This window comes from Opisthocomus hoazin, chromosome 6 (genome assembly GCF_030867145.1).
Source record: "Opisthocomus hoazin isolate bOpiHoa1 chromosome 6, bOpiHoa1.hap1, whole genome shotgun sequence".
Classification (NCBI taxonomy): Eukaryota; Metazoa; Chordata; class Aves; order Opisthocomiformes; family Opisthocomidae; genus Opisthocomus; species Opisthocomus hoazin.
In genome coordinates this window covers 20,583,355-20,871,712 of record NC_134419.1, presented here as the reverse complement: position 1 = coordinate 20,871,712, position 288,358 = coordinate 20,583,355, and the positions used below count along the sequence as shown (strand labels likewise).

Genomic DNA, 288,358 nt, shown 5'->3' with positions numbered 1-288,358 from the left:
GTGTAGAATATAAAATAGTTTTTTTCAAGTCCTAGAGCTGGTTCATGAGCATACAAAACAGATTGTATTCAGAGCTGTAATATAGAAATTCTTCAGTGAAGAAGACACTAGAGCTGAATATCTGACAGCAGAACAAAACAGAGAACAGCATTAAAGCCGTGTAGCTGAGGTGCTGCATGCAAATACAGGAAGACCTGAATTAGTAATGTTGCAGGTCTAGCTAAAGTAGACAGTAGATAGTGGCTGTGTCAATGAATGTTTTAATGACATCTTACTAGTTTAAGGACTAACTACTGCATACAAGCAGCCTCATGGAATTCTGGAAGTGCAGTGACTACGTGGTCTAAAATCTCTTTGGGTTTACAAAAACAAGCAAATATTTGAATATCCTCCTTCTCTGCAACTTCACAAAATGGCCTGTGAAAATCACACATGTGGTTTGAGGTGCATGTTCTTGTTTTCAGCATTAATCATAATCACAAACAACAAACCCCCCCTTGTCTATCATTTATTCTTTTTCAAAATTTACATGACTATTCATTTAAACCGTGGCTACAGGGCACCAAACGGTGATCATGCTGTAAGAGGAACAATTTAGTGAAAAATAAAAGTTAGAAAATGCTTTAGTTACTTTGCACTTTAATGCTATGACTTAAAATGTACCTCTTTGTCACTATACTTCTTGTTCTCTTAATTTTGAGATGACCTTTAAAACTTTCTAACACAGGACAAGGGTAACAGGTAGGCTGGCAGCACCAAGCCGGGGTGAGACTTGGGCTGTCGCTCAGGCTGTGCATGGCTCTGCATAGAAGGGTGTTTCTGACCTGCCCTGCCCTGCCCATTCACAGATTATGATGGTTAAAAAAATAAATACACCAATAATCTGGAGTGAGGGGTTTCATACTTGCCCTTGCTCTCTATTGTAGCTTTTTCGCTTCCAGCCCTTAGCGCAGACTACACCAGGCCTGGAAGTGCAATTACACACTCAGAATGAGTGTGTACCAGCCTGACAAAACACTGAAAAAACAGCTTTTGAGCTCAGCCCTATTCTATAGCCATGGCCCAGCTGGACCCACACTCCCGTCCATCCTCTTCCACAGGAGCAGATTACACCAGCTGGGGGCAAGGAAGCCCCCTTCTTTACATGAGAAAGCCTAGGATGCTGAAACGGCCAAAATATGCTCTGCCTCACCCTCCATAGCCCTCCTCCTCGAAGCACTGCGGTGCAGAAGACTGGGCAGGAAAAGCAGCTCTCTCATAGGGTTTGAGATTTAACAGACAGACACCTTTCTCCCCTCATCCTAACTGGTCTCACTGCTTGACATTAGATGCAAAATATTTGACAATGAAAATGTGCTGAATATTTCAGAATTAGCTATCCTAAAGAAACTGGTCCCTAGGTTGCACTTACTTGATGTTAAAAGGATAATTACACCAGGTAATGATTTCAGAAAGCCCCTGGAGAAATATGCTTGCTTTCTTACCCCAGCCACAATTTATGCATCCCCCAGCCACAAGTCTCACTTTATGAAGAGGAAGACAAAACGGGTGGGATTAACTGAAAAATTCAGGCTAGATGTTCTCTTAGGATCTTACAGTTGCTGTATTTTTAAATGCTTGCTTTGTCAGCACTTGATATCTGCACATTTTCACAATCTTTTTTATTTACACTGAAGTAGCTGGATTATGCCATCAGCCAGCGTGAACTCGATGCAAAACACTGCTATTGTCTGCGTGCTCCTGGTGTGCAAGACAGTAGAGGGAAGCACACATACACCTGGATGAAAAGAGCCATATTTCAACATCTTTCTGCTTAGAGAGACTGCAGATTGGAGTCCCACCATGTGCCTATATGACTACAGGGCCAGATCCAAGAGACTGGATGTCTAAAACTGGGTTCCTAAATCAATGCTTGAGATGCCTAAAAAATAACCATCTCGTGAAATTTAGACTGTTGAGGAAGGTTTTTTGAGGCCAGTCCAAAATTCAATGCATTCATTATTTTTCGATACACTTCAGTACCTAACTCCATATTCCCGTTTGTATAAACCCTGGACTGGAACCAAACCCATCTTGATATTTAAATGGACTACGAAGCAGAAGGTGGAATGCTGCATAAATGGGCAGGCTGCAGCTGAGCAGGAGTGGCCATCCCACCCCGCTGACTTACTGTTGCGGAAGGAGCTTCACTACTGAGGACAAAGATGTGCAAAGCACAAGAAATATGCAGCTTTTTATACACACAAACCAGAAGGATTAAAAACACCATATAGAATAAAGATTTACAGTGGGTCAGCCACGTATCTCTATGGAAGGAACAAAGGTTTGATAAAAGAACAAATGAAAAAATATATGTATTTCCTGAGACTACAGGCAGCCCTACAGACTTCTAAGGATTATTAGTCAGACCAAAGGCTGCCAGATGCTGCCAGATGCTGCCAGAGTCCTGGCTGCTCACCAGGGAGCCTGAGACTTGCAAGGGAGAAAGGTAGGGCAGCTGGAGCCTAAAGGGTACAGAGCTGCCCAGAGAAAGACGTTTTTGTTGTTTTCTTTGGTTTTGAGCATGTTTCCTTCACAAGACTTGGTCTGAGGCTCCATTACATTTTCCACTTAGAGATTTTGTTACAGGGAAATTAGTGATATTCTTCTTTCTTTTGATTTGAAGAGTTTTGCAAAAACCTGATGTTCAGTTAACCATGGCTAGACCTGTGTTAGCAAACAACACTCTACAAATTTTGTCTTTAACAAACTAACTCTGGCCATCAGCTGGAAGAGCTTTTATTCCCATCCTCCATAAATTCTTTCTTTCACCACATTCATTTTCCAAAGGGAAGGAAACCAACAGCTAAATTGCTCTTTTTTCACCTTTCCTCTAAATACTTTCTAGCTTAGATTTTCCAGTCTGAAGATCAAAGCTTACTCCCTGTTCCCATATGAAAGTACAGTGAGGTGGAGCTTTTGTAGATTAGATGTCTGTTGACAAGAAACAATTTACCATCAATAAATGCCTTTACCAAGACGTCTCCTTCCTCACCTCAAGTGCAGTCCCCTTCCCAGCCCCAAAAAGTATCTAAGCAATGTGGCACCTGCTCTTCTCATCCACATGATACTGCTGCAGCCATGTGAGCTGAGCTGGTCTCAGGAAGAAACACTTTAAGCACATTATATGATTTTATGTCTCTATGTTTTTCAGTCTCTCACTAAGTGATAACAGACAAAATATCCCCAAATAATAAATAATCAATAAAAATTTGGAGTCAAATTCTCATACTTACTTATTTTGGTCTGCTCGTTTGAAGCTATGGGAAAGGTCACATGGGCAGCACATGGACTCAAGTGTCAGATGCCATATGCACCCAGAAACAGTTCACTTTGATGACCATCTATTCTCCACAGAGCACTAGTAGTAGATGACAGAGGCCTGTGGAAAATAGAAGCTCATTATTTCAAAGCCTAAGAAAAAACCTCATCTGGGAACACGTAAAGAAATTCAAAGCCAGAAGCTAAGGCTGCTTTTCATTTCAAAAAGAGACAACCCACCACTGTAAAAACACCCCTTCTCTTCATGGGAATGCAGCCATGAGGTGCTTTGCTATGACTCCCACCGAGGTTCAGAGCTTCCTGTTGGAGGCAGCGCTACCAGAAGCAACAGTCAATTCCCCATGGTTATTAAATTCAGCAAAAACATATTACTTTTTTCAGTACTCCATTTGTTCTTTAAAGTGATATAAACCTCCACAGATTAGTGCAAAAGTTAGTTAAAATATTATATAAAATGCTCGTCTTTGGAAAAGGGAGTATCTGGCCTCACAGAAGACCTGAGTGAGAAACAACAAAAACACACATCTACCAGACTTGCACACAGCTTGATTTAAAGAACTATCTAAATAACTGTAAGAATCCACTTTATATTACTGTTAAATAGTGCAGAATTGCTTGTATTCTAAAATAACTATTTTTCATTTTATTAAACAGTAACACTATAATAATCTGAATAATTCTTACCCTTCTAAGTGTAACTGATGAGAAGACAATGTATAATTTATTCTTAAGAATGAAAAATGTTGGTTTTACAAGCTCCAGTTATTCAGTTAATCCCAGGACCTCCGTTCAGGATACCGTAGTCTTCATTCATTTCATTTCATCTCATATGAAGACAAAACAGCCATTAGGAGAGATGTAACATGGTGAATTGCAACATGCTTGTTATAGTTAAAGTCTTGTTGTGATAGAAAAGTTCTTCATAGTGGTATCTATTAGCACACATATTTCGTTCATTTTTCTGGAAAGGGATGGAGATACAAACATATATACATATATATGTATAAACATATACTTTATATATTAAAAAATATTAAAGAGAAGAGCTCCATTAAGGGCAATGATTCATTTACTCCCTGAGAGTCTAACAAGCATCTCACTACAACTCGGGACAGGGCACAGAATGAAAATGACAGATGAATGATTTACCAGAACTGAAGAATGCCTTAATAAGAGGTAGATGATTCTCACCTTTTATCAAAGACACGTGCTTCTCTTTTCATACCACTGACTCAGAATAGGTGACTTCAGGTATCTGGTTAAACATAGAAGAGAAAAATAAATTGTACATTGTTGACAGTTGCAGCTATGGTTTAGATACAAAATACTGTATCTGATTCAATCAGATAATAGCCTAAACAGGGTAAATTACCACAAGGAGTTATTTTCCCATAATTTATAGAAGCTCTATTGTTTCTTGCTAAATTTTCCATGGAATAGGCAGGCACATATATACAAATATGAACGCATATGCCAACGCTGTCTGAAATGAGCAGTTCCATCCGCTTTCCCTACGGCCTCCTCCGCACCTCTCACTGCAGTATGTCCTTGTACCTTCCCTCTCCTGAGGGCACCTATCACTTCCCAGCCATGCTGTGAAAGCGGAGGCTCCATGCATGGGTCCAAGGATGGCTCCTGGACACAGGGATAAGCCCAGGCTGGGACGGGTGTTGCCAGCCGCTCCAGAGTGCCACAAGCCACCATGTTCCACCCACCCAGAGCCAGCAGTGCTCATGCAGATGTTTGCTTTTTTCCTCCGCACTATGAGAGTATACAGCAGGGTTCAGACTGGATGACCTGATGTTTGCAGCTGCTTGTTAATATTCCAAGAATAATTTACGGCATGTGAATAAATAAAACCATATGTTATCGGTCCTATGTGCAGATCCTGATCACGCGTGTGCATACTCTGTGGTACCAAATGACAAGGAGTCAGGGTTTACTTTCAGTTCTAAGACGAAGTTCTGACTTTGCTGAGCACAGTTAAATGCAACGGCTCTGAGACAGAAGACAGATGGGATAGAGAGAGATCTGAAGTGCTACAAATAAAATCTAAAACTGAACTTTTAAATATTCATTCTGAACTATAAAGAGAGCTGTGGCTTTTGTGTGCTACAGATGGCTTGGAAATTCAGTGCAAACAAAGGACCAATTTTTGAATACTCATAGCTGCTCTACCATAATAGCTGGAGGCCCAAAACTCCAGGGGTTTGAGATGATTCAACTAGATCCTCTTACCTGCCAAATTTCATCAAAGCAACATTGCTTTTACCATCTTATAGGGATGAAAGAAATATGAATAGACTGGGTTCTTTTAATGAAATGTAGACTGCTTAAGCTTGAACAAAAAATTACAATATGAATGGAAAGTGCAAGGTAAAGGGAAAACTCTTTTTATCATACATACTAAAGCATCACATACAACGAAATCTGTACTTTTTACAGATTGAAAGATTAAACTGAAATGTTTGGTAGATTTAGATAAATGAAGGAAATAGAATGAAAAATAAGCATAATAAAAATACCTGCCAGTCATAATCAATCAGGAACTGCTAACTGCTTGCCAAGTATGGCCTTAGGTTTAAACCTAGGAGAGACATATGTGTTTCTTTGTAAGGTAGCAGGGCATGACCTCATCAATCAGAGATTATCCTCTGCATAATAGTTTATGGAAAGAAACCACTAACGCCAACTCCTCATCTGCCTTCCAGACAGAGGCAAGCTGATACAAATACAGCTGGAAAGTGACTAAGCCCAAGTAACACTGCTTCTAAGGCCGTACACTGTGGCATTTACATAGCAGTACAATGAGAGTTTTCTGACGCTATTAGCTACTAGCAGTCTAGTCTAGAGTCTAAAGTCTTTGGCTTTGGAGAGGATACTCTCCCACCTTTTGTATATATTTAAGCTTCTGCAAGAACCGAACAGGACACCAAAATCCAGAAGAGAGGTGGAGTGTCTGCAGGCAAGCAGAGACCACCCGAGAAGCAGAGAGGAGACCTGAACTGGCAATAGCCCTCCAAATGTACAAGCCACGGAGACAAACATGCAGTGCTGAATCACAGCTAAAAGTCACGCTTATGGATATTTATGAGGCACCGCTGCTAACCAAAGGGAGAGAAAGCGCAGGAACAGGAGGAGAAGGCATGAAGAGCTTGATAGAAAATCTAACCATGCTGTAGTGACAGTGAGTGCCAAGACACAGTCGCAGGCTGATACCGAGTGATGGGTGAAGAGGCCTGATGACAGGCGCGTTACACTATCTGCGAAATCAAGGGAATTAGCAGGGAGGAATGCATCCGTAGAGGCAGCCTGGTGAACATGAGCTGTTAGGGAAGGGGTGGTCGCCACGACGCTCCGGATGGGTAGCAGTAATTAGTGCTGCCTTTGTCAAGATTAGAGAAAAGGATGTTGTGAAAAATCAAGAGAAGATGATGGGAGTTGGGGCAAGCATTTTAACAGCTTCCAGCCAAGACAGGAATAGTGGTAGCTTATGGCAGGGAACCAGCCTGCTGTTTTGGGGAATAGCCCAGGTAAGAGATATGGACTGAAAAGCAGACCTACCACCTTGCTGGAGAGAGGCTGGATCCTGCACCGCCGGCAGGGAGCAAGGAAGGAGGACTCAGCAAGGCCTGAGGAAGCAAGAAGGAGGACCAATGGCTCCCTTTCAGCAGTGTTTGGCTGCCAGTGTCAGATGTGGATCCATCAGAGGGCAAGCAGGGATTGGAGTCTGAAAGTCCAACTTGGCCTCTGTTTACAGCTAAGGCAAAAGAGTGAGACATGAGCAGAGGGAAAAGAGCAGATCCTGCAGCACTCCAGCAGAAGGGAAAGCTTTCCCAATGACCTTGCTGTCCTTTTGAGAGTAACTGCTTTCCAGGACAGAGTGTCCCAGCAGGATACTTAAATGCCTTCAGTGTAGTATAATATTCAGAGATAAAACTGAACAAGTTTTCATGAAACCTGCCTCCAATAAAAACATTTTTACTGCCCTGGGCTACTGTATAAGTTAGTGAGAGATTATGGTTCATCTTCTACAGTCATTTTACGTAATATGAAAAAAAATCCATAGGGACCTCGTCTGTTAGTCCTCTAAAATATAAAATGTAGTTTTAAGCTACACTTCATCATGCTAATAGGCTATCAGCTATTTTCCTAAACCCTCAGACTCACTGCTGTCAGTCTAGGCAGAGCCAGACAACCTGACTCTATCACCTCCTTGTGACTCGCTGCACTGTGCCCCTTCCTTTTGAACATATATAAAGCCTCATTATTTTTAATCCCCTACTAGAACACCGGGCAAAATGACTGCTACCCTCGCAGCACAGAGATGTGGACGTTTATGGGCACAGGAGCCGCAGTGCTACGGGGCCTTCCCCAGGGGCTGCGCATCGCCAGCTGGGCTGGGCAGAGGGTACCACCACCTCTCCAGGAGCAGGCCTCTCCTAGCTGCTCCTGCTCCCCTTCTGGAGGAGCAGCAAGCGTTACAGCAAGGTTATATTCTCATGTTATAAAGGCTACAGTGGCTGGTGTTATAATAGCTTAAACCTAGCCCTGAGGTGAGTTCGGTCGTCTGTACAAACACATGCATTTGAACCTTTACCTGAACTGCCAGCCCCTCTCCAGGACACTGTTTCCTCAGGGACACCCTGATCTGTCCCCCTGCCACTCCATGCCCTCTTCTGGGCTGCCTCTGCCCTTCTCACCTAATGGAAATGGGGTTTCCCTGTGACTCCCTTCCCTCCAGGGTACTGCCACCCTAAGCTTAAACATGTATCCCCAGGTTTGTCTGTGCTTTGCATTACTAAAAGAAAAATCACCAAAATCAGACGACTAGCTTTGAAACGATGAGCTGATGTCAGTGATCACAAATACCATTCAGACTGCAGTTTCAGCTCTCTTCTCTGCTGTGGAGAGTGAAAGCCTAGCTCTGCATAAAACACAAAGTGTTCAGCGAGAACCACGGTGACGGAGGAGTTATTTTTGTTGGTCTGTTGCCTTCCCTAAAATCTGTAATATAACAATTCATGCATTCACATCACAAGAGGCAACAGGGCTGTCACCAGTCTGCTGCCTGATGCCTCATGTTCGCAGAAACAAAGATCAATCCCCCCAGCTCTGGCAGAGAGGCAGACTGGGACCAGGGCTCCCACAGGGACAGGTGCTGTCTCGTGTCTCCGTATCTTCATCTGGAGACAGAGAAGGAACACGCACCTTGCACTGCTGTGGCTTCAGAAGCACTGCCTGTGCCTCAGTCTCTTAGCTTCTGTTGATAAACTAAGAACTGTCGCGTCATGTCACAAGCGGCAGGGCAGATACACACACACACGCTGAGGATAGTTCATCCTAACTATGGTGGAGCACCCTGTATTTCCAAAGGAAAGGACAGTTCAGTTCCTAGAGTTCTCCTAATGTGGGTGACTGAGCAGGACCCATGTTTATAAAGAGCTTTGGGGCTCTCTGGAAGTCAAATCACTACATAAAGTGCAAACTCGGGCATTATTATTCCTTTACACTCCCATCCACAGGCTGGGACCAGCAGTATCTCACTGCTCTTCCTTCCCAGCTCTGCTCCATATGCAGTCTCCATTTCTGTCACGAAAACAAAAATAAAAAAAACAGAGGCAACTTGTGCTGCCTACTTTAATGTCCCAATTCCCTAGCCTATGAAAGACCATCTACATTGCAGTATATTTCTGTCCAAGCCTTAACAGTTAACTCTCCCCCAGGAATCGCGTATTATTGGGGAAAGAAGCACTACAAAACAGGTCCTTTGCAGCAGTCATTTGTAGACCAGATGATCGATTCTGGGAGACCAATGGGATAAATATGGCCCAAGTAGTTTCCTATATTATCATAGTAAACATTAAAAAAAAACACCCTTATAAAATGTACTTTAATCAGAGCAACTTACTTTTTAATTTGCAATTTTAAATGGGAGCATGTTCTAACTTGTAGCTGAACGCTTCTATAAAGATAATTACATATGCTAAGACAGAAAAACTTTTTTAAACATTTTCTCTTGAATGTGTTCCTGAATTCATTTACAACTGTTGCTGCTTTAAACACTTCAGGCAGAATAAGTGGATGGCACTAAACAGCTTAGCTGCAATTATTACGGAATGTCTGAGGTATAATTTCCCCTGCGGTTTTGTTAGGCGTACAAAATTCATAATTCTGATTTGTGGCAGGTACTTATTACCCATCGCAGGTGGAGATATGCAAATATTATTCTAGTAGGGGTGAACAGCCTTTATTTCAGTATTCAGCTATTAACGAGATTTGTGAGTCTGGTACTCTGGGGCCATTTAATTAATTAGATGGTACAGATAAAATATAAATTGTTTTGTAGGCTACACAATTCCAGTTCTAGAAGATGTAAAATATGGCTAAGTGAACTTAGTATGGACTGATCTGTTGTTTCACATACAGCACAGGGTACAGGCATATTCTGCTTTTTATTTTTGCCTATAATAACCCTGCACAGAATCCTTGCATTGTCAAGCATTGTGGGAAAGAGATGTTATTTATTTGTCATTAAGAATTTCTATCAGTTATCCTCTTCATAAAATTGTTGGCATGCATCAAACAAGGAAAAAATCAAGTATGTTCTTTTATGAAAGTCAATATGTGCATGTTTCAGAATACTCGCATGTTTTGAAGACACGCAGATCTGGAAGGATACTATTGTCTCAAGGTCTAAGACTTATTTTAAATAAACAATTTCCATGGGACAGATAAGCTGAACTTGCTAGGCAGAAATGGAAAGAGAACCTACTGCAGCATGCTAATATCTAGATTTTCTATTGATTCTATTAATTGGTTCATTTATGTAACTCTTTTCCTAAGTATGATCTCTCTACTCCTCCAGAAGATCTCTGGAAAGCCTTGAGTATAGGAGTATAGGAATTGAGGTGAAAAAACCCCAACATATCTTTATTCCCCAATGCGGTAACTATAATGGTCACAATAAAACATTCAGCATTTACCAGGAGTTACAGCAAACTACATGGTGAGACATTCACCCTACCCTTACATGGAGGAAATAAAATGCATAAGGCACGAGACTGGAAATTGTTAGCAAACTGCCAGCATTTAAAGGCAGGCATTGACCATTGTATTGGATTTAAATTGCGGGTAAAATACTACACTACAAAATTATAGTACTCTAAACACTGAATGAAAACCAGTTTCTTTTACTAAAGTAGGAGTATAATCAGCAGTCACTCTTATTGGTTTATTGAACATATTTTGGGGTCCGTTCCAGCTGTCTTTATTAGCTCTAATGCAAATGATTTTTACACTGCTATTTTGCCAAGCCCTGGTAGTTGTAGTGCTGCAAACACACCCCACTGCTTTGTGTCTGCTGGGGATTTACTGACAAATACGATAAAGGGTACATAAAATGAATAACAATACAGAAAGAGCACCATACCTAGAAAGTGAAAACTAACAGGGGGAAGCTATACTGTAAGTGTTAGGAACTATTGTATGGCTTCATACAGTGTAACTCAAAAGCATACAAGTTCAAAACTAGATACATACCAGGAGTCGCTCTGGCCACTTCTCCCCAGGGTTGGCAAAGCCGAGCAGGGAGCCATGTTGCTGCAGGCACAGGCCCACACCCTGACACCTGCCCTCCTGCCTGCACAGGCCAGGAGGAGATTCGGGGATGACAGAGCCCACCAAGGGCTGGGGCTCAGCAAGAATGGAAACAGTCTGATGGAGATGGGAACAGGCTGGATGAAGACAAGAGTGTCTGAGTGGGGCGAGCTTCTAGCATGGGAAAGGGGCTGCAAAAATATAAGGACTGAATTTTATTCAAAGAAAATGCTTCTGACTTCAGAGACATCCTGCACGGGAGAGGTGCAAACCTGCTGTCTTTGAATAGGATGAGGAATGACCTGGTAATCTGACTGTATACATTAATAAGTGTAAGGTAGAATGTAGAAGTGAGAAGGCACTGACTGGGGTCTGAGGAAAAGGGACGGTCATATTTTGCGGTTGAAGAGAATTGATCGTCTAAGGAATTTGCTGTGGCTTAATTTCAGTAAGAAAAGTCAATCATGTTTGTGGTGAGAGATTCCCTGAAGCAGAGGAGGCTGCAAAATGGTGATGATGTGTGTGGGAAAAAGCTGGGAGTAACCAAGTCTGACAAGGGGATTTCCAGCACAGGAAATCGGTGGGTGTTTTTGTCACAGCGCCAGCACAGGTAACTTCATGGTGTGGAGGAATTGTCAGCCGCATTTTGCACACTGAGAAACTTGGGGAATCTGAGTGCTGGTGCAATGACAGTGCAAGAGGTGTCCCCTCACATTGCACTTGTGGCAACACTTGCGAACATAACAATATTCAATTCATATGCAAACCCTGCAAGCAAGAAAGCAAGCAATAGAAATTGAGTGAACAGCTTGTATGGACAAACCAAATAAAAGTACAGTGACAAGAACTGGAGAAAATCTCAAGGAGAAAAACATGTTTGGTTAAATACAAAGTAAGATAAATGACAGTGATATGTATGGAAGTGTTTTAATGGAACTGTAAGAAACGCTTATGATGTTCAGACACAGCAAGGCCAAGTTACCTGCAGGCTTTCGTCAAAATGCAGAAGAGAGTCAAACTCACTTCAATCTCATCTCTTGTTGCAGTTGCAGGATGTGGACTGCATCTGTTCCACATAACAGAAAACTGCTTGGGAAAAAAACCTAAGTCTAGATTGCCACAGAGCAAATACACTGCAATAATATTCTGCATTTAAATACCTTAAATTGGATAAACAATACCCCATGGGTAGGACCTATAAAAGGCTGTTCCTATAGCATATGAAATCTAGAAAACAGTTTTAATTAAATCTTCCCAAGGACTTCATAAAAATCCAGGCGCAGCAGCAGTACTACATGCAGTACCTCCATGACAGCCCTGAGCTATGCAGTCCAAAACAGAGAAGGAATTCAGCAAGTAATACTCTTTTTTGCCCTGGGTATGCACGCACAAACACATCATTAGTTCAAAATCAATGCACAAATGAAAGACGTGATCAGAGAATTACATTTATTCACGGCAGCACAGAGAGCACGGCCATGGACCTAAGGCACTTCCTGAGCCGTCAAGGAGAGCAGCGCTGCAGTGGGCAATTGATGCCTCTGAACACAGAGGGAACCGCTGCCTGCTGCTAGGTGATAATTACCAGCATTTTTTCAGAATAATGTAAGCAAGCAACATTTTAGGTAGTGCTGTAATATCCACCAGGCACAGTATTTGCAAAGATATAACAGAGCAAAATGCATATCTGAGGAACCTCTGCACCACCCGAGGACAATGCCGGGCAGACATCGCTCCCCTCCACAGCGAGGGCTCCTCAGAGCCAGGCGCCCGCTGGGTGAGCCCAAAGCCATGCACGGGGAGACAGATGGCCAGCTGGGAGGAGTCGCAGGCGCTGGAGGCCGTGTCCTCACGCTGGGCAGTGTGGCAGGGGCAGGAGGCAGCCAGGACCTGCCAGGTGCCGGCCAGGTCAGAGCCACTGAGTGCCTCAGCCACGGCAGTGCTGCTGCACCAAAGCACCCAGGGTGAGCAGCAATGCTTGTTCCAGGTTGAGCCGAAAACGTACCCTGCCAGAACATTAGCATGGCATTTCTGCACCCCTGTCATTTACAGGAAGCACTGGCAATCACACAAAACTGGGTAAGGGCTGACCGGCCTTTTGGGGAGCGCTGGAAATCACCATAAATGTCTGCACTGTATGTATAGATGAGGAGCTAAACCAAAAGCAGAGGGTGTATTTGAGAAGAAAACAAACAACAACAAAAAACACATTATCCTGGGTAAAAAATCCAATCCAATGAGCAGCCTAAACCAAAACAGTGCCCAGCCCCATCAAACCACCAGTCTGTCGATGTTTCCCTCTCCTCCCTGCCGTCTGTTATAACAGCAATGTTTATTCACATATAGTGCCTTATAAGCCATACATTCAGCCAGCACAGCTCAGTGCAGCTCCCCTGCCAACAACATGCGGCAGGGCTGCAAAGAGGACTTCAGCAAGGTAAGATCAATTTACACACACTATGCAAGTATTCAAAAATTAATGCAACTAATCTTCTGGCTTCACCTGACAGGAGGTAAATTATTGATCTTTGCAAATATGAAAGTGCCAAAACGACCAAAATCAGAACCACCCACTTTTATGTGCACTCTCACCTCTCCCTGTCAAACTTAAAACACAGTCATATCCAAAGGGCTGCAGGGAGATTTGAGAAACACACGTTCTCCCTGTACGATTTAATCATGCTGCAAGCAAAAGGCAGACGCTCCAAGAAGCCGATGGTTGTGTTGATCAAGAAACAGCATCACCTGAACCCGTGGCACAAGCTGATGCTCATGGGAACACATGCAGGAAGACTGGCAGCTTGGGCTATCAGAGTCTTTCCTTAATCTCTAACACACTACTGAGAATGTGCAGCCCTACAGCCAAACCTAGAGTACCTGAAATCCTGGTACAGTCAGTGGTACATCACCTATGCTCCTCATTCAAGAGGTGAGCCTACTTTATAAACTAAACCTCGTTTTCCTCCATTTGCCCCCCTCTCCTGGCAGCTCCCTCCACTGCGACATAAAGCAGAGCTCCTGTAAAGCTGCTGCAGAGGCTGACATTCTATGGGATAAAAGCCATACTGTACAGCAGCCGCTACCCCTTTCAATCCTGCCTGCTTCTCTCCAAATACCACCACAGAAGTGCAGCATGGGGACTTCCATACCCCCAACAGGCAATATACGAGAGAAACAGAAACAACCCTACCAATAGTGACCGATATTTTTCCTAACTTCTTCACTGTCTTCATTGTGTAAAAAAGAGCAATTCCTGCAGGACAGTTCCTTGTTCCATGCTCCTAAACAGAGAGCATTACATCAGGTTACAGAAAGTCACATGATGTGGGTCAGCATCTGCTGATATTAGCTAAAAAAATGGGGTTTTTTATTCTTAGATGACTCTTCCACTCTGCACACCACACGCACGACCACTACTGTATTGTATGAATGAAACAGCTTAAATGATCTTAGCCGGGGAAGGATTTCTCTGAAGACACTGAAACTAACAGGTTAGAAGGAAAAGAAAGAAGGATTATATTTCACTGTCTACTTATTTTGCATATCTTTTAAGCCTATGAATTCCAGCTATGCTTAACATTTTCGTCTAGCACAGCACCGTGTCTTTCCAGTGCATTTCAGTAGAAGTCTCACAACCTCCACCGCGTGCATCACACCATCCAAAAAGCCCATCACCGCAGAAGGAGTGTTCCCCAAACCCTGCATAGCAAACATGTAATTCCAAGCTTGAGCTGTGTATTTAATATGCCATATCCTACTACATGTCCCAGAAATGATCCCGCTCTTCACTGGAAAGGGATAAGCTTTCCTCTCTACACTGTAAGGAGAAATGTTATCCCACAGAAACATCTCCAAGCAGAGTTTGAGCACAGGACAATTGAGCACCTCAGTACATTGCTTGTGATGTGATCTTTTTTAAAAACGCATTCAAGAGTGAATTTTGCATTTTATCTAAACATTGCACAGCAACAATTTCAGGACCACACTATTGAGAGCTTTGCTTAATATTTATCCTAAATTTTTTCTGCAGGTGCCTTGGGCCCTCTTTCTTGTCTCCACCTCAGATGGTGATAATTCCTTTGTCTTTTACACTGATTGTATCCTGAAGATGTTATTGATTAGGAATAGGCCCTTTAGGTCTTTTCAGGTTCTATACATCTCTTGGTATCATTTTCATCAAGTAATTTTTTCTGTTGTTTTCTGTAGTACTGCTTTCTCCTCCTGCTCTTCTACCTTCCTTCCAAAAGCTGGGAACAGGGGAGGTGAAACTGCAAATGCTCCTCAGGTTACCCTGGTATTTCTGCTAGCACTCAGACTGAATATTGGCAGTAGTTCACCTCTAACCATTACACCACGATTGCTTATTCTGCCTTCAACATGCTCACGTTAACCTGCAATGCTTGTTGTAAAACAACAGTTGTGCTCAAACTTCCTTAGTAACATCATGCTAGAAAAATTCCTCTTGAAAAACAAAAAAATCCTCTTTGTTTTAGGAGAATTCATAGCAACAGTCTTTGTTATTACTCTGGCAGCTCATCCCTTAGCAACAGCCTTGCTGCAGTCCCACTGGAAAGACTAATACATTTTATTTATTTCATATTTATATTGTATGCATATAATTCCAGGAGGAACACCACAGACTAACAATTATTTGTTCTTCTCTTGTTTTGCAGCATACCAAGTTCTTCTCCTTTAAGCTTTATATAAAGTATTCTTTCTTCTTTAATCTTGATTATTATCTTACTTGATCATATTCCCTGTTCTCAGTATAATCACAATCCTTCCCACCTCAATCCCCCTTTACCCTCTGCCTCTCGCTCTTTACAGCATTCACTTCTGTGAACTACAGAAATGAAAACAGATGAAAGATAGGCTTGTGTTTTCATCTCGTTTTCGTATTATTTTATCAGAAGCTTATCATTCTCTCCAAGAATTGAAGTGGCACAGAATATTGTCAAAGGCTAAGAGTAGTTTATCACGTTTTCACCTCAACACATCACAATTCACTTGCACGCTGTTTACTTTTAGCACATTTTAAATAATATTTTCTATGCCCTGAACGACGTCCTGGAATGACAGCATCATCTTCAGCGACAAATCTACCTCAGCACCCAGTGGTTTGTACTGTCTGTGCAACACTATATCGGTAATATCCTGTGCAGTACATCCCATTGCTACTCAAACATGCCTCACTGACAGCTTCAGCACAGCATTTCTCCCAGAGCAACTCTCACAAAAGGGACTTGGATTGCATTAAGTCCTAGAGAAGGGTATTTCCTTCTAAATAACCTCACCCTTGTTTCACTGCAATCAACGGGGTGCAGCACCTCAAGGGTGCAGCTTCTCAGCCACTGGGCACCCCTGTCACAGAAATCACAGAAATCGTATCTTGTAACTCCCAGAAACAAAAAAAAAGTGTCTTTTTTGCCTTTGGTGCTATGTAGGATTTGCCAACACGTTACCTGGATGGGGAGTAAAAGTAAGCAAATCCTGAGGCTATTAGGAAGCTGGAGTTTCCTCTGCTTACTCTGGCCAAATATATCCTCATTTGCACAGCTCCATCAACCCACGTGTGTTTTGAGATTTTGGGATGTCTATGTTCATAAGTAAAACAAGGACTGCCTTTACCCTTGCCCTTTAAATGACAAAGACTGGTACAAAAGACTTGACTTCTGTAAAAGTCACTATCCTGCATGTTAATGCATAATATTTTACTACCTTTAGCATCCCAAATAGCTACAATAATATTGATATGCACCATAAGGTGTCTTTTTGACCATCAGACTATAAAATGCCTTTGTGCCTATTCATGCACGTTTTAAGTGGCCTGAGTTGGCAGGAGCTAATAATTGTACATGGATTAACGTGGTACCTTTGGCAGTTATCACATTATACCTAGAATATTCCACCAGAGTTGCTAACAGTACAACCATGATTTTGCACTGTTTAAAATTAAAATGGGAGCCCTTCATCACTTTCCTCTACGTTCTCATTGTGATCCCCGCTAACCTGTGTTGCTAATTAATTATTAATTGCACCAAGATATCACAAAGAACATTGCAAAAAAATTGTTCTAAAAAATCCTTCTTGCCACTGGCTCTCCAGAAATAAAGCACAGTAAAAAAGTTTGAAAACAGAAATTTTACATGTGAGCTGGAGAAAAATGCATAACATCTTGCCTACGCTAAAAATACATTTGATGGATAACTCAAGTATTTGTTTTTCCGTAGAGATATAAAGACAGATAGAATTGTTTTTGCAATTACAATACTAAGTGCTGAGGACACAAGGCTTCACCGTTATTCAATGTATGCTTAGCTGCAGCTGAATTAAATCTGTCAAAAATTCCAGCTAGGACTTACAGCAAGTCTGTAACTGTGTATGGGGTCAGATGTGTCAGTCCAGCATCCCTAAAGTGCTCATTGTGAGTTCAAACATGCTATTCCTTATAGAAGTGGTATAATGGAAAGAAGTTTCTGTTTGTAATCTTAAGGAACAGGAAGATCCTCACACTTTCAGTTACACATGTGCTGTCTCAGCAGGAGGCACTGTATTCGGTATACGTTGCTAAGGTTTCTGTCTGCTTTAAACCAAAACATAAGGGAAATGGAGAATAAAATGGCTATTTAAAAGAAATATTTTTTCCACAGTCAGACTCACAAATCAAACCACACCAGGGGATGGTGTAAAAGCAATGGAGAAACCTGATCTTGTGGCTGCCCGCAGGGTGATGGCCACAGGGTGGGTGGCCCCCCAGGACTGCCCAGCCCCACACAGTGCCATCCACCCACCACAATGCCATTCTACCCAACGCTGGTCTGCCAAAGTATTTAACGTGACTTTCTTATAGTCTTCAGATAAATTATTTACTCTTTCCTCATCTTAAAACTGTACTGACTATCTTGTAGCAATATATGCCAGTCCATGAGCTACTAGAGGTCAGTAAGAGGCACTGCAGAAAGCTGTAAAGCCCATATTACCCTACTACAGCCTGTAAACATGTCTGCTTTGTTGTGTTCATCCCAGCTGCCTGGAGTGGCACACAGAGTCTGGTTACCAAACAGGTCCCTTCTCTCTCTGCCTGGATTCATCAGGTCATTTGAACACCACACTGCTGCATTCACACCACCAATGGTGTTAAGTGTGGCTTTGGTGCATTGCACTCCACTGCAAGCACAGGATGGGAAAATGCACCTCGACCAAGTGCCCAGCAGCGATTTATCTGATTAATATTTTTAGCAGAAAGCAACGATTTGTTTCAGCACCTGGCTGCATAGCATGGTCGCATCATATACAAACTATTTCTTACCCAGAGGTGCTGTATCCTTGTCAAAACTTTCTGAAAGGGAAATGGCTCCACTCATGGCATTGTCCTGCTGCCTCCTGTACGTTTCATTTTAGCTGAAGTGTAATCTTCTGTTGGCAAGTACCACTGTGGAAAGAATTAACAACAAGATCCTATGAGTTTGTCTAATGATTTGGGGTTGATATTAAAACCTCAGTAGTCTTAAAATCACTGTAGCTTTTGCAGTACATGTATGCATGTAGGTTAGAACAAGACATTCATTAACAGTAGCTCTACCTAATGCATGACAGTTTTCTGTTAGTCTTAATTTAGGTGATTTCACCTTAAAGAACTCAGAACTTCCTTTATAGGAATTTCATGAAAACTCAAGTAACCCAGTCACAGACCTACAAAATAATTCAGCGCTAAATGGAAGATTTTACAACTCCGTAAGAGCTACCAGCAGATGAGAGAACTATGGGGAAGGCTTTCCACGTGCTTCCATTAGAGACCTCAGACAAATTCATTTTGATGCCAGTGGTGGAGTGTTTGGCTTTAGAGGCCTTCTATGTGGAAACATAGGTTTTGCTCTCTGCACCACTAGAGAGAGGTAGAAAATTAATAAAGTAAATACATAAGTGCTATTAGGCAAAACAGTTTCCTTTAGTGCCTTCTGCATGGTAAAAGGAAACCCTTCCAAATACTTGTTGTTTGCTGACCAGACAATAAAAGGAAACCTTTTGTGGTTGACTGGGAGTTACTAGCAGCAAAAAAGGAGAACAGGCATGCCCAGGCAGGCAGCTGCTCACAGGGAGGTGCTATGTCCTGCACATGGCAACACCTGCTGCAGGGCTCCCTCTCATGGAAACCCTAACGGCATGTGTTTAAAACCTTCACACAGAAAGGCAAGTAGACAATAGGTGTAGCTTAGCTGCTTAGTTTACACGCAAAGATTACTGTTTCTGTTTGGTGGTTGGAATATCCGTATGAAAGCAGGTCAACTGGCAGTTAGAGCACAGCTTGATGAATTACAGAAGATTTTAGGACATATTTTTAATTTGATTTTTACTTCGAAAGAACTTTCTGGTGTGACAAATACAAGCCAAATATTATCTATTAAATAAAAGGGGGAATATTTTGGCTAACAGTCTTTTACTATCTTTTTGAATGTCAGCACATGTCCTCCTGGCAGATTCCATAAATTCAAGAGCTACCAGATGGTTGTGTAACAGCGATGCCCAAAATACACTCTAGAAGTTAAAGTATTGCCACAGAAGACAATGAGTGGGTAGCTAATAGACGTGAACAACATCTACTCTCAAGTCATCACTTCCATTAAGTGGACAGAGCAATTTAAAACAGTATCAAGAAGAAAGCAGAGAACAGCCCACCCTGGTATGATGTGACACTATGCATGGCAGCACACTGCAGATACTGCTTGAAATGTATATACTTTTGAAGAGCTTGTTTTAAAATCAAGGTAATGGAAATGAATAGAAAATACCAAGAATAGTTTTCTATCAGCATTTGCCTTTGGGAATGCTTTATCTCCACATACAATGCTCATTTGGGTTTTGAAACTTAAACACAGGCTTTGTCTTTATTCTAAATTAGGCATTTCCATTATCCCCTCTTCCAAATCTGTGCTCAACTTCATAAGTTTTTTTTTGGGGGGGGGGTTGCTATATTCAGTAAGTTTCCCACTCAAAGCAGTGTTACAAGAAGTGTTCTCAGTTACAGGTGTGCAATTCAGTCATCAGGGATATGTAGATAACCAATTAGCCACAGTTTCAAATTTTTCCCCATCTAGTTCATAGCTGCTGTACGAAACCTTGCCTGACAATGGTATTTTTATGAAAGCTTAACTCCCATCAACAGTCAATTATTGATTTAGGAGATGTGCTACAAGAGAATATTTATATTCTGAATTTCTGAGAAAAGAACACATTATCCAGGAAAATCATATACAATAACACGAAGCATTCTTTGGGAGAGGGCAGCAGTACACGAGTTACAGTCAGACACCACAGCTTTTACATAAAAATATGGAATTTACTTTAAGAGGTGCGAACAGCAGGGCACTGAGTGCTGAGAGAGGCAAGGATATAGTACTGGTGTTTGTGAATAGGACAGTGCTAAATGCTGAAGCCGTTCAAGGGCACGGTGCAGAAGCGCGTGTTTACAAGAGGATCTTAGGCTTGTAAACAGCAGGGTTTTAAGCACGCAGAGAAAAGTTCACGTTCCCAAGAAGGGAACGCAGCACAAAATGTCCTGCTTCTTTGCAGAGAGTCACCCCTCTTGTGGCTGTCAAAAATTGGAGACACAGCCATTGTTCCAATGGATGATCAGGGCTAAGAGATTTTTTAGGGCATCTCTTGACAGCATGAGAGCTGTTACAATTTGGCACGTCAGTTTAACTGCACTGAAAATCTAAAAATGCCAAACTACAGTTTTATTTTTCTCTATATTTCATTACAAAGATACTAACAGTATCAACAGGATTAATTTGGTGATGGGATTAGAGACGTGTTAATGTCTTTTAATGAGATCAATCACATTCTGAAGAAAATGTGAAACTTTATGAGGAGGGAGTCAGGAGAGTGATTTGAGAACAGGTTTAATGCAAGTGCAGAATTTGGTGTACGTAAAAGAATTCGTGCAGAGTGTTTTAATTCACTTTAGTCTCCACATGGTAGAGTCTGGAAGTCCATTAAGGAGAAAACTGTAGTATTCCATTTTTGAAATTAGAAGGCACCACAGTAATTAACGTTCCTGCATCAGTGTCTGAGGGCAGAGCTTTCAGTCGCCCCGCATTTCCAAGGAAATGGGATGCTGATAGAGCAATGGCAGAAATGAGCTCACTGAAGTAAAGCCCCTGATAACGACAGGTACTTGCTGAAGTCCTTGAAATGGGCCCGGCACTGCTACACAGCACGGTTTCGGTTTGCTTGAATTCACTACAAACGGCTGTGCTTCCACTTCGCTACCCAAGACACTGTCTACAGCAAGTAAAATGTATGATCAAGTAGGAAACACCACAGTAAAGCAGTTGCAAACTAATATGTAATCTGTAACATACAGGATGTGGTAACAATAAACATCACATGAAGAATAACACAGAAATCCCAAAGAACCAAAATTATGTAACCCAGGATCAACAAATAATAAAGAGGGAAAATACTAGCTGGCAAGCATGCCTGAGAAACTGTAAATTAATCACCAAATATTATAAGCTATTCATAATTTTCTGTATTTTATTACATAAAGTCTTCCTACAAAAATCCATGCCTTTGCAGTCCAAATTTGAATACGATATGAGCAAAGCATTCTATTAATGCAGCAACTAACCAAAGAATTACATTAGTGCAAAAAATGTAACTATAAAGCAGAGACGTTTTTGTGCTGTAGAGCATGAATTTTTCCTTTCTCAGCGCAGTATGGGGTTTGCTATCTATGTTATCATGAACACATCGATACGAAGTTTCACAAATGTTGATTCAAACTTCAAGCAAGCATCCTGTTCCCTGCAACTTCAGAGGATTATAACATTCAGAGTTCATTACTCCCCAAATTCACCATCTATCCCCTCCACTTTGAGGAAGCTCAGAGGACTCCGTAATTGAGATAACAGGTCACCCCGTCCCCCTCTCCTTCTGCAAACGGATGAGCAGGATTATGCAGACTGCTCTTTTTTATTGCTATGACAAGTTTAGTTTTTTGCACATTGACTTCTAAATTTGCAGTTCAACTGAGAATTGCCATTTTGAGTAGGAGCCTACACCATACGCTATTGCATATCCCGCTCACCAAGCATATGCTTGCGTGTCCTACAGATAACTGAGCCTGGTGCAAGAACATGTTCCAGATACACTGTCCGAATACGCTGACTCAACTGCCCTGCAGCCACCCTACTTTTACTGGCAATCACCATCTCTAAAAGAAGTACGATTGCTATTAACAAATGCCATGGGACATCCTGCAGCAACTTCTTTCTCTGCTTGCAACAGCAGGAGTAAGTCCAAGGAAACTGCATAGCTAAACGTGAACGCACCCGGTGCAGTTTTCTGAACAGCACCACCAGAGCCAGCGTAGCTCCTCACTCCTCGGGTCCCTGCTTGCTGCACCCTCCTGGTCTGCTCACCACTTTCTACTAGTTATCACAGTAACCAGAAATATACACAGCGCTCAAGAAGCACTGATGCCACAGCGCGGTTAGTCACATTTCTTCCTTTCTACACGATCACAGAATGCCTGTGCACATGGAAAGGAATAGACATTTACCCCTTTAAGTCCCAGGGTGGGGAGGAGACATTATTCCGTGGGCACAGCTCTCCATCCTGCAGCTACTTCAAATTATACTCTTTTAGACGGTCTCCTCCATTTCTACCAAACCAAACCCATTCCACTTTTTTCAACCCATGCTCCTCTTTTCTCCAGTCCCATAGAATTCCCTGACCTAGCTGCATCTGTACCTCTCAGATCCTTTGCATTGTTTTAATGCCATATTCCTTTCTAACTTTCTTGGGTGACACCTTCTTGCTGATTAGGACTGCTCCAGCCTGATCAAGTCAAACAGGATTATTCAAGATAATTAACATTTCTATAGGGCACTGACAATTACACACAGATTTGAAACCCAGAATACAAAAGAGCAACACCAATTACAATTCTAGGAGGATTCTCATTCATTATCATGTTTACTTGCAAACACAAAATTAGCGATGGCTGGATTAAGATTAGAAACAACATGAGCTGCTATCACATATAAAATCCTTTCAAGTGTCTGTCTTTCACACAGTAGATGCAGTATCTCTTAAAATATGAAAAATGATAGTATCAAAAATACAGTAATGGAGGGCATTTTTTCTGTAGAGTAGCAATACAGCTATATAGAACAGAGAAAATGGTTTATGATAATTTATTTAGACTTGTTAGCAATATACTTATAAAAAGAGGCATAACAAGCTGTAAAACAAGGTGTAATTTTTCAATTAGACTTCAAAGTTAAACTGTATAAATCAGAATCTTTTTTTTTGCAAACAAAAAAAGTGACAAAAGAGTTGTAAGCAGAGTCCATCTTGTTTCATAAAACTGTATTTGAATGATAAAATTTACCTTAACTGCTAGAAGTCAATTTAAAAGATCATTTTGCTGTACGCCATAGGTTACAGGAAGAACCCAGTATATCAAAGACATCAAAGCTGTACTTCACTCCTATACAGACAGTACTTTTTCCCTGGTCAAAATCAAGTGATTTCCTGGTGATTATAAGTAAGAGGAAAAAAACTAGCAATAATTAGCAGCATTTAGTAACTCAGAAACAACAAACAGGAGCCAAGTGAAGCAGGGGTTTCCAAAAGGAGCATATGGCATGCTTTCCTCTGACAAAAGGCCCCACAAGCAGAAGACAGTAACTGTGAGCAGTTAAAAATTCACCACCCTCAGCATTACAACCTGACAGTGGAACAGATCGCAGAGGCCTAATTAATACACATGGTAGGAAATACATTTGAAAATACGGGTTTTAATTGAAATCTGTTCATTCAACCCCTTGGAACATAGCATGTATTTTTCTTTAAACACAGTTCAACAGCCTTCTAAGTCACGACCACCCAACTCAAAGACCCCAGGAGGACTCACTCACACGTTCCAAAATGGCTCTCACATCCTGGATGAATTCCTGACTGCTGCAGACTTCTGTCCTGCCTGGCTTGGCTTTACCTATGACCAAGCCTGAAAACAAACACATCCATTTTTACCTTTCTTCAAAGTTTTCTTCATTTCATAAAGTTGATCCAAGGTACAGGATACAGCTCTTTTGAGGGCTGGGACTGTGATGTCTTTGGGTTTCCAGTAGCGAAAAAAGAAAGAAGGAAAAAAAAAAGACATTATTTCCTTTTTACCAGGCCTGTTTTTTTGTCTCTGCAGATGGTTCAGACGGAAAGGTGCTTGCCTCTCGCTCTAAGGCCCTGCAGCAAAACCAATCACTGGGTCTCAAGCCTCTACTAGAGGTCTTTGATTTTCCTGTTGTCATCACACTAGTAAGAATTCTTACTTTGCTGTATTACACCAAATGTCATAATAGTGTGACAGACACAGGAAAGGCAATAAATACAAGCAGACCAGTAAAGGGCCTCTGCACATAAACTGGACTTTGGTTTGTCAGGCTCACAGGGACCTTGCCAGAACCCAGAGAGAGCTGCTGTCCTAGGACTGCAGCACCCCGAATGCTAGCAAGGAGGCTGTAGAAGACTTTGGGAGGTCTGGGTTTTAGACTATGATTTTAAATTGATTTCTCTCCCCATTTTAGGACAGGTATGGAAGACTAACAGAAGCCATACGGCAGACTCATTTTTTAAGAGGAAGTGAAAAAAACAACTTAATATTTTAATTCCAGACCTAAATTTAGACCGTAACAATTTTTAAGTGAATTCTCAAAGTAACAAACTGAGTTCTTTCTCACCTCTTCTTGTTTACAGTCGCATAAACTGGGATCCCACACTACCAGTGTCACATAGGATGTCATTTTTTCTCTTGGCAAGTAAACACATGTGAAAGAAAAGGCATTGCTTTTATGATAGCAGCAGAACTTACCAGGTTTCAAAGGGACAACTTCAGTTTTCTGATGTACAGTACATTTGTTAGATTCACATGTATTTTTTTCCACCCTGCTGAGCACAGTTTAAAAAGCAGAAGCAGCATAATTCAATATTAGACTATTTCGCAGTACCACACGAGTTCAAAACAGAATAAATAATATTAAAAGCAGTGAAATCAATCAAATGAATTAAATGGAAATAAAATTAGAGCATAAATAAAACCAAAGTAGTCCCAGGAATAGACAAACTGTCTCCTCTTTTCCTCTCAGGACAGATTTCTTTTAGTATGGCTTCAGCCAGTCACCCTGACATTTCCTCGGACTCCCCAGAGCTCTTCACCAGCCTGGGTCACGACTGAGCACTGAAGGTAGAAGATGCTTCTCAGCATTTACTTAGCAGGAAACAAGGGAAAACAGCCACAGTCTTCCAGCACAGGATACTTGTGCATTTTGTGAGGATTTTCTTAATCTTTGCTTTAACATGTAATTAATTTTGAAGCACTTTTTTTGTTTGATATTTTTTAATCTCACAAACTCATTCCATCAGACTTTTATATATTAGCTCTCACCCTTGATTCTCCCAGACTTTAGTCTCTCTCCTCCCCAGCACCTGCTAGCACCAGACTGCTGCTCGCCTCCTCTTCCTAACTCAGTTCCCTTGGTTTGAAATAATTTCTCCCTGTCTCCTCAGATATTATCTATAGTGATTGATGGTCAGTAGCTGCTCTGCTCCTGCGGCAGCTGGCAGCAGGCAGGGAGAGGTAGGGCTGCTGCAGAGTGCCTGGTCTGCAGTTTCACTTGAAACCCAGCACCAGGAACAGTTAAAACCAGACCTTGAAGACAAGCAGCCAGGGGTGTCAGTCGGCAGATCTCCGTGTTTCAAAGCAAGAGCCCACAGCGTGAGTTCAGCAAGCTGCTTCTGGCACAGAAAGGAAGTTTGGGGGTTTCTGCCCTTCGCTGGGGTGCGCACCCTGGTTTGATGGGGAATGGATCAGGAATACATTAGCAAAATGCAATAGCAAAAGACAGAGTTTGTCAAAAAAGAGAAAAATGAGAAAAGGAATTATGCTTAAAAGCAGCACTAAAGTGAGCAAATTTCTGTTTCTTGTGAGAGGAATGAAAGGTTATTGCTCTTACATGACAAGAATACCATTTTTAACATTACCCTTTTCAATAATAGCAGCTAAATTCTCACAGGACTCAATGTTTACGCTCACAAAAATCAATTTTTCCCTTTTATTAAAAAATTATGTACAGTAAATTGCCGCTACAACACAATCTACATTGTTTAACATACCCTGCTTTGATTTACTGTTCCATTCATAATCTGATGATGATTAAGCTCCTCAAAAACAATCCACTAGCCTTTCTAAGTGATATCAAGTTGTTTGGTTTTAATCTGCTGAAAATCATCCTGTAGACAGATGCATTATTGAAGAATTACATTTTAATTTATTTTCATGCAGTGCCTGTGATGGGCATTTGGATTAACAGCGTACGATAGTGCTTCTTTATGCCTGTATCTATTCAAATCAGAAATTACCTGCATACACTGTCTCTGATGGTGGTCAAAAATTGTACAAAGAACTGAGAATAGTGCTTCTTAATATCAGACAGCCCTGCTGCTCATCAATGAGTCTTTTTCTGTTCTAATGCTTTTGTCATGTATATGAAAGTCATTATGTAGTTTAGAAAACAGGAGATGAAGTGAAAGACGAAGATCAGGGACCTGGGATGCATTAATATTCTACCAACGTCAAAGATATTTCCCTCGAGGGGCTCCTACAGGCCACACTGTTATTACAGTGCCTATCCATTATCTTGTGCTGTACTTGGTATTAAGACAATAATGGAGAGAATAGGATTATGTGCAGATGATAGGAAATGCGAAGGCAATTCAGCAAGATAGGAAATGAATGGAGACATGATTCTTTCATCGAAGCTGGGGATGGTTTAGCATAGGGTAAGGGAGAAGATAAATGAAGCAAAATGAAATCTTTACAGGTTAGCTGGGGTAAAATGAGTGTTTACATAGAATCCAATGAGTTTAACCTATTTGATATAGACTATCGCAGCATCTTTCTTTAATGCACTGGTGTATATCCCTCCAGAGTTCTGGTTTGATCTGAAAACTTACTCAACACACATGGCAAAAATGACCTATGTTAATTTCATAGAGGTGGCCTTATGTAGCAGATAACTGTTTAATTCATTCCAAGAAAGGCAAAATTCTGATTGCCACTCCAGATTTCTGCATTTCAAACACATGCTAGAGAAACTGTGTCCTGCCTGCTAAACAAACAGACAGAAAATGAATCAAAAAAGGCAATAAAGAAGGATTGAGCATAACTAAGTGAAATGCTGATCCAACATTGAAATGCTCACATTTTGTTTTACTATTGCACACCTTTTAACTCCATGAGCATGAGTCTGTGGCTGATAGCAAGTAACAAAGGCTAATAAATTTAGGAGGCCAGCAATGCATTATTATAGTGATAAAGACAGGACCAGATTGTGTCATTTACAGACATTTCTCTGGCTTATGTCTGTCATATTTTTTTAATTAGGATAAATCACACACACACGTTTGCGATAACAGCGCAATGCCAAAAGAGATCATTTTCGTTCCCTAAAGTACAACTATAATTTCTTTCTAGGCAGTGCTTGAAGGCTTTCCTTCAATTAGGTTAAAACCCTACAAAGTAGATCAGCTTCCAAAAAGCAGACATCAAAGAGGCATGAGGGTAACACTGTCACAAATCTTGCAGCACACACGCTGCCCTTGCACTGGATGGTAGGAACAGCAATGGTTTGCAGTACAGCAATTAAAGCACACTTCACAGCACCAAAATGCCACCTTGCACGCTCCCAGTCACACCTGGCAACCTCACGAACTTACTGCCAAGTGATGAAACGTGCCCCATACATAAAGCAGAGCTCCCAGCACACAAAAGCTGTACAGCGATCGCTGTTGCCCGTAGCATGCTCTTCCTCGCAGGCCTGGCCACAGGCGCCGCGCCAGCGCAGCTCCATGCTGCTCTCTGCTGCTGTCTCCCACTCACCGCCCCCCTGCCCACGCTTTCCTACTCCTCCCATTGTCTCAGGCCCGGCTGTTTGTCCATCATGGCTTAAATATTGGCTTGTCTTGGCTGGTGCTGCTGGCTAAGCCACATGATGTATTGATCCCGGCTGCTGTTTCTGCTCCATGCCTGATCTCCCTCCCAGCTCTGTGGCTGTCCCTGCTAGCAACTGCTGCCTGCAACCATTGGCTTTTGCACCCAGCCTGATCTCACAGCAAGGTTTTCCTCAGCTCCCCGCAAACACCCCCACCCATCTGGGAACACTGTCATGATGAGGTCTTTCTTCATCTGAGAGGTTTCCTATATTTCCTGTTTGCAGGCCACGCCCTGAGGAGATGAAAATTAGCATTACACCCCAGAAAGCGCATGCCTCTGTGGCACTGCCTGCACTACATTAGCCACTGTCTGGGTGACAGCAGAACACTTAGCTTTAAAAAAGCTGATTTCTGAGCTTTTAATCACTTCTTGCAGTACTTTGTAGCACATCCTGTGAGGGTGCAAATCCATCCGTACAGCGATGGTTGGACTGGATGCTGTGACAGCCCCTGCGCAGGCAGTGGCAGGGCTCAGGGAGAAGAGCAATGTGCGTCTTGGAGCAGAAGCAGAAACTCCAGCAGCCCAGTAAACTTAGAACACACCTGAGCAAGGCCCTGCTCCCCCAGTTCAGCAAGGCTGGGACAGGGGCCTGGCTGTGTCCTTTTGCCTCTGCCAGGTGCACCTAGACCTGGCACTGAACCTGCTCAAACCTCCTAGCCCCAGCTATGCAGTACCTCCCTGGGCAGCGAGCTGCTGTGAAGACCCCAGGAGCGCGAAGGCTGGAAAGTGTCAACCTCCAATACTGATATGCAGAGGACTGGTAGCCCAGATGCATCCCACAAACACCAAATAGCTCAGGGCCCCATAGCAAGGGGTTGAGACAGCAAAACTGCCCACCTCTGAGCTCATCTTGCATCAATGACACCTTCCTTTACATTTTTTTCTCTTTCCCTATGATTAATAGGTGTGAAATTCAGCCCCTCCATACCCATGTTTAACCCCACAGTTCAGCGGGGCCAGCATGAGCAAAGACATGCAGCACCAGCTGAATGCAGGGCATCCTTGGTGCAGCTGGGACTGAGGATGGGATTTCCCCAGTGCCCTAAGTCAACTTTTCTCATCAGCTTCAGGTGACAAGAAGCATTCCTGTGAGAAGCGCAAATCAGCAAATTTGGGGAATTAGGAACATACTCCTGAATTTTACGCAACAGACATAAATATGGGGAGATGTTAAATAGCAACAGCAGTGCTAGGTGTCAGGATTGCCCCTTGCACAGGGAGGTAGGGACTGTGCTGCACTGCTGCGGACTGTCTGCTCAGCCCCTTGCATTGGGTAACACCACATGCTCCAAAGATATTGCTAGAAAACCCAGAAAGAAAACCATCCACTGAAGAGTAACTGTCCAAACTACATTGTGTGGCTCACTGGTGACTTGAGGAATTGTGTTTTTAAACATGTTTTAATGCTTCTTAACATCATAGACACTTCTATATGTGTCTAATTATGTTTTGAATTAACTAAGTATGAGTCTAGACTGTCCTGTAACAACACATGGGGGCAATGAGAGATAATGACGCATTATATCCTTCTGTCTTGCTGCCTTTTACTCTTATGCAATGTTACTAGCTATTATATTACCAGAAAGAGTTAACAAGAACAGCCAATTTAATTAATCTGCTCTACTGACTACTTACTTAGAATGCTGCAGTTTCTTCCTCAGCTGAGTGCAGGCTGACTTAATCATTTGCATTAGAAATTACAAGTGAGTGAAGCAAGTACCTCCATGAGTCATAAACTTTACCAATTTCTTACATCAACACTTCTTGTCAGAAGTTAAAGGCAACCAGTTCATGAAGCCACTTCCAAAAAATATGGATGGATTAAGCCATTTCCAAACCTCTGCTTTCAGTATGATGAAGTCTGACTGCTTTGAATGACCCAGAAGGTTGCCCTAGCGTGGGGTCAGACCCACTGATTTATTTTGCTGCATCATTTTTTATTGTCTGGTTTAAGAAACAGCTCAGGTATTTTTCACCTGACAAGGCTGACTAGCTAGAAATAGTGAATGCAACCTATGTGAGGGCGAAACTGCCACAAGTATTTCCACCCAAAGGCCAAGAGCTGTGCAAACGATACCATATCAAACTTCCCATGAGCAAATCAAGTCCACAAACACAGATATGGTGGATGCCCCATGCCCCATAAATACAAAAACATGTGTGTAAAGGCAAAGCCACACTTCTCATAAATGGTGACCTCAGGGACAGCCACAGGCATGGCCCTGCCCTGATCCTCTCTGCCTCCATCTCCCTGCAGATGACACGCTGGGGTAAGGGCTGCGCACCAGCACTGCACGAATTGTCCCCTTCCCCCTGTCTGCCTCTGCCCTCTCCGTGGCATCGCTGGCACTGCCACGATGGGACTCATGCCCCAGCTGGTGTTGGGGTTCCTGCCTCTGAACAGGACTCTTATGCCCCTCGTAGTCTCCCATTAAAACACAGTCAAAGCTTTCAAGTCCTTCCCTGATGGGACTTCTGGATGCGCAGGCAGGACAGGGTCATTCGAACCAACATCAGACTGGAAAATCTTGGGAATCCTCCTGCTTCCATTCTCAAATCCAATGCATACTCCAGTGGGGTGGAATGGGGTCAGAGAAGTAATTTAATGCTTAAATTTATATTTCAATGGCTACAATTTGCTGCTATAAGGAAACTCCAGGCTTGAGGAAGTTGCTTTCTTGCTTGCTGCCCCTAAGGAACACATATGTGAGCTAGAAAGCCAAGGTTTATGTAGAGAGGTAATATCTTTTACGAGACGAACTATTAGGGTTGGGGAAAAAATACACAAGCAAATAAGCCATTCCTTAGGTCTGAAATAGAGGTTGCAAACTGCAGTAAAAGCATGTTGGGAAGATATGCTCTGGGATGGAGTTATTATATTATCAATTAGATTATATGAGAGGAAAGGACAACTGGCACCTCTGGAGCATCAAGTGGCCCCAGCACGGGGACCCACGCAGAGGTCACACATTCCTGTGGGACAGCAATAGCTGAAACAAAGACAGCTGGACAGAACTGAAAAGTTAGCAGGAGGGGAATAAAGACTACAAACTGTCATAAACTAACCCCTCTCTGTTGGGTCCCTACTCTTTCGGACCTCCTAGAACAAGGAATTTTCATTTGCAGGTTTTCTCTTCAGTTTGTTTTGTAAATCTGCTTTGAAAAACAGAGTGTCAGAACAGACAGTTTTTCTGAAAAAAAAAAAAATGTTCTTTCTGTGATAATGGTGTTTCTATACCTCCTTGATTGCCTGAAGGAATTCCTTTTGGTGCATAGGGTTCATTGATTCTCAGTCACACCATTTCCACAGACCCATCTGGTGCACTAGGTAAAGCCTAGCACAGTACCAGTACCTATGTGCAGGATGCCCATGCTGTGGAAAAGTAAACTAGACTACCAAAAGACTATGCAGCAACACTACGTAAATTAAAATTGCCCGCTTATCACAAAAAAAATCAAAATAATTAAGAGAAAAATCTTTCCTTTTTTTTTGGCTTAGCATTCATGGGTTGAATTAGTGAAAAATAATTTACTTATGATCTGCAGATTAGCTTTTTTATCTTTTCTGCTTTGCCTAATACATTCAGTATCATTGTGGACACCATCGTAAAGAAGTCCAAAATATCTTTAAGTCTGTAATCCTGTTTATGGAAGATGAATATCCCATTTTACTCTCCTCCATTCCAAAGCAGAAATACATTAAGTACATGCCTTGACATTTCTAAACAGAAAGAGCCAAGAACACCTTTGTGAATTTGAAATAATTGCTAAAATACCGACTACTATTTATTTCAGCAGACTGCACCTAGCCTGGCTACCACCTTTCTGCATCTTGACCTCTGGAAGAAGAATAAAAATGTTTGAAAACACATGGAACAGGCAAGAAAGTTATCTTGGATTACATAGACTTTACCAAGTCTAGGCTAAGGTAAGGATTCAATCTTGTTTCGTGTGATCCCGTGAACATTAAATGCCACCTTTCCGCTGACCGCAGTGACTTCCAGCTCAGACTTGTCACCTCATTAAGACAATTCCAGCATTTCCATACATCCAGCTGCTATGGGGAGAGCTGTCCATTAAGAATGACCACTACTTGTACCCAACGCCTTTAACTACACGATACATTCAAAGAGGATTACAGACTGCTTTTATTAAAACAGCTAACCAGGACAACAAAGAAAGCACAAAATCAAGACAGAGCACACTTTACCAGAAATATTTTGCCTCTGGTAACATGCAACTAGCTCACAGATAGCAAACTATTCATCTGATACACCTGAAGTGACACTCCCCCTTGTTTTAATTTATCCTCTAATTGTAAGGATTTGGTGGGTGCAGTGTGCCGCATCCAGCTGCACCCTGAGAGCCTCTTTCAATGAAAGCAATCTCCTTTCACAACAAGCACCAAGGATGCTGGTGGCTCTCAGACCTGCACAGGCTCTGTCCCAGAGATAGTCAGGGCCCTAGTACCTCTGTTCTCCACCCTCTTAATCGCTTAAAGTCCAGTCACCTCTGCCCATCAAAAGACTTTAAAGGGAATATTATTGAAGATCTAAAATCAGTCTGTATTCTAGTTGACATCACTTACTCTCCTCCAAAAGACAATACTTTCCTTCGCAGGTGATAAACACCACCTCCCACATTCTACCATAGATGCTGTTAATTAAACCACAATGAAATTCAGATAATTAGCAATCTTTCCTACCACAGCAGGTTACTTATTCCAAACCTTTTTCCAGATGAAATGGTATTTAAGACTTTTTAAAAATCTACTATTTTCCATGCTCTCAAAATTATTTTCTGTTCTAATAGGAAAAAGAAGAAAACAAACCAGAACAAATCATACAGGATCCTGAAATCAGAGTAAGCATTCATCACCAGTGTTTGCTAGCATTTGCATTATTTGACCACATCAATACTGCAAAGAGTATGTTCAATCTCTCCAGCAAAGGCAGTCCCTCAGATTATAATGATATGGAGTTTTTATTCCATTTTAAAAAAAAAAAAAAGTAGATTTGTAAAACTAGTTTAATGCCTGTATACCTTTGGTGGTTGCTCTTTTTAGCTTTCAACAATGTATTACATTACCAACATTTAGTATGCAATGAATTATCTAACACTTAAGCACACATTGCTGATGTTTCTGTAAAAGGAGATTTGGTTATATTTAGGATTAATATAAGGGTGGCGTAATTACTGGGATGGAGGCTTACCTATCCCATACGAAATACTGCACATCCACCAAATCCCTCCCTCCTTCTGCTGGCTGAAACCTCTGCGCGTACACACATGTAAGGGGACTGCCCCACCTGCCCTCTCACTCCAACATATTTATGCTATTGTTCAAAACACTGGCCACAGAGAATACAAAAACCTCCATTACTTTTTTCTCCTGACTTGCAGCCACAACTGTCCTCTCCATTCCCTTCCCATCACTCTCTGCCATGTTCAATAAGGTTACTGAAAAGGACGCGAGTAGGGCAGGGTTGCCAAAGCTGCTCTGCTGAGGGACCACAGCTGACCCTCACTCATTACACTGCAATTTATCTAGGAAACTGGGGGGCATGGTTGCAACTTTTGCTCTCTGCTACCTACAGCTTTGAGCATCCCTGATTACTATTAGTCAGCAGTTATCCCCCTTCTTCCTCCCTTACACAGCTCTAATCACACTTTTCCCTCATCAAGCTGGCAGCTCTGCAGGGGTTAACCCTGAAAAATTTTACAGTAAAGGTAGCTTTTGTTGTAGTGGCAATTACAGAAAGAGAAAAAACAATTTAGTTTTTTATGTGGCTCACAGTTTCATTAATTCTGTACACTTTTAGCCGACTTGAGTTGTTATGCATTAACTCAGAAAGGCATGGTACACAAACACTGCTAAAATCAAAAACAACAGAAGACAGGGCAAATTTGAACTCCTCAAATACAGGCTGAATTCCTCAAATACCAATAATGCTTTTATATAACAGCTTTATTAGCATCCTCAGCTTCAGGCCAAAGTCACTACGAAGTAAACCGCTCAGACAAGTCTGCAGAAACAAGAAAGAAAGGTTTAAACAATATACAAAGAATTCCATACTCCTCTTGTGGTGTAATGTATACTGTTAAGGTGTACTGGCGAACTTTGCTCTTAGTGTTTGCTGTACCTCCTGTCGTGTGACGACAAGAGGAACTTAGATAAAAGGCAACGTGCTACAGCAGTAGTGGTTACATTGCAGTATAAATATTTCAATGCTACCTACACAGCTGGTGCTTCCTCTCTGCTGCAAACAGCAACCAGGAAAACAGCAGCCACTTCAGCACTTCTCATGCACCTACTATGTTTCTGAATATCGGCCTCCTCCTTCCCAGCTTTCTACTAGTGGATTTCTTTAGCCACAGAGAGGAAGAGCCCACTGTACTCAGCCTTTCTGGAGTATCCTGCACTAACAGCCCATGGAGATTCACCGGCCTAACATCGTCTAAGCATAACACTGCTTTCTTTCACTGAACACTAGGACCTGTTACGAAAGGCCAAGATGTGACTGTGGGGCTTCTTCATGACAGCAGCTTCACAAAGCTATCAATGGTGTCCGGAGACAGCTGGTACTTACCATCCAGGAGGCAAGCATCATGCTGATAAAATCTTCCATTCCATTTGCCTTATGGCCAATTGAATGAGCTGAGCAGCAGCAAGGACTCTTATTACCGTGGGACACACCTGGTGGTCAATGGTACTCTAATCTGCTCAGAAGTAGACCTCCATAATCTTGGTTTCTGTTGACATGGTGCTGGAGCCACGCAATACTGCACAATCTTGTCCTGTTGCTCATTACCATTTGTCTGGCATTAAAAATGTCACTCTCTCAAGGTAAACTGTTCCAAAGACAGGCTGGAGAAACGTCTAGTCAGTGTTTCTGCTTGCTTTCCTTCCCATCAGGTATGGATCGAAGCTTTCCACACAAGGTCAGAGAAGCTTCTGGCATTCTGCTGACATCATAACCATGTTAGGCAAAGTTCCTCCAAAACGATTAGTACTAAAAAAGTATGCAAAAAAGCACAGAGGATAGACTGAACTAAGAGTGATCACATGAATTATTTTTGTTGAACCTCAGGCCCAAATTTGGAATTTGGAATTGTGTGTGAAGAATTGCTGGCATTGAAGTACACAGCCTGCAAAGAGATGCCAAGCACTTATACTGAGGCTTTCCAAATATTTCTGGGCAGTATAGTCACAAATAAAGAATTAACTTTGTTACCCTGTGGGATCAGAATATAGATTAAAAATTTACAAGCAGTTCTTGCCTATCACTTAATGTAGTTACATAAAACCCATATCTGATTAAGGGCATGACTACATGACTATGCTTTACATAAAGCTTGTACCATATATCTATGTATATGGGTTGTTCTATAAAAGACCATTCAAGAAAGTTAAGATATACCAACTAAACCCATGATGATAGTGCATGTAGGTTAAAACGCACTAAATTCTTGAGTGAATATTCTTACTGAGAGGTAGAATGGTCTGACTTTACTGTAAAAGAGGATTAAGTTACCATGAACTAAGGCCATTTTCCTTTTGAATTAGATCATCCACAGAGGAGCTTAAAGTACTCTATATCTGGTGCACTTACTTCACACGTTTCCTTCATTTGTCTGAACTTCTGTACAATTGGAACAAACCTTGGTTAAACAAAAATCTCCCCTCCTGTACGTATGGCTGATAATAAACCACATTACCAGTTTACTTAGCTTACAAATGTCCTGTAAAAATCATCTAAAGCTGAAAATAGCAGAACCAGAGCCATTGCTTTGTACTGCAGAGGAAAATGACAGCAACAGGCACAGCACATGGGACACCCGACAGGATCACCAATTTCAGTGCTCGTACTAAGCTGTTGCTAGCCTGAAAAGCAAACAAATAAACAAAACTTGAATTCAGTGTTACATCCCATCTGAAAACATTTCCTTAGACATGAAAAGACAGACAAACAAGGCAGTCTCGTGGCACAAGGTTGTGATGGAAAGCATCTGGCAACTTCATCCTCTAGAAGCCTGAGCTGGGCAGGCACAGCCCTGCGGCACCCCTGTCACTGAATAGAGGATGTGTTTTTAGAGGTCAAATGAGATGCACTCTGAAATTTACCCATCCTAGGCTCACAGATGAAATGCTAAGTAATGAACAAGGAAAGAGCAAACACTTACTAGGTCTGATACTGACTCAAGTGTTAGTTGATCTGAATGATAAATTTTACACCTGACTAAAAGGAAATTGATACAATTCCTGTTCATGAGTATTAGCAGGTAATTGAGATGTGGCAAACAGAAATGCCAAAAAAAAAAAAAACAGCAAACAAACATATATTAAACATAATTCCTCTTGACTGCTAAAAAGCAGCTTGGCTTCAAATGTGTCAGAGAACAGAGAGCACTAACTATGATACAAAAAAAAGCAACTCATTTTTTAAACATTGTGTTTATCCAGTTTTCTTCACAGCAGATACAGGCATATATCTGTAATACAGATTTTGCACTATTATTGCTATTCCCCACAGATCTGAGCTGCTAACACGTACAGTGGGAAAGTTTAAGAGAAATCTAACATAGACAGATGTTGAGCTTCTGTTCTTCATTTTTCATATTTTCTTCATTATTCCTCAACCTTCCCAAACAGAATGAGAAAGGATCTGACTACCCAAACAGGGCGGTAGCTGCCAGGCCTGCTGCTGGCTTCACACTTGCAATCCAGATGTCAGCTACAGCAACAGCTCTGAGGGCTTGGTGCAGAGGTGGCAGCTCTGCTGCCAGTGGTCCCGCAGGAGAGCTCTAAGAAACTGCTGTTGCTTTGACTACAGGTGGGTTACAATTGCCTCCTTCATGCATCTCCAAATAACCAGTGTCAAGACCAGGTTTATGTAGACTACACTTTTACGCCACTTCATCGATGAAAACTTGGGATAGTTTCTCTGATATCTGTGGTGGTACAGTGATCTATATCAGGTTAAGTAAGAGCCAGATCTGAGAGTCTGGCATGAATTCAGCAAAAAGAATTAAACTGGAAGCAAAAGACTGTGTATTGTTCATGAACTGGGGAATATGCTACACTCACATGGGCTAGGAGAATGTTTTAAAGTTCTAGGAGAATGTTTTAAAATTGATCAGTCATCCCCTATATGAAAACAAGAAATTCAGATCATTTGTCTTACAAATCTCTCCTTCATCAATGCACAAGCCACTCCAGAAAGAGCACCCTTACATCTCGCACAAACGTAAGAGCTTTCATACTAGCTTATAACATAGATTTTTACTTGCTTTCGACACCCAGTGTGCTGGAATTGTAGTTTGCACTGCTTTGTGCTAAATTATTACTTTATTATTTATAACATAAAGATTTATTTAATCCCTAGCTGAATAATTCCCCATACAAGGAGTTCGGAGAGCAACCTCTGTCAGCCTGAAACTCCCAGCCCTGCCACCCTGTGCCTCTATCTGACCTGGATTGAATCTCCTTCCATGCCCACAGAGCCCCTCTGTGTCCCACCACCCTGCAGTCAGTTATCATAGAATCATTAAGGTTGGAAAATACCTCTAAGATCATCAAGTCCAACCATCAACCCATCACCACCATGCCTACTAAAGGGACGATGCAAGAGCTCTGCCCATAAGAGGATGGCTCCTCCTCCAGGCTGTCCCTGCTGCTAGGGACACTGCAAGGGTTCCCATCACCTCGATCCATCTCTCTCACTGCTTGCTGGGATGTGCTATCAATGGGGCTTGAAAAGGGGCCAAGCTAAGATATGCAGTCTGAACCACCAAATGTACACGTCAGGTACTTCTGTCTGTCACAGTCCGAATCTTCCACAGTGCAGAGAACCATTACTTGAGGGCATGTGTGGCTGCGCCAGTCATTCAATGCATATTTCTCCTGCAAAACTTTCTTCGGCATCTGCACTGCTCTGATTACCAGAATGGCATTCAATCTACCTCTAACTCGAGTTGCCTATTTGCATGTATATTGTAAGTATTATACTAAATGTGATGGGACTGCCTATGTAACCATGTCATGACTTTCCCTTAGGGAAACCAGGTAAAATTATGTTCCATTACATGGCCAAAATACTGCTCATTAAAAGCAGGAATAAAACTTTTATATTTGTGTGAAACAAAGCGTAAAAGATTCTCCACCCTTTAACTTGTATAAATTTTGATAGGAAAGAAGCATTTTCCAGACAAGCAGGGATTCTGAATTTGACTTCTGTATGATGCACTTTCGGCTTTGATTGTTTGACAGTTAAACCTCTTTCCAAAATTCTCTTTTTTTCTCAATATAACATTATGAAACAACACAGAACAAAACCAGTTCGTCTGCCATCAAGAGGACAGACAGCAGCTTTGGAAAAATGTTTCTTGGTGAATTTTTCTTAATTATTATTGTCCATGCCATGAAAGAGAAAAACTGTTTCTACTGTACTGTTCAGTGTCTTTACTCTTACTGCTGGTGAATTCATTGTTTTAATTCCTTGATGCCCTGGCAAACTTTCAAGTATGTCATGGGAGAAGTTTAAAAATGAAGCATTCATTTAGAAGTCACACAGTGGTGACATATATACAGAGCTTCAATTTAAACCATTATTGCATACCATCCTTTTCCTTTTATAATAATCCATTAAATGCTTTCAAGTATGGAGAAGGAATAGCAACCTGTAGATCTGAATGGAGCCCAGATGACCTATAAAATACGTCCTGCCTCACTGCCTGACTAGTTCCAGCTCTCATCTCTAATGGTTGCTATTGTTACTCTACCATCCAGACAACCACATACATCAATTATACATTCTTCTGGGTCACAAATCCATTTTCTTAGGCAACATTTTTGTCTTAATACATGATGCTTTTTCTTAAACCTGTGAACAAATTTGAAGGTCTCGGTATTAAAAAAATACTACTTCTTCTTAAACTGTATTGATAATTGGTAAACAGCTTCACAAAAATCAGAAGATACAGCTTTTTGAACTATTTACAAGTGTGTGTTTAGACCAGATATTGTCTTTATTACACCAAATAGATTAGGTAGCACTTTGTATTGTAGGTGAACATTTTTTCTTTTGTTCTGTTGGTGCCTGGCAGCACATCTATAATTAAATGTCCTTTGCCTTCTCTATTTTATGACACTTGCAATCCAGTGATCTTAATTGGACTTTCCTTAGCGTATAAATGGCTGGCTCAGAAGCAAAACTTTCTTTCTGTGAAACAAACTCAAAACCTACATTACAGACTGCCTCAGTGACTTTCAGAGTCTTTGACTTACGTTTGCCTTTTTTTAAACAATGATGATGATAAAAGCTTCAGATAATTCTATCTGAAGTAAGTTTAAGACAGGTCTCCAAATAAATTTTTTGGCAGATACTATTCACATAAACAAACGCTCATTATTACATTTCCAAAAGGGTAAAGTCATTTCACTTTCCTGGATGACAAAATCAGTTCAACAGTCTGGGAAAGGTACCATATCACTTTCAAGGGATTCTCACATGATGATATTCTTAAAATATTTCTGTGGTTGAAAAGTGAAAGTGCATTTTTTAAAACTCAAGAAAGTGAGAAAATTCAGGGTAACACTCCTGAAGCCTCCTCAGCAGTACATGATGCCCAGGCCTCAGCTTTACCCAGCCACAGAAGGTCACAGTGCCCCAGCAGCAGCCAGCGTCATCATCAGGGCCTCGCCAGTACTCCTGGGGGCTGTGGGAACATACCCAACCTAGGACCACTCACCAGAGTGCAGACAACCTGCCTCGAGGAGATTGTTTCCAGCCATAGGATGCTTACACCAGAGATGCCATCTGAACAGCCCAACACCAGGTTCAAAACCAAGTCAGTGGAACAACCCCCTGCAGCAAAATTTGTATTTTCAGCATTTGCAGGCTCTAGTCTCAGCATTCTTCCCAGCGCAGGGGCAGTTTTGCTGGCTACAAGATTAGGCTTCTTTCCTACAGGCACGTAGGCCACCGCAACAAAATCATGGCATATTTAAGTGATGCAAGATGACCTACTGAAATGGATATTTGAAACTATCAGTGAATCTTGTAGCTGGTTGAGTAACTCCAAAACCAAGAGCACTGCGAAAACATCCATTTACTGGCAGACATGTGCAGCTGCCAAGCTGGAAGAAATCCACAGATGATTACAGAGAACCAGAAATTGCTTTGTGTGTGTATACGCATGAACATTCACATTCATGCAAATACACATTGAAATACACACACACCAGCAGGCACAAACCTGGACAGAGACCTACTGGCTTTTCTCTCACCATTTCCTCCATCCATAGGCAGCTTTCTCAGGATGGTGTTGTGGTCAAAGACTTGTGCACACTCATCAGGGCAGGCTGTGCTCCGGCCCAGGCATACGCTCCTCCTATGCCTAGCCCCTGCTGCCATCCTTATCTTGCAGGCCCAGCTGAACTGCCATGCAGAAAGCAGATCTTACTTTTTGAGACCCATGACCAGGGGTGCGGCATCATCAGGCAAATGCTTTAAAAAATATTTTCATGTTCTCTCCTTTCAGGGGACAACACAAAACATTTCTGAAGATGGCTTAGAAAACCATGTCTTTTTTTAAAGCCAACATAGGCACAGGAGGCATTATCTCAACTCGCTTGTCTTCTTGTCCTTGTTCCTTCTTCCCCAATAGGGTCAGCCAAAGTAGCCACTTCTCTCTAAGGACATCAATGTAAAGAGTTTGTAAAGTGTTTTACACAATGTTCGAACACCTACAGTGTTCAGTACAAGCCAATTCTCAGCTTTCAGCACGTGCATTTTCCATGCTGCAAACATTCAAGTGAGGGTCTTCATGTGTTACGGGAGACAAGAGAGGATGGTGGCAGAGCTGATTTCATGAACGGTTTAGGTTGGAAGGGACCTTTAAAGGTCATCTAGTCCAAACTCCCTGCAATGAGCAGGGACATCTTCGACTAGATCGGGTTGCTCAGAGCACCATCCAACTTGTCCTTGAAGGTTTCCAGGGATGGGGCATCTACCACATCTCTGGGCAACCAGTTCCAGTGTTTCATCACCCTCACTGTAAAAAATTTCTTCCTTATATTCAGTCTAAATTCTATCCTCCTTTAGTTTAAAGCCATTTCTCCTCATCCTGTCACAACAGGCTTTTCCAAAAAGATTGTCCCCATCTTTCCTGTAGGCCTCCTTTAAGTACTGAAAGGCCGGAATACGGTCTCCCCGCAGCCTTCTCTTCTCCAGGCTGAACAGCCCCAATCTCAGGCACTTCATCACCATGCCATGAGGACCACCTTAATTCCCAGTCTTCCACCCAATCTGTGCCTTCACACACTCCTCATCAAGCACATTTTTAAAGAAACCTCTGGTTTTATCCACGTAAGGACAGAGGTAGCCTTACAGGAGATCTGACATTGGAGCGGCGGCCATAGGTCCACATTCTGCATTTCACCTGGTCACTGCTTTCAGGCCTTTAAAGCAGACGGTGGGAACTATTTAGCTGAATCCTATTCATACCTATGAAAACTGAGGGATAAATATTATTTTAACATTGAAGTTTCTGGTTGGCTGGTCGGTTTGTTTGTTTGCAGAGGCAAGGGGGTGGGTTAGGTTTAACTTTATTATAACTAAGCCTATATAAATGCAAATACTGTTTCTGTAGATATTATTTCGTAAAGCAAAACTACCCACAATCTTTAGCAGCGAAATTCAAGTGGCAACTGTGACAAGCAAAGAAAAATGAATGTAGTTAACTTCAGCCATCCCTGCTCATCTGAAAGCTTGTGTCAGTTCCTAAATAAGCTTTTCATTTTCCTATTCAGTCTGTCGATCTTTGTTGATTTACAGCATGAATGAGCATGGCACATTGCAACTTGTAGAGTATATTTTTCCTAAATAATAAAACATTTATTGCAGACCTATCAAGCCTGCTAGTAGCTTTGAATTATTATTGCAATGAAGTACATGTTAACAACTCATTTACATTGTTGCAGAATACTTTGAGTTCACATTATATGTAATTTAATCCCATTCAGGAGAGAGGACTCCCCAAAATATATCTACAGCTGATAAATTACAACTTGATACTATTTTTCTAATCAACTGTTTCCCAAGACAGGGCTGCCTTCATGAAGTCCATCCCACCCCTCACCTTCCACTGCCTGCCAATGGCAACTGAGCAAACCGCTTCCACATGGTCTTCTCCTCAGCCAGCCCCAGGTTCTTCTTCTCATGAAACAAGAAGGAGAAAGTACATTTAGCAGAAAGCTGCAAAGATCTTGTTGCTCTGGGAAGAATTTGTTGGGCAGAGAGTGAAGTTTGTATTTTTGTGGCTGTTTGAGGGGTCCAACCTACAGCTTCATGGTCGTCCTGGAGCGGGTAACAGCCACTCAGTTGAGGCAGCACAAGACGAACAAGCTGCCTGCAGAAACATCAGTGTTGGGACTCAGGGGCTTTGGCAGCTGCTGTACTTGGAAGGAGCCCCCGACAGCAGTGCAGTACCGAATGTTGCCATGCACTCCTGCTGCATGGTCCCAGAAGGAAGGGTAATATCACAGGAAGATGCTTCTGCTGGGGCACTCACATGTTTTGGGTGAAAAAAATATAATAATAAAATGAGGGAAAAAAATCCTCTAGGAAACACATAATTCTGCAAGTACTAATCAGAAGTTATGTTGTCCTTGCTTGCTTTCTAACAGGATCACCTTGGCATGGACAATACACTGCAAAGCCCACCCTTGCATGAGGATCCTGCACTTTGCAGGAATTGTCCCAAGGCTGCAGTGAGGACAGAGTCAATGCAGCAGAGGGAAGGAGAGGCTGACAAGCACAGAGGGTACGTGCTGTGATTGCCTGCGGAGACAGTGGTATGGAGTCAGAGCAGGCACGAGACACACCGCCTCCGTGACAAGCAGTAGGGCTGCTGCCACGCTACCCTGTTGCTCTTCTGCTAGCTGTGTATAAGTGATGCTGGCACAACCACAGTGCCATGCCAAGACTACAACCGTGCCCTCAAACAGGCTTAGCCACCCCAAATATGATGTGTATGCACACCTGGGGACATGCTAATGTACATAGGATACCCAAGTTATGACTAGTTTTGTATTGTTATAACCAGGTTTTGCTAGACACCCAGAAGCCAAAGCACAAGTTGTTGCTCCTGGAGGCTTGTTCTTTATTTATATAAGACCAGAAAAAAAAAATATTTGAGCAGTATCGTTTCTAGCTCATAACATTTAGTTCTGCTATTCATGAGAAAAACATCCATTCCTGAACGTCATGTGATTTAAATTGTGTCCAGTAAGTCCAGATTCTTCCTGCATAATCTTCCATTTCTAAGAAGCTGTGAGAGGCAGCATGTTGCTAAATTCTTAAGCTCTCATAAGTACTGTCAGTTCTCCAAACTTCAAGTAAGTCTTGCCTAACAAATGCTTTGTACTACATCATCAAGCACTTGCTCATTTGCAGAGACTGTTCATTAATATTTTGATCTCCTCAGTCCATTTTTAAGACATTCCAAGATAGGTGAACTTCTCAGCATGCCAAACTGTTACTGTCATTTTCTGAGTCACTGAGACTGCTTATAGGAGAAGGCAGAATTTTATTTCTTATCTACTAGCTTCACTTTCAGAAACATTGGATTTTGTTAGGGTTTTTTTTCCCCTGAAGAGAAAATGTTAGTTTCCTCTGTAGTGCTCCAGGATGAATACTGACTTTATTCACTTGAGAAGCCTCCTACTTCAACTCCATTTCAATATCTTCCAGGGGCTGATTCTAAACCATCAATATGCACATTTTCATCTTAAACTAAACAAGCCAGAGCCTCTCTCCTACTACCCCTTGCCTCATTCAGTCCAGCGACAAGAGCCAGATGTCGCAGGCAGGCACACCACTTCAAACATGCACTTACCAGGTCTCCTAACAAGCATTGGTGAGAGAGAACAGAGGCCATAAGAAAGCAGTAGCCATGCAGTAAGAACTGCTGAATCTGTCCTATTAGTTAGAGAAATATTCCTGTATACAAAATCATATCACTGTCATTCAGCCAAAGTTGCATGGCTGAAAAATACAACCAAAAAAAAGCCCTATCTTACCAATAAATAGCATTTAATCTGTTCATGTAACAATTTAAATGTTCCTTCCACATGAATACACTTATTCTGCTTTATTTCAAATAAATTACCTAGTTAGAAAAATTATTTGAACAGTAAGGCACATATAAGTGAGCATTATTGTTTCCTGGTTGACTAGATAAGGAGTTAAACATCTAGAGGTGAAGTGGAGGACGATCAATGTACTAGCCTGCTCAATTATCATACAATGCCCACTTCTCAGGGAATTAGAGCTATTATGAACTACTCCTATGAATAAATGTGAATTTCAGCTCTCAGAGGGTAATGTAATAGTTTTGAAAATAATCTTTTTATGAGATTGTGGCTTTATCAGTTTTGTTTTAGAGTCAGTATAAACACTTGTGTATCATAGGATAAGAACTTCAGACAGGCTTGCAATTTTAATTTTTGTTCTCATATTGTTTTAGTTCACTTTTCCTATGCTCTGATTCTAGAAACCAAAGGAAAAATTACTTTGCTTTTTCAAGTCTTCTCCATTCAAAAAACACTACCAGAAAAGTAATATCCAAATAAAAATACAAATAATGATTTCAGTAATACAAATTCGTCATAAATTGCTTTCCAATGCAACTGAACACCCACTGAAAGTAGTCCTGATGATACTCAATGGTATTAAAACACTGGACAGTAACTCAATCACAGCTTCAAAGGCAAGTAATGACAAAAGGACATTTCATTTAAAAATTCACATGATCTACTAAGGCATTTATTTATATTCAATTTTATAGAAAAATAGTCTTAGACATTTTGACCAAAATTCTTTGACTGTTTTTCAAAAGAATTGCTGATTTTCTCTACAGCTGCCAAGTTTCAGAGAGTCATAGTGATCTTCCCAGCAGACAGAACAAACCTAAATATATGAGAGTTTTAAAGCAGCCTTACAACAAAAGAAAGCTTTAGGAGACCCAAATAGTGGACCATATGTGATATCAAATGGGCAAGCCATTAGCATCAGCTGTGAACATATTGTACCAACAGGGAATGAAAATAAAACATTCAACTACCAACTGTTATAATCTGTAAATAGTCAAACCAATTCCTCTGGGTTCCAAAAATATATGAATAGGGCGAGTCATCAGGACCCCGTTGTCCTGTTCATAGCTAATGCAGCAGATTTGCGCCTAGGAAAAAAAGAAAACCCGAAAGTGTGTTTCGTGAGATCTGATATCAGAGACAGTCCTTGTGTGTTAAAAGACTCCTGGGCTTTCTATATCTAAATATTGCACATTGAGGATAACGAAATAGAGAATTCTTTTGAATCTACTTTTCTCTGTACAATGTGCAGCAACAAAAACAAAACAAAAAATCCCCATTGCAATTTATGTTGGAAGACTGGCAGAATACTACAAAATTTACAGAGGGCAACAAACTGCTGAGAATTCATTGTACAGCTGGCAAGTGCACTCCTACCTACTAGTTGCTTCACATTTAATAATGCATGTTATGAACAGATGGATAGAATGTCAATAAGGCTCTCCATATCATCAGTGGTAATGAAATACTGGACTTTGAATGCTTAATAGCATAGAAAACAAAAAGCCTGGAGGAAATTTGTCAGTCATGTATGGAATACTTTAGCAGCTCTTTAACACTGTTGGTGTGAGGCCATATGTTTCTTCTAACAGGATCTACTGTAGCTGGGTGCCAGAAAAAGTTTGACACTTTTTTTAACTCTTACAACATGTTAAGAGCCAATACCCTGTGAATCAGTTGAGCAGAGTAGTCAGCAGAAGTGCAATACCATTACTCTTTTTATTCAATTTCTCAATGAAAAGAAGCTAAGGGAAACCTGCCAGTAAATATTGTTCTTTATACCTGTTTTAGAAATACAGTTGAAAGTAATCTCTTCAAGATTAAATATAGAAATAAAAGCACTGAATTGTCTGTATTAAGCAGTAAATCTCATTGTCAAGAGCTGTGGAAGATGCAAATCTGGAAAATATTTCAAGCATAAGTAAACCAGAAAGTATGCATAACAGTGTCTAGAAATTAGACACATGAAAAGTAATAAAATAAAAATTCTTAGGCAAATTATTTTAGGCAACTGTCAGTTAAAAGATCTCGGGGAAAATGCTTTGGAATAGTCAAAAGGAAGAGGATAGCAGACCACTGCCGTTTTGGGAGATGCAGACCTTGGAATAAGCACACCAGGTACAGGCTTTCCCTGTGAAACGGATGGAGAAACAGCAGCCTGGCTACAAGGGCACCCAAAGTGGTGTTTCCACCCTGCATGCTTCTCGGGGAAACTCTGTCCTCAAAACTTCAGAAGGTGGCAGATGGCTGTGGCAGGTAAGCCTCTGTGAAACATGGTAATCTCAAGTTCCGCAATACAGCTGGAATCCTAAGCATTGCATATCAACAGAAATCAACGCGAGTTTAACTGTTGATTCTGGGAGAACAATTAGATAAGCGCTGGGTATCTGACAGTCTGAAAAATCCTAGGAAAGACTTAGGTTCTTTGAGCAGAAAAATGCTACTTTTTGCCTTGTGACTCAACAAGTGCCCAAACTCACTACCATGCCCTCCTTCCCCGCACTGTCTCTCCAAAACCTTCCTGGGCTGCTCCAGTGCCACCCAGCCATGATGCCCTCAGATGTACACCATGCTTGCCAGCCAGGACACCCACCAGTGACCCAGCCGATATCAAAGCCACCACACAGGGCCACTGTGGGATGGTGGTATCTTTGGGACATCTACCACCACCAGACTCAGCTGTGGAAGTGTCCATTGTGTTCAAAAGTAATTAAAGAAGGCTGATAGACAGCATTTCCTTAGAAAACCAAGCTAGAAACGGCAGTCGAATACCATGTAAGCCATTTCAGTTTCTTTCCCTTTTCTGCAAGCCGGAACTAAAACTGGAAAATTTTTCCAGCTGCCTACAGTAGATGCACCATATAGCACAAGTATCCATCAGCACGCAGCAGGAGATTGCTACTGCTTCCCTGCTGTGTCAGGGGAAAGATGTGTAGAGAAGCAGAGCCTGTCATCTCTCAGTGCCAGTAGAGTACCAGCTTGTCAGCCCTAGGAGCTGGCACAGGCTGGCTCCCCTTCTGCAACCCTGAACCATGCAAACACAGGACACATCCACGCTAGTAAGACTACCTGTGAACTTGTTACAGCTCTCTGCATTTGCCTGTGTGGACATGTTTTAGTTTCTCTTAAAGAAGGAGCTAAAATTCAGCCCAAGACTTGCAAACCAGACTTTGGGCTAGAGTAGAGCATCCCCCTTCTCTTGCCTTCTGTTTCCCTGGAAATAACCTGAACCCTCACCACAGAAGTTGTACTTAACAAGAACGAAGTTAATTTTGTGTGAGCTGCAGAAGTGCAAAGACTAAGCAGGACATAGGCTTTCTGTGAAGCAGAGCACCAAGAGATGGGAGATTAAGAACCAAGTAGCAGCCGAGGGTCCACCTTCACAACAGCCAGAAGAGCTGTGCATCAAGAAGCAGAAAGAAAGCAAAGGCACCTTTCTGAAATCACTGATGAAAATATTCTACTCATCAGATTTCTCTTAGCTAGAATTTCCTATGTTCATTGGACCCTAAGAAAAAGGACCTGATGAAAATGCTGTGGTGAGCATCGAAGTGTACTATGGCTTGATAGTAAATGTAGGTTTTGGCCTAGAAGGTCTTAGGTGGGTATTTCAAAACTAAAAAGATACTGATAAACTGAAGAAAGTTTCAAGAACAGCTTCTTAAGGGAAAAAATAAAATAATATATAAATATTGGAAGTGTATAAAGCCATCAAGGGAAAGGGATAACTAGAAATAATGGAAAGAAAAAGCTTAAGCTCAATAGAGTATCGGGAAAATCTTCCTGACAGTGAGAGGTATTAGCCTGTGAAATAGTCTCCCAAGGAGCAATATGGAAGCTTTCACTTGGGATTTTACAAACTAAAGTTGACATAACACTAAAAAATGTTCTCTATGAAATAATCCTACATTGGCAGAAAAATGGACTGAATGATCTATTATATCTTTTCTCTTTCTAAGTTTCTTCAACCTTTGATGCTCTGGGAACACATCCTGAGTAGCCAAAGGTAATCATAAAGGAGCTTCTTCAATCAATATGGTGAACAACAAGATTACAGAGGTGATCATTGTGAAAGCCTATTACAAAGCATCTCTTTAAATGTTGAAAAGCAGGTGATTTTCAGACAATGAAAATTTTTCTGAAGACCTGCCATATATGACCTCTATCCACCAGTTTTCAAGTACATGCTTAAAGTATGCCCTGATTTCCTATTAAAGACAATCCAAACCTATGGTCTGAAATAAACTTATAAGCAAAAGGCTTCCCAAGAATCGTTGAAAATTTCCATACTCTCAACACAAACCTGGCAAATGTCATGGGTAATCAAATTTAAACAAACATTAATGTTTGTTACACATGTATTAGCACCTTTCAAATCTCCACTCACAAGGACAGGCTACATTAGTTCAGAGCTACTATCTTGATCACTGGTTGAAACTACACATCTTCCTGCACTAGTTCCTATTTAGTTTAACCCACCTGACACTGAACAGTGTTAATGAATATAAGTCTGTCATATTGACTTGTACACAATAAAAACAAGATGCTGAACTTACTTTGGGAAGTATATTCTGAATTATTTTCTAGACATCCATCTTGAAATCGTCCTGTCTTATCATACATTTATGTCACTACCAATATTACTATTTAGCACGTACTGTATTTCATTCACTGGTCCAGATCACTGACGGATAGCTAAATATTAGAGCCATGGAAATAATTAATTTGTTGGATCAGCGGCTGAGAATGAAAATTTTGTAAAAAAATAAAGATAATCAGTAACTATCACCTACAATAAAATTTTCCCCAAACCTTTTCTTGCTGAAGCAAAAGTTCAGGAACACTCCATTTTGGATCAGAAAGGGTTGTTTCTCATTTTTTTCTGTGACTTCTGAAGGGCTGCTCCAACAGCAGCAGATATAAAAGGTATGGCAAGCGTGTCTCTTAATCCAGCAGCCTGAGCCTCCTTCATAGGGTTTGCCTTTAGAGCAGCAGCAAGGCATTAAGGAAGGCTGGATGGTCCTGCACTGTTCGCTGCAGCTGTTGTCCTGCATGTGAGGGGAGATTCCCACTGCAGAGAAGCCATCAGTGTGCAGCCCAATGCTGTCCAGCAGCACTGGTGGAAGGAACAGACCACGTGCCATGTAGATGTGCTACATCAACACAGCACCACGGCCATGCTGGCTTCTCTAGGGACATGGTCCCTGAGTGGGCAGTACTGGCACCTGCCATACAGCCCATGAGTGAATGGAAAGCCAGGGCTTTGCATCCCTTGTGAAAAGGCCTGAGGAACTTAGCAAGAATAAATCAATAGGGATGAACAGACAGTACTCCAAGCACTTGTAGACTGCATTAGAAAATGTTAGCCCATCAAAAGCTTGAAGGAATACTATTAGTTCTACAGCAGAAATACAACTTCTTATTAAATACTTTGACACTAATAATCTGTAAGTGATTTCCTCTAGGAACATTACTGGGGGTAAATCAAGGCTGGTTTAGAATGAACTCTCCATTAGTGTGCTTTAAATAACAATGCGGTATCTGTACATTTCTAAGAAATACAGCCTGTACATCCATGGACAATATATAAATTGAGGATGAAAATATCAAATATCTTGTTGTCCAAAGTAGTGTTTGCAAAGATTAAGTAACTCTAGAGCACGTGCCCCTCACTCCCTTAGTTCTCTTTTAAAACCTCCAGCCCCTGCCACCCAGATTTTACCCCAAAATAACTCTCCAGTTTGGTAGCAACACAAAACCTCAGCACACTGAGGTGGTGCTGCCCTGCCCTGTCAGTCACAGGAGTTTCTTGTAAGCAGTGAGAGTGGGGAGGAGGAGGAGTGGAAGCATTTGCTCCTGGGCTGCTCTCCCACTTGTCCTGCTGCCTCTTGGACAGCCAGGTACTCCACCATCCACCAGGGACCTCTGCTCCCATTCCTCCCACTACCTAGCCCCTTCCTACCTTCCTTTCCTCCCCACCCTCTTTATTTTTCCCTCTTATTATAAGACTTTTCATAGGGGGTTTTTATTATTATTGTTTTTGTCCAAGTTTTACAGCTGGCACATCATCCCCTGCTGCACTAAATCAACACTTGTGAAAGCAGCAGCCTTTGAGTGAGTGACTAGAGCCACTGCTCACAGAAGTGTCAATTTGGTACAGCAGGGGATGGGGTCGCAGCTACGGAAGGAGAAGAGAGGCCCTATTTTAGGCTTTAAAATTATAAAAACATCAGAGAGGAAGGAAATCTAGACAACATATAAAACGGGTGTAGAACAAAGAAAAGAAAGAAGAGAAAGAGGGGGAAAAGGGGACGGAAAAAAGGAAGAAAGAAGAATATTACACTCCAGAATAGAACAAACTCACTACTGAATAAAACACAGGATTTTTTGTAAGTAGGCACATTCAAGTTCAAAACAAGTCATGTGCATATCATATAAAACACAGACCTGGTAGTAGAGAAGAAGCTACTTCTGCTTTTGGTGGGGGCGAAGTCTGGCTCATTAAACGGAAATTATCTTAACTACATCTCTGATAGGTTGGGATGTGCTTCTAAGCAAAAATAGCATAAATTCTGGGCATAAAAAGCCAATTATTTTACAGAGGACTTGATTTTAAGAGGAGATATCAAGCATTGTACTGAGAATCCTGCGTTCATCAATTCAAATCATCAAAAGTGAACAGAAATTCCCTGCTCTGGAGTGAGTTTGGACGCCCCCAATTTCAACACTGTTTAGAGGCCCCCTTTTGAAAGTATTATTTTGAACGTTAAAAAGAAAACAAACCAAAAGAAAGTACAGACCCAAAACAAGAAGTCACAAAAACCTCTTTGTTTTTCCACGAGATAAGTATGTAAACTCATCTAATGCATATTTCAAAGACTATTAGCATTAACCTTTTGCTTTAAAGCAGGCCCTTTTTTTCCTTCTAATCTTTTTCTGGAAGCTGCTGCTTTGCTTGCTCTCTATTAATTTTCGAAAGTGTACTTGCAGTAAGGGAAAATGAATGGGCTATATAGCTCTAACATATATTCACACAGCCAATGTATTGCTAAGAAAAAATTATTAAATAAGTAAACCATTATTTATCTATTTCCACTGAAAGTGAAACCACCTCCCCTGCACTGCTGTTATGCTACGGTAGTCCATGGCATCCCAGGTAGAGCACAGAGAGGTTCCCCAAAAAAGCAGCCCTCTCCTGCCCAACTGCCTTCCTCACATTTCTCCACAGCCCTCTCAGCTGCACATGTGCTGAACTTTTTCCACCCATGAATTTTAGTGAAACTATAGAAAGCTGCTGGCAGGTCAGCTCTGGGTGCAGAAAACGCCTGGGAGAGCAGAGGTCCCACCTTTTCCTCAGCAATTTATCAAGAACGATGAACAGCTTGGCTTAGTCAAAACCCTGTGCTCAGGAATCCATCCTGTTCCCTTTCAAGCCAAGAGCAAAGCTCTCACTGTGTGATATGGGATATTTAAGCAATATTCCAGGAATACAGGTGTCCAAAATTTGCCTCTCTAGGTCACTTTATACAGGCCTAAGCAATCTCATTTTCTGTCTCAACTGCTTTTCCTTGCCAATATCACCAAACCAGATATTAGATGAAAAGAATAACAAAAATCAATTAACAAGTAGACAGAACTAAAAATCAGAAGCTATATAAAAAGACTTTGAAAGGAAAATATTCAGGCTAGATATGTCCTAAAAAGACAATTTAAAACATTTACTGAGAATTCATCAATTCGTCCTGCCCAACATTTAACCCACTTTGATAACAGCAGGACTTGGTTTATGAGTCTCACAGTCGCTGCTTATGGCGCAGATTGTACGTACCAGCAGGGCTGCAATCCCTCCTTGCATTTCAGTTTTCGGTAAGGTGGATCATGGCTGTCCTGCTGCCCATTACCTGCTCCGCTGGGGTGAATACCTAACCACGACATGTCTTTCTCCATGCTCGGAGCTCCTGGTCCCTAACTATCAGGAAACAATGAATTTGTGCCTGGCCAGATCCAGGGGACCCAGCCAGCAGAATCACAGAATGGTAGGGGTTGGAAGGGACCTCTGTGGGTCATGTAGTCTAACCTCCCTGCCGAAGCAGGGTCACCTACAATAGGTGGTAGAGGACCTTGTCCAGGTAGGTCTTGAATATCTGCAGAGAAGGAGACTCCACAACCTCCCTGGGCAGCCTGTTCCAGTGCTCCATCAGCCTCAGAGTGAAGAAATTCTTCCTCATATTCAGAGGGAACTTCCTGTGCCTCAGTTTGTGCCCATTGCCCCTTGTCCTGTCGCTGGGCACCACTGAAAAGAGCTTGGCCCCATCCTCCTGACACCCATCCTTGAGATATTTGCAAGCATTTATTAGGTCCCCTTGCAGCCTTCTCTTCTTCAGGCTGAACAAGCCCAGCTCCCTCAGCCTCTCCTCGTAGGAGAGATGTTCCAGTCCCCTCACCATCCTTGTAGCAGGTGACACCCAGCAAAGCCTTCTCCCCCAAGCTCTCCTCCCACAAGCAGCTCCAGCAGGACTGACCTAGGTGCATCCTGCATGGCATACGTGCATCCCACAAGCTTCACTTGCCTACACCAGCAGACAAGCAATAAGTCCCCATGCTCCTCAGGAGAACTTAAATACAGCTGTGTGTCCTTGAGAGACCTGGATGCCTGGCCCCTGTTCAGACTCCCAGTATTTACAACACCTGTGGTTTCAGTGGTTCCCCTGGGTGCTCCATCAGCCCCTCTTCAAGCAGGTGGCCTTTAAGCAGCTGAAATTCTTCAGACTCACTGTGAGGCTTTTAAGACACCTCCACATGACCAGCAATGCACATGGCGGGTGTCAGGTGTGCTGAAGGGGCACACTTTGGGGCTCACAGGAGGGTGGGGCAGAGGCTCCCCTGGCTCTCCCAGCCCAAATCACTGTGTGACCCAGGTGCATCTGGATGCGATAACCCACAGAGGCCCTTCCACAGGATTACGCTCCTACATTTTAGGGCTTATTTTCTTTTTTCGTGTGTTGTGCGGCTTGATTCAATACACACCCTACTGTAATAACTGCCTTCTCCTTTTCTGACATTATCCAGCCCCTACACTATTCATAATGTGATCTTTCAGCATACTCCATCAAAAGGTAGATAAGGAAAAAGACACAGATTCTGCCCTAACAAAAAATCTGGCATGAGTACATGTAAAGACCAAAGAGAGTGTGGTCTGACAGCAACTGGTCTAGGAATAGAACATTAGTCATTTTTCAAAGACTTTTTGGAAGGAGCATATTTGCAGGACAGATTTTAAATGTAGTCTCAAAACTCAAATACTTTGCCACAAGAATTCATTACTACCCTTTTGTCTGCTTCATTTTGCAAAGTAAATTGTACTGCCTTTCAGCTCGCATCACTATTCTGTTGCCCATCCAGCACTCCGCACTCTTTATTGATACTCCCGTTTGACTCCACGCTTCATGTTTGTAAAAAGTCTTGAAAGGATATAAACATTCTTTTCTTCATAATTTGTTAAATTAAAACACAAATATAAAGAAAGACCACAAAAAATCCATCCTCCAACTACATGTGTATTGAAGTCAATATTCAACAACGTGTACCAGCTTAGGTATGTGACCTTGTCTCTCTCTAGCGGTTAGACTAGCAATAATACAAATAGTAGGCTAATTATTTAATAAAGAACTTCTTTGTTCACTTGATAGACCCATCGGGTGTTAAAGAAGCCATATTTAGGTTCTAGAAATATTAATATTATAACATCCCTATATATTATATCAACATACTGATCTACCAGTCTAATAGTATAGCATTGTTTAGGCTTGTTCTAACCACATACAAAAAAAAAAAAAAAATCCCTCGACTCAAGAAAAGTTTTTATATTTGTTCCAGGCTCAGTCTGTATAAAATATATGATACATAGAAACAAGAGCAAAAGATGGCCCCCATGCATGTTATAGGCAGTTTATCAATTCAAATATGTCTTCTCTGATCCTAGTTCTTGCAGCAATCCTAATGTAATTGAAAAATTCTCGATGAACAAATTTAAAAGCACCAGACTGACACTAAGCAAATTAATCATTATCAAATTGATCTGTGCCCTTTTCATTCACTTTCCTCGGTTAGTCAGTATTCACTTACCTCACTGTTTATATCAAATTACAAGAGTGTCTCAGACCATCTTCAGAAAGTATTTGCATAGTATGAACAACGTGACTCCTGAAGACGAAGACCTTTTCGTTTGATCTTTACATAAATCACCTACTGAACATAAACACACATAGCCTGTAGAGCCTCACTTCTTTAAAACTGGCTTATTTTTTAACTGTCAGTAATTCTTTCTCTAGTTTACACGTTTTTCTTTCCTTAAACCAGTGGTCAAATACTACTGCCTGTCTAGCAGCAAGAGTCACCTCAACAGTTCTGGTCTCTTAAGGCTAAAGTTTTGATCTAGTACTGTGTCACTCCAGATTAACAGCTGATAGATAAGAGACTTTTCATGATGCTGAAAGATGAACTATGGCTAAACAAGGACTCAAACACTTCAGTAACCCCTGCTTTGAATGGGATGCAGTAACAACTGCAATGGCACTCAGCTCAGTCAAAAGGTCTTGTGTTGGCAATTGTGCTGTGTTTGATCCTTTATTTGCATTAGTGACAAACTTCAGTTTCACTTATCGTGACAAATGACAGATGCTAGTCATGGTGTTTATGCCACACAGATACCATACCAGTGGGCATAATATAAAAGAATCCAAACAGAGCAGGAAAACACATTCTGGCTTTGAGTGACATCAGTGTCTCTTGCTAGCAGACCAGATCAAGATAAGAAAATAGAGCCAAGCTAATAATACTCTGCTTGACAGTAGTTACCAGAGTTGCTAATGCTTCCGTGGCTGAACTTCTGGCCTGCTTTATGTAAGTCTTTATTCACACAGCCTTACACCTGAGATAGAAAACCAGTAGCCAAAAATTTCCTCCCACAAGAAATCTTTCCTGTACTAAAAAACTAATCACATACACTCCAGAAAGATTCATAAATCTGAATGATTGTATCACTGGTTGAATTTCAGGAATTTTGAAGAAATTGATGTCTAAAACTTTAGAATTCACAGTCTTTAGATACTCAGATGAGCAGGTACTACAAGAAATATTAAGAAATAACCATTCTTTATACATTTCTCCATGATTACCCATTCCAAAATAACCCAAAATTACAAAACTATACCCAAGTGTCCACTCGCTGTTACAGGACTATCACAATACATTTCCCACTCTTGGGATTTAATTTGTGAGGATTGACATGGGTCACTACACTATTTGGGATGGCAGTTAGCATTTGGAGGATGCCTGAGAGCCAGGCTTAGTGGCAGAGGATTTCAGCAAAGAGCCATATGAAGCTGCACCCATCCCACAGCCGCCTCCTGCCTCGCTCTTCCACTGGCCGTACCCCTCACTGCTCTCAGACCCATCAACATGGCTGTTCCCCAGACTGCTCTGCATAGCAGATCAGAACTTGATTTGCCTTTTAACCAAAACCAGAGAGCTTTTTATCGCTCCTGCTCCTCACCAGCCCAAATCCATGGTAGGGCACAGCCAGCTTCTATGGTCTCAGATGCTGCATTGTCCCATAAACACTTCTGGGTTATTTCTAAAATGCTGTCAAACACAAAAAGCAGAAAAACATTAATATCAATTAATTCTTAGCAAAATGGCAAGTGTGAAAGTAGAGCAAATATTTATTTTCTAGCAAGTGTGTTGCTATGGAAACAGCTGCAAGACGCTGTTTGCTCCATGCCAAGGCTTAGGTGCAGCAAGGCACCCCGTGCCCCGGCAGCACAGCCCTTGAGCTGGGCAGCCCTCGGCAACCAGCAAGAGCAGCACCCAACAGGAGGTGTGCCCGGGCTGAAGCAGGTTGTTGGTGAAGCGAATGGGGAAAGCAGCACTAATTCCCAGAAAGCTACTGCAGTTTACGCTAGAGCAATTCTGACCTACTTTCTTTGTAAGTAGCATGTTATCTTGATAATTTGCTCAAAATAGCAGATCATTCTGTATGAAGAGATGAAAAACAAAATCCATCATTTCCACTGAGGGGAGAAACACCCAAAATGAGACAATTCAGTGCTTGTCACTGCAGCTGTATTTTCCTCTCCTAGGCAATAAACAGATGACAACTAGATATTTAGTTACACATGCAAGTAATGATAATAAGCAAAGCCAACATCCCTCTGCAAGTAGCATGCAGGAGAGGCTGGTGTCTGCAAAGACCCCCATCCTGTCCAACAACTGCTGAAGCTGAGGTGAGTGGTTCTTGTCCCACACATGGCCACAGGATCCTCCCTCAGTGGAGGCCTGAATAGCAATATTTGGTGACTTAACTGGGAGGAGTGGTGGATACACCAGAAGGCTGTGCTGCCATTCAGCAAGACCTGGACAGGCTGGAGAGGTGGGCAGAGAGGAACCTGATGAAATTCAGCAAGAGCAAGTGCAGGGTCCTGGACCTGGGGAGGAACAACCCCATGCACCAGTACAGGCTTGGGGCGGACCTGCTGGAGAGCAGCTCTGCGGAGAGGGACCTGGGTGTCCTGGTGGACGACAGGTTGACCATGAGCCAGCAGTGTGCCCTGGCTGCCAAGAAGGCCAATGGCATTCTGGGGTGCATTAAGAAGAGTGTGGCCAGCCGGACGAGCGAGGTTCTCCTTCCCCTCTATTCTGCCCTAGTGAGGCCCCATCTGGAGTACTGTGTCCAGTCCTGGGCTCCCCACTTCAAGAAAGATGAAGAGCTACTGGAGAGAGTCCAGCGGAGGGCTGCGAGGATGATGAGGGGACTGGAGCATCTGTCCTATGAGGAAAGGCTGAGGGGAGCTGGGCTTGTTCAGCCTGAAGAAGAGAAGGCTGAGAGGGGACCTTATAAATGCCTACAAATATCTGAAGGGTGGGTGTCAGGAGGATGGGACCAAACTCTTTTCAGTGGTGCCCAGCGACAGGACAAGGGGCAACGGGCACAAACTGAGGCATAGGAAGTTCCGTCTGAACACGAGGAAGAACTTCTTCCCTCTGAGGGTGACAGAGCACTGGAACAGGCTGCCCAGGGAGGTTGTGGAGTCTCCTCCTCTGGAGGTATTCAAGACCCACCTGGACGCAGTCCTGTGCACCCTGCTGTGGGTGACCCTGCTTCAGCAGGGGAATTGGACTAGATGACCCACAGAGGTCCCTTCTAACCCCTAACATTCCGTGATTCTGTGATTCTGTGTAACTAATTGGTCTACAAGCATTTTTCCCCTCAAACCTTATTTGTCCGTATAAAACTTAAACAGACCTGGTAAAAAGCAAACATGGAAATCCAATAAACTCTAACCATATAACTTCCTCATTTTAGCTCATAGAAAATCAGTTCCTTGATTTCTGTATGATAAAATAATTTTTCTGCCTCTGTAATTGCAATTAATTTTGTTTTCAGGTTTTTATCATTACTGTATCCATATATTAAATTAAACACACAGTGCATACATACAACATGTTCAGCTAGTGTTCAGATGGAGGAGTGGGAGAATTCCTTTCCAAAAAAATATAAAATAATCAATATTTCATTCCAATTATAAAAGAAACCAAATCTTCAAACATTGGAGTACAATGTAGCTACCTTAGAGAATAGATATTTGGTTTTCTGACCAGCAGTAACAATTCATAATTGAACAGCTGCAGAAAAGAGAGGAAACAAACATACCAACAAATTAGTTTTCAAACCTATGTTCAGAATGAATTGCTAATCTATTGTGTTTTGGATCACAACGTGATAAACAGAGTTCCTCACTTACTTCTGTGATCCTCTACAAAACCAATTAGAATGGCCCAGAGAAGTTTAATCTATTATATTGTATATTCCCTCACCCATAGGAGCAAATTATGCACATAATCCAAGTATTTCAAGAACTGGTCTAGCCACAAGAGTTAGGCATGCTAGAGCCCATGTATCCTTACTGAAAAATTTCTACTATGTTCTATTTAAAGAACAGTACCTTTTTTCTGTTTTTTTTTTTTTAATAACTGCCTTGGTTATTTTTATTAGTGTTGTAAACAAGATATCAGCCAAAAGGACAAGGCAAAAATTTAATTGTATCTCTCTTAAAAGTTGAAACCGTATTTCTATATTTTCAGAGAGAGTGGAGGAATATATCATACAATACAAATTTAATTTTTATATATGTATGTTCTCCTATGTACATACATATAGTCTTCTACTCCTGAAGTCATAAATGTTTTAATGCATCGCCTGTGTTTGTTCGTTTCACATTTTCAGGGAAGGAAGAAAAAGAAGGTTCTTTACTGCAGTACAAAGAAAGATGTTCTAATACCAAAAGATCCAATTAAAATAATAGGGCCATTTATTTCAGTAGGATTTCACATGTACAAGAGAAATGCTAACCCTTGGGAGAATGTTCTCAGCTCATTTAACAATATATGTTTCCTCCAATATGAAAACTTTAGCTTTTGCATTACAACATCATTGCTAACAAGGCACACATATATATCTCATAAGTAGACGGAAATGCGAATGTGGGAAGAATGATAATAGTTCTTTAACCATTATGCACTCATCTCAGGATATACATGCATCTGTTTTGTACTCATGCTGGGTAGCTTTTTCCTCTCCACACATTTAATACACACACTCATGAAAGGCTGTGTATTCTGAAAGACAATAGAAAGATTAGTAAAGAACTAAGAGAGACCAGTCAGGAAAAAAACTCTGAAGGGAAATGAAAAGAAAGAATTTGTATTCCAGATCCATGACTGCCGAAACATTTTAAAGGGTAGCTGGCATTACAGTTTTTGTCCGCCAGCCAAAAAAACTTGATCCACTCCCTGAACAAAGCATAGCCTGGGCCACCTTTGGGGACCAGGGAAAGTGAGCAGCAGTAGGGAGGTGGATCAGGGCTGTCCAGGTGCCAGTAGGCTCCCTGGTCTGTCACCAGCGCAAGGCGTGATACCACTGCTGAGATCTGTAACTCAGGAGATGCTGTCTTCGTGATGGGCATCTGGGCAGAAGAGTCTGGATAGCTGTAAAATAGAAAGGCTAAAACTACTGGGTCATTCAAAGTGTGCTTCACATTTTTGAGTACCTGAAAAAAATTCTAAATCAGAGATGAGCTTTTCAGGGTATGACCAGTTTACTGTTTGGTTAAAGATATTCAGGACTGGGATCTGATGTCAGCGAATAATTTCTAACACCTGGGCATTTTAATGCTACAATTAACTTACATTATAAATTTCCCTGTTTATATTAGCATTTAATTTTCTCCATTTGTAACAGAAAGTTCAGAACCAACCAGTCAATATTTTTGTAGATCCTTTTCCACTGACTGCCAGCACACAAATATTTCTACCTGAACATGAGGACAAACGTAACACTAAGATCTGAAAGATCAAATTGCTAAATGAATTAAGGCAATAATCTCAAATTATGGATACAGTCCTACAGTCAAAACACCAAAATTATGTCCTTCCAATTCAGGATGGAAACATGAATGATGTGATTAGGCATTTCGTAAAGCATACATAAGGGACAGACCTCTAGGATAAAGTTGGTCTCTGAATAATTTTTTTCTGCAATACAGTACTTGTAAGCCTAGAACTAAAAAACTTGCACATGCCTTGTGTATTTGATTGACTCCATAAGATTTTCATATAAATTCAAAGTATAACTGTGTTTAGATATATTTGAACATTTTATTGCATTTAGTTACGAAATACGAATTTTTCCTGAGAGAACCTGGGGCACACAACATTGCCAGATCATTCCAAACAAGTTAATTCTGAAATGGGCTTGAATCAATAACACAAAAGAGGCAGTAAAGCCAATTTTTCCAGTAGTCACAGCTGCATAAAATAATATCAAGACAGTCAGATTGAAAACTCCCTGCATCACAAATATAATTTGCAACTAACTCAAAGCACAAAGAGGAAATAGATAGATAGGTGGAAGATACAGATAAAAACAAATGATAGATACATAGGACAAAAAGAACTGCTGATAAAGAAAGAATGAAGAGTAATTACCAGCCAATACAGTGTGAAAAACACAAACAAGTACACCATGTAAGTAATTCAAGGTAAATAGAATGCTTTTCTTTCATTTAGGCTTTAGAACTGTTTGAAAAGGCTCTCTTTTCACTCTATCTGGAAGGCATAGACAGGCAGGGGATGAATGTATAAATAAGTATGTCACTGCAATACACGGCTTTTAATGAAAATGGATTTTTAATGATCCAAAAAGCTACATTTCTCTCTGACTTGCTCATTTCCAGACTATGAGTGGGAAGGAGGTACAGCAAATGCACTTGTTTTCCACGTCCTTCGCTAAATCCTAGGACAACTGAGCGTCCAAGCCCTGTAAAAACCAGTCACCATTATGCAGAGCAGATACAGAGAAGCTGCACGTCTTTCATTGTTTTTATTGAACTTTCAGAGCTCCGTGACACCACTGTGCCTTCTCCCACAACAGACCCCAATGCAGGTTACGCACTCCATATGCATAAATAAAGGAGGATGCGCGGCAATGTGCCTTCCTGTTGTTCTCTGCCTCAAGGACGCTTGTTCAAAGTGCGCCATTCCTCCCACTCCCTAAAGCAGGCACACTGTGTTGAAGTGCTCTATGTGAAACTGAGCACACAAATACCAGAGGATTTAGTCCACAAACAAAGAAAAGTTGCAAGGGGGAAAGAGGCTGGTGCAATCCGTATCCTTCTTGCTGTCTGGCCACAAAGAGTTCTTCTTTCCAATGTCAAAGTTCCTATTTCAGTCAGTAGTGAACAAAAATCACACTCAAAATTGTGTAATAATGTACCAGCTAGTACAAAATAATATTATTTCTGTTTGTTCATGAAGGCAATACTATTTTTTTAGACTTCAGCATTGTCAGAGAATAAAGGGGCGTTTTTCTTACTTTACCTCCGTCCATGAAATTTCATCTACAAATATTTCTTGCAAGGTAGGTCTATAGGCCGGGAAACTGTAATATAGTTGTCACCAAACCAAGGTAGCATTTAAAGCGGTCTGGGACTCCTGTATCCACTTCATGTTCAATACTTCTCAGGTACGCTTCGTGTATGTTACTTGGAGAAAAAAAAAACCTGCATGCGTATTTCTTGTGTTAGGATTTTTACTACTTCTTTCAAATATTAGAAGACATAGAAGGGATCAAAAGCAAGAACAACGTTGATGAAAAAGATAATGACTGTCAGGCGCCACAGAATGAGTTAACAAATGCCCCCGTTCAGTTAATGAGTCAAAAGGATATAGCCTTATGCAGGGCTCCACAGAAATAGAATGAAATTACATCTGCATCCCCTTTCCTCTTTCCTTAAAAAATGTAAATAAATAAATAAATAAAAAAGAAATCTCATTTGTGAGGTACTCCCAAACTTGTGTTTTTTCCCTTTTGTCTGCTGTCCTTGCTCAGGATGCCTGCCAATTAATATTTACCAAATGTCTCTCCCTTCTTCATTTAAATCAGTTCAAAAACTGCACCTGTTTCATGAGACCTATGTGTGTTTCTGACAGCTGCTATTTGAGAAAAAACGAGTCAAAGTACTTAAAAATCCTGACTAACTGCATTAAACTGGAATCAAGAAGGACAGCGCTAAGATCAGCTCTGCTAGTTCAGGACACCAGCAAAGCACGTGGGGGTATCCCGGGGGACCCAGGAGACGGACGCATGGTGTGCAGCCTGGGAAGGGTACCACGTGTACAGACGGGAGCACAGAAGTGTGCCAGATAAATGAGAAGTTTCCAGACGCTGTACAGCCCTAGGGCCAGGCCAGGGCATGCCGCAGAGCAGCGAGTGCCATCTCCTCAGCTGCATTTGGGAAGGACACACAGCGTGAGCGCTACCTGCTGCCCGAGGCACCAGCCCACAGCGCGGACGATGCAGGAGACCGCAGCAGCGGGGGGAGGCAGGCGAGGGGCACCAGCCTGACCCGCAGCTGGGCCGAGGGTGAGCAGCGGTGGCATGGGGCGTCTGGCTGTTCCTCAGCAGCACTGCTGACAGCTGGGCTGCCTGCGGCCTCCACTCTGAGTTTTTCTGGTGTCTTAAGATTTCCCCATCCAGCATGTGTAGCATCTCTCTAATGTTCAGTTAAAGGTGAGCAATTATGCAGTATTCATGTAGCTGTACTCCAAGAAACTCTGTATCTTTGAAGCTCTGTCTGCATCATCACATGTGGCTGAAATGCAGCAATGCATTCAACAGGCGGTGAGAGTACATTGGAGACACTAGCACCGGGCAAACAGGGTGGCCGTATCCGCCTCGTTCCTCTAGAAAACCAGGCAAAAAAACCTGCAAGAGTGCCACAAAAGATCAAGCTTCAGAAAGCTACACGATTCAAAGCCAGATTTCCTTTTAAACAGCAGAATGTAACAGGCCAGGTAAGAAATGAGCTTCACCACCCAGCGACAGGCACTGCGGACAGCGTGCAGAGGGTGCAGCCAAAGCCAAGGCACAGGCAGCCAGAGCCACTTGCTTCACTTCAAGCTTCACGTGAAATAAAGTTATCAGTGCTTCTGTATGGTACAGGGGAACAGCCAGATTTGCCCTAAAAGGCTGAACCAGTGTCTTTTACATTCATTTGATAATACACAACCTAAAGTATTTTATACAGCACTTCTGGTGTTCCATTTTATATAGCAGTTCTTCCAGATTACCTAGATAAGAGACAATTGCACAAGGGCAGGTAAGTCTTGTTAGAAAGCATCCCAAATAAGCAAGAAGATAGCATCCAACTTGTCTCTAAAATACACAGAAAACTTCACAAGTCTGTGAGTTGTGTACACTGATGTACTCTGCCTGGGATTCATTAAACAGAATCTGTGGAGAAAGAGACTGAAGCTTTTCCAGTTCTTTGAAGTAGGTTCCTTCAGTACTGCCATTCCCATATTTCCAATTACATTTATTTTTCCTGGCCGCACATGATCTGCAGAACCACAATCAAGAATCCTGCACTCTGTAGGCATTAAGAAACTGGGGTTACTGGAGCAGATAAACAGCCGTAAGGCTGTCCTCTATGGCAGCCAGCAGAGACCCACACCCACAGGTGCTTGGTGGATGTGACCAGCTTCTGGTCCAAACCCAGGGGCTGTGACATGACCCTGAACGTCAGGGGTTCATATTCATTTCTGCATTACTGCAAAGATCCCTCCACCCCACAGTACCCTGAAATAGGGCCCAGGACATTTCTGTATCATAGCTCATACAAACTAACTTGTCACATACTGCTATTGAGCCAACAGACACAATTCAAAGAATTTATAACATTAACAGTATTTTAATGTGTTGTTTTCAAGTGCCTTATTTAAATTGTATAATTTCTCTAAAGAAATACCTCTTATCCTCGAGTCATATTTGTTCATTCTACATTAAAATGCACCCCTTTCTCACTAATACAGTGTTTTAATAGTTATGCCCACACATTTTTAAATCCCTATTCAGTATTAATTAAAAACATAATTTCATCAAAAACTAAAATGTGGGGTTAATCGCAGATGTAGAGAGTTGACATATTCTATATGTTTTATACATATTTCAGAGAATGCAAGTTAAAACAGTGTTTAATCAATCTAAGTTTAAAGTTTATTTTCTCTGACCTAAACTACTTTTGAATGTGAAAGACAAGTCAACCAAACTAAGAGAAACAAGAGCAAGCATCTATCATGGACAACACTGTCTAACTATACCCAATAACCATCAAAAGTCTAAAAATGCTCTTCATCCACCATTCATGACAAGGAACCACCTGCGGTAAGGAACGTTACTGTTTCTGCCTGCATTGCACATACCTTTTTCCCTGCTTTCTCTTTACTCTTTCAATCTGCCCATCTTTCCCACTCTTCACATTCCCCCTGATGAATGCAGCAGCCGGTCACCCAGCTAGCTGCGTGTTCATCCCTGCAAAACCAGGGTAAACCCAGGACCTCTCATGCGTCACCATAGTCAAAACTCATTGTTGTTCTAGTTTTGAAGAACATACATATAATTTTCAGCCCAAAACTCAGCTTTTTTTTCCACCCACAGAAATTATTCTTCCTAAACTTTTAAATGAGTTTCTGAAATGAATTTGTCAGCTGAGAGTGATTTTTTTCCACTTTATTTTTCAGTATGTGGATTGTTGGAGAGAGAATTATCTTCAAATACCTGCAGTTTCTAGTCCTCATCAATTAGCTCAGTGGTGACTAGTTCAGTCATTTTGCAGTCTTTTCTCTGATTATATTAAGCACAGGCAGATATGCTACTGACACCCACATGCACAAATGTAAAGGAATGCCAGCAATTTGAAATGAAATTAGTTTTCTTTTTTACTAGTCAGATGTTATTAACAGTGTTAACGCAGCTCCTCAGTGCCTGATCCCACTTTTAAAATTCTACAGTCTCCTTTTTATTTTCAAAATGCTTCTTACTCCCCTGTTGCTGTGAAAACTTGACTGTGTATATAAACTCCCTTATTAAACGAAATATTAAAGAAAATATTTCCTGCTACCTTCCATCTATAATTGTCTTTGAAATTACATGGATATATTGAGCATTTTTGAAAAAGAATATTAAGATAGCAATATGACTTCAAATTTTTTGCAAGTTTTAAAACACTGCTCTCATAAACACCTGTAAAACCATCTTCATTTAAGTCCTGAAAACACAACTCAGTACAACACACCGAAATAACACTTTCGGGAAAGTACAGAAGAAGTTCTGGATTTCCATCTGCAGCAAGACAAAAGACCTCATAATCATAATCATCATCCAAAGAGTCCTTACAAGGATTTTTTTTTTTAATACTTCTTTAAGAGGTTGACATAGTAGTAGTTATATCCAAAAACAAGATGTTTTTATTATAATCTAACAAAATCAAGACTGTAGCAGTGATTAAGTTTTTTTAATAACCTCGGTGCTTCAAGACTTCCGATCCTCATGGGACAATCATGCATCACTGTTGTGTTCCAATAGAACTATTAGTCTCTGTGCTCTGTTAGTGTAATTGTAGTCTAATGGTTTACACTATCATAATAGCACTAAATATTTTACTAAATGAGTACAGTATCTAGAAAGCAGTTTAAATTGTTCCAGGCTTTAAGATTGTACATTCAAAGATGAAGAAATCTGTTCCTTTTTCTCTGAATTGAGAGTAACAAAGCTGTCAAAATTAGTTTCTTGTCTGTCGTCTTAATAAATTGGGTAAAATGTAATATTAGAAGCAGAGATTAAAAATTACTGCATAAAAGGACCTAGTAAAATATGAAAAACATTTTGTGATGCTTTGATGCTTTGATTTAGCAGGCTGGCATGATTCAGATTGTCAGATTATCAAAGGATATAGAATGACTCTAATCAGAATCTAATTCATTTTTTAATCATTTCAGAATTTCTGATTAGTTACTTTAATAAAACTTTAAATAAAAAAACCACACCATGCAAGTGTAGCATATCATAAACAAATATCTAAGCAGCTCTACATTTGTGATAAACAACATCAGCAAAGCTGCTGAGATACCAGCAAGCCACAGCAGCACATCCTTCCCAAGAAGGCACTGCCTAGCTTGGCCAGACTTTGCGATGACCACGAATAGTGAGGTTACATGCCAATAACCTGTTGAGGACCTAAGTCCGTAGATCCTTTACATGTTCAGAACATTCTTACTCACAAAAATAACTCAATGAACAAAAAGCCAGACTACTTACATAAGTAAGAACTATGAATCCAGGTAAGGATTTGCTAAATCTTGTCATTAACATACGACAGTCGCCCTAACTGTACCCCATAATGCATGCTGCTTTTCTCCCTTGGACAAAGCCAAAAACTTTTGCAACTCCGGAAGGGGCCCTGAAGTTAACACCAGATGTGCCCACATCTCCTAAGTCTGCCTACAGAAATCCTGAAATTTCTTTTAAAAAATCCACTTTGACTAAAGCTAACTTAGACTTCATTCCACTTATAGTTTTGATACAACAATCCTATTTTTCTAATTTCTAGCTGAAGCATTAACTGACAGTGCTTTCCAAACACAATTTTCTTGGAAAATAAACCTTTTTTTCTACTAATAAATCAGCACATTTTGTTCAGAAAAGGTCTTTTGAATTTGCACTGGAACACTTCTTTTTTTCCAAAATTTTGTTTACTACTAGTATTTTCTATAATATTGATCTGCTTAAGAAAAAAATCAAAAATATAGGGGGGAAAAATTCTGTCTACACCTTTTAGAGAACATTTTGCATAGCTCAGAACTCCTTGATTTAGGGACTGCAAAGTTCTAGGGTCACTTCTCATCTGGAGACTAAATTTATTCTTTTAAAACAATAAAGCAAAGCTTGTCTTTTAACTCCTACAAGAACAACTTTAAAATCTCAGATTTAAAATATATAAAATAATTAAGTAAGTAATTTGGTAGTAAATAGTCTGAGTATGCACAACGGTGCCAGCAACAAGAACAGTTTATTGCTCACACAGCAAGTGAGAAGCTGTAAAGAGGCACTGTCTCCTAACATTGAACAGATCCGTGACCAAGCCCTGCTCAGGCATACATACATCTCTGATCTTTGGGCCCCTCATTACAAGGCAGACATTGAGGTGCTAGAATGTATACAGAGAAGGGTAGCGAGGCTGGTGAGGGGTTTAGAGAACAAATCTTATGCGCAGCAGCTGAGGGAGCTGCTCTTACAACTACCTGAAAGGAGGTTGTAGTGAGGCAGGTGTTGGTCTCTTCTCCCAGCTAACTAGCCATAGAATGAGAGGCAATGGCCTCAAGTTGCGTCAGGGGAGGTTTAGATTGGATATTAGGAAAAATTTCTTTTGTGAAAGCGTGGTCAGACATTGGAACAGGCTGCCCAGGGAGGTGGTGGAGTCACCATCCCTGGAGGTGTTTAAAAAATGTGTAGATGTGGCACTTCAGGACATGGTTTAGCAGGCATGGTGGTGTTGGGTTGACGGTTGGACTTGACGATCTTAGAGGTTTTTTCCAACCTATGATTCTATGATTCTTTCTAGCACCAAACACTCCCACAGCGTTCAATAGATCTACTACATTAAAAAGAAAAAAAAAACAACCAAACAAACAAAAAAACCAAAACCCAAACCACCAAACCCACAAAACAGAAGAATTTGCTAAAGGAAAATGTTATCTAAACCAAACTTGTCCCATAAAACCTCAATTTTGCCAAAGAACATTAAAAATGTGCTTTGGGCTTTTGTTCCCATTTGAATTAGGAGATATTTAATAAAAACCACAGACACAAACCAACAGGATAGAAAATCTGTTTTCTAGGGATCTCTGAAAAATTCGTTGATGCAGTATACAGACCTAACCTATTACTCTTAGATAATTACCTTACATAATATTCTGATTTCATGGAGAAGTTTGATTTTAATTTACAGTTTAATTGTCCTACTTAAGGTAAGCCTGTCACTTGTGTCACTTTGTGGCTCATAACTGTAATCCTCATTTAATTATTTACTTCAAGGGAGCATTTTAATTATGGATATTACTCTGTGTCTAAAGTAACTTCTACTTGAGGGCAGTGAAAATTTATACAGTAGAGTGCTCACCTAAATTTCTATTAGCTGTAACTCTCTGTGCATGTGTGTCTGCTGCAGAAGCTACTTTTAAGACTGTAGAGTAATGTCATTTATCCTGTCTGGAGGGGGACCGTATCCGGGATGCCTGAAAATGAGCAGGACCCCCAGCACACACTTGGCTTGGATTAACATTAGCAATAACTGCAAGGCTCCCAGCTGAAACATAAATGAGAAGATAATAACTTCTCATCTCTACATTTGACCCTCCAAATAATCTTTGGACACAGGAGTAGACATACAACACTGGATCCAGGGTGAGGCCAACACTGTGTCCTGTCTCTGTGGTGGTCAGTAATGGAGGTCCAGGGACCAGGAAAGAAGTACAGAGCATGAGCCTTCCTCTGGTTTATTTCTCCAAATTTGAGCAACCAGTGATTTACAGGTTTCCTGAGATGAGGGCTGCATGTCAACTGTCATTTGTAATAGCCATCAGTCGAACAATCTTCCAGGAATTTATCTAATATCTGCAATCTGTTTACATTTTTAGCTTCCCAAGTATCAAATGTCAATGAGCTCCACCATTTAATCTACTGCACAGAAAAACCCATAAAAATATATTGCTTTTTGTTTGCTTTAAATCTGCCAAATTTGTGGGTTTGTCTGCTATCACTGGGTCATCTTTCCAGTAATCCTAACTTCCAAAGCAGACATTTCGTCATCACATGAGCAGTACTACACAACTTTCTTACACCACAGCAAGCAATTTTTTTCATTGTCTAGAGTCCTGATTAGCAACTCTAAAAAGCTGAAAGTATTTTAACTTTTAACATACTGGGCACGACAGGAACCATTTCTATGCAGACATGCCCAGCCAGAAGGGAGAGTAAGGGATGCCTTGTCCCCAGGCTAGCCAGCAGGTGAGTAGGGCTCTCTGCCTGGGGTGGATGTGGCCAAGGGGCTCCTGTTCAAAACAGAGAAAAATATGTGCTAGAAAGAGTGAAAATCAGAAACCTGAGTCCTGCAGAAATCCTTTCTTCATCATTAAAACACTCCCAGTATCTGCTACCCACCTGATTTACTGTTCAATACTCCTGACTCGCATGCCTTGTTTAATGTCCAGAGAGTTGAGCAGCCCCATGGGCAGTTGGTGGGGGTTTCAAGTTGGGATCCTTCACCAAGCCCTCTTGAGAAGCTGGTTCTGCAAACTCCCTTCTACACAGGAGGAGTCACCTGAGCACTGCCTCCCCACCAGCAGACAAGATGAGTGGTGGTGGGATTTCTCACTAGGGATAAGCCCAGGCATGGCATGCCAGTGTCAGGGGTGAGAATGACAGCCCAGCTCAAGTGCATCTACACCAATGCACATAGCATGGGCAATAAACAGGAGGAGCTGGAAGTCATTGTACAGCAGGACAGCTACGACTTGGTCACCATCACAGAAACGTGGTGGGACAGCTCGCATGACTGGCATGCTGTCATGGATGGCTACAGACTCTTTAGGAAAGACAGGCCAACAAGGAGAGGTGGTAGAGCTGCTCTGTATGTGAGGGAGCAACTGGAATGTATTGATCTTTGCCTGGGGGTGGATGAAGAAGGAGTCGAGAGCTTATGGGTTAGAATTAAGGGACAGCCTTACTGTGGGTGTGTACTGCAAGCCACCTGACCAAGAGGAGGAAGTTTATGGGGATCTCTACAGGCAGCTGCAAGCAGCCTCACAGTCACAGGCCCTGGTTGTCATGAGGGACTTCAACCACCCTGACATCAGCTGGGAAGACCACACAGCTAGGCACGTGCAATCCAGGAGGTTCCTGCAGAGCATCGATCATAACTTTCTGATGCAAGTGGTGGAGGAACCAACAAGGAAAGGTGCTCTGCTGAACCTTGTACTAACAAACAAGGAGGGACTGGCTGAGGATGTGAAGGTTGGAGGTAGACTCGGCTGCAGCGACCATGAAATGGTGGAGTTCAGGATCCTGGGTGGAGGAAGCAGAGCCATAAGTAAGATCAAAACCCTGGATTTCAGGAGAGCTAACTCTAGCCTCCTCAAGGAGCTACTTGGAGGAATCCCATGGGTCAGGGCTCTCTAAGGCAGGGGCCTCCAAGAGTGCTGGTCGCTGTTTAAACATCACTTCCTCCATGCTCAGGAGTGGTGCATCCCCCTGAGAAAGAAATCTAGAAAAGGAGGCAGGAGACACACATGGATGAGCAAGGAGCTTCTAGCGGAGCTCAGGTGGAGGAGAAAGGTCCATGGAATGTGGAAAGAGGGACAGGCCACTTGGGAAGAGTACAGAAATGTTGTCAAAGCATGCAGGGATGCAATGAGGAAGGCCACGGCCCACCTGGAATTGAATCTGGCAAGGGATGTCAAAAACAGTAAGAAGGGCTTCTTCAACTACATCAGCAGCAAACAGAAGACTAGGGATAATGTGGGGCCACTGCTGAACGAGGTGGGTGTCCTGGTGACAGAGGATGCAGAGAAGGCAGAGTTACTGAATGCTTTCTTTGCTTCAGTCTTTAGTGCCAAGGCCGGCCCTCAGGAATCCCAGGCCCCGGAGGTAAGAGAGGAAGCCTACAGAGAGGATGACCTTCCCTTGGTCGAGGAGGACTGCGTGAGGGATCGCTTAAGCGATCTGGATGTCCACAAATCCATGGGCCCCAATGGAATGCACCCACGAGTGCTGAGGGAGCTGGCGGATGTCATTGCTGAGCCACTCTCCATCATCTTTGAAAGTTCCTGGAGGACAGGAGAGGTGCCCGAGGACTGGAGAAAGGCCAATGTCACTCCAATCTTCAAAAAGGGCAAGAAGCAGGACCCAGGGAACTACAGGCTGGTCAGCCTCACCTCCATCCCTGGAAAGATGATGGAGCAACTCATTCTAGAGGTCATCATCAAGCAAGTGGAGGAAAAGAAGGTTATCAGGAGTAGTCAGCATGGATTCACCAAGGGGAATCCTCCTTGACCAATCTGATAGCTTTCTCCAATGGTGTGACTGGCTAGGTAGATGAGGGGAGAGCCGTAAATGTTGTCTACCTCCACTTCAGCAAGGCTTTTGACACTGTATCCCATAACATCCTCCTAGGGAACCTCAGGAAGTGTGGCCTGCATGAGTGGTCAATGAGGTGGATTGAGAACTGGCTGAATGGCAGAACTCAGAGCATTGTCATCAGCGGCTCTGAGTCTAGTTGGAGGCTGGTAAATAGTGGTGTCCCCCAGGGGTCAGTACTGGGCCCAGTCTTGTTCAACTTCTTCATCAATGACCTGGATGAAGAGTTAGAATGTACCCTCAGCAAGTGTGCTGATGACACCAAACTGGGAGGAGTGGTGGATACACCGACAGGCTGTGCTGCCATTCAGCGAGACCTGGACAGGCTGGAGAGGTGGGCAGAGAGGAACCTGATGAAATTTAACAAGGGCAAGTGCAGGGTCCTGGACCTGGGGAGGAACAACCCCATGCACCAGTACAGGCTTGGGGCGGACCTGCTGGAGAGCAGCTCTGCGGAGAGGGACCTGGGTGTCCTGGTGGACGACAGGTTAACCATGAGCCAGCAGTGTGCCCTGGCTGCCAAGAAGGCCAATGGCATTCTGGGGTGCATTAAGAAGAGTGTGGCCAGCCGGTCGAGCGAGGTTCTCCTTCCCCTCTACTCTGCCCTAGTGAGGCCCCATCTGGAGTACTGTGTCCAGTTCTGGGCTCCCCACTTCAAGAAAGATGAAGAGCTACTGGAGAGAGTCCAGCGGAGGGCTGCGAGGATGATGAGGGGACTGGAGCATCTCTCCTACGAGGAGAGGCTGAGGGAGCTGGGCTTGTTCAGCCTGAAGAAGAGAAGGCTGAGAGGACACCTTGCAAATGCTTATAAATATCTTAAGGGTGGGTATCAGGAGGATGGGACCAAGTGGTGCCCAGCGACAGGACAAGGGGCAATGGGCACAAACTGAGGCACAGGAAGTTCCGTCTGAACACGAGGAAGAACTTCTTCCCTCTGAGGGTGACGGAGCACTGGAACAGGCTGCCCAGGGAGGTTGTGGAGTCTCCTTCTCTGGAGATATTCAAGACTCGCCTGGACGCAATCCTGTGCACCCTGCTGTAGGTGACCCTTCTTCGGCAGGGGGATTGGACTAGATGACCCACAGAGGTCTCTTCCAACCCCTAACATACTGTGATTCTGTGACACAGCTCTCCAGCACGTTCGGCAGTGCAGGAAGGGGAACATCAGGCACACAGGAACTTCAGGCCACCTGCTTCTGAGGTAAGCACGTCTCACACTCGCCACTTCGTTATTTACAACTTCCAGATCTTTATAAGATCCTTATCTTTTTTAATAAACAGAAACAGTTACTGAAGTTGTTTTTTTGCCTTTTTGTTGTTTTTTTTTCAGAAGTCATCTTTAGTACATATCTTTCTGCAGTGATGTATGTTTGTTCAGGAAATGTGTCATTACATCAAACAGATTGTTCCTAGTAACCTAGGATTGTTGCTAGTAACCTAGCAAAAACCTCCTTTTTCTCTCCCACCTTCTGAAAGAAGTGGCCGTGGTAGCCTGCAACATACTATTTGTCTGTTGCCTCTCAGAGCATCCTGAGTACAGCCATGGCCCCTTACAACTGAGGGCATTCAGTACCTTCCAGCACTGAGGATATCTTGTTTCCCTTCTGAAACTGCTTACCTCATCAATCACTAAGGGCCCAGTCTGCAAGTCATTAAAAATAACGAGAATGGCTGGCACTTCTCCCAGCAATAATGGCATTGGATTCTGTGTTACTTTTCTACTTTAAGACATTTGTATAAATCTACAAATCACTGAAATCTTATCTTCGTACTAGCTTTAAAGAAACTAATGGCTGCTGAAACTGTGGGCTCTTTTTTCTACTTTTTGTTTAAACAAGCTTCTGCCCATTCCATCATAAAATGACACAAACACTTACACAGCATATTGCATCACGAAGGCCCCGAAGTGTTTACCAGGATCACCATATCCATCACTGAAATGCAAGCACTCCTCAGTCAGTAAACACTTCAGCCAACAATAAAGTTGCAAGACAGTTTTCAGAAGGAAGACTGAAGAGCAAAAAATCTAATATGTCCAAAACAAATTTAGAACCAGTACGGCATGCAGAGTCTCACAAGGTCCTGCATTTTCCTCTCCGCTTGTATCTACTGCAGCATTTTTTCTCCTAGCACCATGCAAAAAGACTTAGCTCCATATTAACTCACTGAGTAACAACATCACTCCTACAGGATCTGTATTTTACCAGCTTTGACAAGATAATGAGCCCTCAGTAATAAGCTGCAGGCCATCACAAAACACAGATTTTAATCCCCTCAAAAGAGAAAATACTCATTGTTGGGAAATGCATATTAGAAACTTTAAAATCCTCACACTTAATTTTCAAGGTCTAGTTTGGGACTAAAGTAAAATTTCTCATTGCTACACATTTCCTGATAAGAACATGTATGACTCACATGCTTTGAAATAAGTAACAGTAACATAAATCTAGAAAAAATTTCTTCTTTAGATATACATGTTTAATTACTCTAGGCAAACATTTGAACTGTACGTTAAAAATATTGAGTCTGTTCATGTGGACATGACTCAAAAGTCACAAATTCAGCCCTTCTGCACAGCAAGTGTAATATTTCAGGCTCCTAGAAATTAATCACAGTATATAACATGACACATACATTTTGACATTGTCTGCTCGCAGATGACATATGTCTAAGAAACAAAGGACTCGCACTCCAGGAATCCTGGAAGTCCATCCACACAGGGAGAAGTCCAGAAACCCTAGACTGCTACTGAAAGCTGTATCCTCTTGCCAAAAATCAGTAGAGTTTAGTATTACTAAACTGACAGATATACCTAGATGAAAACATAAAACTAAAAAGCCAATACAAATCAAATAGTAATTCAACTGATAATAAAACTACAAGTACCAGATTTAATAAAAAAGATCCCCTAATGCTTCATAAGGTGAATTTTAAAGGTTCTTTGAGTTATTCTCAGCACATGTGAAAATATGAAGAGGAATATTACCACTGTATAAAAATTAGCATCTTCTAAAAATTAATCCAAAAGCCTATTTGAGCCATTCAGTTATTAAAAATATATTTTTAAGGATGTTAAATATTTAATACCTTCGCAAAGTATTTTCTTTGCATTTATTTTTCAAGTGGTGGATAAGGTCTGTTTTAGGAACACATATTGCTTAATGTTCCCATTAGTTGGTGTAGCACCTTTTCTCTCCAAATTTTTTAGGCCATGTGACAAATGGTTTACAAAGCCACAAAAAAAGAAATCACTCATCTGTCTCTAGCAGTGAACAGATTATCATGAATTCGACTTATCTCATCTATTAGATCAAGGTATAAAATGGCAGCAAACAAGTTTCATGATTAACCTTTAAAATATCTACCAAACAGCCACAGAACTACTGGTGCAAGCTACACAACTTAAGAAATAGGTGCGAACGTTCAGGCATCATGAGTGGTCTCACCATTTGAAGACAGAGAAAGTCCTTACATGGTTCAAGTAAAAAGTGAAGAACAACGTAAAAACTGATTTGAGGATAACATAGAACAGCAAGGACAAATAAAGTTATGGCAATTTTAGTTTATGAAAATAGACATACGTTTTCAGAACATTTGGGGAAATGTTATATTTTATTTTCCTTTGCAGTAAATTATGAAATGAGCATAAAAGTTGTGAGATACCTAAAGCTTGCCTGTGGCTCATTATGCAATTAATTGATATGTGTAAATTGGCTAAATCAAGCTAAATTACAGCTAGTCGCTCCACAAAATGTAGAAGTATATCAGAATAAGAAGCTTTTAGATAACTACATCAGTGCAGAGGTCTTTCCTTTTGAACCTTAGAAACACATTAAAAGACATTTATATTTGCATCCGCTCTTGCCACAGCACGTGCTGCACCAATTTGAAAGCATCCTACATTCCATGGTGCTTCTTTTTACACTGAGGCAGGAATGACACACAGGAGAGCTCAAGAAAGCTTGTTAGTCTCTTAAAAAAAATACATAACTACTTTTAAGGTCTTCTAAGAATCCTGTTTTGGCTTTGTGCAAATGTAGGATAACACAGGTGAAGGCACAGGACTGTTCAAATTAACAGTTAAACAAGCCAGGGAGAACTGAATCCGGATTCATTACATTGGATGTAAGGTTAGAAATTTGGTGTCAGGTAACGCAGGAAAAGATATAAACAAACTCCCTTCTGTTTTGATATAAGCATTAATGCTGACTAAACTGTAGGTCTAAAATCTGCTCCTAGGAACAACAATCACATAAAAGCTCTAACTACACACCTAAACCTGAACCCTGCTGCAATGAGGAATATATGCTCAGGCTGCACAGAAGCTTCAGCTACATGAAAAAAAAACCCACAACTTTTCTTAACATTGAGGTACTTCACACCCGTTTTCATTTTAGTGGTGGCTTGCTTTCCATCCTCCTCCTTCCTGATACCTCACACAGCGGCAGCCCAAGTGGACAATACAAACACATGGGATGTTGCTATTCATTTCACTCCTCTCTCTCTTTCATTTTGTTTGTTTGGGTTTTCTGTGTTTTACAGGCATCAGAATGAGAATTCTGCCCAATACGCTGCCTGTGTCAAACAGTCCATGTCACTCAGTGAACGTGAGCATTGGGTGTTCACTGACGGCTTTCATCAAGCTAATCCTGAACTGTGGCAGCCAAGAAGGTACAGCTAACAGCCAGTGTTGACACAAGGACATTTTCTTCCTTATCTCTGTTCCCAGGACAGCCTTTGCATCCATGCAGGTGAAAGGAGAAGGCAAATGTTTGCTAGTGGGGGGGCTACAGGAGAGGCTTCTATGAGAAGACACTAGAAGCTTCCCCCATGTCCAGTAAAGCCAGTGCCAGCTGACTCCAAGAGGAACCCGCTGCTGGCCAAGGGAGACCCCATCAGTGACAGTGCCTTTGTGATAACACATCTAAGGAACACACAGTTACCTTTCAGGATGAAGAAATCTGATTTGGAGTATAAAATCGTAATAAAATCTTTATAGTTATGTAGATACATGTGTACTTTAAAACACTATAACAATGTAAATTTATTGGGTTTCTGGCAAATGCCTTCATGGCCTCAAAAACATACAAGGTATCATGGTGATCAAATTCATATTCAGGCCTACATTAGCTAAAAGACAAAAATCAGTATTTAAACTCAAAACAGATCCTTCCTCTCTCCTGTCAAATTCTTCCAAAAACTTCATGTATACAAATTAAATTTCTAGTCACTAAAAACTTCTAAAAACATAGATACTCAAGCACAGCAATGATGTTATTCTTCTATTTCCCACAGCCACCCATTCACCCAGGTCAAGCTACCTTCCCAAAATATTGCACACCAGTAGAAAAGCCAAGCCTTTGATTTTCACATCAAATGTTGGCTAAGAAAGTGCTCAACCCTGAAGACAATTTCAGACAATTAGTTCAGAGGCTTTGCACAATTTAATCAGAAATTTTAAACTCTGATTGTGCAATTAGACACAGCATACTCATGCAGTCGCAATTTATCATACTGTTACCATGTCAAGTAATCTGGCCAACAAAACTGTCTGGTACCTAGGAGTGAAGAAATGAGAAGGATAATGTTCTTTGGGAAAGCAGATCTATCTAACATTTTACAGTGCTAAAAATACCCTTGGGACTTGTTCTGATATCTTGTAATTATGGACACATATCCTGATTTATGGTGCATGTCTCCCAGCTCAAAGAAGTATGCACTCTGCTTCATATCTTTGCACTATCTTTGTGTAAAATACTTGAGTCCGTAATGTCATAAAAGAGAGGACAGGCTCATTGCACATGTTACTATCGATTTCATATGAGCATGGGGCATAATCTAATGATCCTTTTCGGCTAAGGATAAATATGCACAATTTAGCCTTAAACAGAGTCAGTGTCAGATCATTTCAGCTGCTGCTTTTGAGAAATATGCCTGTGATGCTAAAGATCTCTGCTGTCCAGCCTCCTTCTTAAGGCTGTGGAGAGCGTGGCAGAGGAGGCAAAGACAATCAAGCTGGGAAAGGGCCAAGAAACATTAGCACTTGTTGTCATGGTTTAACCTGGCAGCGGGCAACTAGGACCAGACAGCCACTTGCTTACTCCTCCCCTTCCCCACAGTGGGATGGGGAGGAGAATGAACAAAAGGTAAAACTTGTGGGTTGAGATTAAGACAGTTTAATAAGACAACAAAGGAAATAATACTAATAATAATGATGAATATGCAAAGCAAGCTATACACAACACGATTTTTCTTACTGCCTGACAACCAATTGCACAGCCAGTTCCCGAGCAGTGATCGCAGAAACTGCAGGTTTCCCAGACCGTTTCCCACGATTTTCATGGATTTTGCTGAACTCAGCAATTTTACAGCTCACAGAAGCAGACCAAACTCATGGAAAACTCCAAACTCCCAGTGCAAAGAGGATTCCTGCCCCCTGGCCAACCCCCATTTATAAACTGAGCATGACATATATGGTATGAAATATTTCCAACACCAGCATGACTAACATTCTGCTCCTACTAAATCCAAAACACAGCGGATACTGGGAGGAAAATTTATCCCAGTCGAAACAGGTATGTATTGTAATCATGAAGAATACTGAAAGCATCTTAACTAATAGGTATATACAGCTCCTTTTCATTTGTAGACCATTTCAGAAGAAGAAAGGATGACCTGGCTTAGACCAAGAAGCTTCATCCCCAATTCCCCAAAGTCTGCTCTGCAGTCCTCACACAACCCTGGGCATGTGGCTGAAATCCCCTCTTTGAAGATGGAAAGCAAAAGAGTGACCAAACATTCATCAGTTTTTGTGGGTTGTTTGGTTTTTTAAACGTTTTCTACCAGTTTCCAAATAATACAGCACGTGTAGATCTAGCATTATAACATGTTTCTTTCTACCTATTACATGCTAATTATTAAAAGAGGAAATGTGGTAAGTGGAACTGGGGTGGCCTTCGCTGCTGCCTGTACAAGGAAGAGCTGAAATTTGCATGTGCTAGCAAAGGATGCAAAGACTATACTTTGGGGGAATGGCCTTCAAATTATTTCAGCTATGATGATGCCAAATACTGGGGTCACTAAATATTTGACTTTTTTTTTTTTTACCTACATGCATCCTCAATTTGTTTTACAGTTGTTTACATATTTACTCACACAGCACAAAAGAAAAAGTTACTGCAGAGTTTGAAAAATACTTTTGAAAGGGAACCTATAAAAGTAAGCTCTCATTTATCCATTAAATATGTCCGTGTTTTGACTGACTACCATACTACTTTTTCAAAAGCAATTTTGTTTGTAAGCTGAATCCAAGCCTTATTTCATAGAATCATAGAATCATTAAGGTTGGAAAAGACCTGTAAGATCATCATCTCCAACGATCACCCCAACACCACCATGTGTACTAAACCATGTCCTGAGGTGCCACATCTACATGTTTTTTTAAAAACCTCCAGGGATGGTGACCCTACCACTTCCCTGGGCAAACTGTTCCAATGCTTCACAACTCTTTCAGTAAAGAAAATTTTCCTAATATACCATTTAAACCTCCCCTGACGCAACTTGAGGCCATTGCCTCTCATTCTATGGCTAGTTTATTAGAAGAAGAGACCAACACCTGTCTTACTACAACCTCCTTTCAGGCAGTTGTAGAGAGCGATAAAGTGTCCCCTCAGTCTCCTCTTCTCCAGACTAAACAGCCCCAGCTTCCTCAGCCACTCCTCATAAGTTTTGCTGTCTAGACCCTTCACCAGCTTCGTTGCCCTTCTCTGGACACACTCCAACAACTCAACGTCCTTCTTGCACGGAGAGGCCCAAAATTGCACACAGTATTTTGTATTCCAGGTGTGGCCTCACCAGTGCCAAGTAAAGGGGCACGATCCCCTCCCTTTAAGATCTGCCCTTCATTCTACAACACAGCTTCAAGTTTCTGTTCTCCAGCTCTAACATCTCTGTACTTCTATTCTTATTGTTCAGATACAAATTAAAATGTACTAATAAAAAACTCACAATATTACCAATCACTGCAACACAATTTTGAGTTCATAGAAAAGGCCACAACCAACACGTAAGAGGTACATAATAACATTATTTCCATTTATTTACTTTTGTATTTACCTACAGCCATTACGCATCACTTCTACGTGCCTCTGCTCTTTCTAGTGGTGTTTACACTGATTTTTCCTGCGCTATGACAGCTACTATTTTCTATTCAGATACAAGTAATTTTTTCTTCTTCATTCTGGAACTCCTGTATGAAGTAAGATGTGGCTCTAATGAATATTTTCCCCCACATATGCAGAAGCCACAATATTTATGGAAAAGCAGCAACCTAGGGAAGAATTTATACAGTTCTTATGCTTTTTCAGCAAAGTTCATAGAGATACATATGCAGCCAATTTTATGAATAACCTAACCAAATGAGAACAGATGACACCTGTATTTAATAACCTCTTCTGGGAACAATCTAATTCACGTACTTCTCACTTTTCATATTTTAAACATTTTTGAGAAAACGAAATTAGCAGGTTTGCTTATCCTGACCTCTTTTTATGAATAGTACCAGCATCCATGTTTGTTAGCTTTTAGCTTTTTTTTTTTACCTGCATTCCTGCCAAAATAAGATCATTTTTCTTGGCACCCGTCTAATTTTTTTAATATTCTCTATTTCAGAGGGTTTATTTATTTAAACAGTCAAGGGCTCTGTTAAACCCTCACGCACCAGATGTAGCCTAGAAACATTTTTATTCATCCAAAATCAGTTAGGTTCTGTAACAGTGAGAAGCAAAACCTAGACTTCTTAAGACACAATCCAGCTTTTTAATTACTAACAATACCTTCCTCCCTCCATAAGTGAGCTCTCTGATTATTATCGACCTTCATGAACGGGAAGCTGCACACCGGACAGGATGAAGGACTGGACTGTGCTTCTGCTGCCAGTGCAATGCTGAACTGAACTCAGAAATGCAGGAGTGGACATTTTTGGATTTAGTTATCTCAGTGTGACTAGGGCATGAAAATGAAGTTCTCATTGACATACTGTTGACACAAATTTATAACACTGGCACAGAATAATTTTTTTTTTTAAATAAATTAATTTTTAGAAGACAGAAATAGAGACAACATTCACAAAAGCAGAGAATAAGGTTTAATTCTTTGGTTTTGGTGCAATTGTCTTGCAAGATTCCCATCAGAAAATGAGACATGAAAAAAAAATCTTTAATTACATGCTTATGTGGAAGCAAGGAGATACCACAGAAATGATTGTTTATGCAGATTACTTAGGAACTGCCCTTTGTGCATCTGAAAAACCACGTACTGAAAAAGAAAGATAGAAGGAATCTTAAGCAATCTGAAGTTATAGCACATATATTAACAACTTAAAAATACGTGATGAAAGCTTCTACAGCAAATCAAAGACACAAAATAAGCTATCAACATGTTAGGAACTATTATTTCTGTAGTGATATTTCATAGGCAAAGTCAAAAATACAAAAGCCCTGATTCAGAAAATAGATAATATAATGGCGTTACTGCTTTCTAGCCATCTGGATCCACAGCGATATTTAACACTGCAAAGAACTAGGGCCTAACACAGAAACCATACGGACAAATGAGAGAAGCGTGGACATGAGAGAGTCATTTAGCCTCAACAGCCCAAAACTGTCAGGAGCCTACCATTTTTAGCTTGCAAGATACAGCACATATTTAGCATCTGAAAACTCTGGATTTTCTAATAAGCACCAGACTCAAACTTAATGTGCAGAGGATATAGTCTCTTTGCAACACACTCAATAACATGGTACTTGACCGAATAAGAAGAGCCATTTAGACTTTATATATTGAGAAATGGCTCATCTACATAATGTCAGTGTATAGAAAAAGCAAAAGAACTTGTTACGAAAGGATGGCCAGTCCCTCAGATAAGATTTAAAAGCAATATATAATATATTCCGGATTAATGACATATTAATAGCTGTGGCAAACTCATACCATTCCCATTTCAATAGCCTGATCCAAATAGGGACTGCATCTGAATTTATCTTTTCAGTAATTCTACTTTTTTAACAGTTACATTGAATCAGGTCAAGCAGAACCCAAGATACTTCATTTCAAGCCTATTTCAATCCTTAGAGCAGTAATTTGAATAAAAAGTGAGAGTGGTACTGTTCTCTGTATTTTAAACTATTTTAATAGTTTAAATAAATGAAAGTTATTGAAACTGATTTCCAGAAATGAACTTGAATCATGCACAGATGTGCTGTTTCGATCAAGAATAAGATCAGCAGTGCAGAAACAAATTATATTAAAAAGCAAAAATATGCCAGATCAGACAGATTTAAAACTCCAACACATCACAGATGATTCTCCAGTAGCATGTGTTTCCACTCAGAGTACACCTATTGCACATAGAAAGTAGGAAATTAAAAGAAATACTAATCCATGCAACAATGCAGCTTTATGGAAGCAGTGAAGTGGCACAAGGGCTTCTGTCAGGTACTTAAAAGTAGGCATTGGCCCAAAACAAGGTATAGCAGGACACAAAAGGACTAGGTGAATGACTCAGACAGAGAAGGGCTTCCACCTCCCTCTCTACCGTGCTGTCAGTGCTCCTTGAAGCAGCCGCCTGCAGCACTGCTGGACTGCATGTAGGAAAAATATCTTTGAGAAATTCAGGCACCAGAGGTTACATGGTGGTGCTTCAAAGCATGAAGTTTCTAAGATCATCCTCTCATTATGTTTCTTTTTATAGATGCAGACCCATGAAGGAAAGACCTTGCTGACTGAAGCAGTTTCTCTGCTGAGATCTGCTACTAGCACAGAGCTGGCAAAATTATATTAAATATAAATAGAAAGCTTAGCAGTTATCTTTGCTTAAATACAAAAGCATACACATACTCTGCTGTCAGTGAAAGAGCAAATAAACAGAAAATAAAACTCTACACAACAGCAAAGAAAGAGCTGACTAAATCAAGTACCCTTCTGCCATGCTGACCCACCGCTTGCTCAGAGCCAGCCTAAGGACCTGCAGCATCCCTGAGCAGTGCCCACCACCCAGCACCATGCAGCAGAGCCACGCTGGCAGGAGCTGCTTCAAAAATCACTGGAGGGCACATGTCCACAGTAAACCCCAGACAGATTCACAACAGATTTAGGTATTGAGTACCCATTCTCTGTATTTCAAACCAGAACTGTAATCCTCAAAACCCACATCCACTGACCTTGGAGATGCTAAGATTTTCATCAGAAAACCTGGGTAGGCCCCAAACTTTCCACATTCAGCAGGTATGCCCAGAAACACCTCAATCCCAGCAGGCCTGAGAAATTCACATCTTTGAGACCTGAGCTTCATTAGGAACTGCAAACAGAGGTTCTCCCCCCAACATCTTTCCTGAGGATGTCAGTCCCACAGACAGGCAGTATTTTTATCTAGACAGGTTCCACACAAAAATGCAGCAGTAAAGGCTCTCCTCAAAATCAATTGTGATCGTCATTGTGACAGAGTTGGTGTATCTTGCACTCCTGCAAACAACTCTTCTCAGCTACTGTGTACAGAAATCAGTTGCCTATTTCAGAAAAGCAGAATAAACCTATAAGGTGGGGCAAGAACCCAACAACCAGACATTGCAATTGCTCACATTCTGGCTGTAAAGTCCCCTTACAAACCTACGTCTAACTTGACTGGCAGCTCATTCTGTGTCTGGAGTGAAGGGGAACAGAAAGGGGAACAATTATACTTCAAATCATCCTTACTGTTTCAGTGATTCCATTAGCATTCTCCAAGCATAAACGGTCCACAAAACATTCAAGGCAGACATCTAATGATGGATTTTCCCAACAGAGAAAGCAATTCCTCTAAGCAATAAAACAGTCTGTGAAAAATCCTGCAGTCATAAATCTAGTATTTCTCATTACAAAATTTACATCAGCCACGAAGTGATTACTTCTAAAATTACAAACCCTTGTGGGCAGCAATATTAGTGGGTACCAATTGCCATTCTCTTGAGTCATGAGAAAAGTCCAATTCATAATATCTTGTAAAAAAAATATATTAAAAAAATTAATTGCCTTATTAGAGACAGAAATTTTAGGGCATCCACATAACAGGCATCTAGGCATCAAAGTACAAAGACCAGCAGTAAGTCCTTATATAAACTCTGAAACATTACACAGGAAAATCCAAACAATGCAGCTTTGTCACATCTTTTCAATATGCCCTCCACAAAAGCGGTGCCCAGATCCCTGGGTGTTTCCCACATGGGGGAAAGGGGCATGCAGGAAGGAAAGAGAGGGAAGAGAGAGAAGAGCGTGCATCCATGGTCTCCCACACCTGCAGAAATGGGCAGTGACTTCAGTCCCCAAGGGGAAGAGCAGCAGCTAACCCACCTGGCCCCCACCCTGTGTGAGGTGCTGGAGGGGCGCAGGGTGTTTGGCACCTGGGTAGGCAGGTCCCATCCAAAGGCAGTGAAGAGGGGGGAGGGGGTACTTGGGGCCACACATACACAAGTTTTGTCCAGCTAGCTTGATGCTGGAACAGGCTTATCCCAGGATTTGTCAGGGAGCAGGCACGTCCCTCAGTCTGAAGATCGCTGTCGCACAAAGCCAGTTCAGCTCATCTGTTTCTTCTTGCAGGCTTCTCTTCCCCAGACACTGCAACCTAGCAGCAACCTGACACACAAGGGATTAAACCAAACACATTTCAGTAGGAAAAGCATGTCCTCCAACACCTCGCTCGGGAAGAGATGAGTGTTACTGGTTCCTTGGAGAAAGCTAAGAAATTACAACAAGCATCTTAAACACAGAATTGATCACACGGTGAATATAATCAGAAATAAAACAAAATCTGTTTAACTTATCTAGATTCACGTTTCACATACATTAAGAAACTTTTCTGATCTAACTGCAGAGAAGGCAGAGGAGGAGAGCCCTTTGCAAGTGGATATACTCCACTGTGAAATTAATTTCTGCACAACTAGTTAAACACAGTGTGTTACCTTGGTTTTGACTGCTCATGGAAATGGAGGTCCACTCAGAAAAAAAAACACAAATTAAAGGCAAGGTAAGAAGATGTAAGACTTTTTTATGATCACAAGGTATATTCTTCATGCATAAATTTACCTCACTGTGGCTTGCTCCCTCCAAATTGTGGTCTCATCAATCCTGTTGAGTGCAACACTCAAGATCCCACAGTTGAATCGTGAGTCAGATCTGTTTGCTTATCTTACAGAACGTGCATCTAAGCTCTGATCAGCTTTCCACCAGACCAATGTACTAAATTCAACTTGCCCTGAAGGTGGCCTTTTGCAAGATCACAACCCGTACTGGTAAAAGTAAACAACAGAGGACCTAGGAAATGGGGCTTCCCCCTCACCTGCACCCCACAGGGAGGCTGGAGTCAGGACAACGCATGTACATACACACATGCTGCACGTAGCTGCTCCATATACGCAGAAGGCAGGAGCCTACATCTGCTGGCACTCTCCCTGCTTCCTAACAGGAAAATGATCCACCAAACCTGTGAACACACCACCACCAGTACAGGCAGCAATTCAACACCAGCTCTGGCTCCTTGACTAACTTAAATTTTAAGTACTATAGAAGGCACCTCCCAAAAAGACAATGACTGCTCTAAGTGTTTTAATAGGTAGGAAAAGAAGGTGGTTTCATATTTTCTGCTGCAAACAGATGGAAATATTGATGTAGAAAGAAACAGGAACCAACTGAATCCGAACACTTCATTAAACTGAGAGACACTGAGACAGCGTTTTTCCTCCCCTCACAAAGGCAACTGCTCCAGTGACAAACATGTAGGCAGAAGACTAACCTTGACTAAGTACCATGGCAGATGGAACTTTGCTGTGGAGCACTGGCACTGTCCATTGCTGTGAAGCTCTGCTTTTCAGTTGGTAAGAGGCAACTTGGGAATGAGTAAAGAAGCCATGTCACTTCTTGAGCAGCAGCAGCAGTGCGGTGATGCTGATTCATGGGCAAGGGCAAGGAACAGGGAGGCAGGGTAGGATGCTCAGTTGGAGGCAAGTCAGGTCCCAGGCACTGCGCAAGCCACTTTCAACCAACCTGAGAAGGTGGTTCAGCGTGCTGAATAACCAGGTTTTGGAACTAGTTGCTCTGCCTGGAGCCTCTCGGAGCTTGGTTGAAATCGGTCTGAACACAGTCAGGGGTAGCCCTGTCTCACCGCAGTCATATGAAAACTTATTAGTATTTTATTTTTACTGCAAATCTGATCACTGGCTGTTGTATTGCTTGTTTTGCATGGCATGGTGCTAAATTTATTACAAGCAAGGTAACAGTAGCAAAATAACCTGTAAATACATGCTTGCAAAAGAAATGAAGTTTTATTGCATACAAAAATATACTAAAAGAATACATTCCCATAATTTATTACCTCATCTTTTCCATACCCTGTGTATTTCATTTTAACTGTTCAGGGAGTAGCCTGGTCACATACTCCATCTTTATGAGAAAACTATTTCTCAGCTATTTCTGTTCCCTACCATTGAATGAAAAAATATTCAACTTGCTTATGCTTTCTGCCCCTAATAATATATTTGAAATTTATAGGGTGGTAAAATGATATCCCAGCATGGTATTAGTTATTTCAATCTTTGATCTGTCAGTGCCATTTGAGTAGATGATAATCGTTTACCAGCTCAAAATACTGTCCCTGTAAAAAACACTTCACTGCTCTCATAATACATTTTACAGCTAGAGGGTAAATATTTATTTCCTGTGGGTAAATTTTCTATTTGAATAGATGTTCACATGCTGTATTGCTCTTGTGTATCTGGTTCTACATCCGCCACAACCCATGGTGTCACTTGCTCACAATTTATTACAAAAAACATTTTGAGAAAGAGAGCTCAGAACAGCTTAACTTGGAGATGGATAAAAATTAATAGGCATATTGTGCATAAGTCAGCTTCAGGTCTCTTATTTGAAAACCATCAGCAGGCAGATTTGCTCTAATCTGGGGCTGTCTGAGATTTGCTGACGAGCACAGACTGAGGGGCAAGTCCTCCCACGACTCCTGCTGGCAGGGATGCTCTGATCCTTATGTGGTCAGCAACATGCAGGACAGTTAATCCGGATACTGTTGAACTCTGTATAAAGTTTTTCCTGTCATCTCCATACTACTATTGGGTGATTATGAAAAATATTTCATTACAGCCAAAAACCAGAAGTTTTCTATTTTTGTATAGAGCAAATATATCTTCAGCAGTAGCCAAATTACTTTCCGGGCACTGATAATCCAACAGGACATCACCCATGGTCAAGACCAATCATCTCCACAAGAGTTTGCTTTTTGCCTCTTTTAAAAAGATGCTTCAAGTTGAAAAATTGGCTTTGATATGAAAGTTAAAACACTTCATCTTGAAACTGTCAGAATGAAGACTTCCAATTTCCCAGATTGTTTATTACAATCTCAAAATAACGTCAGTATTTTTCAAACCCTGCCCCAGCAGGGAAAGAATAGACGAGAACTGTTCGCTACATCAGACCATAGTTCTGGTACATTCCTACTCCTTCCCCACTCTGATGAAAAAAAAATTATTTTCCTCAGCATATGTATTATGCAGCAAAAAACACCTTCCCCCTTTATTGGGAACATACTTGTGAACATGTGGCCAAAATATCACTCTTCACTCCAAATCTTTCAAAAATCCTCTTGAAATAATTTCACTACAGTTTCTAATAAAGAATTAAGATTGATATTAAACTATTAAAATTAATTAGGGCAATTAATTAGGATAGGGAAATTTAAATTAGCATATTTTTTTTCAGAGCAGAAAGATCTAGTTTCACACAATGAATTCCTAAAGTAATAGAGGCTGAACTAACACCAAGAGCATCTGGGCCAGAGTAAGACTGGTCACATTTCAGACTGTAGTCATGAGATCAAGTCATGAAATTAATCTCTTACACCTGATTAAACCATGTCCTTCAGCTGAGAGACATCTTGCGTTACTGCCAGAGCATGAATCCTATACCTACAGTGTCTTTCAGTGTAGGAATTGTCCTCCAGCTGTCTTCCTGCAGGGTCCTGTCCTCACACTGCAGGGCGTAATTTACGCCTGATGTCCCAGTGCATCTTACACACATGCTTTCCCCAAATTCTGCAAATATTGCAAACGACTTGATTTACAAGCCAGCTTTTTAGGAGGCACGTGACAAAGGTGAATAAGCAGATGTTGCTACTTTCATTTCAGACATGAAGTACAACTTACAGGTAGATCTCCAGTGACGTTTTACGGGGATGTGTGCTCAAGCTTGTGAAACACAAAATTTGCATAAACAGTGTGGAAAGAGCATGAACAGGAATATGAACGTGTTTGCTGGAAATGTTCCTTTCCTTAAAACCGCAAATAACTTAGAAACAATGAAACACTGCAAAAGAAACTTATGATACAAATTGACTGGGTGCAAGATACAAAATTAGATTAAATTCAAATTAAGACAAACATGAAGTGATGCTTATGAGGCAGGAGGAGTAGGAGGAGGGAAAGAACTTTCAATACATAGTGATGGAATCTGAACTGACCATCAACAATCAGGACTGAGACTTTGGGATTACACTGAATAACACTTTCACAATTTCAAGACTATTCCAAAATTTCCGTAGCAGGGAAAAAGTGATGTTAGAAGTTATTAGGAAAGTAATGGAGAAGAGAAAAGAGAATATCTTAGCACAGCTGTATAAAAATATAATGCTGATGCTACTTGAATACTTTTGTATAGTTCCAGTTTACCGTGTACTTCAGCTAGAAGGGGTAGAAGGAAAGGAAAAAGGTGTGAAACACATTCTGTCTGCGAGATGCTGAGACAGATCACAATGCTTCAGCCTGGGTGAAGACAACTGAGGTTGTGTAGACATGTATACAATGACAGGTGACAGACACAGGAAGAGGGAAATCACTGTTAACCATCCCTTCCAACAGAACAACCAGGGTCAAAAAGTGAAACTGGTAATATCAAGAGAGACATCACTTCATTCATTGAATAATTAAACTGAGGGAACCGATTGCTATGGGAATTAGGTTATAAAGATTTATCTAGGCTAAGAAATGTCTGGATAAAATTTATCAAAAGTTGTTACATGTAAAGACATACTTCTGGCTGAGGAAATCCTGAGCTACAAATCTTAGAGGGGGGTAACGTGTACCAGGAAAGTACTACTATAGTCTTGAACCATTCTTTGCTGTTTCTTAGGTATCATCCACTCCCAGGCAGAGAGCTGATACAAGGCCAGATAGACTTTTATTGGTTATGACAGTATTTTGGGCTTTTTGATATATACACTTTTATGTCATCAGAAAAAAAAATTTCAAAACCATTCAGTCTAGATCACTTTTCCTCTGCATACAAGAACAAAAACTAGTCTTCATTAGAAAATCCACTGCTACCAGGCTAAAGGTATGACTTTGGAAAGTTCGGCCTACTTTGGAAAGCGAAGGCAAAGACATCAGCAAACAGAAAAGACAGCGAATCAGGAATGGAGCTGACAGGTTGGCAGAGTGCTGATATTGCTCAGCAGTCATAAGCTGCAGATAAGGAAGCCTCAGATCATCACAGCATGGTGCTTCAACACAGCTGTTGGGGTGGCTCTATAGAAGTAGGTTGTTTAGAAGTTATTCTTCACAGGTACCTTTTGAGCAAAGTTTTGGAGGGCTAATTTTGATAGTAACATCCACCAGCAGAGAGCTAGAAGTAGCCTAGCTGGGTTTTTTTCTGAAAGGAAGAGATAGGATATGAAATGGGCTGTTTGAGAACCATCTGTGTATGAAATATCTACAGCATCACTTGAACGGTGTTTGTTTTGTTTTATTTTTACTCAGATACACTTTTTCCTACTCTTTTTGAGTGTCCTGCACACTAAAAATGAGGTACAGATATAAATTTGTCTGACAATGAAAGCTTGAAATGTAACTTCCCCTTTTGGATCATGAGGTTATTTATAGCTAGTTCGATTTCTTTGAAGAATTTTAGACTATATTGGCTAAAGACTGTGACAAAATAGATACAATAGTTGAAAACAACTCTTATTCTTTCCAGATAAGACTACCTTTACAAAATTTTCCCAGTAAGAAATTTCAAAAACTGACGTGAGGTTGTTGGTTGGATTTCATTGCTAGTGAAATATATGTTGTTGTGTCATGTCCTAAACAGAAAACTGAAGGACTCTTTTTAAATTCTCAGCATTGCTGACATTCCAACAAGTACTTCAGTACTGGTTTTGGTCTTATCTGTTTCTAACAGACAACCTCATGCCTTGGAAATCTGACCTGAAAGAAAAATTCAACCCCAAGTATCTGCTGTCAGTTGTGCAGAAAATAAGAGATGACAGCAAAGTCACTTCTACATGCTGAATTAGATCTCTTTCCAACATCTTCTAATGTCATTATTAGCACTCAAATACACTGTGTCAAAATGTGTCTGTATAGGGAGATGGATCAGGAAACATCAAACCTATCTCTTAGTCAATATGACAAGCTGCTTTTGATTCAGACTTTTGTATATGGAGACACTCTTAAGAAAAAGTATCTACTCCATCATGAAGGTTTGTTTATGAATGTGGATATTATATAGGTGGAAGCAGTAGGAAAAAAATCTATCATGCAGTTTCATTGAATTCCTGGAATCAATAGTGTAATACGAGTTCCTAAAATTATCAGTATAAGCCTTAGTGCCCATACTCCAAATAATCAATAGTGCAATGTGAAGAGTTCCAACAAGAAGATCATCTGCAGGAAGACTACTCTCAGCTTCAGAGCTCGCTTTAACAGCAAATACTAATTCTAAAACAACAACACAAGCATGAATTTAAGTGTATCAGGTGCTTTTAGAATAATATTCAAAAGATGGGAGAAGGGAATCACATCTGCAAAGATTAAATTCAAGTAATTTGTTCACAGTTTTCTTTCTGACAAAATGTATTCAAATAAAACTGAATAACCAGACACAAAAGACACTTAACTACTGACAGAAAGCAATTCCCGGAAAGTCAGCAAGGTCTAGCCCTGTAGCACTGAGAAGAAAAAGAGTGTATCATCTTAACACAGTGTCAGGTGCCCAATAAATAGCAAAAAAAGTAGTCGTCAGAGTTTTACACTCTGCATCTGTGTGGCAAAGTTCAGAAGGTAAAAAGAAGAAATGAAATAAACTACAATGAAAAAGGTTTGGATTCTCATACATATGGGACTATTAACTAACCTGAAGAGAAGAAACGGACATCAATAAATGGACACCAGTAAAATTCTCCTAAGTAGCCACAGTCTTCCTGTTATTTCACCCTTTTATAGTCTTTTGATATCCATTTCAGTCAACTAAAGGCCAGGTATTTATTATTTGGTAGTGACAACAGAGCTTTGTCGCATCTCATTAAAATCAGATGACTACCCAAAAAACATTTATGAATGTTCATATGTTTTGTGTTTAGTTCTTACTGAGCGTGTGAAGGGGTTATAAGCCATTTACACTAATTATCCCCAATGGAGGTGGTCCTACTCTGCCTTCTGTTCTGGGTTCACAGATTTGTAACTAGCACATGCTGTGTCCTGAAAATGCTTAGAAAAAAAAACAATAATAATCAAAGTAGTACAAACTCTTCCACTCCTTAATGTGATTTAATCCTGCGCATCAACAGAAAGTTTGTGCAAATCTTAACATCCTAATTTGTTAACTTCTAATAGCACAGAAAGTTAAGTATGATCAGTGCACATTTTAATGAAAAAACTAAGTATCTCACTATCTTACCTAAAGTGAGTTTTACTTTTTCCCATGATAATTGTAAATATTTTTAAGTGGACTTCAGTATACAACTTTAACACAGATTTTAATCATCAATTATCTCAAAACCTTTCCCTCTTTCTATTCCTTTTCTCAATGGCCTGCATATAAACAGCAGTTTACTTGCATCTTACTTCCAATGTTTAAAGTTTTGTCTGTTTGCCCATTTCTATGAAAAGAGCAAATCCCTTGTCAGTTTATATGAAGGTACAGGAAGAGAGAGGCACAGTCCATCTCCCTTGCTTCCCCATCTCCCCTCTAACGCCAGGCTGGGAAAGTTGGCACTATTTTTAATCTCATCACAGAAGTACAAATCCAACCAAGGCTGCCTCAACTCCAGTAGCCTAAAAATGATAAGTCTTAATCTCAAACATAATTTGGGAGAGGGAGCAACAGCAGAAGGCACAGGGGCAAACATTGGCTACAGTTACTGTCACTCAGCTAAGCCTTTCCAGATTGTAGGCTCTTCAGTTCATCAATTAACCCTGAGTTAGAAGAACAAGCTAGCAGTAGTCATGCTCCATATCTTCATCTGTCAATTGATGTACCTTACAAGATGTGAATCTGCAGACTGACATTCCTCAACAAATGCACCAAAGAAGATCAAAGATTTTGAAAATAAACTGTAAGAAGATGGGTGTATAAGCAAGGTCACTGCTATAGTGAGAGAGGAATGCAACAAACAGTTATGGTTTTTAAAGCTGCTCTTTTCAAAGACTGAGCAAGGGCCAGGCATTATTCACAACTACAATGGCACGGGACCATTGGTCAAACAGAAGCAATAAATTACTTCTTGACGTGCATCCTTGCATTTGGGAAGGAGAAATGGCAGAAATTACTGAGCAGATGTGTAAGTCACAGTGTTTCTTGTAAGCACCTGTGCCTCTCTCCTGGTAGGGAGAACTCCAGCACCTTCTTGCCTAGGTCAGCAGCTGCCTCCCTGTGATCACAGCAGAGCAGAGCTGGGGTTTGGATTGCTCTACTTTGGTCTCCTGTCAAGAGGTGGAAGAGGTTTTTATACCAGATGGGCAAGTACAGAGGAATTGATGGTGGTGAAATACGTGGGAATTCAGCTCTAACAGGGATGGCGTAACAGGAGCCTGTGTCCAGCAAAAGTCATCATTCGGTAGAGCCCCTACCCCGAAAAACCCAACCTGCAAAAAGATACAGGTGAAAGCTTTAACAAGTACTTCTCAAATGCACTAATAAAGGGGCAGCCACATTAATCTATATTCCTAACTTTGTTTTATATATTCCCCAAAGACAGGCAGGAATTAGAAAAACCTGAAAGTCTAAACCACATGATTTTAAGGAAATTAATAATTTGCTGAAAGGGATATGCAGTTGTCAGGGCCACACAGTTAACCCAAGAAATCAGCTGTGTATGTTTTTTGTTTCTCAAGATGAATTTCTGAGTGACAAAGTAGATGAAACAGTCACCTTCCCCCCATCCCTGCCAAGAAAATGGCAATAGCAGTAGGAACCAGGGAAAAAATGTGAAAGCAAAGAATCAGGTAACTAAAATTGATTTCACTTTTCAGACCAATAAGTTTAATTTATGAAGACAATCATAAACACACAGTAATTTCTGAACCTGTAGATATTAATAATTTTCTTGCAGAACCTATTACCTATTCTGATGACTGTAAAGCTATTGCAAACCTCGGAAAATGGCCACACTAACTCTCAGTACACTCTACTCTCTGTTCTACAAAGTGTCTTGCAAAGAGCCTCAAAGGTACTAGACACATCTAATGGCAATGCAACCATCATACGCAACACCTCAGCACTACCTGCCCCCAGTGGTCCTGGACTACATATGCTTTTGGCCTCTTGCCAACCATGATCAAAGCGCAATTTCAGTTATGTTTTGCATCAGTTACCTGGAATGGCAGAGATAATGTAACGGCCGTATAAGCATTCAGAATCTATCTAGCCTAATTTTCCATATATTGAGCCTTTTTACACAAACTTTTAAGAGAAAGACAATTAACATGCTTTTAAGGAAAGCTTTCTTCTTTTGAAACATTCCAGATGAAGCTGTGTTTGGTTTTTGTACATTTTTTTAAAATCAAACTTGAGTTTGACTTTAGTAGAGCCAAGATTTTGACTTGTACCTCATGGTAGGAAGACCTCATGCAACACAAAAAGAATTATATAGCCCTAGTCATAAAGAAACCAGCTCCTCAGGTATCCTTGCATTGCAAAATCAGGTGAATCAGCCAGACCCAGGCTCTGAAAAAAATATACTTATATTTATTTTGCCAGAGAAAAGACGTGTCACGTCGGGATCAAGGACTTGTCATACGATCAATATGATCAGACAAAGCCAGTTTATTGCGCTACAAACCCATGTTTACATAGACAAATTACTTCCTTGCCACGCGATAGCTCTAATGTGATTGGATGCATACACTGTCCATGCGCTGTTCACTCGTACTTCTCAGTCTCTGATTTGTGTGACGCTATCAGCCACACGCATCAAACTCCTCCTCAAGATCCTGTCTGTCTTGCTTCTTGCGGTTAATGCAGGCCTTTTAGTTCCTCATTTCTTCATATTGTAACAGGCTTCAGACGCGGTTGTCCTTCCCTGTGACCTTGAGGCCTGCTCCTTTACAGGCTATGAAGAGTCAGGCTCAGAGTATCTGGAGGGCTCATCACATGGCCGTGGTTCTCCAGATATCCCACAAAGACCTATTCTAATAGCCAGGGAAGATTATAGACGTACTATTGGTGATTTGCCTAGGAGCTTTACAGACACTCACCCTACTAAAAGAAACAGCATTCTCTGTACTGAACTTCTAATAAATGTAAATTTTGCTTTAACTGTTTGATCTCTCGTATGGTTTTGGGACTCACACATAATGTTATAAACAAACCACGTCACTGCCTAAGGGAGAAAAGGGCAGAAAATTACTTCAACAAAAGAAGTGAAAGCACTCATTCTAGCTAGAAACTTATATATTTGTGGTCAATATTTAATGGTACTTGTGTAGCAATATTTCTGCAATTAAGTTTCTGCATCCTGTGCACCATAATCCCAATGAAACAACACGAATAGCTACTTTCATTTGCAACCATTTGATTTCTGAAAAGAACGTAAAATTAACTACAATAAAGATTTTTTTAAAATACCTTGGTGCTTGAGAATTCATTCTAGGAAGAAACCAGCAGGAAGCATACTTCTCTCATAAGTTTGCAGGTACAGTAGTACAAATTTGTTTTTTGTTTCTCCATTTGTTTGTTGATTAACATATGCACAGAGGACAAACAGACAAACTAGAGACCTACTTCAATATTCCCATTCCCACTTTTTCTTTCGACAAACATGGTCGCTTCAACTGAGGGACAAGATACTCTGTCTTCATCCTGAACTTCAAAAGCCTCAAAAAGAAATGGTGACAATGGCACTGTGGTGTTTGCAGCTAAAATCCTCTGGGGACCTCCTTGGTACAGACAGGTTTGCCGCTCAAGGGCAAGGGCTACAACATTCAGGGAAAATTTCATAGCATGCCTCTGTGGTGCAGAGGAAAGGAAGCTTAGAGCAGAGACTTCCTTATGTTCCTGTAAGAAAGCAAGTTAACAGGAAATGGAGGAATTTGAGGAAAAGCATAGTCCTCAACTGTGCTAAGTGAAAGCAAACGAAATAAAATTAGCCAAGGCTCAAGCAGTTGTGTGAAGGAACTGTACTTCACAAACAGAAAGGTCATAGACAAAGGACAGATATTTGCGAATTCTAAGACCAACTCTTTTCTGGATTCAGGTGGTACACAGAAGGCAGCAAAGGCCAGGTAAGAGGAAGCTATGATAAATCTCTTCCTTGCATAAAGATTTTGGTAGTATTGTGTTTGAGAAACAAACTTCTGGGTCAGATTGCTACAAACACTAGGAAAAAAGCTATTCCTTACTTCCCTCTCAGCACTACTGACAAGATAGTCAAACAGCACAGTAAGTACAAGAACTTTCTGCACTGCACCAGAAAGACCTTCCCCAGTAACACTGCTGACAAAATGCTGGAGTTCAAATATACGATCAAAGTCACCAAGTGACTGTGCATCAGCTGAGCCCTGGTGACTGTCTGAGAGTGCATTCTCAGCCTACAGCAAAAGCTCCATGATTCGGCTTTGCTCAGCCTGCAGTCTGAGCAGGCTAAGTTATGCTGCAGAAGGCTAAAGTTACCCTGAATTCTGCACCCTGCACAGTGTAGAAACATGCACTTTTAGTTTGATAACCAAAGGCACCCTGATGAACAAACATCTAAAATGCTCTGATGGATCAGAGCAGAGGTACACCTAGCCCAGCACTCAGTCTCTGAGTGGAGGTGTTAGTCAGGGGGAGCGCAGGAGCCCCAAGTGCTCCCTCAGCAGCCACAATTGCTGTACTAGTGATGGCAGCAGACACATTCCTGACTAGTCCTTTAGTAGCTATTTATGGACACGTTGTCCAAGAATCTACACAAACTGTCTTCAAAACTGCCTGCCTCTGCAACAGCAAGTTCCAGTAGTTCACCGCCTTACAAAGCAATAGTTACTTTCTCCTGCTTTGATGTGTTCCTGTCTCCTACTTTCATCAAGAGCCCTCTTGTAGCAGTGCTGCAGGATTTGGTCTAAACAGTTCTACATTCAGCTTTTCTACTATCCACTTATCCTGTGCTAACTTTATTTCTTTAATAACCTTTGAAGTGGAAGCCTCTCACTGGCTTTTTGACAATGCAATAAGCTATGTGCACTGTATCTCCCGTATCCACACATCCATCACAGCAGGGCATTGTGGTTGGACTTACCTTCTCCACAGTGGCACTGGCTTTTCCCCAACAGATGATAGAATGCTTTGCGTTGAAAGGGACCTTTAGAGGTCATCTAGCCAAATACCCCCGCAGTGAGCAGGGACATCTTCAACTAGACCAGTTTGCTCAGAGCACCCTCCAACCTGGCCTTGAAGGTTTCCTGGGATGGGGCATCTACCACCTCTCTCAATGTTTCACCACTCCCATTGTAAAAAATGTGTGCCTTCTATCCAGTCTAATCTACCCTCTTTTAGTTTAAAGCCATTACCCCTTGTCCTGTCACAACAGGCCTCACAAAACTGACTGTCCCCATCTTTCCTATAGGCCCCCTAGAAGCACTGAAAGGCTGCAATAAGGTCCCCCTGCAGCCTTCTCTTCTCCAGGCTGAACAGCCCCAACTCCCTCAGCCTTTCCTCGTAGGAGAGGTACTCCAGCCCTCAGATCATCTTTGCCACCCTCCTCTGAACCTGCTCCAACAGCTCCACGTCCTTCTTGTGCTAAGGGCTCCAGAGCTGGACGCAGGACTCCAGGTGGGCTCTCACCAAAGCAGAGTAGAGATGCAGAATCACCTCCCTCACCTGTTGGCCACACTGCTTTAATGCAGCCCAGGATATGGTTGGCCTTCTGGGCTGCAAGCGCACATTGGTGGTTCATGTCCAGCTTTTCATCCACCAGTACCCTCAAGGCCTTTTGGGCAGGGCTGCTCTCAATTCCTTCATCCCCCAGCCTGTATGGGTACCAGGGGCTGCCCCGACCTGGGAGCAGGACCTCGTACTTATGTTTAGTCATGCATTGAACAGTGTTATTCTTTAAAATGGATGCTACTTTCTCACCAAGGATGGAAGTCAGACACACTGGTGTGTAGTTCCCAGGTTACCCTCTAGAGCATTTTTTATGGACAGGACTCAAACAGGCAACCTACCAGTTTCCTGACTTGCAGCCCCTGACAATACATTGGTGGGGCAGCAACAGCACAGCTCCTAGATAGTCACTTCAAACTGATTTAGCTCCTTAGACCTATGCATTACCAAAAAAAAAGAAAATCGCAAAATAAAAACAAATCATAAAAAAACCCACAAATAAAAACCCTAAAAAAGCCCCACCACAACACCACATACACAACAACAAACTCAAGCAAAAGATCTTGCCAGCATCTTCAGCCATAAAGACCAACACAGAGAATTCAGCAAGCATCTCTGCCCCAGCCTTTTCTCTGAGTGCCCCCAGTTATGCTGTTGCTGTCAAGTGGTCCCACTGATTTCCTGGAACTGATACAGTTAGGAACTTTCTGCAAACAACTTGAGCATCCTTTGTAAGGCACTTTCCTAATTCTTTATGAGAATTATAATTTCCTGTTTTTGTTTGGCCTGCCATGTTTTAAGAACTTTCTTCTTCTGCTCATTCAAGCAGGCTTTCCTTTTTCCAGCAGCTGGTCATTTTGTTACAGTACCCCTCCCTGACATTTCTGTCAAGTGAAGTAGGGTCCTGGGGATGATTTTGTTTTCTCTCTTTGTCATCAAACGTATTTGGGGGCTTCTAATAACTTTATTAGAATAATTGTATTTTTATTAGCCTGCAGGCTGCTTACAGGCTTTTTGGACTACTTCTTTAAGGTTTATTGTCAAATTGCCTCATTGTTCTGCAGACCTATACTTGAAATCAAATGACCACATGCTGCATGTATTCTGCTCTCTAACCTAATCTTCTGATCATTATCTTATGGTCACTAATTATCAAGCAGCTCCAGTGCACCACTCCAGACCACATCCAGAACAGCATCTTTCTGGATGCACCAGGTGTTCTGGGAAGCAGCCACTTTGCACATCTGGATACATCCTCTCCGTCTCCCATCCTGATGAGGAACCGTTCCAGTCTCTACGGGCCCACTGCTGAAACCTCCCATTGTTACTGCCTGTCCTGAACTTGCAGCTGCTCTACTCTTATTTCACTTTTCCTGAGCACTATTATGGATCTGGGCAGGGGGCTGGTAACACAATCTTAGCACTAGGTTTTTACCAGAGCACAAGATTTCTGCCCACGGGGTTCCACAGGCCTGTTCTTCTCCCATAATATTTTCATGCTGTTGTACTTTACAAAATGCTTCATGTACAGTGCCACTCCCCTGACCGTATGCCCCCCTTATCTTTCTCATAAAGCTGATATAGCCTGGCAGCATTGCTTATCCTCCTTCTACCAGGCCTGTTTTTTCAAGGTTGTCATTTCACACTAAACAGTTCAATTCCCTCATCTTATATTTTAGGCCTTAAAGCTGGTGGGGCAGCACTTACAAGTTTTTCCTTTCCTCCATCTCTTCATACTGCTTGTTAACTGTCATTGCAGATGTTCTAAGAGGACTCCCTTTCTTCTTACACTGTGCTCTTCTTTGCCCCTTACAGCCTTGTTCAGTGTACCTCTGAAAATCAGCCATGCTCCCACTGCAGCCCCTGATTTTCCTATCCCTGAAGACACTCCTTCAGGGTGCAAGAAGACGCTATGGCGTCAGCTGACAACAGTGGCATCTGAGAGATCAGGTCCCTCCTTTCTAACTGCTGCTTCCTTACCCAAAACTTGCATCCTCCTCAGTAGCCCAGGGGCTGCTGCCACTGTGGAGGTGGGACTCTTTCACCACATCTGTGGAGTCTTCATCTGCAGCCTTGCGAGAGTCCTGCTGCCTTGCTCACAGCTAATTGGAAGACATGCACACAGAGCAGCTCTGTGGGACTCTATCACTTGTGGGTGAAAAAGGGGGCTTGAAATGAAGCGTCCAGAAGAACAAAGAAGAGAAAGCACTGAATGGGCAAGATCAGGCTATAGGAAACCAGTTCTGATCACACTACTTCAATTTAACTAATATTCATCACCCCATCAGCACAACGCTGCCTGCATTCTGCACTCCTTCCTCAGCAACATCCATCTGTCAAATTATGCACTCCTTGCTGAGACCAGAATATTTTGGCTGCAAGAAAGCTTTTAGCCCATCATGGTTGCTACTGCAATGTAATAAATAACACTTCGGGGGAAAAAAAATGTGGGGGATTTTTTTAATTGCATTTGACTGGGTTGATGGCCTTCACCTCTTAATGCTATGTTATTATTGCTACAGTAGGAAGACATTTAGCTTCTAATCATGTTTGAGACATCTGTGAATGACTCATTATTTCTTTCTCTTCTTACAAAAGATTGGCTTCTGGCTCAACTCAAGAACAAAAACCCACCAAAACACCTGGGCACCAGAACCATGCTGTTCTGATTGCTGATCTACCTGCAGAACAAGCTGGCTACCTGCTTGATCTAGGATAGATCAACAGGGAGAAATTCTTTATGCTTCTCCATAGCTATGCAGGCCCCACTCAGAGACAGGAGGCAATTTGTTTGTTAGCTGCTCACTAGGTCTGTTTGTTTCTATCAAAGAATTTTAGAAATCAACTAACTCATAAGAGTTGTCACCAGTGTGAGCCATGTGTTGCAATGTATCAGAAGAGGAACTAGAAACACAGGTTTTAGCAAATGAACAAGTATTTGGCAGTAGCAACTTTGTTTCAGTGGGAGAGATTTGCTTCTCTGTTTGGCTTATCGGTTCATTTCACTACTTTGTGAACTCTGATTGCAAGAACTGTACCTGGACTACTTTAAAATATTTTTTTTGATTGTTCTGTATGACATAATTGATATCCATCATTTTTCTAGAATGAAAAATTGCCTTTTGATTGGCTGTCTGCCTTAATAATTACAACCTGAATAATCAAATCCTTTCAAAATAGCTTTCTCTTGTCAAAAAATAAAAATACAGAATGAAAACAGACATTACATGTAGATTCTAATGTTTTTCTCTTTTTCTTCTTGTAATTAAAGGGCTTCATATTCCAATAGCTGTTTTGCTATTGCTGTTACTAAAATGGTCTGGAATTATTCTAAAGTCTCTCTCCATGTGTATGCATGTATTTCCATACTATATCACTTCCATTAAAAAAAAAAAAAACCTCGCACTTACTAAGGTCAGTAATTATTTTTTTTCTTCTCACAGTGGAACAAAGATCTTTCACACTGGCGTTATCTTATTCCCCCCAACTCAGAGCAATTAATGCCACAAGTATTTTTCTGTAAAAAGAAGAATTTATAGGAAATACTTCCTTTGGATTGAAAAGTAGTCTTCTGCTCTGCTTGCATTAATAGTCTTCAGTTAAACATTTTAAACATCTTCGTTATTTCTAACTTCTAAAGCAAAATAGGTCATGGCTTGAGAACCTCCCCTCTGAGGTACTGAATTCAAGGACTAGATTCAGAAGTTCAGCTTACTGAGTTAATAGGGAAATCCCAGTTCTTAGTCCTACATGTAGTCAGAAGTACAGAAAAAAATAAATAAGAAAAAAAAATGCTATTAATTGGCCATACCCCTAACTGTTAGACAATCAGTACAAGCCAACTGTACACCTGACTCAAGTTAAATTCTGCACTTTGCAATGATGTGTTTGAAGTGATAATGGGAAGAGGGAAAGGATTATTATGAGCACAAAGTGCTAATCTGCTGTCTAGGTCTTACTGAACCTCTCCCCTAACATTTAATCTAAAATGCTTTCAGCTCTTAAATTCACCTTCCAAAACCAGTAGGAGGTTAAAGCAGGACCCAATGGGAGGTTACATTTATTTAATATTCAGTCCTTTCTCAGATGAAATATTGCAGTCTATCCTCACAGGTATTTGTCAAACCATTAGAGTAATGGTTTATAGCTATTACATGAAATTGTAGTTCTATTTGTAACTACCATTGACAAAGGATAAGCAAAGTGCATACATTTTCTTTGAAAAATACCCAAAACCTTTGCCATAGAGCACTGAGGGAATGTGCCCCATTAACCAGTTCAGAGCCGAAAGCTGAGGCGATGCTAGTAGCCATTGTTTAGCAAACAGGAAGCTGCATCTCTCCAACACCTGCTCCAGCACTATCGTTCACACCTTACAGCTCTATAGGTCACTGCAGACGCATCCAAAGAGCCCTGTGGCACAACTCCAGTTCCTGTACCTTCACATACTAACAGCACCTCTAAAATATTATTCATAACTAGATCTAGAAATCAGTTGTTTTTATAACAGCCAGTACATTTGGCACATATTACTGTACCTACATTTTTCTAGTATCCATTAGAAAAAAAAGATCATCAGAAAGAAGCAGTAATAACATAGTGAAATACACAGAGCCATCAAACTGAACCTGTGACAGAAATCTCTCATGTGCAATTTACTTGAAGTGCAATGTGCACAGCTTCCAATGACTCTGTGGACCTCAATTTCAAATTTGCTCTATGCACTGAGATTTATTTCTAGGAGCTTAATTTTTACTTTTCTCTCTGTATTTTGCTAAAATGTATGAAAAATTTTGAGAAGGAAATATAAAACAATCTATTAGTTCTCTTAGAAAAAAAAGGCCAAAAACAAATTCAACATTCCTTGCAGAGATAAAACTCCACTAACTCAGCAGCCCAGAACAAGATAAACTTGAGTTTAGATGACTATGTAAAGTGGCTGTACAAAAAAGTGTGATTACCATGTTTGTGGCTCTAACAGAACACTGATCATCACTACAGAAATAAAAATTTTTTTCAAATTTTTTCTTTATCTTCAAACAGAATCTGAAGTGTGATTGAGGCAACTAATTTTGACAGTTTAATACCTTGGTATGGATGGGCAGTTTTGACTTGCGTTAAAAATATTTCTTTTACATGTCATTCTTAGTAACAGTGCATAAAAGAGCAATGAGCAGTACTTGTTGCTACCACGCTGAAAGCTATCTTTTATTTAAAAGGGAATCTTATGTGAAACACTGCCTTTCATTGAGAACACCCAGTTCATGAGAGAATTCATTTTTTTTTCAATCCTGTTAAAAAAAGTCCACAAATCCAGCATCATTCTGCTTTTTAGAAATGGTTTCATTTCTTATTTTACTTTCAATTTTTGTAATTTTGCAGTCAAGATATAACTACTAGCAGAATCAAAATAAAGTGACAAAGAAAACCGGTTTGCTCTAATTGTGGATTTTGTTTTAAAAAATAAAAAAATGTTTAAAGTCTGAAACCGGTAGTGTCCCTTCACTGTCACAATGAACACACCACATGCCACCCTCGTGGGACAGTGCCTTCAAAACACCCACAGCTGCAGTCCATGTGCAAAGGACAGACAGAAAATTCTCGGGTTCCTGAACAAGACATACCTTCCTTTGCTCCCATCCACTGCTGGGGTGAAGCTACACTGCTGACAATTACATTATTTTCTTTCTCAGATTAGTCCCTCTTAAAAAACCCTTCCTGTTATTGCAGCCCCTGTTCTACTCACAATGAACATCTGTATATCCAGCTGCTACTTTTATTATTTCCTCAATTCCAGGATTCTCAACATAAAGGTTTTTTCTCTTTTTTTTTTTTAATAAAAAGCTAGCTTCAGGTATGAAACACCTATAATTATGTTTTACCCATAGTCAGTTAATAATGACAGTTAATCATGGCTTTCTCAGAAGGAAGATGCTATTGAAGACCACAGCCGAGTTACATCATCACAAATGCAGAGACATGCAGCAAGGCAGACAAACAGACCCTCATCCACTGCTTCCCACATAACCTTTAAAGTTTTTTTTTTCACATCTCCCAAAACTATGAAATCAATGGCTCTAAAATGCTGTAGGCATAAATACAACATTTGTGCCAAATCCAGACATGTTCATTTTCACTAGCTACCAGGGACATTCCACACAGGTTTACAATGCTATGTGAATAAAAGCAATAACTGATGACTCCCCTGCTCCTGTTCCAGCACCAGGCAGCCGGAGAAGCCACTGACAGCAGACAGACACCACAGCAAAGCCTGAGAGACCTTGAAGCAAGGACATCACCGCCAAGTGCCTGGCACTAGCCTGAACCATGCTGCTCTGCCTCCAGCGGCTTGGCAGGTCCTAGATGTCACCTCTTGCTCCTAATGTGTTTTTTTTTTCAGCAAAACTCAAGTGGGAAACACTAATACTGAGGAACAGGGCCTGAAGCTTCACCAAGGATGCCAAAAGCCACCCAAAACCACAGCAGCTTGTTCAGCTGGGGAATGGCCACCCAGTCAAGCACAGGGTCCTGGAAGCACAGCCAAAACTGGAGCTCCTCGGAGACGCAGGGCAGGCTGGCAACATAAGGGTTATAAATATTGAGCATTCAATTGCTAGTTTGCTTCTTGCCCTTTGATAACAAGAAACCAAATTGCTTTTCTGTTGCATAAAGTATCTTTCAAATTCAATTGCTTATCTCCTCATTCATTCAAGAAAGAGAGACCTCAGATTTACAGGAATGAGAGCCCACAACACAAATATACTATACTAAGTATATAACAGACATCTGAAAAATAACCAAAACACACTCTATTGATTTTAACCTTCAATATCAAGGTATCCTCCAGCGGTCTTAACTGGATCCAGGCTATAAGAATTTCCAATTATTTGGATTCCTATATATGGGATAAGCATTTAGTTATCAACATCCACCATAAAACATATTTTCAGTTGTTATTAGGGCACTATTACTACGTGGAATTGAATACGTTGCTACTGCACACCGCTCTGCCGCTGAAGCGAGAGGCCACGTGCCCGCGGGCAGCCCGCCAACACCATGGCAGGCAGGCGCAGCGAGGCAGGATTGCCACCAGTGGGTCCAGGACGGAGCGGGGCACAGAGCCCAGTGCTTACAGTGAGCTGCTTGAATAGTGTTTATCATGTTAATTGCACTATACACGGATTTAGTTACAGTCCTGAGGAATTCTGTGTCTACTTGGTGAAAGGTATTCTTGAAGTAAAACGCATAAACGTACTTTATGTTCCTCATGTACCTACAGTACCAGCAAGAGGTCTTCCGATTCTTAACTTCCAAGCTCCGTGATTTTTCAAAACCATTACAAGTGAAGAAGGGAACAAGGGGGCTGAGGCAGGCCCAGACTGAACAAAAGGCCAACATGGCTGCTGCGGGGCCCCACCGAGCCAGGAGGCCCCACCCTGGCCAGGCCGCTCCCTGGGGCTGGGCCTGCCGGGAGCTAGAGCAGCAGAGGGACCCCAGGGCACAGGTGCTCTCCGCTCCCACCCGAAAGTCCCCCTTACCGGAAAACAAAGGAGAGGGCAGGTTTTTCTCCGCAAGAACTACAGGCATTAGAAATCCTTCTGCACAGAAATCCTGAGGTCTGTCACAAACAACAAGGAGCGAACATCAGGGTCTGCGTGAATCTGGCGAGTGCACGGCGGCCCTCTAACGCAGGCGCAGGCCTGGAGCCGGCCGCAGCCTGGGGCAGCAGGCCCACCTCACAGGGCTGTCCCGGGTTTCGGGGGCAGGACCGGACCTCTTCAGGCTCTCCATCCTGCTGTGGGCACAGAGGAATCCCAGAGAGCAGCGAGCAAGCGATGGCTTCATCATGGCGTTCGAGCATTTTGTGGGAGCCCGGCCACCCTGGGGCAGGGAGCTGACCCGTGCACCTCAGGCAGGAGATCTGGGTTACTGACCTGCGTAGCCCTCTGAAGAGGAGCAGCCATAACGGTGTTGCGCAGTTTTACTAAGCCATCCAAATCACACTGCGCTCTGTTACAGCAAGATCTTGAGGAACGCAGGGTACAGCAGTCTCTAGTCTGGCTGCTGCTTGACAGTTCTCTCCTGCACCCTGCCCTGAGTCACCTCGACAGTGACCCTGTGGTTATCGACATTAACACTTAGCTTTGGTGCCAGCTGATCCATCCCAGGATGGCACAGAGCAGGCAAATACTTCATTCACAGAAGAAGGCTGTTCAGCACTCAAAAAATGCAAGTGAAGCAAAATCATCTTTCTCCTTCTGAGGAGCTGGGTAGGAACATTCTTTGTTATGCATCTGACTTCAACATGATCAGCAGTGAGGACTATTAGTACAATCTACTCTTCTTTGATCAGTCGGGACAGTCAGCCTTGATTTCACAAAACCAAAAATAAAATTTAACACAGCATTATGGTTAAGGGCTTTATCACAGACTTCCATGGCTCATGTGTGCACCATGCCGCTGTAGAGCCGTACCACAATGAGTACAACTACAGATGTATTCAGTGATTTTTTTAATAAAAAAATCTTGTCTTAATCCATCCTTGTTTCCCCAGCATTTTCACAAACCCCAATCCAGAGTTTTACAGACATACTGTAAAAGGGAATAAACTGTTCATTAAAATAGCACCTTTCATTGTATTAAAAAAAAAGTTAATTTAAAAGTAGATTCTGTTCCTGATGAAAGGACAGTCATCACATCTGAAAGCAAAATAAAAGCCTCTAATTTGTATCTAAGCTCTCAGTCTGCTGACTAACAAACTAAACTTTAAAGATAATATGTAGGTCCTCAAAGTAAGCTCCTGGCGTGTTTCATCACCTTACTTCAACTTTCCCAACCTCACCATGAGAGGTACTATCCTTCGCTTATGAGGAGAATCCTTAAGACTCCCTCCAAGCTTTTTGATGTATTTTTTTTTCCCCATATCTACTCAAATTTTACTTCTCTAATTGTAACTTCAGTGACCAAGCAAGGGAAATGAGCACCAGGGCAGGTGTCTGGAAAGGACTATCCCACCTTTGCAAGCTCAGGCCACAGAGAAAGCTCCTTCTGCGCAGAGGGCTTGCTCTGACTTTCTTGCAAGGATTCTTATGAGGGTTATCTTCGAAATGAACATCTTCTGACATGAGGCAGCAATCTTGTTTGAAAATAGGTACACTTTTATGCTTACTCCACTTTCCGTGGATCTTCTAATCAAGGTTTGGAACAGAATTGTTGACAACCAGACACTAAACAGATTCAAAACCATAGCTGTAGAGCCTCGTCAGACTGCAGTCCCAGACAACTACAGCACCTGAAGCAGCTCTCCAAAACTCAGAGTAGTTTTGATACGTTGCTGTATATGTCACCTGAACACCTACTTCCAAGATGCATTAGCCTGTTTGGATAAAGACTGATACAGCACTTTGTGTCACAGACCTTTACAGCTCACTGTGACGGCAGGTAGAAGAGTCTAAAAGGGTGATTAAAATCAACCTTCTCAAGGTAAAGGTAATGATATAACTTTTAAGGGTTTTATAGCTGCGTCTTTGTAGAAAAAAAATGAAGGTACAGTGCCTTGCATTTGTAAATTTGGCTAATTTTAAACCCTCAAAGTAGCTTCTAATCAGTGTCATTATGGAGAAGCCGACGCAAATTTCTGTGGGTTCACTTTTTCTTTTTAGAATGAAAGATAAGCCTTTGAATTTGCTAACATCTCTTATTTCCCATGCTGAACCTATAGAGTAGAAAAATGTTTCTTATACACTTATTTTTAAAGTTGTAAGAGGAGCTTGATTGCTTTGCATGCCAGCTTACACTCAAAGAGAATTTAGAAAACAGTTTAGAGTTTAGATCTTAATGCACTGGTAAATACAGCAGTTTGAAGAATATCCTTCTAACTACAGCAGAAAGAACCATGTTTTATAGCATCCCTATGACACTGCCAAGCAGTAGCAGCAATAATCCTTCACCACATTGTATAATGAAAAACCACTACAACTTAAAAACAAAAAGACATTTTGCTGCAATTTTCCTTTAGAGTGCTGTAAAATGCAGCCACATTCACATGACAGTATGTGTGTGTATATGGGTCTCTTAATAAAGCTTCTCTGAAGGGCAATACAGCACGTACCATGGAAACAGGGGTTGCCATGGAAAGAATGCTTTTTAGTAGATAGCAAAAGAAATGAGGGCTTGATTCCCCCTCCAATTTGTCTTAAAAAAAAAAAAAAAAGCATAACTTGACATCAGCAGAGTTATTCCTGAAAAATATCAGTATGAATGAACAATCAGACCTGATACATGCATAGCAGAGAATTTTTGGCAGTAAGGTTGTAGTGATCTGTACAGCCCCATTATTTTCAGAGCAGCTCTCCAGCTATCCCTCACGCCACACAGCTCCACTGCCAGCCCCCCTCGGGCAGGCTCGTGACGTGTCCTTCAAAACACAGCAGGGGCCAGAGCCACACAATCCGCAGGAGAGAAGATTCACAAAGTCGTTGTTTCTCACTTGCTCAATCCTCATGCAGAAAGTGCCAGAATCTTCTACCTGCCAGATCTTTTCTTTCGTAAGTATGAAACGTTTCTGTTAAAATGCACATGGTGTTACAAACGAATGAAAAGCATGAATCAAATTAACTTAAAGCATATTGGTTTCCAGACATGCTTAAAATGAAGTCCAAATTGATGTGTTTCATCTACCTTATTCATTAAAATGGCATTCTTGATGTCCTCGTGTTACCGTAATCTCCAAAGCACTGGACAAACAAGTACATTTGTTTATCTTTATCACTCTTTCCTTACTAAAGCACTGTGTTTTATTAAAGAGATCAATCACCTGTGTACAGTTTAATAGCCTGAGCTGTGCATGTAAGACAGAACTTGCTTCAATGGCCCACAACTTCCTAAGTATAGAGGGGCACGTAAAACCATTTGTTGTTTTAATAAAACTAAATTTTTCTCAGAGCTAGCAAGTACTCTATTAGAATTAGTAATCTGAGACAGAAAAGCAGTGCTTAAAAGAAACCAATTCTAATAAAAGGAGCAGAATCAATCCTGTTTGCTTGCCTTCATGAGAGCCCTATGCTTCTAACCAGAGACACAAAAACACCTTACATGCTTAAATGCACAGCCTTTCTCTTATTGAATCCCACTTATTGTGGAAGCAGTCTTTTGAGGCTTCTAGCTGTGTTGAAGTAATTGGCGGATTGCTGCTTCTAATGAATGGCCTCCTTATAATGGAGGCCAAAGTGTTAAAAACTTAAAGTCAGAGGCAGAATGTACAAAGGAAAGCTTTTTGGAAATGCTGACGAACAATCTGAAATACATTGTGTTACCAAAAGATTATGCTTCTTACCAGGCTACTGCTATAGTGTAATGAAGCTGCATCAGCAGAGGAAATAATGTGATGCACTAACACTGCTGGATGTTACTACAAACTGCAACAGCCACCTCTTATGATGAAAGACTGAAAAAAACTATCTAACATTAATTAAGATCACACCTTTGAAGACTTTTCACTTTTTCACAATCAAAAGAGTTGATAAACAGCTCAGCCCCAAAATTGTCCTTCTACCTGTTACAGAGAAGAACAGAAACTTTCTCATTAGGTGAAAACTTGCAGTTCATTGGCTGTCAAGCTTTTGAGAGTGCTTATTCATTTTTTAACTACTTAGCTTTATAAAAAAATTATCTGTTTAATTTGGGGAAAAAATTCCCTTTAACTGTCTTCTTTGATTTAGTAGTGGGTTTAGCAAATGGACACTATGCAAAGCAACAGCTAGCAGCTGTAACATGAAAGATAAAAGTTATTGAAATAACATTTTAGAAGAAAATAAGCCCACTATAAGTAGCAGCAACCAAAAAAACACTAAGGTGATCAGGAAGTGCTTCACAGATTTTGGAAGTAAAGCTGTAAAAGCAGAGAACCAGTCCTACATCTCCTATCAGTGCCAGTGATTATGGCAATGTTTCACAAAGAACATATGGCAATGTTTATAGCCATCAGGCAGTATTTCACAGAAGCTGCGACACCATGTGTCCACCAACTAGCCTTTCTGATTGCAATTAATTAGAGAAGAAGCAGGAGACACTTTTTAAATAACATTAAGTCATCTCAGAGATTCCTGAAGTTCCATGGCCCATGTACAAGACTAAGTGACAGAAAAGTCTATTAAAATTGCAACAAGCCTAGGGTGAGTCTGTCCTTGAGGAACAAGACCGAATAAAAAACAATACACTCTTTTAGGAATATAAGAAAGAGCGGAAATATAATAAGCCATTCAGGGTGGTACCTTGGCAGTCTGCAACAATAAGGAAATATTTGAAGATCTTTAACGGGCCATTTTATGAAACAAATTCTTCAGAAAAGCTGCTGCAGTGAAAGCTTTAGCAGTTGTTTTATAGTTGCCAGACCCAAGAGGATGTGTATCAAAATTACACAGGGATCTATTAAGGAGCCAAGACTTATGAAATACACTGTGGTAGTCATTTCATGAATGCTATTTTAATAAAAGCAAGCAAGAGAGGAAAATTAAGGATAATAAACTACCTGATAGGTTTTCATACAGAAGTGGAAAGCTGAACTTTCCCAGCCAGCACCTGTGGTTGAATCTGGCCCTTTCAGGTAGCATCACTCAGGGATGAAGCAGTGGCTGGGGTGGGCAGCACAGCCCCGCACCCCAGCACCTTCAGCAGCACTGCAGAGAGCACTGCAGACTAGAGCACAACAATTCCCATTAAAAAAAAACAAAACCTCTTTCCATCGCAGAGATGTTTTTCCAACCCAGTCTAATCTGACCCACTGGGTATGAGCCAGGAGAACCATACAAGCTCCAAATCGTACCAAAACTGATGCAATAGGCAAGGCATTAGTCAAAACCGATGCTAAAAAGTCTAAAAAGTTCAGCATCACGTTCCTGAATTTGGGTTTGGCTCATAGCATCCTCTCCCCCTTACTGGACACCTTTGCCCCACACAACCTGCTTCCCTGCTGCTCCTTGTTTCAGGTTGGGATATTCCCTGGAGACACAAAATAAGAGGACAAGAGCAGGGGAAAACTTCTCCAGCTGTAGTCTTAGCAGGCCTCCTTTCTGCCAGTTCTCAAGCCCTAACCATATAACTGAGCTCACCCTGCAGCTCTTCCTACAGCTGGAGTACAAATGTATCTCTCTCTTTTCTCTCCAGACTCTTATTTTTGCAAAACTTCTAGAAATTCCACACTTTTGAGATCTCTCTTTACCTGTCAAATTTTGCTAAGTCAGCCAGCTCAGAATTTATTAGAACATGCTAACAGTGCAGTCATACAAGCCTCATTTCCTTAAGAAAGAAGGCTTTTAAACTCCTCTACCATTATATTGTTGTTATTTTAGCATTTCCTTAATTTCCCCAAACCTCTAACCTTTAATTTTTATTACAGTATTCTTATCTTGAGACTTTTTGAGACACAGAAAATGCAAATGGTGTTGGTAATAATGGAAGCATTGGGTTTCATTAGTCTTAAGAGCAAAATTAGACATTAAACCCATGGTAGATCTCAAAAAGGTAAGCTAACGGCCCCAACACACCTGTCTAATTGTGATACAATAACGTAGGATCTGTTCTCACAGATGTGACATGACAGAAAATACAAGCCATGTTTAAAAGTATGTCAGATTGTTGTGATGGGTAAAAATATTTCCACCAGCACCAGGCAGACTATTTTAAAACTCCAGATGCAGCCCTGACACAAATCAGCACCTAAAAATGAGCCACCATTACACCCACTGCTACACTTACTTGATGACAATAGGGTAACTTTATAAATAAATAAATACATAAATAGCAAAATAAAATGACAGCTGGCAACTTCACCATCCTTGTCTACACTTTCCTAGGAGCAGAGTTAATATTTTGAGCTGTGCACACAGAATGCTTTCAAGGTTTGTACTCCATCAAAAAAGTTCCCAAACTGTGAGGCTGACAGCTGCCACCAACTTAACAGCTATACTAAAGTTCCCAGCACAATTTACAGTGGCTTCTCAAGAATTTAAGAGGATCTTCAATGCTGAAAGAAAATTGCAATATATTCCTTAATAAAGCACATTTCAATGAAAAGATGAATAATAGAGTTCAGAGAGAAACTCCTGTCCAATATGCTACCCACCAGCTGTAGTGCCATCGCTACAGCACCATCCTATTACTCGTTATTTTTTGCACAGCAGCACAATGGCCACTGATAATCAAGAGCTGTAGCAGGGATCACCCTCCTCAATTAAGTCCCTATTTCTGCCCTTTCAAAAGGCTCCCGCAGGTGCGCTGCTTCCCATATGGGCTAGGAGTCGACAGAGAGGCACCCAACCCATGCCCCGGGGAATGGTAGGAGGTGCCCACACCTGCAGGCTCTCCCTTCTGTGATGAAATTCAAAGGCACTACAAGGAGCAGCTTACAGCCAGGGGCTGATCCGACCCAGCAATCCCAACAGATGCAGCCTGAAGCCAGGGAAGGCATGGGCCATGATGGAGCCTGGGAAGCTTGAGGGCAGCAGGACAGGGGCCTGGCTACAAGGCAGGGGCACCACTCTGCCTCAGTCTTTTCCCACATTGGCACAGCCTTGGATATGACCCACTGCATAGAGCTATGGTCTTTTAAAAAAAAAAAAAAAAAAGCTTAAAAACATTGAGGATTTCAGCCACACTGGCTGCGTTGGGAAGCTAAACTGATGAAAAGTACAAGAATCATTTGTACTAGCTAAAGTAGTAAAACTATAATTTGTCCCTAAAACACCAGGACTTAACAGTACAGTTTTCTTTTGGTCAGAAAAACAAACTCTTGACTCAACTATATGCATAGTCATCCACTTAGCAGTCATGTCAGCGGAAAGAGTCACAGCAATGAAAAAAACAAATATATCGGTTATTTTTGAAAAAGCCACAATCTGAGCAGAGCTCATCTGAATCCCAGCACACTGCACTAGCCAGCCTCCTCACACCAGAGACCCATCCTTCAGACCAGACACACGATTCTTTCACTTGCGATTTTTTCTATTTAAATCTACGCTTCTCTCTGAAAAATAAAAACACTGAACACTGAGGTGTACAACCTGGCAACCCCCCTGGTGGGGCATTATTTATTCCAGTCCATCACTTGATACACTGTCAGACCACTGAGTGCTCAAATAACTACATGACAATGAAACAGAAAAAACAATGTGGTTCTGGTAGCCAGACCTCACACCTCCCTAAGAAACTGAAACTGCCCCAGGGAGCTAACAGAGCAGCTGACAATCAGTGCCCTAACACCTGGCTCACCCATACTCTATTGCAGAGCCTGGGCTCTGTCACTAGTTCACATTGGTGTAAATGAAAAATAATTAAGAGATGTAAAGGGTCATTTTAATTAATGAATTACTTTTATCATAAATATTAGAGCTCTGTATAACATAGGCACTCTACAAAGCATTCACTGATCGCTCCAGAATTTATTTGTACCAAGTACAAGTACCGCAGCACCAAGACTTAATTTCATTTTCTTTTAGGCTAACACAGGACCCATAGTTATAGCTGTGCTGAAATAAAGTTTTCCTCATTTCACAGCGAAGACATGAAAAACTGAACTTGATATGCTCTTCCTATGCACACCTTGAAAGAGTCAAGTTGAGAATGGACAAGTCTGAATTTCCAGTTCTTATTTTACAAGGCAAGTTATGCTTAAATATTTCATGTAATACCTGTGCAGCTCTTCTACTAGTTGCAACTGAAAGAACGCACGAGTCACTCTGAATCCACAGAAGACTTTATCTTGAACATAGTTCACTTAAAGACATACATGCATACTAGCATAACATGCTATTATCTGGATTACCTTTAATATGAATAAATGGATAACAGGAAATCTATCTTGATAAATATACCCTGTTTATTCCTATGGAATTTTACAATAATTAATGGCTAACGCAGACAGTGGTAGTGAATGGAGTTAAATCCAGCTGGTGGTTGGTCACAAGTGGTGTTCCCCAGGGCTCAATTTTGGGTCCGGTCTTGTTTAAAATCTTTATCAATGATCTGGATGAGAGGATTGAGTGCTCCCTCAGGAAGTTTGCAGATGACACCAAGCTGGGCGGGAGTGTCGATCTGCTTGAGGGTAGGAAGGCTCTGCAGAGGGATCTGGACAGGCCGGATCGATGGGCCGAGTTTCAACTGTATGAGTTTCAACAAGGCCAAGTGCTGAGGCCTGCACTTGGGCCACAACAACCCCATGCAATGCTACAGGCTTGGGGAGGAGTGGCTGGAAAACTGCCTGGCGGAAAAGGATCTTGGAGTGTTGGTCGACAGCCAACTAAGCATGAGCCAGCAGCGTGCCCAGGTGGCCAAGAAGGTCAACGGCATCCTGGCTTGTGTCAGGAATAGTGTGGCCAGCAGGAGTAGGGAGGTGATCGTGCCCCTGTATTCGGCACTCGTGAGGCTGCACCCCGAGTACAGTGTTCTGTTTTGGACCCCTCACTGCAAGGACACCATTGAGTTGCTGGAGTGTGTCCAAAGAAGGGCAACGAGGCTGATGAGGGGTCGGGAGAACAAGTCTTCTGAGCAGCGGCTGAGGGAACTGTTTAGTCTGGAGAAGAGGAGGTGGAGGGGGGATGTTATTGCTCTCTACAACTACCTGAAAGGAGGTTGTAGTGAGGCAGGTGTTGGTCTCTTCTCCCAGCTAACTAGCGATAGGACGAGAGGAAATGGCCTCAAGCTGCATCAGGGGAGGTTTAGATTGGATATTGGGAAAAATTTCTTCACAGAAAGAGTGGTCAGACATTGGAACAGGCTGCCCAGGCAGGTGGTGGAGTCACCATCCCTGGAGATGTTTAAAAAACATGTAGATATGGCACTTCAGGACACGGTTTAGGAGGCATGGTGGTGTTGGGTTGACGGTTGGACTTGATGATCTTAGAGGTCTTTTCCAACCTATGATTCTATGATTCTATTACTATTATAATTTCCTTGCACAGGCTGTTTAGAAGAGAGTGCTATTATCATATGTCACAGGCTGCTGTCTCACCTTTGCACATATCACACAAAGGAGTGACTGAGGGCATTAGAAATCTTAGCTGGAGCCATCCTGAAAATGACACTCCAAACTCTTTTTACCAGAACACTGATATGACAAAAAAAAAAAAAAAAAAAAAAAATAAATCTAAGGTAGATTGAAAGCAGCTTTTCCTGTAAGATCAGTTACAGAAATCACATTGGAAATACTTCATTCTTCAGTTGCTTTTTAATGCATTAGTTCTAGCAGCCACGTAGTATGCTATTACTAAAGGCAATAGTATCTTCTAGGTCAAACTGTCTCCTGGTTGCGTTACACCAGAGGAGTTTATGATTTATATGAGATTGTTACGTTAAAAATCTAGTGTAGAAATAAAAAGTACAGCAGTCTAAAGCATTTGAATATGAGGAACAGCAGTCTTAAGCATTTGAATATGAGGAAAACACAGAATATTGCTAGTGCGAGAAGATTCTAATTGAATAACATGCAAAAAGAAAAATAAGAATCAAAATGAAATTTACTATCTTTACTAATAAAGAATTTTAATTTGATATTGTTTCCTAAGGAAATGGTTATTTAAATAGCATTTCTAAGGAAATTATTTCTCCCTTTTCAATAGTTGCTTCAGTTAAAACTATCTTAATTAAGTCTTCTTGTTCTAACCCTAAAGACACTTTGGTCAAGACTGACACAGAATCAAGATCACTAATTATTGCAGAAATGCAGCATTAAGAAAAAATGAAGGAAAAACCCACCTTTCAATAAAGAATCACTAAGAGGAAGAAATATGCATTCTAAAATAATTTGGCTTAACCAAGTTTAAAAGCTTATCTAATACTACAAACAATACTATTAAACTTCTCTTATTAACTTCTTGTTCAGGGTCAACTGTATCTTCATTGTCTATTTCAAAGCTACATTTTTCTTCAACCGACAGCCAAAAATTACATTAGATTACAGTTCAGGACTTCTAAAAAAAAAAACCAAACACAACATTGTCTTGAGTTTTCAAGAGAAACCTTTCTTCAAAGGAATGTTTAAGACCAGTATACACCTTTTACAAAACAGTATTTACTTAAATTTTGGGACGCAATAAATGGGACACTTACAACCTTTTGCTGAACTATCTGAAAAGTAACAGATTGTCAAGCATTTTGAGGACAGATCTTTCACAATTATATGCAGGCTGCAATGGCCAGACCAAAATGTTGAAATTTCTGATTTTGGCAGTTCAGAGACCTGCAGGGTCATGCTTGTACTGTATCCAAGGAAAGGGCACAAGTGACTCTCTAAGGCACTTCTGAAAGAGCAGCGGGGTTATGCTGGACTCCTGAGCTGTAAAACAAGCACAAAAGAGTTAGAGGAGAAGGTGAAGGTCTGTTTTGATTTGGTTTTTCTCCACCATACATTATTTGACGAAAGAAGGATCCCTACACTTGTCTGCACACTGTGTGCCCAGGGCATTCCAAGGGCTTCAACCCTGAAATCCCACAATCCCAAAGCTACACACCAAGGAGCATCCTGATAGTGGGTGCTTATCCTGTTTAGGAGGGGTTAAGCAAGGATGGCTCGTTGGATGAGATCTGTGGCTTCCTTTTAGACGGAAAGAGATGAGTTGAGCATCTTTAAAAGAAGCGTTAGAAGCACGCAACTTTGGGAAAGCCTTTTTGTTTGACGCTGGTGTTCAGATCATATTCTCCTACTGAAAAAATAAAACACATGCTTGTATTGTGGCCATGATACCAACAGAGAGGAAGACTAAGTTCTTCATTAGGATGGTTTGGCTTTACCAGAGGGCACATCACACGGCAAATTAGCCTAAGCTGATGTACTACTAGAACAGTACAGCATAACTTTCACATACTTGTGCTTCCAGTGGTTGTCTTTTTTAAATCTACTATTTCCCATAAGATCAGAATTCACAAGGCATCATTTGTGTTGGGAAGAATGCTAACAATTGGTGTATTTATACTTTGTTCACTTTTTCTTCTATTGAAAATTACTGATGTTATAACAATGTTTGCAAACTATTTTCTATTCATATTTCACACTTTGAAGGCAATGATAATTCTCCAGGAATGCAGAATTCTCCCTATCATTTTGTTCTGAGGAAATATAACAATAAACTAGTAACTCTCGGCTTTTGATTACACTCCAACATAGCTGCAAGTCTCAAAAGGTGGGGGGGCGGGGGAGCAAATAGCCACACACCCACAGGGGATCCACACTTGTAGTCTATACAGCAGTGCGAAAAATGAATCACTAAACCTTTAGGGCTGTCAAAGACTTTGAAAGCTCACCTAGATTACATTTGTTCATTACCATTGGATTTATCTGTTCTGGACATCAGACCCACTTCATTGGCATGGACTTGCCTGCCAGTCACTGTTGTGTAATTGTAATTTATTTTGTGTCCATAATCTCTCCAAAGATTACAATACCATTGCCACTTCCTTCAGCACAACATGTTTTCAAACCCCGCTGATCTGAGCACACTCCGATTTTCAGCGTATGCTTTGAGATGGCCCTTCCTACCTTCTCATCTCCCCTTCTCATTGATTTATTGCATAAACAGCCTGTAACTATTATCTGCTTTAGTAAAAATTGAAGCACAGTAACAATTAAGCATTTCATCATTTTCCTTGTCAAGCATTATTTGTTCTTTTTCCCATCAGGTAGAAGAATTGAACTTTTTTTTTTAGCCATTTTCTCATTTTCTATGTACTGGTAAACCTTTACCTTGTTCCCTTTTACACCTGTTACTTGTAGCACCACTGTGTCATTCTTTAGTTGATGCCCAGATAGTCTTATACTTACCCTTTCTGGTATTTTTCACTCTTTCCAATATCGTATTTCCAATATCCTAAAAATTTCTGCTCCTTCACAACTTTTCTTACCAAAGCAAACTGTAGGAAACATTAGAAATGACAGCCAGCTGTATCACTAGTAAACTGGTCTTTGGAAAAAAAGAATCTATCCCAGTTTTGAGAAACAAGCTTTCTCATGAACCTTAAGGGAAAGTGAGAACAAAGCCATCTCTAAAAATTGAAATTTGAAAAGAAATCAGCCACAGTGCTCTGTAAGTGTCCCCTCTCAAACATGGCAGAGACCCACCGCTGCCCTGGCCTCTAGCCAGAGGAGACCACGAGCACTTACCTAGGCTGGTTCCCCACACTACCCACCCAGGCAGCCTGCATGCTGGAGGGCAGACAGGGTGGCACTGCAAAGTGTGGATCTGCAGCTGGGAACCACAGCAAGCAAGGGAACAGCTCAGGAGCTCTGAGCACGTCTTTATAGCAGTAGACCACAAGAGCAACCTGTCATACACAGGAGCAAAGCACAAGGGGAGTACACATCATTCTGAGCCTGAAAGTGGGACTGCTGTTGTGTCTTTAAAGTGAGCACAAAGTCAGCTCCCACTGCCACTCTGGGCAATAAACTACAACCACATGGCTCTAAAGAAAGAGAAAATGCAGAATTTTTAGCAAGTCTGATCAGAAGTCTACAAACTATCCCACCTCCAGCCTGTCCAATCTGGCCCTGCCTTCTGGCTTGCTCTTAGGCCCAGAAGCTTCCAATTGCTTCCCAGTTTGCAGCAAGTTCTGCCCAGTTCCCATTCAAGCCCTAGGAAAAGTCTGATTCACGTTATGCACCACAACCTCAGACAACCTCCTGGATTCTCTTTAGGATTGCCTCTGCTGCCCTCCTGCCCCACACTTGTCCCCCCATCCCACCCCATCGCCCCAGGAGCTACTTCCAGCCCTCCCCACTAGCTAGCCTCAGGAAAGGGCCTCTCCTCCAGCAATATCCAAGAATTTCCCCTTTTTCAGGGCTCCATCCAAGACCAAATGGACTCTGTATGGATACGGATCCGAGCCTCAAAAAAGTCACTAACCCCAAAGTCATGTGGGATGACCAAGTTAGACAGAAACAACACATAAGTCCCCAAACACCAGCCAGCAGACCCTAATTCCCGATTCCAGACCTAATTTCCTCTGGCCAGACCCTAATTTCAATCTTCTCTGATCTCTTCAACCATTTTCTGACTTGGCAGTCAGTCGGTACATGGAACTGAGCAGGTCAACACTGCTCTTCTGAGAACAAATCCAAGAGGTTCTCAAAGCAAATAAATGAACACAAATTTTTAAAGGGTAGCCGCTTCTCCAGTGAATAATAAATTTAATGGTGATGGAGCAAATCAATTCAAACACAGCTGAATTGAAGGACAGAACACGATATGAACATATGTATCCTAATAGTTGTCTATTTCTTGGTCCTCTAGTTGAAAGCAGGCTCTTCTTTTCAGTTTCACAATGTAATGTCAGATTATCCTTCCTTTTTACCCATTTTTCTCTTTGCATGTATTTCATAGTTTTGTTTTTAATAAAAGTGGAGGTGTTCTTGGCATTTCTGCTACAACAGCAGGGCTTGAACTTAAGGTCAAACGAAAGGAACAGTGTGTTCAGTTACCATGGCGACCATACCAGGCTAATATCAGGTACTAAGATACCAAGAATGAAGTGATAAAATCACCACATTAGTTTAATAAACAAGTTCCATTGTCATCATTTTACTATATATATGGTTCTTTGAAAAATTTTCAGATTTCAGAATTTGCTCTGCTTGGCCTATTACTCATTATCTAACAAAAATGAAAAATTATTTCCTTTCTCAAGAGCTTCAGAAATACAGGTATATTGAGAATTCATTAAGGCTGCTATACATTTTAAAGCTATATTCTAGGTACACCAAATTTTGCAGACCCTAAATCAAACTCTAATTTGACTTTTAATTTAAATTCTTATTTTAAGTTTTCACACTCTGCCTCAACCTTTTAATAAATGTATAATTAAATCTTAAACATAAATCTTAATGTATCAAAGTAGAAAATCAAGAGAACACCTTAAAAATACTTCATACCAAGAGGATAAATGTGAATGAAAGCCCCTCCCAGCCCACATCAAAAGCCAATGCAGAGAGCTACTACTTGGGAACATCTCCCACATCCCTTACCTGACACCCCAGCCCAAAGCCAGTTCCCGAGCCAGCAAGATTAAATACCAACAGAGCTTGTTGGAGCTGGCTCCAGATACCCTTGCAGCTGGTGAAGAGGCCAGAATGTGCCAGGCCTAGATGCGAAGTAATTAATGCCATATGGTTTGAGGCAAGCACCTTGAGAAATCTCTGGAAGCCCAGGCAGATGCCAGTCAGCAAGAGCATGTGACTGCATCTAAGACTGGAGCGAGACTATCCCACCCAGCTCTGCCTTCCCACTGACCTTCTGCACAGCCTGGAGTAAGACGGTCAGTGAAGGTGCCAGAGACACAGATCACAGCACCGTGGTGAACGAGTGGCTCTATCAGAATTGCTAATAAGACCCAAATTCAAAATGTCAGTTTTGGCAAGTGATGACAATAGTAGCTAGAGAAATAATTAACACTGATTTCCATGCTACAGATAATTCTGCAGATGAAAACAAATGGGGCCAAATGGTTCTGATAAGTCAAGATAACTCCAGAAAGTCAGGAAACCTAACAGAGTCTGAGAAATATATTTGCAAAATAATTTGGAATTACTTTGCATAGTAATAGGATTCTGGATCTATGTTGTTAGCCATGCAGAACAGCCACATTGATTGAGAGCTGCAGACGAGGAAAATAAAACTTTCTTCCACAACAGGGGACTGCGAGACAGCTTTGTGCCCTCTTTGACCAGATAAAAACCAAAAGTCACCCCAACTCTCCACCATAAATCACCAGCACAGCACCACTCAAAAGACAGAGATAGTTCACCGGGTGCCACCAAGAGAGACACTGCTTACTTTTGTTAGTCAAACCAAAGCAGCAAAACCAGTCAAAATTTCTGTAGCAAGTGCTGGTTTTCCTTGTGTGCCCCTCAGACATATTTATATCAAGTCACCTTATCACTGCAAAAAAATAATCTTTTCATGGTATATGAGTTTTTTAGAAAACATGTTAATAACTTGGTCTTATTTACCTTTTAATAAATATATACAGCTAATATTTACCTTCCAAAAAAATTCAGACCAAAAATTCATTGCTGAGTTACAGAAACATGCTCATAAGCTGCTATCAAAGTGCTGCTGAAACACTTCCAACTCATGCATTCATCTGCTTCTCAGAACATGCCGTTTTCTGTTGATTTTATGCAATTGTGTCAGCCTGACATCGGTGAAGTAAAGACTACACGAGTAGCCTATGGTCTTCCAGTCACATATCTATACACGCCCTTGAGTACTGTAAGGATTATAGCTGTAACTGCCAGTTTCTGCTAAAAAAATCTCAGGGCAGAAGGACAAGCTGACCTGATCGGCGGGTTGTTTGAATAGGTTTTGCAGTGGGGGCACAGCTAATCCTTGGCTGACAGTCCAGCCTAGAGATTTTTATTTTTTATCCGTGATTAATGGACTTGACATCCATGTTCCCACAGCTTCTGCTAAACATGCAGTTCAGACCTTATTGTTAAATACCACTGAGATCAGAGAAAACTAAACTCTTCTGACAGTGGAATGACTGTGCCAGAGGGCAGACTTTTCTGAGACAAGTATTGGATTACACCAGAAATATAACACAGAATAATAGGGCACTACAAAAAGGTTCATGATCTTGGGCCCCTGAATACCTTGCATCCTTAAAACTAGACTGACCTTTTTGAATGGAAAATATATTGTGTGAGTTGAGAGATCTAACAAGATAACACATTACTCAAAATTACACTGGGAGATCACATGTGTGACACAATGTGTTTATCCTATTTAAGTCAGAAGCACGTGCAATCAGCTTGACCTTTCATTTTGTATTTACTCACTAATCAAAATCCTCAAGCAGTTTGACTGAAGCACTGAAGCCCTGATGGAGATGTCTCTCCTCCAGAACTTGCAGGTTTGGATGTGAGCCAAGATGCAAGTTTTGGATATAAATATTAAACCCTCAAAGTCTGAGGATGTTTGGATCCAATTAACATCAACAGAACCACATGTTCACAGGCAGAAAAGAACAAAACCTCCAGACAGATAACCTTTTTTCCCAACTACTCTGAGGTACAAAATTTAACTTTCTACTTTCTGTACTACCTCCACTAAGAATGTTCTGGCTATTCCCTATAACTGTTTTCTAGCTTCTTGGCTTCTATAAAAAGTGTTGGTGACTATTATCTAATTTCTGGTTTTCTGTACATTTTGCACAGAAGCCAATATAAAAACAAAAAGTTAAAACATGTCAGTCTGAAATAGAAGAGCAATGTCAGTTCATGAGGGACGTTGTTTAAACAGATAGTTCTGTCTGAACATGTTTCAGACCAGGAAGTATATTAAAACTTAATTAATGCAGTCTTCAAGACTGTGACAGGTCTATCTTTTTCTTATGGGCATTTTGCCAAGATGAAACATGAGTTCTTCTTTTAAGACGACCATACTTAATTAGTGCATTAGCTGACTTTATGGTGCTTGTATGATGCAATAGACTACTTCTGGCTCTGGTAAGTACATCTGTCTGCTGCAGTTTGGGGGCTTCTAGGGTCAAAGCTATTTTGCACGCATTTTCACAATTTGTCATTATGTCTATGCATCCCGATAGATTTTGATTTCTAAATGTAAAGTACAGAGAATAGAAAACTGAAATTTCCAAACTTGATAAAAAAAAAACTTACTCTGAATATTCCTTACTATATCGATATTCACTGCTTGATTGCTGCTTCAGTATGTTATTATAGAGTTCAGATATGTATTTACAGCAACAGTTCCATATGGGAAGAGAAATAATAGAGATATAAGAGCTGAACTCAACAAGGATGAAAACATAAACACATTATCCATTTTGACACCAACCCTAAGCCAGTATTTCATCTAGAGCTGCTATCCAGTGCAGGCCTGTTGCATGCTGCTTCTGCTGAGAGAAAACCTAAAGCCTGTATTTCATCGCTGCAGCTGGTTTTCCACGAGCACAGACGTTGCCCTGTTTTCTGAGCACAGAAGGCATCAGATAGAGCCTGTTTCTTTCCTTGTCATTCTGCGACTTTCCTAAGCCCACTTCCCACCACCAGCCGTTCTTTCGCTTGACACTCAAGTGAAAGTTACTCTGCCTATTTCTAGTCTTGTGGTCTTTCTCTCAGTTATTGAATACAGACATGGGTATCTAAAGTAACTCTCCAATTTCCCACGTTTGCATTCAGCCCCGACACTGCACAGGTCAACAGCTGGGTAGCCTTTCGGGTGGCTGGTGCTTCACCTGGGGATTCCCCGAAGCAGCAGACTTGTCTTTTACACTTAAGCATTATGCAAGGTAGTTATTATCTCCACCGTCACACCCACAACCTTCAATGAGGTTTAACTCCAGTGTTAACTATATAAAACATGTTTCAGCTCTGCCATCAGCTCAGGGTCTAAAAGGACATCATCCCTAAGAGAAATCCCACTCAGAATTTTCAGTTGTCAAACAATACAGGTGTAAATATATATATGTATATATTTGCATAATCTTTTCTTTCTCAGAACATTTTCACATCTTCTATCCAAACTGAATTTCTTCCCACTCAAACATCAATTCCCACCATGTATTCCCTTGCTCAAGTCCTCTCTGGCAGTTCTGTAACATTGGCAGCTCTCGAGGAATATCTATTGTTTCAGTGAAATCTGGTATATATGACCTTCTATTCCATGCTGTTATAACAGTCAGCTCACTGTAGTGAGACTGTAGCCTCAGCTCTTGAGGACAGTCACCCATAGTCCTGCCCAATTCATCCCCACAGTGCGTTCCTTAGCACAAACCTTCAGCTTAGCCCCTACTGCTAGCCACATTTCTCACCCATCCTTTCCCCAGGAAACAAGTTCCCCTGAGCTACTGCTGCTCTGTGTTGCTTCAGAAGCACAAGTCCCAGCTCTTACCCAGACACTACCCTGGGTTTCTGCTCTTCCTCTCATCATTTACACCTGCTTAGGTAACTCACTGCAAACCAAATCTGACTGCCACTTGCTCAAGTCACTGAAGACTCAAGGACTGTCCCTCAGCTGTATTTGTAGCATGGCTTTCATTGCCAGTGAAATCTGAAACAACAAGCTCATCCTTTACTGTTACTCTCTAGGCTCCTTAAAATCCCAGAGTCCTGGTGTGGCAAGGGGCACATGCTTCTTGCTAGCATTGTTCAGGCAATGGGAGAAACCAGCAGCAGTATTTGGCACCCACTGGAGCTTCTGCAGGGATACAAGGAATTGTAGCAACTCAAAGTGAAAAGGACAATATATGGGTCATTCTGGCCATACCTTGGCCTCAGGACGTGTTGGCCTACAAGATGGGAAGTACAGCCTAGTACACTGGAGCTGAATGAACTTTTGTACCAGAACAATCCGAGCTGGTCAAGCTTCACCGTGAACAGAGGAGTACCAAAGTTTGTCACAGCCCTTAGATAAACAGGACCTTTGTGCCTTATGCAAAAGGACAGAGGCAGAGAGGATGCTGGCAGGGCTAGGTTTTCAGAGTAAATCCTCCTGCCAGTTCCTGTCTAGATGTGAATTTCCCAAGGGGTCCCCTGTTTCAGGCTGTATGGCCCATTAGCTGTTGCTGTGCCAACATAGGTGGAGAACAAGACACAAAAGAGTTGCCAGCGAAGTGTTTACAGCCTCCTCAAGGTGCCAGGAGAGGGCACAGACAGCAGCCCTTCAAGGAGGAGCAACCATAGATGCTGCTACAAAGTGGTGTAAACTATCTACTTCTAACTACTTACTATTTACATCTGACGCTCCTCCTCCTCTTTCACTCCCTGATCTAACTGCTCCTTTGCCAGCTCGATCCCAGGGGTCAGTTTTCAGGAAGGAGGAGCAGCTGCCCATCTGCATACCCTCAATGCTCCCGGGAAGAAAGCTTTGCAGTACTTACCAATTTATCCCTATGAGCTCCGGGGGCCAAGAGGACCCTGTGCTCTGTGAAGTTCGCCTAAGAACCCAAGCAGTGTTGGAGTGCTGTGTCCATGACTAAGTGCCAGCTACATTTTATGACATTGGGTCAATGTCTTTTTTCCTTTTTATTTTTTTTCTCTTCTACTATTTCTGCTACTGCTTTGGCCTTGGACACCTTGGTGAAATAAGCATGGCATCTTACACGTTTCTGTAAAAATAAAATTGAATTTACATAAAAAGAAATCAAGTAACACTGATTTAATCTGTCCTTCTCCTAGCAAAGAGGGTACATTGTTCATGACACCAAGCCAGGCAGCAGCACCCTGCCTTCAGGGATCAAGTTCTGCCTAACGGCACAATGGCACACATAACATTCAACATCTAACATCACCACTGTAAGTTTGCCATCTTCAGCAAATATTTTCACATTTTTCACATTTATTTTTGGTGAAGAGAAGTAATCCAACAAGATACCTGACAACATTTTCTACGGTGGGACGGGTGTATAACCTCTGTAGCCCACATCTTGTCCAGGAGACAGTTCCAGCTACTGAAAAAGCACAGTCAGGATGCAAGAATGATTCTGTATTAAAAACACAGGAGAAGGCATGGATCATCGGGAAAAAACAGTCTTACTTTAGCACTAGCTATCACCTCTTGGACCACATCTCGGCTGTGAAACACCCCCAGCACCATGCTATGGCACTGCCTCTGCACACTGGAGCCTGTGAGCATCGGGGAGGCCACCCTGCTCTGGCCCAGCCACCACCCCGTGCCGCCCCTCAGCTGCACCGCCTGCACCATTCCAGCCTCTCTGCTGACTGTGCCGGACAGGGGTGATGACTGATTAAAGTGACAGACAGGGTTTCAATCGAGAGAGAAGCTTGTTTTAGCGCAGCCCTGTCTAGTTCAGTAAATCTCTGGTTTTATCAGCTCTGTGCAACTGGCTCATTTAGACCCGATCGGTGGCAGTCCATCTCCTCGCAGCCCCTTGTCAGCGACAGCCCCCAGGTGCCTAAGCATGCCAGGCTTGATACGAGTCAAATGCTGCTGCAAACAGAGATTAACCTGCAGAATTGTGCAGCATTCTTTTTAAGTGTATTCTAGCCAGGCACAAGGAAGACTCCATCAGACTTGATAAAATTTCCTTAGCTTCTCTGTGTCCCAGATCTCATTTGCATTCACTCTAGAGGCTGAATAAAAATAACCAATGACCCAGGCAGCCTGACTACTGTGCAGGAACCACGTGAGCAAAAATATTTCTAAATAGTCTTTGTATAACCGAGTAGTTTGTCAGAAAACACTGGAATAGCTTTCAAAAATCTGCATAACCTTGTAGAAGATGAAATATTAATAGATCTAATATTAAAATATTTGATTAAATTAATATTAATTCACCATTAAATTTTAAATAGTTTCATATTTCATAAAAAAACCACAGTGAAACTACCAATAGGGATTTAACGCATGAAACCAATTATACAAGATCATTAAGCAATGCCTCGAAAAGCAATCCGAAGTTTTCAGCAATAAAGATATATTAAGTGAATTCTGTTTACAAATAGCACTGTTTGTGCAAGTTCTCACTGCAAAGAAAATGTACCCTCACTCAAAAATGTTTCATGTATGTTATTAGAACATTAACATGTTAGTTGGCTTCAGTTCTTTAATTTACATACCGCACATACAGTCCCTCTTATTTCTGCGCCCCCTCCCCCCCCCCTTTACATATACTTTCTGGTATCAAAACTATTCATTAAGTTTGGGTTAGTTTCCTTTTGCAAAAAAAAAAAGAAAAAGAAAAAGGAAAAAATACACCAACAAAGGAGAGTAAACCCTCTGAATTCTTTCCGTGATTATTGGATAAAGCTCTCAGAGAAGCTGACTTACTGACAGCTGAAGACAAAAGCTTTGATTGCACTCTATTATCTTCTAACAAAGCAATGGGCAGAGTGGCAGAGTTTTTTCCAGTGGGTCTACTCAATTTTTCCTACTAATTCCAAGCCAGAAAGTTAACTTCTTCTTGAGGATCCAATTTTCCTTTCCATAACTACATCTGTATTTCTTTTAGCAATATTATTTTTGAGAGATCATTTTGATAACATCAGACTCATTCAGAGCATAAGCAATAGAATTTGTTCAGTTATTCCATCTCCTTTCTATGTTCTTATAAGACATTTCTCTCTTTTGTCCTTTCTCAGGTATTCATAGTGCCCAGCAAACCACAACCAGAACATTATAGTCAGTTCACTTCCAATGTGAGATACCAGTCTATGAAGTTATGCTGCAGAATATCTTTCACTGTAATACATTGTACCCAGACTTAAATTAATTTTTCAATACCGTCAAAATCTTGTTTGTATAACCAACAACACTGGACTAAAATGATGCATGGGGTTTCATAATTAGATAAAGCCATTTTTTAGAGTCAGACAGTGCCCGTTAACAGTTCAATAAACAACTTGTCACAGTTGCGTGGTCAGAGCAGACCTGGATGTCAATGGAAACAGTTAGCACCGAGGCAGCGAAATAAATTGGTCTCCTGAGTAAATAAATTGAGCAGCAATGTGAATATGCCTCATCAGTAAAGACTGTAATTTATAAAGGCTTTGTAAATAGTGTTTAATATACTCTGACATTTTAGAAAATGCCTTACCTTCTCTTATGTTTAAAAACAAAACGTTTAACAATGGTCTTTGGTCCATAAGTTTTATATGTATTAGTGTGGACAATACAAAATAATGCCAGCATTTACAGCAAAATAGTATTTTTAAGATCTTTCTCAATAAATAAGTACAAACAATACACTAGATTATGGTGCATTTACATTTCTTACGTTGGTTTTGCCATTTGGAAGCACCCAAGAGAATCAGACAGAAGCACACTGAACGCTAACATGCTTCTAGCCAAGATACAGTATAATTTCTCAACTCTACCAGCACCACCAGTATGCATCCACCTGTGAAATCTAGTGTGTGTGCACACAACACTGGAGAAATAGAACACAAATTTTAATTTTTGAGTGTGATACCACTTTATCCTTAACTCTTCAGATGTTTAAATTTATTTAGAGTTTTTCTTGTGAATAATCTCAAGAAAGTCCTTGGTGTTTATATAAGACCATACACATTTATATAGTCAGCGCTTCTTACTTTTTACTTGAGTGGAACTAGATAAATGGCTAAGACTAGAAATGATGCTGAGCAGTTTGCAGACTTAAAGCTGTTCAAAGGAAATTTCAGGCTTTATGAACATCTACTGCCTTTTAAGAAAAACTAAAGTGGTAAAAAAAAAAACAAACTGAATTTTAAGAAAATTGTATCCATATGTGTGCATATATAGATATACACATGCACACACACCCCATGAACAGCAGCTGCTCAAAATCATGAGAATCCAAGTACAAAGGTTCTTATTAATACTGCACTCATTTGCAAAACTCATCATTATTTCTGGCCTGTGTCTAGGTGAAAAATTGATGGATTGCATTTTCTAGAACACTTCCCAAACCAAAGGACATCAACAATGTTATTATTTCCATGGAAATAGTTCGCTTAGCCCTAGATTAAATTTCCATTTTAGCACATAAATCCATGTACATCTATAAAAAGAGGGGTGGGCGAGTGGCGAACGATAACATTAGTAAAATTATACATAGTTCTGGAAAGAATCAGAGAAACACAGTCTGTCTTGCTATTTCCTTTGTTGTTCATAGTACGTCTCCCTTTGACATTTCTAAAGGAAGAAAAAAATATCTATTAGTTTTCAAGTCCAAAGCAATTAATCATATGAAAACTACTGAACTACTTAAAAAGTTACCTCTTCAAAATGCATAACATGCTTGTTCCTAAAATAGCAGTATTTTATTTCAATGCTATTTATAAATGACTTATTGAACCAAAATGTCTTTTACTCTCAACTCTCTCGTATACATTCTCATGCGTCTGAACTCAATATGCATTACTAACCACCACCTTTTTCTGTTATTTGCAAAAGAAACTTAAACCACTCCCTTTCATATGAACTGCAATACTTCTGTTTACCAGCCCAGAGAAACACCAACTTAGTTTGCTTCTGTTTCTTCAGAGTTAAGTCTAACATCCTCTATTGTGGCATTTGTTTTTTTTTTCTAAAATCTCTACATAGTCCTACTATGGACTTTTATTCTTATTCATCCCCTTCTGTGATCAAATATCAAGTTCATTTTACTTGAGAACAGCTAGTTCTATTTTTCTTTCCAAAGTGAATCTCAGAAACCAACTTAGGTCCAACTAATTACAAGCAGGTTTATTAGAACAGAATAGATAAGGATAATTTCAATAGAAATCTCTGCAGGAAGGGAAGAACCGCACATTACCATGGAATACAAGCGACAATATCATTACAAGCTCCCTGTGCCTCCCTTAGCACCTCAGTACTCTTCTCCCTCAATTTCTGTGTCCTTTCTAAATTCAAAGACAAATGTCATAGTTTCAGTTCCTCTCTCATTTTCCATCCCTACTATGTTAGAAAATGAATTCTTTACTGTATCTGAAGGCTGGTTTTAATGACCCTGATACATGCTGCCCAAGACAACTTTGATTGGCTCATCTGTATTTCTTCACAGCCCTCGATCTGACACGATCATTTCAGGGCAACTTGACTTTACTTGCCCAGTGGCATATTTCTATTAAATTGTTGCTCCTTTTGTCCATGTAAATGCCTAATAAATTATTTTTACTAAAATTTCTTAGATCATTTCTCTAGCTGCTATCCCACTTTGTTGTATTGGAACACAAGTAGAAATTCCCTACACTGAAATTATGTAAAATTTGAAAATTCAGGGCAAAATTACAAGTCGTTTTTCCAGACATAGCCATTTCTCCCTCTCTTTTTTTTTTTTCTTTTCTCCTCAAGTACACACAGAGAGATACACAACTCATCAGCACTGTGCTGTCTGTACTCAGTCCAAAGAAAACCCCCTGCAAGGGGCAGCCAAGCTACAGTTCTGGTGTTCAGGTAACAGAGGAAGAGGAAACAGCAAAGTCAACAGTCAGGGAATCTGTAAGCATACGGCCTCTTCTGAAAATGCGGTCTTCTATTTATGTGTATAATCAAGACTTTGACACCCAGTCATAGATATGGTTTTAGTGCGATTGTTTCAGTGAGTTAATAAAAAAAGAACAATAACATTGTTGCCACAACAATAAAATCATAATTTAACTCTATAAAACTCAGAGACATCCTCAGCCTAAAATCACCAAATAAGATATGAAGGACGATTCAAACTAAAGGAGCTCACGTAAAGGTCAATCAGTTTGTTGCTCTTTTTCTATGTTGGACAATAATGCCATGCAATTATTTAATTTCTTTCCTGATTTTTTATTGTTTTACAGTGGGGGATCTGCCATGAAGTGACCTCATTCCCAGTTTTAAGTTCTTATCTTTAGGAGGTAAATAATGTCATATCATCAAAAAACCCACCCTCGTCTTCCAAATGAATACCACCCTGTTGTCTTCCCTCAATCAGTCCGTCCTCTCTGGTTTCGGAAATACAAAAATGAGAGTTCTGTCTTTAGTATCCGCTGAAAGACCTACCTTTCTCACCGTTGAAAACCATTTCAAACTGAAATAACATTATTAGAATTACTGTACAACTGAAATAATATGCAAATTATAACAAAAGGCAATATCTTCATGCATGAGTATAAAAGTCCTAAATCACACGGCACTGACCATGTTCATCCTGGAATCTCCTCCCTGAACTAAAAGCATGCCTTTGCAGACTTCACAATCCCTTAACATAGCTTTATTTTAACATAGCAAATAAAGGAAAACTCTTTTCCTTCTTCCTTTGGGCTGTTTTTCCTTCAGGTACATGAACACTGAAATGGAGAGAAATTGTCAATGTCACACACTGCCTGAATGAAGTCACTATGCCTCTTACCACAGAGCAGAACCAAGAAATACATCAATAAAGATGTATTATTCTAGCCTGTCATTTTGGGTATTAGGTTAATGTATTGCAGAAGCAAGGGAGGAAGAATAGAGTGCTCTTCCAGTAAGTATGTGGTTCTGCAGGTATTAACAGAAATACCGTAGCAGAGCTCCAATTTGCAGGAGCCTGCAGCAAGGTTGCATTCACAATAAGGTCAGTAAAAAACGGCAAACACATTAGCAAGTAAGCTACTCCCATAAGTGTATAACACTTTTTCCATCAATATTTTGTGGGAATTTCAACCACAATGATTTTATTATTTTATAAATCTAGGTTAGCATGTGTATAATGACATGTCAGTTCATGTGCAGTGTCAATATAAAATGCCAGTTTTGAATTCAACAAGGCACGTTATTAAAATGAAAAGTTCTGACTGACATTTCCAAGGAACATTAGTTCTTCCATAAGTAACTCAGACCTCAGAGTAACCCATAAATAGAGTGAAGTATGTCCATTTCAGTGTCCAGCAAGTCAAGTATAAAGCAGCAAGTCATTTCCCTGCAGACCAAGGATTTAATCTAATACGATTTTGTCCTTTTCAACATAAGGGTACACAGCACTGCAGAGGTATTGGCTACCACCAGCGGAAAGGTCCAGCAACAGTTTTGACTGTGAAACACATAGCAGCCAATCACAGCTGTGGAGTAACAGCTTTACCAAGCTGGCCTAAGTAGCATAAAGATTTAGCAACATGTGGAAGAGTAATGAGCAAATGATCTGATCATTTTACTGCTATGTTTTATCTGATTTGTAAGCTAGTGATTGAATCTTGGTCAACCAGATTTGTGACACTGACTTCAATGGACTGAGTATTTCCCACTGCAGAGACCTTTCTTGAAACAGTATTCAATAGAAACGTTTTTAACTGTAGAAAAGATGCATTATAACATCCATTAGTCATTACATAATACAACAAATCATACTTCACTCAATTCCTGTAATTAAAAAGAAGGATAGATACTTCTTTGAATAGCTGGAACATTTAATACAGTGAGGCAGCATTCCCTTCCACACCGCACAAGCACTGAGTGGCTAAAGGACCTGAAAACAGACCATTACCTGCTGCAGCCATGACAATCGCAAAGTTGAGAACAAGAGATCAAAGCAAGTGGAAGTGGTTAAAAGGCTGTCGAGGCATGGCTGGGCTCCACCAAGTTCCTATGGACTAACTCTGAGCCAGCTCAAGGCTTTTCAGCAGGGAACAGAAAATCTGATTTTGCTGGGTCTGCAGAATAGATTGAGAGCAGCAGGCAGGGACAACAGAGGATTATAAGGGGTCAGTGGGAAGTCAGATGTAAGTGCAGCTGAAAGGAGCTTAGGAAATCTTGGAGGCTATGAGCGGGGAAGGGATGACAGGTAATAGGTTCTCAGGGGGAGAGGTTGGATGGGAACTAAAAGAGGCCAGTGTAGTTCCAAAGACCACGATCACGGCTCTTGTTCCAGGTCTCCTCTTAAGCCATAAATTCAATTAAAATATTTCTTAAAAATATTTTTCTTAATTATTTTTGGCTAGCTCTTGTCTAAAGCCATAACCAGATGTCTCCAGTTCCTTCTCTGGGCATTTATAAAAATACAAAGGCAAGATCTTCTGGCATGATTAAGAAGATACTCGTCTTCCATACACATACCTTTCCCAAAGGCAAACAGGCTTGAAATCCAGCTATCACCTGCATGGTTCTTTGTAGAGCTGAAAAGACATTTACATAAAAAAGTATTGACACAAGTACTTGAACCAATCCATCAAGAACTGTCAAAACAAGGCAGTGGTTAGCAATGCTAAAGTGTACTTTAACCAATTAATATTATGCGCAGTAGAGTGCTCCAGCAATTTCAGCTTTCAGGTAGAGTTTAGGGCAATGCTAAGTAGAAGAAGGTGCAAAATACATGTCTCAAGTTTACAAGAAATGTGACTCTATCAGTATCACAGAATCACACAGAATCACAGAATGGTAGGGGTGGAAGGGACCTCTGTGGGTCATCTAGTCCAACCCTCCTGCCGAAGCAGGGTCACCTACAGCAAGCTGCACAGGACCTTGTCCAGGCAGGTCTTGAATATCTCCAGAGAAGGAGACTCCACAACCTCCCTGGGCAACCTGTTCCAGGGCTCCGTCACCCTCAGAGGGAAGAAGTTCTTCCTCGTGTTCAGACGGAACTTCCTATGCCTCAGCTAGTGCCCGTTGCCCCTTGTCCTGTCGCTGGGCACCACTGAAAAGAGTTTGGTCCCATCCTCCTCATACCCACGCTTAAGATATTTATAAGCATTTATAAGGTCCCCTCGCAGCCTTCTCTTCTTCATGCTCAACAAGCCCAGCTCCCTCAGCCTCTCCTCGTAGGAGAGATGCTCCAGTCCCCTCACCATCCTCGTAGCCCTCCGCTGGACTCTCTCCAGTAGCTCCTCATCTTTCTTGAAGTGGGGAGCCCAGAACTGGACACAGTACTCCAGATGGGGCCTCACTAGGGCAGAGTAGAGGGGAAGGAGAACCTCCCTCGACCTGCTGGCCACACTCCTCCTAATGCATCCCAGGATCCCATTAGCCTTCTTGGCAACCAGGGCACACTGCTGGCTCATGGTTAACCTGTCGTCCACCAGGACACCCAGGTCCCTCTCCACACAGCTGCTTTCCAGCAGGTCCGCCCCAAGCCTGTACTGGTGCATGGGGTTGTTCCTCCCCAGGTGCAGGACCCTGCACTTGCCCTTGTTGAAGTTTATCAGGTTCCTCTCTGCCCAGCTTTCCAGCCTGTCCAGGTCACGCTGAATGGCAGCACAGCCTTCTGGTGTACCTACCACTTGTCCCAGTTTTGTGTCATCAGTAAACTTGCTGAGGGTACATTCTAACTCTTCATGCAGGTCGTCGATGAAGAAGTTAAACAAGACTGGGCCCAGTACTGACCCCCTGGGGACACCACTAGTTACAGGCCTCCAACTAGACTCAGCGCCGCTGATGACAGCCCTCTGAGCTCTGCCATTCAGCCAGTTCTCAATCCATCTCACCGACCACTCATCCAGCCCACACTTCCTGAGCTTCCCTAGGAGGATGTTATGGGATACAGAGTCAAAAGCCTTGCTGAAGTCTAGGTAGACAACATCCACTGCTCTCCCCTCATCTACTCAGCCAGTCACACCATCATAGAAAGCTATCAGATCGGTCGGGCATGATTTCACCTTGGTGAATCCATGCTGACTACTCCTGATAACCTTCTTTTCCTCCACATCAGTAGCTGTGACAAGAAGAAAAATGAATACTGTCTTTTAACAGCCAGAGTTGGAAAGTAGCATTTGTGGTGGTGCATCTCTGGTTCTGTATACAGAACAAGTGGCAACAGAATGGGGAGGTGGTGTGCACCAAAGCAAAGATGTCCTTAACCAATGGGGAAGGTAACCAGCTGCCGACCCCTAAGTGCTTTCCACTGTTGACCAACGGTAGATCTGGTTTTACAGAGTGAGCCACGTATTTTTCAGCCAGCTCCCATTTCATGCAATCATATCAGTTTTGCCTGCATTTATCGCACCTATTCCCCTGAAAGCACAGCTGTGCATTTCGGGGGACAGGAGCTTTCTTCCTCGTAACTGGGCTGTTAGTGTTATGCATATGACTTCAGAAATCAGATCTCTATTTAGAAGTTCCTACAGAGGCTGCCTCCCCACCTCACCTTCAGTTTATTGTGCCCTCAGAATGCATTCCGCCTCTCACCTCAACGCTCTCGTCACACCCAGGTCTCAGGTTTCCTTGTTTGATCTTGTCTCCATTCATTACACTTCTAGGAATTTCTAAAGCTTTATGTGAGGCACGGCTCTGTCCTGCCACAGGACACAGAGGAGCACAAACTGCCTTAGCTGCTTTACAGTCCAACTTGAGACACTGCAAGGGTAGAGGGATTTTTACAGGCTTATAATTAGATAATGATTGCTACTAAGTGATTAAACAGATGTTTTGATCTGGGCTGTGTAGATTTTTTGGGTGTGTTTTTGATGAAAAGGACTATCTTTACCAGCAAACAATTATCCATTGAAAATCTAAGATGTAGATGTAAAAACTTTAAGTTACTTTTACTGCAGTTGGAAATTACTGATCAGTAGTGTTGACTACCACTGCAGTTTTTTCAAAAAGCTTTAAGATTAAGAGACATTCACTGCTCTTCTTCTGTCAGGTGCCTCAAAGGAGACCATGAGAAGAGACACACAATGAAAAACAGCAGGTAATACCATATGAGACTCCTTATTAAAAACGTAAAATGCTGTTCACTCTTGCTTTTATTAAGTCTACTTTTCAAGCCAAATGAAAGTTAGGTGAGCCAATTATAACACAAGTCACGTCTAACTATTTCATTATCCGCGTCCGGCAGCATGATAGCCCACAGAATACCTTTCGAAAGCTCCGGAGTGACGGCAGCAGGTTGAATATAATGAACAGTGTTACTAATGGGGACACAAGACGACAGGTCTGGTGAAGAAGGAGTCTCCTGGAAACTGTACAGCTGTAATTACTGAGTGCTGGTGCTGTCTCAGTAGGCTTCAAACAAAGGTAACCGCCTTCAGCAAGTTATATTTCCTCAGCCAGCTAAAATGAAACCAGTTTGAGACACAAATATTTATGATACACAATACATAACCAAAGTCATTGTCTGCTTTTATTACCTTATTTTTGTTGTAGCTTTGAATTCTCCCAGATCAACAGCACAAGAGAATTAAACACTAAAGCACTGAATTGTTTTTAAATTAGACTCCCAAAACTAGAAATGTTGAAATCATATTTATAGGAAGATAAAATGCTCTTCTTTGGGGCACTTTGCTTGCATGTCACTATTGTTTGTCAATAATTCATTCAGTTTGTTGATCAAGAATCTGTCAAGCATAAGTCAGTGAGGGATGAGACCTCTGCCTCCTTGCATGGGAGCTCCCCTCAACAAACACCAAGCAGGAATACTTTTGGTGATAGTGTCACGTGCAGACCATGTGGTGCTGTAGGAGACAGCAAGACTTAGAAGAAAGCTCTGGCTAATCCAAGTTTTCTTATCTGTGACATGCTAAATCTCAGAAATGGGCTCACTTGGACTTGTATTAGTCATACAACAAAAAAAACCATAGGGAACAGCAGACAAAGATGTCAATTAGATAAAAAGATATCAAGGTGAGAAGGAATACCATCTCTTTTGAAGTCATTCCTCTGCTAGAATCTGCATGCCCCAGCTCCTGCTTCCTTTTCTCTTACCTTTTTTTCCTGGAGAAATCATGAATTGTGAAGATGCATTTCCTAACCTTAGTGATAACCATTAGGTTGTATAAGAGAGAAGATTAGAGCTATTATATCGCTAGTCCTCATCTTAATACCATACTCGTTCATGGTCAATTATTCAAGGAAAAAAAAACACAAAGCAAAAATAGAATAGGTTCACAGAGGTGCAACAAAAATGTACTACAAGTTTGGAAAAAATCTCATTATAACGAGTAATTAAAAAGGAGGGAAAAGTTGACTAGTGAAGAGATGAATAATGACACAATAGAACATGAAATATAATGAACAGAATCAGAGAGGTCAGCCAGGTGCTCCTGTGCAGCTGTCTTTTCAATCTTTTCAAAGATTTTGTCACACAGTGCTGCCAATGATACAAGAAGGCAAAACATTTTAAAGTGGACAGTGACATACAAAACAAGATTGCAGAAGTTACTACAATAGCATTCAGGTTGTATCTGGAAAATCCAGAATTTCATTTTATTTGCTGATTACCAGTTGTGGTTTACCTTTCACTGTGGAGAACCAGATAATAACCCACAGCACCGTACTTGATGAACCCTCTGGCAGTTGTGGCTCTGTTGCTGTCATAGTACAAACACATCAGGAGATGGTACGTGAAAATTGCCCTGCAGAATTGAAGCAGCAAAGAATGAAACAGGAATTGGTTTACATGCACACTTTTTGAAAGAGAAGCCATTTTACCACTATTATCACAACAGGAGAGCTGGAAGAAATGCACCAAACTAAGGACTCACAAGCAGGTCAAAACAGAGTAGGGCTCACACTCTCAATCACATTTCCACAAACCTGCAAGTCCCTCATTCTCATCTAAGCTTTGTGAATGAGAAATTCATTTGATAAAGGGGTTTTCTGTCCTTTATTGCTCTGTTCTTCGTGAAGAGGTGTAACCAAAGCTATAAGGCAAGCATGCCTTTGTCAGATCAAGCAGCAAACCTGGGGAGAGTCAAGGACTATTTTGGGAGTCAAAGTGATAGACTTGCCAACTCCTATCCTAAAAGAGTGGCTGCTGTGGAGCCCTTCTTGGGAAACCCCAAATCATGATAAGTGGCTACTGGATCTCAAGGTCTTGTGAGATACGGAAACCAGAGCCAATCTGAAGAGCAAAGTGTTTCAAACAGAAGGCAGGACCAGAACTGGCCAGATGCTGATGAGGTCACATGTCAGAAGCCAAACATGTAAGTGAGGGTCAAGTTCATAGGAACAAGAGTATCACCCAACCGTGGAATAAACTGTTACTCTAACCATAGACAACACAAGACAAAAGTTGGTGGATCGTGTGTGCAGCTCCTGGATTGTAAGCAGCCGTTGTATGGAGCCACACGCACAAAAAAAAGCAACCAAAATACCCTGTCCCAAAAAGCACTCACACTTCTACCCTGCCTACCACCCAACCAAAGTACTGCAGGACAGAAAACTAAAACCTTGAAATAAGGCAAAGAAAACAGTGACTGTTAGTAAAACTTAACATACATACATAAAAGCAGAGAAAAGCAAGTTTAACTGTCAGTACATATTCTCTACTTCTTCCCTAGAGGCTCACATCATACCATTACTGCAACTACTGTGCGCTAAAGGCCTCTGTACCACAACCACAATTCTGCCTTTTTTAACCGGGGCCTGCCCTCTATCACACCTACTACCACATTACATCCTCCCACTGCTACTTTGAACTCTTTCTGTTCGTGGTATTGAGAACGGGCCATTTCGCAAGGAGGGCAAAAGTAAGGCAGCCACGCTCACTCTGGAACACACAAATTAACTGTACTGTAAACTATGTTTATGCTATCAGTACTACTAGTGCTAGACTTTCCACTGAAGTGTTTGGCACTGCTGGTGGCCTAAGATGCTGAAAACCAAGCCTGATCGAGACCTGAATTTCCAGTTTCCTTTCCCTCCTGTACAAGCTGTCAGCATCCTGGAGGTTACAAAAGGTAAATACAGCTGAAATACCAACCCATGAATTTTTTTTTTTTTTTGTAAGCTCCCAAATGCTGCATCTTAGCTAGCTGGTATCATGCATTAGGAATCCATGAGACGCGCTTCAACATTTGACATGGAAAGAAGCACATGCCCCAAGTCACACAATGTGTTGGAACAGAGACCTGTGGAGCTGCTACCCAGCCCAGACACCCTTTCAGCAAAGGCCACCTTGCTATGAGCTGCGTTGCTTGGCCAGATGTAATTTACCCCAAACCTCAGTGTACTGGGAAGGTACGATGGGCAAGGGCTGCCTGGGTCACCGAGCCTACTCTCCTGGCATCAGGCAGCCATATCATATATGCCTTTTTCCAAAACCTATCAACCTCTCGAACTATATCTTAAAGCTAGTTGAGGAGGAGTTGAAGAAGTATATGAAGGCAAGGTAAGGAACTGCTATTAGACTGAAATTATTGCATCTACAACTGAGAAATGTTTTTAACCTATGCTACTAACAGGACACCCAAATTTGTTTTTGAGGAAAAAAAAAGAAGAATATCTATGTTTCTGCAGAGGTTGTTCAGCTCAACTACAGATAAGCTGTAAGGTGTAGCACAGCTTCACTCCAAATGGAGAAACACCAGCTGATTTCAATCACTGACTCCCAGATAAAATATTCAAATAAGTGAAGTGACAAAAAAGATTGAAAATATCTTGCAGTCTTATAACAGTGTGTGTCACGCACAGTTACTGAGGGCATTATTAACACACACATAATCCTCCAGTGATAAAGACTGGAGGGTTTGCTATATATGATATGCAAGTTTGTAATCGCTTTCATAAGTCATTACAGGCATTTGCTATGGATTTTTGCTGACTACAGTACTTTATATGACTGCCTTATGTAGATGGTGAAGGGTTTCTGTCAAATTGGTGCCTCATACCTCATCAAATACAACAAAATAATCTATCAGTGAAATGATGTCTGCTACCATGTGACTTTCATTACACAAATCATTTTATGTCAGACTTATGGAAATTTTGACTGAAAAATTCAGGTTCCTGCTCTGGGGCTTCTGGGTTTGTCCTACATGTAAGAAGGCACTGAAAGAACTAAACATATAGGGAAACCTCAGCCTGCAACATGTTTTTACTGAAATTGAAAGCCTTCAGAATGGTGTTCATCACAAAAAAGGAACAGGGTTCAGAAGCACTGCCTAAACTTGTTAAAGAATGCCTGCACTGTACTACTAGTGGTAAATATCCAGTGGCTGACATTTAAGAGCCCTGGATGACCAAGAGAGATTGTTCTTAAAATAATGTCTCCAAATTCACTCAGATAAAAGTTTATATCTCTATATTTCTGACCAAAAACTTAGGATGCAATTGGGAATATATGACACAGTAGATTTGTCCTACAAAAACTTCTACCAGCAAAGCAATTGCAATCATATTTTAAGCAGAGATTTTGAAAGAGGAAAAACAAAGAGCAAAAATATAGACAATAATTGTTAATGTCAGTCCATTCAGGCAGTATTATCTTTTATCTGCAGACTGCCTGTAACGTTCACAGTGATGACTCGGTAGGCAAGGCAACAAGCAATATCCTTTCCAACTTGGTTCTTAGTTAAAGAGTATCCCTTCTTATATGCTACATCACTTACATTGTTCATGCTTCTGTTGATATCAAGTGTGCTATGCTGCCAAGTATGCTAAAGAATTCAGCATCTGTTACGTATCTTTTCCCTATTTAGGGTAAACAGTATGTATTTATCAAGAACCCCATCTCTGTTGATTAACCGCACTGTTTCTCCCTCCCATCCCCGTTTGCAATGCTCTTCCTTAAAATTTGTGCCTGGACTAGATCTCTGCCTGCACACACACCAAATGGCACAACGATGTAAATGAGATAAGACTAAGTTAATTGGTCATATTAGATCCCATAAAACAGATTTTAAGTTCAGTTATGAGCATTTTTGCACCTATGCAGAACACAGAGGTGTTGCTCGAGCTGTGGAGCAGAAAGGTCTTGTACATGTAAGTTATTTGTGCACAAAAAAGAGGAATTCTTCCTTTGTGAGTTCCCCCATCCAACCTATCAGTTCCCTTCATAAACTGGAGATGAAAGAGAACAGCAGACTTTACTTACCTGTTTGCTTTATGAAAACATATTTATATCACTGGAGTGTGCACACCTACAGACACTGCCACATCTGGAGCGCAAAAGATACACAAAGGCCATTCCCAAGCAAAGCAATGTAAATTTTGAGAGCCCAGCAATTGCATTGCAGTAATTTTACTTGCAGAGACATTAGAACCAGGTTGAGAGAGACTGCAAACAAGTGCCTTTCTCTGCTTTTCCTGCTGTTTTTTTGAATCACTTGAGCATTATGATGGAGAGATACATACAAGCCCCACGACCATCACTCATGCAGTTTTACTGTCTGTTAAGTCAACCCCCTTGCCTAAACTCAGTTGAGCATTGCCTGTAACAAAATCCAAGGAAAAAGAAATCTGTCGCTTTAATACAGCTTCCAAATCACAGCAGTGATAACAAGGTATTTTAGAAGAGAAGATTTCATATCTATTCCAAGAAAAGACCAAATATGAAATACTTTTCTAGACAAAGAAAAAAAAATCTTAACAAGAACCCTAACAATACAGTACTAAATAAGAGAAATACAAGGCTGCTTTTGAGCATGGACATAAACCAGATGCTGGTGTGCTCCCTGCTGCTTATGTGTGGTGTTGCTCATCACTGCCATAATTTATACTTAAAAAAAAATTCCCTTTTAAAAAAATTATGCTATAATTGATTTCAGTGCAAACTGTTAAAGTTGAAAGATGCTAATCTTTTTCCACTGAGGTCAATGAGCAACTGTGAATTCTCAGAGAACATGACCAAATCCACTACATGGGAAAACATCAGTTTCATGATTTGTTAACTTCTGATAATTCATTCAGTAGGCACATGACTTTTCAGTTGCTGTTTATAGAATACAAAGTATATTACCTGTACAGTTCTTTTTGTATGGTTTTAATTCTCATAATATGAAGAATTTCAGATGGAACTGTCTTTCCCAAATATTTCTGGAGTCACTTGTACGAAACCTTGCAAAGTAGTTCATCCTCAATCATTTTGCCTTTCCCCTCACCTCACCACTAGCAGAGGAACCACAAGAGATATGGGTTGCAACTCGAAAGCAGAAGTCAGCTCCATACCACTGAGTTACCTGCTCCATGTGAGTACAAGCTGCTCGTGGCTTCACTGGCTGGCTCTAGCCCTGGAAGGTCTCAGGGGACCCAGTCCCAGAGCCATGGGTCGTCCCAGGGACAGTCTTCCCCAGACCGACTGGGGCATCTGTCCCCTTTAAAAGGCAAATGAGCTTTTCAATATGGGTTTTCCTAAGTGAAGCGGAGAACATCCACACAATGCTCCAGAGAAACGTGGTCTGCTGTTGGCTCAGATTTTTTTTTTGGCAAGAAGGGTTAAGACTCCTCCAGCTAGAAAACCAGAACAAGTAACATAAGACTGCTGTAAATGGAGGGGGCAAAAAATTCAAAACAAAAGAAATAAACATAGTTGGCCATGTGAAGTCATTCACAAGGGAAAGATTTTGGGGTAAAGTGCTGCCTGAACAGGCAAGCTTGGGTCTGCAAGGCAAGATAGTGTCTCCTTACCGGGTGTGGGGAGAGAAGCTCCACATGCGCCCTGGGTAAAAACAGAGCATCACATCAAAGACGCACCTGACTCCACCAGCCATTTTTCCGCCTAATGGGAATAACCTGGAGGACCCCAAATACTGCCTAACAGCCTGGATCAAAGAGGACAAAGAAATATTTGCTGTACTCCAGCTGAATTGTAGTTTGCACTACAACAAAGATAAAAGAATATTTGTTTTTCCTCATTATATGAAGCTTTTTCAACAAAATAATTAACTGTAGCATAACAGAAAGCTTCACTGGATAAGAATTTTTAAAGCATGTGTCGCAATCCGACTGTTCCATTGAAAATGAATTTGAAAGGCCATGTAGGAATACAGGGAAAAAAAAAGATGTGAGGCTTTTTATAGAACTTTATTTTTTTAATATTTTCTGCCCTCTTAAAAGCATAGCCATCAAAGCAAATAAAAGTCTAATAAGTAAAAAAACATTTTAAATTAAAAACCATGATTAACTTATTAAGACCCATTAAGTGTATAATTACAAGGATTCTATTACATTAAGATACCATTTTCTTTAAAGCCAGAAATAATACCTGCTGAAACTTTAATTATTTAAATGAGAAGAGAAAGACTCATGTTATCTTCTCTGACAAAGATTAAAATCAATTTAATTGCTTCTCTGCTGCATTGACAAGATTCTTGCTGTGAGTCAAGCAACCAAAAAGGGAAATTAATACTGCAGCTGTTAATCAAGTGATATTTGTGTGCTCCGTCTTATTATATCAGGGGAAAGAATAACTGCTACTTTGGAGAGTTTGTCCACACTATATTTCATTGAATTTTTTTGCTTCAAAGAGCACCTTTACTTAATTTGAGTTGCAGGCATGCAGGTGACATGCAGCCTGAGAAAATTGTATGTTACATTGTTTGATCCCCTCGTAAAAATTGTTCTGCCGAGAGTGAGGTTTGTTTCAAATTAAATTCACCCTTGGGTATCTGACTTGCTAGTATGAAATTACAAAGTCACACCAAAAAGGGATAAAAATACAGCTGGAGGAGGGGGTTGCCTATGAATCATAATATATTATCAAGGAAGAAAGCAAGTCAAAAAATCAACAATTTCAGTAAAATTAGAACATGCATTTGAAAACATGTAACAGCTGAGCACGCAGCACAACCCATGGCTTCTGTCTGCTGATTTAAAAATGTTTATCCTTGCAGTGCCTTTGTTAAACCTCTGCACCAAGTGAATATTCAGCAACATCTACAGTCGACAAATTAATGTATCTGATTGTAAGAAAAATGGTATTGTGAAATATTTATGAGTTCTGAAATACAAACCCGTGTGGTGCCTCATCATCTCTTATCAGCCCTTGTTAACTTTACAGATGATGAGAAGCACCAGAATAACTGAGGTTGTCAAAACTAATAGATCTCAGAGGCTCAGTACCGGCACAGTTCAGTTCCATCTACAGTCCATCTTTGAGAAGTTTTAACTCCTTCCCTCCCCTTCTTTGAGCAGGAATCAATTCCATCACCCGGGCTGTTATTCACTGCTTGCAGCACCAGGTGGCCCAGGCACTGCCCTAGAAACTTCCAGATGCACAGACCGCACTTTTGGGGAAGAACTTGTGTTAATAAAGTGACAGACAAATATCAAGTAGCTTGTTTTAAACAAGACCTAAATTACTGTCTGGATCTTACTGGAAACTCTAGGATCTGGAAAGAGCAAAATAATTGTAAAAATCTTGGAGAAGGGGCTTTCTTCGTTCAACACGTGTATTCGCTAGCAGAGAATCACTTGTAACATGATTTGTGCACTTCATGCACTAGCAAGCATTAAATGACTAGGTACAGAGTTCAATGAGTGTTTTTAAACTGCAGAACAGTTTTGAGTTGGGTTTATTTCAAAGAATCAGTAAACGCAAGAAGTCAAATGTCTTTTTCCTCTAAATTATTTAAGCAGTTTCATTTTATCTAGTGTTTTAAACTGGATACCTTCTCACTCCACAGTCCCTTCTGCAGCCGACAGTGCTGCTATTCAGACCACCAGCGCATCTTCAGTTTGGCCAAAAGTGGCTGTGACAGATCCCAAAGGCAGGTTTTTAAGAAAGGAAAGCTTCAGTGAGTTTTGATATCAGACTGCAGCAACCAGCCCAGGTTTGTGTTGTGACAGAGTCCCAGAGCTCAGATGTTCTTTAAAATGGAAGCCAGGGAGCCCTGTTTAGAAGGGATTTTGGCTCCATTTTAAGATCTTGTACGTAAGCTTTCGAAAGCAGACCTAGTCCTGAGCCTACCTTTTGGTTCACTGGGGAACAAAACAAGACACTGTCTGTAAGACAAACCAGTTAACCAGCCATCATTACTGCCTCACTTTTATTTTATCTCCCTTTCCTTGTCACTCTGTGATAACCTTGGGGAAAATGCCCCGACAAGACCCACAGACAGAGAATTTCACCAAGTAAATACCACACGTTTGCTTCACCCGTGTGTGTCCTGCCACCTCCCAGGATGGGGCCAGGCAAGACCCATTCCGGAGAAAGACTGGAAACATTTTGAACACAACAACAGGGAAGAAAGACATCAGACAAGCCACTAAGACTGCACGTGAGCACAGCAGCATTTCATGGCATATTTACCTACTTTCTCATAAATACACATATCATAAATACACGGGAAACTGAACTTGCAGGTCTCCTGGAGGCCTTGCAAGTCACACAGCTCCCCAAGGAGCTGTGGGGAGCAGAGGACTGGCAGACCAAGGTGTACAAGGCACCCACAGGCTGGGTGACACACCGATGTCTGTAGGAGATGCTGCAACTCAGACAACAAGGCTGGCATGCTCTGGAGCAGCAAAGTGGGGCCTTGCAGAAGAGGTTAAGAAATTTGAGCTGCTATTCAGCAGGGGAGCAAAGCCAAGGAATTCAACATCAGCCTCTGACCAGCATCAAAGAAGATTTTCCTGGCCCGTTTTGTAACCCAACGAGCAGGGTATCACCTACATTAGACCAGAGGGGGAGGTTAGTGTCACCCAGAAGGACAGAACATGAGCAAGAGGCACTGTAACCGTGCAGAGGAAAAGAAATCTGTCATGGAGATGAGGCAGGAATAACAGTGAGCTTTCACTGTGCCTGGCAACCAGGGGCAGTTTCTGCACGCGTGCACACACACACCCACGGGCTCAGAAGGAAGCCTCGGCTGAATGCAACGCAACACTACCAGGGGGTGAAACAAGCCACAGCATCAGAGTAAAATTTTTCACTCAAATGAAATGGCACACAAATATATCCCGTAACAATCACGTCCTCTGGAGTGTGCAGCAGAAAATAAACCAAAGAGGGTTAGAGAAGGAGATTGATAGAACGAGTCCAAGTTTATTTTCCACAAAGTGTGACATAGCAAGCTTCACTTCCTTTGATACCTGTCAGATGGTCTTTGTCACTAAGAGACAGTCTGTCCATTTTCTAGGCAAAAGTGGGATTGACTTTAGCGGTTGCTTCTCAGAAGAGTCCTAAATGTAATAATACATATCTCTAGGAATAAACAGAAGTGCTCCATCTTGTTCAACAAGGATAATGTTATGTTCCCTCTCTTCTTTCCCTTGTCTATCCTACCTCTAGCTGTTGGACGTCACAGGAGTAAAAGAGCTCTGTGCACTTGCTGCGAAAGCCACATGTTTGGCAGCAACATTTTTCTGTCTACATGGTTACACCTCAGTCAGTCAGGCTACCATTACCAATTATATTGACCAGTATGTAAGCATTTTGTGGCCAACCACCTTGCCAGACTGAGCAACTGACTAGGAATACAAGAAAAAAGAAGTGAAAAAAAAATAAGAAAAAGAGCCAAGAGCCACAAAATAATTTTAGATAATTCAGTAATATCTTTTGTCCTGAAACATTAAAGCAAAGTGCCCAGAATTGTTGGATGTACACAATTCAGCACTTTCCAGTCAGTCTGGTACTCACCTTTGGAAGAGCTGCATTGCCAGAAGCTGTGTCCCATGCTCCACGAGGGACCAGGGCTCAGCTCTGCAGAAGCAGAGGATGGAGGCAAAAGTGGAAGATCCTTATGGGGCACAAAAAGCTTGTGGGAGAATATGATAAAAGCCTCCTGGCTCTAGGGTACCCATTTAAATCTATCACTGGAGAACAGCATCCAAGCATCTTGTGTGCATCTTCAGCAGCTTGCACAAAATGGGCTTGAAATCATGATCCAGTTCACAGCACTGCCTTCCCAAAAAGCTGCTCACATGGACCCTAGAGATCAATGCATTTGGAGTACCTGAGCTTCCCTTCACCAGCTGTAACATGAGCTCACAGCCAAGAGACACAACCAAAGCAGGATTGAATGATGCTGTGGCCCACCCAACACTACCTGTAAGTCATAGATCCCTTGAAAACCCTAAGCAGAGTGCTCCATGCTGCTTGGGTCCAATGCACACCCAAATGTATTTCAAGGGTCTGGAGAAAGAGAGATGAGAAAAATACTTCTGGAGTTTCAAAGGATGGCAGTACTCCTCTTCCACAGGAACCTGCCAAGCAAAACCAGTATTTGTTATTGATTTCAAATAAAAGAAAGCACAAAGTTGATTCAGGCCACTCTTCCCGACATAAAAATGTTTTCAGCATGTATTTTGACACATTATTGTGGAAACTCTTCCAATGGCCGTCTATCTTTTCCGAGCACTTCACTTTCAGACATAGCAGATGAACATAGCTTGCTGTTATTGACTGTAAGTCTTAAACACTTCCACTTCTCTCAACAATGGCACTAATTCCAACTGGATTTTTGTACTTCTTTCCTCTCTTTGTAGAGATGGAGAGAAATGTTCTCTAACCACTCAGCGTGGTACCAAGCTGAACCTTGCTAACACTTGCTCCATAGCCAAGATCCCACTCCTGCTAGAAGTTGTGGTTTTTGCAGTAGGTGCAGGGAAGCATTATAAAGGGAAGTAAAACCTGATTTGATCTTTCTTGTGAGCATAATTTCATTGAAGGAAAATGGGTCAGAACCTAAGGTCAACAATACCTATTTTTCCTGAACCAGGCAGATTTAGTGAAGGTTTCTTCATGTTCTTTCCTACCACGTATTAGTTCTGACACGGAAAACATTTCTAGAGAGCACATCAGTCTTCTGGTATGGAGAGGGCCTGATCTGTGACAGCAAGTGAGAGATTTCCTGCTTGCCTTGCTGGTGTGCTGAGAATGGAGTCGCATTTCTCTGTAATTCTGCACTGAACACCAAGGATCCATGTGAGACAGTCACTTTTTCTGGATACTGCAGGCCAGAACAAAAATAGAGATAAGGCATATTTTTTAACCAATATTTTGGCCTCAACAGGCTTTTTCTCAGCCAACAGCATTCATAAAATTAGAAACAGCGTGTTCAAAACAGGTTTCTGGTCCTGTACAGCCTGCCAGGAAGCAAAAGGACATTAGAGGCTTATCAGGTTTCCAGCATCTGAAGTTTTCTTCACTCATGCGTTCTCTCTTCTTTTCTCATGACTTCTTTCAACATTGATAATTTGCAACTAGGCTAGAAGAAACCGGAAGGAGGGGGGAGCAAAAGGTGTCCCCACATCTTTCAGCATGAGTAGTTTTATATTCGGACAGTATGGGAACATAACTAACAGCTTAGCATACATCACTCCTGAAGAACAGTCATCATCAGGGACACAGGAAGAACACAGAGGGAAAGATGTGAAGATTAGTGGCACAACTTAGAGATCTGTGAGCTGGGAAGACCCACACGTCAGATACCTAACAGGATTCTGCAGTAGTGGTTCTACAAGGATACTTGCCACGATTAATTCATGCTTTACTGCTATATTAATGACATCTGCAGCAAGTTAACCTCTCTGCCTCAATTTTAACTTCCGTAAATTACAGATTATAGTTACCTACAAATGATGAGCTAGGGATTAGTTAATATTTTAAAGGGACCTAAGCCTTGAAAATGCACAGAATTGCCACCAACTATTGGGTGGGGGGTGGGGGGAGTTTTGTTTGATGCGCATGGATGTGTAATTCAATACTGTATGAAAAGAATGCACCCTAGTTTGTATGTAAGACATGCTGAATATAAAAGAAGAAAGAAAAGAAACAGAAGCCTTTAAAGATAGATAGCAATTGTGAAAAAAGTATATGGCCAGCTCAGAGCCCTACAAATGCTGTGGTTTTATGAAAAGAACAACTATAACTAGTATTATTTTAACTCCTGACAATCCTTAGATATGGCTTCACAAACAGGTTCCACCTGGGAGGTTAAGTGTGGATTTACAGCACATTTACTACTCTACAGTATCTACTCACATGTATGCTTTTACTGTCCAGTAAATGCAAGGCAGCTTATATCACATTCATTGTCCAGTTTATGTAAATTCAACTATATCTGAATCTCAGAACACTATCATTAAAAACACATGCATCTGTGGTGATAACAACAGCAGGTCCTGTATGACACCAGCAAACAAAACCTGAAATGAAATTCAATACAACATAATGTAAGCCAAATCAAGATGATGTGAAAATGGCCTTATTGCAGGTCTATGCATTGAGCAGGCATTTAAATCTTATTATGCCTGATTATACGGCACTATTTGGGCGCATTTCTAGATAGCTATAAAGCAACATTATGCCTGGTACTGCTAATTCCCCACACGTAGCAGATGGTTTCCCTGTAGTGAAAATGTGTGTTTCAGTCAGACCCTATGTAAGGAAGGCAATGATGGAAACCATGGCATCCTTTTTCAAAGACACAGAGCTCAGAGGTTAAAAAAAAAGTCAAATGCAACACAAGCAGAGAATATAGCACTGATTATTGGAACTTTTGCAACAAATACAGGAGCCAGAAGCGAGATACTGGTGCTTTCTTTAAGTTTGTCATATAGGAGAGCAGCTGCAAAAAGCACAGCTAAGACATGAGTATCCAAACACCTAACAGTTATTTTACATGCCTGGGGTATCAGGAAAGTGAAACTGCCAGCTCCAGTCCTAAAGGAAAGCTCAGCAAGCATGAAAAGCAGCAACGTCACCTTCATAATCCAGTGAAGGAAAATTACCTTTCTGAATGCCTCGGGCAGCTCAACCACATCAAGTTCTGGGTCCACTGGACCCCATTGCAGAAACACTCTGTCTTGGAGAATACAGGGCAAGTTTATTTCTAAGAAATTTCTCCATAGGGAAAGAACTTACCAGCTTTTTGTGTTAGAAAATTAAGAGGGTAAATATATGCACTCAAGCAAATTAGACCATTTCTGTCACTAACTCCCTGCACGCACAAGCTTGCTTTACTTGATGCAGACTTGCATCTTGGCTTATGAGCACCCTTGTGAGTCTGCCCCACCCTGAATGCAACCCTTCCTTGGGACCTGCCAGCAATCAGCAGAGGCAACTGCCTTTTACAGATCATGAACTGAGGAGCCAACAAAGATGTTTAACTACCCCTGTATGCTATAACCCTTTAGGTAAAGAAGTAGGCTTGGCAAACTTCTCACCAGCTTCTGTGAATTTATGCTCTTTGAGACCAGTGTGAATGAGGACAACAAGGCTTGGCATTTTATGTTTGATATCCGAAGTTCAAAAGGAATAAAATGAGCGTGAGGTTTTGGGGGGAGGAGGGGCTTTTCCCCCAGGTATCTTCAAAGAGACTGGAAAAAGCTGGCATTGTTTATTCCACCCCTGACTCCTGGCCCGCTGGAAGGCCTCTCATACAGAATTACCCCGGTACCGTCCTGGCAGGGAGGAGGTCCGTACGGAGGCTGGGTCTGGTTTCCAAAGTGCGGCTGATCTGCAGGGGAGCCAGGACCTCCCTGTGCATTCAGAGACAGGTTGCAAATGTTCGCACTGCCCATGAGCTCTGTGCACAGTACTCGGTGCCAGCTATTCCACAAAACTAGCAATGGTTCAACCAGGGATTTTACTACTGACAGAAGTTTAATAAATTTTTGCTGTGATTAGACCCACATGGGATCTGTTTGATAAGATTTCTGCATTCCCTACTGGGCTGTAACTGAGCCAAAGAGACGAGATACACCAGGACTGACTCCCTGCTCTGCCAAATGGGGCACATCCTGTATCAGCTCCTTCAGTTTTGCACAGCCCAGTAGGGTAGCAGTCTTTTTCTTTCTCAGACCAGAAAACACACTGAAGGCACATCAAAGATTTTCTGGAAAAAAGTTTTTCATAGGAAATGCCGCATTCCCCAAGAAAGTTTTGGTTTCAACAAATTGCTACTTTCTTACATTTGTTTGGTCAAAAAATTTCCAACCAGTTCTGTGAATATTAAGTCTGCTGTACAAAAATAAACATTTACAGAAAGCTAGATAATATAAATTTGGAAAAGTGTTAATTACAGCTAAACACATAAAACATATGCCTGTTACTAATGTATATTAAAAATAAAGTTAAATATAGCAGTTTGTTTTCCTTCACTACAGCTATGCAACAGCTCATCCAAAACGAGATGTGAGAGGGTAACATCTTGAGACAGCACATTAGTATTTACTCTGGTCACTTTACTGGTGTCCTATGGATGCCATATGTACTGAAGACAAAACATCATTGCTTTTCATGGACCTTTGACATGTAAAATGCAAGTATCAACTCTCCCTCCTTTACGAAGGGCATCAAATTCTGCATCAAAGGTATTTCCTCTTAGAGCTTCTGTGGCTCAACAGTAAGCAAGCCTGAAAAGTCTTTGGTAGCCACTTATGGCAGGATTTGATTATACATACAGCATCTATCATTTTGGAAGAGTTGCTTAGTGTCTACAGAGTAAACTGCTGGTAGTTCACCAGAAGCTATGGAAACTGTCCTCCAGGGTTCAGATAGGAAAATATAATACAAATAGAGTGGTTAGTATCAGCTTTAAAGTGAAGGACATGACCTGTCATTCTCAGAAATGGGCCAAACACTATTTTCCTGCAAGTGTCATTCATTGCTGGGCAGTAGCCAAACTCCCCGTGCAGATGGGGAAGAGACGATGAATTGTCTACACTCCAACCTGGAGTCTGTTCCCAAAAGCAGACTGGCCCACGGCAATATTAGTTTTGCCACAACCAGGGAGCAGGTCTGTCTGGAGCCAGCCACCACAAGCCCGTGCAAGCACAAGCCTGGCTACTTCATTACAGACTCCTCTGGCCAGGCTGAATGCAGTCCAGGTAAAGATGTGTTTTTACACTGGTGATCAAGGGTATCGGATCCGCTCATGAGAGCATGGCTGCCAGCAGGAACCAAGCCTAGGACTTTCAGTTACAGCAGCACAAGTTACTACCACCAAAATAAAATAAAACCCCACAAACGACAACAACAGAAACACACCAAAAAAAAAAAAAACCCACACAAAAAAAAAATCCACAGCCCACAGATATGCCTGATCTAGTTTCCAGCAAAACAGAAATGACTACATCAAAAAGCTTGGGTGAATAACAGCAGAATAAAGACTCTAAAACCACAGACGTTCTGGTCACATTTGCACTAACCTGAGCATCTCACCGGTATTCTCCAAGGTAGAGTTTGCCCTTTCCCCATCAAATATTTAGTTAAAATTTAGAAGCAATCAATAAGCCTTCCAGAGCAGATACCATTTTCTGCATGTGTCAAGAATTTCCTAAATCATTTGTATACTACACTAGGGTTTTCTCCTCCCCCTGCCCAGAGGCTAAGCCCTCATTACTCTAAAAGGAATTAAGCAAAGCTGAAAGTGCTCAGAACAGGGGATGGGCTGTTTCTGGCATAATAATGACTTTCATGCATTTAGGTTTTACAAAGCTGGTTATATATCTAGAACAGATACATAGACAAGAAAGTCAAATGCAATAAAGTGAGTTTGACATTCCTAACTAGTGGCTACTGGATTTCTTTGATAATGCTATAGACAAAAGTTGAAAACAGCAGGAGAAAAATAATTGTTCCTGTACAAAAAATTAAAACTAAATAATGCAGAAGAAAACCTCATTGAAGTTTTACCACATTTTGCCCTTGCTGAATAGTCTTGGCTTCAGCAGCTGCTACATGAAATGTAACTGTCACTACAGTGAATAAATAAGTAAGTAGTGCTATAATGCAGATGCCCCCAATAACAGCATTAGTATAATGTCTTCGGTGGTAACCACAGACCAAACCAGAAATGCATTCTGACTTCATAAAGATGTGCTTTCATGTCACTGAACATCTCAGTCTGTAGGCTATAAAGAATATGTACCGGAACTTATCATTCATTTCTCCTCCTCCTCCGGAGAGGATGGAAAAGAGCAGGTACTTTGTCGACTGCTGATTTTCTCTTCCTTCCTATAAGACACTTCTAATGAAAAACATATAATGTTTAGGTCCTCACCACCTCTGGTACAATTCTCCAGCACTAAAGAGTTCCCTTCGTCTCTCCCCATAGCCAGCACTATCACTAATCCTCTTACCCTTTCCGCATGTTGTAACATAATCCCCACCCACCCACTGCAAAAAAACCCATAGGCGCTGGAAAATGCGTGGACACAAAAGGGACAAGGTAAGATCAAATCCCTCACCTATGCGAGTCTTCAGATGTCATCACAACATTGATTTCAGGGGGAAAAACACCCTGTTAATTTTACTAGGAAACTTCAAGAGCAACAGACCTACACAGGTGGACAACAGTGTAGCAAACAGTTATTTGGCAGTATGAAAAAACACCAGTTGCTGACAAACAATTTTTATTACAGTTTTAAGTTGAATAGCTTGTACCTTTTTTTTTTTAATTCTCCTGCAGAATCCCAGTTAAATATAATCTTACTTAAACACAACTGCAGCTCTTCAAGCCAAGTGATTTCCTTAGTAGACAAGTTCTTTTCATAGAAATGAAAGACAATATTTTTATAAGGTCACCCTCTGCGAGCTTTCCCAGATAGAGATCAAAACATTAACATGGATCTGCTCTGCATTCTAGAGAAAAATACTGTTTAAAGGCAAAAAAAAAAATCAGACAAGCAAGAGTCAGGTGAGAAGTCTAGCTATCTACTCTTTCAGTACTTCCGAAAACAAATCAATTTAGTCACCTGCAAGCTTGGCCATAAGCTCTCTGCAGCAATTATAGCTCATGCATACACAGGCCCCAAAGAGTTTAGTTCAAAATTTAATCATATGGCAGAAAAATATCACCAGTTTCATTGTATATGCTAGCTTAAGTTATAGAATCATAGAATCATAGGTTGGAAAAGACCTCTAAGATCATCAAGTCCAACCGTCAACCCAACACCACCATTCCTACTAAACCATATCCTGAGGTGCCACACCTACATGTTTTTTAAACACCTCCAGGGATGGTGACTCCACCACCTGCCTGGGCAGCCTGTTCCAATGTCTGACCACTCTTTCTGTGAAGAAATTTTTCCCAATATCCAATCTAAACCTCCCCTGATGCAGCTTGAGGCCATTTTCTCTCATCCTATGGCTAGTTAGCTGGGAGAAGAGACAAACACCTGCCTCACTACAACCTCCTTTCAGGTAGTTGTAGAGAGCAATAAGGTCCCCCCTCCACCTCCTCTTCTCCAAACTGAACAGCCCCAGTTCCTTCAGCCACTGCTCATAAGACTTGTTCTCCCGACCCCTCATCAGCCTCGTTGCCCTTCTTTGGACACACTCCAGCAACTCAATGGTGTCCTTGCAGTGAGGGGTCCAAAACTGGACACAGTACTCCAGGTGCGTCCCCACCACTGCCGAGTACAGGGGCACGATCACCTCCCTACTCCTGCTGGCCACGCTATTCCTGACACAAGCCAGGATGCCATTGACCTTCTTGGCCACCTGGGCACACTGCTGGCTCATGTTCAACCAGCTGTGGGCAGCTTTCCAGCCACTCCTCCCCAAGCCTGTAGCATTGCATGGGGTTGTTGTGACCGAAGTGCAGGACTCAGCATTTGGCCTTGTTGAAACTCATGCATTTGGCCTCAGCCCATTGATCCAGCCTGTTCAGATACCTCTGCGGAGCCTTCCTACCCTCAAGCAGATTAACACGCCCACCCAGCTTGGTGTCATCTGCAAACTTCCTGAGGGAGCACTCAATCCCCTCATACAGATCATTGATAAAGATTTTAAACAAGACCGGACCCAAAACTGAGCCCTGCAGGACACCACTCGTGACTGGCCGCCAGCGGGATTTAACTCCATTCATCATCACTCCCTGCGCTCAGCCATTCAGCCAGTTCTTTATCCAGTGAAGAGTACACCCATCCAAACCATGGGCAGCTAGTTTCTCCAGGAGGATGCTGTGGGGAACAGTGTCAAAGGCCTTACTAAAGTCCAGGTAGACAACATCCACAGCCTATCCCTCATCCACTAGGCAGGTCACCTGGTCATAAGAGGAGATCAGGTTGGTCAAGCAGGACCTGCCTTTCATGAACCCATGCTGGCTGGGTCTGATCCCCTGGTTGTCCTTCACATGCCTGGTGAGCACACTCAGGATTAATTGCTTTATAATCTTCCCTGGCACCGAGGTCCGGCTGACAGGCGTGTAGTTCCCAGGATCCTCCTTCTGGCCCTTCATGTAGATGGGTGTTACACTGGCTATCCTCCAGTCATCTGGGACCTGCCCTGTTAGCCAGGACTGCTGATAGATGATGGAGAGTGGCTTGGCCAACTCCTCTGCCAGTTCCCTCAGCACTCTTGGGTGGATCCTATCCTCCTTGAAGAATGTCCAGCCTGCCTGGACCCCTTTACCCTTCAGGACTCTCTCCCAGGGGACCCTCTCAACCAGCATCCTGAACAGGCCAAAGTCTGCCCTCCAAAAGTCCATGGTGGTGGTTTTTCTGGCCCCCCTCTTAACTTCACCTCGAACTGAGAACACTATAATTTCATGGTCGCTAAGCCCAAGACAGCCTCCAACCACCACATCTCCCACCAGTCCTTCTCTGTTAGTAAACAGCAGGTCGAGCAAGGCACCTCCCCTGGTAGGCTCACTTACCAGCTGCCTCAGGAAGTTATCTTCCACTCACTCCAGGAATCTCCTAGACTGTTTCCTCTCTGCTGTGTTGTATTTCCAGCAGATGTCCAGTAAGTTAAAGTCCCCCACGAGAACAAGGGCTAGCGATTGTGAGACTTCTGCCAGCCTCTTATAAAAAACTTCATTTACCTCTTCATCCTGGTTGGGTGGTCTATAACCGACCTCCAGCAGGAGGTCTGCCTTATTGGCTTTCCCCCTCATCTTTACCCATAAGCATTCAACCTGGTCATCACAATCTTCAAGCTCTATACAATCGAAGCAGTCCCTAACATACAGTGCCATCCCACCGCCTCTCTTTCCTCGCCTGTCCCTTCAAAAGAGTTTATAGCCATCCATCACAGCACTCCAGTCATGAGAGTCATCCCACCAAGCTCCTGTGATGGCGACCAAGTCATAGCTGTCCTGCTGTACAATGGCTTCCAGCTCCTCCTGTTTATTGCCCATGCTGCATGCATTGGTGTAGATGCACTTGAGCTGGGCTGCTGATCTCACCCCCCGACACTGCCATGCCACGCCTGGGCTCATGAGGTAACATGAAATTTTTGGAAAGGTGAAAGAACTGGGTAGCACTGGCAAGGTGACAGAAATCACCTTAAAATGTTCAGTTCAGCAGTTAGTCAAGATGTTCACACAAAGAGAAAGAAAACTTTAGGCAGTTATGAAGGAAGGTGTGTGAGTGTACAGAAGTTGAAGTGTTAAAGATAGGAGTAGGACTATAGTATCAAATACTAAATGCACACGAACCCATTAGGATTTCCGCCTTTGCCCACTGCAAGGATGTTGACCAAAACGTCTAGAATAAAGAAGTACCTGTGCCTTCTGAAAGGAACAGTTTCATTTTATTGATTTTTGTTTTGTTTCTTGACATTGCTGGTTTCTGTCTCTCCCTCTCACGTTATCAATTCAGTTACGCAGGAGTGTGGCAAGCACATCCAGCGCATCTTCTAAAGTACTTGACTTGCTTGTAATCTCATAATACTTCTGTTTCAGTGATTCCTCTGTCTTCCTTTGTAGTCTGCAAATATGATGAGAAACCTAAAGAGACAGAATCAGCTACCATACTAGAATGTATGGATCAGTTCATTCATCTCAAAGACCACCTTTTTCCTATGTAACTGTATTTCAATTTCACCTTTCCCTGGTGAGTTTTATTCTTTTTTTAAAGAGCAATTGTTAATTATTAAGTCTAGAATAAGCTGCTGAGTATGTCCACAGGTGATCATTTGATCTGGGCTCAACCTAGGTAAGTCAGTAAATGGTTTACACACCACAGCTACTAACTAGCAAGGTGGTAAAAACTACCTGAGACTTCAGGAGCCAGCTCTCTCAGAGGATGGTCCATCATCATGCAGTGGTGCTCATGTAGGTCTTCAAAAGGATAAACACAAAACAAGTGTGTTTTCCAAAAAGCCTACCCACAGGTGAGGCCAGGAAACAGAACGAAAGGAAATCAAGGCAGGGTATCACTGCTGAATGGCATTTTCCTCCTCAGTTGACAGATATTCAAGGGGGAAACTTTTTGCTGCATGTCACTACAGGACTTTGCAGTGCTACAGAAGGCGTTAACACTAGCAGGGCTTTCCCATCACACACACTTATTCCCTACCCATGAGTAATTATGTAGTGTGCTATCACTGAAACATTTGCTTAAATGACTATGGGGGCTGTGTGATTACATCCAAATAAAACTGATTTCTTGATGTATTATTTGGAGTTTTAAGGAAAAAAAATCAATAATCCTTAACACCCATGGCCATTCAGAAAACCCACAGACCTTATTCTGAACTGGTATGGGGCCCTGGTTTATCTCCAAGATGTTTCATTAAGGGAGACCGGCATCCACCAGAAAAGCAGCTCAAAACACTGTAAGTAAATACAATAATTAACCAGGGACAGATCTACATCCCTGGTAGCACATAGGGTTGAGCAGCGACCAAAGCCTCTTGCTAGAAGCTGCAAGACAGAAAGCAGTATTAATTTTCCTGCTACATTGTCGTTTGTTATCCAAGTTAGAATAATTTCCTCCTCCACTTTAAAAGTGCATTTTATAGGCATTTTATACATCCACCAGTCACCAAAATCTGTGAAATTTGGTGCATTTACATCAACTTCTGATTAATTCGTAAATCACATTGAGTAATTAAAATAAATCCAAAATCCTGTGCTAGCAGTACATTATTTACACTCCATAGGTAAACTACTACCATAAGGAAATGCCACTTTGCTTTAATCTCTTGCATGTATGCTTTAAAATACTGCTGCAAAATGCAGTCACCTTTTACACACAGGTTTGGACTGACACGTGCCTGTGAAGTGGAGAGATACTGTGGTGACGACCACTGGGTAAGACTCACCAGGAAAACAGACCCTCTGGGCTGACTGGGAGGGGAGGGCATACAGGCAACAAAGCACAAACTCATGCATACCGCATGCTTGAAGCAGATATACATAATCCACTATTTTAATTCAGCATCCACCACCTACCCAGGGCACTGAATGTGGCCAGAGAAAGAAACAGCTCAGCATGCAGTGGGTGCTGCTCCAGCCCAGGTGCTGAGCCCCGGCACAGCTCTCAGCATGTACTTTTGCTAACCCTGGGAGGTTTTGGAGGTACAAGGCCTCCAACTCAAACTTATCTGCTGGATTTTAAGTGTCCTTTTTAAGGTATGAAGATGCCTGAAGATTTCCCCTTAATGAAGTGACTCTACAAACTCTTCTGATTACAAGAAGCTTGCCAAAAGAGGAAAAAAAAAAAGGCAACCAAAGGAACTTAACAGAGAGAGGGCACGTGAGAGAGGGAAACAAACACAGCGATTTTTCGATTTAGGCACACTCTAGAAATGGCTGAATTGTATTCAAACTTTTTTTGAAGTGAACAAAAAAAGTTCAGCTCAAGCCAGACACCAAGTTGAAAACTTCAGACTGAAGAGTTAAAATCAGACGTCATAAGAAATAAAAGTCATGATGTAAGTTATAAGCTTGCCCATTACCCATGTGATGCAATTTGCATATTTTATATCATTGTATGATACACTCGCAACAGTATGCAACCATACCACAGAAGGATCTTGGACTGTGACTCTGATCCACAACTGTACGAAACATCTCCCCTCCTTTCTGTTTATCTTTAAAGACTATAGTATCATAGCTGACGAGAGAGGAAAGCCAGCACCTACCAGTGCACCCTCACTAAGCACCATTTGGGAAAGCCTGACCTAGACAAGGAATGCTGCATTTCCACCATGTTTTCCTTCCCTTTCAGACATTTTTCCATCCTCAGTATCTGCTCCATTTGTTGAAAAGCAACAATCAATACCTCAACTAGTATTTAACTCGAATTTTAAGCTCATTATGTCTTCTATTTGTTGTCTCCAAAAATGGGTCTTAAACCAGAAAGAGGAAAGCAAAATCGACTCACTACCACACCACCCTGCGTGGTAAGCAACCCAGCAGTACACAGAAGGTACTTAGCCAGCCCTGCCATTAGGCTGAAGTAGGAAGATTAAAAGCTCCAAATATCAGGGAAAAGCCAATCTCTTGCATCCATTTTTAAGCACACAGCCTGATTTTCCAGAATAGCTGACCTTGCAGCTCGTTTGGTTGTGAAGAGGCAGTAGTACACACTCAGGTCACATGCCTGGGTGCCCAGTTTCATGCTACTATTTCTGAAAGTTGTATTATAGATCTGCCTATTTTGACTCTTTATATGGCTTTTACCACTGTCCTCATTAACAGGTTTCAAGAACTTCCAGATGTACATATTAACAGTGCTGGCAGCTTTCCTAGAGAAAAACAAATCTCATCTTTGAGTTGTGCTTGGCAACATCTAACTTCCACGAGTGTACATCTACACTGCCTGCCACAAAGACGGAAAGCCACCTTGGGCTCAAACTCTCCTTTCCCCCCAGAGAGAACTACAGATATGTAAAAAGGAAATCAAAAGGCTTTGCAATTCCTCTGTGGCACACTGAGCCTGTAAAACTAAACCCATTTTATTTCATCATATTTAAATCCTCACAGTTTCAGTGAAATTTAATTATACCTTCACTTTGCATAATTAAACAGTCATTGCATGGCTTTTTAAAGCATATAAAATGACTGATGAGTGTAGTGGTAAAACTTTCAGAAGTACTAAGTGGTTTAGGAGGCTACAGGTATGTCTAGACAGCAGTTAACGTTCATAAAAGCAGCACTCACTATTCTGTTTGCCCAGCGGGATTAAGTAGCTCTCCACATATGCCACATTTTTGCAGCTCAACTATTTCTGGTATTTTATCTACCCAATTTACAGCTAGCTCAAGTAATTGTATCATATAGAACAGATATATCTGAAATCCTGCTGATTATCAGACGGGACTCCGTATCTTAGCCACAAAGGAACTTTCAAAAGGTTCGTAGTTTGGTGGAGCAGTAGCTACAGTACATTCAACTGAACTCTTAGCACTGGTTCATTCCAGTACATTACCTGAGTAAGAAACATTTTTTTCCTCCCTCTGGATTAAAAATACTGATACTACATGAAGATTTCTATCTCATTTTGTGTGTGCCCTGAAGGAGTTCTTAGATCAAACTCACCATATTTTGGTAGGTTTCCTCTTCCTTGGTATTCTATGCCATGTTCAGCGTTGTGGTCTCCAAGTCAGCTGTCCTTAATTCATTCCTCTTTGAGAAGAGCTGCTAATGAGCTGTGGTATCTCTGACAGCAGTGCATGAAAGCTTTTTCGAACTTTTTTTCTCTTGGAAAACTGATATTTTTTAAGCAGCTAGAATAGGACTCAAACATATCATTTGAAGTAGTATCTCTCATTTTGCTTTCTCTCTCATTCCCTTGTATTTTCAAAGAGATTGCCTTTGCTGATAGAACAGTTTCTGAAGCTAAAGGATGCATTTTACAGAATCTTTGCTTTATACAGCAGCATAGGTGATAGGGCCTCCTCAGTCAACACGTTGAGCACAGAATGTAATTAACAACAGCCTGCTTTGAGAATGTATTTTATGTTTCCTTTGCTAGGTCAAGAGTAATGTTTTTTACCATTCTTCTCAGAAAGTCTACAGAAACCCTTCACTATGCCCAGAAAGCAGTACCGCTTTGCATGTAAAATTACTCAGATAAAAAGAGCAAGGACAAAACAAGCTGATTTGATTATAGCAAACATTTTGCTATTCTTTTTAATTCATTCTTTGTTTCAGAAGTCGGTAGGTCATAAGTTAAGATAGCATTTCTATGCATAACCTATGAATCTACTTTGTAAAAAAACCTGAAAAAACTTTAGCTAGGTCTCCTGTCTGGAAAACACATGGTCCTGTACTTCCAGTACTGAAACAGGTGCTTTAACTTATTTTACAGGTTTGTATTCAAGTACAATGCTAATGCAGAGTGGTAAAGACTAAATGGAAAAAAACACAGATGGAGTAATATGTATGTACCAAGATGTGAAAGCATAAATAATGTAAGTGTATGGTTTATACGTGAAACTGCATACATGATCAGGGAACACTCAGATAAGAGCAGCATTCCGTGTTTTAATCTCCAGTCATAAGATGGACAGTCTTCTTATATTTTCAGAAAGGTTAGAACAGTCCTTTTTCTTGACAGATTATTACCACACTTCCCTAGATGAAAGATTTTTTACTCAACTTCTATTACTCAGTTTCTAAAAACGCACCTTAGCCTGGCTCGATCACTGGCAACTGTGCAGAGCACACAGACCTGATTACAGAACTTCTGTGATTTAGCATTTCCAGACATCCACACGTAGCTGATAGATGTGCACAGGGGAAGGCCACCTAAAGTTTGTAGTGTACACATGGGTGGAGCAACAACACAGGAGAGACCTTGACTGAGGAAAAAACAACCTTCAAAGTTGAAACCAGATTGCATAAACTAAAAATGGAATAGGTAAAGCTAATGAAAGCCTTGTGGAGAAACGGGCAAAAAAATGTTTTGGACAGGAAGGAACGGAAAACAGAAGCAGCACATTATGAAAAATTAAAAGTCAGACCATCAGGTTTAGACTACTGCACAGTAACAGAGATTATTTCTGCTCCGACCTTGGGCCTGGCCATGTTTTGGTAAGGGGATGCCAGAAGCCAACACAGACAGAAGCAGAAATTGCTGGAAAACAGTTGTCCAACAGACAGCTGACATACAGAAATATAAAACTGAATTAAGAAAAACAAGCAACCTACTTTTTCTTTGAAGATCCAGCCTAAGGAGCTGCAGCACTAGGAACACCCTGCGGCCTTTGCAGACCCGCTCCTCAGCCAAGAGATACCCAAAGTGTCCCCCTGATGCCCAAAGCCCACAGCACCATCGGCCAGGAGCCAACGTGGAACTTGGCAGGCTTGCCAGCACCTGCGCCTGCCCGCTGCCACCCCACAAGGCGCTCAGAGGAAAGTTCATACGCCAACATCTTAGCTGCCCCACCTCAAACTCAGTGTTTTAATGCAAATCTGCCTTGGACATCAATCTGAGCCACACCAGACCTCGCTGGACCGTCTGAGGCACACATGTATTTTTTTTCAGTGCAGGGAACAGACCACCACCAGAGACACGAATGTCTTAAACTGCTGCTGGAAAACCTTCTTGGCACCAAGGTGTCAGAAGTGTTACGTGCATGGAAATTAAGTATGCATCCTGAGCAGGACAGCCAAGAACCAGCCTTCTTTCACCCTCCTGCTTTACATTACATCCTCCATGAGAGCAGTATTCCACCAGGCACAGGGAGGAGATTTCCAGCCATGCCCGGTGAATGGTGACCTACTTGTATTTGCTAACTTGTCCATACCATACGAAATACTGTAAACTACAAAAGCATTTGCCATGCAGCTTCCTTTTACTTGACCACGATGCCAGTTTGGACAGGTGGAAAAAGAAATTCATGGGGGGAAACTCAGTTACCTGCTTCAGCACTATAAGACGAACTCTTGGAAACAAAGCTGTAGCATCACTGCAAGTGTCATCACTATGAAACCAGCAATAAACACAAAGGATTTAAAAAACAATCCTAACTTACAAATGCACATTCATTTTCAATAAAGCCATTTGCACATTTTTTTGCTTGGACACCAGGTTGACCGTCACCACTGATTTACAGAAAAGATGTCTCTATAATACTATTACTACTATTATTTTGTAACTGTTAAGTATTTTTTTAAGCATTTCTACTTCCAACGGTGAGGAAAACAATATGAAAGCAAAAAAAGAAGAGAAGAATGGCATTTGATCTTCTTTTCTTTCCTGGTAGAATTGCCTGGAAAGCTGAAAGAACACATAACCTTACCGGATAAAGAGGCATTTGTTTTGAAACAGCAGCACAGATTACATTGGCTTTTTGCCAGCAATGCTGCTAACAGACCGAACACAGGAAATTAAGAATGGACAGCTCTGGGAAAGCTTTTCATGATTCGCATTGTAGGTGAGTGGCAATTTTTTTCTTCCTCTCTCAGCACCTTTCCACTGCAAAACATCCACATACTAGATGGCTGTCATGCAAGAGCAAGAGGTCATGTGAAGAAATTAAAGTAATACAACTGGCTGATACAGGTCAACCTGGTGACAGCAGACCTCCTGATGCAGGACCGCCTTAATTCAGCTAACAAGTAGGATAGACCCTGAAAGAGCAATCAGAGTAGAATGTACAAATAGAAACAGGGCAAGGAAGTAAAGAGGATCTGTTTGGTGATGCTGGACACTTCACACACACCCTTGGAAATACAAAAGGAGGAAGCATTAGAACAAACCCCTTGTCTATTTTTCATCCACATATAGTACCTATGGGATCTGATTTCACTTTCCAAATAGATGTAACTACAGCTGCTTCACTTGCGAGATGTCTCCTAACGCCGTTGATGAATAGCCCTACATTTATCACCCAGGGACGCTGATCAGAAAGGAGCTTGCCTTGTGCTCCAGATTTCAGTAAAAGTGCCTGAAGCCATGAAATGCCACATGCAACCACGGACTCACCTGGGAGTAATGATACCATTGTTATGACTCCTAAATAGTTTTCAGACCCCATCAAAACAAAAAGCAAGCATGCTATTGGAATGGTTAAAAATGACTGAGGGGATTTTTACACCAGAGGTGGGCCCTGTTCCAAGCCCGTGTCTTGTTTACCCGTGCGGGTCCCCAGCTCTTTGCCAGGAGCCCAGCAGCGAGGGCTGCGATCCTGCCTCGCCTGCTTGAGGGCCAGGAATCTGGTACAGTCATCAATTCTACATTTCACCTATTAGTATCAATATTTAATATTAAATATTTAGCATCAATATTTAACACGGATAAATGAGATGACCCAGATAATTACAGCCTTCTCAGCCCAACATGAAACCCGGGGAAAATAATGAAGCGGCTAATACAGGACGTGGCTAAAATAAGTTATGAAGGGTGGTGTGACGTCAGACAACATAGTTTTATGGAAAAAATAGATCTTTTCAAGCAGTTGTTACCTTTCTCAAGAAAAATACAAGTTTCAGTGAGAAGGGTAATATATTTAGCCTTCTGTAGGGTATTTGACTTGGTAGTCATGGTAAAGGAGATCAAATGATAGAAGATCAACACAGTAAACACTTAATGTATTAAAAACAGATGGTCAGGTTTCAGCTTAGTAATTTAAAATAACCAATTCTACTTGAAAAATCATCACAAAGCATGTGTACTTGTAGGGACGACACAAAGGATTTGGCTCTTAGACCTATGCTGCTGGCATTTCTCCTAGGGACAAAGAAGAAAATAGAGACTCCCCGCTGCAGAAGGCTTTTTAGAGCAGAAGGTTAAGGAGGTGGTCAGTAGCAAAACCACGTCCCTCATACAGAGCACTCGGGATATCACATGGAGAGCCAAATGTACATGTCAAAAACCACAGACAGTCTAAAAACAAAGAGTGAAAGTCAAAGTCAAAAAACTAATTCAAAAAAAAGATTTAAAAAAAATATTTTAAAATATTTTAAAAACATTTCTCCAGGCATAGGTACCTGTGATCACCCCTCTTTGTGTTGGAGCTAGTGATCATGCAGCATGGGTCTGACTAGCTGTCTTTGCAGAGTTAGATTTCTATTTGTAAATTTTGGAGGCTTTAAATAAAAGCACAGAAAAAAGTTTCCAAAAATTACATGGAGGTCCCAGGGCTCCAGCTAGCTAACATTAGAGGAGGTGAAACAAGAGAAATCCCCCAGAAGATGCTGAGAGTGTAAAAGTGAATGTTACTTGTTCCAGGAAGTGCCTCACTGATGACCCTGGATTTCTCATTGTTCACGATGCCATGGAAAAGTTGTGGATGCTGTGGATGTTCCCACATGTTGTCTCATCATTTTCAACAAGTGAGCTCTAAGTCAGAAGCGACAGGTCACAACCTGGACTCAGAAAGTACCCTCTCTCAGGACAGCACCTCAGCACATGTTTAAAGTATACTTCTGCACTTCAAGTGTAGCTAAGTGTATGTTACCTGCTGCTGATTTTTGTGCCGAAGAACGATGGTTTCAAGTATGTGCTTAAATCAGAGTCAGAATCCTTCACTTCTTCGTTGAGCAATTAGTGTCAAGTCAGGGAAGGGGAGCACATTTTTAATGTGTGAACATATGCCCAGAGAGAGTAGGACTGAGCCCAAAACTCATCAGATATGGTCCTGACTATTGCCTGAGGGTAACTTTCAAGTTGTGTCAGCCTGGCCCAGATTCGAAGGAGTAACTTTGGGCAGACAGGCAGAAGTAACCTGCCAGCCCCGAGAGCCATTCGTTATGTCCTCCCTGACACGGAAGGAAGCAGGTTAATTTTGGTTCAGACAGCCCAGCAAAATCCTACTCCCTACTCATACTAAGTGAAACATTCTTCAAGGCTTGTTTTGAAAAGTTGCTGGGGGAGGGGAATATAATGGTTAAATAACTGTTTGGTTTTGAGTTGTTATCAATCATCATGGCAAACAGCTACTGATAACTGAAAAAATTGGATGTGTTCAGAGAGGAAGTATACCTGGGGAGAGAGTTATAAACATCCTTCAAAAAAAGAATCCTCTGTGGAGAGCCAGTTTTTATTCCTTGCAAACACATATCCCAGGCACTCTGGCACTTTCTGAATAAACATTTTCACTGCCTTAATTAAGGCAATACAGCTAAGCCATCACATCCAGCTAAGTTAATGTCACTTCTGCTGAACAATAATGGCAAAAGTATTATTCCCCAAAAGTTGGGAGAGGGAGAGTTTACAAACTATTTATTTTCTAGTCTGTCCTTCATGATTCTTGTGTGAGACCAAGTTTGTGGTCTCTTCAGTACTGAAACTCACTGAGCTAGAAAATGTAAGACTAGAAACATCCAGTCATCAATCCCTGCTAGAACATCATTTTAGAAGACGCACAATAAAAATTTTATTGGTTTCAAAAGCTGAAGTCTGATATCACCATTCTCTCTTCTCTCCCCCCTCCTTTTCTAGGCATACAGTGATTCCTTGGTTTTAGAAGGAACTGCTTCTATCACAACAGTTGAAATTCTGGTAAAAATACCAAATTATACAGAAGGAAATGACAGTGCTCTAGGCTTTAGTGTTTGCAGGCAGAGAGCAATGCCTCGTGTTTCAAGACAACAACATAAGAATACTACTCTGCATCTTGTATACAGCAATTTTAATCAAAGGATCTGAAAATATTTATGAACGTAAAGGACAATATCCACCAGAGCATGAGCAGAATTGTCCAGCATCACAGACAAAAACAACACTGCAAAAATATCCCTGACAGCAATGGGCAGTGTGTCCTGGAGCCTTCCAACAAAATAACTGTTTCTTTCAGTAAGAAACCAGCCTGGAGATCCTCTCGCCTGTGGTGGGCCCCAGCATTGCAAAGCTGAGGGGCCAAGACCATGCTTAGAGTTCAGGCATGAAATAAAAGCATAACAAATTTTTAAGTGCAATGAAAACAGTTTCTGGAATTATTTAAATGTCCCTTTATGACATCTTCTTCCCAGCATCAGCAGAGTGCTGGAGCATGAGGAGTACGTCAGCCTAGTAGCCTCTAGATTAATTCTAAGACTATAGAGGAGATAAGACTTTATATGCATATAAGGGTCCTGACCAGAAGGTTAATTCTGAATTTAAGTAACCTGCAAAGGAGAAGGAGGAAGGAAGACATATGTCTTCTTTCATTTCTTTCAAAGATGCATTCAACAAAGCCCTGGATTTCGCAGCTTACTTTTGCTTACACACATGTGCCTTCTTAATTTTGATTTTTCTGCTTAAATTAATTATACTTAAAATAGTTAGATTTCTATAGTAGCTGCCTTTGTCACAGAGACATAAAAACTGCCTTCTCTGTTTAATACTATGAAATTCTTGTAGGTAACTCCCATTAAAGATATTTTTTACCCTTAGCTCTTAAAAGTACCAAAAACTTAGAATAAATTTCCCAGATAGCATCTGGAGATAATACCTCTGCCCTCAAAACAGTAACAACAAGAATAATTGTCTCCCTTTTAAGCTGATCTTAAGATGGAGAAAATGTGAAACATGCAGAAAATGCAATTATAAATCTCAGCAGCTTCTAAGGAACATACCTTTGAGGGAGGGTTCTCCTAACCCAAGGCACCATGACAAGCAGGACTGGAGTCACCTTAGATAGATCTGTGCTAGCTCAAGGCACTTTGTGTGCACACTAAATCCTATTTTATGCCCTGTGGCTACAGAGCTGGGGCCTGGCTGTGCCTGCCATGGGAAGGGGGGAGGAGAGGACTGGAGATGGAGAGAGAGGAGACAGCTTTGGAAACTAGACTTCCTACTCTCGCACCACAGTGATGAAAGGGCTTGGGGACAGACACTGGGATGTCCCTGCCCATAGCCGCCACCCTCAGTCAGCTCTTGGCACAGCAAAGGAGGCACAAGGCCACAGCTGGTTTGCCACAGAAGGAAAACAGCTGCCCAAGGCAATGGCTTTTTTTTTTCCTATACTGAGTGCATGCACTAAGCTGCAAGAGGTCCTGCAGAGTCTGGCTGCACAGGCTCTGCATGGCTGTGACCCCACACCCCTGGCAAACACAGGAGGCAGAGAGCAAGCCTCTACCCTTGGGTCTACCTCAGCAAGCAGCACCCACCCCAACACATGCGCTTTCCCCTGCCATACCACCATTTGAGTGGATTTAAACATTCACCCAGCTAGTCCAGCCGAGCCCCACCAGCCTACAGCATCACGGTCATTTGTGCTCAGGTGCCCTACTCTCGGGCTACCTCAGACAAGTTTACATGAACTGTAGCTGCACCTTTGAACTTCAGCGCAGGCATAAGGAATTAGCTGAGGTGACTTGCCTGGCCAATGCACCCTCCTGCTGCTGGCACCATTGCTGGGACATCTGTCCTCTGCAGGACACACATCCCTGGAGAGACGCCTTTGTCGCCCCTCTTTCTGACCTGAATCTCTCATGTCACACCTCCTGAGGCACAGCAGAGAAACCTGGCCAGATGTTTCAATTTCCTTGCATTCACAGCTTTGATTGCATTAGACTAGACAGGATTTCTCCACTGGCACTACCCAGGGGTAATGTGAAATGAGTTATGAACATTATCCACTCTGCGGTGTACATATCTGATGCTGAGAAAGCCTTAATAGGGTCAAGTGGAATTTCATGCTTGAAGAATCTCATACGCTTGGACAGGACCCAACTTCAGAAAATGAGTTGGTTGTGTCTCTGTACAAAGGCTCTGGAGATGTAGCTCCTGGTAGAAAGCAACTGCCAGCTGAGGAAGCCTGGCATGATCCGTCCTGAAGGGAACTGCTGCGTGAGGAGGCAGCTTTCTGTCATTTAGTTTATAAACCATTTGGTGCATTAAATGGCTCTTATGATTTTTGAAAGAGTGACTCTAGTGCCTAGTGTGTTTGGTTCATTTATTGAAACAGGTAACCTGATCTACAAAGGAAAGAAAAAATATGAGCTTTAGTTTCTGAGCAAGTGGTAGCTATGACTCAGCTCTTTGCACAATCTCAACATTTCAGACATTTAACAGAGAGCAGAGGGTTCAGCATCTCTTCCTAAATCCAAAGCTGAAGGTTTTAATAAAATCCTCTAAATTGTTCAGTGAGCATCAGTGAAACCTCGCTCCTGCGCACATCTCTTCCCCAGGTGAGTGCCTGCAGGCGGCTCCAGCTTCTGATCTGGTTTAACACAGCGCTGCCCTTACTGGTGTATCAGAAGGCTTTTCAGATGCCCTATTTAAACACATAAGGACTTGATGCCTTTGAAATCTCCACCCCCAGTCAAACGAGACTGACACTGACTGAACCCAACAGGTCCAGAAGTGACAGGGAGAGAGAACAGTCAGACTGAAAGAGCAATCGCATAATGTCTCATTTTGTTGAGAAATCAGGTAAAAATCGTTAGCTAATTAAGATGATCATTTTTGCAGTCGAAACACAATATGTTTTTATTGACTGCTGTATGCATAATCAATACTAATATTTTGCATTGCTGTGGTGCTTTTCGCATGCAGCATGCCCTGATTTAATCACTGACCAAGCAATACCGAGGATGAAATTCTGATGCCTGCACAGTTTTTACATAACAGAAGACTTGTCTAACAAAGCCTGGAATGGGAGGAGTTAACACATAGTGCACACTTATCACAAAAGAATGGGTAATTGTCTTAAGATAAAATATGTTTCTTTTCTTTTAAGCGCAATAGCCCACCCATTATGCACTCCATCACATCTACATGCCAAAGATTTGATCCAAGCCCACTCATTCAGCTACACTTATTAACTTTGCTTTGTGTAAATTTGTGGATTTAATAACAGAGGAACTTTGGGAGCAGAGTGTCCAGCAATCCATTTACTGCTGGCAGAGGCCCATTACCACATGCTTCAATGGAAAGTACAAGCAACCCTTCGTAGACTTATAGGGAATAGCCTGTTCAGAGAAAATGCCCTAATTAGTCAGAAGATAGCTTGTACCCTGAAGCACAGGAGACATTGGAAGGTAATTAAATATAAAAAAAATTAACATGTAGTTCATGAACCGCACAAGCAAGATGAAACAGTGCCTGGTAGCACTGAAGCAAACTATTCTAGTCGCACAGAAATTAATACTTTTGTTATTAATGTGACCTTTTCCTCAGCCCCATTTTAAGTCTGCAAGAAAAGGAGAAGTAAGGATGAGAATACAGGAGCAACTGCAAGAGATGCCGAGACTCGCCAGCAACAAACATGGTGTGAGGAGGAGGCAGAGATGGCAATCGCTGCTCAGCGCCGACCAGGTACCCGTCGGGGCCCGATGAGGGCATCATTGCTGTGCCTGCTCCTGCCCAAATCCCATGGGAAACACATCAAATAGAATACCAGATTGTTTCCACTTTAAAGAAAAAGGAGGAAAGGACTCCAAACAGCAGCTGAAGTTACTCAAGGAAACAAGAAAAAAAAAACAAAAGAATGCATTATGAAGGAGGGCATCATCTAGGAAACATGCCAGACATGCTGGATGGGTGCAGGGGAGGGCAAGGAGGGATGTAGAGACAAGTAGTTGAAATGTGAATTTCCTACTGTACTCCAGTAATGTCCTAACTCAGAAGTCAGGATGAAGAGACGTAGAAAGAGTCAAAGACATACAGGAGCCTGACAAGCTAATTAAAAGGAAACACTGAAAGGATGAGAGACTGGCAAAATGATCTTGACAGTATAATATGAGAGGTAAAGCGTGTGTGATACAGATCATGAGAATAACAATGGCATCTCAAGTGCAAATACACACTTCTCCCCACCAAACCACAAGTATGAGTAAACTCAGAACCGTATTAAAGCCTGCAGTGTTTGCCAATAGCCTTCACCAGCAGTGCACGTCAAGTTGTTGGTTTTTCCCAAGCTGCCACTGAAAATCCAGGAATAAAACCTCGTAACACCAATGTAGTGTTAAAAGGCAGGCATTCTTTATTGCAGCGCATGGGGGATAATTCCACCAAACGTGCATACCTCATACTTTTTCCACGCAGTTTATATAGATCAAAAATACACATTTATTTTATTCATGCATATTCAATATTATTCTCTTTGGCAATTGGTGTAAACTTTCTCGCTTCCTATGTAAATTATTGCACAGATTCAGTTACCTTCTTCTGTTGTTCCTTTTTGAGTAGGTGGCATTACCTGAGCAGGGGACCAGGGAGTCGGTGGTCACGATCTCCCCCTGCCGGAATCACCTTTTACCTACTCGGCTCACAATCTTGGCAATCCTGGTCAGTTTCTTCAGTCTGCTTCACAAAACCACACTCCATCATTCTCTCCTGACAGAAACACATTACCTGTTCTTTTGTTAACATTAATGATTACTTAAAGACTAGACTTTCTGTCCCCAGACCTGATGTCCAGATGGGTAGGGCTGTACAAGGGACATAGCAGCATTGTTCTTGATCATGGTTAACTAATTCCATCACCCTGGTTACAAAGCCACACTTCATTTTGCAAGGACGGGACATTTTTGGGGGGAGGCAGGGTTTGTATCTTCTTGCCCCAAGCCCCAGGTATCTTTCCTCTTGGGCTATAATGTCTTGTCACAAATGTCCCTGGGCAATGCCTCTTCTCCCTATCAGGTGTTCAACAGAGGACCTCAATTTGTGCTACGAAACTCATCCCACTTTTACACTTCAGTGTGCACAGTGACCTGTTTCTGCTAGTATAATAGTCTAATCCTTGGCTCTGTTGAGAGTGCCTCCTAATTTTTATCATTTTATCTACCCAAGAACATTGATTTCTTTCAGCTCTGCTATTATTTTTCAAACTGTAAATCAGATCTCCTCTGGGAGTCCTTGTGAAATACATTCTCCTATTGTCACTTCTACTGTTTTTCTTTGCAATTAAACTTTTAAGTTTTAATTCCTTGGCATTGCTTACAGCCCTGATATGTGATTTCAGACCCTTCTTCCACATGAGCATTTCTCTTGCATTTTGACTCCATGAGGCATGGTTCCAATGTCCCAGACAAGCACTGTGACCACTGGGTTCAGCAATCTCTGCTGGGTGACCATCCTTCCTGCTTCGGTGGAAAGTCTGGAAATTTTGCGGGAGGAACAGAGGCGAATTTCAAAATCTCAGTATTTCTCTCAGGAACACATTTCCTATGCCATTTCAATTTTCATGATTTATAAACAGAGCAACAAAACCTGGGGAGCGCTGAGGAGGCAGAGCGGGGTGATTACCTCACCAGACCTGCAATCCAGCTCTGTTCCTGCTCCTGGTATCTGATACAACAAAGGCACACTCGGCTAATCCCCACTGGCAGCTACCATTTTGGCTTCTGGTTCCAGTTGCAACACAAGGCAGGTAACACCCCTTTAAATGCCTGGGAGATTCACGTGAAAAGAAATATGGGCACCTAACTGGAAAAAAGCCCTGCAGAGCCATAAATCCCAAGTTAAATTAGGAAAGACCTTCTCTTGCAGTACTGCAGGCAAAGAAAAAAGTGAATATATGTATAAATGGTGACAAGTTGCATGTTTACAGCCGCTCGTCTTTGAGCAGAATACCTTTTGTCTTCAATAAATATACACAGATTTTTATATATATCAATGCAGACATACAAAGCGATCAATAATACTGCTCAAACAGTAGATAGCAAGCCTGAATAAGTAATTTTATCAGGAGTTTATCAAACTATAAACATGAAAGCCACAATGTTGTCTTAAAAAGCTATTCACAGCCAGTATAAATTAGGAATGCCACAGCTAACCAAGGCATTACAAGTGTACAAAAAAGCAGACCTCACCTTAGGTATTAAAAGACCACCACAATTATTTGCCTGTTATTCAGACTATCTGTTATAGATGCTCATGTGTCTGCACTGTCTGAAGGAAGCTGAGGTCTGGCAGCCTTGGGTTACAGCTCATCTCAGTTCCCCGCTGCAGGTTTGGACGCAGACCTCACAATCGGTTCCTACATCAGCTGGCTCAAAAGTCTGAAGTAGGTGGTTGGAAAACAGCCTAGCCCGGAGCCTCAACAAGAGCTGATCTCAGCAGGTGCTCAGCCCATCCCTCTCCCACCACAGTCAGTCCTTGGTATTTTCAATCACAAGCTGGAGTCCCCAGAATCATAAGATTTCCAAAAAGTTCATTTATTTAGAGCCACAGGACTGGCAAGAATAGGATTATTTTATGCGTAGACCCTATGCTCACCCTCTCGTGCCTCCTCCTGCAGTTGCACCCCAGAGCAAGCTGGTTCCTCTTCTCCCCACTCTTGGGGCAGAGCATGGGCTCTCCACCCCCTGGCTTCGGCTCAGGGGCCCAGGCAGGCCAGGGGACTGGGGGAAAGCCAGCGTGATGCCTTATGGCTTCCTTCACCAACCGCTTGCTGAGCAAAGCGGAACTCTGCTTCTACCTCCTTTCTAACCCAAAAAACAGTTTATATCAGTTTACGTTTCCAAGGCTATCATGGAAAGGAAAAGTGCCAGAAAGTTATTTTTTTAAAAACGAAAGCCTACTTTACATGTTTAGCTTCTCCAAATAAACGCAGCCTACACCACGTTTTGAGAGGCCCAAAGTCTAGCTCTGCACAAGTGAGAGAAAAACTCAGGGCCTAAATTGTCTTGAAATACATGTTGAGTGTCTGTGATTACCCATGGAAACGTGCCATAACACGCGTCAATCTAATTTTGGAAGCAAAATGTCCAACCCGATGGTGTATTGCTAATTTTTCCTCCTTCCCTGCGATTCTCTGCAAACCCTGTCATTCCCTCCATCTCTCCATGTCTGCAGCCATCAGAGGCGCTGACTCCTGCGCATTTAGCATTTGGATGAGCTTGACAAAATCCAGCACTTCTGATCAATGCCAGTGCTGCCAAAGGAGGTCTTGACGACATTTACAGACTACAGGAGTTTGCGCCTTCCTTTTCTCTGCCTCTCCCTAACCACGTCTCCGCAAAATGTCCCAAGCCATTGTTTTCTGTTTCTGTCACGATGCCATTAACCTAATTAACCACAGGAAACAAAGAAATTGAGACAGTGTTTAATATGCTGAATTTCCAGAATGACTTGCTGCAGCTTTTGTCTGCAGACAAGAGGATGCCATAAGAAAAGGAAAACTGAAAGTTTATCTAAATTAATCTGTGAGAAACAGAGATAAGAAACAAAGACAAACACTCATTTAAAAAGCCTTATTAATTTCCTCATTAGCCTTGATTTTTTTGAGAAAAATGTATTTACAGTTTGTTAAACATTCAAGATTTAAATTTTCAGCATTATGCAGATCTATCATTACACAGCAGAGATATTAAAATGTAAACGTATTGTAGTTTATGCAATTTTTTTAAGGAGGTGGTCATCACTCTTTTAGTATGTATTTGTCTGGTTTATCAAGTTTAACAATTGTGGTGTGTCTCTGGACTATGGGGCTAATATAATTAAATCCTATTAACACATCAGGAATAAAATCCTTTAATAGGCACATGAGGCTTTGAGAGGCAGCTCATTCCTGAGCAGATTTAATATCCTTAAATTAAGCAAGTGTGAATGGGAGGATGAATCTTATTAAAAACTTAAATCTGATTATATTTGAAAATTATTGGTTTCTTAATGTAATAAATTATCCAATACAGACTAGAACAAATAATATATCCTAGCTTCGCATAACTCCACTCTATAACAAGTGACAAACGAAATTAAGAATGACTGTGGGGCAAAAAGGAAGGTCTTTTTATAAAAGTCATTTCGCATAATGAAATACTTAAATCATTTTAACAAACACTGGGGGAGGGGATGGAAGATATATGTGCAGATGAGGGCATTAGAACAGGACTCATTTTTTCTCTTCAAAAAGGGAACGCAAAGACAGTCGGATTGGGGTATTTTTCCTCTAAAAATGCCATTCTGACGAATTTGCTGTAAATTTTGAAAAGAAAAGCTGAAGCTTCTGTTGGTGGGAGCTGATTCCTTTTCCAGAAGGCTAATGCAAATGTAAACCATCTGCCACACATTCTGCTGATAAAGCTGTACTTCCGAACAATGGACCAACAGCACTGGAATACTAAAACATTAGCTCAATATTGGGAAAAAGTTTTGAAAGAGATTATAACTTCCAGAAAACAGAGGTATTTTTACTGTCCCTTCATGCAAAGAGAAATTACATAGTATATATACATGTATACACCCACTTTTCCTTATGTAACATATACAGAGCATAAGTCAGGAATACTGAGGAAGAGGTAAGGGTGGCTCTTAACAGGATCCTGTGCTAAGATATAAATCACATTGAATCTCTTAAGTAAACAGAAAAACCTCAAAGCTTATAAATTGTACTGCTACTTTAAATGAAAACTGGAGATTGCCATTACTCATTGACTACCGAGTATGTTTATGTCTCTTCCTTTTAACATTTGGTCATTGCAAAATATTTGCAAGTAACAGCCAAGCGAGCAGTAGTTTGACAATCAGCAGACTGAGGTCTTTAATCGGGACAGGGGACACCATCCAAATCCTAATGAATCAAATGGAAAGCCCCAGTAGATTTTTAATATGGTCCTACGTGACACATCTATGAATAGAAGAACTGGGGACCAGAAAGCTTTCCTTCCAAATCAGGCTAACCAAAATAATTTTCTGTGAATGTATGCAAACAAAAACAGGTAACCTGAAGAAAACACCATAAAAATGTTTTTTATAGAGATTAAATAACATGCCACATGTTATTTAACTACTGATTAAATAACATGCCACAAGATGGTTTCTTAAACTACTCTGATGCTGGTACGCACCAATACAAGAATCTGTAGTGAGAAAGTTTATGATATTTCTATCGCATAATACAGCAGCTTAAAAGCATTCCCATTTCGCCACTGTAAAATACTCGAGTGCATTCCACGCTTAGCATAGGTCATCGTGTATGCATGCACCACAACAGATCTGGATACAATGTAACATGATCTTAAAATGCTAATGGATTAACAAGAAGCCTTCAGTACCACAAGTTCCCTCAAGTGTGTCAATTATTCAGGCATCGAGCTGGGGGTGAGAGGACAAAATTGTATCAGCACAAGCTAAAATTTCTCTAAAATGCAATACCAGTAATGTAAGAAATTTTTTTTTTTTTTTTACTTACCTGCCTACCAGAGCAGATGTTGTTTCAAACTGTAAGCAGGCAGCAGTAAAAGGAAGCCTCAGTAACCCAAATCTCAGAGATATTTACATGATTCTGCAAGTCCACCTCCACATGCACTTGCATAATTTGAATGTCTTTTTAGGTTAAAAGCGTCATTTAATTGCAGAAAACAGATAGAATTGTGGCTTCTTTAACAGTAGTTGTCTTGCTCTTCCTAAAAATGCAGGTTAAAAACAAAAAAAATCACAATTAGTCTTCCTGCAATTATTGTCTCAAATTGTATGTGTATGTTAGATTACCAGCAATTTCCCCCCATTCTCTTTTACTTGTTTAAGGAAAAGAGCAGACACATGTGCGTTCAATAAACAAAATAAGTTATTCTAGAGTAACTCTCCCACACCACCACCTTTGGTTGACAATACTCATTTCTCTTTAAATCTGAGGCAAAAAAAATCTCAAGAGTTCTGGTTGTTTCTTAGATGGATGACAGATTTTGTTCTAATTAATCTAGAGCACTGTGTATAGAAACGACTGCAAAAGCAAACATGTCTATTAACAAAAAGCAGTGATTACTGCTTGGCATTTAGCCAGTAACTCTACATAAGCAATGAATTGATGCCTGCAACTGTCTCAGTGCCATATGGGTTCTGCTGTAGCAATGAATTGGATCCAACGCAAGGTTAAGATGTGTCAAATTTAACTGGGGTTTAATTGATACTGGTAAAGAGGCTCTAAATAAAGAAACAGTGTGTGTGCTATTAGAAACAGGATGTATGTCAGCCTACATTCCCCAGCTTGTTGGCAATAAAACTATGCTAAGATATCCAAAGGAGTTTCCAAACTCTTTTTTCTTTTTTCTCCTTTTTTTTTTTTTTGTTGTAAAAGAAACAGAGAAACAAAAACTTTAGGTTAACAGGTTTACTAGCAGTTAATTGGAACTGAAGGACAGAACACTAATCAGGTATACAGTGTTACCGTCCTCACGTTTCTGTTTTTTACATCCTAACAGATCTCTTTTCACAGCAATGCCAGTCATTTTGCCTGACCGAAAATCCAAGGTAATGTTTCCATTCACTTATGAAAAATATATCCCTAAATTACACGAGTGGCGAGACTGCACAGCTTAATATTTGAGAGCCAGAAACGGTAAAGTTACCTCCAAGAAAGATTATCTTTTATTGAAAAGCAACAAAATACTGTATGACCCCTGACCAGCCTCAGAAGTTATTCATTGTGTATGATCGTTATTTTTGTTCCACTGACAGCTTTGGTGCAATGAGCCTTTTATACAGAGTGACACATACTTAGAGTGTAAAGACCTGAATTGCTCAGTGGGAGTGGATTAGCGCCTGGCCTGGGAACCAGGGAGCTGCAGGGAGTTATTCCCACCCCTTTTGTGTCTGGAGCGAGCCAGCGACAATGGGATGCTGCAAACATTGATGCCGGCCCCTCAGCCCGGGACCACAAGCCTGGCTGGCTCCCACTCCGTGAAGGCCCTGCTCCCTCACTGTCACCAAACCTCACCCCTCATGGCAGCAACATCCAAAAGAAACCCAGCACCAGTCACCTGCCGAGCCCCTTCCAGCCATCTCTGAAAATGCCACGGCGTCTAGGCTGCATCCAGAGCCTCGTCTCCTGTCCAGGCTCAAATCATGCCAGGCCTGAGCTTCTAAAGTGCCGCTGTCCTCAGCGGAAAATGATGCTATCCAAAACAGCAGCCCCGCTCCGCAGACCTCAGGTGAGGAAATGGAGGTAAAGTGACACAGAAAGAGGAATGGAAACTGCTGTTGGTTTGCAGCCTTCCCTTGAACAACATTCCCTCCTTCTTCTTCCCCAGCAAGGAAGACAACGGCAACAGGAACAACACTCTTGAGTTTACCAGTTTTCAACATTAAGTTCTCTGAAAATAAAGATGACTGGCCTTTAATCTTCAGTTCTCACAGGATCAGGCCTGAAGATACTGCGTATAAATACTTGGTGGGAGGCAGCAAAGACAACAGAGCCAGACTCTTCTTAGTGGTGCCCAGTGAAAGGATGAGTGGTAACAGGCACAAGCAGAAACACAAGGCATTTCACTTAAGCATAAGAAAAAAAATATTTTTACAGTGGGAGTGATCAAACACTGGAACAGGTTGACCAGAGAGGTTGCGGAGTCTCCATCCCTAGAGATCTTCAAACACAGCTGGCCACGGTCCAGAGCAACCGGCGGCAGCTGACCCTGCTGTGAGCCAGGGGTCAGACTGGATGGTCTCCAGACATCCCTTCCCATCTCAGCCACTCTGTAATTTGGTGATTCTGTAAATTAGCATCATTTTGACACTGAGCCAAAGCTCACCTTTCATGATACAAAAAAAATATTGATAAAGAAAGCTTGTAAGTAAAAATATGGAACTGAGGCATTTTTTAAGACTCCCTGTCTTCCACTTGTTACATTTCCAAAGATATACTGCTTCCTTCTAACTGTTCCTCATGTTCAAGTGGCAGCAACCCATAAATACCCTTCCTTAAAACTGCTTTGATTTACTTCCTTCAAAAAGAAAAAAGAAAGAAACCACCCATGCTGAGACCATGCTGAACCTGTGCTGGCTCAACGACATCTATCTTCTGTACTTTAAATTTTGGTTTGGAATTAGGTCACTTCTTCACCTCACATTTGAGCAATGCCCAACGTAGTGAGGTCCATGTTGAAAGCCAGGATTTCTAGGCATATCTCCACTAGCAGTAATAATTACTTTATTCTAAGAACAAACTTGGTATGTGAAATTATTCATTAATATCTTTGCTTCTGCCTCCAAGACAAGAATATTTCAAGTGTTTATGACTAATTTGGCATTTATACATCAAATTGTATTGTTTATTTGATAGCCTTTAGTCTTTTTACCTTGACATTGAATTCTTGCAATATTCTATGGCTGTTCTGACAACTTTTTAGCATAATATTTTATTGTGCAACTAACTTATCTTGATAATTATTTTGATGCAATTTTGGTACCTTTTGCCATAAGTGGAAAATGTTTTCTAGTAATTGTAGCCATTTCACTTTGCTTTGCTGGCAATGTTTTAATCCCATAGGTAGCTTTCTGCATTGTTTTTAACCCTGCAGGGAGTAATGACTGTGTGACATACTCAGCAAAGGAACCATTTACAGTAAAAGGACATCACTCCATTACTTACACTAAGAAACAAAGACACAAGACAGGGGAATAGAATAAAACTAACTGTATCTATACTGCTAATGTTTGAAATTTGTCAGAAAGGCGTAACAGAGTTGTTGTTCTCTGTATGCAGACAGTGGAATCAATACTGTACTACAAATAAACCTATGACAAAGAAGAAAAAGTTGTTTGTTGCGTATTAATGTTCCGTAATACTACGTGCTCTATATATTTCAAGTACAATGCAAACCCCTGTCTCGTGCAGCAAGGAACACAACAACAAAAGAATTATTTACTACTGTATCCTTAATGCCCCACTGACTGTCTTGCCTGAAAAGTAGAAGCTTGATTTTCTTCCTCTCCATCCTTTCAAACGATGCATGTGTCAGAGAGACAAGATTGCCATGTTACTGCCAATTCTCTAATACACAGTCTTGTACACTGGAAATCAGTATGGAACACTGCACTCGCATCTCCCCTAACTTTTTACAGCCTTTAAATTGCAAGTCTTCTGACTGCATTTCTTCAGACAATATTGCCATCTGACTGATATCAATCAAACATATTGCCCTTTGATGTCAGAACTCAGAGAGTCATCCCACTTGACTGAATTTTGATTACCTCTGTACTCAGAAAAGTAATGTGTTTTTCTTCAAAACACAAAAAAGCACAGTCACTGCGCATATTTAATAAAAGGACTATTGGCTCCTGTTTTATGAAAATAACACTAAAAACATTAATTTTGAGATTCCAGCTTCGCATGCATGTTTTGCTTCCTGAGTGAAGGTAAATTTTTTGTAGTGCAGTATGGAACGGAGAGTAAACGTTTAGAGATTTAACCTCTAATATCAGGTTTTCACCTGTTGTGGCTCCCAAATTTCCCACATCCCACTAGTCCTACAGTACCAGCATGGAAGGGGCTGTGTACCCTGTTATGATGTCCAGCGTTATTCCATATGTATCACAGCAGGGGAGATGCTCCCACCCATCTTTTTTTTTTTTTTTCTTTTAGCAGGTTGTATGTTAAGGCATGATTCAAAAAGACAGATGCCTTTACTCAACAGGAAAAAATAAAAGGAGACCAGATTCCCTATTGTTTAAGAAGTCAGATGCAAAAAGCTGCACTAGCAGAGGCACAAAGGAAGGAAGTCCAACTAAAAGCTTCAGAAACACTGATCATGATGACTGCTGCATTCAGTCCATGTGGAAATGAAGAGAGACTGGATAGCTTACAAACATCACATACGAAATGGTCTGCAAAACTGTGTTGAAAACTAGAGTCATAACTTTGAGGTTTTCTTATGTTAGGTATTTGGGGGTTGGGGTGGGGTTTTTTTGCATTTATGTTTTTCCTGTGCTTTACTTTAACCCCTGCAGTATTCTCTTTGTCTTTGTTCTTCTCTTTGCTTCAGTGAATGCATACCTTTCCCTCAACAAAATAATAGACAACTGCAAAAATTACATCCATTGCTACCATATCCATGTCCATCCCTCCACCCTGCCAGAATGCAGGCAAGGATACCAGACTTATGTCTGTAAGTCAGAAGAAGAAATTTCAGCAGAATTACCTTTGCAAGCAGGTATTTTAAATCTGCCCAAAGAAATAGAGCCTTTGGCCATCTTTCAGTCTGAAGCTAAACTTAAGTACACGTTGTGCTACTCCTGAACAGGAAAGACAGACCGGTTCCAGGACACGAGATCAAAGACAGTCTAAGCATGTCAAAGATAACTGCTTGCAGAGCAGGTAGAGACTAGCAAAAAATCACTTTCTCCTTAAATGTTTAAAGTGTTGAGGAGATAGGGAAGATTCACAACCCTAAGGAGGAGGCAACCCAAGTCACCATTAGGCAGACATGGTTCCCAAATCTGTGGAGAACAGAACTAAAAAGATTGGTTTCAATAGACCCCTTCTAAGAGACAGGGCCTCAGGCAGCCAAAATGCTAATCTTTCTAGAGGAAAACGTCTCTTGATAGTAAACTGCTAGTTAGAAAACAGAAAAAAAAAAGAAAAAGGAGAACAACTAACAGCCTTCTGTATCTTCCTAAGCTTCCTCTTTGGTCATTTATGTCACTGAGTGGGTTGTAATTGTTCTTGACTTGGTTATTGGTGGACCTGAGTTATAATACCTGCCCAAGCATGCTTCCTAGACTCACTAGATTAGCAGTTTCTATGGTCTGTGTTTCAGACAGCGTTGACTGTCTTTTGCTTATGTCCCTCATGAAAATGCAAGTCTTTTGCAATGCTTAGCTTTTGCTGCACTCTTACTCTATCACTGTTGCCAATACATAAAGATCCTTGGCACATCAGCGCAAACTGTTTCTCTGGATGGCTCATTTCTCCAGAAATGACATGTGTCACAAAGCACCTCAGACTCCTTAAACCCTGCATTCATTCCCAGCAGTCAATATATTCTTGTGCCCTTGTACACAACCTTCAGTCCTTGAAACGAAGAAGAATTAACTTTTATAAAATCAATCCTCAGTATTCCTAGCGCAACTGACTGTACTGTCACACCTAAAGCCTCCGCTTCTTCAAACAGCCTCTTCATCCTTTAGGAGAGGGGAAAGAAAAAAAAAAAAGGATAACGCCTACTTTTCTACTTTCTTAATTCACACCCTCAGAATAAGCATAAGTATTTCTGGAGGTAGCAAAACTCTATGCCTTCAGAATTATGTCCTCCTTTTGCTGGAGACAGACACTCTGGACACTTACAGCATAGTTTTTGGTTTCTGGCCCGGGCAAACTGTCCCAGCCACTCTTCACTGAGTCTGATCAAGCAATGAGACTTGCTTGAGGCTATACATAATTCTTAACATTTGATGATTTCTAATGATTTTAGTTTAAAAGGGTGGTGAATTTTTTTTTTCTTTTCAGTCTAAATGGCTTATGGTGACACGTATTTCTATTGGTCAGCTAAGTGAAAAGATTGGATCTGCCAGACATTACAGTACATGGGTGGTGCTGGTCAGAAAAACAAGAAGATTTACAGCTGTGCGGGCAGTTTATATCTGTTAGTCTTCTTTCTTAGTGTAAGGCCATTAAAAATTTCTTTTGAGTTCTACTTACGACACAACTTACACTGAGATAGAAATACCAGTACAAGTTTTCTCTGCTTCTTCGAAGTGCTGTTCTTGCAGACACATGGGCTCCCACCCCACAAGGAAACATTTCATGCATGCAACATCCATCACAAACGCTCCACTTACTACCCCAGTTTTATTGCCTGGCTGAGCATGTTTAAGCAGAAACACCAGGGAGAACGCCAGGCGCCACAGTAAAGACCTCAGAAGCGGAGGCGAGCGGGGCTGGCCTCAGGCTCCTCGCCAGGGGCTGGTGTGACAGAGCCACCCCCACCATCCGCCAGCCCCCACAGCCTGCACCGTGGAGGGCACGGTCTAGGCGCACAGCAAGGCAGGGAGCTCACTCAAACGGGGAAAACCCAGTGCTCACTGCATTAGGAAACAGATTTCCATTTGGAAGCAAAAGAGGCTCTAGTGTTACAAGATAGTGGTCTTTCCTATTTCCTCGCTTCTCACTGGCCCACCCTCTCTCCTTTCTTATTCCTTTTTCAATCCAAGAATGCATTTATCGTTGACCATAAACAAAGAAGAATATATAGAGAGCTCAAACATCACAATCCTTCCATCTATAACCGCATATATGAAGTGCTTAACAACTGGCAGAAAAGAGCCACTAAACGACAGTAGGAAAAGCACAAATGTGACTGAAATGGCACCTACAAAATTAAGACTCAAATCTTTGGCTATTTCTAAAAGCATTGGTTGCAAAAGAATTGCACTAGTGTGCCCTGGCATGGGGAGCAACCCTCCTCCAAGCCCCTGACAAAATAGCCCACTGGTAGATGACGGACAGATTTTGCTTCATTCAAAAAAAAATTGAAAATAAAATTTGAGGACATAAGCGCAGTATATAATAACATTGAATGGTTATTATGTTCTGGTGTTCTCTTAGAAAGCTGTTAGAAGATGACACCTGCTTTTCAGAAGATACCCATACTTAAATGGGGCTTACATCTCTTTAGCATGGTTCATTTTTTAAGGCATGCTCAGTCACTATTTTTTCAGACATATTTCTTATTTTCTCTTCTGGCAGCCTAACATGTTGTCGTCTGGCAACCATAAATCTGTTGTTGCAAATCTGAGGGATACCACTCAATCCTCTGTAGGAGTCATGGTCTCCTTACAGATAAGAAGGCACTTCCACCATAAGGTCCAAATCACGGTTTGGCTCCTAAAATACCAGTGTCCTACTTCCTTCTTCAGCCCAGTCTCAACCTCTTAAATAATTGACTCCAAGTTTCCACATTCTGTGCAAATAGAGCCCTTACTATTTAAAAGAAGGCGGTGAAATTAAATACAGCATATCATTTTAGAACAGGACCGCTGTTCAGATATTAGTGACAATTAGGATACACAGAGATATGCAGGCTATGGACTGATTTAACAAGAAGAAAATCCATAACCTCCCTCAGAAGATGCTCTAGCCAGTGCAGGAAAGGTATAAAATCCAAAAATTAAAAATCTACCTAAAGGCTGCACGTCCATACACAGAGTGATTAGCGTGGGGGTCGGTTGGAACAGCCAGTTCTTTACTAAAGTCTGCTGAGTACAGAGAAATACAGAGATAATATGAAAGTTTCTTCCAGTATTCTTTAGGGAATTAATGGAAAATCTAGGGAATAATTAAATAATATTTTGGTCGGCTAGGCTATCCATTTCAGCAACTCAGAGGACAAAAGATCAACTTGAGCAGCTACTTCCAGGAGTTACAAAAGTCAAGCATAGAAGAAGTTAGCACCGGAGGATACAAAAAAAATTAGTTTGGCCTATGATCCAGAGTACTCTATTGTCCTTTAAAAGCTTACACAATGCTGGAAAACTATATGCTGTGCTGCAGCAAACAGTTTCAATAATATGTTTTTGGAAGGGCAGTTCTTGCTTTTTTTGGTGCTGGTTTAAAACTGGTTCTTGTTTCTATTGTACCACGGCTCATCATGTTTTGCTGTTCTGGATCAATTCTTTCCTTCTTCATCTGATGGTTCATGGATGCTCAATCATCAAACCATGTATCTTTCAATTGTCACATTAAACACAGCACAGCAGTACTACTTTTTGGTATTGTCCTTGAGCGTTATTTTTTTAAGCCCACTCAGAAGGATTGACCTTCCACTCGCTTGCCTTGCATCAATGGGTTGTCACCAAAGTCTATGCTAAGACTTTTCCATCCCTGTATTTTGTCCCTGAAGGTTGCCAACTTCCCAAAAGTCAAGACACCATCACCTCTTACTGATGGTGCTACAGGCCAATACATCCAGGTACATACAGCATAATTACACTCCCATGTAAACAATAGGTGTTTTATCCCAGTGAGGGGTTTTACAAACTGTATAGTTACCAATACTTCATTTCAGTTCATAGCTGCTGTGACAATTACTCCCAGGAAAACTAAGCATAAAGGCTCAATTTTACCCTTCACCAGTTCAGAACCAATTGTTATATGAACTCAATTAGGAAATATTTGTTTACGGACGCATTCCTCTGGACCAGAATATTTGTATTTCTCTACAATTGGTTAGGATTCCTCTTCCACCCTGACCCACTAATGCCCACCTCTGGAGAGATAACATCACAGGCCAGGTACTATTATTTAATTGCAGCTGTACAACATGGTAATTTTGAGTCTATTATTCCCATCTGCAAGGTCATGTAAAACCTAGCTTTTAAAACGGTGACATACTCAGGAAGTCTAAGTCCTGAAAAGATACATATTGGCTGTTTTAATCAGGAAATGTGGAAAAGTTTTACCCACATAAAGTATTTTAAATTAAAAAAAAAAATAAAGAACAAACCATTGTATAGTTGTCTTTGTGACCAGTTCTACACTGCCTTGGACCGTTTCAGGGAAGCATCTCTGTTTAGGAAAGCAATCATGGAAAAGTTCAAAATAAGCACTTGCTTAGGTGCCATCCTGAACACAAGCAATATTCAGGCACTTTTTGTACATCAGCAGCCTTATGCATATGTAGGATTGGACAAGCTGTATTTTTGCCGTTCCAATTTTGAATGCAGAATACAAGCCTAGCAGTCATTACAAAACATTGCCAATTGTGGAGTAATGAGAGCAAATACTGATAGAAGGACTTCACCTGCTTCTGGTTCCAGCTGTGCAGTGTCCTGACATCTCACACGTACAAAGGAGCTGAATCTCCCATTTCATTCATTGACACCTCTGATTTTAAGACTTTCCAGATTTTTTGCTAGGAATATGCATTTTCAAACAAAGCTTACTCCAAGCTATACCTTTGACAGCGTATGGACCACCACAGCACTTCTTAGAAATCTTCATTCCCTGCAGCAGGTTCGGCTGCCGTACTCCAGTACTCCTGTATAGGTACGTAAGAGCTGGCAGGACAGAATGATATATGGCACCAGATATTGCTGTGAAGAGAGGAATATTCTCACTCATGCATGCATGTGCAATAATGTGCCAACAGTCCTTTCTATTTAAAATTTTACTCCCTTCTCATATCACCTCCTAGGACCAGTAGAATAACAGAGATATCTGCAAAGGGAAGCAAGAGATCTTTACAGACCCTCTTGCCCTACCGTAATTTACTGCCTTTACATCCCATCCTGATGGCTGGTTGCTTCCTTCATCACCACTGTGCTTTTTCCATTATGACAGAAAACAATGAGGCAAGAGGAAAAGACCTGCAATCACGAAGCAACCCAGCGATAGCCCGGCTAATAACATGAAATAAAATGCATTGTGCTTCCCTGATCCTGTGAGAGAAAATGAAGCACAAACCCAGCTCTCATCATTCAGCAGTCTGGCTTAAGGAAAAAAAAAAAAAAAAGAGACACCACATGACAGCTGAAGAAAAAGATTTTGGCCTGTGTCACAGAAATCGTTCCATTTTCTGTATTACATAACCGACCGTTTTTAGGGCTGTCTTTGTACCCACACCTGTGAAGTTGTCAGACCTGATAAAAGCAAAGGGATACTTCAGTAATTCACAATAAATCACATTCTTGGCACACAGTAACAGCCATCATGTTTCAGAAAGAACATGCACATTCTGTTTTCCATGTGGATTATTCCTTCCTATAACTCATGATCAAACTTCTTGTTGCATTTCCTGTAGTCCAAGAAATGCAACAATGAATGCAATATGGAAGATAGTTGCTTTCTTCTGTTTACTTATTTACTATAAGACTACTCAAAAAAGCAACAACTTTATTGTGTTTAGTCCTTTTCCCAAAAGCTGAAATGTTAGAAATAAAATCCAATAAAGAATGCCTTTGCAGTCCTTTTCATGATATTTCAGTAAAGATTTTATTTTGTCAAGCAGGTTTTCACCATTTTTTTCCAAAACTAAAATTAAGTCTTTATCACTTTCCACAAGAAAAAAAAAAAAAACAGGTTTGAAAAGCTCTGACTTTCAACATTTTATTGCCCCTTTTCATCTTTTCTGACAATGGCTAGATTTTATAATCCAAACTTTTGTTTATCCCTTTAAGCAGTCTGACTTCTCGAGCCATTAATGAGAGCAGTCAAAACCAGCCTGAGGAGCCAGGGAGGCCCAGAGCCGTGCAGGCACAGCAGCGGGGCTGGCAGCCCCTGGCCCGCAGAGCACTGGGCGTGCAGAGCCGCAGAGCCTCTTGCGACAAGAGGCGACGCGCAATGGCCTGCTTTGAGTCGCGCTTCATCCGCACAGCGATTCCAAACGGGAACAGCCGAGCTGTCCTCCACCCAGCCCGTGCCACAGCATTTTCTGAGCTTTTAAAGAAAGTGAGGAGTTTTCAGTCTCTGTTACTCTGTCTCCGAGCGCTCGATCTGAACACGAGTACCCTCGGGATTACAGAGGGAAGAGATCTAAACCTCTTCCGCCAAACACATTACCAGACTTTCCTGATTTTCACTCCTATGATCTTCTAATTAAATAAAAACCATTTTCAAGACTATTGCAAAGCATTGGGTACAGGCTGACTAGGTGTATTATCAAACAAGGGGTTTTTTCTTCAAATTACTTCCTTCCATCTTAAATACATAATATTACATTCAATTTGCATTGCTTTTTATTTTTGTTGCTATCTGTATTCACTCTGCCTTCCTATGCATACAGTGACTACATAGTCTTGCAAAGACTACATAGTCCTTGCTTTTTACAGAGTAGCGTTTTGAAAATAAGCAAAGGCATAAGCCAATTTATGAGATACAGAAGTGTATTAGCCCCTGAAATTGTAGATTCCTATATTACTGTAGGTCCACATTTCTTTGCAACATTTTCATTTTTATCAGTGTTTCATCAGTGTGCAATGATGAATGGATGTTGCATACCCCCAGGCTCACCAGCAGTTGAGAAAAGACCTGCCATTATAGGAATATACAATTGCTAGATTTTAACAAACACATTGTGTCATGTACCTGTACAGAGCAGACATCTATAACATATTAGTATTAGAGGCACATGCATATGATACAATTTCATTCTGATAATGCATTTATACCCTGATTTATTCAAACTCTATGTGATGAGCTTAATTATTGTTTCGGTTTCGGCTGCCGCCGGCAACAAAAGCGCCACGCGGCCGCCCCTCCCCCCGCCGGCGTGCGGAGGAGAATGAAAAGAAAGAGGCAGAAACCGGTGGGTCGGGATAAGGGCAGTTTAACAGAACAGCAAACAGAGGGAAAACAGGAACAACAACGATACAAATAAGGAGAAAACACAACAACGAACCGTACAGATAGCCGCTCTCCCGAAACAGGACCGACGCTGCGCCCCCCCAAGCCGCGAGTGCCTTCCCGCCGCGCCGCCCCCCCCACCGGAACCCCGCGTGACGTCACGTGGTATGGAATACCGGGCTCTGTTTGGCCAGGTGGGGTCAGCCCCCACCCCCCGGCTGTGCCCCTTCCTGGATTCCAGTGAAAATTAACCCTGTTCTGGCCAACCCAGGACATTATCCACCCCTTATTCCATACGATCTACGTCATGCCCAGGTCCCCCATTGTCCAGTTGATCACCACCACTTCTCCTGTCTCCAGATATCATTCCTTTAGTCTATGGGTCATCACTCTAAAGTGTCCGTTGAGTTCATTTAATCCATGACTTCAGGCTCCATCTGTCGTTATGGTCTTCCGTGGCAGGGGAGGTGATGTGTGGTGATGGGCGGTCACTTGCTGCATCCGGAGCTCACGGCTGATGTATCTGGTGCGGCCCATGCCCACAGTCTGCAGGAGATGTTGATCTTGATGAAGTTGCTGGATGCCAGTTGTTGAAAACCAGGTCCAGTTCCATCATCGCTGTGCTCTGCTAGGTTTTCATCGAAAAAGTCCGTCCTTCTTTAATCTGGAGAATTCTTACTATGCTACTACTGGTACAAAATATAACAATTATAACAGTGATAACAGACAGTGACAGGGTTATTTAACAATCAACTTTATACAATTTATTTATGGACTATTCTCACCCAAAATTAAATCCCCATGAGGTACACATCGGACTTCCCCATCCTTCCGCATTACCCACCAGGTACACCCAGGTCCTTGAGCAAAGGCAATCCCGCGGACGGGCTTGCCTTTGCCCGAGGCAGGACTAACCCAAACTGTCTTCCCTAACATGTTCCGCATGTGCACTACAGGGACTTTATCCCCTTCTACTGGGCGCTGAGGTTTTGACTGGGCAGGACCAGCCCGGTTGGTGGACCCTCTGGTGTTAACCAACCAGGTGGCCTTTGCTAAATGGGTATCCCAATTTTTGAAAGTCCCACCCCCCATTGCCCTCAAAGTGGTTTTTAGCAGCCCATTGTAACGTTCGATCTTTCCCGAGGCTGGTGCATGGTAGGGGATGTGATACACCCACTCAATACCGTGTTCTTTGGCCCAGGTGTCTATGAGGCTGTTGCGAAAGTGAGTCCCGTTGTCTGACTCGATTCTTTCGGGAGTGCCATGCCGCCACAGGACTTGTTTTTCCAGGCCCAGGATGGTATTCCGGGCGGTGGCATGGGGCACAGGGTAGGTTTCCAGCCATCCGGTGGTGGCCTCCACCATTGTGAGCACGTAGCGCTTGCCTTGGCGGGTTTGTGGCAGTGTGATGTAGTCAATCTGCCAAGCCTCCCCATATTTATATTTTAGCCATCGTCCTCCATACCACTGAGGCTTTACCCGCTTGGCTTGCTTGATTGCAGCGCATGTCTCACATTCATGGATAACTTGTGCGATAGTGTCCATGGTCAAGTCCACCCCTCGGTCACGAGCCCATCTGTATGTCGCGTCTCTTCCTTGGTGGCCCGAGGTGTCATGGGCCCACCGAGCTATAAAGAGTTCACCCTTATGTTGCCAGTCCAGATCCACCTGAGCCACTTCAATCTTAGCAGCCTGATCTACCTGGTGGTTGTTTTGATGTTCCTCAGTGGCCCGACTCTTAGGGACGTGGGCGTCCACGTGACGGACTTTTACAGCCAACTGCTCCAGCCGGGCAGCAATATCTTGCCACAATGGGGCAGCCCAGATAGGTTTACCTCTGCGTTGCCAGTTGTTCTTCTTCCATTGCTGCAGCCACCCCCACAAGGCATTGGCCACCATCCAAGAGTCGGTGTAAAGATAGAGCACTGGCCACTTCTCTCGACTGGCAATGTCTAAAGCCAGCTGGATGGCTTTCACCTCTGCAAACTGGCTGGACTCACCTTCTCCCTCGGCAGTTTCTGCGACTTGTCGTGTAGGGCTCCATACAGCAGCCTTCCACCTCCGCTGCTTCCCCACAATGCGACAGGACCCATCCGTGAACAGGGCATACTGTTTCTTATCTTCTGGCAGCTGGTTATACAGTGGGGCCTCTTCAGCACGTGTCACCTCCTCCTCTGGCGATGCTCCAAAATCTTTGCCTTCTGGCCAGTCCATGATTACCTCCAGAATTCCTGGGCGACTGGGGTTTCCCATTCGGGCCCGCTGGGTGATCAGAGCGACCCACTTACTCCACGTAGCATCGGTGGCATGATGCGTAGAGGGGACCCTCTCTTTGAACATCCAGCCCAGGACCGGCAATCGTGGAGCTAGGAGGAGCTGTGCTTCAGTGCCGACCACTTCTGAAGCAGCTCGAACGCCTTCATATGCTGCCAGAATCTCTTTTTCAGTGGGAGTATAGCGGGCCTCGGATCCTTTGTATCCCCGGCTCCAGAACCCCAGGGGTCGACCTCGAGTCTCCCCTGGTGCTTTCTGCCAGAGACTCCAGGTTGGGCCATTCTCCCCGGCTGCGGTGTAGAGCATGTTTTTAACATCTTGCCCTGACCGGACTGGACCAAGGGCTACGGCATGAACTATCTCCTGTTTAATTTGTTCAAATGCCTGTCGTTGCTCAGGGCCCCATTCAAAATCATTCTTCTTCCGGGTCACGTGGTACAGAGGACTTACAATCTGGCTGTAATTTGGGATGTGCATCCTCCAAAAACCCACAACACCCAGGAAGGCCTGTGCTTCCTTTTTGCTGGTTGGTGGAGACATAGCTGCTATTTTGTTGATGACATCCATTGGGATTTGACGGCGCCCATCCTGCCATTTTATTCCCAAAAACTGGATCTCTTGCGCAGGTCCCTTGACTTTACTTCGCTTAATGGCAAAACCGGCTTTCAGAAGGATCTGAACTATTTTCTCCCCTTTCTCAAAAACCTCCTCCGCTGTGTTGCCCCATATAATGATGTCATCGATGTACTGCAGATGTTCTGGGGCTTCACCCTTTTCCAGTGCAGTCTGGATTAGTCCATGGCAAATGGTGGGACTGTGTTTCCACCCCTGGGGCAGTCGATTCCAGGTGTACTGGATGCCCCTCCAGGTGAAAGCAAACTGTGGCCTGCACTCCGCTGCCAAAGGGATGAAGAATGCATTAGCAATGTCAATTGTAGCGTACCACTTGGCTGCCTTTGACTCCAGCTGATATTGAAGTTCTAGCATGTCTGGCACGGCAGCACTCAGCGGTGGTGTGACTTCATCCAGGCCACGGTAGTCTATTGTCAGTCTCCACTCTCCAGTAGACTTTCTCACTGGCCATATGGGACTATTAAAGGGTGAGCGAGTTTTGCTGATCACTCCTTGACTCTCCAGCTGGCAGATCAGCTGATGAATGGGGAGAAGGGAGTCTTGGTTGGTACGATACTGTCGCCGGTGCACCGTTGTGGTCGCGATTGGCACCTGTTGTTCTTCAACCCTCAGCAACCCCACAACGGAAGGATCCTCTGAGAGACCAGGCAAAATGGACAGCTGTTTAATTTCTTCCGTCTCCACAGCAGCTATGCCAAAAGCCCACCGATACCCCTTTGGGTCCTTGAAATAGCCTCTCCTGAGATAGTCTATCCCAAGGATGCACGGAGCCTCAGGGCCAGTTACAATGGGGTGCTTCTGCCACTCCTGCCCAGTGAGGCTCACTTCAGCCTCCAGTACACTCAGCTCTTGGGACCCCCCCGTCACTCCCAAAATGCAAATGGACTCTGACCCTTTGAACTCTGATGGCATTAAAGTACACTGTGCACCAGTGTCCACTAGAGCTTTATACTCTTGTGGATCTGACGTGCCAGGCCACCGAATCCACACCGTCCAATAAACACGGTTGTCCCTTTCCTCCACCTGGCTGGAGGCAGGGCCCCTCTAATCCTCATCAGAGAATTTGCTGCTCACTTGCTGTAAGAATGACTTGGAGGTCCCCTCCAGAGGATCGGAATCAAGGTCAAACTGTCTACCTTGTCTGGAGAGCTGGCTTCTGGAAACTGGAGCGGCATTTTTCCTAACAGAATCCCCTTTTGTGATTGTTTTACCTCGCAACTCACGCACTCGTGCCTCTAGACTTGAGGTGGGTTTTCCATCCCACTTCCTCATGTCCTCTCCGTGGTCACGCAGGTAGAACCACAGGGTGCCCCGGGGTGTATAGCCTCTGTATTCCCTCTCCTGAGCAGAGAAACGCTTGCCCCTAATAGCTGAGACACTGGCCCGTACAGGTGGGGAGTAGGACATGTTCTCTTTGATTTGCCGCACCTCCCGGGCCAGTTTCTCCACAGCTGAGACAAGGGAGGAAGAGAGACTTTCCTCATATTGCCGGAGTCTGACAGCCACCTCATCCACTGTTGGTGCCTCCTTACCCTTCCAGTTTACAACTGCCAGTGAGTTGGCATATGAGGAGGGTGCGCTCTGCACAAACTTCCTCCACATAGATGCTGTGCACTGGACTTCATCTGGGTCTGTGGGTAACTGGTCGTCATCTGGTTCATTATAAACCAGCTCCCGCACAGCTAATTCCCTCAAGTACTGAATACCCTTTTCCATATTGGTCCACTTGCCAGGATGACATACAAAATCGTCACTGAAGGGGTACCTCTCCCTCACCCCTGAGAGAAGTCTCCTCCAGAGGCTGAGGACTTGTTCCTTTTTCCCAATGGCCTTGTCAATGCCCCCATCCCTGGCCAGGGATCCCAGCTGCTTGGCTTCCTTGCCCTCTAATTCCAAGCTGCTGGCCCCGTTATCCCAGCACCGCAGCAGCCAGGTGACAATGTGCTCGCCTGGGTGGCGGCTGAAATCTTTCCGCATGTCTCGCAGCTCGCCCAGGGACAGGGACCGGGTGATGATCTCTGTCTCTATCTCCCGTGATGACCTTGGCTCATCATCACCCCTCCCGGAGCGATCTGCTCTCTTTGCGTCTTTCTTTAGTTTTACAGGGGCGACTGCTTACCGGCACAGGTTGGTCATTGGGCTCAGTCACTGTGCCTGTGGCTGGAGCTGGGGCTGGAGCAGCTGCTGTGCCCGCTGGGGAAACCGAGGCAGACCGTGCAGCTGTGGCTGCAGCAGCCGTGGTGCCGGTCGGGGGGGCTGTGACTGCCTGCTGGGCTGGAGAGGCTGCAGGGCCGGCTGGGGCGGCTGCACCAGTTGCAGCGCCTGCCGCTTCGTTTCCCCCTTTTTCCCCTTTAGGGCACTGAACAGTGTTGAACAGGGCAGCTCGGTAGGCGTGGGCCAGACCCCAGCATGTTGCAGTGATTTGTCTCTCTGGAGTTCCCAGGGTGGCAGCACACTTTTTGCAGATATTTTACTAGACTGTCTGGATTCTGTATTTGTTCAGGGGTGAGTTTAAAAAACACCGGTGGTGCCCACTGCCCTAGGTACTTGCCCATGCTGTCCCACACACCCAGCCACTCACAGCTATCCAGCCCCGGGGCAGGTCTCTGCACGATGTTCTTAACGACTTGCTTAACCCTAAACAAAAGCTGAAACCCATTCAGGAGGCAGAACAAAAGGAGAGTGCTGCCCTGAGCATCCCACAGGTACTCGAAATTCTCAAAAGCCGTTAGGACCAGCCTGAGGGAGAGAGGGGAGGGGCAAAAGAGTGGAGGGAGGTATCCCCTTCGGTTTTCCCCACAGGCTGGGTTTGATTATTCACAAATTCTAAGACATAGGATCCGAGGTACGGAAATGACTGCAGTGCCGCAAGCAAATACAAGCCTAATTTCATGCACATTGACGTTATCATGTCATAAGTCGATATCGTACAGTACAGCAAAATCATCATCCTGATCTTTTTTCCCGAGGTAACAAACAGCACGGCGGCAAACACATACAGCAAGTAAGGATTTACGTAGCACAGATATTTGATCAAAGTCAGAAACATTTTTACCGGCTACTTTAACTAACACAGTAAATGCGTATGGTAAATTTTAACAAAATCTATGAAAGCAGTTTTAACACCCGCTGCTCAGCCCTGCTGTTATCCCCGCCCCACGTTGGGCGCCAATTAAATGTTTCGGTTTCGGCTGCCGCCGGCAACAAAAGCGCCACGCGGCCGCCCCTCCCCCCGCCGGCGTGCGGAGGAGAATGAAAAGAAAGAGGCAGAAACTGGTGGGTCGGGATAAGGGCAGTTTAACAGAACAGCAAACAGAGGGAAAACAGGAACAACAACGATACAAATAAGGAGAAAACACAACAACGAACCGTACAGATAGCCGCTCTCCCGAAACAGGACCGACGCTGCGCCCCCCCAAGCCGCGAGTGCCTTCCCGCCGCGCCGCCCCCCCCACCGGAACCCCGCGTGACGTCACGTGGTATGGAATACCGGGCTCTGTTTGGCCAGGTGGGGTCAGCCCCCACCCCCCGGCTGTGCCCCTTCCTGGATTCCAGTGAAAATTAACCCTGTTCTGGCCAAACCCAGGACAATTATAAATAGAGACAAATTAAGAATTGCATCATAAACTTCAGCTCAGAGGCCAAGCACCTACTGTGGTAGCCTTCTGCAGAGGGATGAATTTTCCTTTTAGAAACCACTGTGCATCATAATTTGGAAGGAAATAATCTCCTTTGTCATGTTTGCATCTATCCAGCGAAAGGAAGTTGGTGACTAATGCTTGAGATATTTTCCACAATGAAAGAATCCGCTTCCTCCATATACCTTGATTAACCCTCTCTTATTCTCGTGTTGTATTTTGATAAAGGACATTGTACCTATCTATCAGGCCTGGTCTTAATCTTCGTAACTAACCCAGTTCCAGAAATACTGAGGCTACATGCAAACCACTAGTATTTGTACACAACCACACTACCAACTGCTTCAGAAATAATGCAGCTCCTTGCAGTCAGGCTACCCTTTTAAAAAGCCTCAATATTTTCTGTTGTAGGGAGAAATATAATCAAGACAAGGCACCAGAATTCATCCTACAAAGCAATACCCACTGCATAACTTCACAGCAGCAACTTTTCCTGCCAATTGCAAATATATTGGATCACAAGTTGGTTGCTCTCAAAAATCAGTGATTTTTTCCTCACCAGGCTTTCCCAGCCAGCCAGCTGCAGGGAGAGCCCCCGCTCAGTGCCCGCAGCTGCCCGTTGTGCTGGGAGGGGTGCGAGGGGCAGTGGTGGAGGCACAGGGACTTGCCTCCACGCTGGGCCCCATCTCACGTGGGCCATCCCTGGCATGAACACCCACGTAGCGGGGATCCAGCCCACCCTGCCTGAAAGTTCATTCCTTCCTAAAAACACTGAGCATGCAAACCTCTCCCTTCCCTGTCCCAACATGGCCCGGCCCTGGGCCGAGTACCCACCACGGGCTTGCCACACAGGAGCTGCAGTCCCAGACCTCCACAGTCACCTCTGTCTTCTTCCCACCCTCCTGTCCCAAGCTATCTCAGCGTGCCGCAGAGGCACCTTGCATCTCTCACACCCTGCTGCCCACACCCAACTGCAGGGCAAAAGCCACACCAAAGCCCCCAACCAGGGCTCACAAGCCACGTCTAAAATGAATGGTACCACCTGCTTGGCTACATGTGCCTAAATAACAACTAAATACCAAAAAAACCCAACTTTAACTCTAATTTGAGTATTTTTACAAACACTTGTTGAATGGAGACAACAACTTGCCAGGAGCACATGATGCTCCAGGAGCCCCTGCACCACCCCTCGATCTGACTAGCAGCTTTTATTCCCCACAGCTTGTTGCTTGAAATGGGATAAATACTGGAAAATCTCTTGACTCACAGCGCTTAGGAGCCACTGTACGAAGCAATGTTTGTTTTGGAAATAAGATTACAACATATACAGTGATTCACAAATATTTGCGTTTTATAATTGTTTCTACAAATGAATTGGCAAGTCAATCCACACAGGGATGGGATTTTCACCCTACAAAGGGAACGAGCTGCATAATTTTAACAGAGTTTTAATTTTCCTTCTTCGTGCCTGTGAGCCCTCGCCACTTTTCCTCTCTCAGAGCTCTTCCCTCATGATGTGTGAGGGAACAATTACTAATTTTTCCTCTGCATGTCTTCTGACTTAGAGCTGTGTTGGAAAGGCAGCCATTGCCAAAAGCAACAAGACTGGCAAGAATAAAGCAACAGTCCGTTTCAAAATAGAGGTGGTGGTTCATTCAGCCGCTTGCAGTTCCTTCCTTGTGTCATACAAAAGACTGTATATACTTAAGGCGATGCTGCCACAAAGAGGCAAAATGTTCCAGCTCTTGCAGCACACAGAAATCCACCCATTGGGTTCCAGATAGAGGGACAACCAGTCATACAAATACCATCTACATTGATATTAAAGAAATACCTAGTAGTACTGGGGAAACCAGAAGAAGCTTAACTAGCCCATGTCACCAGGACAATCCACAATCTCACAGGTGCCTTTCCTGAAGTCCAGGTATGTGGAGTGCCAGTCCCAGATTTTTTTTCATCCTGCCTGACCTAAGCACATACAGAGGCTGGAGATCGCTCCCCAGGCTGCTGAACAATAAATCCAGAGTACATGGAGCAGAACTACTGAGTCACTTCTCTTTCCTTCCTCATACACCATGGAAGGAAACCCTAACACGTTAAAAAAAAAACAATACCAAAGCAATCTAAGTCACATTCACAAGGCAGCCCAAAAGTGAGGTGGTCAACCTAACAGTGCACAAAGCAGTGACAGGATTATACGGAGACAAAAAAATACCTAAGGCTGTAGCTCGTGGCCAAAGCACCATGAGACAGCCTTCCACTGTGCTTTGTGGACATCCTACCCAGCAACAAGGTCGCTCTCCCAGGCCTCCAGCACAAGGGCTGCCTCTTCTAGGAGAAAGACAATATGGCATGCGCAGGATTGCACTTGGGAATAATCACCCTCAAGCCCTCCTCTCCTCCACTCCTTTCCACACACTCCTCCACCCATACAGACACATACACACACTTTAAGGTTTTGCTCTTTTTCTGCACTGAGCTGGCCTCTCAAAGGGGATTTTGGGGAAGAAAACATTAGGCTGAAGTTGGTGCTGCAAACACGTCACCCAGCGGATCCTCCCACTCTACCAAAGGGAAGGTGCTGTCTTCAGGACAAGCTTGCTTGTCAAGTAAACCAGGCTAAGGAGAAGGAAGATAAGCATACCTAAATCCAAAGGAAAATAAACATACTTAAAATCATTACAAAGAAACTATCCACATTTACTTGCCACAAAACAAGTCCTCCATTACTGAAAAGACGATCAAGGGCATACAACAAAGCCCCAATGTGCTTAACCTAGGCAACTAGAAGTGTATTTCAAACCAAGTTGGATCAAGTGTACACGCTTAAACTGATCACAGTAGAGGTTTCCTTCTCCATTTTGGACATCGGCTCCTCTCCTTAGCCCATGTACCTGGCAAGCTCCCTGAGATGTCGCCCAAATTCCAGCAAGTATACCAATTTCTGATCATTTGAATGAGGCTGTTGCTAAGCAACACCTTTTCTCTCTCTCTTTCTCCCCTTTTTTTTTTTTTTGTTCAATTACACTTAAAAAATCCAGGACGTGCTGGATGTGAGCAGAGAGAGAAGACGTTCCTTAAAGTTTTACTAATGGTATCACAGATTCTCTAACAAAAAAAGTCAAGATTTGAAATTTTCAAGTTTTTAACCAAAATAATGCCTCAAAGGAAGCTCACTTCTGTGGGAGACTAATCTCTGTGCAATTGTATTTCCTATATTCTTCTCAGTCGTCAAACGAAAAACAAGTTTGTTAATAATATGATGTTACTAGTTCTTACCTACAGCCCATCCTATACTTTTGGGGGCTTCAGAGCTAATCAGCTTTCTTACATCCATGCTTTCTTTCCTACACGCTCACATTTGTGACGGCTGAAGGACTCGTTTCCCTTACTGAGATTACTGTAAACATGAAACAAAAAAATCCATGAAAGCGACGACACAAAGCACACAATACTAATGGGGGATTTTGTCTTCCTTTCAACAGATTTTGGACTGGACTCTGAGAGTCAGGCCATTTATAAATTTCCTTGCAGACACTGCACAAAAAATTATGAAGCGGTTTCTGTAAAGTGGCTCATTAATTTAAAAGGGTGGCTGATCCCTGAAGAGAAGACCCACTTCAACAGGAAGGTTCTGATGTCACATTGGGATTTCATTAGTGCACTGCCTAGAAAAGATGCTAAAATAAAATGTAAATAACTAACTAATTATGCATGCACTACAAAATGGAGCGCCTCCAAAGTAATTAGAAATGTCCATACATGGTAGTCGGAACTGTACGCTGAGCACAGAGGGTTTGTGCTCTCCAGCTATGACAACTGAGTGATCATGGAGAGTTTCTAGGCTGTGATGGGGCAGAAAGAGATGGTATTTCCTAAGTGTGCCGCCTGTGACTAAATTTAAATTAATAAAATTGCAAAGGATTGAACCATTGCCAAACCAAGACATTCTGGGTTCAACCTTGTCTATTGGAGACCCATGTTAGGGAAGGCTGAAATCTTGCATTAGAGAGATAAAACTGGATTATTTTTAATAGAGCTGAACCTCAATAAAGACAAATATAGTTCTGCACATTGCCAGTGAAAATGGTGTGAGCTACGAGAGAGGATGAACATAGTGACAAGTCAGGAACGAAGATGTTTCCCTTCACCAATTAAAATTTTCTTTTATTTTTGTGTCATTATTCTACCTGTAAAACCAAAGGATTCAATGTAAATGCTTCATTACTTTTTTAGAACTCCTTGTTAGACCTTTTTAATCCTTGGCACAAAGAGGTGTCATTTTGAAATTATTTTCCTTCTAATGAAAGTACCATCTTCGCTAGGAGATGTAGGAAACTTTCTTTGTAGACAATACAATTATGCAGAATGGCACAAATTTTGCTGTCATTTGTAATCCTAAAACTCCCATGGAGCTATTGAAGCTACATGGGCATTTCAGAGAAGAATCTATTTTAACTCTTATACACTCTACACTTTTTTTATAGCAAGAGCTGTCACTTCCCACTCAATTCTTCTGCTAAGACGTCACTTCTCCTCTGCTGCAATCTGAACTGCACTCCGTTCCATCACAGCGATGCGATGTCCAGTACCTGGGCCAGAGGTTTTGCACATCAAGTCGGGTCACGCCTGTAGGAGCCTTATTAGCAGTCACAATCAACACCGGGCAGAGTGCCTCAGTCCAGCTGTTTCCCTTCTCAAGCCTCCCCTCGGTTTTGATGTAGAAATTGCTACGCTGGGGAAGAGCCTTTCATGCCTCTCGTTCTTGGCTGGGTGTTGTCGGTGCTGCTGCTACACACAAATGCATCAGGTTTTTTGTCATGTCATAGTAAAACAAGAAACATCCTTCAGTTTTAAGGTTCTTTCTGGTTCACACTATTGGCACTCAAACCATGGTGTTTTCGGCTGCAGATCAACTTTCTGTGCTTCATGCAAATGTCTATCTTGTTGTTGCCTTTGTCATAACTATTCATAATGTCTCATACTCTTCCCAGCGTATATCTGACAATGCTCCTATCCAGTAAAGCCAGATTCCTCCTCTTTTCTTCTTTTCAGAGTTATTTAAAGCTTTACATGTTACAAGTGGCACTCCAGCTCAACCAGCAACAATTTTATATGTGTTTGTATAATTCCTTATATGCCAAAGGTCTCTTCTGCTTAAACTGTACTGGATTAGAAACTCCTGACCACCGCCTCCTCAAAGCTGGTCTGTATTTCACCTCTCTTGCATCGCTAGGTGGAAAGCAGAGCTCAGCAACATCCCGAACCAAAGTCCTGCTCCAAAACGGCGTCCAGTCCAACCACCAGGTTGCACCCTGGCAAAATGAAAGCAGCAACATCACACTTGTCATAGCAACCTACATTTTGGAGCGGGTCATGCTAGATGAAGTATAAGCTGCTTTTACAGTGTGTTTCCAATGTATTTCTCAAGTCAGGTTTCAGATGTATGGTCCTGGAGAAAAGCACCACAGCTCCCCTCCACACCCCTCGCACTCTCCTCAGGCCAGCAAAGTCTGCTTCATTAATAACAAAGGTTAAAAGACAAATACATTTGAGGCAAATAAATATACTTTCCCAAACATAATCCCAAAAATTATCATGGGCTCGGTTGCAATTTCTGTGCAGTTTTTGTTTTTTTTAATTGTGGTGTTTGTTTACCTTAGGTGTTTGGGTTTCTAACACAGGGATGATTTGGGCATGTTTTAGGGGAGGGATGAGCAGTGCAGGAGCAAGGCAAGGCGGGAGCCAGGGATGCCAGCCTGCCCAGGCTGCAGCAGAAGGCACGGACTCTGCGGCGTGGGGGCCGAGGAGGGCTCGCCTCGCTCGAAGCCCCAGCCTCGCCAGTAACGTATGTAACATACATAGCATGTGGCGGTTACCATGGGAACCGCCTGTATTTTCCCAAGCGGAGTACACAGATGTGTGCAACCCACCAACCTGCTCATTGTAAATTACTGCTTTCTCAGGGGTTCCATAACTTACAAAGGCTCCTTTCCAGAAGTTGCCTGAAGTGTTATTAAATAAACTCTTTTTGGGGGCATTGCAATTACACCTGTGCCAAGAAAGGCAGCTGTCTGCCCAGAGAGGACAGGGGAGCCGAGGGGACAGGAGGTGTGGGGTGGGCTAGGGGGGAAGGGCATTAGGTGCCTGTCCTTCGGAGCTCCCACACGGCCACGGAAATAAAGGGAAGCAGGGAAAGGAGGGATGTCCTATGTAGAAAAATGTATCACGGAAACACAACTTCAGCTTAAATACATTGTGAATATTGTGAATTGATTGATCAATTATAGCAGGTTTCACTGGAGCCACTATTATAAGTCCTTAAAACCCACAGGGTTTTTTTAATAGGATGTAATTTTAAAAACCACCTGCAACTTTAAAAACGTACCTAGGTTGAAGCTGAGAATTGAGAACAGAGCATGAAGAGGGTGGGTTTATTTTGCTATGATTTTTAAATAAAAATAAATGTTCCATTCAGAGTTTTAGAACTGAAAAATTAAAAGTTCAACAATGCAGGTGTATGCAGTATACCCTTTCAGGATCACAAAAAGAAAAAAAGTTAGAAATCTTTTGTGCGTAGAATTTAGTTACCAAAATAAAATTTAAAAAACAACTGTGCGTTCACCGTCAATTACTTCTTCGCCTTCGTAAACTCTCCATAAGTAAACATGCAATTATTAAACTAGAAATCTTCTGCTCTGTTGAAGTCAAGGGGTGAACACTGGATGATGAAAAGATGACAGATCCAAAGGGCAAAACACACTCAAATTTCTCTGGGAAGCGTTTGCTGCGTGAGCAGAGCATTTACAACTCCCTGTGTGCAGTCTTTGGCATTTTCTTTTTTTTTTTTTTTTCTTTTTTTAGAAAATTAAGAAGCGGGGAGAGCTGCTTCTGGTTTACAGGCTACAAGACAGGATTTGCAACATGCCATATTTTGTGTGGTCTAGCAAGCTACTACTGGTTCAGGGAGCATACTATTTGCAACTGTTTTGCTGGATAATAACACCATGTGCAAGTGTTTTATACCCAAGTCATATATAAGGTTTATAATCCAAATGTATAAATACTCAAATAACCTTGTGCTAAAGCAGGTAAGAAATGCTAGAGGGAAAACAAATAACAAGAAATCATGGAGGGGGGGGAAGGAGCGTGAGGGAAGGTGCTGCTGCTATTTTTCTAATGCAGTGAGGTGGTTTGTGAGGAGCTTTACATTCCTGAAAATAATGTTAAATTATAACCATACTCTAACCATTCAAATCATTAACAAGATGATTTAAGCTAACTCCTACCGACAACTTGATCTGTGGGTAGGAAGGGTAGGAATATACGGGAAAGAAGAAGGTGCTTCACTGCTTGCTATATTCTGGAAGTATTGCTTAAATTACATTCAAGTCATCAGATAATTATGAACTTTCTTTTTCTTTATATTTATATGGAATATTTATTGAATTGCACAGTGTGCTTTTACAATAAAGTGCTTTTTACGTTGGTTTCTTTGTTCACCCAAAATAAAACCGACAGTTATCCTTTTATAAGCTATTCTGAGAACATTTTCTCTTCTTTGAAACTGATTGATGCACTACTTTAAATGTTCCTGCAAATATCGTTTCAATTCAAGTTTCTGCATAATGTAATAAGAAGATAAAAGAATTCTATACTTCAACAAGAGACATTACAAAGCAACTAGAGACATTATCAAGGGCATTAACAAGCTCCTAATAGCAATAAAACCTTTTAACTGTCTGATGTAGAACATGCTCCCACCAAACCACCACATATTATGGTAATTGGCTCCAATTTCTGAATCTTTCATTGTAAAGTTACGAAGAGTTAGGTAGAACTGAAAAGTGAACCTGGAATCTACATTTTAGTTGCTTATTCTTTTTTTATTATTATTATTGTTATTCTTTACAATACATAGAAGCAGCATGAGTGCCAGCTGCAGCAGCAGCATTTTATATCCCGCTCTGAGGTTGCTGATTCTCATCTTATTCTCGTTCCTCAATATTTAAACATATATGGTTTTAGTCCTTCTAACAGCTTATCATTTAAAGAGTATTACAATGTGTGAATTAGTCATATTTCAGCCACTTCATATGTTAATTCACTGGAACGTGGGAAATTTAGAAACGGAAATATAACTTCAAGGCTCTAATCTACCTTAGGAAACAACATGGGGTATGTTGCTTACTTTTCTTTTTGAGTTCCCCTCTCAAAAACATAAAACTCAGGCTTCATCCAGTGTCCCACAGAAATAAACACAAAATTCAGTAAGCTACAAAAATGAAAACAGAGGCTGCAGCAGAAAAGTGGAGAAGTGACATGAGGCTTTCTGGTGATTAACCTGCAGTGTAAAGCCATATGTCCTGCTGACACGCCTATCATACCACACCATTCTTCACAGGCTGGCAACCCGTTTACTCGAGAAGGGCAATCCTGTTGGTATCTAGAATCATGCTCCGAAAAAGCAGCTGTCATTTCAGGTCTCTGGAACAGCTCTGGCTTAACGGACAAGATGCCAAGAAACAAAGTACAGCAAAAGAAACTCCGGGGGGGGGGGGGGGGGGGGGGGAACAACAGCCAAACAAACAAAAAACTGTAACATTTCCAACCCAAAGCTTGATGTCCAGACACCACAAAACCTGTCAGGCTCCAGCTGCCTTGAAACAATCGGCTTTTGGGGCATATGCGCATGGCTTACAGAAGCAGGGCACGCTGGAAACACGGAACAGGATAACTGGACTACACAGGTCTCTCAGAAGAGGGAGGAACTGCCTCGTTTCTGGAGTTCTTGCTGATGGCGTGAACGAGGATCACTTGGACTTCACCGAGATCATAAAAGCACAGCATGCAATTCCTATCTACTCTGGAAAAGCAGTTCCACTATTTCCTGTAATGTTTAATAGCACAATTCTTTCATAACAGTGTAAATTAAAGTAATCTTTTATTATTGCCATTATCAAAGGCTACTTTAATTAGACTCACTTAAAGGTTCGTTAAGGTTTTTGACAACAGAGCACACAACTATTACAGAGTTACAAACGTGCTTTCAGCCCGGTTAACCAACAAACCCCCTGAAGCCTACTCAGAACTAAAATAAAACCGGGACAAACCAACCCCTTTCCCCCAAAACTCTGTGAGCATGCTCTTCCCACTGTAGCTACTGTAAAAGTTTGGAGGGAAAAAAAAAAAAACCCACAACACTTGAGGAGTGGCAGAAACAGAAGAAACCTACAAGGACACCAATTATGTAGGTGAAACATTTTATCAAAACATTGTAACTGCTGTGACTTCACTTTCACAACACATGAAATGGAGTTTTATGCTGGACACCAGAGGTTCTTTGTAAATTCCGCTGGAACCCGTGTAGCCTTGCCTTTCCCTTAGTCCAACCTACCGTGTGTCTGGTGTTGACTCACCAAGCACACTACAAGCGGGCTGTCCCTCCTGTGAGAACAAAGATGGCGTCGCCCGGCGCCACATCACCTCCTGCAGCCAGTCGAGGCCTGCTGCCAGGCCTGCTCTCCCTCACGATCAACCCTCGGACCGGTGGCACCGCCGGAGGCATTTTTAGGGCATTTCAGAAGAGTCTCATTGCTTGGGGCAGTCCATTTTCAACCATTTCACAGAACAGAAGGGGAATGAACTGAAAACCGGCGCCAGCCTTGCCGGCCGGGCCCGGCCGGGAGCGCAGGCGGCAGCCCGGCTGCCGCCGCCGCGGTCCACGAGCAGCCCCTAGTGGAACCCGGGGAAAACCGGCGCTTCGATCCCCGCGGCCCCGGCAGCACGGGCGAACCCCCCGCCGTGCGCCCCGGGGACCTGGGGTGCAACACGCCGGCACCTCCTGGCAGCGAACCCCGCCCGCGCCCAGACTGAGTCCTAACGCGGAGCTCTGCAAGCCTGAGCTGCTCTTCCAGCGCACGGCAAAATGAAAGCAGTAAGATCACACAGCTTCTGGTTACAAAAATCAGTTTGATGATGGTTTAGAGAGATCAGCAAAATCAAATAAACCACTGAAAGGGGGATAAAAAGCTCCTTTGTAAGTTTCTACTGAATGTCACTTTATCTGAACAAGAAAGGGAGGAATGAATGTGAGGAAAGCAAACGGTGGGGAATAAACTCAGCCCTAACTGATTAAATCCCTAAGGATTAATCATTGCTGCTTACCCGACATCAGCAGGCATGAGGAGAGCCCTGGGGGACAGAGCCCCGCAGGCACTGGGCTCTGCACAGAGACTCGAGGGGTTCACGCTAACCCTGGTCAGGGGGTCACCAGGTCTCTGCGTGCCCTCTCCTACCTCCTTGTGCTTCCAAAAACACACAGGTCTGGACACACCGAGCACAAAGCATGGGAGCTGCTGCTCGGTGCTGGGCAGCTGTGCAAACACGGCGGGCAGCTCAGGACCTCAGGCCACCTCACAGTGACCCCTTGGACCTACATATCTTGCAATGACCTCCTTGCGAGGACACACCAAACCACCACACACCATCTCCTCTCCTAATTCTGCCTCCTTTTTGCAGACAGAGCTGGGTGCTGTTTCTAAGCACTTAGACACATCACTGGGTTAGGACAGCATGAGCAGCTCGTGTGCCGCCGCCGAGCCTCAGGAGCTGACTGCGGGAGCTGCCATACCAGCTGAAAACGTAAGGGGAAGAACATCTGCCTAAATCACCAACTCCAGCACAATGCATTACTCATTCTTGCACCTAGAAAAAGAGGTGCTTTTGCTCGTTCATGGAGCTCAGGTGGCACCAGCAGCTGAATTTTACAACCATCTTCCCAGCTTTACTTGCTTCTTCCTATAAGAAAAGTGCAGCCCTGCATCTTCCAGAGTATTCTTGAAAGCCTGCTATTTCAGTCTAGCTGCATACTATTTAAGATGCACTCCAGCTTAGACTAAAAATTTTTCAAAAATAAGTGGGTAAAATCAATCTTTTAAAAAGTAATAAAAATAGAACCCCATAATAAATAAAGAGACTCACCTTTGAAACCTCAGTCTGAAGTTACAAATCTCTCCAGGGTCATTCCAGCACTAGGAGAAATGAGCAGGATCAGGTCCTCCAGAGTAAAAGCACCTAAAGTAGCCCACAGCATTATTTTCAGGAATTAGCCAACCAGAACAAATACAAATGCTTAAATATAATCTAGCAAGTCTCCACTGGGCAAACAGCTTCCTGGTCTAGGAAGCCCACAGAAAATATGAAACCTAAACGTTTAAGAGCCTCAGCATCTGGGTGTCCACCGTTGCATTTTTGAGTAACGTGTTTTGATCAGCTCTTCTTTTCCCCCCCTATTTCATAGGCCTCTCGGATAATTCAGGTTGGAAGGGACCATGGGAGCTCATCCTGTCCCAATTCTGCTCAGGACAGGGTCAGCCATGGGACCAGACCCAGTTACTCAGCGCTATACCCAGGTTGGTCCTGAAAGCCTCCAAATATGGAGACTGCCCAACCACCCTAGGCCCCCACTGCACTGCTGGACCACCTCATGGGGAAAGTCCTTCCTTGTACCACCCTGAGCCTCTCTTGTCTCAGTTTACCACTGCTGCCTCTCGCCCTCCTGCCACACACCAGCATGAAGGGCCTGGCTCTGTCTCCTCCGTAACCTTCTCGCAGACACTGGCAGGTTGCTGGTAGGTGCCCCCGAAGCCATCCCCTCCCCAGGCTGAGCAAGCCCCCTTCCTGCAGCCTCTCCTCACAGGGCTCCAGCCCCGACCATCTTGGTGGCCCTTCACTGAACTCACTCCCCTTTAAGGATGTCTTTCCTGTATCAGAGGTCCCAACTTGACGCAGCATCTGGAGTGGTCTAGGAAATCCTGACAAGGAGGGGATAATCACTTCCCTAGACTTCCTGACTTTGTTCCTCAGTATATGCTGTTGGCCTTCAGTATTGCTGGGGCATGCTGCTAGCTGCCAGTCCCTAGACACTTCTCCACAGAGCTGCCCCCAGCCAGTCCATCCCAGGCGAACCCCAGGGCTTCCTCCTTCCTGGGGCAGGATTCTGTGTTTGTCCCTACTGAGTTCCATGAGGTCCCTGGCAGCCCCCTCGTCTGTCCTTGTTAGGTCTCTCTGAAGAGCAGTCCAGCCCTCGAGGGTGTTGATGGGCACTCCCTCCCCCATTTTGGTGACACCTGCAAACTTGATGAGTGCACACTCCAGCACCCCCTCAGGTCACTGACAGGGATGTCAAACAGGCCAGGTCCCAGGATAGACCCCTGGTACTCCACTTGTGACACGCAGAGTGCGACCCATGACACACAACCCTCCGAGACTCATCACCTATCTGGGATGCTATCCACCTAGTCATCCATCCATCCATCCATGCCTTAATGTCCTAAACTGGACACTTATTAGCCTCCTCCTTTTTCAAGGCTTTTTCTCCTTTACTGCTGTAACATAGAAAGGAATGTCAGCGTACGAACCTGCTCAATAGGCAGAACAAGCAACCAGTCACTGATGTTATGGAAAAGACCATTTCTCCCAGACAAGAGTGGAGAAGTAAGAAAACCACCGCAATGTCCTCCATTTGACTTCAGAGACAAGCTTGTTTACGCAGTTTGCAGCATCCCCTTATACCATAAGTGACTGAGCAATTTAAGGAGTTATTACATAGCATAACAGATGTTTAAATACTTTACAGCTCTAACTAGCAAGTAAAAGCCACACCAAGTTGCTGTCATCTGCTTCAGTGCAGACAGGGAAAGAGGTGACCCTCCCATTTTTCTTTCACAGCATTAACCTCTTCATCGCTGCCTTCCCCTGAATCCCCATTGCCTTTGCCTTTCGGCTGCCCTGTGTCAAGGCCGTCACCTCCCCACTATCCCTCGGGTCCCTATTTCAGTTTCCCTTCTCCCCTCTTCTTACACTCCTGAAGGACACAAGCAGTCAAAGCCAGCGAGGCCAAAACAGACATTTTCCGTGGTCATAGAGACCCAGGTGAGCCTCCCCTGACTCTCGCCTGTCTCCTGCTGGGTCTCCGCTGCAGGTTACCTCCAACATTTCATGAGGAACATTTTTCCATTACATTTCTCATTTCCAACTCTCAACCTTTCTATCACATGATTTCAGGTTAAAACAGCAGGAATTTTGTACAGCTTATCAAGTTCAAGATGATTTTTCTGTCAGCTGCTGGAAAAAGATTAGTAGACACTCAAGCCAAAATCCAGCTGTGATTTGTCTTCAATCTCACCCTAGAAACTTAACCTCATCCCAAATACTGGAGTTTTTCTAACTGAAACCAAGGGCTTGAACACATGAACCATCACTTGTAACCTTAACACTCACCACAACACACTTTCAACTATCATAACCAGATTTTCCTCGGCTGTGCATGTTTTTTAGTGATTAACATAGTACAACATCTAAAATAGAAAACACCACATAGTTTCAGCTACTGAACCTGTATTTAACGGCTGCTCACCGTCCTGCAGGACTGCCACCGCTGCTTTTGCTACAGGCAGGTAAAAGAAGAGTGTGAGAAGAGTTGCGTTGGCTCAGACCACCAGTGCACCTAGGCAAGGGCTCTAACCACAGCCAACTGGGAAAAGAAGGAGCAAACATGCATCTACAGGGATATTCCCTCTGGCCATCTCTGGCCTTCAAGATAATGCCTTTGTGTTTAATAAGAAAACATACAAAGAAGAAAAATACCTCACTGGCGTTCCCCATTGCATTCCTAAGAGAAGAGAGAAAGCTTCTGACAAAAGGAGTCTTGCCCAAAACTGACGGCTTTCCGTGCCTCTGCCAGCACAGCTCTTCCAGGAGATCCAGGGCAAGCTCTTGCCCTAAACCTAACACATAATGGCTCTGTAATAACACATGATTTATTTGTATTATACTGGATTAGCAGAGATAAATGTTATTTCTGCCATTTTAAAACTATTCCCACATTTAGCAGACTTTATATATAATTTCACAGAAGAGTACGTACTATTTTGTTAGCTATCACGTCTGTACTCTGCACTAGTTTCTTTCATATTTTCTATCTACCTTGCGTCAGAGCAGTGGTTCTTGAACTGCAGTCCACAAAGCCACAGCAACCAATGCACAGGAAAAGGTGCACAGCTCCGCATTGCCTTTGTAACATGCAATAAAGTTTAATAGGGAGGACACTGCATCCCTCCCATCAGCCCACCCCTTGCAACTTCACAATTGCCTGTGGAAAGGCAAAAAAGCTTGGGAGTCACTGTCTGCTTTCTGTTCTAAAGAATAATGGCTTTATAATGAAATTTTCCAACAATAAAATTAATCCGGCCATATAACTAATTAGGGTAACTAAGAATTTCACAAAAGTATGTCTCTGCAGCAAAGCACACAGATTCCAGAATTTTGCAAATCCCAGACACTAACTGGTTTGATCTTCTAATTTACACTGACACCACATTACAATGACCTGCCTACATCTGACATTAAGCATAATTTAATGCTTGTTAATCAACAATGAGGGGAAATGTAAGCCCTGCGTTCCTTATCTACTGCTTTCCCTCTCCTCTGCTGAGAGTTAGAGGATTTGCCTTGTTCTGTCTATCATCTTCTTTGGTAAACACCAATCACTGGAGTAAATCTGATAAGTAGGCTGACTTCTGACCTCTTTGTTCATATTTGTGTCATATATAAATACGTTGCTGGCAATATTTTCTGGTGGTAAACTTCCTGGGATTTTTTTTAACCCATTAAACAGAAATGCATTATAGAAGAGAACATAAGGGAGTTTCAAAGTATTATAAATACAGGATTAGGAAACTTGCCAGCAATATCTATTGCTGACAGCTGACTTTATTAAAGTTCATCAGCATTAATTGCCTCATTGTTGAATGACTTTTGCATGTAATTATCACCAGTCTAAACACAGATTGCCTCAGGTACAGTATCTAATGTGATCATGTGTTCTGAATTCTATTAAAATAGCCAAGATAGCAGAGATTATTCTCTGCCGAACAGCAAGGAAGTGAAAGAAGCAACAGAAACAGGGGGAAATTATTTTGCTCAGCCTAAGCAGTGTTAATTTCTCTGTCTTATTCCAAGGTTTCCAGCAATACTTTGGTGCCATAGATGCTGACGCAAGACAGAGATGCCATTTCTATACCAGTGTCATTTATCTCAAGGACAAGTGAAAATTCCTGTGCCTCACTAGAAAGAATATGCCCTAGGCATGATTGCTAAAATGGGCTTTAAACGTCATGCTGTATTTTAATAGACAGAAAGATGGATACATCAATGTCTAAAATAATAATTCTTAGATTATATTTATCAGAACAAGGCGAGGCTGGAATTGTAATTTGAAGAAGTCTGAGCTCCAGTATTGCGAGCTAATACCCAAGGAGAGAGGACACACAGCCCTTTCTTTGAACTTCTATGCTGTTTTAAGACGTTTTCTAGATCTAAAGGCTCAGCATCAAAGACAAAATTTCATACTTTTTTTACACCAACCTAAAATCTTCACACTATATTACTATCCCATTCCCAAACCCTACGTTCTCAATAAAAAATAAATAAATCAATTACTATTCCCTTTCCTCAATGTACCAGCTCTTTTGAGACTTAACAGAATACACTCTACTCTTCTATATCATTACATGCAATAGACAGATGAAGGTTTTAAAAAAATTAAATAAAACATAAATTTGCAATTTTGCTTGTAGATTTATTTAAAGTCTTCAAAAGGATCATCTTAAAAGCCTCACCCTCATCTTAGGAATGAGCTGCTCATCGCAGCAAATTTTGTCAATGTCAAATACCCACCATCCTCATGTACATCCCTCCTCACATGCATACCCACCTATCACCTGCCAGGGTTCTGGAGTGATTTTTCAGAGAAGTTCTTATTCAAGATTGTGTTTTAGCCTCAGATTTAACAGCAAAGATCTTCAAAACTATGTTACACAGTATTCAAAAATACAGCATGAAAAGCTGTACTGAATAAGGACTTTCAACAGTGAAAACGGATTTGGCTGTGGAACACAAACAGCTTCAGAAATTTTACAATATTTTTAAATGCTGCCAAGCTGTTCCTGACTTGATGTTGTGTGTTGTCAAGGGCTTTTGCAGTTCTCTTGTAAGAAAAGTAGCTGTAGACATAAATGCTTGAATAAAGACAAGACTTGTCACATATTACCTTCCCTTACCCCTCCTCATGTCGCTTTTTCTCTCAAGTTTATTAGCATTAATAACTGGAAGCACTGATGTATCCTTTTAGGGTATTAGACCAAACCTGTAAATTAATGCATTGGTTCATCACAATTCATTAATCAAGCCTGTGCTGGATTTAACAGACAGCAGATTATTAAAGACACCAAATTACACAGACGAAAAAACCCAGCTCCCAGAGGGTCAGACGTAATGTGAATGGTTTTGCATAAAACCATAAACCTGCTATTAAATTAAAAACAGGCAAAAATTATGTCTGCTGCTTATCTAAAGTAATTTTTTTTAAAAGGGATGTTACGCTAATTTACTTCTTAACCGGTCCTGGTTACACAGCAAAGGACTAAAGGTTAACTGCAATGGCTCCTCTGATGCTTGGTTAAGCAACTTACACTAACATATCCTGACTGAGGTGAAGAAATTAATGAAATTACTACTGTAATTCATTACTAATGGAAAATTGTCAATGCTTTCAGCCAGCAGTTCACACAAATTTTCTGCGGACATGAAGACCTAGTGCAGTGACTCATGCTCTTAGACTTGCTACTCTTATTTCAAGTCCTAGCACCACTCATCATGGCCAAACTTTAAGCCATGCTACCCAGCAAAGTTTAGCAACCTTTGATCTCAATAGCTGAGGTCTTTCTACTTCTGTGACACAGGTTTAAGAAGGAAGAAAAAATAACGTGTAATTTTCAGCATCAATCTAAAGAATGCTAAAATAAAGAGAGAAGAGAGGCAGAATCACTGCAACCAGCATCCAAAGTATAACAAACATAGGGAAGATTGTAATTTGCCAACTAATGATGCCAAAAGCAAACAGTGTAAATGAGTGTAAATTTTATACATCAATTACCAATTTAAAGGACAACATGTATAACAAATGGTTAGTGAAGAGCCTGAACAGGACTGGTCTGTTGTGCTACACCGTCCTGGTTTCCCTTTATATTCTTCACTAAACCCCGAAACAGAATACCACACTAAGACAGGATAGCAAAGCTGTCCATCCCAAAAGACAGATTCATCTGTCACCTACTGATAGCAAGAACATGTTCTAGTCAGTGACTTTGACATAAACAAAATATTTAGTATTACTCAACTGCATGTAACGTGAAACTCCTAATAGAAGTATTATTCTATGTTAATTCATAGGAAAACATTAATTTATAGGACAATATTGTTTTACAGTTGTGGGGTTATGCTGGGAGGAAGTTGATAATCTTTCTGATCTTCTCACTGATTTGCTTTCTGTTTGTGAGCAAGAAAGATACTATTTCTGATGGCCATAAATACCGAAGAGATGAGAATCATCTGCAGCACCAATGGAGCAGCAGGATTAAATTACGTAAACAAAAATTAAAGTTTGAATATTAGTATGGTTTTCCCCCATGGGGAAGCGCAGAATTAAGCCAGGTAGGGAAATCCCTACCCACACAGGAAACACCCAAAGCCGCTTTGACTCTGTCCTGTGCATCCCACCATGTGAAATGGAAAGATCTGGCACAAGAAGAGTAGCACCAGCGTAGAGAGCGCTTTTAACGGAAGAAGCCAGCAGATTTGCTGCCTTCCCTCCCTGTAGGGAGTGGGGCTCTGCAGAGGACATACAGCAAGCATGGCCAGAAAGTCCCTGTACATCACCTATGTTAAGCAATACGTGGTCTGCTCGGTAGAAGCCAATGCAAGAAGCCAAAAGGATGTGGACCAGAGAAGAGCCCTCCACGTGTGTTGCCCATCCCTTACAGTCGGTCCACAAGCATCCCATCGGCTGCTTTCAGGGACCGCGTGCTGAGGCAGACAGGATCCCTGTGCACCCCGAACGGTATTTCTCAGGCTAAGCTTTTTCCAAGTTCAAAAATTCACAATTTTCATAACTCAGTGAAGGGTATTACAAGACCTCAAACTCCAGCCAGCCCTGGTGTCACAGCGCACACTGAGAGCAAAGCAGTGTGCAAGAAGGTGCCTGTCTGTTTCGCCAGGTAATGCAAATCAAAGGAATGATAAGGTCTTCCTGGACAAAGGATGCTCAGAATGTATTCAATGAAAAAGCCTCCGGTTATATTAGTTAACACATAAAACTGACTTATACTTCTCAGCTAACTGCCACTGAAATCAGCTGAGTACTGCCTTTGCATACACATCTATACTGATTATGTACTGTACCGAGTACAGCCGTTTTGCCAGTATCCCAGGCCAAATCTCTACTTCAAACATCAGACTCGTAACATCTTACAATGCAAATTACTAACTCTTCTAGCAAGTATTTAAAGCACTATCTTTAAACCCCACTTCAGCGTTCAGTGGGATGCTACACACAGTCCCATTCTTTATGCCAAGTGTCCCGAAATACTCGGGGGCTTAGGGAGAAACTTAGCACACGTACGTAACACTGCCGCAACAGCTGGACTTCTCTGTAGGACAAGCAGGTGAAAACAAGGACTAGTGTAACAGCAACAACAAAGTACACCTTCCTAGCACTATAAAAATCACAAAATTTTAATGTTGAACGTGTTCCTTAATTATACAAAATTCTGCAAAGAATAACATAGTTTAAATTTATTATGCAAATGCTCTTAATTTATGACAGATTGCTACTTCAAATACAAGTATTAAATCTCTATTAGATTCGTTGAGGTAGTACACTAATATGCATCACTAAGGTCTTACATTTCTAAGTAGCAATAGTGTTTGTTAGATGCAAATAAGGATTACCTTAATTAAAACACTGTCCTCACCATCTCAGAAGATTCAATCCAAATCTTTATATAGGGCACATTCATTATCTATCTCCAGTTAATAAAATATGACCTACTTTGGTTACATTTTAGAATTTAACGTTGATTACCATTTTGTTAATAGAAATAAGATACTAAAGACTTTAAAGGCAAGCCAAAAGCAATTTTGCCAGCCTAATTAAAACACTATTTAATGGCCTCAGATGGAGCTTTATATTTATTCATAACTGTAGAGGTAGACTGTTTAGAAATGTTTAAAATATCAAATTAAACAACAGACTCCTAAAAATATACCTAAGGATAACAAGCGAGATTTATAACCAACAAACTTAAAGCAGAACCTGAAGAGATTCAGAGCAGACAAACCCCACAGGGACAATTTCGAACACCAGAGCTGTTTTGATAAGCTCAACAAGACTACTCACTTCTGTAGGAGGAGGCCCACACCATGTGTCTTTGCAGAAGCAAGGCTTAAATTAATCGTAACACTCCAAATGCAGTGTCAAGTTACTGCTAAATAGTAGTTTCCAAGGAGACATGATGCTTATCAAAATACTCTGATGCGCTGCAGCCTGCCAGATCTAAGACAGTATCTGAATGGGTTAGTGCACTTCTTAGCAAAATGCACCTTATTCTGGATTAAATCAGGGACACAGCAGGCTCAGCGAGAAGGCCAAGTTTTGGGAGAGCAGGAGGAATACATGTCCTCACCGCGAAACTTCTCTTGTACCTAGCACTGCCATACTAAATACGATAAAGGGGGTCCAGAGCGACCAGTGCCAGCTGAAGCGTGTGATCAGAGACTCCATGGGGCCACCGCTATGCCAGAGCCATCCACTCCCCTCCTTGGATTTCTCAGGCCCATGCACAAAGTCGTCTTTTCACAGCTTTGCTTGGCAAACTGTAGCCTCCCTGTACATATCCTCTTCTTCATACACAAAGGCTGGACAAAAACATACATCCTATAGAGACAGCGTGTTAGGATTTGTCCTTCAAACCCTCACACAGGTGACACTTACAGTATCCTAAAACAAAATACTCCTTTTTAAAGGTAAGAATGTAATGTGACGGCTGAATTCAAAGCCTTGTCCACTTATCACCCAACAAAAACTCTACCATATAGAATTTCTCTTACTAAAATTAATTCAGATTAGACACCTCTAGTTATTGCTGGGTTTAGTTTATTAATAGGTTTCAAGGGACTGAAGAATCTCGCTGCTTTCAAGTGACACAATGTTTGTGACCTTCTACTAAGAGTTATTATCAATTCCTACGTCGTAAACCTGAAAGTATTGTGGGTAAACGATGCCACAAATCTCTAACTAGGGTGCTCACCACAAGTGGAAGTTCCCAGTTTAATTAAAGTCAATACATATTGTTTCCTCTTGATCTCCATCACGTAGAAGCCACCTGCTTCAACGAGGGGTTGAGGCAGCTGGTGGCGACACCAGGGGTTTACAAAGGTTGGGAGAGCAAGCGGCAGGTTCAGGCCAAGCGACGCTGTTCAGAGGGGAGGCCACGGGAAGAGACACCAGGACACATGCAGACCTGAGCAGCGCCAGGGGAAGGTGACCCTGGCTGGAAACATGAGGAGCAGGGCAGGGAACAGCAGCGACCCCTGCTTCTCCCCCAGCACGGGCAGCGAGCTGGAGGGGCAGCCTGTCGCTGAGCCCTGGTGCACCCTGGGGCCACCGGGACCGGCCGTCCTGCCAGCAGCCAGACGGCAAGTGGGGGCTGCTACCCGCTAGGCTGGTGGGAGCAGGCATGACACCCCACAGCCCCCAGGCATGGCACAGCTGGGGGCCCCAGCACCCAGCACAGCTCTGCTGCGGCCAGTGGTCTCCATCCACGCTGCCTGCTTTCACACGTTGCGCCCTGTCTGGCACTCCCAAGCCCTCATGCTTGTTTTCGCGTCTGTTTCTAGCCGATGTCTTTCTCCTTTTCCCTCGTTCAGTATGTCCACTCTGTTTCTTCTCTACTCTGTAATCCTTTGCTGGCCCTGTATCACTAAGAAGTGATATAAAAGCTCCTTCCCAGCTCCCAAACACACTTTCAGAATAAGCCAAGGGTAACAACACGTTTTTCCCGCCATCTCTTTTGCCATGCTCCGTCCGACAGTAGCAGCTGTCGCATCGGGTGCCCTGCCCCCTCCCCCTCAGGCCCCCAGCCCCATGCACCCACTGCCACAGGCACCCGCCGGGCTGTCCTCCGCAACCTCCAGAAGCTGGTCACCGAACACAAGGAGTTAATTTTATGAGAGAAGGAATTCTTTAAGCCTAAAAAAACTGATGACATTAGAAAGCTCACTGTAAATTCCACATAAAGAGGTCTTGTCTCTTCATCATGTACATAAATGTCACCCACTGAAAGACTGTTGTCACAAATGCCTCCCATGAGTGCCGGATCTGTCTCCAACACGGCATATAAGATGCTTGTTCTTCTAGTAATCTGCACTTTTCAGCAATTATTAATTCCTTAAACATTTAAAATAGACCTTTTCAATTGTGCTTTCACCTCTTGAGGTCACTGCAGCAATCTCAGCCCACGTGGCTCGTAGTTGTCCTTTTAGCATTCATTTTCAAAGACATATAAAACACCCAGACAAACCAAAAGTCAAAAGCAGACTCCTGAGGCTAAAGACTGTTTTTCCCCAAAACTCTTCCATATGTTAATATAACTCCCTTTTACCAGGTTTCATGCATGAGGCAAGGGACTCTGAAATATTCCTTATCTCAGGGAAAGCACAATAGTCAGGATTTTTCCCCTTTCAACTCTCAGCTACTCCTCTCCATGAGAGCATAGGCTGGAAAGATGATAAGGAGAGAATTCTAGCAGATCTATCCCTCTTTTTTCCTCTATTATTAAGCAAGCGAAAAAATAAAAAACCCATTACCTCCAAAATGGAGGTAGGCTTTTTGTGAGATAAGCCACTCCTCCACATCGTGTAATTCCACCGAAGGGATTCATATTGGGCTCAGTATCTTCTAATGGTTTCATCAGTTAATATTAAATTGGTTTCAGATAGGAAAAAAAGAATTTTCCTTGCATAGCACTAAAATATTTGCCTTTATATAGACTACATAAACTACATTTCAGAAGAGGAACAAACAATTATTGTTCCATTTATATAAGTGACAGTGGATGGATTCTCACAGACTGACAGTCTGCATCCCATACTGTCGCTATTTTGCCATGTAGCTGACACTCACTATTTGGTCATCTTCTTACCCTTCACAAATGGAAAGACATTCCATGGTAAAAACAAAAAGGACGGTGTTTTGTAGAACAGAGATCTGGAATTAAGGTCTTGCCCCACGAGAGCAAAATGGTCCCTAGAGTCAGGGCTAGAACTTCCCATATATAAAAACAACCCATGTAGCAACTTGGACAGTTACTGGGACAATGTGGTATATAATGTACATGGGGTGACAGTCAGGTGTCCCCAGAGGCACCGTCAGGATCAATTCTCATGCAGCCTAAAACCAGCTCTGATGCCCACCTGACCCCTTGTGCTCGTCACAAGGTTGGCCAGGGACAGCACTGCCAGGGACAGCCTCTGCGCCCTTTGCCTGCACAGAAAGCCCATTGCTTTCCTCTCTCTTCCAGCCTCAGCTGCCAGAGCTGCCTTCTCGGTTCTGGGGCCAGCCAGACTGCAATCTCACCCGCCTGGTGCTCCTTCAGACAGCAGCTGCACTTACACAAACTGTAAGAGAAAGTGGGGAAGACCACTGCTCTTGGCACATATGCCCTCCTTGGACAAGCAAGCCTTTGCTCTCCTCTTCAGGTCAGTACTGACAAACACAGCAACAGAAGCAACACCCTGAACGCAAGTGTCCTTCATGGGAAGCAGTGGCTTTGCCAGCTATTGTTGTCCAGGGAAACAACACTTCATCACTGAAAAACTTAGGATGCTGCCATCATAAGCCAACACCACCATGCCTGCTAAACCATGTCCTGAGGTGCCACTTCTACATGTTTTTTAAACACCTCCAGGGATGGTGACTCCACCACCTGCTTGGGCAGCCTGTTCCAACGTCTGACCACACTTTCACGAAAGAAATTTTTCCTAACACCCAATCTAAACCTCCCCTGACGCAACTTGAGGCCATTTCCTCTCGTCCTATCGCTAGTTAGCTGGGAGAAGAGACAAACACCCACCTCACTACAACCTCCTTTCAGGTAGTTGTAGAGAGCAATAAGGTCTCCCCTCAGCCTCCTCTTCTCCAGACTAAACAGCCCCAGATCCCTCAGCCACTGCTCGTAAGACTTGTACTCTAAACCCCTCACCAGCCTCGTTGCCCTTCTCTGGACATGCTCCAGCAACTCGGCGTCTTCCTTGCAGTGAGGGGTCCAAAACTGGACACAGTACTCCAGGTGCGGCCTCACCACTGCCGAGTACAGGGGCACGATCACCTCCCTACCCCTGCTGGCCACACTGTGCCTGATACAAGCCAGGATGCCATTGGCTTTCTCGGCCATCTGGGCACACTGCTGGCTCATGCTCAGTCGGCTGTCGACCAACACCCCCAGGTCCTCTTCTGCCAGGCAGCTTTCCAGCCACTCCTCCCTAAGCCTGTAGCGTTCCATGGGGTTGTTGTGGCCCAAGTGCAGGACCCAGCATTTGGTCTTGTTGAAACTCATGCATTTGGCCTCAGCCCATCAATCCAGTCTGTCCAGATCCCTCTGCAGAGCCTTCCTACCCTCAAGTAGATCAACACTCCCACCCACATAGACGAAACAAAGAGCGGTCTGCTAACCACTGTATGTTTCTGAATTTTACCACACTGTGCAATAATTTTCCAGAACTGCCAAAGCTTCATGTGTCTGTGGAGCTTCAGTTTTCTGTTCCTCAGTGGAAAGTCTACCCTTTTTACTTTGTATCCAAAGCAAAATCACTACCTTTTGGAATAACTTGCACTGTGTTTGACCTTGAGTGACAACCTGAGGTTTACTGCAGGCTATTTGTTCACATACCAGTTCTTGTTCAAAGGTTTCAGCATGTTTCAGCATCCCCTCTGTCTTTAATAGGAAAAAAACCCCAAACCAAAACAAAACCCAAACCCACCTCTTACCTATGCAGACAGTAGTCTCTCAAACACATCCACGCACAACCTAAGAGCTGTCACTTCAGATTGCCACAAGCCACGTTTTGCCATGGAAGTAATCTTTTCCCAGGCCTCTGCTTCCTCTCCTGTTTGCTACTGGCCACTACACAAATAAGTCTGTTACACAAGGGAAAAAAAAAAAAAAAAAATCTTCTGTTCAGGACAAAGAACAAGAATCCTTTAGAAAGACCTTGATATTTCCACATGTGTGTGTTTTGGGTTTTTGTTTCTGTTTGTTTTTTAAACTTACGAATGAGACCTACAGATCTGTCAAAAGTTCTGTTACCCCTTCACGGTATGCTTCCAGAAGTACATCTCTTCTCTTTCTGCTACTGGAAACGGGCATAAATAGAACCTCTTGCTGCTGGCTCAGAAAAAAAAAATTTAAAAAATCCTTCCTATCCAGGAAAATCTTGCTGACCCCCCTTGCCACTGCTCCTAAGAGTCCCTGCAAAATACCGAGTAACAGGAGTTACACACGCTCATGTCTTTCTCTGTGGTAGTTTATTCCACAGCAGCTGAAATTTCGTAACGTTGCTCCGCTTTTAGTGATTTGCTGTTAATAATAAATTTTCAGTGAGCTATAAGCCATTCCTACTTCAGATCCACAGAAAGCCTAACAGCTAAAATTTCTCTTAGGACTTTCAATCTCACATTCTACCTAAAGGGAGGAAATCTTTATTTTGCTGCTAAACAATTATCCATAACTCATTTGTTTCAACTTAGTAATGAATTTCTAGAAAAAAATCCACAAACTACATGAGTAAGAATCAAATATTTCCCTTTTTTACATAACCATTACTAACAACTATGCAAATAATCCCAGTGATTAGTTTTTCACTGTCCCAGCTACTGAGAACATTCCAACTGCCCAGCTTCCAAAACCAGTGCTCCCCAGTACTGAACAGCTTCACTTTCAACCATCACCCTCTCCCTTTGGATTTGATTACATCGCTTCAATTTAGTTACCTTTTCCGATAGATTTGATCAGCTAAATAAGTATCTCTGAGCCAGTACCAGAGCTCCTTGTCGTACACACACTGTTACACATCACGTAGCCCAGCTTCCATGACTGTTTAAAAGCCGAGACCTTAAAAACCGCCAGTGTGCTGGCTGGGCTGCCAAGCTCTGCCTTTGCCTTCAGCTGTCTGCGATCTCCCCCCACAGAGCGCTTTAGTGCCAGCGCCAGGCACCGCTGCGCAGATACCTGCTCTCCTCTGCTGAGCACTGACACCAGCTCCTGACGGGAGCTCGGAGAGATGGCAACCCTGGACCCGTCTGGAGACATGTCTTTATTCCCGCTCTGCTTTATGATCGCCCTTCTTACGATAATTTTTTCCACAGCACCAGTACGTAAATGAACTGCTTCCCCTGAGGTTTTATCACCGTTCCTTTACTTGTTTTAAAAAGCATTCCCCTGATTCTTCAAAATTAGTCCGAAGGAAACTGTAGCATCTTTTAATAATTAGTATTGTAGCAAGTAAGTAACAGAATTCATAGCAAGAAGCTTCCAGCTCCCTTTCTGCAGCTGCCTTTAAATAATTACAAAAAAAAAAAAAAAAGGAAAGAAACCTGGTGCACGGCTGGCAGGAAAGACACACACTCTGTGCCAAGCTCCAGGCACTCTCCAGGTACCACGCAGCCCAGAAATTCTGACTGACACCCGCACATCCAGCTGAGTTTCTAGCATTTGGCTCCTTGTCAATGCAAAGGTAACCTTCAGGTCCGCCTTTGCCATACTGCTGCCTCAGAAACACGATTTTCTGGAACTCTTGTAGCCATTCCAGTGATTTTTCTTTCCCTCCCATTTTTGCTTTTAACGTAAGAGCCTTGTCTAACCCATACCTAAAGGACAGCTCTTCATCCCATTGCAAATCCTTGACACAGAATAGGTTTGCAGCACTTACATCTCGTAATGCCGCCGCCCACCGCTATCATCCAAAACAATCTTCGTAATTGATGTGGAACTGAAATACATCAGCCTCCCAAGATGTTATGCACCACTTGAGCAAGGACTATAACATCTCCACACCAGGTCTCTGTAATATCAATGCAGAAAAAGTGTCATAAAAATTAAACACTTACCTGTGTTCTCTGATTCCACACATAAGTGGATTTCCCCCCCTCCCCGGCCCCGAAAGTGACCTGTCAACTCTCTTGTCTTCCAGAATACCCGTATTTTGCAGACGATCTGCTCCTGGGAGCTGCGGGTCACCTCTTCCATTGATGTTCCCAACCACTCGGATGTACGACAGCCTGGTTTCCCAGTCTTCCGAGACTTTTGTAGGCTGTTGCCTCAACAAAGCCTCTGTCATCCCAGGGTCATTTGAGGAAAATTTCTAAGAATTGCTCTAATTCTTCTACAGACAGCCTACAGCTCTTGAGTGAGATTATTCATCTCTATACCCATGAAAACTGCCATTACTTGTTCTCAGTTCTACATGCCGTTTCTGCTAAAACCAGAAAATTAAAATGAAGCTGTGCATTTATTTCAGACATTTCTACTCAAAGCTTGGATGCAGTAGCAATTTATTTGCTCATATTCCCAAACCTCTTTCAGAGAGTAACCAATCCAAAAAAACTTTCTTTTGGCTTCTCCGAGAGCCACATCAGCAGTGTTTTTATTGCAGTCTGTTCCTTTCTAACACCTCCGCTTCTACCAAATAAAAATCAGCCTCTGGCACAGCTCTATCCATACAGCTCAGCTTCTGCTCAGCATCTCACATGGACAGTGTTCTCACAAGTAACTCAGTTATTTTACTTTAAAAAAGAAGTGCTTTTTGTATTATCTTGACTGAAAAGTACTCATAGCATCAACTCCCATGAAATTGTATCCTGCCTCTGTATACTACTACAGATTAGCGATCGATCAGAGACCAACAAAATCATTTTGCGCTGATTGTTCTCTAAGCGCATCCCAAGAACGGCAAAGGGACATTGATTTTAGCACCTTCACTCTTAAAAATCCTGGCACTGATTTTGCTCTGCAGCATTCTCTGTGACTAGCGCAAGTGTAAACTCTAGGTTATCAGCCCCCGTGGCACTGACATAAAAGGAGTACCAGGCTGCTCTCATGACGTAAAGCTCAGATCAAGCAGCAGCCAACCATTTGTTCTCTGCATAGGTGAAATCAGCTCCCTCAATTCTTACATCAAGTTCAAAAAAAATCCAGCAATTTGCGTTAGCGGAGCAGTCAGATGCCGAAAGTGGCCCCATAAAGACCCAGAGAGTACCGGGCCTCCAACCAGCAGGTATCAAGACCTGGTGCAACACGGTGAGCTGCCTGCTTAAGTTCAGCTCAAGAAAACTGTGACCATTTGACAACTTCCCATAGAAATCAGTCTTCGTATTTGCAGGAAAGTAAAAGGTGACAACAGGCAAAGAAGTAGAAAGCAGAGTTACGGTTCTCATGCACAGATCTGTTGAATCATTTCATCCTAAAATGACTCTCTGCGTTCAGGTTATTATAATAGATAATGAAGCATACATACAACGAATCACAGATATTTATAAGGGGAACTACTAATAGAATACTGACCCTAATTCCATGATCTGCTATGTTCTAATGCAGCATACAAATGGATTACTTGTATTACATGAAGAAACACAAAAAAAAAATCAAAAGTGCAATGGTTGTTACCTTATTAGAATAAAAAGCATATGAATTCATAATTAACTGACAATATTAAGGGATTCATTTTTAAGAGTCCAGAGATTCTTTAAATTAATGTGTCTTTTAGGCAAATTTTTCTGTCACTCTGAATTCAGAATTCTCTTCACTGGAGGTTAATACTTTGAGGTTACCATACCAGCAGGTCGAGGGAGGTTCTCCTTCCCCTCTACGCTGCCCTAGTGAGGCCTCATCTAGAGTACTGTGTCCCGTTCTGGGCTCCCCACTTCAAGAAAGATGAAGAGCTACTGGAGAGAGTGCAGCAGAGGGCTACGAGGATGGTGAGGGGACTGGAGCATCTCTCCTACGAGGAGAGGCTGAGGGAGCTGGGCTTGTTCAGCCTGAAGAAGAGAAGGCTGAGAGGGGACCTAATAAATGCTTACAAATATCTGAAGGGTGGGTGTCAGGAGGATGGGGACAAGCTCTTTTCAGTGATGCCCAGTGACAGGACAAGGGGCAACGGGCACTAGCTGAGGCACAGGAAGTTCCGTCTGAACATGAGGAAGAACTTCTTCCCTCTGAGGGTGACGGAGCCCTGGAACAGGCTGCCCAGGGAGGTTGTGGAGTCTCCTTCTCTGCAGATATTCAAGACCCGCCTGGACAAGGTCCTGTGCACCTTGCTGTAGGTGACCCTGCTTCGGCAGGAGGGTTGGACTAGATGACCCACAGAGGTCCCTTCCAACCCTTACTATTCTGTGATTCTGTGAGGTTAAAAAACAGGAACTAATATTGATATAAAAACCAATATATGAAAATAGCACAGAACAATAACTGCAAAGTGCTATTAGCACATTTACATTTCAAGTTCCGTTTATGTCTATAATTAAGCATATAAACTATAACTCTTGCATAAGATAACATAAAATTAAGTATAGATACGAAATATAAAACCAGAACAGAATGCTGCCAGTGTTGTATGTGTTATGCACGAAAAGACAGGATGATAATGCTTAATACTATTATAGGATATATGAAAGTTGATTCCAGCAATTGCACTATTTCATAATATAAGCAATTTCAGCCTCAAACTCTGGCAGAAATACAGCACGTGCTACATTTCATCATCTTATTTCAAATGAACTATAACATGATTATGTTTCTCTTTCTACAGATAAAGCTGAACAAATCAAGGGACACTAGGTTTTAAATCATGCATATGTAGGGTTTATTAAACTATTTTTAAAAGAAACAATGTAAACAAAATATTTTTCCACTATGAAGTTTCTTTAGGTTCACTACAGTACTTCTGCATATAATTTATATAAATCTCTGTGGTTTTTGTGGGACATTCACACAGAAATAAGAGATAAACAGTCGCATTATAGGAAAATGAACTAGAACTACAAAAACACAAAAATTTGCCTTATTCACAAAACAATCAAATCTACTTTCAATTTTTTTTAATTGATGATGTCAAGGATTTTCACCTAGGAGTTGTATCAGTATTTCATCCTCCCTGTAACACCAAATAACAAATGGGGGTGGGGTGCAAGAATTATAATCTTAATGAGACTGAAGAAGTAAAAAAAGATGGTGAATACCCAGTACTGAGGATGTCACCCATTAATGCTATTTCACTCCTCTGGACCTTCGCGTTACTTCCACTATGCGTGCTATGGTAGGCTACTGCACAGTATGTGCTGCTCATACAGGTTTCTTTCCAAGAGATGATAATAAAGCCCCTGAAATACAAATAGTACTTATTAATGCTATAAATAATGCCTTAAAAGATTAATACAGAAAAGAAGGGAGTTTTATTCCTGCTCCTCCCTCCACCAAGACAGAGATGGTTTTATCTACAGACCTTGGTCACAACGGTGGTCAGTAACGATTCTAAAAAACAAAACTGTAGAAATACTGATTTCTTGCAGAAATGAGTAATTTAATCTGTTAGCACTCCAATGTCCTTGTTTCCACAGACATCACTACTCTGCTGTAGTAATAGCCTATACCTGATGTTAAATGTAATAGAAAAAATTATCTGGATCTCATGTTGCCCTTTTGGTTGCTTCAGTTTACACTTGCTGCACAAAGCATAATGAGAGAGAAGTGCTCCTCAGATGACCAAACCACCCTTCTCATACCGCGCAAAACACAGACATACCACGCTTGTGAATCATATAAAAGGAGCAAAAAAAGTGAACGCGCGCCGTTCGCCAGCAAACCTGCCTGACACAGCCAGTGCCATCTCTTCTAGAGACTGGCAGAAGCCCACCCAAGGCACTCCTTGGTGTGGGCTCTGCACACTCTTCTGCGCAGCTCACAGAATGGCAGGGATTGGAAGGGACCTCTGTGGGTCATCTAGTCCAACCCTCCTGCCGAAGCAGGGTCACCTACAGCAGGCTGCACAGGACCTTGTCCAGGCGGGTCTTGAATATCTCCAGAGAAGGAGACTCCACAACCTCCCTGGGCAGCCTGTTCCAGGGCTCTGTCACCCTCAGAGGGAAGAAGTTCTTCCTCGTGTTCAGACGGAACTTCCTATGCTTCAGTTTGTGCCCATTGCCCCTTGTCCTGTCGCTGGGCACCACTGAAAAGAGTCTGGTCCCATCCTCCTGACACCCACGCTTAAGATATTTGTAAGCATTTATTAGGTCCCCTCTCAGCCTTCTCTTCTTCAGGCTGAACAAGCCCAGCTCCCTCAGCCTCTCCTCGTAGGAGAGATGCTCCAGTCCCCTCACCATCCTCGTAGCCCTCCGCTGGACTCTCTCCAGTAGCTCCTCATCTTTCTTGAAGCGGGGAGCCCAGAACTGGACACAGTACTCCAGATGGGGCCTCACCAGGGCAGAGTAGAGGGGAAGGAGAACCTCCCTCGACCTGCTGGCCACACTCCTCCTAATGCATCCCAGGATCCCATTGGCCTTCTTGGCAACCAGGGCACACTGCTGGCTCATGGTTAACCTGTCGTCCACCAGCACTCCCAGGTCCCTCTCCACAGAGCTGCTCTCCAGCAGGTCTGCCCCAAGCCTGTACTGGTGCATGGGGTTGTTCCTCCCCAGGTGCAGGACCCTGCATTTGCCCTTGTTGAAGTTTATCAGGTTCCTCTCTGCCCAACTTTCCAGCCTGTCCAGGTCACGCTGAATGGCAGCACAGCCTTCTGGTGTATCCACCATTCCTCCCAGTTTTGTGTCATCAGCAAACTTGCTGAGGGTACACTCTAACTCTTCATCCAGGTCATTGATGAAGAAGTTAAACAAGACTGGGCCCAGTGCTGACCCACATCTTCATATAAGCTTTCAAAGCAAAATTAATCATGTTTTCTAGCAGGTCTTCATGAAAAATCACTACCATGAGAGAAAAAAACCAAAACATTAAATAACAGGGATTGCAAAACAGAGTCTAACTAGAAGACTCTTATTTTAACATGATTTCTTCCCAATCTCTCATACTTGCCATGCAATTATCATAATTAACTCCACATTCCTTGGAAAAAGTTATCAATATCTAAATGTCAAAACATTATCAAGTCTTAATGTATGAATTGCCGCCTTCTTGCAAGAGGATGGCTACTTCTGGCATTTATTGCAGAAAAGCTTTAATGTTGTTTGCCAAATTAGTCCTTTTATCTTCCATCAGCACCCGCAGTCAACTACTGCTTTGGTCAAAGTCCAGTGTTTTCTCTTAATTTTATTTTAAGAGAGGAGGCACAAACTCAGAGAAAAGAGTTGCAAGTCCTGCAGTTTCAAACTCCTTTTGTAGCTCATCCAGCGTTGAATATTCTTTGACTTCAAATGTCTGAAACCTACATTGTAAAAGGAAAACTCATGAATATGCCCAGATTTGTCAGAATATAATTATCGATTCTGTTACTCTTCTATCCACAAGAGAACAAAATTATACCTTTTATGCTGTGACTGTACTTTTGTCTCACACAGTACACTAATCATTTTCTCCTTGCATTTCTTTCCGCTTGAGTCCACATCTACCTTAGAAGTTTTCTGAAGAATCAGGTATTCCTAAACGACAAAAGAGAAAAAAATACTAAATGTCACCTAGTATCTTTGAAGTTTAGTAAGATACAAAAATCTGTATGAAACATACAGGTATTTTTCAGAACACAGCAATCAAACCTTGAAAGTGCCCATTCCAAAAAGTGCATGACTGTTTCTGTTCACAGAATCACAGAACTTCATCAGCTTGAAGTTAAGCACAGTCTTAAATGATCTAGAGAACGTCAGTTTGAAAAGCCGAAACATTCATCTCCAATATTACCACAGAAACCTGCCTAACGCAGTGGGTTTTGGTAAGTATAGACAAGAATTTCAAAGCCCAGGCATGCAGTAGGAGCACCACACGGTCTAAGTCAAGGAAAGGGGCAGGAATGAGCTAGAAATGCGTGTTACTAATTTCTCATCACAAATTTTCTCTTTTCTGGCATGTTTGGGAAATTCAGGAGACTGAAATCTAGGCATATTACAGTCAGGGAAAACACGGGCTTAATTACAGTGGCAAATACAGGCCACAGGTCTACAGGTATCACTGGTTTCTTTCTCGTAGAACAGAGTAACTTCTTTTTCTTAAATACCAAATAAAGTTGTTGGGCCTTCCTAGTCTCCTAATGATCAATCTGCTTCCAGAACTGTTAATCTTAGAAAAACACACACAAAATATTCAGACACATAGGTTTCAGTGGTAAATCAATAGAACCAGTCAACATTCATTGCTCCTGCACCTTAGTGTTGCTCCTGTCACCCTGAAGAAGAATCAATATTATCTTGCCCATGAACATCAGTCTTCCAGTCAGCCTTAGATCTGAAGTCCATTTTTCCACAGTTTTGACGTATCTTGCCTTTGCTCTCATATGATCTAAATGCAAAAGGAGCATCCAGACACCATCCTCTGTACTTGTTCCTTTTGACAAAGTAGTTTTTTCATTGCAAACTGTTGCCGATTGCTTAATGACATATTTAAGATGCTGCTGTATCCAAAGAATCAGATCGTGTACCATGGGTTCAGAAAGATGCTTCTTTGCTTGTTCAAGTAACTTATCTTTCACATCTGTACATTGGGTCCTTGTAAGCTGGTCTGAGTTAACAGAAATATCTGGTACAGTTGACGGATAATTGACTGGTAAATGAAATAACAGCTTTAAAAGTACATCTGTATCCAGCAGTTCTTTCACGCTGATTTGAATTCTAAATGTGATTCCATGTGTCTCTGGAAAGTATAAAAAAATAAACATTAATAGCTTGCTTGAAGTTGAAATACATATATATGAAGTCATGTTATTTTCTTCAACAATTCAATTCAAATGATTGCCATTCTATACAAAATCAGGGGTATGGGCTTTTTTGCAGGGTAGGGGGTTGCAACGAATGACTCCAGCTATACTTGCAGGGAATCTTGAAATGAAACACTTCCATATCATACTAGAAGAAAAGTTATTAACACATTCTAAAAAGCATTCACACCTTTTGGCTCTTTCAAAGTCTAGACAAGCCAGTAATAAAGAACTGTCTCTCAGAAACACGTAAGTCAGATTCTACAGCTCAACAGCAGCAACAAGGACAACCAAAACCAGACACTTCTCTGCATGGACTCAGCACTGCCCTAACGTTGCTCCCAGAGAAACCTGTAGGACTTGTACCATCAGTAACGGCACAAGCCAAATAGGCTCATACTGAGTATTTTTGACAACCACCATTCAAAAGCAGTTCTGAGCTAAAGAGAGATTTGGAAAGAAAAAAGTCAGATTCTTTGTCCCCTACAATTTTCAGAGAAACTATGCTTCTTTTCTGCCAACTTCTCTACAACAGTTGAACTGTGATAATTAAAACATCTCTGTTGTACATGTGACCCTAGATACTACATACTGACATATGTATATACACACACACTTTGTATAAAAAGATGCAGATCTATACCTGTGTATCTACTCAAAATCTGTTGTTGGTCTACTTCAGAACAGAAGCTTCCAGAGTGAAAAGAATACATACAGTACATAGCACGAAGGGCAAAAGACCACATCTTCCTGGTAAATCACATAATCAAAGACCCTGAATATGAAAGTTATGTACAGTAAGTCCTGCAATAAAACCTTCTTGACTAAAATATGTTTCACAGACAAACAATATAAAACTTCATAAAGCAAAAAGCGGGGAAAAAGACCTAGTCTACTTTTGCTCCTCTGCAATGACGAAAGAGGGTATAAGATAAAAGATTATCTTCTTCGGATGTTCTCTGCTTCACCGCTTTGATACACTCTAAACATTTCACCCCGTTTCTTTAAAAAATGGCTAAAATGTCAGGTTGATTCATTCTGTGAGGGCAGGAGAAGCCAGATTTGAAAGGCAGATTAGAGCAGAGCTGAGTTTCAGAGGAGCTCTTTTGAAGTGACTTGCCTTCTTCTCCCCCTACCTTATCTTACCTTCCCTAACATGACAGTCAGTCGAATTATGTTTGATTAGTATTGCTGACGCCACTAACCAACCTCAGTGCTCTCTATGATTTTATATTTGAACTCTACTCAATAAGCGCAAGAACCTAGAAGTGGCTTGGACAGACAGAAGCACTTTAGAGAGCTCAGCCAAGGGCTCGTTTCCAAATCTCCTTCCCGAGTCATATGAAGAACGTTCTAGGTCAGAACAGTCACGAAATAAAGTAACCAAACCCTCCAAACCCAATAATCAAACTCTGGCATTACTATAAAGAAGTCTCCAAACATCTACAAACCACTGCTACCTAAACAGAATGAAATCCAGTGCCAAAAGCAGTGGACACAAATACAGCAAATTAAATTAAATTACATCCAACCATGGCCACACCTACAGGAACTAAGTGTCAAAGCCTCACTCCCTGCCAATGGGAGTTGGTCTCCAGTCTTCTAAGACCCCGTGAAACATTCCAGACCATTTTTAAGACAAGTTTATTCCTCAGAAACTCACCATCCTTCGAAGAGAGTCCAGCTTGGGCAGCGTCCCTCTGGCAGCACGCAGCCCTTGCTCGCGGGCAGCAGCTACGCAGGAGCACCTCAAGCCTTCTCATTCCAACCTCTGTCTTCTGCTGTCCTGACAGACATCTCTTACTGGGCACCAACAACGACAGCCCCTCTGCCATTACACTCGGCCCGATATACATAGCCACACACGACAAGAAAGGCTTGCGTTGCAGCTCCCAGGACCCCCGGCACCCTCTCAGCTGCCACAGAGGGTCTCAGCACACACCCAAGCACCGCACCAAGACTGTGCCTGTCGCCCCACCGCCTGCCAGTCGCCCCTTCCACAGGGCAGCCACGCCAGGTACTCAGCCAGCCAAAAGCAAGCTGCATTTGCCTGAATCGTATTAACATTATTACATTCCTGCCCATGAATCACTTCATTTTAAACCACGTTGCCAAGAAATTTTAAAATCCGCAGCCTATAAATGAGTTGAAGAATACTACTCTATTGCCAGTTTAATTACAGTAACAGAAAAACATGTTACCTTTCTGATAATCCTCCTAGGATTTTTTTACTAGCTTGTCATAACAGATCTCACCAACTCAGAAGTAACTGAGGGATACACAGCCAGGCCAACCTTGCCCCTTCGGCAAGGGCCTCCTGCTGCAGTGATCATATTCTTAAGCCTCCAACAATCTCACACCTTTCCCTGTGATGATACACTAATCTGAAGGAAGCAGCGCAGCCTCGCATCCCAAGGTGTATCACCCCGAGGCATCGCGAAAAGCCCAGCCATGACCATTTACATCGGCTTCAGACTTACTTTTAAAAAGGAAACAGTTCAAAACTGTTTTGGGGCTACAGCGCCTAAAGTTTATTTAAACATTCCAGCATCCATTTTCTGCACCAGTGCTGCAGAGGGCTGGCGGAACAAAGAGCAAATCACCGTCGCCCTGCGTAACGAGGCTCTGAAGAAATATTTCCTTTGTTTGCACATGCTACAAGGTCTGAGATGTCTTCACAGCAAAATGGTGATTATTTCTGAAATAAAAGGTTGGGTATGACCATTCTGCTAGCATTTAATGTGCTAATAAGACTAAACTCAATACATTTTAACTCATTTTCCCCCATAGCTGCATGCTTATCAGTATATTTAGCTCCAGCATACTTCAGATTTTTTCTTATGTTGCATGTCAACCAGACAGATATCCCCCTCCTCTCCTGCCCAAAGGCATTTTATGCAACACATGTAGTCTATTTTTAAATTCAGAAAATGGCACCTACTAACGTACAAGCTTAGAATATATATTTTTATAGCAAGCTTGGTGAACAAACCAGAAGAGAACAGATTAACAAGTAAATTATGGATTTCTATCTGTAACACTAATCTTTGTAAGTAGATAGGTAAGGTAAAAAAGATATGCTGCAATTAGTTTATTTAAATTCATCAACACATTGATTTTGATAAAAACATATTTTACATTCTAAATGATTCATTGTTAAATTCTAGAAAGCCAAAGTTTTTAGCATATCAAGAGACCTGCAAAAGCATTTTCTTACACTCCTGAAAACCAAACCCCCAGTGGCCTCCTTTTTGATCCTGTGGATCTACACACAAATTACTCTTAATGTATTAGAGACAGCATAACATAACAGTCTTACCGGAAGTTACTGCTGTGCAAAATTTGTCAATGACAATTTGTACAGTTTGAAGAGATCAGGCACACATAAACTAATGAAAATAGCAAAAATTAACTGTATACAAACTAAAAGACTCTGTAGCTCCAACATAGAAAAATAAGTAAATTCCCAAAGTAAGAAAACTACCAATAATCATTGCTGTAAATAACCTTTTCAATTCCAGCAGGAAACGATGGATACCAACCAGATATGCACAATCCTAACATATCACAAACACAGCCTGGCTAAAGGCCCTGCAAGGTCACGTAACATCAATATAAATATAATAGCCAGTTCCCATTGTGCACTTGTGGCACTTCACTTTATGTTGCAGGAAAGTTTCTAAGCCTTTTATATCCTGGTAACTTATAAATAAAAAAATCATTTTTCTGTATGGGAAGGACAGAGAAGGATGTGTGTATACTTCTCTAACAGATTGGGCGGAACAGACGTGCATATGCAATGTTCAGATACGCTCACATTTTTTAAAATAAACACCTGTTAAGCCTGGATACTATATTTTCAAACTATGCCTGAAATAACATTCCTGAACTTTTTGACTTTAAGAAAATAAAACCCAGTCGAAGTATTTCATCAACCATATTTTAAAAATATAACTCTAAATACCAATCAAAAAATAAAATGGCAGAATTACCTGCCTACACTGGAGCAAGAGGTTTGTCATAACAGATCTAGACACAAAACAATTCTGCTTTTAGACTACCTCAATTAATTGTGCTCCACGCAGACACTAATGTCTTCATCCCTCTGAGGCTGTCTGCACACAAAAACCTCTTTTCAAATAACCATTTTCTGCTCTGTGTGAATCTATTTCATCAACTATTTTCAAATAAAAGTTTGAGGCTTATTCAACTAATTTCTTAGTAATTTTTTAGTTGAAGTGAGTCACTCAAGAGCAGTCACATGTAATTTCACACCAAAGCAGCACAAAGTTATTTGCACAGACTGGTTGCGGTTGGCAGGGGCCTCTGGAGGTCATCTTGTCTAGCCTCCCCGCTCAGGCAGGGCCACCTCCAGGGATGGAGACTCCACAACCTCTCTGGGCAATGTGTTCCAGTGCTCGATCATCCTCACAGTAAAAAAGCATTTCCTTATCAATCCCAGTTCTTTTGGCGTGAACACATACGCTGACACAATCTGATGGCAGGCCACTGGATCCATTTTTAACAGCATTCTCCAGGACCTTATGGGAGCCCAACCAGCAGGAAGCTGCTCGCTGGCCATCGCTCTGCTGGGGAGCTGGGCAGCACGTCGCGACAGCTCCCAGGACACCAGGCAACAGTAAGTGACACCGAATACATGCATATTCTCTGTGTGTCTCTGTCTGTCTCTTCAACAAACATGAGAGTTGCCACATCCATGGTAGGCACTAAGTAAAATGTACATATGCTCTGTATCTGAACAGACATGCAACGCTTGTGTATCCCACCTGGTACTTTCTTTAAGCCTGATAGTAATGACTGTTGTACACTGGAACTACCGAGATCTATTCTCCCTTGCGGGAGCGGCATCTTCACAGCGCTGTGACGGCACAGACTGATAAAAGTCATCTTTGAAAAATATGTTCTGATCGGTGGCCACCACGGTTGGTGCAGAAAATGTGGAGTAAAGGTGTCTACACTACAAGTTCCTAGCCTACAGCATCCAGCAGCTGCTGGGAGCAAGCACTAGAGACCTTCTCACCTTCCCTCCCGCAGCAAAGGTGAACGATCGGCCTCGGCACCCTGTAACACCCGCAGCCCTACAGACGGTGCTGGAGAACACTCAGCCATCGCAAGGCCCGGGTTACCACCTTCTCCACAGAAAGAGACGACCCACGGCTTCTCACGCATGGCAACAGCTGCACGCCTATTAAATACTACAGGACAAACACCTGGTGGTGTTACACCTGTGAGATGCAACGGCTTATTCACCTGAACAGCAGCCGGCCCTTTCCCACTGCTGCCCCTCGCCTACCACAAGCTTCTGCAGGCACCGCAAACAGCTGGGATTAAGAGGGTCGCAAACGAGCAGGACCCGCTGTGCTTTGTTCCCTACAAGGAGGCCAGCAGCGAAGCCACACGGCAGGCCGGGGACAGGAGGGAAGGGACCCATCCTTGGCGCTGCCGCTGACAGCAAGCGACCAAGGCGGTGCCGCCTCCTCGCGGGGCCGGGCCGGGGGCAGCGGGAGGACCCCCGGCTGAGGCGCCGCCTCCGCGCCGGGTCCCGCCGGGGGACAGGGGAGCGCGACCGCCTTCACCTGACACCGCCAGCACCTCGCAGGCGTCCGGTTCGCAGTAGATGGCGGCCAGAGCCGTCAGCTCCTCCAGCGCCAGCTCCGACATGGCCGCGGCTGCCGGCGCGGAACGGGGCGCGGCGGCGCCGCCTGCCGGCGGCGGGGCCAACGCCTCAGCGGAGGGCGGCGCCGGCGGCGGGGCCTGGCCCGGCTCGGGAGGGCGCGGCGGCCAGCGGCAACGGGCAGCGCGGGGCTGGGGCCTCTCTCGCCGGGCGCCGAAGGAAGTGGCCGCCCTCTGCAGCGGCGGCGCTGCTCGCTCTGCCCCGATCCCCGTTGCTAGGTGCGAACCGTGGCACGACCATCCCTGGCCCACAGGAAGGAGCGACCTGACCGGCCTCCGGGCGTAGACATGGACTGAGGCGCGGCCACACGCACCCACACAGAAGGTTTTACTGGGGTATAAATTGACACGTCCTGTATTCAACTGCTGTGGCTTCACAGTCCTGTTAACAGCCACCTGACGGAGGTCTTCTACCGGCATTAACACTACCATTAATTCCCAGTCTAATCATCTCAAAACAAATATTCGGTATCTTCCATTACTACAAAATTACTTCCAAAAGCAAGGGCTGGGTGATTTACTTTTTTGGGAAAGTACATCATGCTGGTGTTTTAATCCCCTGATTCTGTTGAAGTAACAAGAAACACGAGAGTGCCGAGCTGGGCTTGAGGGAACGCCGCCGGGCGCTGTCAGAAGCACTGCCGTGCAGCCCATGCAGCTGCCAGAAGGCTCCGGTGGAAATTAGCCTTCAAAGTGCCTCGTTCTATTATTAAGAACTTTCTTGCCCCGGTCTTTCCCCCTTCTCCTCACCCACTTTGCATATTCCATTTTACATGTTTAAATAAAAAAGTCAATGTAAATGTCTTTTAAATTGACACTATCACAAGACATCGAGGTCCCTATGAATAAGTTACTGCACTCTGACATTTGGAAGTCATCAAATGAGACACTATAATGTCAGCTTGATATTTTTCACACTATGAAAATATCAGCTTCATGTCAAAGATCTAAATTCCGTCTTAATGTAATAAATTTTCTTGCATTCACAGACTAGTGAAAATGCTAAATATTTAAATTTGTAATGAACTTCTACGGTTACAATTCGTCCTTCATATTCCATTATTATTAAATTGGAAGTCAAGATCTTATTTTCCTTCTTTTACGATTTATTCAAACATTGCAGCATTTGATAAAATAACATTAGCCATATTCATTTCTCTAAATGGATGCTTTCCCATCAACAGGTGACAAATAAAGTTCAAATTAAAAAAAAAAAAAAAAATCTTGCTTTTTAGAGTCAGCCTGTATTAAACCAGCTCCAGCATCCTGTCATAAATCAATATGCCACTGACAACACCAGTATTTTCCACTTTGCCTGACAAAGCAAACAGAAAGCCACCTTTCATACACAGGTAAGATTAGTCTTCTCTGTGTTATTTGCAAAAGTAGTATCCTTTGCTTTCCACTCACTATAATTACAGCCCGAATCAATACAGGTGGGTATTGCATCAACAAGCCCTGGTGATTATACATAAAACCGGGCGTTTAGATCAGTCTTCCCCTAACCTGAGCAGCGAATAAGAGAGGAGGAGGAGAAGCAGACACATTTGGAGAAAAAATTGCCAATTTGGAACATCTGTCTACATCTTTTTACCGTCATTTCCATGCCAGCCACCCTACCGTCCCGGCTACCACAACTGTAAGCGGTCCTGAAAGCCCGTACTCTAGAAAGCATGGAAGGACCACTAGGAAGAGCCTAAAAATGACTGCAGCTGCTCATTTTGGGGTGACAAAACAGAACGCTGACGAGGAACCCGCAACAACAGCTAAGTGTGATGGCTACCCTATGCCACACAAACCACGTCCATCTTTCGGCGCTGCTGTAGGGCAACTGCAGCTGCTGTATTTTCTGCTACAACAATGTTGACAGCGTTAATGCAGCCAGAATGGTATCCCCACCAGCTACAACTGTTCTTAACTGAGTTAAATAGCACTGATTTTTCAGATACCTAAGAAGGAAGCCACTATTTCGGTAGTAACAACTGTACGTGTTATCGAAATGGTCAAGTTTTCCCAAAAGTGGCTTGTACAAAAACGGCCAAGAGAAAGCAACATGAAAACCTGTAAAAATCACTCCAAATGAACTAAAAGGCAAAAGTTTAAAGAAAACAGGAGAAGCAACCCCTGTAATTGTGAAGAATTGTGATAAAACATGGAGATGTTTTTGTCAGTATTCTCAAGTACAGCTATAGTAAAAGTTTTCATCTTTTTTTTTTTGCCCAAAGAGTGTAGTTTTTAAAGTTGGAATAAATTCATTTAACAAAAAATTTACGTTGCAAATCAAAGCTGTCAAAATTTGCATGGTTTGTTCTAAGATTAAATTCAACATTTTCGTGAGGTTCTGCTATTTGGTTTTTGAAAATGAGCTAATAAATTCTCATTGATACATAATAAAAGCCTTCTCTGGTTTGAGAAAAAACAAATCAGAGGAAAAATCTTTTCTATTACTTTTCCTTTTAAGTATTTTAGAAGCAAGTTTTTCAAGGATTTGTGGTGTAACAGTGCTTTTTGAAGGCACTTGCATCTACCCTCCATATACAAAACTGCTCTAACTGAATTCCTGAAGATACTTAATCTCATTTTGAAAGTCCATTAATGATCAATTAAAGCATTAGCTGTCTCTACAGACAGGAAGTTTATGGGGTCACAGTCTTCAGAAGCTGGAGGCAAGAGCAGCAGCATGTTAGAAAAATAGCTAAAACTTTCTATAGTTACCACAAAATGGGCAAAACATCGGAAAACAAAGATCATGACTTAGTCTTTAACAGGGTTTTTTTCCCACAATATGTTGAAAACAAATGGTTTCTATACTGTATGAGGCGCCACGGTCCAAACTGAATGTCAGCAAAGGAAACTATTTTAATTTTTAGTGAGGCCTAATAACAATCCCAATACTTCCAATAAATTTACATTATACTTTGAAAATTGGATGCATTCAGACTCCAGTCATAAAAATATGTACCCATGCTGCAAATACGCAGACATGTCTTGTGAGTAGCTGCCGCTGGCATCAGAGGTTAACTGGTAAATAATGCATCATTTCACACAGGCTCACGGCCACTCATTAACGTTTGGAGCCAAGACTCTGCCCCCAAGTTTCTGTATAATTTGATGTACAAGTAGTAAGACCAAATAGATGCAACTGTCACATTCATAAAAGAATTTAAAATTCTTTCTCTAGAAGTCTGGCAAGCCATTTCTTCTTGAAGGAGATGCACATAAAAGTGATTAGCCATCTAATGCAAACCAAAAAGGATGCTTTTTACAAAATGACACATCTAGTATGACCGTAGGTTTCTTTTATTACTAACAATGCTGAGAGAATCAATACTTACTTGATTCACTGCATATAGATCTTTGTCTACAATTCACCTTGTACAAAGTAAAATAGAATAATAAATACAACATATTTTCTTTCAGTGAGAGTAAAAATGCATGTAGTTGCCTACTAAAAATTGTAGAAAACTAGCAATGCTGTGTATTTTTAAAAACCGACACATGTAAAGATACTGGTGGGTAGGAAAGGGTGTGATACTGAAGACATAAGCACAGCTATCATCATGAGTAGTATATTCTATCCTCAAAAGAATTTCAGCTTGCACATCAAGTACATCTGCTTGTGGAACCTTACTACGTGGATTTTCCTCCAGGTGTAAGCAAAGGCAGACAAAGGATTAAAGTGTCACTGAATTTAGTAAACACTGGGGACAGATCTCTTTAACAAGTAAAGGAGTGGCATTTCTGAAAGGGGCCTTTCTACTCTCTATGAAAAACACAACATCCGTAAGAGTCCAAAAACCAGGCAGTGCTCCTTAGTTTACCAGTTCCCTTCATTTTTAGCTGCTGAGCTACAGCAGCTTTAGTATCTGTGTCTTCATCTTTCGAACTTTGGCACATCAGCTATTATTCCCTCACACTTTGACACAAGAGCTGAACAAATAAAATGGGCGTGCATAAGATGACAGACTATGATCATTTTCAGAGCACCAAGAGATCCTTTGCCACTCTCACACCTTTTGGAGGCAGAACAATATTCATCATCGTATTTTAGACTTCAAATAATTATTTACAGGGCACATTAAAGTCCTGATAGTAAACACATTATGTAAATGTGAGACAGCACTGTTGTCTCATTTCACACTGAACTAGCATACCTCTTTCACATTGTAATTAAAAAATGGTAATCCAGACCACTTTGCTTTGGCAGTAAAAAGAGCAATAATCAACAATGGACACAAATACCTCCTTACCAGCAACACAGGCTCTTTCTCCTACAGCAAAGTAGGGCAGAAATTCTAGGGCTTAGCTGAAAAATTCTTAAAGAGATGGAAGCTAGGACCATTGGCATAATCTGAAAGGAACGAAGTAGTTTCGGAGTGGGGGGAAAGGGTGACAGAAGAGCTACAGCTCCCCTTTCACCTTTCCAAACTACCTGTTAGTACAATGCAAGGGCGCAATGTTGTAGGATGACTCAGCATAGCCAGGAACTCCACGCATCCCGGGAGAACAAGCTTGTGAATTACTCCCTAATTACAGGGCACTCATGTTGGCCATATACTAAGAGGACATACTGTGGAAGAGCAGAGGGCTGGGCCAACCTTACTGAGTAGGGAGGGTGTTCCAGGCACCCTCACTGCAGGCTAGGCACCGGCTGCCTGAAGCGATGCACGGGCAAGAAGCCAAAACCAGGTATTTGAATGCAGAACAGTCTCCTGCTCCAGGTAATAAAGATCAGTACCACTCTTGACTACATATGTATTACCAAAGACCACATTACAGTTGGAGTGCTATGCCGGAGTCCTCTTCCGTCAATCTGTCACAGAGATTGCAGTTTCTGAGCACCACAATGTCCTTGAAGAACGCCTCTTCAGCTGCAGACCAGGAGAACTCTCCTAACTTGTCTTCACTGCAAGAGTCAAACACAGAAGGTTAAGCAGGGCTTCAACACAGTAAAGCAGAACATAGGTAAACTGTAGATACCTAAACGCACAACTCATTTGAAAAGCAACCCTGCTTTGTGACTGTCCATATTTTCCCCTTTGCACACGCACAAGTTTAACCTGGTTTGAGATGCTGGGTTCCAAACTTGTTTTGGCCCAACTGGGACTGGGAACCTGATGGTGCTGCAGAATTCCCTGAGAGGGCCCAATCAGGATACTACTTGACTTTTTTAAGCTTCATGAACTCTCCATACCTTTCTATACTTACAAAGAAAGAATATAAATGTATTTATTTATGCATATACACACACACATTACCTTGAATCTAGCCTAAACAATAGTTTTACAGATACAGCATGCTCCTGAAGGATAAAAACCCATGAATTTAAATCACTCTTTTCAAGTTTATATTAGAATTCTAATCACTCTGACACCCATTTTCTGAGAAATAGTGAACTGCCAACATCATGTAGCAAGTAACCCAAACCTAAAAAACTCCATGTTTACTTCCTTAAGTCTGCTTGTAGAAATGAATTAATTTTAATTTACACTCCAAGTATTATTAAAAAAATAATAATTCCTTGCATTCCTCTCTTCAGAAGTTAGCCAGACTCAGGACAAATATATTTGTTGTCACATGCTCTTATTCTGAGGGCTGCTGGTTTGGTTGGCGAACACTTGAATTTAGTCCTTGGCTTTTTGGTTCTGTATTCACCTAAATAAATGAGTAGTATATATGCAGAGATGTGGTTAGTTGTAACAGACATCTTACATGACACATGGAAGAACGTATATTAAATTCTTACAGCTAAAAATAGGACCACCAAATACCAAAGTTAAGAAATGTACATTTATTTGAGTCTCCTTTTTGTTTGATGATAAAGTAGCACATTTTGTTAACAGTAGCACAGAAAAGAACAATTTTGAATCCATCAGACCGAACATAACAGGAGCCGGTGAATGCATGAAGTGGCATGTGACACCTTTCACCAGATTTAGCAGCAATTACAATTTCCATAACGCACTCAACATCACACTTCCAAAATCAACAAAGCAAATTCATTCTTTTGAAGCTTCTGAAGCACTCCCTACATTGGTGTACCTTTTCCACACTTAGCTGTGAGAAATACAGAATTCTGCATGTATCAAGTTACCAAATGTATACATCAACCAACAAAAAACCACCACGTCCCAGAAAGCGGTAAGCCCCAGTCTTTACTGCTACGACAGAGAGGAGCAGCTCTTTCGTTACCAGATATGCTTCGTACAAGCTCACGCACTTCTCATATCTCGTATACACATTGCTTACTCAGATGGAGATTTTTTTTTTTTTGCCCCAAACTATTTTTTTAGTTTATATAGACATGTATCACTAAAAAGGTGAAAAAGGAATGAGGAAAGTGGATAGGGATAAGAGCGTGGTTTTCTCTTAGGATTCTGGACTTCTAGTATTTATTCTTACTAGCCAGGACAGTTGCCTCTGAGGTGGGAACCACTGATCTCCATTAGTATTTTAAAGTATGGAAGCTGCCCTGAATAATTTTTTCCTAAACGCTAAGTTACTTGACTGAAACATTAAGGGGCATTCCTCTCGAGGAGGGGGAGAAAAAAGAAAAAAAAAAGAAAAAAAAAAAGAAAAAAAAAGCTTCCAAAGTCAGTTAAAAATAACCACTTTCAAAAACGAAGGTACAGCTGGCTCCCAGTGAGGTTATGAAGTTTCACAAAGGAAGCTTCTCCCATTTGAGAAGCTACAATGTGGCACTCTCTTATTCCTTCCATTCCCAAGTGTTTTGCATGGAGGACTCACTCTCAAGAGCAATATATGCTGAAAGGGAGGAATAATTTAAATTTAGAGGTATGCAGCACCTGAACTTTACCAAGCCATGCAAATTTAAAGCTATTACAGTGGAAGACTTAAAAAAAAAGTTAGTTTCCCTTATTAAGCACAAACATCAATCAAATCTTTAAGCCACACAGCATTAACATGCATCCCTCTTAGAAAATGCTCAAATCAAACTTATTTCTTGGCACTTTTGATACCCTTTTAGCCAAGTTATCTACACATCTGTAACATGCCTCACTATAATCGCTATGCAGAAACAAGTATGACTGTGCAGTTGTACACCCTTGTGCGATTCTATATCATAAAAAAGACTGCTACAGCACAGTTGATTAAGCCAAGATGCAAAATACAGGTGCACTGCATGACAATTTCTTTAAATAAGGCTTAATTCTGTCCCGAATGCAATACATGACACATGTTAAAGACATCAAAATACTAAAAGAATACAGATTTCTTACATCAGAAACCAAATCTTTTAAATACTCCAATAAATAGCCATTAAATATCATGTTGTTTTAAATCTTGTTTTAAAACTAACTGACACTCATTTCCTGCTTCTAACACAGGTTCTTCTATTCAAACATAAACTGTGGAGTAAGGCATGAGTTTATTCTCCTTATTTTCAACTTAACACACCTTTAAAAATATTCACACTATGCTATACTTCCTTTGACAGCGTAAACTTGACTAAAGTTTTCTGAGGAAGCATGTATTTGAACAGGTAAAGTACCACGTGAAAACAAAATACATGGGTTTATATAGTTAATAAAACATGCAGTTTTAAACAGTCCAGATTCATCACCCAAGTATCCAAACATTGTAACTATATGAAACCGTTTTGAAATTTCCAGTTTTCACTATTTAAGTAATACTCAAAACTCCTGCCAGAATCAGAAACCTAATATATTAGGTGTGGCTCTGGAGTCATGAAATGAAAAGACGACAAGCTTACACAGAATCTGTGACAAAGTAAGAAAACACTTCCCAGCTCTTAAGAAAATTAAGATACGTGTTTTTGTACTGTAACTTTATTATTTAATTCAAAACACCATAAAGCATTGGTGTACTTCACAATGGATGTCCCCATTCTTCCTTCCAACCCCCAAAGAACAGTGGTGATGATGAAAATAATGAGCGTTGCAGTCAACTTCTATTTCAAGTCCTAGTATTCACTTATCCTTAGTCTAGGAGGAAAGTGATTTACTTCTCGAATACACACCACAGGAGTAGCTATGAAGTCCACCGCCACCAAGCTACCTTCATTCTGTCCCACACAGCCGAGAGAGAGTCAAATGCAGGGCGAACATCCAGGATAGTGAACTGGTAGTTCTTATCTACTGCCCCACCATCATAGTAATCAATTACATATCGCACTTCTTTTCCACATCGGTCAACAATCCAATCATGTCTGTCAAAGGGAAGTTCATATCTGGAAAGACAGATAATAGACCATGAAGATATTTTAATGGATATTATTAACCTGGGAGAGGGAGTAAAAGTCCTATTTAAGATTTATTTATCCAGATACTGGCATAAGATCCCCACCAGTACTTATATTTTCTCAAAATTATAACTTGTAATTCCAGTTCTGAAACATTTTTAAATTAATTCTACACCATGTTTTTGGACACATCACCCTACCCTCCCACCTCACTGGAAGACCTTCTTTCCTGCCCACGTACCCCATCCACGAACGTATTCTCGCTCTTGGTGAATACTCCTTTGCTTTGCCTCCAAACCGCATCAGTGATGGTCCACACGGACATTCCCTGTGCGCACAATTAAAAAATAAAATAGCTTTAACCTTTTAAAACAGCCTTATTTTCAGTGTTTAAACCACTATGGTAACTTGTTTCAGTAACAGAAAAGAAAAAAAAAAACAAAAAAACTAAACAAAAAAAAAGAAAAAAAAAGAAAAAAAAACAGGAATAGGAGAAAGAGCAACAGTAAAAAATTAATTACAAGTGATCTAAACCAGCTGGTTTTTTTTTTTTCTTTGAGGTTTGAAAAGTCCCCCGATTTCTGACAGCGCTTACTGCTGGTATGACAAAGTACCTTTTGATATGCTCCACACTGTTGTTCTAATTTATCAACAGAGCAGTTCTCAGCAAATCTAATCCACAGATTTAATGGATTAAAGAACAGAAAACCATCAAAGAACAGAAAACCATAATGCAAACTACTGTGTAACAAAGGTCATGGAATTTCAGAGAACAATTTCTACATACAGAATGCTTAACTATTCTGTCTCTTCTAAGACCAGGGACTATATTGACCTAAAAAGAGTTTGTTTCATATCAGTCACTTCTAATCTAAGTTTACATCTCCTATCCTTTTTGTAACATAAAGATTTCTGTTAAATACTTCCCAAATAGACACAATAAGAAGTCAATTTCTCCAAGTCTGCATTATACACACACCACCAAAATGCTCATCAGTTTTATCAACATAGTAATTATTCAGTTCTAGTTAAGCTCTTCTGGATAATCTTCCTCCATATTAATCAAAATGCAAGCTCCTACAAGACTAACTTTTGGGGCGTATCAGCACCAGAATATTTCTGCAAAAACTAAAGAGACGTTCTACTTTCCAAGAATTACAAAAGCAAGAGCTAAACCAAAAGATTTGCTTTTCATTTCACTTGTACGTACACAGCATGAAGAGCTTCCCACTTCAAAATCTCCTTCCAAGCTTGCTCGTTATTTTGGTTGTGAATCTTAATGATGTTGGTCATGTCTTCACTTGTTATGTCATCATCTTTCCACCTCCACCTAAAACCCAAGAATTTGGTAAGTTTATAAGCATTACGGTATAACTACTCCATCTTTCTCAGTTTACCTGGTGGGCTTTTGAATCAAGAGACTTAAGGTTTTATGCAAAGACACAAAGCAAGTATGGAAACTTCTGGCTCATCTGCTTAAGCATCTTGAGAACCACTCAATTTTCTGTGTAAAACTGTGGTTATCAAAGGTTATCATCATAGAGATCCATGAATTCTAGTTAGCGAAATTAACAGCTTAACTAGATCAGAAAGTTACCAGACTGTAAACATCAACAAATCCATGTTATTGGTAAAAATGTTTAGGAAAAATCCCACTTGCATTCCTAATGCACAGAAGTCCTGTATTCAATACATTTTGCATACACTTGGAACTTCCTGTCAACTCTCTCACTCTGCACTATAACTACACCCATGCTTCCTTTCCAACAGGCATAACACTGAACACATTTAACTGTTCACAGGATCAAAACAGAATCACGGAATGTTAGGGGTTGGAAGAGACCTCTGGGATCATCTAGTCCAACCCCCCCTGCTAAAGCAGGTTCACCTAGAGCAGGCTGCACAGGACCATGTCCACATCCACCTGCATGTTCAATATAGACTGCTTGTAACATAGCGCCTTCAGAACAATATTGATATCGATACACAGAACAAAGAACTACTGTTGTTTAAATAGTAACCACCTTTAAAGTTTATCTGTTTGGAAACAACAAACAAATAATTACAAAAGAACAAGAAAACACCAGCACAGAAAGTTTTTTAGGCCACAGAAGACATCTATCCTTCAGTTAGACCTTGCCTACGCTGAATTTTTGTAAATGAAAACATCTACTTGTCTGTAAAGTTAGATGTTCTCACACAGAACTTTTACTATCAGTTTATAGGATTACCATGAAGCCAACTGAGTTTGAAAGCTGGCAATCATGCAAAGTTTGTCTATGCCTATGCACTGACTTCTACGAAAATTTTCTGAGCTAGCAGCAGTTGCCTGCCATTCCCTACCATCTTGCTGACTACTAGAAGCAATAGGGCCTTTGAGACCAGCTCACCCTTTAAAACAAAGCTGTTCATAAAACCAGTAATTTTTAAAAGAGCTAGTTAATTATTTACTGCTTAGCGTTCATAAACTCTTAAATAACATGAATGAATAATAACTAATGATATTACTTCATGATTTTCAGACTCAGACTCCCATCCGATCATTCACAGTGTATTTACCCTTTTCTTAGCATAGCGTTCCAGAACATTTGCTCTGAAGGGTAGACCCATTTCTTCTCAGAATGTGCTCTAGGAATGGAAGATTCTTCTCTAACAGTTGACAATGGAAATGGTTGATCTGGGGATGGCTGCTGATTAGGAGGAGGCATCTAGAAAACAAGGAGAACCAACAACAAACTAGATCAGGAATTATTTTTATGATACAGTGTTTGAAAAAATCAAAGCATACTTCATTAGCTGCTACAAAGATCGAGAAGTTCAGCCTCTACATAAGTCCACTAAAATTATCCTTCTCTTTTGCAGTAGAACTCTTTGCACAACTTTGTCATCTGAAGACTAACATCCCTTTTGCCCAAACCTTACTTTCAAAAACGGCAGTGCTTTTTGTAAATGAGACGAAATCTTGGAGATCTGAATCAGAACTTAACCACAGCGCTATTACACAGAACCTAGAAACCACTGATGCATAAAAACCATGTGTGTACCTAACAAATAGAAACAGACAGCAAAAGAGATTTACAAACTGGAAAAAAACACCTTTTACTAAGAAGATGTAAATTTGATAAATAAGATGTAACATGGTTTTATGCAAATATTTGCACACAAAATGAGAAAAAGCAGTGTTAAAAATTCAAAAATAACATTAATTGCCAGAGTTTCCACCTTAGACAGTACCACTATTTACATTTTTGGGACAGTGTTTCAGGAGAAACCAGACCGAAGAAAACATCTGAACTAAGTGAAAGTTACCATGTTGCTAGGATCTATGTCGTCTTTCACTTGAGATGCACCAGACTTCACCGGACATGCTACAAATTCATACGCCCTTTCCTGATGTGCAGGAACATCATCTGTGTTCTCAGTTCTACGATCAGGCATCTTCATGTGCATCGGACAACCTGAAGTACAGGAAAAAATAGTATAGATTTTGCTACAAAATGATGACCTTAAGACATAGCAGGAAATGGGAAACCGTTCACTGCACGGACAGTTTATGTAAATACAAACTGGTATTTTGCTTTTTATTCTGAGCTTCTCAGCAATTTCAACTATTCTCTTTCCTGCCCATCTTAGGACCCAGCACCATGGTAAGAGCTAAAATTCTCATGCAGTCCTTGAACGCTCATTCCCCACCGAATGCTGGCCTCTATATTGAGCTGTTTGTAGCTAAGATTTCCATAGCAATGTTAATCCAACACATGTCGATGTCCGCCTTCTCCAGACATTCATCACATCCCACCCTTCTGCTGCTTTCTTCCAGGTGTCTGTTCTCTACCAACAACCACCTGCTCCCAGTTAGCACCCTTCCAGGGGCCCCTGCACCTCCCTGACCTTTCGTGGGTGTACCACCCCACGGGAACAGATCTGCAGGACCCCTGCAAAACGTGACAATTGGGAGCGACCCACAAGCACCTGCTGTCTCTACAGACAGAACAGCTTCTGTGCTGTTCTGGTGAACATCGGACTCCATTTCATGAAAAGTTACTTGACAGCTATTTTTGCTAAAGGAAAAAAACCTCCAGTTTTTATTTGTAGAATCTTTTTTTTTTTCCCTACAAATGTTTTTCAATTAATTTTCCACGTAAAGAGCTTTATTTCATTTCAGTCTCAAGACTAATTACCGCTTGTTTTTTCCTGATGCATAGGGCATTCGGAAGGTGTAGACGCCGCCTGACGTTGCTGGGATGTGTTCGGCGCCTGACCTGCAGCAGCCGGGGAGGACGCAGACAAACCCATGGCTTCCACACCGGCTCTTTTCAGACCAAGGTTCTAAAGAAAACAAACAAACAAACAAAATATCGAACATCCGGAAGGCAAAACCACAGCGCTCACTGGCTAAGCAGAGCGCAAGTACCGGCACGCGGTAACCGCCTGCAGCGCGCGCGCCCACCGCGCCGGACAGCGGGCGGGCTCGCGCGGGACTCCCCACCGGCAACGCCCGCGCCCACCGCCGCCCCCCGCCCGCCCGCCTCCTCGACCCGCGCCCCGAAGCCCGCCGCAGCCCCGCCAGGCCGGCGCACACCCACCCCCGCGGGCAGGGAGGGCCTCACGGAACGCCGCGCGCCAGGCCGCGGCACAGACCGCGACCGAGCCGGCGGCCGCGGGCAAGGTCACGCCCGCCCCCTCCGCCCAGCCGGCCCGGCCCGGCCCGCCCCCTGCACCCGCCTCCCGCCGCGTCCCCCAGAGCCGCCGCCGCCGCCGCCTCACCTCAGCCCGGCCCGCGGCCCCGCCGCTGGCCCCGCGCGCAGCACGACGCCACGCGCCCCGCCTCGCGAGAACTCCGCGCCGGTGGCCACCCCCGCGCCTGCGCAGCGCCGCCGGGAGGGGCGTGGCCGGGGCCGCGTGCAGGCGGCGGGGCTGGGCGGCGCGGGACCCCTGCGCGTGGCGCGTCGGAGAGCGCGGGAGCTGTTCCCAAACTGCTGGCAGCGGTGCGGTGCGTGCGCCGAGCGTGACGTCCTGTCCCCGCGCGGCTGCGCGAGCTCCCGGCGGTCGGCAGCGAGGCGGCGGTGGCGGAACCGCTCTCCCGCGCAGCGGCCCGCCGTCTTTTAAAAACCGCAGGGCAAGCACAGACCGTGCCCGCGGCGCTGAGCCTGCGGGGAGACGCGGGTTCCCAGACCCCTGCCCTCCCCCCGTTCCGGCCAGCCGCTGACGGGATCCCGCCGCGCACCAGCGGCCGCCACGGCGGGACCAAAGCCCGCGGGAACGTCCCGCACCGCGACTCGCAGCGGGCCGGCGAGGGAGACGCGAGGCGAACACTCATCGTAAATGCGTAACAAAGAGAACTGATCAAAGCCCGGTTATTTCTTTGAAACACCCGATTTCTTCGGAGCAATTAAAAATGAAGCAGGAAGGGCTTTAAGCCTCACGCGGCCCTGTTATTACGCCAGCGTCGAATGACGAAAAACCAAATTCTACTCTGGAAGAGGGGCCTCTTGCACCCTCTGCCTGTATTTTGGTGTAAGGGAAGAAACGAGTGATTCCCTCCCGCGTCTTCTGAAAAAGACCAGAAAGATGAAGAGACACAAGTTCTAAACCGCGCCGAGGCAGCTCTGACAAGCACTGTTTCAAATCACGTAACCACCTGAATTAAAACACTGCTCTCACACGTTCCTTCAAGGCTGGAACGTGTTCACATTTTCATTTCAACATTTTAAGATGTCCACACACCATCCCTCAAAACAGGATCTTTCTTACAGATGAGGGCACTGCCCTTCAGTGTGAACACAGAACAAAAATGCAGGTATGCAGGAACATCAAACGCCCTCCTCCTTTCGCTCCTTTCTGCCCTTTTACAGGCTTCATTATCGAGGAGGAGATTGTTCCCTGCCCCTTCTGCATGCAGGAATCGCCAGCACCGCACACGGAGAACCGGGAGGCAGGAAAGCAGCACCATGCCAGTAACTGGGTCTCTGTTACGAGCCATAGAAAACATCATGCTCGCCTCTGTCGCTGCCCCCGTTTTTGGCAAATTTGGCTTTGCTGAAATCCCTACGACTGCATCCACAGTAGCAGCTGTGTCAGCAGCACTAAACAAGGTACAATCATTTTAGTCGTCCCTTGCTGCACATGACAACGCAGTTCAATAGTAAGAGCCTCCCGCAGACCAACTGACGTCTCTGCTTCCAGATATTCCAACTCGGCGGCAGAGCAACTTTAAACACATTTTCTCTCCCTGATGTTCCAAACGGGGAATTGGTTGTGCGCCCTCCTCTCAAAGTACGGTATGTTGCTGATGTCAGTACGCTGTCTCCCTGCTTTCTACCAGCACACTCCACCAGCAGCACCAATTGCACTACTTATTAGTCATTTTAAAGGTAATACCCTCTATAAGACAAGCCAAGTAACACATACTTTTTCCTCAATGTGAAGCAAAGAGCAGCAAGGTCACAATCTCACCGAAGCACACAATCTACCCTTAGGTACATTACGCTGTGAACTCCAGAAAAACAGAGCAAAACAGGGAGATACAGTGGTCGTCCACCATCTAAAAAATGACAGCTATCCACTGTGACGATTAAATAAAAAAAAAAATTAAAACTGCCCTAATGCAGAAATATCACACCAATACAAGTACAGAAAACAAAATTTTCAGCAAGAACACAAAGAGTAATTTTAAAAAAAAAAACAACTGGGAGACAACGAAGAGCAACTTTGCACCAGAGCATGACAAAGAAGTAGATACACAAAATACGTTCTATATCCTACATCTTAGGGAGAGGTATGTTTCTCACACTTGCAGCAAGATTTGTTGAATTTGTCAGGTTACGAACGGCTCGCTGAAAGGCTTCCCTTGTTCCCTGCCATGCTTAGTCCTTCCTTTCCACCAGTCAGTGTTAAAAGCTGCCCCAGTGCCAAGACAAAAGCCTCCCACCAAGCCCCCATTATCCTTCCCCAAGCAGCTGGGGAATCTGACCTACATAGCATCTGACCCCAAATAACGTTTCCAGACATTCCCAGTCACTTCCAAGCAGACCGACTAGTTAACAGTGTAGTATTAGTACCCTAGAATATCATTTACAAATGGAACTAAATACCCCTTAAAAGCTGAGAGGAAAAAAGTGAAAACCACTGGAATGCTTTTTGTTTTCTTCTAGTAATTTAACCATTGCATAACACGAAAGAAAACTCAAACAAAACACGAGCAATTCCTGTGCTTGGAAGCCCAGAGTGAAGACAAAACAGCAGCACCTCTGAGGATGCTCAGAGAAACCTCTGAGCTTTGCCACACAATTCATGCTTCCTAGGCATGTGTTCCCTGCACGTACAGAATCTAGGAATTGCCCTGTTAAGGAACTTAATTGCCGGTCTTAGCATTCAGTAAGGGACTGTGTAGCACATCACATTTATGATGTGCTGACAACGGTAGCTCTTATCCCTAGAGCCTTCAGACAACTGTCCCACTTCTGTCCTGAAACACGTGGCATTACAACAGTGCAATACAATTATACTGTCCAATATAAGTTTTTTCCTTAATACACAACAAAATTTATAGTTTGTTACATTCCTGGCCACCGTGATGTCCCACATAGAATTTTAGACTTTGAAAGTCCAGCCACCTGAACAACAGTGTGGCTCAGACCTCATACTCCCTCCCCACCTTTTTTTTAAACAAAAAAATATACACCATGAAATGTCAAGATACCATATAAGCCAGTTGTTTCTGAACTAAACCCCAAGAAAATTGTTCTTTCATGATGCATTCATTAGAGGTACATAACCAACTACCACATTAAGAAAGAAAAATTCACAAAATAAGAAACTGTGTTCCTTTCCTTTATTATGAAGTACCGATACCTTGCATACATGCAATTTATTGCTTATTGACATTATTGCATATATCAAAGGGGAAAAAAAAAAATCAGCCAGTATCATTTTATGTAAGCTCCTAAACTGTTCAAACAAAATATAGAAATGCTTTACAATATCACTGAAATGCAAACAAATAATTCAGATTTTTTTTATCATAAAAAGTAAATTTAAACCCATAATACTTATTCATTCGCCTTACTACAACTACTTTTATCACCAATCCACAGAATTGTTATATTGCATTTTTAAATTCTTGTGCCGAGATAAGGATTGCTACTACAATCACATCACAATTACTATTTGAATTTAATAATGTGATCCTCACATTTTGTGACAGATTAGTATTTACTGCAAACCAGATTGTCAAGATTTACCAGAAATCAGTCTAGCAGAATTTACAATTTTCATCCTTGCTTTGCACATAAGTTAGATATATTCATCAAATTTCTTCTTAGACAGATTACATAAACATTTTTGAATCACAGGCTCCATTACTTATGCCTAACTTGTAACTCATTTGTTCCCAACAGTTTAGTAATTTGGTTTTATATCAGGTTAGCTGTGCTTATGTGTTAAATTATTCTACATACATAGGTATCTGTAGATATTAAAGAAAACACTGTTTGGTGCTAGAAACAAATCCAGGATATTTAGATGTGTGCATACTAAGTGTGCAAATTATATAGCCGAGCTCACGATTAGCCCTCTTCCTCCTTTCCCCCATCATATGATGGATTTCTCTTGTGAAACTGAAATAGAGTTACAATAAACAAACCCAATATATCCCACATTGCATTCAAAATGTTATGTTCTGTATTACAGCTTAGTATTAATATTTAAATGTTGCTTTCAAACCTAACAAATTTTTTAAAATACTGAAGTTTAAAAACTTAAAAGACAATTTACATGCAACGTGTTCCACCTGGGTGCAGATTCTCACATACTTAAATATTTATAGGCTCATAAAAGCATGTCCTGTCCACAAGACAAGTACAATGTTTGACATCCCACGCATAGACTACAAATAAAGATACACTACAGAATATTTTATTTGCTTTTATATTTTCAATTTCAATAAGTAGGAAGTTATAAATAGCACACTGAATCATTACATGGTTGATACCAAACCATGCTGAACTCTTCATCATACACTCTGTTATAAAGACATTTCCTTTACAACTAGATTAAAAATTTGTATACATCATCATAATCAGGTGCCCTCTCAGTGGAGGGCATCACACAATGAAACTGATCTCAGAAGAAATTTTGCCGAAATATTTCTTATACCAAACAATGCAATTTATTGTTCATAGCTACCTTCCATTCTTTACTGAGCTATAAAGTGCTTGGTTATTATAAATAGAGCAAGAATGTCATAGGAGGTAGCTATTAGAGATTTGTAGTGGATAAGAAACCTTACCAAGTATTACTACCTAAAAGTATGATTTGATGCTTAATCCCAGATCTCTAAACATCCCAAGCAGCTCATCTTTCATCTTCTCTACCATAAAAAGAACTTTCAAGTTGCTTTCAGAAAATCCTAAGACCTTCACCTGTCCAACAGAGATTTTGCCTGGGTTTGGATGAATGTTAAATTCATAAATATTGATCACTATTTCCATTTGACTGCTGTCAAGATGTCAGCAATGCAGTACTGTTCTTTTTCCAGCTGTCAAGTATATTCCATAGATAGAGAAACTCCACCAGGAGCAAATCCTTCCTTGTGAAGTATGCTATTAAAAATATGAAAGAGGGCAGCCCATAGTTTTCAGAGTCTTCTACACTTGCATTTTTTTATCTGAAAATTCTAGTCCCTTTCCATTTGCTTTATTGATGGCTTTCACCAGCAGCCAACGCTGCACCAGATCCTAAGCTGAAGTAATTGTCAAGCAGCCCTTTATTTTCCTCTGAATGGCTCAGCAGAAGCATCACGAAATAATTTTACAAAATTCTCTATTAAATTATCTTTTACGGAAAGCTTGTATGTACTTAAACACACACAAGTCCATGAGAAAAAGTTCTCCTCATGTAGCAGTCAACAACTGATAACCCATTTTATACAGCTTGAAAATCTTAAAGTTTCATTTTCCACTGTGAACAGAGATATAGAAATATCTAAACCTTTCTGCTACGTATCAGTCTGCTGTTGTTCTAACCACAGCAGCAGGAAGACATCTGGGCCTCTATACTTTTGTTCTCAAAGTCTCCTCCACCTCTCCTCTTTAAACTCCCTTGAATGCATTTGCTCACTTGTGTAAGCTTTTACTCTTAGGTTAATGTTAGTTCTGCAGTATGAGTAATCTTCTCCCATAATTTTCTAAGTAAAGATGGAAGCAATTCTCTTCCAGACACTGTAATTAACTTAATTTTTAATAAATTTTAATACAAAATTTGGAATTGTTAAGAATTTCTATATAAAGTCAACTCCCCTCATTTTCCTGTGCATAGGATATTTTTCATTATTCAACAGATTCTATTTTTTAAGCAATTAAGTTATTAAATTACTGAGCTCACTCAAGATAGCATGTGTTTATAGAGGTAGAGTAGGCTTCAGAGATGCAATTCTTACCACTGAAGAATGCGCACAGATAACCCATAAAGCATCTCTGTAGCATAAGGCTCTCGACTCATTGAAATCCACTGGAACACTCACCAAGAAAATGATTGAAGTACGTTTCTTCTCTGCAAGTACTGTATCCACAAATCAATTATAAAAGCAAAATTTCACCTACCATTCCCCTGTAGTAGTTCTGAAAGTGGTATTTACTCATCTTTTGATGAAAAAGTAGAGCCATAAAAACAGGAAGCTTGCATTCCTACATACAGCCTTACCAGTGCAAACAGTCTCTCCCATGATCATTAGCCTAATTTTATGCCACCTGGTACTGAAGAATGTAAAAGAAAACAAGATATCTGAGCATTTTTTACAAGATTAATGCCTTGCATTTGATATGTCCATGGCAAAGACACCTGGTGACATACCAAGTGTCTGCTTTTACACTAGACAGTGCATCTGTTAGAAGTTTTAAGCTGCTAATAACATAATATTACATTCTAAAGGTAGCATTTACTACGATGCTACTTGTCATGCGTTTACTTTTTTGCATAAAAAAAGCAAAGACACAAGCTTCCACCACAGTTTTTAAATTAATGAAGTGTAACTGAAAAACGGGTGCCGCAGCTATCTAATTTGCTGTATTATAAGGTCTTAATGGCAGGTAAAAAAGTGCCCTACACTCATGCATTCAGTACATCACAACTTTGCAGGCTGTTTACTACAGTCCTTGCCAAATACTCAAGTGTTAATATTTTTTTCATTAGAAAGTTGTCTTCTGACACATGGTAGATGCATCAGGACATAACTGTAATACATTAAAAAAAAAAAGAAAATTTAAACCTAATGCATTGTAAAATATTGTTATAATTACACTAATTTTGTACAACAATCCAAAATATTACATGTTTTAAAATAATTATCCCACTGCTCTTCCATTCTGGATCGTTGCCCACAGTGTATTATGCAGGCGTTCGGTTTTGGGGTTTTTTTCACTGTAGTTTTAACATAATGTTGTTATAGCTTGACTTACCTGCCCCCCACCCCCCCATCAGACACAAGTCTATCCAGAAGTGAGGGAAATGGACCATTTTAATGAATGTTCTCCACTGAAAACAAAAAAAATTAAATACTGAAATACTGAAGATTAATGCTAAGAAGAGATGAATTTCAAAAAGTTTTGATAAGCTATGAAAACCTTAAAAGTTGCTCCAAATCATCTTACCATTTTTTTAGCCTACTTCCCAAATAACAAAAGCAGACTTCTACTTTCAAACATATTCTACAAAATGTTTGAATTTACTAAATTAAAAATTTATTTTAGAAAGGGACAAGCTATTACAAAATGATTCCCTGATGCAGTGATTTAAAAAGCACAAGCATTCCATGCACACCTTGAAATCATAAAGGGGATAGACACATAGAGCCTCATTGCAGAACTAACTCATTGCATTAGATACACTGAAATCACTATTTTAAAAGATACCAGGTTTTGCAAATTAGTAGAAAAAGCAGTCTGTTTCTTTCAGCAAAGCAGGTCACAGGATCAACCCTCACAGACTATGGAATTATCCGTACCCAAATCAGGTACTGCGCTGACTCAAATCACACAGCTAGATTAATTGCTAACTTTCCCAAGGCATGAACAAATCTTTTGTCTGCAGGCTTGTGAAGTATTAATAAGCACAGAATCAAAAAAAATAGACGTGTTAACAATCCTTGGTATCTCCCTTAACAAGGCAGGATTGGGAAATGGTTTTGAAAAAAAGTCTGTCCCGTTAAACAGTGGAACTGGGCTTATGAAAGTGCGTATTATGCTAGCCCAAACAATACTCCCTGATATCATTTGAACTGGGGAACGAAACTCACCGCAGCCACCTTGGTTATAAGGCTTTTCAGCCTACGCAGTCCTCGTGGGGGCTTACAGACCTCCTGGAACGCTGCGTCCCTCACCCAGGAGTGCAGTATTGGGGCACTCACACCTCCAGCTACAGAGGGGTTCACATCACCCAGCTTTGTTAGAGGGAATGAGACAAGAAGAAAACTAATTATCCTACACAGGGTACATAGTTTAACTTTTTTGTTTAAAAATAAATTGCTTAAACAGTATGCTACAACAGTTGGGATGTGCACTAAAATACTAAGTGAAAATGGATACTTTTAGCCCACCTTACCAGAAGGTATAACAAATTACAAGTAATGTCAAACAAACAAACAACCAACAACCTCCAAGGAAAAAAACAGAAGTTAGTCAGTCCCAATTCAGATATGTTTAAAGTAAGTAAACCAAAACCAAACTACATACAAATACAGCCCTCAAAATCATATAAAATTAAACAAAAAACATAATTTCCTCAAAGTGTATTATAAATTAGATTCTAGACTATTCCTAGATGGTAGGATTTCTCTCTGATGCCCTCCAAACCTTTAAGTTTGAAGAAGGAACAGACCACCTACTGACAAATACGGGGCTTTAAAAAAAACAGAATGTTGTGCCTACAGGAGTGAATTACCGTACAGCTTTACAGAAGTTTGGCACAGCTAATTCAAGAATGTTTGTAGTCAACACCTCCGATTTCTGATGTGACAAAAAACCCCAACGCTTCATATCAAATGAGTAATTTCTGTGATAAAAGGAAAAAAGTATTACGTAAGTTACACATCAAATGTATAGAAAAATTTTATCTCTTTACAATTAAACTTCACATCCAAATAGCCGATAGTTAAAAATACTCTGAGGAGAGTTGCAGCACTTCTCAAAGGTAGTAGCAGCAAAGGAAAAAGCACTCCAGTAAGAGTTTTGCTGTTTCCACACATCATTTACCATACTAACTTGCAAAAAAAATTCCATGGGCAATTTAGAAGAGGTACTATTGCATGTAATCTAACACAGAAAAAGTCAATCCTTCCCATCAAAATCAGAGAATCTTAACAATTTTTAAGATATTCTGTAGTCTTATAATACAGCATTTTAGATAAAATTATTTCATAAATTTCCCAAAATAGTTTGCATTCATATAAGGCAGAACAAAAAGCAGTGAAAGACTTCACAGAATCAAAGCTAAATTTCTAGCTTCTCTTGCAAAAATTAAAAAGTTGTCAAGAATGAAATCTTGATTGTTATTCCTAGAAGAAAACATAGAAATGTGCCAGGAAAATTGCACCGTATCGGGAGTTTGGGGAGTTTTTTCATTTTCTAAAAAAAGAGAGAGATGTCAGTATTCACTGGATTTATAAAACACATTCACCTGAGAAATCTGAATGAAACACTTCAAACACACTGGTGGACAACAAGCAAGTAACAAGTCTGCTCCTTTCTGATTTCAGTAGCTTGTGACTGCTCAGAACAGACATGTGGAACTCATTTATGTGAGCTTTTGCTTTTATTCCTCACCAGACAGGATCCATAAAGCGTGGCCCTGGGTGCGCAGGCAGTGTGGCTAGGGAAAGAGTAAGGTCAGTACAGAGGTAATACCTTGTTTCCTTAAGAGGAGCATTCCATGGCAGAAATGTGCACTGTTTCAGTGAACCCAAATCACTTTCATAGCAGAAATTTCATTTTATGCATACGATTTCTACTCAGATTTTCCATTTCTATGAGTTTTGGCTTCCTTCTGTCCAATAAGACAAATGACTTTGTAGCATCCTTTTGCAATTTTGACCATCCACATCATGTTCATAACATCCAAGACAACACTTGTGATAATCCAGGCGCTCTGAGCTGCAAATCCTAATCTCTGGAAAGCTTCTGTTCCAAATGAAGAAATTACATGGCTGTAATATACAGGCATGACGGCAATCCTCACCACGAAGAACACAACTGTCATCAGCACACCATTGATGATGTTGGCCTTTGAAGATCTGGGATATCCCAGTACTTCAAAAAACCACCTGCAAAAGAAGTGTTCACAGATACCAGGCAGACTTGAAGCCATGTCATTAAAAAAAGATTTTATTTCATTCTTTTTAATTAATAATGTAATTTATTAATTGCTTCTACCCTTATAATTTCTAAATTATTGCACTGTGTCTTGGCTTAGTTGCAGATTCTTCTCTTTGGTTGCATTTTTTTTCCCTACTTAAGCAGTGAGTGACATCCAGTACACTGCAGAATAACGTGTAGAAAATCCTGATTTGAATTGTAAACCAGTTGACAACCAGTATGCATTTCAGTGACCATTGTGTAATACAGTATAATTCAAATTCTCTTTTAAAATGATGAATACAAACTTATTACTTGTTACTATAATTTGCACCAATGGGCAATTAAAATTCTATTTGTTTCCTTGAAAGAAATTCTAGCATTGTATTTGGATACGGTAATCTAGATGGAGCTCTAATTTCCAGTTTCCCAGATCTGGGATTTTCTCACTGCTTCTGTTCAACCTGAAACCAGAACTTCAGAACCAGACATTGTAAATGGCACTGGATTATGTAACAGCTAGGTGTGTTATGCAATGAAAAAGTTAAATCTAAAAACCCCCTCTCTCCCACTACTCCTACTGGGTCATAAGTGGTCTTTAAAAAAAATTCTTGCATATTAATTCCTTAGTAGAAAGGCATAACTTATCTGTTCACAGAACCCACAGAACCTGCGGGTTGAATTCCTAGAAAAAGGAACAACAAACTCCTCTAATTCTTTATCATTCACACTTAAACCAAAATAAACACAAGAAAAATTTGTGCAACTATGACAGGTTAAAGACAGGACCAGAGAAAAATTAATTAAATCACTGGGGGACGGGAAGTGGAATAATCAATTTATTTCCAAGAAGATACGAGGGTAAAACTATTTAACAAAACAACAATTCTAAAACTGGTCTGAAAGTAATTTTTAATTTAATTGCCTACAGATTACAACCTAGGTAATTACAGATATACCATAAAGACTTGCCAGACACCCAGCTCTAACAGAAATATTCCAGGAATTCATTAAGAGTGCAATTGAGATAATTAAAATCCAGGCACTCAAGGTGGCAGTCCAGCCTGGAAGCAGGATACCTCACCACAGAAACAGTTACTGGGATGATGAAGAGAGAGACCTGATGCATTTGGTCAGATTAACAATCAGAGCCTATACTTTCATTGATATATACAACGCAGATTCCAAAAGTAATATAAAAAAAGGTTGTAAAATATACTGCGATGTGCCAATATAATTAACTGGACATCTGCTTAGCAACTTCCCTCTCCCAGCAAATTAAAAAAAATAAAAGTCAGTAAGTCACAGTTATCATTACAATTTTACCCACCATAGTTCATAATTAATTACATAAATGCTGATACTAACATTAAAAGATCTAAACACTTGGCTGGAGACAACCTCCAATTAGATATCTCTAACAACACAGACAGGAAATACAAAGAATATACTACAGTTTTGAGATTAGAATATCATTTTATATTTTAATAATAGCTCTTTTGATAATACTAAGAATGCAAACGAGAAACTTAATGTAAGTTATTATCATTATCCACTACTTACTGCCTTAAGGGTCTGGTTCTCTTCAAATTTAATGAAAAAAACAAGCATTCATGCACTAATGAGATCTCATCCCTTAGTGCAAGGGACTTTATTACTCTCCTACAGTGATTTCCATTTTTCTGAGAAAGCAGTAAATGCCAGTATTCAAAGACACATAATCTCACTGTAGGCATTTTAAAAGTATAACATATATTACTTTTAACAGCCAGACGTATCATAACACTTCCTAACGCCACAGTCTGAAAGGTAAGCATCAGTATAGGTACCACTTAAACCCAGGATGAAATCCTGTCTTGGTAGAAGTCAGCTGGGAGAACGACCGTCCACTAGGCCATGAATTTCAATACAGAAGTCCAGAATATAAGACTGCTTTTTAAAATTTTCTTACTCTCCTCTTCCTTGAATTACTAAAATAAGTTTAAAGAATTGTTTATTTACTCCTCAGTTCTCTGCGCACACAGAGCACAGACTACATTAGACTATAATCTCCGACTCAACTGCACTTGGGCAAATGAAAGCAACCTCTAGAGAGCTCCATTATCCCATCCTGCCCTCCTGTAAACTGAATTTGCCAAGCTAATGTTTGAAAGGGATCTCAGCACAATCTTTCATATTCGTCGAGATCCGAGTAGTGCTACAGTCTCATAAAATATTTCAGAGTTTACAGTCACAATGCTGCAACGGGTAATACCCAGATACCCTGTTTGCCAGAGGATTACAGTTCCTATTTGCCTTACAAACCTTATCTTTTCTCTACCAGACACCTGGAAAAGAAAACAGATGCCACACATGTAGGATCAGTAAAGTGAAAATACACTCCAAAAAGTATAGGTGAGGAACAGGCATCTGGTACACCAAAAGATCTGATCCTACGCTGCAAAAAAATGGAGGAAGAGGAGAGGACTGCAGCACTGCCCTGTACCAAAGCCTCTCTCCTGAGGTGACATCGTCCTGGGGCAAGTCCCTGTCCCCAGATGGGTCACAGCAGCTATGGAGTAAGGAAAGAGGCCACCCTCCCCAGAGCACCAGGGAAACTCCACTCACCGCTTTCTCCTACCTGCGGTACATGCCATTATCATGCTCCTTTTCCCGTACTCACAGCACCAGTGCTATAGCACAGTAGCAACACTACAAGCAGAAGCCGTGGTAGGCTTCGACTGTCACTGAGCCCTGCAGAAGAGCCTCTGCCACTTTCTTGAAGTGAAGATTAACTATTCCAGATATATTTAGGTGCTTTACTATACTATTTTTCTAATTTAAGTGCTCAAAATAATTTCCAAGACTATTTTTGAAAGTAAATAAAGAATATACATTTATATTATTCTATGTATTTATATGCATATGTTAATATGCATATATGTATATGCAGTATAGCAAAATAAACTTAAAATTATGTAGGGCAATGTAATTCCATCCTAGGATTCTGATGACAATGTTATCTTGCTTCTTTTCCTGGTCCATGATACTAAAAAAAATCCCTATTGAAATTGATGGCTTTATTATAATAATTACATGAACACACAAAGGCTAAGAAACAATATTATATTTGTGAATACTTTCTGTTCAGTAGTTTCATAAAAGTCTGGCATTTTATATGAAGACTGGTCTACTCTAAAAAGGAAATCAGGGGTGAATACACTAGATATACTGTTGCAGCTATAGCAGCAAAAAGTTTTCATAGCACAAAAGATTTCCACATTGTAATCCTTAGTTCAACACATATAAATTCCCTTTCAGCAGGCATTCAACAACAAAATACAAACTTCATAAGTGACAAAAATAATAATACAGATTCAAATTTAAAAGAACTATGCAAAAATTCCCTAACCACTTACCGCTGATTGACAAAAGGAGTGGAGAACTCTGCAAGCAGACGGAAGTTTCCAAAATAAGCCAACAGACCTTTGCTCTGGTTAGCAAAACAAAACAGACATACAAAAATCAACAATGTAGATGTAAAATCTTGATTAAAGTCTTGAAGTATACACAGAATGATACAACATCTCACCTTCTTTATTAAAACTGATAATAAGTGAGCTTGCCAGCTGTGGCCAACTTCCTTATGAGGTTTACTACAAAAGCTGCAATTGTGCTTCAGGTATCTCGAATCAGTCATTTCTTATTTAAAAGAAATCTTTAAAACACTTACAGTTAAGTGGCGATGGAAAGACGACTGGCACAAGTAGTCATAGGTTATAATCATAATGATGCTGCTACTGTCTCAGAATTACAAATATTTTTGATTTCTCAATGTTCAAACAAGCCCAAACAGAAGCACTATATGCTAAAGAAAAATCTCCCTCCATTGTTTTAGGAACATAATTTGCCACAGCAAGATGAATTCCCAGCTTTTAATGGCAGCAGGAAGGGCACATAAAGCTCTTCCTTCTCTCCTCCCCACTGCAGGGGAAACCCTTTCCACCAGCTCTGTCGCAGTCCCTGCGGTGCCCTGTGGGTTGGAAGAGCAGCACATCTTCTCCGTGCTGGCATCCAGATAACTGCATGGGACATTTCAGTCGGTCTCCTGAACAGCCTATGGAGTGTGTGTCATGACTGCCCTTTCCCCCACTGGGTGTGCTGATACCCACAGCTTCAGGCATGTAATGTCAGTTTGCACTACACCGAACAGAAAATCTGTGTTCTTAAAATCTTATCTTAATCTTAATTAAGAGAATCTTAATCAAATTCTCTCCTACCTTCAAGAGCAATTTTTGAAATAATATTTATGAGTAACTTTCTCTGAAGAGAATGAGAGTAATACACAGACACCCAAGAGCAGAGCTATATCCAGATAGTACAAACTGCTTTAAAAGAAGTTCACATTAACACTACACTTTCTATTTACTCCAGAAACAACTCATGAATTTTCTGCACCAGGGCTTAGCCTTGGTAGTGGTATTTTCATTTCTCCAATATTCAGCTCTAATTCACTCTCATCCGTGACAATATTACTAGATCTACTTATCTTCAACCCAAAACAGAGTATTTACTTGTCAGTGGACTTCATCCCCTTTAAACCATTACATGGGAAATCTGACAGTAATCCGGCACCTTGACACTTGTAATATTGTAAGCCTGGGATTCAGGCAGTAGGCAGGGAAAGAAGTGTGGTAAATGAAGTAAGTTGTATTTTATAACATTTCTTTATTTGCTGAATGAGCTATTCAGAACAAATGCAGGAGCATTATTCTGGAGGTCAGTGGGATTTCAACCAAGTCACATGGGCATCTTTGAGAAATTCCAGCAGCAGCAAAGAGTAACTAAGTTAGTCTTTATCCTAGAGCAGCATCCTTCTCTTTCACTTCTCCCTTCAATACAAGTACGCCATAGACACTTATAGATATATACAGTTAATCATACATTGTTTCCCCACCAAAGTAACCTTAAAAACAAGATGTCTCAGAGGATGTGTCATACCAGATTAAAAAAAAAAAAAAAGGAAAAAAGAAAAAAAAGAAAAAAAAGAAAAAAAACCACACACAGCTGATTGTAGTACATTCACCCGAGTTAGGGATCACTGACCTATGGCCTTGCAAATACACATACAAGCAGAACATAACCCCTTGAAACCATTTCCTTCTCATTTTCCAACTGAATATTCAGACTTGTGGTTTTATTTGAAACTCTTTTCTATAACCATGTGAAAAGCCCCTCTGTCAAAGTCTCTCTATGCAAAAGCTGAGAAGAGTTTTAATTTCAGCAGTTAAATAAGTTACGCATTTTTGTTGAAGGACCGTAACGTTGAAAAGGCATGCACTTACCACAAATGACTGATGAAACCATTTAGAAAGTAACGATGAATGAAAATACAAATATGCCTTTCACAATTCTAACACGCCAACCAGTGAAGAATTTTTTTAAACATAAAGAAAATGAGATCTATAAAAGCACTGTCTTCAATCTCATCTGCTTTTTATGTTACTGGAAAATACAGCACTCACCAGTACAAAATAGTAAGCATACAGAGCTGCCAAGTGATGCATTACAAAAAGTTTGTCACCAATTGCCTTCCAGTAGTAAATAATAAGCAACAAATCTACAAGAGAAAAGAAATAATGATAAAGAACAATTTATTATACTACCACTGACATCAGGATAGTGTTTTTCTAAGTTTTAGAGGTATAAATGCCAATATATGGCATCAATAGAAACTCTCTGAATTATCTCTGAAGAGAACATCTTTGTCCTAAAAACTTTAGTCAAAGCATTAAGCAACAGTATTCTTCCAACAGTTGCCATAAATTATTACTTTCCACATCAGCTGAAGTACAGAGGCAATAGCATTAGCTGAAATATTTTGGAAGGAGAAAGTGGATCCTGAATCTCATAGCAAGACTTCACACTTATGAACCCAAAAATTTGGAACAAGTGACCAAAAAAAAAAAAATAAAAAGGAGGAGTGGGCTACCAGTGGCATAGCCATTAGACAAATACACAAATAAATGCAGTAATGTATTATGGGAAACCTCTGAATCAAAATGTAGCTATATTAGCAAACAGGGACTCATTTACCAAATACATTTTGCAAGGGGCACTTGGAATGAGAAGCATGTTTGCTTTGTTTAATCAGAATTTTCCAATTACTGCAAAAGTGATATACTGGACTTGAGCTAATGTTATAAGGAAAGCTTTGACAGAAAAGTTCTTTCTTCTCCCATGATGGTCTGAGATTTCAGATTTTCTTTTCTGTACTGGAACAAGCAATTTCTGCCCCTACTTTCTCTGAATGAGTATTTTGGACTGGAATATTATTGACCAAAGTTCCCAATCAAAGAGTTTACACCTGTACCTTTTGTATCTCCAGTGAGTGCCTTGATCTCTTTTGTATCAGCTATCCTCAAGCAGGACTCTATCATCTGACATAGCCACTACACTTCCTATTAATAATTAAACATTAACTATATAAGGAAGTGAGACAGAATGAGTGGCCAGGTTCAGGTCTCTGTTCAAAGGCATTCATTAATTCATAATGAAAGTCTAATGCATAATTGTTCAAAAATAGACACCAATGAATTTAAACATGAATGCTGAAGTTCTTATGGAAAAAACAGAGACTTAAACTAACCCACAGTTTAACTGAGTGTGCCAATCACCAGATTATCAGCTCCACTGAGGTGAGAATCTACTCTGGGAAATAATCGAGTCCACAGCCCAGTCTCCGACCAGAGATTCCATCTTAACATGAGAAGTTTTCCCTGAAAATAGTCCGAGTCACAGCAAGTTTTTGCTTTGATTAAGTCAGTATTACCCCCACACACCGTAAAAGAAAGCTCCAAAGTATTCTGTAGCAAAACTCACACACCAATTTTAGTTGATGGTAAATAATTAAGAACACAAAACATATGTAGGGGTGAATGCCATACCAAGGAAATAATTTAAAATGTCCATGTTTTATACGTGACTAAATTTTAGCTTATAAGTGAGACAAAAAGGTGGGCAGGCAGGATCCTATGGCATCATCCGCCTCAGCTTGTACTGAGGGTTGCTAAAATTCTTCTGCCAGCATTCTGAGGTCCCAGGAAGAAACATGATAAAAGAGCTACAAGTTGTAGACACCCTGAAGGGAGCGAAGGGCACTGCTTTAGCACCTTCTCGGTTGACTAAAGGACAAAACTGAGCTGGAGTTGGTGGGTTGTGTATCAAACCATCACAAAGCCACACAGTGGCATTTCCTCAGTGCTTGGGGAGATATCATTCCATCTTTCACATCCGCTGGCAAGATACTGTGATTTCACCACAACCCACAACTCCATTAGCATTTTTAAAAGCCACAGCAGAAACTGTATTGTATACACATATCACATCTCCAGCATCATGTCACAGTATAAATATATAGGCATGGTGACTCAATATACATATGCAGGTTGTGTGTGTTATATACACATTGCATAATTACCAGAAATGAGGTAGCCTGTGGTAATAGCAATATTCAGCTTCACAATTGAAGGGTCACCCCTGTAAACATACCAAAACCACACAGTTAGAGCCTTTATAACATGGTAATTTGCAAAGGACATACACATATCAAACACATAATGTCCATCAGGTCACCTTATTCTTGTCCCATCATTAAGACATTACGAGGATTGGTTAAGCAAGGTCCTAGTCATGAAAATGGATTCCTTTTCCACCTAGATATAAGACATCTACTAACTGCCCTAATCAGGATTACCCCCTGCTTTCGGGTAGAGACTGCCCAAGAGCTTTGCTAGAACTGAAACCCAGCAAAGTATCCTAAGCTGGGTACAGGGGATAAAAGAGAACAGCCCAGGCAGTGTCTCTTAGCCCTTTAACTGACACTCTGCCTCTCCATTTTTGTTCTTCTGCCAGTGTTAAAACTTTGTTAAGGATGACAAAAATATCTTGCTCCGCTGGTGTTTTTCATATTCATAAGAGGATGGATGCTTATAGGAATAAAGAGAGTAGAAGGAGACATGAATTATTTGCATGTTCTCTGGAGCCAAGGAACCTTTGAGGAGAAATGCTATTCAGCGTTTCACACCTTCTGTCCCTTCCCTTTTGGTGCCAAACATTCAGCAGGCAAAGCTCTTAGTAGCACATGCACAGCTTCAGCTTCTCTAGAATGTTCAACAAACCCAAACTTGTGAATACAGCTCAAGAAAGGGAAGCATCCACGTTACAGCAAGTAACATTTGTTCTTTCCTTCCCTGTCCTCTGTACGTTCCTACTTTGAGGAGTTTGGTAAGCAAATCTCTCTTCCTCCGCACAAAGATCATAATTTATTTTTTTTTTAATTAAGTTGTGCATCTAATCTAGATATGTTTTGTGTAAGCATGAACTGAGCTTCATGTGACACATCTACAGATTTATAAAATGTGGACTGCTCAAGACAAGCTGCGAAAGCCATCTTTGTTGTAAAACTTCTGAGAAAAAAAAAAGAACATAACTGTGCTTACAGCCACCTCCAATACAAAGTATAGCTCAGCCAGAAAGCAGTAAAATGCTATTACTTAGTTATTATTTTTTAATCCTATTGGAATGAAGCCGTGGAAGAGACTTCCTGTTCACCAAATTTTAAGGCTTTCTTAGCATCTAAAACTAACTGCTTCCCTGAGTGAGAGGGTAGCTTATAGCAAAATAGAAGGACTCACAAAATCAGAATTCTGCTGATAGGTGAGGAAAAACATTACCAGGAGAGCCTGGAGCACACTTCATCTCTTAAGATTGGCCATAGAGGCTCTCTTAATTACAACTTGAGACAGGAACATTTTTCCTTGAGACAGGAACATTTTTCCAGGGCTTCCAAACCTGGTTTCATGAGTTACGTACGTTGTGGGCTGAGTGCTTCTTTAGGTGTAGCTCTTCTGAAAGTCACAGCTAGACACAGAGCACAGAGAGGTGTGTTCTCACAACTTTAGCAGAAATTCTTTAACTAGTTGCAGCCCTCCCATTAGAGCTCCCCACTGTGGCAGCAGCAACATGATAACCAAACTTGTAAGCACTCCCAACACACTTCAGCACAGCATCACCAAGATAGAGTCTGCGCTCAGGAACCTTCATATTCTCCTCCAGAGAAGATGCAAAGGACTGAGTATATGAAATTGGTTCCTTGATGTTGATAAACATGACTTAACTGGATGAGACAGGGAATGATTCACCTCCCTTCGTTCTTTCCAGGAGAATGATCACCTTGCAACAAACCTTCTCTAGACTTTCTAAACCAAATCTTCAACAACATATATGGCTGCACTCCCCATCTGTCCCCTCCCTTCAAGAAGAGTCCATGTTAGAATGCCAAATTAATCTCAATTAATGGTAAACTTAGAATTTAGTCTAAAATCTTCTAGATTTCCTCATCTGTCTTCTTGAATGCAAAGTGCAATGCAGCTTATGAGCCCTGATGTTTGCAGCCTAGTTTTGATGCAAGCAAGAGCCAGAAGTGACAAACAGGGAGTGACTTCACTAAGCAAAAGGGAAGAGCTACCTCTTTTGTGATTGCTAAGGAGGTATGTATGGCAAATTACACGCCAACATGCACAGGCAGATGTAACGAAAAGAAGTCCACACAACCAATTTTCTTCAAACTTCTTTGCAGATACAAGGTCATATAAAATACTAACCAAACATCAGACTTCAAAAAGCATAATGACTGTAAAGTGGACAGTCATATGAAAAAGCCTGCTATTCTGTGGAGCTACAATGCAATTCACTTATTTACATCCTCTCCCTCTCCTTATCTGATCTCTACCACCTCCACATTTTCTACCGTGTTATGCTTACCACCGCAAAACAATTTCTACTTTGTCTATGTTAACTAGTCTGTATTATACACAGAAAAAAAGGCTAAGTGTTATGAGAAGTCCTAGACCATCCGTACACAATGCTGATTCTTCCCCGTAACTCATTAATGCTCCAGTCTTTATTATCATTTGTTAGGATCTAGCATATCTAGTTTCAGGTATTACCTGACAGTAACATCACATCCTCTCTCCATTGAGCCCAAACTCTTAGCAGGAGTCCTGATCCCTTTCAAGACATATGGGTATCATTAGCACCATGCATCTAAGCTTTGCGTGAGCTCAGAAGTTGACATACGCAGAGGCTCAGAACTTGTGATTATCCATTACAGATAGAGATATCTTTAAATCCCACAGAAAATCATCGATTGAATACTGCCTTACAGTCAATGACTACACAAAGATGGTGGCAATAACTAGTGAGAAAGAGTGTCTGTATCAAAACCTTCCCAGTAGACTAAAATCAGAGCATCTATGTGATGTTTTCAGGCTACCTGGGCTAGAACAGTACAAGAAAGCTGCAGGAAGGATTCCTGGACATTTAGTTACAAACTACTGTAAATGATTCACAAATGAAAAAAAAAAGAAAACATGCAATTACAAATTACAAATTATGTTTCTTGTATTGTTAATAAGAGACTGCTACAGAAAGGCTTATGCATCCTTCATATCTGTAAATGACCAAGTCCCACAACTTATGCCTGCATTTCAAAAGGGCATTACATTTCCAGACTGAGCAGCCTTGCGGCAGCCCATCTGGCACCTCCCGTATAACTTGTTTTTTTCCTCTTCAGTCCTATTCAATTAAAATCAAGACTATGTGAATTTAGCTACGAATCAATGTAAAAATGATACGCAACTTAAGACTTCATGCACAGCTAAGCCACAAAACAGACTGGAAAAAAAAAATGATTAAAACTCTACATGGTCAGCTAAGGCTGTAATTACTGGGTACCGGGAACCAATATGACGTATGGGGGAAAGCACAGACTAATGCTAGCTATCTCATTTTTAACAGTCATGTAAAAGTCAGCCATAGAAGAAAATGTACATCTGCAAAATCTGAGAAAACCACCCTATGATTCTGGCTTCACTGGCAGAAGAAAGCCTAACGCAAAGTTGTATTTTACTCACAGGGTCCATAGAAGTACTTGTAAAGCCATGGGCAATATTATGTTCAGTCTTCGTTTGCACTGAATCACTTGCATGAACATGAATTCAAATAATTGCGACTGCAAATAATTGCGACTGCTTTCAGTACACTAAGTGATACTTCAAACATTTTAAAAATATTAGTTTAATAACTAAAAATACTGATTTCCACACCTAGAGTGTGTTCTGTGCACTTGTAATTGACAAATTCCTGAAACCACTGTCTCGGATAATTTTGACTGAGAAACAATTTACAGAAACACTGCCATGAAATAAACATGAAGCTTTGATTTAAAACACACAGATTACTTCCATTAGATTTTTAAATATATATAAATTTTTCCTTACTCTACCAAATGTAAATAAATCCAAATAGAAGAAACTATTTAGAAGCAATAGTAGAAATACAGAAAAAAAATCCCCCAAAGGCAGATGGATTTTGTCTTTTAAGATTTAATATTTTTACATAATCTAGAATACTAAAGCTCCATAAGCCAAGATTAAGTTTTCAATGCAGTACACAAAAATATGTAACACAACTTTTCTCAAAGAACAAAAAAGTGGTTCAATTTCTGCTTACTGTGAATTTTTCCTGGAATTTACCAGGAAAACTGAGTAATTGTGAAGACTCGATTTATTTATCATCACCAAGATATATATATTTCTGTTTTTCATGACTTCTTTTGTACCGTTTAGAACAAGGTGTACTCAAACAAACCAGGACAAAAGCTTCTATCTGATAAAGCTTACCACAACACACACTGAAAGAGTTATAACAACATGCTGCCTTTCAACATGGTTAAAAGATCTCATAAGATATTCAGCCTGTATTTGGTCTCTGTAAAGATACCAGAATGCAACAGAAAAAATCCAGAACAGCCAACAATTTAATTATGTATCACTACACACAGAAGAGGCCAATGCTGCCTTAGTTTGTGTTATGAATTAGTGTTACACTTATTAAAGCCACATAACAAGTCAGTGGCAGAGCGCTTCAAGCACCCAATCCTGCCTAGTCCACACTGCACTGCCATTAATTTACAGTATCGAAAGAGCAGAACAAGCATCAGATGTTAGATTTATGTAAGTTTAAACGGACTCACAGTGTGGTCCTTTGACAAGGTTAAAAACAACAGTCTATGACAGAAATATGAAATGAAACTTAAAGTAGGTAGGTAGTCTTCAGGAAAAATACGGCCTCTTCCTTCTATAGGAAAAGAGTTCCAGCAGGTAACAAGTGAAATGTCAAAACACCAATAGCAATTAACCCGACTAAAACAAAGGCATCTTGTTCTCCTCCCTCAAAAAAAAATGTGAAACAAAACAATATAACTAGAAATCAAGAAAAGATAAGCTTAATATAGACTATTTTTTCACTACAGAAAATATGCCATTTATTAAATGCTTGTGAAGACAGCACTTGAAACTTTCATACTTTTTTTTAAAACAAAGATTGGTGGAGGCTTTATGGGAAGCAGAAATACAAACATCTTAATTTATCCATTTAGACACACATATTTTATACATGTAATAGGTCCCTCCAGCTTTTTCCTCACACACACACTCCAGACCTGCAACAGCATTTTATTTTCACTTTTAAATGATTATAGTAAATAGCATAGTTTCAGTCATGCTGACTTACAGTTACATTCTTGGTTCTATGCTTTAGTAATTTAATATGCTATTTCAAATCAATTGCTTGTATTTTATCTATTCCACTTCACAGAGACACAATGCACTAAGACATTAATATTGACAAAATAATTTGGAATTACCAAATAGTACAGACATAAAAATGGATACATCACAACTGTGTATTTTAATGGAAAATGAAACAATTATTTCAGCAATTAATACATTGCAGGATTATTTTTTTCCTTCTCAATTATGTCATTTTATTGTGTAAACACAACTTGTATGTAACATGGCTTACCAGAGACGGTCAGCATTAACAGCGTCGTCGTACAACAAAATATATAGGCAAAACCCACCAACCACCAAGGCATGGAATGTGGACACTGTCCTGAAAAAGAGATCACAGTCACAAAGAGGAACTGCCATTCACAACTTTATATACACTGTGCTTAAGGTACGATGTTTCCAAAGACATTCTCAATTGCTTCCACATACCTCTCTGGAAGACAATCACCTCTTCTTTACACTACATCCAACCACTTATACAACGACATAGAGAAAAAGTGGGAAAAAGTCAAAAAGAAGGAATCTATTAGATTGGGGGGGTTTAAATAAAAAGTAGGGTCAAAGTAACCAAGATCTACGTTTTTCTGCCATTATTCCATATATTAATGAATCCTTAAAGACAATATGACATCCAGTTCTCTAACAAATACTGTCAAACAAATACAAAGTCCCACTTGCTAGAAAATCTATATTCATTTCATATGCAGGTTGGCCCATGAGTCCTGCTCTGCAGGACTCTCCTCTCAGGCACCAAATCAACAGATGACCCATAATAAATCTGCCAAGTTAAGGTTTTGGGAAGAGGGGAATTAAATGAAAAATCCTATCAAGGAAAGTTTCAGAAAGAATTTCTAGCGCATTTGAAGCAGATTCTGGTTTTCAAAGAGAAAACATGCATAACAAAAGGTTGTAGCCAGGTATTCGAGGTATAACTGCTCCAGGTTCAGCTCACAGCTTTACTGATTATACTAATGTGATTTATACTCCCCTTGTCTGATATAGTCACAGTAATCAGAGTTGCCTTGTCCATACGTGGGTACTAAACAATTTTTTTTTTTTCCCAAAGACACCAGTCTCAAGTATACAGGCTGCATGCATGCTGTAGATAAACTCTGTATGTTAACAAGCACTTAAAAGAGAATTACTTATTTACAGGGGCCCCGACAGGGTTTCTGCAGCACGCAGGCCAGTGCCATTCCTGCCCTTTTGAGTCCACATGTATTCTTGGAAGGCAGAACAATGCAATGGGCACGGGTCCAAAATGTGTAACCTTGTCCCTCTAGCCATGGGTTTAACACTACTATAAACTGCATCCAACACTGTGTAGCTACTGCCTGCTTTCTGACTTTTGAAGTACAACTAGGAAGTAAAAAAAAATTATGTGCCAAAATAGCTCTACTGAAGCATGGATACCATTTGAAAGATGAGAACTCTAAGTTAGATACTGTGTGATCAGAAACACCTTTGCACGACATTCACAGCATTAACAATATGCACACAAATGTATCAATGCTGCATTTATTAGTCTTGTCTTTGTACATACTGAATACATGTATGTGGAAGTTACTAGTATTCCAAATGTGCGTAAGTCACTCTTAGGAGTCTAAACTTTACCATTGAAGATTTGAAGCAAACACCTTACTTCCCGTGGAAGATCTTGCAAAGAAAAAATAGGTTATAACCCCTCGTCTGTTTCCAGAAGTTGTATTATTGTTTATTGACATCATAAGACACTGCAACTTTTCATAAAAGAAGTCTCTATCTACAATGTGTTTAAAGAGCGTCATCATGCTATTTTCAGCACGTTTTTCAATAGTGTTCCAAAAGATGAATGGAAATTAATATAATATGAATAGTCAAATGTAACAAGCTGGATGAGAACATTTAGAAACCATCATAGCACACAATGCCTTTTTTTTTAAACATAGAAAGAAAATTTAGTTATCAGAATTTTAATGATAATTAAAAGTTTAACTAAAATCTCTACACAGAATTAGCAGAAAGCTAGAAACTTTGCTTCCTTTTTAAAACAAAGCATGGCATATAATATTAGTGTCTGAGAAATACATGGGATTTTTGAACTTTAGGAGAGGATAATGCTGAAAGCAGTAAAATTTGTCCCTGAGTAAAACAGCTCATTAGTTTGCAGTTGCAATTTGTCTCAGGAGTACCTGTTTATCCAAACTGTAGTCTTTCGAATACAAGCTATACACAAGCACAGCTCTTGAAGGGGAAGCAGGAAAAAAAAAAAAAAAAAGAAGAAAAAAAAGTAGATTTCCTCCTTAACTCTGGACTTTGAAGTTTCTCCATAGAAGAGAGGACCAAAGGAGGGAAATAGTGCAACACTCCATTTTAATATGGAATCTAGGTCAAGCTATCAAGCTCAGTACACTTCCTTGAAATAACTGTCAAAGCTTGCATCCTTTAACTCCTCATTAAACTGCAAAAAAAAAAAGTTGCATTGATAAGTTGCATACTTGTTCCTTTATTATTGTATATATTTTTTCACAACTGCTTAATAACAGTACAAACGTATTATGGAAGAGGTGACAGGAATTTATGCACAACAAATTGAAGAGTTATACCTCATCTGTGTCGAAGTATAGTTTTTAACTCAATTTGAGCATCTGCATACTTAAGATTCCAAAAGCAATTACTTTATTGGTTCTTAATTCTTGGAAGGTCAGAACGAACAAATTGACAGTATAGAAAACAGCCCAGAGCTGCAGCAAAAATGCTTGATTACAAAACCCTCCAAACTGTAACAATGTATTTTCAATGCTATGGCTCCTTTCCGCCATATGCCCTCTTCCAGACCCAGCTGAGCTGATAAAAATGCATAACCACCCTCTGTGCCAGTTTCCTTCAGGACTGCCAAAAGAACCATTTGTGTGAGTACTCTCTACACCAGTTCAATATAGGACAAAATAACAACCTTCTACTTTTAAACTATTTCAGTTAACATTTTACTGGGAGATAGTAACTTTCTCTACCTACACAGCTGTCTGCAGAGTATGTGTACGTCCATCTACATTCTCTGAGCATGTAAGATATTCCTTGGGGTGTCTCTTCATTTTGGTGACACACTGGAGTCATGAGGCAGTTTGACAAAACAGCGTTTGGTCAGTAAACAATCTTTTGTAGGAACACAACCACAGTTACCCTTTCTCTCACTTCATGCCCTCCTCAGGTATAACATCAACAAGCTGCTGATGAACGATGCTTTGCACTTCACGCCTTCTAACTTGAGATCTGAGTGTAGCACCAGACCACGACCCATCTGTGTGCCAACATCTACATCCTGCTATCAACCCCAAGAAAAAATGTGGAAAGAAATAAAAAAAAGGACACAGCTGCAGTGCTGTATGAACTTGAGTAGTTAAACACCTTATTACAAAGTAGCCCAAGATTGCAGAGCAGCTGATTTCCAGCACAGTTGTGATGTGTGAAACAATTCATATGCTATTATGCAAAGCACCACAACTTAGCATAGTGCTACCAGGCATGGGGTATGTTCTCAGAAAGCCTATTATGCAATTCAAGGGTCACTTGATGTGGCTTAGAGACAAAAGTTCAGCTCCAACGCGGTAACAGTTTAGTTTCCCTGTCTGCCTCTATGTCAACTGTAACATAGCTAAGCTGCACTGATACCATCCTACAAAGCTGTTCTGGCAGATAAGTAATCAATCAAAGGTCGAACCAAAATTAAGACAGTGCTTTTAAGAACACTGCAGGTGGACATTTGCCAAATGGAAGGGCAAGACTATTTCAGTTGCTAATGCTGCCTAGAACAATGGAAAAAACTTTAAAAGTATCCACCTGAAACTACTTTTAAACAGTGCTAAGGAGGAGCAGTGATATGACTAATGCATTTCGAGTACAGTGACAGCCATACAGTACACATTTTTGAGCTTCAAATTTGAGAAACACCTGAAAAATATTTTAAAGTTGTAATAGGCTACTCAAGCATAAAGGTATACTGTACCAATTTGTTTCAGCTAGAGAAGCTTGTGCACCACAAAGACCCTTTCAGAGTAGTATATCGCACATAAAACCTCAGTGATCATCCCGCTTGCAGTTACTACCGCACACTGCCTTCAGGGCTTAAGAGAGGAAGGCACCCAGGAAAGATTCACGGGATTGAACAATTTCTAACAGTGCTCTGTCTGAGGAGACAAATGTAACACAGGTGGATCCACCCCAGTGACGGAACTGCAGAAACACAAAGGGAGCAAGGAAGGCCTTCAGATTGAGTTTCCACACCTCCTTCCTGAATGTGCGTCCTGTGTCTGCCATAGCCTGTCCCTCCTCTTCCTGCAGTCTCCTTCCCCACAGAAGCACCTGTCTAACCTTGCCTCACTCCAATACCACACCAAAGTTTCAATTTATTTCTTGGAAAACCGTAACTTATCTAAAACTGGGTGTAGTATAGTAGCACTGAGAGAACGGAGAGCAATTTGCTTTGCACCCAAAAGCATGACTGGAAATGCCCCAGCATTTAGATCACAGAATAAATTGCAATACTTCTGATTTTCATGTATGTTTGGTGGAAGGGAATTTTGTACCTTCTTCTCTTTACCAGAAGTGTCACAGAGAAGCCATCTAAAATTAATCCCCTTTACCTTATTACCTCTCACCAGTCACTCTTCTTTTTCTACCAACTTCCATTTGTGCATCGCTGTCTTAACAAGTGTTTAATGTACAAGTGTTTGTAACACTGTGTGTTCAAGAAGGGGCCTCAGCATTTTACATTTGTAATTTGTCAAGTGCCTAGAACTGTCCCTCTAATCTTTACAGATGTTTAACTAATAATGTTTTCTGCAGTTTTATATATATACACTCAGGTGGTTCAGATGTTGACAATTTCAGGTAGTTTATTAGCTGTAGTTTGTTTTGAACACTATACCTTGAATTCCATTCGATTTTCCTTTTTTGGCTGAGATTGTTAAAACCAGGTGTTATTTGTGTTGACACCCAAGAACTTAAAACATGGAACAGGAGCTGAAAGACGGTAAAACTGGCAATAGCAATGCCAATAGTCAGGTTGCTGAAGCAAGCCATTGTTCTCCAGCCTGTGAAGAGAAGCAGAAGGTAATTTCAGTCCATTCTCCATTTAACTATTTTAAGCAGCCACAGAAAGTGTTTTTGACAGCTAACTTTTCAACAGAAATATTATTTTCTAAAAGTTTCATCCTGTTCAACATTTCTACTTAAGCCTTAACAGTATAAAACTATCCTCAAAATTTTACATATAAAAGTTGCATTTTGGGTTTGTTTTTTTTTTTTTTTAACTTCTGCATGTATTTTACCTGCACAGAAAGGGCAGGGAAGACCACTGACCAGTGCAACTGCCAGCTCAGAAGCCCACACTCCTATCCCAAGAAGCTCCAAAGTTAAAACTCCTCTCATTCTTACCAGATGGACTGCTGCCGACGGGATTTCAAAAAGCAACAATGAAATCAGGTAAGCATAGTACAGAGATTTTAGGTCAGCCTCAGGAAGTAATATGCTTGTATACTTCACAGAGACAGTAGATCTCAGTCTGCACTTTGTTCACAGTTGAGGGCTTCTCTTTGTGGTAGCGTGTAGGCTATTTCATATTTGAGCTTTTTTCTTCTTCATGTGAAAGTCTACACTTTCAGAGGACACTGAAGAGCTTCCTATAATCTGAGCTAATGCATTTTTCAGATGCTGGATGTTTAGCTATTTCATGAGGCCTAAATAAATAGCTAAACAATTCCAAACATAAATGTCAGTCTCTAAATGCTTCAGTCATTTCTCCTGAGTGGCCAGTATTTTGCAAGACAGAATGACATTTTCCCAGATGCCACAAACTTCTGACATACATCTCCAGATTGATGCTGTCATGAAGTGTTTTATATTCTAGGACTGGCAAATGTTACAAACACATCAAGGGTCGATTTGTATTAAGTTGAACAGAAAAGGGGGAAAAAAGCCACATGGCTGCATTTAAAATATTTAAATAATTATTTTAATAGCCATTTAAATAACTGCTGTCACTTACATTGGTTTCATTGAAGAAAATACCTAAAAATAAAATGAAGACTTGGAGGCTAGCATAATGTGATGTTACTACAACCACCTAATGGTCAGCAAAAAATGATACAATTATATAACATACTTATGTCCACCTTTACTTCACATGCATTATAGAATGAGGCAATGTGCCTTAGATTTCTGAAATTGTATCTGCATTGCAGATGGAAAGAAACTTGAATTTCAGGGCAAAAAAAAAACAAAACCCAAACACACAGAAAAAAAAGTTCACCAGTTAAAATAGTAACTTTTAAAAAAAAATTTAAAATTACATACAATATTCTCACTTGGTGGTGTAAATGGTGAGTACACTGAAACACAGTTTGCATTTAAACTTAGAACTTTAACAGAAGTATTTTATATAGATCAGGAAAAAATACTTTTGTCTTCAAAGATTTAGAAGCAGAAGGTTTAATGATCTCAAGCTTTCTTCTCTCCTCCTCTTTCTTTTTCTTTTTTTTCCTCCAGAACTGAAGAGTAAAAAAAGAAAGTGAATTACCTGAAAGCCTTCTCTGACTAGTACTCACAGTAAAAGCTACAGATACACAAACAGAATGCAGGACAAATACGAGCAGATTTGCTGAATCAAACCTGCATCCATATCACATCAAGTGTTTACTTCAGCCCAGCTTTAATCCTGTCCTAGGGACTCTGCAGCTGTTAGATCCTGTTTGATGTGCTCTTCAGGCCTATCTTTCTGCTCAGTTTAACTCAAAAAGGATCCAGCTTGCATGCTCTGGGACAGCTACGCAACACAAACCAAAGGACAGTAAGTGGAAGGGTGATCAGAAGATTCAGTTTATAAGTGCATTTTTACTCCAAACTAGAATTTTAATGTACACACACTGCAGTGCATTGCAACAAACTCTGCTTCATTCCAGTTGTTTATCTGGTGACCTGTACTAGTCTTGCATATTTTTTAATGTTAGTCTTTTTGAAAACTTTCAGTCTTTGAAACTTTCAGTTTCTAATACTATCCTGAATATTCAGTATCCTCTCAAGTACTTTTTACACTGTTCTCCACATACTTCTCCATTTGTGTCCACTGACCAAGAAGATACAAAATACAGATCAAATTTTATGGACTTTTTGCACAGTTTAAAGTACTAGAGGCAATGGGTGTTAAGCCTGATTTTCTAACATTTCCATTCGAAGGAATAAAACAATCAACTCAATGTTATATCTTCCAGTTTAAACTTTGTAGTTAGCAAGTCCTCTGTTGGACCACATAAGGAAAAAAAAAAAAAAAATCAGTTTGTTTAATTCCTGCAGTGCCTGAAGTAAGCCAAAATGTATGTTGAAGACAATTCTCTTCAGAAAAATAGCAAAACCACTGAACATCAATCACACCTTTTGACTAAAATACAGCAATTCTCACAATGCTACCAATTTTATTCATCTGCAATGACTATACTAGTACCTCTGAGTTTCAAACACACTGGCATAATCTCTCGGACAAAAGAAATCCATGGTTTATTTTGTTTCCTTAGCACCAGAAGATTTTATTAGATAAGTAATGTTTTGATGTGTGACAGGTGTTCATTTTAGTACAGGAGATTGCAAGAAATGCATTAGAAGACCTAATCTTTCTTCTAAGGAGCCTGTACAGAGAAATTAGTGTTTTTTCTTAAAAAAAAAAAAAAAAACAGTTATGTGGAAAGTGCATGATCTGACCTACACCTCTCAGCAGTTTCAGCAGCAAGTACAGAACCATGATGCCAGTGAAGGAGAAAGGTATGATGGTAGCAGAGAAGAAACTAGTCACCCAGCCTCTGGGGCTGGTCTCACAGACACTCCTAAGACTTCTGCAAGACTTCAGGTGGTGATTTCATACATGCTTATCAAGATGCTGTTTTAAATACATTAAGTATCAAGTCCAGGAATAATGCCGTATTTCACTTAGGCAAATTAAGAGTGCTGTATTTTAATTCAATTCAAAGAGCAGGTGTAAACACAGTGTTTCATGTGAGATGGAAGAACAGTTCAGCTATAAACTGTTTCCTCATATCACTAAGTTGTTTTCAACTATACCCTGTTCAACATAAAAATTAACTGTTATTTACCAGATTTTCTTTTTATTTAAAGCAAAAATCATTCATGTTGTTGAACAAAAGCTTATCACTTAAGAAACATAATAAGCTTCTGCCTACATATAATTTCTTTGCCCTGAGCACAACAGCCAATGTTAGTGAGTCAAAGGCAGCTTCAACTACACTGTGTTTTTCTGCCCCAGTATCTTCTTATGGCTGTCCAGCAAAGTCTGATCAAGATACAGAACTTCATGGATTATATATGAGCAGACACTTTATCCCCCAAACTGCACAGTCATTGATTACCACTCAGTCAGCTGATACAGTTTTTGAGCTAGTGGAAAGCTGGGTGTGGAGGGAGGTTTAGTGTAACCACTTTCTAATTCAGGAAAAAAAGTACTAGGTTTAGGCTGGTTCTTCACCGTTAGGTTTTTAGCAGTGGTCTTTTTCTGGCTTACCCAAAATTACTGTCTTAACTACTCAGGCAGTAATTAAAAATCATCAGAACTTCACTCTTACAACTTTTCAATGCAGTCTTTAGATAAATAAATATCAGCAAACACTTGAAACTAACAATTTTGAGCAAGGTGTTGCTTACACACGTCTAGCACATATCAAATTCCTCTACTGACCCCAGTAATTTTGAAGAAGATAGTAACACAGCTCTTCAATCATACTCAGGAAGAGCTGAAAATAGGCTTTTCTCATCTGCTATTCACACACTGTGGTTTTCCCGTATTTCTGTTTCTACTTGGAATTTAGAAAGAAAAACCCAACAATATTAAGATTCAACACTCATCCACCCCCAATATGAAACCATTATGAACTTCTGATAGAAACAAGTCGGCACTTAACTGACAGAGGATAAAGGAGCAGAAGAGTTACCAAATGTTGTACCATCAATGGCATTTATGTTCTCCTTATTTCACTGTTTCCACATCAATTTTTCACATCATAAAAATAAGAAATGCAACTGTATAGCCACCAGACTTAGTAAGGAGGTGCAGAGGAAGGTATGAGGCCTGCAGCCCTTACTTTCTCCAAGGCTGGATTTCAAGATGAGTTGGATCAGTTTCCAAACCAGATCACGCCCTAAAGCTGCCAGCAATACCGGGACATCCCGTTCAGCCCTATGCTCTCCCGATCTGTTTAAAACCGAAAGCCAAAACCAATCATTACAAAACTTGCCACACTAATTTGCAGAGAGCAACGTGGGACTACTGACTGTTTGCCCATTTTATAATAATCCTAGTAATAAAACATCTGCAGTGCTTGCGCTCTGCAGAGCTGTTGGTTCCCAGTGTTGGCTTCTGTCGCTCCAGCCAGGCTAGACGCGCTGCGTTAGCAGCATTAAGGAGACACACACCAAAATTCAGGCCGCTCACAGCTTAAGCGAGTCCCTTTTCTACGAAAGGTTCCTCACAGCCACACGCCACTCCGCTCTCCGCTCTTCAAACGCCAAAGCAGCCAGCAGATCGGGCACGCTGCCCATGAAGCCCGGGCGAAGCGGGCGAGCCCTGCGCTGCGGCATCGTCTGCCTGCACAGATTTCCTGACCCGGCAACAAGTTCGCAGTCCGAGAGCAACAGCGAGGGGACACCCCCCGCCCCCCGGAGCGGGTCCGAGCCGGGCATTACCTCGCTTTCCCGTCAGCCGAGGCGCCCGCCGCTACAGCAGCCCTGGCCGGCCGGCCGGCCGGCCGGCAGGCAGGCAGGCAGGCAGGCAGCCGCCGCGCTCGCTCCGGCCGCAGCCAGCCGCTGCCGCTGTCGGGGCGGCGGGGACAGCCACTGTACTTTGCGCTGTCAGAGCCGCCAGCACCGCCGCCTGCGGCCCCCGGGGGCGGCCCCGCGCGCAGGGCGGCCCGTCGCGGAGGGGAGGGGACGGGAGGAAGCAGCCGCTCCGCGCAGCCCCGCGGGGCGGGGCAAAGAGGCTGCACCGCCCCCGCCCCCCCCCCTCAGCGCCGTGTCGGACCCGAAACCCCTCCCTCACATGCCCCCCCCCGCCGCACCTGGGAGCGGGGCCACCGGGGTCGCGCCGCCGCCATGGCTCCGCGCGGCGGCGGGGACGGGACGGCCCTTCCCAGGCGCAGGATGCTCCGCCGGTGGCAGCTCGGCCCCTTTAAGGCTACGGCTGCCGTAACCCGATCCCCGCCGCCACCGGGGAGTCCCGCCTGCGAGGGGAAGGCGGCTTCCCCCGGCCCCTCTCTCCGCAGCAGCCCCGCGGCCCCCGGCACGGGGCAGCAGCAGCCGCCGAGATACCGACGCGCGGGCTGGGCAGGCGGCCGCGCAGCGACGGCGTTCACCGAGCTAAATAAGGGACTGGGACCGGCCCTCAGCCCGCCGCCGGCTCGTCCTCAGCAGAACCGGCCGCCTGCGCGGGCGGCGCGGCGGGGAGGGAGCCCGCGGCCGGCCAACGTGCGGCGGCCGCTCCGCGACTCTGCCGGCTGCCGGGGCCGGTGCGTGCACACCGCCATGGGCTCGCGGGTCCCCAAACCGCGCTAAACGCGCGTGGCTGCGAACGGCTGACGGGGGCGGGGGGGGGAGGACAAATGGCTGCGGGGTACGGACAGCGTCTCGCCTTCCGACGCCACCCGAGGGGCTGCGCCCGTCGCTCCCGGCCCCTCCGCCTTGGGCCGCGCCGCGGTGAAGCGCTGATCGGGCGGTGCGTCCCCTCGGGACCCGGCCCCGCGCCCCGGGCAGCCCGCACGGCCCGGGGCCGCTGGTGACGGGCCTGCCGCACCGAGGGCAGGCGCTGCTGGCACGTGCCGGTTTTTAAATTGGATGCTGTGGTTTGGCAAATTATGTCTCGTTTTACATTTTTGAACTGTTGCACCCTGTATAAAAAGCAAAGGGAAGCAAAATCATGTTGACAAAATTAAATATGATGATGATGAATGGACTTAAGTTTTTTACCAACTAGAAAGCGTAATGGTCAGGACTCTGTTCCTCTTAGCGTGCTTCTACTATCACACCTACCCTAAAACACGTCAACTTTCCATTTCCATTTAAGGATTCCTGATCTTTCAGATCAGTAATTTTAAAGTTCTCCTCTCTCAAACAACATAATGTTGAAGGTACTCATATGTATCTCACCCTAGCGTAAGCTGCGGCTGACAAAGAAATCACCCATCCCAGCTACATGCACTAATCTCTCTCGCAAGACGTCCCCTGCGGCAGGAACGCTATGGCTTAAGCCTGAGTAGCAACTGATGTTGGCTTCCCTTCGAAATGCAGGAACTGGGGTGCTGGTTACGGTGGCGTGGAGCCATCCCTGCTGTAGAAATGGTCACCTGGAGGAGGCGGGCAGGGCGCACCGCCAGCACCTCTAACTGTTTCAAGACACCTCGGCTTAATCCGTCGCTGAACACCAACCAACTGCTGGCTAAGTGTTTGTGTAAACATCGAACTACTGAAGTTTGACTTCTGTGGACTTGCATCTTACAGCTGATCAGCTTTTAAACTGATTTTTGTTAACAAAATTCCACAGGACATTCTCAGCTGAGTGAAGGAAGAGATCCTATTCCTGCTTCCAATCCTCTTTCATTCCAGAACAAACAGCAATATCATATCAACAGTTTCTTAGTGAAATTGGGATAAACCTCTCATCTTTTACTCTCACATCGTATCATTTTATTCCTCATATAAGGGAAGATTTCAACCTATTTTCTATTATGTCTACAGTTTTTAGCGAAACAATAGCCACTAAAACCTAAGAACTGCATGGTGGGATCGTAAGCCACTTTCAAGATGACATACACCAGAAAAGTTCTAAGAATTTGTTCTTCAATAATTCACATTCCAAAGAACAGTCCTCACTTTTTGCTTAATCCAGTGCCACTGACTTTGAGGTTTCTTTATACATACTCCTTGCCCTCTGAAGTTGTAACAACTATGACAACAGTCTTCCACATGTACAAGCAGTGGACCTCTGGGGTGACAGGGGATCTGCAGTGGCAATGAAGGCAGGAACGGTTGTACTCAGGCCTGTGGGCTGAATAGGCTCTGAATAACAAGCTCTGGCAGATTTAACTGCCGTGTTTTAAGATGTTATTTCTCCCAACTGCCTGAGGTCATCATCATTTTAGTAGAGCACAACAATGACAGTAAGTATTTTTTTAACATGCCAGCCTGTGACCTGTAGTCTCCACAATAAGAGTGTGGTAATACCTAGCAGCAGGGTAAAGCAGACAGGTGAGAGTGGTAATGTCTTAAACTGAACAGACAGCTCCGCCAGAGACCATCTGCCAGAGCTCTAAGCCTCAAAATAGCCCATCACTATGATGCACTTACAGGTTAGGAAGCACCTAGGAGAAAACCAACCAGACTCTCCCCAAACCTCTGTATCAGGCCTGTGTAGCACACAGCCTACCAAACCATTCCTTCGGCCCAGCGTGCTGCGTGGGTGGAACAAACTAGTCTGACCTGCCTCACTGCCTCCTTGGCCCACGATCAGCACGTTGTGGAGCACACAGCGGATCACGACCAGAGGCAATGCCATCTTGCAACAGCCCAACAACACGTGCTGGGTTGAGCGCTGCTGACTGTAAAGCTGAGAATGGTGATGCACTGCGGATTCCTGTCTGGCAACTGCCCTCCATGTGAGCATATAGCAGGGTATCTCTGAGCTTTTTGATAAAGAGAATTTGCAGATAAAAGAGAACTGACTGTGGGGGTATGAAGGCGTTGCAGTAGAAGGGAGGCCTGCAGACATGGTTAGATAAGGCTACTGTAAGTCCAGGTTGCCTTAGATTGGTTGTCTGTCCTCTTTTCCAACCAGAAATGTCCTCTAGGAAGATTTTGAGTCTTGCTTGTATATCTGGAATTGTTGGTATCTAATAATCTCATCAGGTTGGATGTTACTGCATACATGCAGCAGCCTTACCTTCGATGTCCCAGGTCCAGCAATCCCAAAGAGATCCTCAGAGCAAACACACTGTGCCTGTATTGCATGTGCAAAGCAATTCCAAGAAAACCAAGAGCGTACTCTGCCACTCCTACAAAGTGTTGTATGAACTTACCACGCAATTACTTCGAGCATTTCCAGTAAGTCCTACAAGTATTAGGCTTACTTTACCTGCATGATACAACTTGTGCACCTATTTCTGCATCAGAAATACAGTAGCCAAAGGGTGGGATAAACAGTCACCAGAGCAGTACCACAGCCAACTGGTTGCTGTACAGTGACCACAGTTTGTCTTTCGCAACTAATACACCTCTTCCTCACTCCCTTGTGATGTGCAGGCACCATTTTCCAGCAGCTGCAAACCAAAGTTGCCACTGCTAAATGGCAATGTCGGGAAGCTCCCCTGTAACACATGCAACTTCTGAAGCCAAGATTCAGCAGGGTAGTTAAGTATGGGCAATGGGCTTGCTGAGGTGAGGTGCAGAACAGAGATTTAGGAACACAGGGCAAAAAATAAAATTATATTCGATGTAGACAGAGGGCACATATGCTGAAAAACCATAGGGAAGGTAGGGAGGACATGGAGGTATCACAGTAGCATGAGAAGATAGCAGCATAATTTTGTTGGCTTCAGCTGAATCACCTTTACACTATGCAAGAGAAAAATTGGGCTCTGCCTTTCATCTATGCTTAAATTACAATTAAACTTCTTGGTTATATTGATGATTTTCAGCTTCATGCCAGTTAGGCCTAGAATTCCATAAACGAGGAACAAATTCTGCTGAAATGAAGGGGGTCTGCTAAGACAAGGTGGTAAAGAGAAGGTAGCCCAACATAAGTAAGTTGAAGTCTGCAATAATCCACCCTCAGCCAAGTTGTACACACCTGTTCCATACCCTTCTCCTTCTCTAACTGCATTTCAGGTTGGCACTTCAGGTATGGTAAAAATTTGTTGTCAGATGACCGCTTGTAACTCTCACTAAGATGTGTGAGAGGGATGTGACTGTGAATAGAAAACTACACGGTACCCTTTTCTAAGCATGCCTGTAATTTCAGAACCGTGCTTTCTCAGAGCTGAGCCTACCTCTGCCAAGAATGAAGCGTTTATCATGGTTGCTGTACTGAAAATTGAGGCATATGTGAGAAAGGAAAATACTTCTAGAGCATTTGAAAATTATTTCAGTTGTGGTTTTGAACTTACACAGGACATGACTAACCTTTCTGTCTGAATTTACCAACTGTAGTTAGAATAGAGTCTTAATCAATGTTTAAAGCCCAATCAATTTATGAAAGAAATTATGTAACATGGTGTTGTAGCAGCAGTGGATTGAACTCAGTGACCTAAAAAATGCTTACATTTATTTCCATCTTAGGAAGTTCCTAGGTCTACCTGTCAGCAGCAGGAGTTATTCCCAGAAAATCAATTATACATGTAAGCAAAAATATCTTAGAGATGAAAGAACATATGAAAGAGCAAACACAATTCTCCTTTCACAACACTGTGAATCAAGAGCAACTCCACTGAAGCCAACGAGTTACACTGGTGTGAGTGAGAAAAGAACCAGCTCCATTGTCTGAAAATTGCTCAGGCCACCCATGGAGTCCAATCACAGTAACTGTAGGCAGCGAACATTGCTGCACTTAATTCAGAAAGCCCAAGACTGAAAAGAGGATACTGAAAAGAAAGGATCTGAATGAGGTTTTAGCCATAAAAGCTGAAAAATAGGAGGAAAATGGTGAATAGAAAAGGGAAAAAAAAATCATCTATTTATAAAAAATCCTCCCTCCCCTAAATAAATTTGCATAGAAAAAACAGTGAATCTGTGTGCTTTGGGGTTTTTTTTAAACACCCTGCATGTACCCAGTTAGTTGCTGAGCTGTATGCTTCCCTGAAGGAAAAGCGTTATTGTCATTTTCCAAACAGCAGACACGTTTTGTGTGTTGATGCACATTGTGTTATACCTACTCAGACTGAGTGCTATAGAATGCGAGTCTTACCTTTCCAGCACAGATCACTGCAACATATCCTGTCACATTTTTAGGTAGCAGTGTACAAAGCAATACCTTCATTTTCCCCTGCTTTTGTGTACTTCCTCTGAACACACACTCTCTTTTTCATCTTAGGTCAGTTGTTTAGCTTTCCTAGGTCCTGTCACCTCCCCATTTGAAACAGCATTTCTGACAGTAGTACTTACTCTCAGTAATGGAACAAAGGCTTGTTTCTGGAAAGCTGTCTGATCACTAACCTCTTCCTGAATCTCAGCCTCCCTTCTCCAGTTTTCTTCACATTTTTCCTGTCGTCTCTTCTCCATTTCTCTCATCACACGCTGTCTCTTCAATCTAGTTACGCCTCACTTGCAGCATTGCCCTCTCTGTTGGCATTATTGTCCTGATTGTAACCGTTCAGAAGCAATTGAGAACCTGTAAAACAGCACACTGTGTGTTTATTATGCTGCATTACAAACCGCTACACCAATGCACCATGTCAGCATTATGACAAAACATCAAATCGCATTGAGACAGATGTGCTGAATATGATCCACAGAACTCACAGGAACGTCATCTCTTTTTTTCTTTTCCAGGTCATTCTGTCTCCTTTTTCCCCTCTCCCCCTTTATCCTCTGTTTTCTTATCACCTTTTCCTTTTCTGTCCCTTTATTTTCTTCCTCCCACAGTCATCCTTCCCTGGCTTCCTTCATTGTCCACCTAGCATTCCTCCACGAATTTTCTCTCCTCAGATGTGCCTGCACAAAGGACTATAACAAAGGCCATACTGCAGCCTTGTTAAATGTGTCCTTGGCTCTTCAGTAAACAAAGCTGCACCTGGGTGCATCTTTGGGATGAGCAAACTGAGGGTCTAGAAAGCATTCCATTCCCAAAGGCTAAGAGCAGAGAGCTCCGAGATTAACATGAATGACTTCTCGGTTCCCTAGTCACCGAGCTGGAGCACACCAGAAACAGCAGGAGAGAGCCTGAAATAATACCAGACTCTTTCTTTCACATGCACATATTTCCTTTTGCCTTGTACGAGTCAAGGCTCTTAGCAACAAGAGCACTGTATAATGGGGTAGTGACTAGAATTTTATGATGTCAGAAGAGCAGAAAATTAAAGATGTACTTTGTAATGGCATACAATTGAAAAGCATGAAATTGGTGCCAAGAGGCGCTAAAAACAAGCAAATTACTTCCCAACAATTGAACATGTAAAGGGTCAGAAAGCAACACTTTTTGTCATATTCAGATTGTTAATTAAAATCAGCATAATTCAAGTAGAGAATAAAAGAGTGCTTGTTGATACTAGGTGTTTTGGTTTATAGGGTAGCATCAGATTTTCAGGAGCAGCACACCAGGTAAAAAGACTGAGCAGACGCTTGGGGTAGTATCACTCATCTGTATGCTAAAGATAGCTTCTCAGCCTCGCTTACATCAGCCTAAACTTTGGCACATGCCATAGCAGCTGCACAGCATTCAGCTATGCCTCTTTCAGCACGCACCACAGTGTGAAAATCATGGTTTATTAAGATATTTTAATGGCAGATATATTCACCTGGAAAGGTTAAGTAGTTTCTTCAGACAATGTAGTTTCCTCTGAGTGTCTGTCAAGTTTAAAGATTCTGCAAAAATTTGTCTATCTTTTTTAGAGATTTTTCCATCTTCTGTTGATCTATGAAAGCCTTGAGGAAACAAGGAAGGAAAACGATTTCGCTGCACAAGGAAACAATGAAACGTGGTGCACACTCACATTATAGATGTCTAAATGCTGTTGAAATCTATCCAGAAAAAACCCGAATCAGAAAAGAAATAATTGTTTTTCACATAGTTCTCAAACAGAATACGCAATAATTCTTGTAATAATTATGTATTTTTCAGAGAACAACATGATTTTGCATCTCTTAAATATTACAGCTTTTTAATTTCATATTTTGGGGCAGATATTAAAGTGGCATAACATATTGTTTCAAAAGGAAATATACTTTATGTCCTAATTTTGTCAGTTTAGGAACCCCAAAATGTACTATTAATTTTTATTTTATTGCTAATAATGTCTTTTAGCATTCTAGCAGTAGTACTTGTTAAATATTGTAATTATTTGCAAACTCTGTACTGGTACTACTCTAGCTTCTTACCTAGAGTCTAATTCTTAGTTTCATCACCAGGCCTAGTGATTTTCCACCCTCTCTAAAGCCTTCATTTGCATGGTATTTCATACAGGCAGATTTCTGTGCCTCTGCAATTCTAGTCACATGAAAGAGATCATGCTCTGCACTGTAACTTCCAAATCTAAGACAGCAGTCCTGATAAGAAAGATATAAAAAGAGAAGAAACAGTATATCTAAATACATCAGAGCTAAACCACAGAACTAAAGCTTGCTTTTCAGATCAACTGGGGAAATTTTTAGGTTTCCACTTCCAGTAACACTATTCAACACCATACACATTATTGCTGATGAGAAATGCGTGCTCTGATTGAATTACTCAAGTATTCACAAATATTAGAAAAAAAAAATATAAACCCCAAGGATAAATGAGAATAAAGAAAAATAAAAATGTAATCCTAATTGCATATGAAAAAATGCTAAGGTGGAAGAGTTTGACCATAGTATCATGCAAACATTACAAACAGCTTTGAAAATTCTCTTTGTGAATTGCACCAAATATATTGTGTAACTGAATAAATTGCAGGAAAATTGCATTGGTAATATACACGAATTACATGATCTTGGTTTGTTGGAGTTTTTCCCAGTGTTGCACAGTGTCTTCAAAGTATTCTAAAAAGAATATGAAATCACTTGTAAGATCCCTATTTGGAAATTATTTCCATTATTTATTTGTCTTTCATCAGCATTAGTAAATCAGAAGCTTCCATGAAAACTCCTGAGTGTTTCCACATGCATAATTTTTTTTCTTTTCAGTAATACATACACATAATTAAAGGCTGTTAAAAGGTAGTGCAGAATGCGAGTTGTAGTGGCTATAGCTAGACTTTTAACTGTGACAGCTTTATGATAACATGGTTTGCTGTGCTTGGCATCTCACATTTTTAACTAAAGAGACAGAAGTAATAGAAGCAATGTCAAATTTCAAAATGTTAATATTTTGTCTTGAAAGAACTACACACAAACATACAGAAATTAAAATGCTGAGATAACTTGGTCAGCCCTTGCAAACGCTACAAAGAATTCAGTTTATCTCCATTAAGAGCTAGCAGAGTCACTACACTAAATTGACTTCAACAGGATTTGGACAAATCCCCAAACCTACAGCCATACCTGGCAGCATCTCCAAAACAATAGTCAATCAATGACATATTTTTAACTACAGCTGCATAAAGAAAAGACAGAAGTAAAACAGGAGGAAAAGAAAATGAAAGACAGCGTAGAGCAAAATCAGAAGTCATCATCTCTTCTCTTTTAATACGGCCAGTTCTTTCCAACTCCAGCATGTCATTAATTCAGTGCTAGACCTTTAGAAACCTGAACAGCTCAGAAAACCGTCCTCACTTTCAACTCCGGAACTCGTCTTTATAGTGGAGGGTATTGGTTCTGACGCATTTTGTATGCTTATAAAGAGAGGATGAAGAGAGCATAGAGGGGTGAGAGGCCTTCTTCTCAAGCCTAAGAATTCTGAGGGCTGAGTACAGAAATCTAGATGACATGCGATGGCAGCAGCAGCCCCCCCAGCTACCCGATTTTCACTCTGTGAGAGGAGAGGTATGGACTGATAAAAGCTGATAGATGGGACCATGCTGTCTCCCTGCACCAGCAATGGCCAGTTTTCTGACAGCAGGAATCCAGGAAAGGCTGAACGAAAGTGCATTTCTTCTCATCCTCCTTACAGATCCACAGAAAGCTCAGAAAAACCCAAGTCAAAAAGCAGCAGTCAATATGTAGAGAACCCTACATCCTAACCCCAAAGTACCCTGCAAATTTCTTTTCACACTGTAAACAGATTTGAAGATACATTTCCAGGAAGGTAATATCAGACTTCAAGTCTATTTTTAGGAGTACTTTTAAAAAAGGCTGTATTTTTACAGGCTGAGTGGCCAGAGGAACCCAGTGACCTCCAGGACGCTCAGTGCTTTTAATATCTGAAACAGTAGTCTCCTTCCCCTGGCTTTTCGAATAGATAGAAGAACATTTGTTTTCATTATGTTACAGGGACTGCTCCATAGCTACCCACTAATTAGAGCAAGTTGCAATATGTAATTTTGGTACCATCTATTACAAATGTTCTTGCTTCATAAAATCATGCTCAGAATGCACCCAAATGGTTACCAAAACTTGTGTCATCAGCGCTCCATGCAGCAGCTCTCTAGCCACGCTGTCAGATGCGGTAGGGTAAAGAAACACCTGCTAGCAGTGGGGCTCATGCCTGTTAGTGAAAAACATTTTCCATACAAAGTCCTACTTTGATTCTAAATTCATGGTACTTAGAACCCAGACAAATTTCTAAAAACAATCTCCTCCGTCCTCCCTCACTTCCAAAGACTACATACAGAGAACCTACCATTGCCAGAAAGAGGGAAACCTTTAAACAGTGGGAGGGAAAGATACCTTATTTACCAAGTTGATGTAAACTCACAACCACTTTGTTGCCTGTCACTGATGGCAGTTAGACACCACAGCACACCACTGACAAAGTGTAATGAATGGCAAACGTGAATGGGAGAAACAATTCAATTTTAATAGAAAATTAATCTCATTATTTGTGGGATTTCATTCCAGACTTTTGGCTATTTAGGACAAGCAGCGTTTAAGTGTTTGCAAATGCTATATCTTTGTATCTAAACAAATTGAGAGTCATCTTAAATATATATAAGAAGCACTGTTATACCAGGAAGCATAGCGCTAACTGTAATGTTAACATAAATACTACAGATGTTATTGATTACAGATATAAATCAGGACTTCTAAGATTACATTCCTATAATTGTAATGAATCACAAGAAACCAAAATTGCACCTAGCCCGAAGTAATTGAAAGTAACTGCTGCCAAAAGGGACAAACTTTTCCAGAGACTGGCTCTGATAACGTCCTAGTTCTGCCATCAAGTGAGATCAGCCAGTAGTTTATATATTTATCAGCTGCCTGCTTCATCTTGTCCCCAGTTGATCCCCAATAGTCTAGTCCACTGATTTAATTAAAAATACCTTTCCTTCCCAACAGGTGAACTTTGTATAACACTTACGATGTTGTTACTGTTCTAGAGTCTTCCAGATGCAGCTTGCATTTCTAATATTAAAGAAGAATCATTAGAAACCCATATCAGAATTCTTCAGGTTTTCTCTAATGAAAGACTGTACTATCACTGCTCTTTATGTTTCTAAAAACACTGGAAGCACACAAAAAGAAATATTTGATTTCCGCAGAAAATCAAGTTTAGTTATATAGCATATTCTATTTTTCTAATCACTTCTCTTATTAAATTATCGTGCAGAAACTAAGAATATTTAGAAACATTTAATATATGACTGAGGTTTAACACGATAAATGGTTCCACATTACGATTTTTCCAGTAGCAAAGCCTGACTAAGAGGTTCCTGCCTTTTTCCTCACCCAATTCCTCCAACCATTTTGCTCGTTTAGCCTTCCATTGTGCTGCTGCAACTGTTTGTGGAGGGGCACTCTAATCCAAAATAAGGCAAAATGACCTCATTTAACAAAAAAAACAGTACAATCACTCTTGTTCAAAAGTCTGCTTTTAGAAATCACAATTAAAAGAAAAAAAATTATTCAAAATGCCAGTTAAGAAGTCATGAATATAAGGTGTACTGCAGCTGCATGGACAGACTCTAGCAGTTAACGTTGTTTCACTTAGAAGTGGAATGTCGTGAAGTGAATGATCATCAGATAGCCAAAGCTACTCACATTTCATTTCAGAGAAAAAATACTTTTGTTTGTATTCCAATTGCAGCCTTTCCTACTGGAGACAAAAGAAACTGAAACACAAAGTGAGCAAGCTTTCCTCAATTCAATTTAGTACTCACTAGCGTAACTTTCAAAGGAGACATGCATGAGATGTACTAGTAAGCTCCCACAAAAAATATTCAGACATAAAAAGGACAGCAACAGGTTTTTCTTCGGAACATTGTCTCACAAGCGGTAAATGGAAAAAATACTATACCATTTTATAAAAACCTATTTTTTCCTATTCAAGAGTTTCAGGGTGTTCTTTTGGACAACAGTGATCCATTATTTAGAATGAGTGTGGTTTATTTCTCCTTCAGTAAGGAAGTTCAAAGCTAACTTCCCGCATCAGCGGCAGAGGGACCAGAGACACCCCTTGTAATTACCGCACTTGCATCACTATCTGTCAAATGGCTTTTCAGGGCAAGTGCACTGCTTCCTCCCAAACAAACAGGTTACATGTTCACTTCCAGTATTATTAATTTTACAAACTGGAGAACAGTGTCCAGCACTAGCCACTGCCTTCCTGTCCTATAATTCACCTGCTTGACGCTACTTAGCTAATGTGACCATGATGTGCTAAACCCCTGGGGGAAGTTACTGCTTTTTCGTATTAACTTTCACATGCCTGTCTGATGCTGAGACAAAATATTCTCAAGGCACTTGACAGATGGGAATTGATCACCAAGCATGTAACACAGCTGAATGAGTAACCTGCTCGCTCCGTGACTCTCGTAGTTCTTGGACTGAAGTCTTTCTGGTCCAGAACTTCATATTAAGTGAGCAGTGAGTTGCCATGATGAAACAACACAAATACACCTGTGTCCTACTGAGAAAAGACATAGTTAGCAGCTTTATACTGCAAATGGGATCTTCACGAGCTCTACTCAATTTTCACAGAGGAAAAAAAAAAAAATCTGCAAAACTTTATGGCAACTAGGTTGCAGGCTGTTGATTCAATCTTTAAACTGTTACTTTAACCACTCTCACCAAACTCTGATTCTTCCCTCAAGCCTTGCTTGAGTGATACTACTCAATACTACTTGAAAGCTATATTCCTAATTCAAGCAGAATTCCCCATGAATAAGACTTGTTTTAGGAACTAACGAAGCAAACTCACTGGTTAGCTTTTCAGACTCCTTGAAAGTCTGGATTTTTGCTTTGCATCCCAGGAACTGTCAGATCCTCAGTTATCTAGTCCAAAGAACAGGTATTTCCCTGTATGCATCACTCTTATTTTTCCTCTTGTATTTAAACGACCTGCCTAGCAAAAAAACCCACCTTTCCATCTTTCCTGTTTTTAGGTCAGTTTCTCCCGAATTTCACCAAATAGCCTTACAGAAGAATGCTATATAAGATGGGGAAGTATGTACATACAGAAAAAATAAAGTGAAAAGGAGAAAGTAAATTGCAATATTTTTATATCACACTCTGCTGCTGACAGGATTGTTTCTCTGAATAAAATGCCTAATAAAAAGCAATTCCTTAACACTTCTTACGGTAGGAAAAATAAAGAGTAAAGGGAAGACACAAAAAAGCCTTGGAAAAAAAATCCTTACATAAAAAACAACTGCTTTCTATACACCCTGTGGCAATCTGGGATACATTCTACATCAATGACATTGTTTTCACTGAAGAAGGTACAAGAGTGGGAAGATAACCACAGACAAAATTAGTATTTATATCGCCTACAGAACTTGCAGTCTTGTTTTAACATAGTAGTTTATTTTCTGAAAAAGGACTGTGGTGCTTTCTTCTTCTTCTTTCTTCTGTAATTTAGAGACTTGCATCTCTATTGTCCCTAATTATTAGTTTCATGTAGCTAATTAAGTGGAAAGCAAAATGAATTCTTGAAATTCATGCTTCATCAACAGAACTATTAATGAAAACCTTTGTTGTCTCCAAACGCCAACAATGATTAAGCAGTGAGATATTTTTCGCGAGGTTACTCATTTGGGTGGAAGACCTTACCATGGTAACACTGGTTTTAATGGTCTCTGCTTGAAACAACGGCAAAACTACATGTTGCGCTGATGTAAAGAAAACCAAAACTTAATCTGTAGAACTGCGAGACATGAATCAGAAAAGATTCACCTTCTTTCAGATCCTAAGACGGCAAAGAGTAGCCAGAAAGTATGCCGTTCGCTAATAAATTATGCGGTAACTCCCGGAATCGCTGACTGGCACAAGCTTTTGTCAAACACGAGCAAGCAGGGATACAAACCGCCCAAGCCGTTCAGAGCGGGCCAGAGCAGCCACAGAGCTGCAACGCGCCTGGGCGCTTCAGGTGCGCGCGCGCAGCTCCCGCCAAGCCACCCCGCAACGCAGCGGCGCCAGACCCCGCCCGCAAGCTCCCGCCTTCACCGGCCCCGGCTCCCAGGCACAGCGATGAACAAACCCTGCTGTTCCCTAACCGCAAACCGCCCCCTCTTGCTCTCTTCAGAAAACGCACGTCTCATCGGGGAGCGCTGCGAGGGCCGTCGCGCCAAACCGCCCCGACACGGACGCGGTGCTGGCAGGCGGGAAGGTGCCGGCGCAAACAGCCGCGGCCCGCCGACATGCCTCCCTCCACGCGGTGCCGCCGCCAGCTAAACCCGCAGCCCCGCGAGCGCCTCCTCGGCA

At 41.7% G+C, this 288,358-nt stretch overlaps 3 protein-coding genes and 2 long non-coding RNA genes across 10 annotated transcripts; all 5 read right to left on the bottom strand.

Annotated features, from left to right (window-relative positions):
- Window positions 1-125,496: 125,496 nt before the first annotated feature.
- Window positions 125,497-202,095, bottom strand: LOC142361695 (uncharacterized). 2 transcript variants are annotated; one of them, XR_012764340.1, is made up of 6 exons: window positions 202,020-202,095; window positions 172,630-172,843; window positions 134,510-134,629; window positions 133,134-133,328; window positions 130,398-130,456; window positions 125,497-126,527 (listed from the first exon to the last, which is right to left on the bottom strand). It is a non-coding gene; the product is annotated as an uncharacterized LOC142361695 (long non-coding RNA). The 2 variants fall into 2 exon arrangements; XR_012764339.1 differs by lacking the exon at window positions 202,020-202,095 and adding an exon at window positions 182,106-182,214.
- A 12,892-nt stretch (window positions 202,096-214,987) lies between these two features.
- LOC142361568 (uncharacterized) lies at window positions 214,988-217,437 on the bottom strand. Its single transcript, XR_012764181.1, has 3 exons — window positions 217,162-217,437; window positions 216,924-217,055; window positions 214,988-215,133 (listed from the first exon to the last, which is right to left on the bottom strand). It is a non-coding gene; the product is annotated as an uncharacterized LOC142361568 (long non-coding RNA).
- A 1,927-nt stretch (window positions 217,438-219,364) lies between these two features.
- On the bottom strand, window positions 219,365-229,627 carry RWDD3 (RWD domain containing 3). The gene is made up of 4 exons (XM_075424975.1): window positions 229,502-229,627; window positions 223,356-223,840; window positions 222,524-222,639; window positions 219,365-222,425 (listed from the first exon to the last, which is right to left on the bottom strand). The coding sequence occupies exons 1-4, from the start codon at window positions 229,584-229,586 to the stop codon at window positions 222,311-222,313; spliced, it is 801 nt and encodes a 266-aa protein (XP_075281090.1). The 5' UTR covers window positions 229,587-229,627; the 3' UTR covers window positions 219,365-222,310.
- Window positions 229,628-235,374: 5,747 nt separating this feature from the next.
- HCCS (holocytochrome c synthase) lies at window positions 235,375-242,672 on the bottom strand. 2 transcript variants are annotated; one of them, XM_075424973.1, is made up of 7 exons: window positions 242,590-242,672; window positions 242,004-242,151; window positions 241,132-241,280; window positions 240,382-240,530; window positions 239,033-239,152; window positions 238,064-238,150; window positions 235,375-237,810 (listed from the first exon to the last, which is right to left on the bottom strand). In XM_075424973.1, the coding sequence occupies exons 2-7, from the start codon at window positions 242,116-242,118 to the stop codon at window positions 237,612-237,614; spliced, it is 819 nt and encodes a 272-aa protein (XP_075281088.1). In that variant the 5' UTR covers window positions 242,119-242,151; window positions 242,590-242,672; the 3' UTR covers window positions 235,375-237,611. The 2 variants fall into 2 exon arrangements, with proteins under 2 accessions (XP_075281088.1, XP_075281089.1); XM_075424974.1 differs by lacking the exon at window positions 242,590-242,672 and adding an exon at window positions 242,409-242,499.
- Window positions 242,673-245,648: 2,976 nt separating this feature from the next.
- On the bottom strand, window positions 245,649-282,124 carry TLCD4 (TLC domain containing 4). 4 transcript variants are annotated; one of them, XM_075424970.1, is made up of 9 exons: window positions 281,957-282,124; window positions 281,377-281,503; window positions 280,076-280,250; window positions 269,748-269,913; window positions 265,074-265,163; window positions 259,627-259,685; window positions 257,672-257,766; window positions 255,566-255,639; window positions 245,649-252,136 (listed from the first exon to the last, which is right to left on the bottom strand). In XM_075424970.1, exons 4-9 carry the CDS (start codon window positions 269,900-269,902, stop codon window positions 251,821-251,823), a joined length of 789 nt encoding a protein of 262 aa, XP_075281085.1. In that variant the 5' UTR covers window positions 269,903-269,913; window positions 280,076-280,250; window positions 281,377-281,503; window positions 281,957-282,124; the 3' UTR covers window positions 245,649-251,820. The 4 variants fall into 4 exon arrangements, with proteins under 4 accessions (XP_075281085.1, XP_075281084.1, XP_075281086.1 ...); XM_075424969.1 differs by lacking the exons at window positions 280,076-280,250; window positions 281,377-281,503; window positions 281,957-282,124 and adding an exon at window positions 274,565-274,734; XM_075424971.1 differs by lacking the exons at window positions 280,076-280,250; window positions 281,377-281,503; window positions 281,957-282,124 and adding an exon at window positions 271,175-271,251.
- Between the last annotated feature and the right edge of the window lie 6,234 nt (window positions 282,125-288,358).

What these genes read in the sequence shown, in the direction of transcription:
- RWDD3 (XM_075424975.1), bottom strand. Translation starts at nt 229,586, where the DNA reads ATGTCGGAGCTGGCGCTGGAGGAGCTGACGGCTCTGGCCGCCATCTAC. An exon ending in GTGACAGGAGCAACACTAAG is followed by an intron (nt 222,640 to 223,355) that starts GTGCAGGAGCAA and finishes TTTGTCGTTTAG; the next exon opens with GAATACCTGATTCTTCAGAA. An exon ending in GTACAGTCACAGCATAAAAG is followed by an intron (nt 222,426 to 222,523) that starts GTATAATTTTGT and finishes TTTACAATGTAG; the next exon opens with GTTTCAGACATTTGAAGTCA.
- HCCS (XM_075424973.1), bottom strand. Translation starts at nt 242,118, where the DNA reads ATGGGTTTGTCTGCGTCCTCCCCGGCTGCTGCAGGTCAGGCGCCGAAC. An exon ending in GCATCAGGAAAAAACAAGCG is followed by an intron (nt 241,281 to 242,003) that starts GTAATTAGTCTT and finishes CCTGTACTTCAG; the next exon opens with GTTGTCCGATGCACATGAAG. An exon ending in TGGGAAGCTCTTCATGCTGT is followed by an intron (nt 238,151 to 239,032) that starts GTACGTACAAGT and finishes TTGTGCGCACAG; the next exon opens with GGAATGTCCGTGTGGACCAT.
- TLCD4 (XM_075424970.1), bottom strand. Translation starts at nt 269,902, where the DNA reads ATGGCTTGCTTCAGCAACCTGACTATTGGCATTGCTATTGCCAGTTTT. An exon ending in AAAATCGAATGGAATTCAAG is followed by an intron (nt 265,164 to 269,747) that starts GTATAGTGTTCA and finishes TCTCTTTTTCAG; the next exon opens with GACAGTGTCCACATTCCATG. An exon ending in ACTCCTTTTGTCAATCAGCG is followed by an intron (nt 252,137 to 255,565) that starts GTAAGTGGTTAG and finishes CTTCTTTTGCAG; the next exon opens with GTGGTTTTTTGAAGTACTGG.